This window comes from Brienomyrus brachyistius, chromosome 15 (genome assembly GCF_023856365.1).
Source record: "Brienomyrus brachyistius isolate T26 chromosome 15, BBRACH_0.4, whole genome shotgun sequence".
In the NCBI taxonomy this organism is placed as follows: Eukaryota; Metazoa; Chordata; class Actinopteri; order Osteoglossiformes; family Mormyridae; genus Brienomyrus; species Brienomyrus brachyistius.
In genome coordinates, this window is record NC_064547.1 from 23,284,593 (window position 1) to 23,572,950 (window position 288,358).

The 288,358-nt window shown below is 41.6% G+C and overlaps 6 protein-coding genes across 21 annotated transcripts; 3 read left to right on the plus strand and 3 right to left on the minus strand.

Moving 5' to 3' along the window:
- Positions 1–349: 349 nt before the first annotated feature.
- lrrc7 (leucine rich repeat containing 7) lies at positions 350–165,542 on the plus strand. Of its 11 annotated transcripts, none has more exons than XM_048976699.1 (29): positions 350–801; positions 46,539–46,850; positions 112,856–113,058; positions 116,489–116,606; positions 116,805–116,883; positions 117,353–117,442; positions 117,800–117,856; positions 121,202–121,265; positions 124,461–124,535; positions 125,229–125,373; positions 128,889–128,961; positions 130,104–130,121; positions 131,326–131,455; positions 132,495–132,610; positions 133,816–133,885; positions 134,626–134,725; positions 135,498–135,622; positions 136,789–136,977; positions 137,174–137,296; positions 138,839–138,922; positions 142,096–142,207; positions 142,803–142,983; positions 145,057–146,752; positions 149,334–149,483; positions 150,562–150,681; positions 153,149–153,361; positions 153,900–153,992; positions 161,201–161,275; positions 162,500–165,542. In XM_048976699.1, the coding sequence occupies exons 3-29, from the start codon at positions 112,870–112,872 to the stop codon at positions 162,605–162,607; spliced, it is 4,593 nt and encodes a 1,530-aa protein (XP_048832656.1). In that variant the 5' UTR covers positions 350–801; positions 46,539–46,850; positions 112,856–112,869; the 3' UTR covers positions 162,608–165,542. The 11 variants fall into 11 exon arrangements, with proteins under 11 accessions (XP_048832656.1, XP_048832655.1, XP_048832653.1 ...); XM_048976698.1 differs by having other exon boundaries at positions 112,861–113,058; XM_048976696.1 differs by lacking the exons at positions 350–801; positions 46,539–46,850 and adding an exon at positions 76,078–76,604.
- Positions 165,543–165,916: 374 nt separating this feature from the next.
- On the minus strand, positions 165,917–175,215 carry lrrc40 (leucine rich repeat containing 40). The gene is made up of 15 exons (XM_048976722.1): positions 174,780–175,215; positions 173,253–173,434; positions 172,816–172,889; positions 172,471–172,600; positions 171,837–171,960; positions 171,324–171,466; positions 170,892–171,064; positions 170,549–170,639; positions 170,317–170,362; positions 169,863–169,971; positions 169,541–169,648; positions 168,714–168,824; positions 168,183–168,260; positions 167,918–168,103; positions 165,917–166,666 (listed from the first exon to the last, which is right to left on the minus strand). Exons 1-15 carry the CDS (start codon positions 174,919–174,921, stop codon positions 166,561–166,563), a joined length of 1,803 nt encoding a protein of 600 aa, XP_048832679.1. The 5' UTR covers positions 174,922–175,215; the 3' UTR covers positions 165,917–166,560.
- Positions 175,216–181,973: 6,758 nt separating this feature from the next.
- srsf11 (serine and arginine rich splicing factor 11) lies at positions 181,974–191,982 on the plus strand. Of its 6 annotated transcripts, none has more exons than XM_048976008.1 (12): positions 181,974–182,300; positions 184,042–184,175; positions 186,435–186,544; positions 186,714–186,806; positions 186,894–186,943; positions 187,474–187,607; positions 187,701–187,782; positions 187,908–188,027; positions 188,595–188,684; positions 188,790–188,879; positions 189,049–189,232; positions 191,033–191,982. In XM_048976008.1, the coding sequence occupies exons 1-12, from the start codon at positions 182,179–182,181 to the stop codon at positions 191,219–191,221; spliced, it is 1,398 nt and encodes a 465-aa protein (XP_048831965.1). In that variant the 5' UTR covers positions 181,974–182,178; the 3' UTR covers positions 191,222–191,982. The 6 variants fall into 6 exon arrangements, with proteins under 6 accessions (XP_048831965.1, XP_048831966.1, XP_048831967.1 ...); XM_048976009.1 differs by lacking the exon at positions 181,974–182,300 and adding an exon at positions 184,633–186,318 and having other exon boundaries at positions 184,040–184,175; XM_048976010.1 differs by lacking the exon at positions 181,974–182,300 and adding an exon at positions 186,059–186,318 and having other exon boundaries at positions 184,040–184,175.
- Positions 191,983–194,363: 2,381 nt separating this feature from the next.
- Positions 194,364–234,563, minus strand: ankrd13c (ankyrin repeat domain 13C). Its single transcript, XM_048975968.1, has 13 exons — positions 233,927–234,563; positions 226,011–226,052; positions 216,531–216,635; positions 207,719–207,804; positions 206,967–207,012; positions 203,820–203,886; positions 203,028–203,172; positions 202,076–202,207; positions 201,794–201,955; positions 199,364–199,443; positions 198,631–198,729; positions 197,233–197,333; positions 194,364–196,333 (listed from the first exon to the last, which is right to left on the minus strand). Exons 1-13 carry the CDS (start codon positions 234,276–234,278, stop codon positions 196,203–196,205), a joined length of 1,548 nt encoding a protein of 515 aa, XP_048831925.1. The 5' UTR covers positions 234,279–234,563; the 3' UTR covers positions 194,364–196,202.
- Positions 234,564–236,279: 1,716 nt separating this feature from the next.
- Positions 236,280–249,634, plus strand: cth (cystathionase (cystathionine gamma-lyase)). The gene is made up of 12 exons (XM_048975969.1): positions 236,280–236,561; positions 237,750–237,831; positions 238,034–238,129; positions 238,301–238,410; positions 243,615–243,749; positions 244,087–244,144; positions 244,269–244,346; positions 244,635–244,787; positions 244,880–245,001; positions 245,547–245,599; positions 248,180–248,318; positions 249,051–249,634. The coding sequence occupies exons 1-12, from the start codon at positions 236,388–236,390 to the stop codon at positions 249,066–249,068; spliced, it is 1,218 nt and encodes a 405-aa protein (XP_048831926.1). The 5' UTR covers positions 236,280–236,387; the 3' UTR covers positions 249,069–249,634.
- Positions 249,635–271,042: 21,408 nt separating this feature from the next.
- On the minus strand, positions 271,043–278,505 carry LOC125709370 (uncharacterized). Its single transcript, XM_048977693.1, has 7 exons — positions 278,296–278,505; positions 273,769–273,938; positions 273,011–273,203; positions 272,601–272,692; positions 272,353–272,417; positions 271,597–271,714; positions 271,043–271,201 (listed from the first exon to the last, which is right to left on the minus strand). Exons 1-7 carry the CDS (start codon positions 278,408–278,410, stop codon positions 271,043–271,045), a joined length of 912 nt encoding a protein of 303 aa, XP_048833650.1. The 5' UTR covers positions 278,411–278,505.
- Between the last annotated feature and the right edge of the window lie 9,853 nt (positions 278,506–288,358).

Genomic DNA, 288,358 nt, shown 5'->3' on the forward strand with positions numbered 1-288,358 from the left:
AGATACACACATACACGCACACACACACACACATACACACACAGAGTTTCACACAAAGGCAACAGAGTTTTTGTAGTGTGGGTGGAAATGAGGAATCAAACCATCAACCTTGGATGTGTGAGACCCCACAGTGTATGACCTTAGATGTCAAAATGAAATTCAGTGAAGTTGAAGAATTACCACAGTGGTTTTGTGGGAAGGGGTGAAGCTTTGCACCCCACGGTGAGTGGGAGTATCACACTCCGTCAGTCATCGAGTGCTGTAACCTTCTTTCGGAGATTTATTCGTTAGAACCGGCTTAATATTTAAAATGTTTAAGACGATACAAAAAAGGTCGCAATGCTTTTTCAGCGGAAATGATTACATTATCAACAGCTTGCTCTGAACTCCGTTACTCTCCATCGTTATTAGGAGTTGCTGTGGGCGTCAGTGTTCCAGCCCCCGCTACACAGAGGAGGATCTACGAAGACGAGGGGACCTGTATGATTGACGCTAGGTCTGTTTGGCTCTCACAAGCCTTATGCACGGTCAGTGAATCACGACCGAGAAAAAGGTGCGATTGGGTATTTAAATTTCGCCCAAACCCTGCAAAAATGTCCCGACTTGTTACGTATATATTTTCTCTGAGCTCGCTCCGAAGACAGCAGTGGGAACGAAATTTTCCCGGCGAACTGAATTAGGAACTGAATTAACCGCATTTCCAAAAATAGTGGATTTAGAAGAAGAAGAAGACATCCGTGTTTCCTCTTCGCAGCGTCCTTGGGAAGCCTGTGTTAGATTTGTTTCGAGGGGATCTTAATGGTAAGCTCAGAATTGCATATGTACGCCCCATGTCCATTCATATGCGCCGCTCCGTTGCATCAGTAGTACTGTAGTCTATCTGCATTGTGCATAAAGAGAAAACTGCGTCTACAATACCGTGAAGTGAATGCACCGATCGCTTTACAGGTAAAGACATTTCCAGTATGCATTCTGCTATTTTTGCAGCTGGCATACTGATACGCTACCCCATTAAGTTGCTTAATATCAATTGTCAATATATAATTCTTAACAGGAGGTGGCAAACTAATATCTTTTGCTATGTATTGTGTTATTTTAGAGCCAAAGAATAACGGAGTAAATATAATCGAGATGGTATTTTGCTGCCAGATTGGATTCACAGCATCCCTCTACGGTGCGATGAAGTTGAGAGCTTTTTACTGCATAAGCTCAGCCGATCGCACAATTTAACGTACCAGCGATGTTTTTACCTGCCATGAAAGGGGGAATTAAGTAGCCTGAGGTTTTTTGCATAGTTTTTTTTCTTTCTTTAATTTAGACAGTGAATCCGAAGCAGAACCAATGCAGTCCGAATTGTATTTTATTTAATAAAGCGATCGTTTTGTATGGCGTGGTATACTTGTTTGTTGTGAGTAATGATAAGCTTCTTGTGTGGGTATGTTAATCAGTTGTGCTTTCATCGTCAGTAAACAGTTTATCCTTGTGTTTCTTGTTAATTGTCTTTGTGAAACATCGCTTCGGCTGGGCATTCCAAGTGGTGTTTGAAATAAAAGAAAATGTTGATTGTCTGATGGATTGGTTACGCGCTACATTGATTTTCTATATTGCCCCTACAGCTTTAAATGTTAATTCCCCGTGGCCCTGTTGGCTTCAATATATCCAAGCCTAAAGAGTCTCCTAACTTGATGTAGTTAACATCTGTTAACGCTGGTTTTAAGTTATTAATTCATGCTCCCTTGTGGTCCACGTTTGATAACAAAGCTGCCGAGTATTGCATTTTGTAAGTGTAATATTGTAAGCCTATATCAGTTTGACCTGGAAAATTCTTGTCGAGAAGCTACATCTTTGTGAACATGGTGGACAACAATGCACAAGCGAGTTTTTTTTTTTTTTTTTACTGATTATGTAAAGTCCTTTTTCTCAGCTGGATGCGTGCGGAGAGTCAGCCTGCGGTTAGGTGGGAATGAAGCAGCAATATGAGGCTTGCCGTTATTCTCACTGCTGCGCTTGACAGCGGATGATGTACGCTTCCACCTGTCCTTATAAACACCTGCCGGCATTGAGGCAGGAGTGATGGAGGGGGTTGGTGGAGTTCGTCTAGTGCGTGAGGGGGCCGAGATGTGGCAGTGGGAACCCCCCCCACAGTAATTATCCACATGCAGCCTGTATGTGTGAATACTTGGGACTGAGATCTAGTATCTATAATTATTATTGTTACCTTGGTGCCTGTGGTCTCGTGATCTGAGAGTGCTTAAAACACCAAGGTGAGGACAGTCTTAACACCTTGGCATCGGTAGCGGGGAACAGAGTGCAAAGGAGCATGACGTCTCTAGTCACAAGATTACAGCAGTGGGACAGAGTGGATTCGTAATGGGATGTGTTTTCCCATAGTCAGTGCATCATATGATGAACAGCTGGGTGCGATTCTACTTACATTAGGAGAAATGGTCATTTTGGATGCCACATTAATCCGCTGCGTCATTATGTCAGGACGGCGAAGCTGACCGGTCTGCTGACACAGTATTTGGACTCTCCGTTTACGTTAAGTGGTTTCTTGGAGGTTTGCTGCATTTCCTCCTTCGGGGAGCTGTGAGCTGGCAGTGCCGGTGGTTCAGCTGCTGCTTGGCCCCGTGCTGCCCCTCACAGATATGCCCCTCACAGATATGCCCCTCACAGATATGCCCCTCACAGATCTGTCCCTCACAGATTCAAATTGGGCCATTCAGCAATTTTACGTAATTGGAATATCATTTGCTGCTATGGATATTGCCCTGAAGTTGTGTTACGTAACGTCAGATGTGGAATAGCATTGTATAATTAGAAGCTTAAATGCTAAGTTTTAGTAAATGTTTCTCAGTGTTGCTGGGTGTAAGACCCGCTGTGTTTGTGGCATGAGCAGGATGTTGGATTCTCTCCTCCATTAAGATTGTCGTTCAGCACTGAGCGATACAAAATGCTTCTGTGTGTCATACATCTTATTCATTCTGTAATTGCAGAAGCATCAATGTGGCTTTCGACAGCTTATCTAGTACCAGGGCCTCTATCAACCAGTGTTGTAACCGAATAGGGTACAAGATTGGCCGTTCCCTGCATGGTGATGCTACTCTATTGCAGGATGCAGTGGGAAAGCCATGCAACATGAACGTGTAAACTCCATACACGGTGGAGAAATTTGAGCCCCTAACCTGATTGTCATGCCCGGCTCGTCCGATCCTCGTGTGTGCCACGCCCCCTGATTATCCACGTGTGCCTCCCTGATCTTGCCCAGCTGTGTCTGATTATTTTCGCCCAGTCCTGTCTATTTCTGTCCATGTCTTGCCTTGGTTTTGGTCCGTCATTGATGTTAGGTATTGTCAGTCGGTGTCCCGGTCTCCCTCTAGCTTTTGTCCCTTTATTAAATCCCCGTTTACCCCGACTTTTGCCTCCTTGCCTGCTTCCTGCCCGCTCGCCTTACCCGCTTACCCGTTTAACCAGCAAACCCTGACACTGATAGTGTGAGGTGACTGTAATACCTGCAGTGCCACCTTATGTGAAAGTATTTAACTGAAATAGACACAACCTTAAGGAAGCAGGTAGTATTATAGCCCACGTGGTTATATACAATCTGTGTCATGACATTACTTGCTGTTATGGTTCAGGATGCTGTGTTTTTGGTATAACAGTAATGCAATGGTAGTGCAATATCACTGTAGTGTAGGAGCCATATAATAAAATGAACAGCAGAGGAAGTGGAACATATTTTACACGGCTTGCTCTAACGTGTCCGTGATCCGAGTAGCTTAGATTTCAGGCCTCTCTGGGTAATCTGCTACTGCACAGCACACTTCAGGCCGATAGTCAAGCAAAAATATAAGAAGAATATTAAAACTTGAAATAAAAGTGGCCATCTGAATTAACTGGGAAAGTGGTTGTGAGGTTGGGATATATCCAGACAACACAATAATCATCTGCTAATTTTCTCATTATTTAAAAATGAAAGTAATCTTTATTTTTTAATTAACGGCAATTTAAAAGAAACATGTTTCAGTATGACTGAAATATGATCAGGGCATCAACAAATAAGAGATTTAAATGGTTGTGTCATCCACTCTATCCAGAACATGCCCTTCCTCTAACACTCCACCAGCTGATAAATTAAATCAAAGGTAATTAGATTTCACTTTAACTCAAAAGCGTAGTTTATCTTTAAAAACTCTCTTCAATGAGAAAGTGATTGATCTGTTTATTTCTCACTATATCAAGTACTGTAATAGAAGGAAAATAGGAAATAGAATGGATTTTCCATCCATCTTCCAGTCACTTTTGTTGGTCAGGGTCACTACGCCAAGCAGAAAAGGGCACAAGGCAGGGTTACACCCTGGATGGGATGCCAGTCACATTCACTCAGTCATGCTCTATGGGCATTTTAAAGACACCAATTAGCCTGTGCGTTTTCGAGCTGTGGGAGCAAATCCATGTTATGAGGGAGGCCATGAAAACTTACGCACACGGAGAAGAAGCAGGAGTCAAACTTTTTATTGAATTATGCAAAATATATACAGGGGGTGGACAATTAAACTGAAACACCAGGCCAATAGTGTTTGAGGTTTCATGCCTATATATGGGCAGCCTGGTGGCCAGTCTTCACTGATTGAACTTCCCATCAGTAAGAGCAGAGTGTGAAGGTTGAATTAGCAGAGCAATAGCATAACTGCACATACAATACTGTAATCCACACATCATAATGGAAGACGTCAGAGTTCAAAAGAGGACAAATTGTTGGTGTGAGTTTCGCTGGTGCACGTGTGGCCAGGACAGCAAGTCTTTGTAGTGTATCGAGAGCCACGGTATCCAGGGTAATGTCGGCACACCACCAGGAAGGACGGACCGCATCCAACAGGAGTAACTGTGGATGCAAGAGGAAGCTGTCTGAAAGGGATGTCTGGGTACTAACCTGGACTGAACCCTAAAAAAATAAAACCACAGCTGCCTAATTCACTGTAGAATTAAATGTGCACCTTGATTCAACTGTTTCCTCCAAAACTGTTCATTGGGAGCTCCACAGGGTCAATATTCATGGTTTGGCTGTAGCAGCCTGACCTTTGTTCACTTGTGCGAATGTCAAACGTCGGTTTCAATTATGCCAGCAGCACAAATCTTGGGCTGTGGACAATGTGAAACATCTGTTGTTCTCTGATGAGTCCACCTTTACTGTTGCGGTGTGTAGAGGCCCCAAAAAAGCTCATTGTATACCCAGAGTGCAGCATGGGGGTGGATCAGTGATGATTTGGGCTCCAATATCATGGCATTCCCTAGACCCACTACTTGTTCTAGATGCGCTAGAAGGACTACCAAGCCATCCTGGAAGATCATGTTCACCCATTGGTTCAAACATTGTACCCTGAAGGTGGTGTCATGTATCAGGATGATGATGATGCACCAATACACAGAGCAAGACTGGTGACAGAGTGGTTTGATGAACAGGAAAGTATAGTTGAACATCTCCCATGGTCTGCCCAGTTACCACGGTTTGCACAGTTGGGGTATTTTGGAGGAGCAAATCAGGAAACATTTTCCGCTACCAGCATCACATAGTGACCTGGCCACTGTTCTGCAAGAGGAATGACCCAAAATCCCTCTGGCCACTGTGCAGGACCTGTATCTATCATCCCCAAGATGAATTGATGCTGTATTGGTTGCAAAAGCAGGCCCAACACAAGGGCTGCCCAACCTTGCTTCTAGAGACGTACCACCCCGCAGAGCTTGGGTACAGCCCTGATACCTGATACAGAGAATCAGATCCTTCAGTCATATCCTAAGTATTATGCTGTGTTGAAGCTGAGCTGGCTGTAATACTGAGCTGCTACTGAAGGGCCTGATTATCTGTATTAGGTGTGTTAAATTAGGGCAGCACCTAAGCGCTCCAGTGTGGTACAGGCTGGGCAGCCCTCCCTACACAATACTAATAAATTATTGTGGTCTAAAATCGGGTGGTTGAGTTTCATTGTCCAGTCCCAGTACATTTTCCTGCCCATTTTCCTCTTATATGTACTCATGGTGCTTAATTTATATTGTTCCATAGCAGGTCATATTTTTCCTGGTAAAATCATTTATGTGTATGTGTCTTTGTCTGCCTGCAAGCCCATAGTGCTTAAGCAACTGTAAGATGGGTGAATGAGTGGGTTTTATCTGTGTCTTCAGGCAAATTTGTTTCCAGGGGAGGTTAGGGAGCCTCTTGGACTCAGAAGAGCCCCCATGCGTAGACGTTATCCCTGGGGGGAGGGGGCACGGGTGGGTCGCATCGCACACAGTTTTCAAAACAGTGGCGTTTGTCCCATTAATATTTTCCAGGATTTTGCTTTTAAAAATATGAAGAGTTGTTGGGAGAAATTCCGTTTTCCTCTAACCTGCTGACTGAAAAACTTTTTTAGCCAATGATTTCAGTTGCACGTACATAAAAGAATTTATACAGCTAATACAGTCGAAGAGGACAGATTTGACTCAGTCAATTAATGCATCTGTCCTGGCTCCCGGCCCTCATGGTTCACTATGGTAGCTCCATAGTCAGGGATGCACAAAACTGCCATGCGACTATCGAATTCACCCTTAAAAGCAATACGCGTAGCAAACGACTATTGCAACAGTGCAAATGTGTTAGTATTTTATGTGTATTTGCGTTGCTATGACAAGAAATTACTGTGCATTTTAAGCTTTTGTATGCCAATTCGTACTTCATTTGTGGTATAAAAGTTAAAATGCACGGTAAATTCTTGTCATAGCAGTGCAAATGCACATAAAATGCACATGCATTTGCACCGTTACAACAATCGGTTGCTACATGTATCCTTTTAACGGTGAATGCATACCAGGTGTGTGCATCCAGTTCTGTAGCCCCCGGTGCTTGGGGTTTGAGTCCCATCCGCTGTGTGTGTGGCGGTAGCATGTCCTCCCTGCCTGTGCAGGTTCACTCCAGCAGCACAAAAACATGCAGTTTTACATTTCGGTGTCTATAGACTGTACCCTGTGTGTGTGCTGTGCCCTGCATCCTCCAGGCATCCAATCTAGGGTATTCTCCTCTCTTGTGCCTCGTGCTGCCTGGGATTAGCTCCCAGGTTCCCGTACTGGATTAACGGCTTGGAAGATGCATGGATGTTCAGTGATGCTGCATTCTGGAAGTACAAATGCCATTTCATAAATGTCTCAAAAACAGTTTCATTCCTCTTGCTTTTTAAAGAAATCTACTGGTGGCTATACATTTACTGCGTTTTTTTTGACTGACCTTCCCCTGTACCAGAATGCACCAGTCTAATCTCAGGGAATGATTTTGTTTAAACTCATGTTTGTGCTCCTTGCACTACCATGGTGATGTGTAAAAATATCAGCCGCTTTTCTATATGTGTTTACACTGGGCCACCAAATAACTATTTTATCTGTTGGTTAAAATAGTCAAAGGCACTCCTGTGTACTGTTATCTGCCTGTATCATGTTATATAATGTCGAGCAACAGAAACCAAGGCAATGTGATACATCTCAGTTTACCGCAAGTCGTCAGTCATCAGCCGGACGAGCAGCTGTTCTTTGGAGCTCTCTGTCTTTCCAGGAGATGCCTGGGGTTGTGGAGCACATGGCCTAGAAGGAGACCAAACTGAAGACAACCCCCCCCCCCCCAATGCCCCAGGGGGTTGTTTTGGCTCATGCGGATTTTTTTTCTGCTGGGTCATGCTAAAGAATCGGTTGTTGCCTTGGAGGTGGAGAGTAAGAACAAATTAAAGATTCATTTTAGCAAGTTTGCCTGTAGCAGAATTTGGCAGCACTGTTACACGTTGGCAAGATAGAAGAGGGAAAACAAATTTTAAAATGGACAAGTAGCGTTCTCTACAATAATTTCATTAATTTTAATTTCTATTTTCCAGGCTTTATGTAATTAAGAAACATTTTTCTTTTTTGATGTAGTGCTCCAGCTGTAACAGAATTTTAAACAAAGATATATTCTTTTGTTTGCCATTGTTTTTTTTTTGTTCATGTTTGAAGGCCACGCACTGACTCCTCTGTCTCGACCTTCCTCTGGGAAGCTTGTCCTCCTACGTGAATTGGGTACCTTTTTGGATTTCGATAAGAAACATAAAAAGTGAAGTAATGTGACATTTGCTGGGTGTGTCTGACTTGGCAGGTGTTTTGAAGGGGAATCACATTAAGTTTCAGATTTTTGTTGTCACATGTTCCATGGAACAGTGAAATTCTCCTGCTATAGTGGTAGGGTGGGGGACAGGTGCATGGGGGCACAACAGGACAGTGCAGCAAGATAAGACCAAAAACAGTGTGAATTATGGGATGAAACAATAAATATGCAATAAATAGGTGGGACATTGGGGAAGGTTATGCAAATAGCTAGAAAGGCAAAACAGTACTGCTGAAGTGTGGAAGTGGAATTTTAACAACAGTGTGCAATACAATGCAGTGTGTGGAAAGATACAGGTCACTGGTTATTTAGTGACCTTACAGCTTGGGGAAGGGAGCTGCCCCTCAACCCGGTGGTATGAGTGCTGATGCACTGGGAGCTGTGGGTGCTGATGGTCAGGGTGGTGCAGGTGCTGATAAGCAGGGTGGTGCAGGTGCTGATGGTCAGGGTGGTGCAGGTGCTGATAAGCAGGGTGGTGCGAGTGCTGATGCACTGGGAGGTGAGGGTTGTGCAGGTACTGATGCTCAGGGGGGTGCGGGTGCTAATGCACTGGAAGGTGCAGGTATGAGTGCTGATGCACTGAGAGGTACAGGTGGTGCAAATGATGATGTTCAGGGAGGTGTCTGTGCTGATGCGCAGGGGGGTATGGGTGGTGTGACTGCTGATGTTCAGGGTGCTGATGGTGCAGCTGCTGATGCTCAGGGAGGTGCGGGTGGTGTGAATGCTGATGCGCAGGGAGGTGCGGAAGGTGCAGGTGCTGATGCACACACAGGGCAGTATGGGCATTGATGTGCACGCAGGACAAGTCGGGCATAAATGCACCGGTAGCCCCTTCCAGAAGGTAAGAGTGTGAAGAGGGTGTGAGCTGGCTGGTGGTGTCCCTGATGATGGCCTGCACCCTCTTATGGCAAAGGGAGAAGTAGTTGGATTACAGGTGGGGGAGATCTGTACCGATGATCTTCTAAGCTGTAAGGACATCCTATAATCCTTCGTAGCAGTTTCAGGTCTTGAGTAGTTGCTCATCCACGTGGGTAATGACTAATGCTACTCTCCTTACAGTATCTCAGTGATCACTGGATGAATCAGTTGTTTAAATGTGGTTCTAATTATGCCTGGATAGTATCTATATCACAATGAGTTTGGCTGAGCGGGAAGGGGGGGGGGGGCATTCCTCACGATCAAATTTACTAATTTTATCAGGCCCTTGGTTTCCCACTTGTTTCTTGGCCCCAGCCTTCATGTTCAAGCCTTGGTTGATACTAATTCCCAATAGTATTTTTTTTTATTTATCTTCCTACCCACCATTTTAACCCCTCCCCCCCCCCCTCCTGCTCTGCCCCCCCTACTGTCGTGGTTTCTTCTACTGTCCTGAGCAGAGGAAATCTCACATTGTGAAATCTGCTTTTCACGTCTGGCACAGCTTAAATATGACATTAGTTCTGCTTTGGTGCAGGACCCTGCATCTTGGATCAGTACAGATGCGGGTTTGAATACTGTGGCAGGCAGGAGGCTTTTTTTCTGCTACCTGCGGCTGCATTGAGCCCGGAGGGCACGTTCTGTGCTCTCGGCAGTGTATCTGCCGCACTGCCGTCTCCACAAGGTGGAAGAGATCGCATTTCAGCAGCCATGTCATGGTAATAGAGACACTGAGTTCAGGAGTTCAAGCCGGGGGCTGTGCCCTTCAGCAAGCAGCTCAACCTGAATTATCAGAGAAAACATCCGGAATAAATGGATGCAATTTAAGTCAGGCTGGGAAAAGCTATCTGAAAATAAATAATGAGTCCATTTTTAGCAGCAGTCTATCTGTCCTGTGTACTGTGCAGTTCACCTTGCCAAGTTCCCTGTTTCAGAAATTTCAGGAACTGTTAATAGGGACAATGCCGGCTTGTGAATGGTCTCGCTATTCGGACGGTAAGTGACTCATTTACAGCGATGTGTGTGCATAGACTTTGAACGTCAGCCATACGGTGAGATGAGAGAGACTCTGCGCTACTATGATGTTTCAGTTCAAGGGAGAGGAAAAGAGTTAGCTATTATTAGTGATGGAGGACTAGGTTTGTGGGAATGCATAACCAGGGGAGAGAGGCTAAGCTTACAGCAAAGAAACAGAGAAAGTTGACGTGGTGTCTCTGTTAGGTTTTTTAAGTGACCAAGTGTGTGTTTGACCTCTGTCTTGGCAGGAAGAATAAATTGAGTGAAAGATGTCAATTAAATAATTAAATACTACATGCAAAAGACTGCCAGTCAGCCAGAGGACCCGGGCCTAAATGTGATTAGTGTTTTTATTTGATTTTTATTATGATTTTTTTTTATAATGATGGAATTCTGCATAAGCAGAAATGGAAATAACAGACAAGGTCATGGATGTTGCTTAGAACAATCCTGCCAGGCTAGTTTGTAAGTGTTTCTCATTCCGTTCCCCAGAGACCCCCAGACGGTCCATGTTTTTGCTCCCTCCCAGCTCCCTGCCAAACTGTCAACATTTTTGCTGCTGGACTGTCTCGGGCTCCCCGAGGACCAGGCTTCGAAACACTGCAGTAGCTGACGGCACTGAAGGAGCACAATGGCGGCCACTTGTGATTTGGTCAATCTGAGCATGTTGGCCATCCTGTGTCAAAGTCTTCGGGGCTTGTTTAGACTGTGTGACTGCTGGAAGGTGGATTTGTATTTGTGTCTGGTGCAGGAACTTGTCCTGTTAGTGTTCATTATGCTCATAATCGGGTTATAATGAAATACATTAACTGTAATTACAGGAGGTAATCGGAATCCAGTGAAACAAATTCAGCCTGCAAGTTACACAGTTACAAGCTGTCCCAGTTATTTATTATTTGTTACTTGTTGGTATTTGCTTGTTGCTGTGTATCAGCTATTATAATCTTGTGTGGTTGTTAAAAAAAAATTATAAATGTAGTGTGTAAGACTGGGGGTGGGGTGAGGGGGGTGGGGGGGCGCGGTCTTACGCTCCACCTGTGCCCTTATGACTCAGTTTTCTTTTCACACTGATCTTCACCTCTATCCCCGTCCTGTTAATATCCTTCCTTTCCCGCATCACACGTTGGTGCTCAGCACCCCAGGCAGGACAGGTTCCACACCCACTGCTTCTGAATCCAGCCTCTCAGCAATGGTTGATATCTTTTACCAAATATTGAATAATAAACACAGGGAGTAGGGAGGTAATGGCTCACATTCAGCAAGGCTTATCTGGGAGCTGGGGGCAGGTTAGGGATCGTAGGCTAACTCGGTTTGAACTGGACTGGCACACTGCCAGAGGTTTGTCTGGCTGAGGCCTATCAGATTAAAAGTAGGTCTTCAGTCAACTGGGTCACCCTGGCCTATATTCACTTGTTCTATTGAATACCCCCCCCCCCCCCCCCCGTGTTTCTGTCAATATGCAGTGGGAAATGTAGCTGAGATTATTATGCCACATGCAGAAATAAATCAAAAATGCCTGAGAAATGTTGCCTTTGCCTTAATAACTATCCTTCTCTAACTGTCCTTTCTGTAGCCATTACAGGACCGTTGCATCATCACCTCTCGCATTATGGAATGTATGTATGATGTATGTATGTTGATATAAGCAAGAAGTTAGTGTCCAACAATAGAAGAGATGTGTTCTGCTCAGTTTGTGCTGTATGTCAGAGGGGGCCAGGCTCACGCATTGGTGGGAGGTGTCATTTCCTCTTAGTAAGGGCTGTTAGCTGTGTATAGGTAGTTAAACAACTGCTGGAGTACGGGCATGAAGGGATAACCTGGCAGACTTTGCCCATGAGTCAGTTGCTCAACTATATGCATGTAAAATACATATTAAGCATTTTCAATCACAGCCGATTTTCAGAATTAGGCGAAATGGTATTTTTATTTGGATAATGATGCTTTGTGTATTTCTGCACAGGATTATCTGATTGGATGGGCCTGGCTCGAGCTTGGCCTCCTGCTGGAGCCGGCCCTGGAAGTGGGTCCTTTTAAACGGCGGTGTTTCCTTTGGCTCCTCATGTACCTCCGGGAGAGATTCTCCCGGAATTAGACACTTGCCTACCTCAGTGGTGGGGGGTTTACATACGTAGTGTGCTGATGCGGTGGTGAGTGCTGTGCGCAGGGACAGCACTCACTGTGATGATTGAGACCCATTGAATGGAACAGTGCAATCCAGTAGGGGGTTACTCTGTCTATGGTCCTAACAGGAGATAACATGCTCACCCCTTTAGGGGGTTACTCTATATCTAATCCTAATGGGAGATGTGCAGTTTGTGTGGATATTAAGCTTTTAACCAGGAAGACATCTGGTCGATTTACTGGTCACATTAAGTATACCTTAACAGCTTTAATATCAATTATAATGTTTGTTGGTAAGGTATATTAAAGCTGTTAATATGTTATGATGTTGTTTTACTTATATGCTGCTATGAATGTTTTATGAATGCATTATGGAGGTGCACTGTTTGTTCTGCGAATGCATTAAATCAAATCACTTTTATTGTCACATCACTAGAACCGGTGAACTAGTGAGTCTTGGGTCACGAGTTCCTTTCAGTGCAGTACATAAATGCAAACTGTAAAAAACAGCTGTACAACATTGAATGGCATTATTACCACTAAGACTTAGACTAAGAGTCTCTTATTCACAGAATGGCATTATGAAGCATTTTCAGTCACAGAATGGCATTATGAAGGTGCAGTCAGTGTTATGCATTGTAGATTTGTTTAATGAACATGTATTGGATTTGCTGATGAACCTTTATATCCCTGTTGCTGTGCTGATTCCTCTGTGGATACTGACTGGCCATACTGGAAATGTTTTACAAAAAATGTAGGTGGATTACGTGTTTAACTTGTCATTGCTAAGTGCCTTTCCGAAGATGTCTTTCAGACAATGAAACTTTAAGTAGCTGAGGAATTACAGCCTTTGTAAAGACGTTACTCCGTCTGTGTGAGACATACATTAGTTATAACTGCAGATGTTAGGTTCCTCTGTAAATATATACTTATCTTGCAGAACTCATATTCAGAGAATGCAGTAATTACTTAATAAAACCCGGGGTGCTTTATGGAACTCAGAACTGCAAACTTTCTGCTAGGCTGCAACATCCTGTTACCATAGTAACACTGCTCCAGCTCGCACGAAGCAGGACAGTACAGTGCACTCCCCTCACACACACCGAACATCCCTCAGGATATATATTTTTTTGCACCTTTTTAGAATAATATTTTAATTGGAGCAATAATAGCAGATTGGTTAGCGGGGATGGTGTGGGCTGGCCTCTTTCAGAGCACTGCATCAAACGCCATGGAAACCAGTGCTGATGTCATCTACTAATTATTTGAGTGGCTGATATGTACAAGGAAGAGCATTATGGAATTGAGTCCAGTTCACCTGAACTTTTGATCCCCATCTGTTTTTATTGCACTTTTTCTTGAATGACACCACCTTCCATGAAACCATTTAGTCCAAACATACATCTTCCAATGCTTTTCCGAATCCGGGGTCACGGGGCAGCAGTCTAAGCAGCGATGCCCAGACCTCTCTCTCCTCAGTCACCACCTCCAGCTCCTCCGTGAGGATATCAAAGTGTTCCCAAGTCAGCCGAGAGATGTAATATCTCCTGGGTCTGCCCTGGGGTCTCCTCCCAGTTATACATTCCCAAAGCACCTCCTCCAGGAGACATCCTCGATATATGCCCGAACCACTACAGCTGGTTGCTTTGGATGCAGAGGAGCAGAGACTCTGGTGTGAGTCCCTCCCGGATGTCCGAGCTCCTTACCCTCTCTAATTCTTCTCACCCTCTTTTCAAGAAGATTCATTTCGGCCACTTTTATCCACAACTTCATTTTGTCATTACGCTAAGCTAGCGACCATAGATGAGGATGGAAATGTAGATTTACCGGGAAAATGGACAACTTCACCATCTGAATCAGTTCTCTCTTCACCACAACTGACTGGTACAACATCTGCGTAACTGCCGATGCAGCACTTATCCACTTGACAGTCTCCTGCTCCCTTTCTTCTCTTGTGAACCAGACCCTGAGATGCTTGAGGCTGTAACTCATTCTCCACTGGGAGGGGAAATGCAACCTTCTCTGGCTGAGAACCATGACCTCAGACTTGCAGGTGCTGATCCTCGTCCCGACCGGTTCACGCTCATCTGCACACCACCCCAGTACATTCTGCAGGTCACATCCTGATGACCTCAACAGAACAATATCATCTGCAAAAAGCAGAAATACAATCCTGAAGTCACTGAACTGCACACCCTTCGCTGCTTGACTGTGCTTAAAAATTCTGTCTATAAAAACAGCTCTATATTTACCAGACCCTTCGTATCCAAAATGACATACATCTTAGAGAAAGCAGGGTCAGACAGTCCCTGGAGATATTGGGGTTAAGGGCCTTGCTTTGGCACCCAACAGTGACGTCACTGACTGTCCGATCCAATGGGCAACGGGAACCAGTCTGATTTACAGTCGGTGATGCAGCCCAAACTCTCACTCTGGTTATACAGGGACCTATCGGCCCGAATCAGCTTGTATGTTAGCACCCCATGCTCCCAAAGCACCCCCCCCCCCAGGACTGTCTCAGAGACACAATGGGTGCTTTTTCCAAGACTACAAAATACATGCAGACTGGTCGGGAAAACTCCTATGAACCCTCTAGTGTTTATAATACATCCATCCATCCATTTTCCAAACCGCTTATCCTACTGGGTCGCGGGGGGTCCGGAGCCTATCCCGGAAGCTATGGGCACGAGGCAGGGAACAACCCAGGATGGGGGGCCAGCCCATCGCAGGGCACACTCACACACCATTCACTCACACATGCACACCTATGGACAATTTAGCAACTCCAATTAGCCTCAGCATGTTTTTGGACTGTGAGGGGGAAACCGGAGTACCCGGAGGAAACCCCACGACGACATGGGGAGAACATGCAAACTCCACACACATGTGACCCAGGCGGAGACTCGAACCCGGGTCCCAGAGGTGTGAGTGCTAACCACTGCACCACCATGCCGCCCCTGTTTACAATACATTTACAAGGTAAATATTTACAGCTCTATGTACAGTAGGCTGATTTTTTTGTCAGTAATTGCTCATGTTTTTTTTTTAATCTTAAACCTATCTACATATTTTCAATACAAACACTGTGAGCCTAGAGCACTTGCCATAAAAGCGGGGGTGTGGGGGGCAGGGGGGGATACTCTGGATGGGCTGCCAATCAGTTGCATTTAGTGACACTACTTCACCTAACTACATGATCTTTCAGTTATGGATGGAAGCCCTCAAACATGGCCGTTATATACCCAGTACAATCACATTGATGGTAGGACTTGAACCCACAACCATGGAGATGTAAGCCTCACAATCTTATCAGTACAAATGCATCTTCTCACCTGCCCTGAAGTCGGATTCTGGCTAAGGATCCCTATGTTATACTCAACAAAAAATGAAGTCAACATAAGGTAATAAAGACCTTTTCCTGGTACATCACTCCTGATTTATTTATGCATACGTTCTTCGTTGATTATGTTCCTGTTAAATATTGTGAGCAGGCCGGTTAATTGTGTCAAAAGAAGTTCAGTGCTTCAGTGATAACTGAGGGTATTACAAAATGGTGGTTTTGTGATGCCTGTAGAGGTAGTGGAGGCATGACCGGGTCGAGGCCCTGACTCCGTGACTCACGTCATTGTGAATATTCAGAGGTGATCTCCAGCACCCCGCGTCTCTGGAGCACCGCGGCTCCGCAGCGCTCCGCCTGGACCGCCCACACCTCAGCTTTCATGCTAAGCAACGTATGCGTGGGCACTCACGCTCCGGAGAGCGACTCGCAGTAGACTGTGACGTCGGAGGCCCAGCGGGATTTCATAGCGGTCCGCTAGACCGAAGACTTACGGCACGATTGGGGGCAGGACGTAGTTTCCCAGCATCAGCATGCCGAAGTCTTGTGTTTTACGCCATTCACCCAGCAGAGAAACCGTTCCTCAATTGCTTTGTTATGCAATAAATTCATCTCGTATGTGTGCTGTTTCTGTTAAGAATTGTTTGTTGCAGACATTGAGCCACTCACTGATTTTCCCCCCCCCCATCACTTCCTGGATTTTGGGGGTCACTGAGTAGCCTTGGCTGCCTCCTATTTCTGCAGATTTGTATTCAGTCACAAACGGCTTGAGCTGGGTATTGCAACACTTTTGTCTAATTGACAGTTCCTCATAGCTCCATTTACAGAGGTGGTAAGAGGGACGAATTGCCCACTGAATGTGTAACGATGTGCCAGAACTTCTGTCAGTAGGTCCCTCCCCCCCCGGTTCTGGGTACATGCAGCAGCGCAGAAGGGAGTCGTACAGCCGTTGTATCCCCTCCTGCGGCCCACAGCTGTTGTAACTGGCCCTCGAGATCCTGCAGATTGGCACCGGGTCTGAGTTGATGTCAGAGCTGATCCCACGTGTTTGACTGGGGAAAGATCAGGGGTCCTGGCTGGCCACACGAGGACCTCAACATGACACAGGCAGTCCATAGACACTCGGGCCATGTGTGGTCAGGCATTGTCTTGTTGAAAGGCTGTACCAGGCTCTCAGGAGGGGTAAGACATGCGGATGCAGGATGTCACTGACGTAGCGCTGTGCAGTCAGGGTCCCCTGAATCATTACCAGGGATGACCTGAAGTCATACCCTATGGCTCCCCACACCATGATGTCATACCCTATGGCTCCCCACACCATGATGTCATACCCTATGGCTCCCCACACCATGATGTCATACCCTATGGCTCCCCACACCATGATGTCATACCCTATGGCTCCCCACACCATGATGTCATACCCTATGGCTCCCCACATCATGATGTCATAGCCTATGGCTCCCCACACCATGATGTCATACCCTATGGCTCCCCACACCATGATGTCATACCCTATGGCTCCCCACACCATGATGCCAGGAGTAACACCGGTATGTCTCTCCATGACATTGGAAGGATTGGTCCTCTCCCCTCGATGCCGCCATATGCACACATGAAGGTCACCCGTGGTAATGCAGAACCGCGATTCATCGCTGAACATGGTACGACGCCACTCGTCATCAGTCCTTGCCTCCACAGCTGTCTCTGTGCTGGTGTTAGCGCCAGCCTACGCTACGGAATGGTGGACCCATAGTCCATTGAGACACGGTGTGGGATGACACAGGGTGCTGTAGAGAGTCCAATACCTGAGTCCGGATGGCAGGTTCAGATATCATGGGGTTCTGTAATGCTTGGCGCACAATACAACATCCCTCCTTGGTGTGGTCTTAGATCTTAGATAACCGGAACCTTCCCGACGTGTGTGGGTGCTCTCACGTTCTCATTGGTTCCAACATCAGGCTACTGTGACATCTGCATGCCCCACATGCCGGGCAATTGCATGATTAGACCCCCCAGCCTCATGGAAAACCCACAATGTGACCCCTCCGTCAAGTAACTCCGTCAAGTGCTGGTAATGCTGTCTAATGCGCCTACGAGGCGTCCCCTGTGCCTGGTGACTAGACATGCCAGCTCCTGGCAAATTGACATTACATACCCATCGCTGGCCTGCACGTGTACCAAATTGCATCCAAATCGGACCATTACTTCTGGGTGCTTACATTTTTTTGTTGCTGAGTGTATTTCCTTAAATTCTTCTGCGTAGATTTCTGCCAGATTCCTCAGAAGTTTTACAAAGCATGCAAAGTATTGTGTTGAGCTCACTTACCAGTGTTAAAAATTAGAGTGTAGGAGATGAATTGCAGGACAGGCGGCCAGCTGGGTATATTGGAGCAGGCTAGAGGACTGAGCCTATAAGGAACAGGAAAGAGCAGGTTGGATTTATATAGTTATAAGGAAAGGTGATGAAGCAGGTAATTACCATTCATCTCACATGACTCTGGAATAAGAACTACGTGTTAAAATACAATGTTAAAAGTGACCATTAACCCAATAATGACTTGACTTTAATCATGGTTACGCAAAGCTGGGGGTTTTGGTCAACATTTGACTGTTCTTCATGCATCTTTTAGTCATTTTGGGCAGTGTGTGGCTCTGCTGGTTAGGCCTGCGCCCGTCAAGGGTATAGATATGGGTACTGGTAGTAGGAACACGCCCCAACTAGTGCCATTTACTTTGGGAGGATGGGGCTGATTTGGTCTCTGTCAATGTTGAGCAAACCTAAGCCCTTGGGCCCCATGTTTCTACTTCGAATCCTGTGGCCAGCAAAGTATTCATATCTCCATCAGGGCCTTGGCTATGACCCTTAACCCCAAAAACTGCTCTAATGGTGTCGGATACATTGCAAAACCTTGTGCTCTGACCCTAAGCTTCCCTCTTTTTTTAAAGAAAATCATTTTTATTTGATTTTCATTTTTATTTGAAGGGATTTATTCAGTACTGCGTACAGCATTTTAATTACATCAGACTGAGAAGTTTTTGGAAAACTGGTGCCTAAAGCCTTCTTTTTCAGAAATATTGCTACCGTAACGCCAGATAGCATAGCGTCACACATGGCAGTAATGCCCACTGATTCATCTACTTCAAATTTTTATTAATTATATTCCCCTGATGGGGAAAACATATAGTTTTGGGACAAGTCTACTGTCGCAGACATTTTGATGTTAGTGCCATAACTCAAAAAGTATTGGGCTGATCTTTTTAAACCTTTGTATTTACATTGTATGGGTGAAGACTGGAACCTTCTGAAATTTTGAGAAAAATTGCCCCAAAATTGAAGCAAAGCTGCTTAGTGGTAGCAGAGGGTACGGTGACAGCAGAAGATGCTTGACCTTGTGGATAGGATGACTCTATTTGGTCTCTGTTTGCTCTGCTTAATCTTGTTGTAGCTTATAACCGCTTCACAAAAACATTACGTGGATGAAAATGTACATCTGAAAATGTGCACCTGATATCCCTGAGACAAATCACCCTAAAACTGCAGCAGCAATGCTATTATTTATCACCCCCCCCCCCCCCCCCCCCCAAGATACCAGAATAGCGTTGCTTTTAACATTGCCAAAAATACTGTGATATAACATATGGATGGTATGTGGTATGATAAATTAGATGGCGCTCATGTGTGGTGTAGGGGGGCTAGAAAGAGAGATGGTATTGGAGGAGTAGGTATTACAAGGGGGGAGGGAGTGATGGGGGAATGCATTGTTGTTATGCCGACCGCATCTGGCTTCAGCAATAAATGTACAGGCCTACGTGCAGAAGCTTTAAAACCACCCCGGTTTAGCATATTGCGCACATAGTTAAATTTGGTCAGGTTTACTGGGGTAAAATTCATAAAGCTTATGCATGATGATTTCCTGTTTCTCTCCTAGTTGAAGCTTAAACACCTTACTCCATCATCCTGATCTAATGGCCAAGGGAAATTTTGCAAGTTTCATGGATTTTGATGATAATGACATTACCAGCATTTTTTTAATACGTAATGACACGGTTCAGCCAATAGTCATTGTTTCTGTCCAACTTTAATATTTCTTAATTTTTTTGATTGCTGCTTTGGATGCATGCAAGTCAACGCATCCTAGCAGCAATTTTATCACAGTGACGTTTTTGAAGTGATTTTTAAAAATACTTATGGTTGGTGTTTTTCTCTAGCTTAAGAAGATGATTGGTTGCAATAATTTGGTTACCCACAAATCCTGTTCAGTGTCTCATATTGTATGATTTGCAATCTCTTTATCTAACTTTTCAAAGATTATATGTATGATCTTCATAGATTCTGTTACCTGTGTGTTTGTATTTAAATGACTGTCCTTCAGTGATCTTATGTTTGTGAAAAGATATCAATAGCATTTATTTGTGATTTTAAACCCATTAAACTGTAGTATTGTATTCCGTTATTTTACCATTTGTATGGATCCCCACCAACTTTTTCAGACACTTCTGTTACCATATGGGGTTTAATAACCTGGATATTTTTCCATGCAGCAGTGCAGTGGAGTGTACACCTTATCGCTCTGCAGTCTCAGGGATGATACCTTTACTGCTTGTAGAACCTCCTTCTCAGCAGGCTCTCTTTATGACCCTGGGGGAGCAATAACAACATGCATATTAATGTGTGAAAGCCAGCAGCGAATCGAAATGATGAGAATGGGAAGCAATGCCAGGTCCAGGCAGCAGGGTGGGATGTCGCAAACAGGCACATGTGCTCCGGCAGGCTGGGGGAGATGCTTTCTCTTCAGGTGGCCCTGTGTGGTGCTCAGGTGACTAAGCATGATGATCTGCTGTAAACCCAGCTGCACTTCAGCTTGCAGTTTAATTTTAATTTGGGTTTGATTGTCGTTTCTGCACATTGGTATAAGCTGCCTTTAGCACATACATGAATACACCTCCATGCTTTGGTGTCTCTTACTGAACCAGCAGTGTGATGGATGGATGTTGTGTTTGTCTCTGTAACTTACAGTATAATGTTGTCAGGACCCTGATGTTAATACCTGCAAGCTAAGTGAGATACATGTAGTACAACAACTAGTGTGTATTAGACCCATTCATAAAAATCCCGCTTAACGTGCTATAAATCATTAATTTTTCTTTTCAGAAAATTTTCTTTTGATGTATTGGGCTTTCTGCAACTGAACTTGCTGTTAATTTTACATTTAATTCCTCTGAATTTCCCGTCTTTTCACCTCAGGGCAAAAAAAGCCATCCGCAGGATTTTTCAATCGCTCATTGCGGTTGATATTAGATATTATTCTTATCTGAATTCTTCCTTAAAATTTCGCAAAGATACTACAAAAATCACTGTCTATAAGTTTTTGTTGGTAGAGGTCAGACTACAAAAACATGCGTCTATCTTCCCGCTGCTTATCCCGGTCGCTGTGTCTGGGAGTGCATCATCATAGTCAGTTACAAAATTTGTCAGATGCATGCTGCTTACGCATATTTAAACTGAATGAAATGTAAAGACTTTTAAATGATCAGTGATGCATGGCAATATCCAATACTGCTAATCCGAAATCTGGAAATTCTACTTAATAAAACAAATTGTCATTAAGCTGTGTTACAATGAAGCTTTCAGCTAAATATAAAGGCAGGAGACTCCAGTGGATGTTCTTTTTGGAAGGAATATATGAAGCTGAAGGATGGGCGTCCATCTGCTGTTCTCCTTATTCTTCGTTGGAGGAGAAATGCTGAAAATCCACCCATGCCCACAATAATAATAATGTTATCCATCCATTTTCTGTGACCACTTATCCTATACAGGGTTGTGGGGGGTCCAGGGCCTATTTTGGAGACTGCGGTTACAAGGTGGGGAACAACCCAGGATGGGGCACCAACCCATCAGTCACTCACACAGTCTTACCTATGGGTAATCTGGCAAGGACGTGTGTTTTTTGTACTGTGGGGGGGAACATGCAAGCTCCACAAACATGGAGCCGTGGCAGAGACGCAAACCTTGGTCCCAGAGGTGTGTGGCAGTAGAGCTAACCACTGCACCACCATGCAGGGCCAAGATTTATTTATTTATTTTTGATTACAATAAAAGCAAATTTAAACAAATATCTCTATCTGGATGGACTTTTTTTTTTTGTTACATAACGCATTTAAAAAGGATTAACCAATAAAATTTTTGAAAAGCAGAGCTACCGTTTGTCTAGTTTATTGACCTGCTAGGCTGCCAGGACTGGATTAGCTGTAGTTTACCTGCTCCCCCATGGCACTCTGAAGACGGCCTAACCTGCACTGTGGTCTTAATAAGGGTCGGTCATTGTGAGTGGGTACCTGAGGGTGGCGTGCCTGTGTGATGGCTCAGGCTGCTGTGGTGAGCTCACTATTAATGAGGGCAGTACAGCCAGAAGAAGCGCCGGCTGACAGGCTCGCTAGCATCACTTCTCCTAAACTGGCACCTCGCTTTGTCACAACATCAGCTGCCTCTTTACCTGTGACTATATCCATAACAGGCTGTGCTTTCCGGAGCCTTATCGTGCTATAAAATCATTCCTGCACTCATGCAGATCCATCTGTCCTCCTTCTAACCACTTATCCTAGCTAGGGTTAAGGGGGGGGGGAGCTAGAGGCTGTCCCAGGCAGCATAGGACACCATGGCTGGGAACACCACACATGTGATACGTATGTATATGTAAAGGGCATGTCTCCATTTAAAAATCAGTGAGAGAATTTCCCAGGTAAATGCTAAGATGGAAAGAGAAATTTCATGCCTTCCAATCAACAGCTGGACAGCACAGTGTTCTGTTATTAGGATGGCCTGTCGCTTTCACTGGGGTCAATTGTATTATAGAATTTGTCTCCCCAGTTTAGCATATTATGATATATCATGTATTATTCATTAACCAGCAAAAATCCCGTCTTTGCAGAGTAGAAGCCCAGGCTATCAGACTCAATACCAAGTCACAATAAGGATCACACACAGTGCTCCTCATAGAGACATTGGGTCCACATGGACCTGGAGAGCTTTGTCCTGACTTTGTTCAGTAGATGGAGCACTGGCACCACTACAGATATCTGGATAAATTATGAGGACAGCTGCCATAATGAGAGTCTCTCTCATTTGGCACTTAACATTTATAATTTGGTGTTTGTCTGGTCCCAAAGTCTTGATACCTCAGTAGGACTGTAAAAACATTACCCTGCAGGCAAAACTAATTGAAACTATGATTACTGAAAGTTTCTGTAAATTACTGCCAGGAGCACCAGCTGCCTTTGACTTCAGCCATACTTCAGAGCAGAGGTCAGGGTAAGTAAGGTTGAAACTAAAGAATTCTGTCTAACTCGTTCCTCTGGGACTGCCTGCTATGATTGACAGGTGCCTGTGGCCACAGTTTTCATCGGGGCATTTAGGCAGGAATGGAATGTGCCCGAGTCAAATGGAGGACATTTGGCCGAACACAACCAAACGTGGCAGCCAGAAATACATTCTGCCACATGGGTTCTGCATTCCAGGCAGTGAAATAACGAAAACTTCTTTCATATCCTCTGTCTTACACTCGCCTCCCATCCTGGCAGTTTCCATGGAAACACCGCGTCGCATGACTAGTTATCAGCCCACGCAGGCAATGCAGGGCTAGGTAGTGCTTGCCGCGTGAAGTCGCAAATAAAACATCCTCTCTGTGTATTCTGTCATCACATCAATGCCAGATCCTTGATGGCAGCCCACTTATTGACTCATTTTAAGGAGTTCAGAGGAACCGGCCCTTGATTTGCATGTTTTCTCAGTTAGTTTCTTAAGCAGCTGTTAAACTCTATCAAATTGCTATCATTGACCATTGATTTCATTCTGAATCACAGTTAGACAGCTCAGGCCAATGGAACGGGAATATATGGGGGAGGGGGGGTTGGTATTGAATGATCAACTTTATTGGTAGTAATTATTCAGAAAAAGATGCGAGGACATTACGAGTGGAATTTTGGTTACTCATCTGGATTTGAGAGCAAAGTACTTTGGCCTCCTGTTGCACTGTTGAGTGTGTCGCTGACCTTTCTGCATAAGCATTACAATAATGACTCCAGTGCGTACTGTGGTACTCTACTTAAAAATGAATCATCCACAGATGGGAACGAATTTTTCTCCCACTATCCAAGATATATGACCATTACTACTGTAAGGTAGTGACTGACCCAAACCATTTCACAAAAACCCTCTGTTGACATGGTGAAGCTTGAATTATTAAAATACTATTAAAATATAAATTTTAATAATGTCTGATGTCAGTAAAATTAGGGGTATGACACTGTTAATATGATGAATCTTTCGCACGGATTGCACTCATGAACGCAGTATTTTTGTTTGTTGTGATGTCTTGCTATGCGGTTAGTCTCATTGGTACTCAGCTATATAAATGGGTAGATTGGGTGACAGCATTTCCAAGGTAGGTAAATAATGCTAAGATAAAGCAATGTCCATTTCGGTCTGCTCTACATGCTGCCCCCCGTGCCTCGTGCTCTTGGGGGGCCTCCAAATGTTGCTCTATCCGCTAGCATGTCTTCGCTTATAAGACCTCTCTTGGTTCTATTCTGGCACAAGAAAGTTGCATTGACTATTAATGTCTGAGCGCTGCACTCAAATGGCTTCTCTGCTGAGAAATTAATAATTCACTTTTTACCACTGCCACTGCTTGAGATGAGGCCCTCTCCCGTTCGTGTCTCTGCCTGATCTTGCAGCATACATTTCCATAGTATGGTAGCACTCTGAGAGAAACATCCCTGACCGCTGGATTACATCATAGTCAAACAGAAACTGCTATGAAAAATGGAGTACAGAATATTGCTGGTTTCTCTCGCTTCTTCTCTTTGCTGTGTTTCACTAGTGTATGTTCGTTGTTGCTTGTCACAGAAAGCGGTGTGTTCCATTCCACATTTTATTCAGAAAATCAGCTTCGTTCTTGCTGTAATATTGGGATTGGTGTGCAGGAATCATTAAGGAGGAACAGCACACTCAGCTGAAGCTGTTATTTCTGGCAGGCGTCCATCACACTTCATACCTTTCTGGGTATTTTACTGTATTTAAACACAGGAAAACCTTATGGTACCACTCAGTCGTTACATAATCCAGGTCAGGAATGCAGTGGGGGTGATTCAGTCCTCCCAGGGACTTCTGTTGTACCTCTAGAATTTTCAGCACCCCCCCCCCCTTAACCAAAGATTATTTTATCCAAAGCAATGTGCAATTGAAAAAGCAGAGTCAGACAGTCCCTGGAGAAATTGGGATTAAGAGCCTTGTTGTGAAACTGGTCTTTCAACTGTGGGATTTGAAACCACAACCTTCTGAACACAAGCATAGAAGCCTAAAGCACTAAGTCACACACCATCCCTATAAAGGGCAAGCCACAGTGCATTAGCAGAGGGTGGTGTTGATCCATCGATCGCTGGGCTATGGGCTTAGCATGCTCCTGCTGCGCCACTGCTATAATATCCAGCGTCGTAAATCTAGTAGGCATGTAACCTTGACAACGGATGTTGTTTCTCCCAATAATCTGCACAGTGAGACTGAAGATGCCTCTTTGGTGGCAAAGAAATCCATAGTTTTTCACAAGTTTAATTATTTTTTTAATACTTTCTTCTCCAAATGTCTTACAAAGATGTTTCAAGTAAGTTTCATCAGTATTCTTCCAAGAGTGTCTCTTAAAGTACAAAACACTGTGTGCTGAAACAGATTTGAATATTACATCTCAGAAAAATTAAAGGAGTCTTTTAGTTCCATAACATAATGGCCACAGAAAAACTCTATTTAAAGAAAACCTGCTGAACTGCTGAACATTTCAAAGCACTTGGTGGGAAATCTGTGGTTGTTTGAGGGCAATTATGTACAGCATGTTTTCCCAGTTCACCCCATAGTTTGCTCATTCCAGTGTACTTGGTGCTACCAAAATCTGTATTCATCCTGCCCAACAACACTAGGAAGAGGATAACATTTCATTCTCATGTGTTATTGATGGCAGGGAACAATTCAGGAACAATGCAGGAACAGCCTATCACAGTTTGTGTCTATGCTTATACTCACAACATAATGGATTTTTCCCAAACACTTTTCACTCTGACAGAAGCACTAACTTCTTGCATACTTTGGCCTTCATTTAGCTCTCAGATCACAATTTGTGGATCTTCATCATACTGGAAACTATGTACATGAAGCAATAGATAATACTATATGTGAAAAATCCTTTGCCATGAACTGTCAGACACAGGGTTTTGGCAGTTAAGTCTTTTTTTTTTTGATTGGCGTGGAATTTAAACACCCTCTGAAGATCATCCTTTTATAAAGCGATGTTCACCATGACATGATGTAATCATGCTAAACAAGATCTTTAGCAGTTGAGCAGGTATGGGTGAATATCTGTAGCTGAGTAGTAAGGGGTGAAAGCGATCGCTGTCTAAGAACACGGGCCTAATTTGAAACTGTGATATATGGTGACATTACTAGGCGCTCAGTATAGGGGTTGTCATGGGACAATGCAAGCAGAAAAACTAAATAAGAACTTGCAGATGATGCAGGCACTGCGGCTGACAGTGATCTGCAGAGTCAGACCTAGATGGCAGTACAGGTTTGTCTAACAGGGGAGCGAAAGTGGTGCTAATAAAAGTTCTCATTCTGTCAATATCGTTATGGCAATTGTGGCAGCACCCTGATGGAAGAATGAAGGATGGAATGATTGGAGGTAAGGAGGAGGAGTACAGAGAGGAGAGGCTGCATGGGGAGGTATGCTGAGCGTCAGTTTGAATGGAGTGACCAAAAGAAAATAAGCAGCGATGAGGATCCAGCAATGGCAGATCCCATGGACAGGTGGAGCGGTGACGGCGGACATCATGTCTTATGGCTCTGGACAGGGTGGGTAGATGGAATGTGGATGTTCTAGTATGGCCGGGGAGCAGTGCATTATGGGACTGCTGTCAATGACTTAGGCCTTAGGCAAGAAGAATGTGCGTGTGTGTCTCATATATTTCCATTGAATCAATACCCCAATACCATGCAATCAAGCAAATCAGATTACCCGTCTCTAGGTGTACATTTGGTCCATTAGCTTAATTCATTATAACACATTCATTAGGCCTTATGATCCTCAAAATAGGTAAATATGGCAAATATACAGTAAATCTAGTAGATATAGCCCATTTGTCTCCATTTGATATCTCTGACTGCTTTCCCATTACCGGTCTATGTACTGTAGTACGTCCCATTCTTTCAGCAAAGAAGACTCTGATTATCTTCACTGACAGGCAGGCTTCAGCCCCCGCCCTCAGAGTCAGCACATGACACGCACATACACATTCTCCTTTCCAAAGGCCTAAGACACTGACAGCAGTCCCACAATGCACTGCTCCCCAGCCCCTGGACCTTCTCTTCTGGAGGACTGGGTTGCAGTTTTGCGTGTCTGGTGGGTGGAAGCAAGGTTTTTATCACAGGTTTTTTAACAGTATGTTATACGTCTATTCATTTCCATAAATGCTGGTCGGTGCTCGTAAAATTGAGTATTTAATATTGGGGGGGCATTAATAGCCTTTTTCTCAAGGTAGGTAAGGAATTTTGCCAATTGAAGATGATTTAATATTTTAAATGGAGATAATGTTCGATTTAGAAACGTTTTTTTTCTTCACTTGATGTTCAGATTTGAGGCCATGAAACCAAAAGCAAGCTGTGAATGTCGCAGGATCATCCCCTTCCTTTTTTCACCCATTATAATAGAATTTTTTTTTTGCCCTTATGTTGGGTGACTCAGCGAGGGGCACCTGTTCTCCTACAGGCCCCCAGCCCTGCTTTTTCTGTGCTATTAGCATGGTATTAGCATGTTAGCATGTTCTTCCCATGTTCCTTCGATACTCCAGATTATTCCTGTCACAGATCTAGGACTCTCAGTTAGACTAATCACTGTGCTTGACATCCCATCCAGGATGTTTGCCTGATACACTGTGTCCCTGTATTCGCTGTTGGATAGTGAATGGAATTTTTTTATTATTTGGTTTTGACCTGCATTAGTCTCAGTCTTCATAAATATGACCAAACTGTGTCAACTCATGTTGGTGAATTTAACGTAGCTGAACTGTTGGCTAGTGATTTTACGTGACACGTGATTTGGAATATGAATCTTGGGATCAAGGATTTCAGCAACAAGTTGAATACATGGTAACACAGCAACCGAATCACACTGGCCCTAAATTTAACACTGCAGTTCCAAAACCTCCGAAGGACCTTGAGGAACTATGGACCAGGGGTGAAATTATTTGCTGCAAACACAAATTGGATCTGCTGAGCATAATCTGTAGGTTTAGAAAAAGTAAAAACAGTCCCTTAGATTATTATTCGTCCACAGCAATGTGGTGATATCGCTGCATCTGTTGGTTAAAGTACTTTTCTCAGGAGTAAAATAGCAGAACCATTTCCCAGGATTTTGAGCATTATACCACATATAATAAAGATTATAGGTTAACTGCTGAAATCCATCCATCCATTTTCAAAACTGCTTATCCTACTGGGTCGCGGGGGGTCCGGAGCCTATCCCGGAAGCAATGGGCACGAGGCAGGGAACAACCCAGGATGGTGGGCCAGCCCATCGCAGGGCACACTCACACACCAGTCACTCTCACACGCACACCTACGGGCAATTTAGCAACTCCAATTAGCCTCAGCATGTCTTTGGACTGTGGGGGGAAACCGGAGTACCCGGAGGAAACCCCACGACGACATGGGGAGAACATGCAAACTCCGCACACATGTGACCCAGGCTGAGACTCGAACCTGGGTCCCAGAGGTGTGAGACAACAGTGCTAGCCACTGCACCACCATGCCGCCCCATACAGTGCTAACCACTGCACCACCATGCCGCCCCATACAGTGCTAACCACTGCACCACCATGCCGCTGAAATCAATTCTAAAATACCCAATTAATTTATCTATAGTAAACTTAACTAAGCAGTCACTATTAAACACGCCACTGTGATGTTTTTATTAGCATTTTTAGCTGATTATGGTAATCAGTGTGACCACAGTCCTCTAACATACATAAAAATGCAATCTTTTACTTGCAAAAAAAAAGAGAAGGAATTGCCTCGGGCTTCGTGTGTGAAAAAAGGAACCAAAGCTTCTGATAAACAAAGTATAAATGAGCACGTGTGTTGTAATTACTTCTGTTTTTATTGTATTTCGTTCTGCTTTGACTCATTCAGAGAATTAACACAGATCTGTGTTCGACTCTGATTTAGCGTTAAGACATCTTCAGAGTAAAGTGAAGATATTCCATCGCACTTACGCCGAGATCTGATTTGAAATTTACACTTTCCAAGGATGATTTTCGTCCGGCCATAAGAATCCATAGATCCAGTGCTCTTTGTGAAGGATAATGATTATAATAATATTACTTGCAGTGAATAATGTATATTACCGATAAATGTCGATCTGATTATGTGAAAAAAATCAAGTATTTTAATAGAAATGATTTTAGTGTTTATAAAACATACCGTGAATGTTACTAATTAACCTATATTAGACTAATGTGGCTAATAATTACTCAACTAATTTTTCCCCAGCCAAAACATTCTATTTGATGTAACTTTCATTTAGTGGTGATATTCTACCCTCTCAAACAAGGAGAAGAAAAGTCACCAGATAGTTTGGATCAGCATACGTTTTGTATATAAATGCATTTGGTTTGACAGTTACAGTGGTTTGACAATGAAACTGAAACACCAGGCCAATAGTGTTTGAGGTTTCATGCCTATATATGGGCAGCCTGGTGGCCAGTCTTCACTGATTGAACTTTCCATCAGTAAGAGCAGAGTGTGAAGGTTGAATTAGCAGAGCAATAGCATAACTGCACATACAATACTGTAATCCACACAGCATAATGGGAGACGTCAGAGTTCAAAAGAGGACAAATTGTTGGTGTGAGTTTCGCTGGTGCACGTGTGGCCAGGACAGCAAGTCTTTGTAGTGTATCGAGAGTCACGGTATCCAGGGTAATGTCGGCACACCACCAGGAAGGCGGACCGCATCCAACAGGAGTAACTGTGGATGCAAGAGGAAGCTGTTTGAAAGGGATGTCTGGGTACTAACCTGGACTGGACCCTAAAAACATAAAACCACAGCTGCCCAAGTCACTGCAGAATTAAATGTGCACCTTGATTCTCCTGTTTCCTCCAAAACTGTTCATTGGGAGCTCCACAGGGTCAATATTCATGGTTTGGCTCTAGCAGCCTGACCTTTGGTCACTCGTGTGAATGTCAAACGTCGGTTTCAATGATGCCAGCAGCACAACTCTTGGGCTGTGGAAAATGTGAAACATGTATCGTTCTCTGATGAGTCCACCTTCACTGTCTTTCCAACATCAGGGAGAGCTGTGGTGTGGAGAAGCTGCTAAGAGGCTTACCACCCAGTCTGCTGTGTTTCCTCAGAGTGCAGCATGGGGGTGGATCAGTGATGGTTTGGCCTCCAATATCATGGCATTCCCTAGACACACTACTTATTCTAAATGGGCGCATAGCTGCCAAGGACTACCAAGCCATCCTGGAAGATCATGTTCACCCAGTGGTTCAAACATTGTACCCTGAAGGTGGTGTCATGTATCAGGATGATGATGCAACAGAGTGGTTTGATGAACATGAAAGTGGAATTGAATGTCTCCCATGTTCTATGTTTGCAATAACAAGAATTCAGAGTAAAAATAATGATAATTGTGGTCCCACTGATTTACTGTAGCCTTTATTATGCCGCTGTATCGGTTGCTGCATTTTATAGCAATTTGCTTTTTTTCTACCAATTATTTCAATGCACCATTTTAAAAAGTCACTGTAAAGAATCTTTAGTATTCTTTTTTGGACTCCGAATGCACAAAATTACATTTTTTGCAATAGTGAAGTGTATTTCAGAATTTACCGTGACTCAAAGTGGCAACAAAATTAAGTCCCACTGAGCCTCACAAACAGTGTTCAGGCCCCTGTGTAAAAAGCCAGAATTAAAGAAGCAAACTTCTCCATCGCCTGTGAGTGCCCGTGATTGTGCCTCATATATTCCAAACTGTCACCTCCCCTAAGTGACTTTTGAGACAAACTCAAATTAGTCAGCTGGACAGAGGATTTAACATTGACAATTGTATTAATCGACTGGCAGAGCAGGACAAGAGATGAGCCAAACCATACATACCCAAAACAACCACCTAGAACTAAGCAGTCCCACTGCAGCAAAAGACAGGATGAAGATCAGATTGTCCTAAAGCGTTTGGGAAGGAACAGGTTCATCATGGAAAATAGTATATCCAAAAGATCTGAACACCCGCCCTAAGAAAAAGAAATAAAAAACACAAACTTAAAAGCTAATCAGTTTAAGGTAGAAACAAACAACAGTGCCCTGTAGGTGGCGCCAACAGCCCTCGTTCTCCACAAAATTTAAGTGAGGGCCAAGCCATTTGTCTGTCAATCGACCCTCCTAGCTCTTCCAGTACAGAGTCTGCGGGGGGTGACAGGAAACAGTGGTTAAACAGGCTAAATGATTATGGCAGAAATAAAGACCCAACACCTTTCAAAAATCGTACATAACAAAAAGCATGTAAAACGCGAGCTTCAATACCCCTCCAAAAAACAGAAGCTTACAATGCAACCAACCCCCCCCTCCATGCTGCCCTAAATCCCATGTCGTACTTCCCCAGCCCCTTAATTAACAGGGCCACAGGGGAACTTGGAGCTCATCACAGTCCTGTGCCCTGGATGAGAAGTCAGTCTATCCAAAGGCAGATACACACATGCTACTGGCCAGTTCAGAGATGCCAGTAAGCCTGTATGTATCTGGACTGCAGAAGCAAACCAAAGTACCCAGAGCAGCACAGAGCGAAGATGCCGACTCCACACAGAGAGAGCAGAGGCAGGACTCGAACCCCAAACTCTGGAGATGCGACATACCGCTGCTATTCACTGAGCCGCCATCATACTTCCCAGTCTTGCCCTGAAACCATCTCTACTCAGTGCTTAAACCGTAACTAATTAGTCCACTCAGGGACAGTTGGATTTTAATTACTGAGGCATCTGTAGACTGGAGGCTGCTGATCAATTGCCATAGTAACATGGTAGATTATGCAAACCTAACACCATACTGCTGCACAGCGTCCTGCTGGATCACGGTTGTATGATGAATATGATTCTGTATGGAAGTATTTTTTCAGTTTAATATTAAATTAAATGTAGCCTGGGTAAGGATTATGACCATAACTCAGACACAAAATGAGTGTGCATAAATACACATATAATACGTATCCCCAGAAAGTCTTATCATGTGATTTATTTTTTCTGGTTATTCATTAAATCCAGCAAACAGTGGACTCGTAAAATCTGCAGATTTTCCCAGATAATCATTTGTGATTTTCATTGCTATGTGATTGCTTAGTAACAAAGGTATGCATACTCACAGCACTGCCTCTGAAACTGCGCTAGCAGGAAGGAGCAGCTGGTCACTCTGAGGCATTGTGGGATGCCTGTCTTTCTGCCAGGCTCATTTGTGAATATTATGTAGTAATTTATGATGCAAGGCAGCATTCAGGTGGAAGTTCAGTCCGTCACCCTTCCCACTAGGATGCCAGTCCATCACAGCATACGAAGCAGAAGACTCCCTGGATGGGAGGTCCGTCCGTCACAGGGCACAGGGCACAGGGCAGGGGACACCCTGGAGAGGATGCTGATCCATCCAGCACACACACACACACACACTCTGGACAATATGGAGATACTGGTTCACCTGACTGCATGTCTTTGGGTGGAGGGAGGAAACCCAACAATAGAGAACTCACACACACACACAAACACACACACACACACACACACACAGTGGGGCAGGACTGAACAGCCCAGCCTAGGAGGTGTGATGTGACAGTGTTGCTCAGTGAGGCTCTGTGTTTCGCTCCTGAATGAAATTCTTCAAATCTAATATCAGCTGACTGAATAATAGGCGTCAGATTAATTGGAAAAATTCTGTAATTCAATTACTAAATATTGAAAAAGGCTAAAGGCTGCAATCATGCACAATTAATGACACATTTAATAAACTGACTAATAGGGACAGAGCTTCTGAAAGGTATAAAATCACATTATAGACAAGATTAACATTCTTTGTTAAAAATAGCAATACAGGAGAAAACAAGCTTTTTGCTCTTTTCAAAATGTATGCAACATGGGTTCCTGTAGATGGAGTTTCCCAGTTCAAGGCCAGGATATCTATGTGTTCGGACATTCATCTCTGTAACCCATCCATCCATCCATTTTCCAAACCGCTTATCCTATTGGGTCGCGGGGGGTCCGGAGCCTATCCCGGAATCAATGGGCACGAGGCAGGGAACAACCCAGGATGGGGGGCCAGCCCATCGCAGGGCACACTCACACACCATTCACTCACACATGCACACCTACGGGCAATTCAGCAACTCCAATTAGCCTCAGCATGTTTTTGGACTGTGGGGGGAAACCGGAGTACCCGGAGGAAACCCCACGACGACACGGGGAGAACATGCAAACTCCGCACACATGTGACCCAGGCGGAGACTCGAACCCGGGTCCCAGAGGTGTGAGGCGACAGTGCTAACCACTGCACCACCATGCCGCCCCCCTCTGTAACCCTACTTACTTAATTTACTGAAGGTGAAGGAAAGTAATCTTTTACTTGCAAATTATTATTTAGATGATTTTAACAACAATTTATTGCAATAGTGGAAAATAAAATGTCTTATTTTAAAAAAACCACGCATACCTATTAAATTCATAAATACTTAAAATAATATTTGAGATTTTTATTCATATATAGGTAGTGTTCATTCCTTCCTGGTTAACAGCGCTGATGTGTCCTAGAAAGTAATAAAACTGACACCTATCAGTTTAATTGCTTATTTGTTTTTAGTGAGTCTTGTCAGTTCTTCATAAACGGAAACTTACGCAAATGAATTTAAAAACTTTAATAGTAGGTTTATCTGGAACCAAAGCATAAAATAAACTGTAACCACAATAATAATTTTTGGTTTTTTAACAAGTTACATTATGACTTGACCATGACAAATCTTTGAGTGGATTAGTGTGTTTCCTAAATGTGCTTTAATAAGTTTGAAGAACGAATAAGCCTGCAACGTGTGTGTGTCTGTGTGTGTGTGTGTTGGGGGGAAAGATATGCGTGTCCCCACAATGTGATAAAAAGCTGTTGTTTTGATGTTGTGGGGACCATTTTTTCGGGTCCCTAGAAAGGGAAATTCAATTTTATGAAAATATGTGATGGCTGGGTAGGGTTAAGGTCATCATGTTGGGATTAGGGTTTTGTCCATAGAACTGAATGGTGAACAGATCCATGGGTAGTAGGATTTTCAGGAGAAGAACCCAGGCAGATCTGCTTGGGCACCTTACAGCATGAAGGGTTAACATGACATCATAGAAGTGCAAGGTTTGCTTTCCAATGTAATGCAGCAGACTGTTGCCTTTACTTCTGGTCTCTCCTTCTTACGCATTTTCATTACCATTATAAATGAGTTACAGGGAAGTAGAGGGGCTTGCCCCCCCCCCCCCACCCCAAATGAGAATTGCACTTCTCCTCTTGTGTTTCACACTCTGCACCTGCTGCTAATAGCTAAAAAGTCCCAGGGACAGCAAACAAAAAAGAACTGCAACATGAACATGGACGTATACAGAGAAGAAGCTCAAATTAAGCATGCAGTGGTGACAGTCTGTCACTGCATCCATAGACTCCAGTTGCATTTCAACACCAGAGGGCTGCTTCACTTCATGGTCCTACAGTACAGTCTGCCAGTCACTCCATCTACTTCTCTTTCATCCCAGGGTCGGCAGCACTGCGATGCCACTTTCCAGTGTGATCTGCTCCTGGGACGACTCCCAGTTCTTCAGGCTCAGGGTGGTGTAAGACACTGTGACTGTTTTAGGGCAGCTCCCCAGAATACCCTCCAAACACTCAGTCAGGCTGAACTGATCCGGACACGTCTTCAGTAAGAAGGATCTCCATTTCTAAGTAGACAGTCAGATGCTTTGGCAACACAAGCTCATATCCCAAATTTCAGGTGAGGCCTGTCTGCACAGAACAGTGCATTACGTAGCATGTATGTCAGCCTTTGGTGATGTTACAAGCTAAGCAACGTGATGTCATTTAAGAATGTTGAGTTATCAAGGTCTGGTGGAACATTATTTAGAAAAATGTTGAGTTACTTGATGGAGCATGACCATTCTTTAGTCTCCTTTAGTATCATCTCATTCTGCAGATGTACAAATGTGTGTGATTAGACTCTGAATGGCATAGGGTTATGCAATAAGCTACAAGAGAGCATTTCAGGTTCTGCTGCTCCATCGTAAAGGTGAAGCTGATGGCGTGTCCCAGAAATGCAGCACCTAGGGGAGGGACTGCTGCGCCACTTTTTAGCATTTTATAAATATTTCTGCTGTGTTTGTGCCGCGGTGAGTTATGGCACCCGCTAGTGTAGGAGGATCGTGCTGTCAGATCCGCGCAGATTTTCCTGGTCTTAAGACGCACCGAGAGCAGTTGTGGTGGAGGAAACTTTAAAGTCGACAGAGTCGTATCAAAACAAAAAAGCACCCTTTTCACGAATTAACGCGTAAGCCCCATCCTTGACAGCTGGTGAACTGTAAACACAGAAGTGCGCTGGTGTTAGAGGGGCCGGGAAATAAATCTGCGTGCACTTAGGGAATTTCGCGACCTTCCTTTTTTGAAATTCGCTCGCTGAGGGAGGGGGAAGTGTGTCTGACTCAGCCGAGCGGCACCATCTGACTCTTTATCTTAATTAGAACAAGCAGGGTTCTTATGCAACAGGAACTCTGATATTGTTATAACCTTATGTAAGCTTTAAACTAGCTACGATATTATTTTGACATCAGTAACTCGATGTCCAATATCGTGCTTTAACCTATTGCTGAAACATCACTGACTCTGCACTATGATCTGTGTTCCTGGAAAATATTCCTTAGGGTGAGATATTCCCTGAGCAAATGCATTTCAGAGAGGCCCCACAGGTGGGGTCAGCTGTACCTTTCTCCAGGGCCCTAATAAAGTTGTGCTATCGATGATTGTCGCGCGAGGAACCATAGATCTCGGAGCGCGAGGCAGTTTCTAGCGCTCGCAGCGCTTTAACGTAACCGTTACCCGTGTGCTCTGCTCGAGAGCAAAAGGAACAAAGCTCTTTGTGATACTGTGACCCTCCAGCACAAAACTGAACACTTGGGTCAAAAATTAGAAATTAGGATCATGGTATCAAATGAAAGAGCATAAAAAAATCCTCAAAAAATATCTAAAAATACGGCCATGCGACTTCTGTACGGTTTTGTGTTGGAGGGTCACATATGTATGTATTTATATATTTCATTATTAATTTGTTCATTTGTTTATTTATATTTATATCATCTTTAGTTCTCTAGAATGAAACCTAGGCCCATGTGACGGACTGGCACCCCATCCAGGGTGTCCCCTGCCCTGTGCCCTGTGATGGACTGGCATCCCATCCAGGGTGTCCCCTGCCCTGTGCCCTGTGATGGACTGGCATCCCATCCAGGGTGTCCCCTGCCCTGTGCCCTGTGATGGACTGGCATCCCATCCAGGGTGTCCCCTGCCCTGTGCCCTGTGATGGACTGGCATCCCATCCAGGGTGTCCCCTGCCCTCTGCCCTGTGATGGACTGGCATCCCATCCAGGGTGTCCCCTGCCCTGTGCCCTGTGATGGACTGGCATCCCATCCAGGGTGTCCCCTGCCCTGTGCCCTGTGATGGACTGGCATCCCATCCAGGGTGTCCCCTGCCCTCTGCCCTGTGATGGACTGGCATCCCATCCAGGGTGTCCCCTGCCCTCTGCCCTGTGATAGACTGGCATCCCATCCAGGGTGTCCCCTGCCCTCTGCCCTGTGATGGACTGGCATCCCATCCAGGGTGTCCCCTGCCCTGTGCCCTGTGATGGACTGGCATCCCATCCAGGGTGTCCCCTGCCCTGTGCCCTGTGCTGCCTGGAAGAGTCTCCAGGCTACCATGACCAGGATAAGTGGGTCAGTGATGGATGGAGAACAAAATATCTTGCCTATCTGCTTAAAAATCTTATCACTTATCCAATTTAAAATCTGCCTTCTCCATATTCTTCAGTTTAATATTTTATTATGTTGTATGAAATCCACTCTTAGCGTAATTAATATCTACACTTGATGGTCAATGAATTAGGTACCCAGGCATCCAGCCTGCTCCAACAAAGAAAAGGTGGTGGTCAGAACTGAATCCATACAGCACACATACAGGGTTGAGCGGTTTCATGTCTCTGTGGCTAAGAATCAAAATGTCTGATATAAGTGATTTTAAAATTAGTGTGATGACTGGTGTTACAGGGAATAACTTGTAACCTGGAAAAAACCTCATACTGGTCCATTTGGACTAGTCTGGTGCTGAGGTATTAGCATTATATGATTAATTGTCATTGTTGACACACCACGGCACACAGTGCACATCAACGAAATGTGTCTCCTGCATTCAACCCATATTTGACATTGTGACATAGCAGGGGGGGCAGCTAATTCAGCGCCCGGGGAGCAGTGCTTGGGGGCGGTACCTAGCTCAGGGTACCTCAGTGGTGCTTTGCTGGTTGGGGATTCGAACCAACAACTTTTCAATTACAAGTGTGCTTCCCTAACCATTAAGCCACCACTGTATCACCCACCACATGGCTGTGCTCAGGTTCTCATCCCTGAGGTGGTTTATTGTGTCAGGCCTTTAAGTGTTTCGGGAGACAAATGGGAGTCCTACCATGGGACAGTGCGGGGGCACCTAAGAAAGGGCCACCAATAACCACCAGGAGGCAGAGTGACTCAGCCTTTAGTGATATAGCCCTGCACCTCCAGGTCTGTGGGTTTGTCTCACACCTGGTTCTGTGCATGAAGAGACTGCATGTTCTAATGTTTGCACGTGTTTCCAGATACATGTGTTTAGGTGAATCAGCGTGTATAAATTGCCCAGAGTTTATAAATGTGGGTGTGCTGTGATAGGCCACAAGGTTTGGCAAGCAGTGTTTCTCAACCTGGTGCAGACTCTGCACCACTATTCCTGAAAATTACAGTCTAGCTATTGCCCTGATTATCATTCAGAAGGTTTTTAAAGAGGAGCTGGGCCATAAGCTTTCGTTTGTATCTGGGAGGCTGTCTGAGGGGTTTAATCCTAAAGCCACCAGTTTGCAGTGCCAATTAAAGGCTTCAGTATCTGTAATTGTGATTTCCAAAAAATTCCACTTGGTTTGCACAATGGCATCTGTAGCCCTTTCAAAATGTCATTCTTTTCAATGAATGAATCTGGCTCCCCTTTGTTGGACCAAGGTGTTGGTCCAACAAGGTGTCCATCCATCCATCCATTTTCCAAACTGCTTATCCTACTGGGTCGCGGGGGGTCCGGAGCCTATCGAAAGCAATGGGCACGAGGCAGGAAACAATCCAGGATGGGGGGCCAGCCCATTGCAGGGCACACTCACATACCATTCACTCACACATGCACACCTATGGGCAATTTAGTAACTCCAATCAGCATGTTTTTGGTCTGTGGGGGGAAACCGGAGTACCCGGAGGAAACCCCACGACGACATGGGGAGAACATGCAAACTCCGCACACATGTGACCCAGGCGGAGACTTGAACCCGGGTTGTGTGAGGCAACAGTGCTAATCACTGCACCACCATGCCACCCCAATTATTATTATTATTATATAATTATAATGAAGGTGGGGAAAGGCAGTAATGTGTCTTATTACACTGTGGTGGAATGAGAGTTTGGTGTTGCCTGATCTGATAACACTTTCCAGCAGGCTGTGGTAAAAAGCATAACGCCCGCTATGGGCTGGTTAAACTAGTTATTTGCCCAGTTTTTTGTTTCAATTGCAGTGTCAAGTGTTTTGATACATACATCATGATTTCTGGGATACTTATCTCATCGTGTCACCTTTTTAAAATAAAAAAAAATCATATTCATAAAATTTTCCTTCAAGGCCATTTAATTCGGCATTTGCATCTGTTTCCTAGATTTGTATACCTTTTATTCCTTATTATGCTTTGAACATGCCATATATGCTGTTTTTATTTATTTTAATTAATACGAGCTCTCAGACAATAACGTTAAAACTTTGTATGAAGGGCTGAGAACGTTTTCTAGGTTCTGTATATTACACGCCCGTGCGTTTATATAATGAGTGTCAGAATGGAGCCACATCTTGGATTTATCGCATGATCACATTTTGTTCTCCTTTTGAAGAAAAAGATTGCCTCTTCCACTAGACTTATATTCCGTGTGCTTCTGAGAGATCATTCCCCCTGTAAAAGATGATGTAAGTGGCCGCTCCATTATAGCTGTAAGTGTGTGTTTCAGAGATAAGTCACAGTTCTCATAGTGTACGATGTCTGGAAATATGCCTCAGGTTATCATTTCCTTCTTTTCCTAATGTTGCAAAAGTAAAACAGTGCTTTTCCATTCCGTTGTGATTGTAGGTTTCAGAATGTATATTGGTTAAGATGAAGGTCATTTTACTTTGACGTCTGTGGAAATACATGAAAGCTGTGACGATGACATGATCAACAATCCAGAGTCAATATATAATCAGTAACAAAGGTGGGGTTAGTGTTTAATACACTTTATTGATATAAGTATTGGGACACACCTCTTAATCGTTGAATTCAGTTTTTCATTCAGACCCATTGCCACAGGTATATGAAATCAAGCACCTGGTCATGCAGTCAGGTTTGCAAACATTTATGAAGGAATGGGTCATTTTGAAGAGCTCAATTCAAGCATGGTACAGTCATAGGATGCCACCTTTTGCATTAAGTCAGTTCGTGGCAGAGCACATAAAGTAACATAGTGTGGTCACCGAGTGCTGAGGCACATAGTGTGTAAAAGCCGCAAACACTATGTTGACTTAACTGCAGAGTTCCAAACTTTCTCTGGCTTTACATCCCAGCACAAAAACTGTGCAATGGGAGCTTCATGGAAGGTTCCTCTATGGCTAAGTGGTTGCATGCAAGCCTTACATCACCAATGTAATGCACAGTGGTAAGCGTCGAATGGAGTGGTGCAAAGCACACTGCCACTGGACTCTGGAGCAATGGAAATGTGCTCTGTGGAGTGACGAATCACGCTTCTCTGTCTAGTAGCCTGATGAACGAGTCTGGGTTTGGTGGATGCTAGGAGAACGTTACCTAGCTGACTGCATTGTGCCAGCTGTAAAGTGTAGTGGAGGAGGGATTATGGTATGGGGTTGTTTCTTAGGGGTTGGGATCAGCTCCATAGTTCCCGTGAAGGGAAATCTTAAGACTTCAGCATACCAAGACATTTTGGACAATTCCATGCTTCCAACTTTGGTGAAGGCCCTTTCCAACATGACTGTGCCCTAATGCACAAAGCAAGGTCCATAAATGTGTGGTTGAGTGAGTTTGGAGTGGATGAACTTGACTGGCCCACACCGAGCTCTGACCTGAACCCCATCAAACACCTTTGGTATTCATAGCTTGGGTCCTTATTGAGCTAGCATCGGAAATTCATCGCAGAGTCTCAAAGCACTTATGTAAGTCGCTCTGGCTAAGGGCGTCTGCCAAATCCTGTAAATGTAAATGTAAATGGATGAACTAGAGCAGAGATTACAAGCCAGGTCTTCACTTGCAACATCAGCACCTGACCTCACAAATACTCTTTTGAATGAATGGGCAAGAACTCCCAAAGACCTACTCCAAAATCCTGTGGAAAGCTGTCCCAGAAGTGTGGCAGCTGTTTTAGCTGCTAAGGGGGGACCAACTGTATATTGACGCCTATGGATTTAGAATGTGATGCCATAACATTTCCTGTAGGTGTAATGGCCAGGTGTCCCAACATTTTTGTCCATATAGTGTATATTAGTAAGGAAAATCAAATATGATCTAAGTGTAACATTTAATGCTCTTTAACTGAATAGGCAGTTATGTAATTGTTTAACACATCTTATCTAATGACCCTGTAGCCGGCATCCTTTAGTGAAATTCGATCGTGCTCAGTTTCATTCACCGTCCGGCAGTTCTGTGCCGTTGTGGAAAACTCCATTATCACTATGGCCAATAGAGGAAAACTACTTCATCAGCTTTGTCAGATAGTCTCACTCCTCATTCGTGTCCCTGCCTTTAGGTGGCTCCACTTCATGGATTAGAGGCTGATGACTGACAGGATGGTTGCTAAATTGCCGCTCTACAAAGCAGATGGGCCCTGTGACGGCTAATATATCCTAAGAGGGAAACCAGCCATATTTTAATACTGTGGCTCACCAGATGAATTGCAGAAACACTATATAGTAAACACTGATCTACGGGTACCAAATGGTAGCTTATTGCCTGTTGTATCTCAGACCTTGACGCACAGCATTTTTAACGGATAGTGAATGTTGTTTGCTTCGTGTTGGGTTGGTCATAATGTTTTGGTTCTTTAGTATGTTTCATCTTTAGCATGGTAGTGATGATGATGAGCTGTTGGCCACGGTTGCTGTACTCAGAAGGAATTTGCTCGGATGGGCGGGAATAGTCAACTTAGAATTTGGGCAATAGGATGTAAATTGAATGGGTTAGGGTGTGTTCTTGAGGATAAAGATCCTGAAAATAGTCTTGTCTCCTTGATTTAAGCCTCCACAACAAACTAATTCTGGAACATACCACTTAAACTCTAAGCAGGGGTTAGCAATGAACTCTTGTTCTTCCATATCATGCGTGGCTTTGAAACATTTTTGCTGTGAGGGAAATTTTGGTATGCTCCTCTGTTTTCTCAACACTGCTACATACTGTAGACCTCTTTCCTGTTTACATGTCTGTATGGCATTTACAATCCAGTTCTTTTAAAAAATGCAATGAAATGTAAACGTGTGTGCATACAATCATCATAATCATAGACTGAGTATGTTGAAATGAAGGCCTCCATACATCGACATCTGTTAACCCTGCAAACCATCATGCTGGATTTATTTAGGTCTGTTTTTCCACAGTGGTGCATCCAAAGAGGATTTCTTTGGGGGGGAAAAGAATAGCAGTATCAACACTATAGACCCAAAACCCTGCAGTGAATGTCTCAGTCAAAATTCCTACTTTCAATTAAGTTTATGTCTTTACAGTTATCTATCATGCTCATCTCTGATTTAAAAAAATAAAAAATGATTTTATTGACATTAATTCAGCCGTATCCCTGATAAATCCTGTGCAAGGTTTCAGTTATCATTCCAGTTATTTTTCAAAGGCACGCAGGTGTGTTGCGATTTTGACTTAATCCCTTTCAAATGGGAGCGGTGCAGTAACGCGAGTTTTAGAGTGATGCAGGGAGGACGCGTCTCAGACTGTATTCCACACCGATGATATTCAAAATGCATGTATTAGGTTTCGGTTTGAGGTTGTCGACAGCGACCAGCCCAGGAAACCTGGAGCATAAGACACGTTGAAACCTGGATGGGTACAAAAATGTAATGGAGATCTAATGCAGTGTTTCTGCCTGCAGTCTCTGGGGACCCCCAGACAGTCCATGTTTCTATTGCCTTCCAGCTGGGAGGGAGCAAACACATGGACTGTCTGGGGGTCTCTGCGGACCGGATTGGGAATCACTGCTTTTTTGGATTAAATCGGAATCTGAGCCATTTGCCAGCTGAAATTTTTCAGAATTCAAAGAACAAGAGAAACAAAATATTGGACTGCAGGGCTCAGTATCATGCACTCGGAGTGTGGGTACCCTTTACCTCTCTTAAATTCGAATTTGTCCTCATCTCAAAAAAGGATAATTGTGCAAAATAGACCTCAGATCTCAATGTTACGAAATTACATTATATAGCGAAAGGCATCATCATTTCATAATATAAGGTCTACTTTCCTTTTTATAGACTATATTAATCTATGGTTATCGGATTTATTAATGCTGCACACTAGATTTCATTGAGGTCTCCTTAAATCTGTTTGTGACGGAGGTATTGATGTGCCACTTACTGGGAGATGACATTTTCCTTTGTACCCGAATTTAATAGTTTGCTGTGACTCAGATGCCATCACTTTCAAAGTCCTTGTGTACTGTGTTGTGGCGACTGGGAAATGGGGAGTGTATAATGAAGGTACATCGTTTTACATATACAGTTTACTCATGGGCAGAATGCACTTATGCATTCTGGGTAGCCTGCAGCTGTGTGTATCTCGGCAGGGTAGTGATCTGTGTTCCGAAGGTGGGTTCAAATCCCATGTCTGGCACAGTAATTATATCATCCTCGGGCCCTTGAGGAAGACTCTTAAATCCAACTGCTCCAGGGTCACTGTGCACCGGCTGACCCTGTGCTCTGACCCAAAAGCAACTTCTTACCTGTATTTGCGTGTGTGCCTGTGTTTTTTGTACAAGGATAACTAAATTTCCCCAGGGGTAAAAAACAGCAGCACTGTGCTAATCTTTTCTATGCTAATACAACATCATGATGCAGTGGGTCACTGTGCACCGGCTGACCCTGTGCTCTGACCCAAAAGCAACTTCTTACCTGTATTTGCGTGTGTGCCTGTGTTTTTTGTACAAGGATAACTAAATTTCCCCAGGGGTAAAAAACAGCAGCACTGTGCTAATCTTTTCTATGCTAATACAACATCATGATGCAGTACTACGTTCTCTGGCATCTGCCCTTTTATTCATGGAAACCCACCCAAAACGGGGCAAGCAAGACATCAGTAATCCAAAGAGTGGAAATAAGACTTGGGCCGACAAATCTTCACGCGCAATGTCACTGAGGCATCATGCCGCACCAACATACAACAGCACACTGAAAATGAATCTTCTGGTATGTGGCTTAATGTTTGTAGAATTTCGTTAGAACAACATTTTAAGATAAGCAGCACTGTGGCCCAGTGAGTCGTGGGCTTGAATCCCCTTAAACGCTCTGTATGTATGGATTCTGGTTGCATTTTCTTTCATGTGCTGTGTGGGTTTGCTCCCACAGCCCAAAGGCATGCAGTGAGGCTGGCTGGCAGTTTTAATTGCCCCTAGTATGTGCACTACAGTATGTGCCCTGCGATGAACTGGCATCCCCTCCAGCCAGTTCCCGCATAAGTATGGGGAGAGGGATGCATTTTATGGTTCAAGTGAAGTCAGTGACTCTGATTTGTTGTTAGGCTCTAAAAAGAAATATTACTTTTTTTCAATTTTCAACTATTTGTAGTCAGTGAAATTGTTTATATAATGTCCTCAGTAGAAGTTTTCATATCAGACAGTCCAATGTCATTTGTTCCGATGATGATAATGGCGTTCTTATTCAGTATATAATGAAACTCTCCCTTTGAGGGTACAATGACGTGATCAATACAGTTTGGTTACAGATTGTGCTATTTTTGTTTTGCTGCTGTTGTCCTCTGTGACTTGCACTGGATACTATAAAAATGTATGGATGGATGGATGGATGGGTGGTTATTGATTCTCAACATCCAGTGTGTTCAGTGTGGAAGTATTAGAATATGTGTTGTCAAAGTGTTCCTGAAGAGTAATCTTCTGTTTTGTGGGGGGTGTTGAGTAGTCTGTCATTTCCTAGTGTACAGACATGGAAAGTTCCATTGTGGAACATCGCTTCACAGCTGAGTCCCTTCATCAAGTCCCCTGCAGTGATGCAAATGCCTGTGTCAACTGTCTAATGGAAGAGCAGTGGAAATGACATTAGGGTCTTGGGAGGAGGTGCAGACCTTTGTAGAAATGTGGTATTTTGGCGCATGGCAAGGAAAGTGGCTTTGTGTATTCATACATATTTCACTAGATGAAATTAAGTTGGGAAATATTGATAGATATTTGGTGCATTTTGAAGTAGAACTTCAATGGTGTGTAACTCTGGACTAAGGCTTGCATTGAAAAATATCATCTGTATTAACTGTTGCTTTTTTTCCTCTGGGTATAAAAGCAAACTTATGTAAAATAATACCTCAGGGTACCACTAAAGCAGGAATTTACTACTTCATAATAACTAGGAATCACTAGGAATTGTTTGCTTCCTGGTATAAACCCAGAATGATAAAAGCTTCACAGTTGTACATTCTTAGGCCAGGAGTGTCACACCCTGCTCGTCCGATCCTCCTGTATGCCACTCTTGTATGTGGAATCCCCGTGTTTATCAGCTGTTTCTTCTTGCTGCCATTAGTTTAATGTATTTAGTCCGCATTTCAGTTTGTTTCCCCAGTCCGGTCATTGTAATGTTATAGCTTTGCTGTGTGTCAGCCCCCAATAAATCTCGTTTTGTTCATACCCACGGCTCTCTTCGCCTGCTTCCCCAGTCTGTGCTCTGTACGTCACCACAAGGAGATTGCAGCACTGCTTTTATTTTTCACTTTTGTTCTATAGTTTCTCTGTATTCAGAAGCACTGGAATTATTTTGTGGAGCATATTAAAATTCCTTAATCTGATTAGCAAGTAGATTGCCAGGAAAATGATATATAGAGCTAATATATATGAAGGTGTTTGGTTTCTAACCTGAAGTCAGATGCAAGTCACAAAGGATTCATTTATGTTATTTCTCCTTGCTGTTATCAAATTAGCCGCTGCCCCAGTTATTGAATGAAGCTAATGTGGTTGCAGGGAAGCTGGGGTAGAGTACTCAGCATCATAGGCACAGACTGAGTCACCTGGATATTTAGCATGTGTGTGTCCATGACATCATGCACTAGTTAGCAAGGAGCTGCGGCCTTTACAGGTGGTGGAGAGAAAACGCCTGTGGAGATCATTGCTATGGTTTGTTTGGTTCCATTCTTTGATAACTTCAGATTTCATAAATAGCTACTTAAAAAATGTTCAGTTTGGGCATCATCCGCTGTACCTTTGGGCTGAAAAGCCTGGTCTTTACTGCATCAAGAAGTTTGTGGAGACATTGTACAGCTGTTTGCGGAGATAATGTAATGCCTCTGAAAGCATTATGCAGAATCTGGACTTTTTATTGATAATACTGAGAAATAGCAACTTTAGTTATAAACTTTACCCATCTGTAGCCTGTACTACGAAGTGGGGTTACTGGCTTATCGGGGTAACTTGTCGGATTTAAGGTACCACATTTAAATGGACTTCATATTCCTTCACTTACATTTCACCCAGACTACCTTAAATCCGAGAAGTTACCCCGATAAGTTAGTAATCCCGCTTCGTAGTACAGGCCCCTGCTCCTTGAAAATGTATAAAGGCCATAACAAATGTATTTCAATCTTCTGTCATATTGTGCTGATGAATACAAGTGAGCGATAGAACAAAATGCATTCCAGAAGTACATGTTATGGGTTGTTCATGTGGTTTACTTAGAGAACTTAAAATGTAGTGTTCTTGTGCATGTAAACAAGGGCACATGTTTGTGCTCGCTATGTCGCTTGGCTGCTTCCTTGTCATGTTGTATTTAATTTGTTTGTTCCTATTTTGGGTTGTTTTGAACCAAACCTTCATGCTGTCTCACTGCCTTCAGGGGACCGCAGGGGATTTAAATATTTCATGATAGCCATTAATCAAAATGCAAATGCTGCAGACATGACATTCGTGTTTTGGCAGGTCCAAGGTTATTGATGAGCTGGAGAAGAAATGACCGAACTGCATGTAATTAGGCTAAGAGAGACTGTAGAGTGTAACGGTCAGGATACATGAAAACAAACAAAATAAGTATAACAGTGTTTTCTTTTATTTACATCTCAGAAGTAAAAATAAAGAAAAAACAAAATAGTCTCATCAAAAGATGGTTTGCTCTCTGCCTAGAACTCATTTTTCTGTTTCCTAGAATTTAACAATAGAGGCAAAAACCAAACATAATCACAAATAAGGAAGTTCCACTGTAAATTAGTGTCAAAATAACTATATAGAAACAATTACATGAATTGACTGGCATTAAACAAATTCCCAAAATGATCTTAATCATCTGTGATACCGCTAATCATGGTTCTTGCATTGGCTGGCTTTGCAGGAATCGCTGTCCCAAAGGAAGTGGAGCTCATAGATCTGCGAAGCGGGTCTGAAGACAGAGCAGCAACAGCAGCTGAGCTCCTTTGGCTAACATGGACGACCTCTCCCAAGACCTCGTCCAGCTCTAGCGTCCGTCAGGATTTCTGTGAACAAAGAGATGGAAATGAGGCGCGACGACGGGAACAAATGAGAGTCGACGTATCAGACGTGTCTCGCCGTTCTTCAGCGACATCCAGAGGGCTGTGCTGACCCTGGCCTTGCCACCAGAGGAAGCAGGAAACGACACCTTCCTGGGCCTTCTGCTTGCTGTGCGGTGAGTGGGCTGCGCTGGACATCAAGAACGGTTCAGAAGGTTTTAGTCTCTGCCGTCTTCCTAGTTAACATTCAGCTCATGTCCTGCCTACGTTAATGGCTCAGCGCTTGGGAGGGAATGCACCCACTGCGTTCTATGATATATTAGGCAGTTCTTTAAATTATGGAAAATGCTATAGTCCATTATGGAAAATGTTCCTAGATTGAGCATGTGTGTTGTCACTGTTTACTGTTGATAAATCACAGAAAAGCAGGTGTCCCTTAAACTTCTGTTACAGAAGAGGTCCTGTAGGTGGATTTATGGACATTTGTGAGTGGTACAAGATAGGTACATACTGTATAAGGTAATGTCACGCCCCATTTCGAAAGATAGAATGTCACCCAAGGCTTAACTGAAATAGTGAGTTTATGATACGAATGTACCCTTGTTATAAATACTGAGCATGACATTAGTATTCATTAGGAAAAGATAGTGCTCAGTTCCATTATGGAAGCTGAATGGATGGGTGGAAGGTATTGTGGTGAGATGTCAGAAAGCCTAAGGATCTCATCCTGTATAGTCATCTCAACTTTCCAGAGTTGTCTTTGCCTGGCTGTTTTATTTACTTCAACTTTAATTTCTTCTTTTCCGTAAGACTGATTTAAATGCTGCAGGTCATTGCTCTTCTGGTGACATGCAGAGCTTCTGCTTTGGAACGTGATTGAAAGGATTTAGAGTAGGTCCTGCCATTGAATCTCAGCTGGATCTCATTCTTTACCCTTCCAGGGTTAATCAAAGAATGTGTGAAACTGGATTAATGCTTTCTGTGCCATTTTTTATTTTTACCAGCCACTGCTGTCGTGTCAGGGTTCGTTCTGTTGTTTTAATGTCTCTGGATTGTTTCATGAAAACCATTGTTCAGTCTTAGTTTGAAGATTAATTCAGGAGATAATTGTATTATGCAGTATTAAGTTTTCTTTAATTGTATATTAAATTCATGTTCCTTTCAAATAGCACCCTGTAGAGTTCCTTCATCCTCTGGTAATATGCATAATCATTTAAGCATAAAATGATATAGAGTCTGTAAAAATATTTAATATTAAAGACTTTTATATCATTATTTTCTTTTCCGCTTGAACGGCTTCTCCACATGGGTAACAATGTGGCCTGACAGCCCCTGGGGTGTCACTTAAATTGTTGTGCCTGACTCTGTGTGTAGCTTATGTTAGGCGTGTGTTTATGTGCCTGGATATTATGGGATGTCTCCTGCTTCATTCCCTGAGCTTCCTGGGATGGGCTTCAGGTTCACTGTTACCATTCGAACCCTCTGCAGTCTGAGGCCTCTCAGTCACCTTTGAGGTGGTCTGACATACTTTGACTTTTTCATACTATCTAGAAACATTTATCCCGAAGTGCTACATATACTTTTGTTCAGCGGCCAATAATCTGAGACCGTTTAAAATGTCATCAATCTGTTTTTGTTTAAATCAACTTTAAACATGCACTTTGCAAAAAACCTGTTTTTAGGGGTGCTAGGATATTGCAAAAAAAAGGAAAAAACGCTAAACATTTTTGGCCAAGGAAACGATGAAGGACAGTTACTGCCTAGTATTCTCAGAATTTTAAAGTAGTAAAAAGTTTTTTCAGTGTGTTTTGGCTTCATGGTAATTATTGTGTGCAGCCCTGAAAATTTTTTTTAAAATGTAGATTCTTTTCAATATTCTTATGTAAAATGAAATTATTAAATAGAGTGATGTTTGAATGTCTTTATATGGAGAGAATGATGTTGCTTATTAAAGCTAATCAACATTTTTGCCAGAAAATATTGCTTCAATGAATGGATGGATCTTTGTATAGATCTGTGAATATTATTTCATTCATTTGTGCAGCCATTTTATATTCAAATTATCTTTCTGCTCAGACCCCATGAACAGTATTTGATGTGTAACCTGGAATTTGATTGTAAAAAAAAAAAAAGTAGCTTTTTGGCTAATTCACAAATGTGAAACTTCTAAATCCGCTTGTCTTTTAAAAAAATCCCAAAAAATTTTGGCCCAAATAATGTCCAAAATATCTAAAGGGATTGTGTTACATGCACTCTGAGGGAATTTATTATTTGGAAAAAAAATTGCACTCCAACATCTCTGTTTCAGTTTCTTTTTGAAAGAATAAAATTACTGCATTCAGCAAATTGTAAGCTTTTTTTCTGATTGTAGTATCACCCCCAATTTATAATGCTCAATTCCCCCCCCCCCCTAGGGCCTTAGAGATAATAAATGGTAAACAGGGCAAATTTTCAAAATGCTTTCCTGTCCAGTGTTGTGATCCATACAGCAGTAAACAAAGCGTGACACTTATCATTTTGTCACTAGACAAACAAGAGTAGGATACCGCTACAGCAAACATGCGAAGGGGTCAGATGCTGGTGGAATTGTCCCTTTAGTTAAGTGGAATCAGATGAAGTCTTTGACATGGGTGCTCTTGCTCCAGAATGTTTGTCAGACATCCTCATTTTCAAAATCCCACACTTCCTCATGTCACAGCAATATCTGTTATTGTCTAAGGCAGTATTTCCCAAACCAGTCGTCGGGCCACACTGGGCGGATCTACATTTTTGTTTTGTCCCAGTTCCCAGAACACCTGACCCAAGTAATCAGGAGCTCTAAATACCTTACATGTGGGCTGGGAACTGGAATAAAACAAAAAATGTGGATCCGCCCACTGGGCCCTGAGGACTGGTTTGGGAAACACTGGTCTAGGGGAGTGTTTCTCAACCTGGTCCTCCAGAACCCTGAGATGGTCCACATTTTTAGTCCCTCCCAGCTCCTTGACAGACAATTCATGGACTGTCTGGGGGTCCCTGAACACCAGGTTGAAAAACACTGGTCTAGAGACCTGTTTATTTTCTAAGCAGTTGTGTAATGGCACAAATACACTCCCTGGCCATCAGCAAATATGTTAAGCAAATAAAACAAATTATATCAGCAAATAATTAAGAGCCAATGACTGGATCATGGTGCAGTGGTTAGCACTGTTGTCTCACACCTCTGGGACCCAGGTTCGAGTCTCAGCCTGGGTCACATGTGTGCGGAGTTTGCATGTTCTCCCCATGTCGTCGTGGGGTTTCCTCCGGGTACTCCGGTTTCCCCCCACAGTCCAAAGACAGGCTGAGGCTAATTGGAGTTGCTAAATTGCCCGTAGGTATGCATGTGTGAGTGAATGGTGTGTGAGTGTGCCCTGCGATAGGCTGGCCACCCATCCTGGGTTGTTCCCTGCCTCGTGCCCATTGCTTCCAGGATAGGCTCCGGACCCCCCATGACCCAGTAGGATAAGCGGTTTGGAAAATGAATGGATGGATGGATGGATGACTGGATCATTATTACAGCTCAGCAGCATTATGCAGCAATAAAGTAAAATCTGCTGAGTACCTGAATCTACTGAATGCTCAGGTTACACCTCCATCCATCATCAATGGATTTTTTCTTCCTTGTTGGCATGGGCATATTCCAGGACAAGGATGCCAAGATTCATTGGGTTCGAATTGTCAAAGAGTGGTTCAGGGAGCATGTGGAATCATTTTCACGCATGACGTGGTCACCACAGAGTCGTGACCTTAACCTCACTGAAGGTCTTTGGGATGTGCTGAAGGAGGATTTATGGGGTGGTTCAACACCCTTGTCAATACAGGATCTTGGTGAGAAATGAATGCAAATCTGGATGAAAATAATAGATGAGATGAGTTGCATAAGCCTGTGGAAACAATGCCGTGACAAATGTGCACCACAATCAAAGCTATAAAGATGGTCCAACGGAAAATTCAAATGACAACTTTTTTTTTGGCCAGGCTGTTGAACCCTATGAACCCTAACTGTCTGATTAAAAGTGTGCGGGCTGTTCCTTTTTGAGGAGCACTTTGAATTTAGATGAATCCATCCGTCCATCTTTCCATCATCCATGCTTGTTATACAGGCTTCACAATATGTTTTGAGGTATGCAGTATATAAGACACCAAAGCCCATCAGAATTGCATCCACTGCTATCTGCAAGGCTTTATATTGCAATATGGAAAAACATCCTGACTCAAATGAACAAACAGTCTGGATTTGATCATAAGACCAGCTATAAAAGGGGGATTGATGTATCTAGGGAGTGAGGTTGTATAAGAGTCCTTGTTCTCTCTCTTGCAGAGCTACCTCTTATGTCCATGGGTAGTGCTGGGTACCTTAGTTCATACCCAAGGAGTCCTGTACAATACATCTAGGAATTTGGTCAAATGGGCTGACATGTGTAGTTCGTAGCGGGAATGTGGCAGAGTTCAGCCAGCAGACGCCATTGAGGTGCCCGAACACCTACCGTAAAGCACATGTGTGAATATGAAGCTGAAATATTGACTAAAGAGAGAAAAATAGAACACTGAAGTAATTGATAGGCATTCAGAGTACATGCAGTGAAATATTACGGTAAACAAAGTGCTGCCCAGATGGATGCCCTCCCATGGTGGCACTGGACCCTCTTCACCGTGGCCCTTTCTTACAGAGGGAGCCCTATTTCACCCCAGAGTGTCTTCTCCCCACTCTGTTGATCTCAGCATTACCGGTGGCCCATATATTCAGAAAGATGCCTCGGTCTTGCCTGCATCTCCCATGAATGAGTCACGCTCCTTTTACCTTTTTTTGCAACCGCAAGGTCAGCAGAAGCATAAGGCTCCATTCAGCAGTGAGCGCTTGCGATGGTTATACAGCGACGACACCTCAGCGGGGTTAGGAGAGGCAGGGTACGAAGAGCTCACTCAAATCCTGGCTTTGCAAATGAATGCTTGACTGTTTCCATAGACAGATGGTGAATGCAACCATGTGATGCATGTTTTCTTATTGTCATTTGAGGGGTATTATTTTTATTATTAAATTTATTTTATGCATTATGTATAGCATGGATTTTCATGACACTTCCTTTTCTGACTCACAGATTCTCCTCTAGAAGTCTGTCTCTCCATTTCCCATCCATTATCTGGGTACAGTTCCACCAAACCTGCCATTTTACACCAAGACCATCTGTCATATGACCCTTGCTTGTCACTGTTGACTAATTTGTCAGATTAACCGAATCCTCAATCCACTCAATCATACAGCGGGGATTTGCCATTCAGGGATTAACTGGCTCGTGGGAGTTCTACTTACACAAAACTGCTCTAAGTGCACAATGAAAAATGATTGGTTCTGTGAGATAACCAATCGGATTGTAGAAGAGGTGGGTCCAAGCAACTATAAGAGATATATGATTGGTTGGTCCTGCCTCCTCTTTTTCGTTCTGCCCTCAGAACATTTTTAGGTAAGTATAACTCTCATGAGCAAGTAACTGCAGTTTGCTGAGAAAATAATTTGCTTTTAAAACATCCACCAGTCATGTTTTCCATACTACTGATTTTGGATTGCTCTGCAGAATTATGTTTAACGTTGTTAAACATAGGGAATCAAAGAAACAAAGCATACTGCTTTTCCTGTACTAATGGACATATTTACATCAATTTGTCTTGCTACTGCAGTGGCCTTTTAGTGGGAATATGAGGAATCTCCTTTAGATGCAATCACACTTGCAGTGTGTTTGCACACCAATGATCTTACTCCTGTGGTGGATCCATTTAATGAGAAAGGCTTAAGGATTTAGGAGTTGTGCAATATATCAGTTCAAATTTCATATCGACCGATATTTGTAATAAATCGAGATATCGGTATCAGTCCAATGAATCAGTCATGGAAAATATTGCCAGCTGATATTTAAACTTTATTAATATTCAAAGTTAGCAGCACCAGAGGTAAGGACATAACTACTGAAATAATGGAGATGATTGCCTTGGATGTTCCATAGTGGAGGATGAGGGATTCCTTGAGTCGTTCACCGATGAGAAGTAGGTTGCCACTTTCAAAGTGTAGAAAAAAGGGGACTCCTCCCCCTCAGGTCTACACTCATAACATTTGCCACACGTAGGAGGGACACTGATCATGTGGGATAAATCGTATCTTATATTGGTTAAAAATGGTTCACTGCATTTCATTTTGCGATCGGGGAGGATCTAGTAAAATACAGGAAGGGTTGCAGCTCTACATTTAGATGAGTTTTGTTAGAACAATTAAAATGTCTTTGTTAGTTTGTCATGTGTTGGACACAGCGTCACTCATGGCTATTCCTGGTTGTTTGGCTTTTCATGCTAACAATCTGCATTTTCCTGACCGTGTGCTTGTGTCATTGGTGTCTCAGATGCAGCCATGCAGCTTCACATCCTACTTCTTTTCCATGGTTTCCCCTGTGTGTCACATGTGCTTCTTCTCCCTCCTGCATTACACATGCCTGTAAGTGTGGGACAGGTAGATGTTGTAAATGAGAACTGGATGCACATCCTAGTCTCACAGAGAGACCAAATGTCAGCATACAAAGAGTTTACTACAAAGAGTTCGCTGTTGCTATAGCTAAGAGCAGAAACTCCGCGGAACGGGAGTTACAGTGAAGGCCTGTGATCAGCAGGTGACGCTTACAAAGGAAGCCCATCCTCTGATCCACTGTCAAACACGCAATGCCAAGTGGCAGGAGGCAGGTGATAACTCAGCACTGCCTGGGGGAAGTTTTATTACAGCCATTAGAAGCAACTTTGTTAATAGCTCCTTTTTCCAGTATGTCGTTTTGCGGATGGCATCTAAATAGTAATGACATGTCTGTGAGAGTATTTCCTAAGAACCACATTTTGGTTTGGGACGGGGGGGGCGGGCGACGGTCGGTTGTGTTAATGTTTGCTCAGCTTGGAGAAGAGGTGGCGCGGTTTTCTGTAGAGTCACGCCTTAACCCTGTTGAGTTGTTTGTCATTATAAGTCTCATCATAGCTAAACGATGTATGCTACATTTCTATTAATAATTGAAACATATTCTAACAACTGTGAGGTGACAAAGTAGGACTTTAAAGTGATGCAGTTCTTCCTCCATCCTTCTAGACAGTGACTGTTCACATTGATGCACAGTTTTAATTCACACTTGTCAATTTACATTCGCAGTTCAGGCGAATTTTATGAGGCACAAATGAGGCTGAGTGAATTGAAGACGGCCTCCTGACTACAAATGGGCTTTACGCTGCTGGTGAGGGGCTGTGGCGGGGAATGTGGCGGAGCGTCTTGGGAACACCTCTCGCTTCCAGCCATCCGACCGACTGTCCTCATTACCGCCGTCTCTGGGTCCTCAGGGAGCAGCGGCCTGAGTGGTGTAGTGTACAGCCATTATGCTGTTGTCAAGAAATATTGAGCCACACTGATGTTTGTATATCTGCCCAAACATGTTCAGTTTGACAAAGTATGCAGGGATATATGAGCAGTTTCCTGGGTAATCTTGTAAAATAAGTTTTATGAGACTTTTACAAAAATCATCACACTGTAGTGAAAGTGTTTCTCTTGGTCCTCTGGTAAAATCCCTGGATTATCTGTATACTTTGATATGGATATGAAGAAGGAACCAGGCCATTAATAGGGAGAGCAACGCAAAGGCAGTTCATTTGCTTAATAACATGAAAGTGGCGTGGAAGTCTGCATGCTCTTGGGAGTTCACGTTAATTAAAAGCACTTACTTTTTTTCTCCCCCCCCCCCCCCCCCCCCCAGTTAAGAGAGCGTGCGCTGTCATTTCCGTCAGAGTGACATCAATCGCTCGTGCCGCTTAGTTACCATAGGGATCCCTGATGATGTTCTACTTCTGAAATAGCCTTCTGTCAGTCGCGTTGTAGCCCTGGACTCCTTTGCATATGCAGCCTTTAGAGGAGCATGCAAACTCATATGTGACTCTGCCACTGGAGTGTCTGATTTTATCAATGAAGTCGTTCACCATCAGATGAGTAGGGACGCTACCAGCCAAACATTTCTCTAGATTGCTTCCTTATTGGTATTCAGACAGAAGGAATAGTTTTGACTCCCCACAACTCCGGAGACTTGGATTACCGTTGACACTTAGTTGCGACAGTGTCACACAAGACCAAAACTAATAAGCCCTTAATTCCATCCAGAAAACACCTGGGAAGTGCTGCTGACATCCATAGATGTTGGTTTTGCTGTGGATTCGTGGTATAATGCACCCCCTGCGGAGCAGAACTCGACGGAGATTTGCGAGTAGCCTCCAGTCAGCAATGCCCAGATTACACAAGTTGCTCCATCCGGTTTTACATAAAGCATTCATTTTGGCAGCGGATAACAGTACCCACACAGAGCAAGAAAATGCCTCTCTTCCGTTCATCCGCGCCTCATCCTCAAACCAGATTTCAGGTCTAATGCAGATACAACTTAATTGCGGTGTTGTAATGTTTTTTAGTTATATGTTGTTATATTTCCCTATATATTTTTCTGATATGTACGAGAGAGAAAGCATGCATTATAGAGAGATGGCAGCAGCTATTCTTATGGGAGAGGTGAGCTATACAGTATGAAATAATGATTCAATGTATTATGTGAAGCTTGGCTGCCTTTAATGTATTCTTACACGCACAAACCTTTTCTTTATTTCTCCTACACAGAGAAAGAGCCACAAATCTATGTTCTGCTGGGCACCATTTATAAAACCCTTATATTTTTTAAAGAACTACACAATGGTGTAATTATGGTTGTTTAGGCAGAACTCTGATTCAGCTGTAGACCTGGTGCTCTGGTGTTCCTATAGTTACTCTGGGTTAGAATGCTTTTTATATCATAAACTTTCAAGGTAATGGCCTGTACAGAAATGAGCAGAAATGAGAGACCATGCAGGTTGTTCACATTGTACCTCTTCAGTCCTTTATGGTTTTCGGAGAAACTCATAGTCCATCCATTTTCAACTAATAAAGTTTGTGCAACAGGGAACAGGAGGCACATGTGAGGAACATGTACTGTTTTGTAAAACATGTTTACCTGTGGAGGGGATTGAATATGTACTCCCTTGGTTGGTTGGTACTATGGATGCTCTTTGCGTCAGGTTATTAGCGCACCCTAGCAGATTTCCCCAATGATCTTTCAGATCTTTCATGTAGATCAGTGGGACCTGTCTCCATGGTAACGCCGGCAGATGGATCTCAGCAGAGTGGAGCGTGTCTGTTCTGCCTGACGAGGGAGTATTCTGGGAAGCATCACTAACAGTGTGTTTTTCTCTTACACTCACACTCCTGGAATTCCTGTTCACCTCGAATCCACTGCCAGTTAAGTCATTTTCCGAGCCCCTCTTTCCGATTCTCTGTACAGGAAGTTTTTTTTTTTTTTTTTTAGCAAATAAACGAAACGTTAGGTTCCAGTGTATACATTGATGACCCCGTGCAGTTATTTAGCGCTAAATACATTGCTACGTTTCACTGTATTGTTAAACCTTACGATAAGTCATCGATGGCTTTAGTTTGGCGCGGGAAGCTTTGTCTCGTGTCTCTTTCTGAGAAACACAGGATGACCTGTACAGCATAGCAAACACGTTTCCATCCTCACCGGAGACCCCGTGCTGCTGAAACACCGGGACTGGAGACTGCGCCGTCCTGTCAAAGGCTGCTGCCAGCAAGTGTCACTCAGGCACTGGGATGAGCAAGGAGGCCTGCGGTAACAAACTGGCACCTTCCTCGCCTACGGTGACGTTTGTTTAACATTCGCTGGAACTCATCGCTCCTGGACGTGCTCATTAGCCACAATGAAGGATCGCAAATGCAATTTTACATTAATGAAGAAGAAGGCGAAGTCTGCCCTTGGAATTTATCCTAAGAAATCGATCCGCGTCAGAAAATAAATATTGGCGTGTATTTTTAGGCGCTTTTCAAGCACATCGTGAGGCTTGCTATCACTAAGCCTAAAGCATACTGAGACTGGATTCTGACACTTATCTTGACCGCACAGTGATTCTGGTTGATGCGCCTGATCACTTGTGTGTTTCACTTTTTATTCCTCCCTTGTGCTGCCATTCCGGCCTTTTCTGGCTATTCTCAGAGCGGCCGGTGGGGACCAGCTGCGGTCAGGGCTCTTTCCAAGGGACAGCGGGTGTCTGTGTCAGATGAAGCGGTCCAGGGGTGTCATTGCAGATCCTACCGCTCCCTCTGGACTGCTACAAGAGCCTTTGGAAAATGCCACTGGCGGCTGGCCTTATTGTCTGCCTGTCCCTGCAAAACAGTCGGCAGATTGCAAACCAGTGAATGCTTAGCAGTCTCCAGGGGACAGCAAATGACCTTATGGATAAAAAAACGGTGCCTTACAGTCAAATAGTCATTTCACAAGTGAAAGAGCTGATTGTCCTACTCATAGTGTGGATATAATACCTGAAAAACCACATCTTGAGTCAGTAGCGTTCCCCTGTACTCTATACTCCTGCAATTCCCCAACCTAATTTTTTATAAAATTCCTCTCTGGATTGTAGTTTTATTCATCTGTGTACAGGTCTCAACATTTCTGCTGTTTTGCACAAAAACTGCAGTGTTTCTATTATTTTTGTTACAGTCTTCTGCTTATTTTTTTGCCATCGCTTTTGTGTCACAATGTGTTTTTATAGCTAGCGTTGGTGAAATGTGTATCACACAGTAATGAATAAATTTGTCCTCAGGGGTCACGTTTTATGAAGGATCAGCTTCTGCCTAAGAGAGGAGCCTGTATCCAGGCCATATGGACCATACTGAGAGGGCTTCATCACACGTTCATCACTGCCCTCCACAGTATTCCTTTGTAGGCAGTTGTAGAAGTTGATGAGAAACTCAAGAGTCCGTCTGAGTTCTTTGCCTTTCCATTCTGTCCTTGCATTCGGTCAGCAAGCAGAGCTTGTTTTGAATAAGTTTTCTTTCAGAAAGTTGCCCTTTGATGTTCTCCCTGTCCTTTGATGGGGATGTTCTTGTGGAGGCTTGTAACTGCTTTACACAGAATATAACAGAATCCAGTCAAGATTACCCTTGATAGATCTATCTATCTATCTATCTATCTATCTATCTATCTATCTATCTATCTATCCATCCATCCATCCATCCATCCATCCATCCATCCATCCATCCATCCATCCATCCAGTTTTGTATACAAAAGTTGACCTTTGAGCTGAGCTGCAGGCAATATGGCTCTTAGCTTATATTCTTAGTAAAGATAGTGGGTTGTATATAAGAAAATTGATTAACAGTAGTAGACTCTCATTTTCATGCCATGCAGACATAACACCACGGTATATGGTATTTCAATGGAATTTTAAAAAGCAAAGCAATCGCGGCATTTTGAAATGTTGCCCCAAGATACCACTTTGCTGAAAGGAAATACCGCGGTATGCCGTGTTACATAATGCTGCAACAAACTTAATGCAATGTGACCCAACGCAAAGCGGGATGTGCTCTTAAAAAAATGGTCCTTACAAGGATAGAAGGTCCGGTCAGGCTACTCACTGGAAACAGCAAGTCAGGTGACCATAGAAACTGTCAACAGATAAGTGCTTCGGTTTTGAAAATCAAGGAACATTATGATAAGATTTGTTGCTTTTTCATGAGCAAAATTTCACACAGATTTTTATCTTGACATGCTTAATAAGATATTAAAGCACATTAATATGGAACAGCTATTAAGCTGCTGGAACTACCTGCGTACACAAAAATAATCAGCACCCACATGACATCTCCGGACCAATAAGATTTAACAGTATTTACCAAAGCCGTAATATAAAGTTGTATAATGCATAGCTTGCCTTGCATTAACCTTTACATATATATCAGCAATGCATTTTAATAAATCCTGTGTTCTTCATATTATCTTTTCATTCTTCTATAAATTAATGATAGCAGCAAATGACATTCATATTTTGTAACCTCATTATAATTTGTAATTTCATTATAATTAATTCTTATATAGAGAAACAGCACACACTTCATTTAATATATATGTTTTTTATAATTATTTGTAGTACAAATTGAATGTGAAAATGAAAATGCAGTGGTAGAACAATGACAACTGTACACTGGGCCCTGGGGCAAAAACAGACAATGCCCCCCCTTCAAAATTAACACCTAGGGCCTGCCTATGCCAGCTGCAGCAGTTGCAGTTGATGAAATTTAAGTAGCCTCAAATATTGTATCCATCATGCACTGCAGTAGTTAGCAAATTCCATAAACATGCTTTTTCGTCAAATACATGCCTCGACAACAGTTTGACTAAAAAAACATTAAAATCTGTTACGTTTTAAGTATTGTACCAAATATATATTTTTTTTGTATTATGATTCCTACTTCAATGAGTCTGTAGACATAAAAATGAGAGATATTAAAGTAGCATGTCACAATCTTCTGTGGTATAAATGACATCGGTGCCTTAATCATCATGAATGTTTTACATACATATGAGATTTGCAGTTGGAGGGGGGGGCAGTCCTCCCCTGTGAAAATGTAAGGTGCATTTGTTGCATTTGTTGCATTGTTTGCGCTTTGAGACCTTCTGCATATGACAGAAATATCATCCCAACGCCTGCAGGTGTAGCAGAGGTGTAGGACACAGTTTCCATCAAATGTCAGCTTTAAGCTCGCTAGCTTTCAGCTCACAGTGCATCACTGTGTTATGATGGCTCTGCTTGCTATGTACATGTTCCTATCAGAAAATTAAACGCATTTCAAAACCCCTAAATGTCAGACATGAGCACTCATTCCTTAGCTAATGGATTTAATGTAAATTGCAATGTTTAAAAGACTGTTGGTTGATTGCGTTTTAAACAGCAAAAGTCTAGTTCCTTTTTGAAATGCAAATGTGGCAAGCGACAGAAAGGTAACCCTAAATTCAAAGAAAAGAGATTCAGAAAAGTTGCGTAAAATGTAATCAAAAATACAAGCCATCAATGTTTATGCAATGGGCTCTGGCTAAGCAATTTATCTCAGGATCGAAGGGGGAAGGCAATGAACTTCAAAGAATAACATAGGTACATTTACGCTTTTCAAAGCAATACAGCATCGAAATGTACCATCTTAACAATATTGGCATTTTTGCATGTTACATTTAACCTCATTACTTTTGACGTAAACATCAAAGCTTCTTGAATTGACTGTGGATGCATGCTGCCCTTGACTTCTTTCAAAGATGTATATCTGCTTCATAGAATGTCGGCTTCCCACAGGACCTCTGCTGCTGGGTAGACCTTCACCTTACTGGTACATAGCAACAGTACATAAAAACAACTCAAGCCTCTTCACATTACGGCCTCTCCTTCCATTGGCTGTATCTCGGCTTAAATAAATCCAATTATAAACTCGACATGAATTAGTAACCCAGTCATTGGGGATTTTAAAATGCGGCTTGGTTCATTTACTGTAGCTGCAATTGTTTATTGAACAATACAAGCAAAATAGACCGAGCATTCTTTGTGTCCCCTGTAACATGACTTGTGCTATAATTATCAGAACTGCAGCATTTTGGATTGCTTGTTCCCAACTCTGCCCATTGTCACTCAAAGGAAACAAAAGAGTAAATACGTTAAATCTGAATGCACATTAAGATATGAATGTATAATCTATGATAAACACGTGGCTTTAAGGAGCATAGCATTGTCAGCCAAATGAACCACAGTTAATCATTAAACAATACCAACACCCCCAGAAAATGGAAATGCATGGAGGAACTCTGGAGATCTGTCCTGCATCCTGGAATGCTGCAAACTTTCTCTTGCCAATGTGGCTCCTTATGCCAGGCAGACAATGCAATTTAGGGAGAGTCTGTTTCAGATAAAGGAGATTAAATGTTTCTCTTCAGTCCATGTCTGAAATCGGGTTAGAGACAGGATTGGAGCATGGAGCGCAGTTTCAGGCATAACCACAAGATTATTAGTATTGTGTATCCATTTCCTTCATGATTAAAGCTTTATTGACGTTCCATCTACCCCCTTTTTAAATTAGGATGATTCTCTCAGATTTCCGTTTTGTTGATTAAGGTAATGCCTGTCCATTGAACATGTAACTTGTTTAGTTAATTGACTCACCTGAAGTTTTGGGACCTGAAACTTAATCCTAAAGTCTTCTGCTCTCTCTTCAGCTGTTTGTTTAACTCTACAGTCATGTCCACAAAGACTAAAGGAGAAGAGGCGTTTCCATGGTAACACGCAGGGCAGCAAAGATGTTATGTAGTGATATGTCCGGCCTTGCTTACACTGGTACAGAACTGAAGTCCCGTCATAGTAGAGAAGTCAAAGGGGTCGTCTTATTCTTAGCCTTATGCCTATTTCCATAAAGCAGGAGGCATAGCAGCAAACGCTACTTGAATATCACTGGTTCAGATGCCAACTGGAGGTGTCAAGCTGTCATAACATCGAGGAAGTTACCCAATCTGGATCGTTCCGGTACATCATCCAGCTGAGCATCAAACGTCAATGAAGAATCACCTCGGCTATGAAGTAACAGTAAGAGCAACCATGTATTCCCCAATAAACCAGGAGCCACATTTTTAATAATATTTGCAGAAAAATAGCCTTTGCCATTCGGTTTTAATGTTGTGATTTCATTAAAACAATTGAAGCTTATAGACGCTGATGGTATTAAGGCTGGTGGCAATATATTGTATTATAACACACTGTGACTGTCTGGACAAAAAAGAGGGAGTAAAACACATAATCAGTAACTTTTTATTGTTGGCAGATAATTGAAAGACTCATCCTGGCTTTTTGTTTCTATTAGAAAAAAGTGAATCATGAATGTATTATGTAAAGTGAAGTGCTTTACCTCCAGTCTTATTCTGAATAGTCCTTCTCTTCCTTTCTGTGAGAATAAAATTAGCAGCCTTGAATTTAAGGCACTTCCGAGTGCGTGATTTCTTCCATTCCCTTTTTAGATGATCATATTTAGAGCGGTCTGCATTGTTCATGCATAAATGAAAACTGTTTTATACTGTATGGGTCCATTTTATACACTCGTGGAGTACCTGTGTGTTTGAAGAAGCTGCTGCACATTAATTGAAGGGATTTTTAGACGGGTTAGCAACCACAGTGTGCAGAAACAAGTTGAATTCTCCTCTCCCAAGGTGAATGTTTCTGATGAAATGTCCTGTGAAAATAATCCAGTTCATTTATTGGACTTGTGATGTAACATACTGATGACAGTACAAAGCTCAAATTCAGCGCTCATATTCCCCACTGTTTGTGAGAGCCTGGTAGGCAGGGTAGACCACCTAGTGGAACATTGTATTGTAATCCTTGGATAAATAGTCCTACTGTAAGGAATTATGGGATGTATAAAAATAACAACATTGAAAAGTTAAATGTTATACAAGCCAATAAAAATATCTGAACTTAATACTTCAATTGAGTTGTCTAAGGGTGCTTTTCCACTGCACCAAGTACAATACTTTTGGTACGGTACTTTCAGTATTTTCGGTACTTTCAGTACTTTCGGTACTTTCAGTACTTTCGCCTTTCCATTGACTTCCAGTCGAGTACCAGTACCAAAAATTCCAATACCGAAAATGCCAAACAAGCTGGGGTACTTCTTTGGTACTTTGGGGTGGGACTTCAAACGCTTTCTTTGTCATTTGGTTATGCAAATAGCTTGCCTCTGAAACAAAATACAAACGAGGCCTTGAAATCAGAAAATAATGATAAACGAAAAAAAAAAAAAAATGTGATTTGGTCATAAGAACATATACAACAAAAAGATCCAGATGGCATGACAAGAAAAAAAAAAGGATTAGAAAAAGTATTTTGTTGAATATACTAATACATCACGCATAGCGTGCTGTCCTAGCGATATGATTTTGTTATAAATATAGTGAAGAGATAATGTAATAAATATGTCATAAATTTCTCTCAAACCCATCTTCGAGTGGTTTAAACGGCAAGGATGAAAATGATTACGATTGCCATATGAATTCAGTACAAAATACCTGCCTCATGCTGTGATGTCATTCGTTGCCGGCACCAGTTTTTACACCAGTGGGAAACCAGCACCTTGAAGTACCTTAATTTTGGTACTTTCTCGAAGTACCAAAAGTACGGTACCTGGTGTCATGGAAAAACGCTCTAAATCTCTTTCCAAGTCAGTACTTTGGCTTTTAAGTGAGCTTATAGATTATATCAGTACCTCTGGTGGTTTTTACAAAGTCTTAAATGAATAAAGGGGTGTTTGTATCATCATCTGCTGATTACCTAAATCAAATATCCATTCTGCAAATGTGTGAAAGAATATGTGGCAGAAAACAAATTAACATTTGGTTCTATTATTGTTAGATTCAGCATGTTACTTGATGGCAAATGCAAATCTTCTTTGTGAGGAAATTTCCTAATGTATGAAGTAGCACATCCTGGTATGGATTTTTGCTCTACTGCCAGAATTATCATCTTCGCTGCCATTTGGGAATTACTTTGTTTAATTTGCAGCTGATTAGTAGGATATTGTTTGGTATGTTTTTCACTGGAATACCAGAGTACTTAGTGATACAGACCTATTCATCCTCATGGGAAAATGATCTTCGTACCTGCCCCATTTTACTGAGGCACAGATATGCAGGTGACTGCAAGCTTGGGGGTCACAGCACAGGTGGCTGGTTAATGTGGGTTAAGGGCCTAATAGCAGTATCGGCCTACCAGCCCCCAGAATTTGAACCCATAGACACGGAGCCCCCCACCTCCACATGTTTAGGCCGTTTTTATTCCCAGTAGAGCTACTCTGAACTGACTTTAAAATAACTCCAGCAGGCACAAACTTTATTGAACAATTAGGTTTAATTGCATATTCTGGGAAGTTTAAGTACTTTGTATCTGCAACCGTTTGCCATAAGTCAGCCTTAATTATGCACTGGATGTTACGTTTCAGACCACATGTGCGTCATCGTAAAGGCACATCTGCACTTCTGCCATTTAGAATGAGTTACACTGGTACATAGCAGCTGTGAAGTTGGTGAGTTCGGCTGCTTGTGGGTCTTTAGGGCAAATGACTTTGGTTTGTGAAGCATTCTGACCTGGGGAAATGAGGGTGCTGAATTTCACAGGGACCTGCATGACTCCTCCTGTAATCCTTTCCCTATTCAGCTGATGGCAGACAGCGTGACGGTGTACATTTGAACTCTTAAAATGCTGCCCCAAGAGCATGTCCACTCTCTGCCTGCTCCCCAGTGAACTGTGGTGCCCTTGCTTGTACGTCAACTCCGGATGAGGCAGCAGTGTGAACAGACTGCTGCTAAGAGTGTTTAGCATTAAAGCTAAAACACTGATCCAATCACTTAGAGTGCAGTGCTGTGTAGCCAAGTGCTCTGCATTTATGCTATATTTTATATGTGCTTAATAAGGTACATAAAATTCAGAGAGTGATGCTCAGAGGGCCGTCGTTCACTAATGATGGTGGTCCTGTTTCATGGCACGTTTGCCCACTGGTGAATCATCCATCCTGGCTGGCAGAATGCTTAGGGAAACTGCCAGTGAGGCTAGAGGAGATTTTAATGGTGACAAATGGAGCTGCGGTAAGGGAGACCCTGTGCACACCAATGACTTTACGATGGAGCGCGTGTGGCGCGAGACGCCTCTGGGAGAGCCCCGGAAAGCCACTCGTCTGCAACACCGTCTCTGCGCTCCCAGAAACAGGATATATCTTTATGTAGGAGGATCTACTGCAGGCGTCCTAAACTGACATTGAAATCCGGGGTAGCATGGCAAAAGTACACTCCATGTTTGGATTACATATTTATACTGTATTTTGCATAGCATGGCACTATATTATATTGCATTGCATTGTAATTTATAGTTAATATACAGTAATATACAGAGAAGTGAAAAGTATAGTTGGACTCTTTTCTTGGAGCATTTGTTATAATGTTTTATATACTCTATGCCGTTCAGTGCAGAATCCCAGTCACGACATACAGTAACAGTAAAAATTACATATCGTGGACACATTAATTTGTTCATTAGTTTTAGTTAAATCATAAAACGTGGTCACAATTGAATCTGAAACATGGGAACGGAATAGTCAGACTTGGACACTTCTTAATATACCTTTCCCATAATATATTGAAATGCGGCCACAATATTATCATTGCCACGACATATTAAAACATGGACACAATACACAAAACAAAAGGAGTACGAAAACAGCTTTAGAGGAACACTGAAAGGTCCTTCTGTAGCAGTTCCGAGAACTGTGTGGTGCTTATGGGCTCTCACACTTTTGTCCAATTCATCCCATATCATTTCTGTGTGGTGGAGGTTGGGAGACTGGGCAGGCCAGGTTATTAGACAGGGTTGTCCTTCACTCTGTTTCTTTGCAGATAATTTCTACACAATGTTTTGGTTCGTTATCTTTCTTAAGAATGTAGGAGTGCCCAATCACCATTAATCCTTGGGGAACGGCATGCCATTCAGCTAAGCTGCAATAACCATGGTGGATCAGGTTTTTGATTCCTGTGCTGCATAAACTGCACTGTGCACTGTACATTGAAGATACTTTGAAGAATAATGCCAAGAATAGTGTTTTTATCAATTAACAACATATAAACTGCACAAACAGACAAAAACCAATCAAGATTTGGTGCGACCACCATTTGCCTTTAAAAGTGCATGGCTGATCTCCAGCTGTTGTGATTGTGTTTTAACTTAAACATTATAATGCTGATCATTAGCACCTGTTTTGTTTAATCATGCACTAAACTATATGTCTACAAAATCCTTGACTGTGTGCAAAGTGTCCCTAGGAGAATTGACACGGTTTTAGTCTTTCTGATGTCATTAGTGTTTTGTGTGGTTCTTACTCCACCGCTAACTTGCACCTGTTGCTACTCACTCTTTGAAAGCTCATCCTAGTACCACTTGTACCTAAGTTGGATACTTCACAGTTGTACGCGTGTGATGCAATGTCTGCCTTGCTCATGTGTCATTTTGGACAACAGCATCTGTTAAATAAATAGATGTAAATGTAATCTGAAGATAAGATGAAGATGAACTTTATTAATCCTATGAAGGAAAATACAACTCCCAGTTTCCTTGAGGTCATTTGGATTTTTAAAAACAACATTGAGATAGCTAAATAAAAAGAGCAGGTGTTAAGTGTTATTTGATGCTAAAACAGGTAAAGAGAAATCTAGCAGATGGTGAACTTCGCTCCGGGGATTGTATAAATGCAGGCAAATCCCCAGCTGTGGTCTTTGGGAGGAATGCAAAAAGGAAAACTTCCACATTGTTGTAAACATAAATTAACATGAAATAAAAACATGATATTGTTCAATATTAGTGGAACTGTTTTCATGTCATTGGCAGAATATATGAAGATGTACAGTATGAGTAAATATGATTTATATATTCCTACATGGCACTTATGGTGGTTAAATGACAAACAATCAGGTCACTGTGTGGTCAATCTGCAAAGTGGGAAGAAATGACTTTGTTCACACTTTAAAAATAAGTATGAGAGCAGAATGGTAGTAAAAGAGGATCTAGGACAGGCATCCACTGTAGGGCGTCCCTGATCTTTGTGCCCTGTGCCACTTGCAGGATAGGGTCCCCATGACCCCATGACCCTGTCCACGTTAAGGGGCTGGAAGACAGTATGTTATTGTTTTCGATACTAGAACAAATCAGGACCTGTAAGTGAGACCTATAAATGTTATACTTACCATGTCAGTTTCAATTTATTTCTTTTGGTTTCAGTTTATTTTGAAAGTGTCTTTACTGCAGTTGCCCCAAAGTGCTTCACAGAGCTGTATGGAGAGCACAATAGCTAGGCGTGCAAATTGATGCAATAGAGCTTCCATATTGATGTAACGTAAACAAGCAATTTTCATCACTAACAGTCTCTCTGCTCCTGTTGTATGAAATCACTCTCATCAGGATGTTGAATGGAAGGCGGTGACACTGAAGTTGGACAGGGAATAATGGAATTGAAGCTGTAATCTTCACTATGTTACAACAGCTAGATTGTATTTATTGAGTCCGTTTTTTTTTACTTTAATGTGATTTTGCCGTAAAATAAAATATGTGCTCCATTTCTTTTGTGCTCTACTAATAAAAATTATTTGCATTCAAGGAATGTGAGATCACATCACTATAGTGACCATGTGAAACATAATAAAATTTTTGGAAATCTGGCGTAAGAAGTCCATGAAAATCTTGTCATTGATATTAGTGCCAAAAAGAGTGTCTTTTGCAAAGTTTGTTATAGCCAGTGCAGTGATTTGACCATTCATAGCCATTCAGCATTAAAAAGCTGAGTAACGTCTCTGCTTGATCTTTTCTACGTAAGTATTAGTGAAACAGACAATGGGGAGATTTAATGGAACCTAACAGCACCTTGTCAGTCTGGAGAGGGATACAGACCCATTAGAAAATGTTTTTGTTTTTACTGCTTTCCTATAGACCTGGCATCCTGTCCAGGGTGTACAGTACCCCAGTCTCATGTCCTTCGCAGCCTGGGATAGGCTTGATAACTGAAAATTTACGATTATAGTGACTCTACCTATGCGTAAACTGCCATTAAAATGACACTATAGAAAACTACAATGCAGAGGAATCCCATTGCCTACGCTATAGACCTGAAAGCTACCTTCACTGTGTCTTATGTCCGTATTCATACCATAACAGATAGAAAAAGACAGAATGATGAGTCTAATATCTGCTATAACCTGAATACTGCAACCATGAAAATAATCTCGGTGCTATCAGGAACAGCACTGGAATAGGGCTGCTATTCTGCCTGCTGACCTGCATAACTCACAGGGTTGGAAACCATGGATTATTAGCCATATTGAAATATCCTGGAGGAGAACATCAGACTCTCAGTCCGTGAGTTTAATTGCCTCGATAAAGGGAACCGCACATGGCTATAAGCTGCAAACCTTCTAACAAAGCTAAAGAATGAGACATTTTCAAATATTCAAAGTGCTGAATGTGATAGAAAATTAAGACATAAAGCAAGCTGTTCAAGTACATGGAAAAGAGTGATAGCAGTTATGGATGCCAGAGAATGTGCCAACTGTAAACTGAGTGTAAGAGTTTTCTCCTGCCTGCCGACTGGGCCGGTGGGGGCTCAGCAAACTTTGGTGCTTGTCGGTGATCAAAAAGTGGCATTCAAGACCAGGAAAAGGGGGCCCTTTCAGTTGTTTAGGCAAAAGGGCCAGGTGCTTAGACACCTCCAGCCCCGCCCACACGTCACTGGAGGAAGGGGTCCCCCATGATGAATTTGCCCACAAACCCATCAGCCTACTGGGAAAATGCCCAGTATCCCAGATGGCCAGTCCAGCCCTAGGAAGGGGGAGTCTTACGGGCCCTTTGTGGGCCTGGGATGGTTCCTGGACACATTAGAGGGGTCAGTCGCGATGCCTATAATCCCGGGCAGTAAGGTTTGGCGGGGCTCCGATCCCCGTTGGCCAGTCATCCTTGGGGAAGAAGAAAGCAAAAGCAGATTGCTCACACCCCCCTCCCCCGCCCCCATCTGCCCAGGAATTTAAGCCATGGGTTTAAAATCACGTGGGGTTAAAAGCCTATGTGTTTAAGCCTGGCCCACTTTTCAATGTGATCAGCGGTCTTGTCTGCATTCCTCTCCACTGGTCGCAGTCTGCCTACATGGTGCCAAATGCTGTTCGGTGGATCTCAGGGCGCCCGTGGTCTGACATGCCGTCGTGAAAAATCGCTCCGCTCACGAGAGTTAATAGATCCAGGTTTACTTGAGAGTCGGATTGGGAATAACAGGTTTATTGCGGATGAATTTTTTTGTTTCCTCCCTTCAGCCAGTTTGACATCAGTGAGATCACCTCAGTGAAAACGAAAGACGACACCATATCGTATACTCAGCAGGAGCGTCACGACTCGGGTTGTGGCGGCAAAGAAAAACGCGAAGAAACCAAATTATGAATTCAATCAGGAATGAGTGAAATGAACCAGTCTGAACAGCTTGGGTTCTTTAAGTTTCCCTCCCACTGTATGAGGTACCCAACCCACAAACCTGTCAGTGTTCTGCTGTAACTGTTTTTAATCCTGGACCAAAGCACTTGTCATTTCAGACCCAAATATGTGGCTTTTGTTCCTTTTTCCTTGTCACACTGCAGAGCACCTTTTATATGACCTTATTGTTACGTTATACTTTCACTTATCCCATCATCTCCTGACTCCAGTCGGCCAATGAAATCCATTCGCCTCCCATTTGTTTTTTATACCCATCAACTTTTCAAACACACATTCACGCCTAGGAACAACTTGATAACTCCAGTTCACCTTTTTCAGACTTTCGGGGGAAACTGGAGTACCCGGAAGAAACCCCACAACAATACATAGAACACATGCCAATTCCACACACATAGAGCCAGGGCAGACACTCGAACCCTAGTTCCAGAGATCTGCAGCACCAGCCACTGTGCTTCTCCGCCCCCTGAAAATTCCCCGATCCGGTCCCGCAGAAAAATAAGACGATTTAGATATTCATACATTCTTTACCCCCCAATATTTCTGATTATTTTTCTGTCATTTCTAGTTCTGTATCATTTTATAATGGCTGGTGATGAATCTGGATTCCAGCAGCCGATAATGGTAACCTGAAAAAAACAGCCTAGCTGACAAAACACATCTGGTTACTCAATGAACAGAATTACATGAGACAGGGATTTGGATTCTTTTTAATGACATTTTTGCTTCCCTCCCAGCTGTAGCTTCCTGCCAGACAGACATATTTTTCCCTGGGATGGAGCAAAAATGTGGACTGTCTGGGGGTCCCAGAGGACTGGGTTGGGAAACATTAAAAAGAATCCAAATCCCTGTCTCATGCAATTCTGTTCATTGAGTAATCAGATGCGTTTTGTCAGCTAGTCTGGTTTTTTCAGGTTACCATTATCGACTGCTGGAGTCCAGATGAACGAGTTTGATCTTTGAGGCCGTGTGGTAGATGAAGGGTCCCGCCACTTTCTCATGATACCATAATTTGTTGACCTTCCCATGTGCTCTAACAGCTGCCAGAAGATAAGACTGAAAAAGTGAGCTGGGATAATATGAATTTGTGATTGGTGTCTGTACTGGATTTGAACATGACACACGTTTAATTTAGCCTTAATTAAAGGATTCAGTCGGATAATGGCTTATCAGGATTTTTGATCCAGTGCTTAACAGCCTTTCATTTTACTGCCTCTGTCCCTCTCCCTATATATATATATGTGTGTGTGTGTGTGTGTGTGTGAGAGAGAGAGAGAGAGAGAGAGAGAGAGAGAGAGAGAAAGAGAGTGAGAGAGTGAGAGAGAGCATACATGCAGAAATCTCCTTAAGAGATGTCTTGAAACGTGACAAAGGTGCTGGGTGCACCTCGGGATGTGATCAATCAAATGCTAATGAAATACTGTGCATTTTCGCAACTATTGTGCTAATGTTTTCACATGTGATCAACTGTCATTCTGTACATTAGTCTATTTTTGTTTACCTTTGTACAGGATTAATTGCTTAATACCTTGACCAGTCTTTTAGCAAGACAACTTTTCTTGGATCATGTGAGTGCTTTAGAGATAAATACGATTATTATACTAGAGCAGTCAGCCCCCAGCACAACCCTTGCTTGCACACATTTACCTCTCTAATTATGTGATTTAGATCAGTGTTTCCCAATCCAGTCCAAGTTTTTGCTCCCTCCCAGCTTCTGGTAGCAAAAACATGGACTGTCTGAGAGGGATGAGATGAGCATATAGGCCAGAAGTAATTTAGTCCAATGATTTAGCATTTTTGTTGTATAGTGATTCTTTAAAAAATCTGTTCCTACAAGGAATTTTGCATTATTCAAATTGCACTGCATTGTTTTCATCGAAAAAACCTGTTCATAAAAATAATTACCTCTTAAACTCCACAATGGAAAATTATTCAGTAGCTCCCAGTGTATTGGATGTAATGAATCATAGTTTTATATTTAGACTAGGCTGCTACTGTGACTTTTCATGGCCATTCTTAACAGTCTACAGCTACTTAGTCAATTATTCCACACATATATCTTATGCCGACAGATTATAACTGTCAATTCATCACCAGTCATTGAGTTGTACATTCTATTCTTTACTAGTGCAGAGCTAATAGCTAATGCAGAGAATAATTATTAAATTTGTAGATCTTGAATAGAAAGCACTGTTAATTGGATTGCGGTGTTTTAGAGTATGAATCACTTTGTTACTACTATCTTTCATTAATCAGGGAGTACTGCAGGACGCAGGGTGGAGTGGAAAGTGTGTGGGTGTAGACAGAGAAACTGCCAAAGCAGTATGGCTGCCTCTTCATTACTGCAGAGAAATAAGACGATTTACAGTAGATATGCAGGCATCCTTTACCCCCAATATTTCAGATTAAGTTTCTGTCATTTTATAATTCTGCACTTATATATTTTATAGCATGACCTACAATAACTGCCATTGCCAGCAAAATGTTGTGAGTCTATAGTGTAAAGGAATAATATTAATTACATTGTATGTATATCTTTTACACTCAACTTTTTACTATTGTTGTCTCACTTGATTTAAAGGTTACTGTTGCTGTGATTAAGTAATTTGGTTAGTAATTTGATCCATAAGTATTTAATGAAACAGCATGAAATTTGCAAAGCACCTTCGGAGAGCTTGGACACAACAGTGCAATGAAATCATGGAAGCGGTAATGTGTAATTCTGTAGTTATCTCAGCAAGCTTCTCAAGATAAATGTAATCATAAACCATTAAAATATATATGTATATACATATACACTATATACTTAGTACAGTAAATATCACCTGTATTTAAGTGAGTTTCTGTGAGTTTCCCCAGTTTGGTCGTTAACGTCATAACGTCGCTTCTGCCCGTTCCATGTTCCCGATTGTGTTTTACCCCGAATAAACCCCGTGTTCCCCCAACTCCCTGGACTCTTCCTCCTGTTTCCCCGCTCCGTTCCTGCTAGTTGCGACAAGGACAATACACACTACATACTGTATTTACCACTCGATTGATCCCTGATTATGTCATTTTGACAATGACAGTCGCTTGTGCCTTAAACAATTTAGAGAACTGAGGACATATGTTATAGCTCCTTATTCTTAATTATATATTCCTGTACTTTTATCCAGTTATGCACCTGGTAATTCAGTCTATAAAGCACATGGGATAAAATAGAGGGCAGCCCAGACAGCAATCCAGCCCCAAAGAGGCAGATCCTTATCTAAGAGAAATTCTGTGTTTCTTTCTGTATTAATAACATCATTTCTGTTAGAAATAGTATGATGCTACTTGACATTTTCACGAATGTTGTCTTTCAAAATTCACTCACTTCAGTTTAACTGTCTGACCTTCCTTAGAGCTGTCTGAAATGAATGTGTAGTCCTATCTTATGTAACCCTATCATGTACATCTTCTAAATATGTCTGGAAGGCTATTTATTCATATATCACTCAGAAAATTCTGGTTATCTACATCTTTGTATATATATTTATACGGTTATGTCTCATGTGATGTTTCGTTTCAAAGCGTTTGTGTTGAGATAAGCCAAACTGATCGCTCACATTCACAAAAGAGAAAATTTAACAAGATATGATGATATGCCATCTTCATTCAATTTGCTCTCACTCCATTAAGTTTAAGCTACTCTGAGCCAACCTCAAGGCCTGCATTATAAAGCTCTACTAACAACACTTCTGCCTGTCAGTTTACAGTCACTGTATAGAAACCAGACCTTGTAAATACCAAATACTGATATTAAAATTGAGTCCTATTAGAACAACATTCCCTGTAATAGAACAAAACCGAGAAAAGACAGTCAAACGACAGCATGTGTCTGTGACTGTGGGAGGGGGGCGGAGCCCCGGGTGGATTCCCATGTGACCACAAGTAGAAACACTTCTGTACGCTCACATTCAGGGCTGGAAGTGCACCCTTTGGAGATGTGCGGACGCTGTGCTGCCTCCCGCGCCTGAAATATCCACCATAACTCTGCAATCTGGTGCAAACTTAAAAACCTAATCTGTAAAGATAATGGTTATGTAAAACTTAATTTGGAAAGAACAACAAATGTAGACCATCCTGTCTGAATAGTGTATTTACCTGCCATTGGTCTTAATTAAATGTGTTTGTCCAGTGCCTTCCAGAATACATCATTATTATTATCATTATTGTTATTATTGTTATTATTGTTATTATTGTTATTATTGAAAACATGTGGTCTGCCTTTAGTTCCTTCTTGTCACTCCTTCCCATCACTCTATCTATCTATCTATCTATCTATCTATCTATCTATCTATCTATCTATCTATCTATCTATCTATCTATCTATCCATCCATCCATCCATCCATCCATCTATCTATCTATCATCAATATCATCCTGAGAACCGAGTTTGAGAACCACTGAACTATACCATTAAAACAATCCTAAATGAAATACTTAACAAAACTAAGTAGATTGTTTTCCAGTTTATAATATTTTAATGATTGAAATAAATAGCATGAATTTAAGTGAATTTAAGTAAACTAGGCTCATGATTCTGATACGGAGCAATCCCACCTAGGTGTATTCAAAGGTCTCCTGTGAACCGTTGCTGCATACCCAGCTTTCTGTCTGCAGAATGAATGATGAAAGTATCGTGCAAGAGCCAAGTCTGACCTCAGCTCAGCAATGCAGACATGTATTTCTAGCACTTATCTACATGCAGGTATTACACACCATCACCAACAAGTCAAAAGCTCAGCTACTGGTCACCAAACTCGGGAAAATATATCACATTGTTTCAGATACAAGACACTTATTGCAAAACTGTGTTTTGTTCCTGGCAACCTGGCATTGGTAGTTTTCAGGCATTAGTGATACTCTGTGACTGTGTTTGATAGCAAGGCAAGTCAAGCTGGAATGAAAATGAACTGCACTGTATGTGGTGTCGTTCTCACCATTAATCTGCATGCTGAGCCTTTGCTATGGGGCACCAAGGTGGTCTTGAAACAACCATCTACCTTCAGTTCTTGTTCTCTCTACCCAGCTGATACAAACTTTGAAACCTGAGCGTTTTTATCATTTAAAATATAATCACTCACTTTCTTGCTCTCTCTCTATATGTCATACATAACAGTGTTACTGCAATATATAATACAACGTAATTAAAGTATAACGAAATACAGAGGTAAACAATACAATTTAGGACTTTAGATAGATGTCATTTATATACATATATACAGTTGCAATCAGAAATATTCAACCCCCCCAAAAATGCTAAGGATTTATCAATTAAAATAGTGTTAAAAATGCAAGATTCTGCTTTGGATGGCATCTTTATGGGTTGCGTGAAACATAAAATCAACACGGAAAATGAATGACATAGTATTTGTGTGTAATAGTACATTTTCTTAAGATGTCACAATTATTCAACCTTTCTGCAGGTTTTTATGGCTCGAAGTGGAGTTGAAACATAATTAAGTCTTTGGGAACTCTATAATGATCCTTCATTTGCTTCAGCTGTGATGCATATATAATCCCCACCCATGAAGGTATTCAAGGTGCGTGAGTTGCAATCATGGGAAAGACAATGGAGCTTCCACAAAAGCTGAGAGAGGTGATTATTTCATCATGCCTGAAGGGCCTTGAGTATTCAGTAAGAAGATTTCCAAAACATTTAACATTCCAAGAGATACCATTGGGAGCATTATAAGGAAGTTTAAAACTCTCGGAACAGCTGCAAACCTGCCTGGCCGTGGAAGAAAGCCCAAAATATCATCCAGGGCCCTTAGCAGCTAAGTCGGGACACCTAAGAGAAACCCCCGTGTGACTGCAAGACACCTACAGTACAGGATGACCTGATGAAGGCTGGTGCAAGTGCTTCACTGGCAACTATAAGACGTGCACTGAATAAACAAGGACTTCATGGCCGGACTCCAAGACACACTCCACTCTTGACCTCAAGGAATGTCAGAAGTCGACTTGAATATGCCAGAAGGAATTTGGATAAAACTCCAGAGTTTTGGGAGACAGTTCTATGGACTGATGAAACCAAACTGTTTGGACATATGAACCAGCAGTATTTCTGGCGTGCAAAAGCCAAGGCTTTTGACCAGAAGAATGCCATCCCCACGGTCAAGCCTGGAGGTGGGTCATTGGTGATTTGGGGTTGTTTTTCTGCAACAGGAACTGGGAATCTTGATCGTGTACCTGGCATCATGGATTCCCAGAAATACCAGGTCATCTTAAAGAGAAATGCGATGCCTTCTGTTGACAAATTGCACCTTGGTGATCACTGGACTTTCCAGCAAGACACTGATCCCAAGCACATCTCCAAATCAACCAAAGCTTCATTAAGAGAAAGATCCTGGAACATCCTTGAGTGGCCTTCTCAGTCACCAGATTTAAATCTGATTTGAAAATCTTTGGTGCGATTTAAAGAAGGCAGTTGCAGCACGGAGGCCATCAAACATCGCCGACGTAGAGGCTTTTACACGTGAAGAATGGGCAAAGATTCCAGTTGAGAGATGTTAGAAGCTTGTCAGTACTTACCGAAAACGTTTGTTAGAAGTTATACAAGCTAAAGGATGCTCCACAATTTCATTTATTGTCATTATCGTTCATTTACATCACTATCATGTCCTTTGAGGTGAAGTGGTTGAATATTTCTGATTGCAACTCTATCTCTCTATCTATCTATCTATCTATCTATCTATCTATCTATCTATCTATCTATCTATCTATCTATCTATCATAACTTTTTATGGTTTGAATTTCTTGTTTATTACTTGTTACTAATTTGTTGCTGTTTTATAATAATGCTGCTTTTGTATGGGCAAGTCTATAATCAATATTTTATATATTTACATTTCGTGGACTGACCAAAAGGAAATTTGAATAATAATGTTAATCATTTTAATTATAATAATAATAATAATATAATCAGCTGGTTTAAATGATCTGTAATATATGACCATGTTACCATTGATTTGTTTTTAAATCGAGAAGGACTTCATAATCAAATTAATATGCGGGGCATGTAAGCATATATGCAAAGGGTCTATTTTTCTGCCATGTTTATGCCTTTTACCATATGTTCCTATCTAGAGGGGTTTTGATATAACGCATTGCGTACAGAGACTATTTTGCCTGTTAATTCAACCGATTCAGCTGTGTATTGAGTTCTGTACATACTACTCCATTAGAAAACTAAAGTGATATAAGATGCTAATGTGTATCGTTGTATGAAAAATGCAATTAATCGATAGAGTGGATTAATGTTAATAAATGTGGCATAGGCTCCCACCAACCTTCACGTACAGTATAGTCGGTTAAATGCACAGACCCCTCCTCTTTCTTTATCTTATCCCTTCCTCCGCCTCCGTACCATTCCGATGCAAAGAAGAGAGACGCATCGGTGGGAGGCGGGATCCCGGTCTCAGCGAGCCGTCGGGGAATACCCAGACCCCCGAAAGCCTGCTCGCCGTCCGGTAGCGCCGGCCTCCTCCCGCGTATAGGGTGAAAATGCAGTTTCACTGAGAGACCCTGGATGTTTTATTATTCCTCGTATTAGTATTACGTGTATATTCTCTTCATTTCCTGGACGTTTTAATAATCATTGAATGGGGATTTCGCTTGATCTTTATTATAGTTGTATTTTAATGAACAGTTCAATCGCCGTGATACCTAACGGATTTTAATTATCATGTGCGTTTTGGGTGATGATGCGCCCGCCTTGATTTGGGATCTTGCTGGTTAGTTTCGCTCCTGCTGTAAATGGACCGCTAAAGGTGCCATGCCTTGAGGGTGCTTAGATTCACACCTGCACTCCAGCGCCTTCACACTTTGGATTTACAAGTGGATTCTCATTTTTTCTGTATTCTTTCTGTTTTCAAGTGAACTGATACTAATGGAAAATTATTCAACTATTCAATGTAAGTAAAAGTCTCAAATGCAAGTTTGGAATCTGATGTTTTCCTTGCATGGCAGTTTTATATGAGAACAGGCGGTATTTGGCACCCGCGGTCAGCGTCTATCGGTCTCTTCACGAGATACAATGCAAACGTATGCAAAAGTCAAGCGTAAAATTTCTAATTATAGCGTTGCTAGGCGCTATGAAGAGTGGGACTAATAATCAGCAACACTGTTCTATTATCTCGCCAGAGAAATAGTATTATCCTCTGCAGTGCAATTATACTGTTATCTTGGTAAAAAACTGATACGATGACGTTGTTATGAGTTGCTGATTAACTGTATAGACGCTGCCGCTATTCTTTATGAATTACTCTTAAAGTGCATTTAACACTATTATTTCAAAGTGTATATTAAAAACAATAATTCAAATAGTGTTTATTGATGTTTACTGGGAGTTTTCATAAATAGAGTCGGTTTTATTACACTGTATAATACGTTTATACGCCTTTTGTCATGCCATCAATATAGACCCAGCTAATTCTCAATACTGGCATTAATTCATCAGTGCAGCGTAATCACATTGGGTTTATGGTTTGACGCAGTGAAGTGTACGATATCACTGTAGTACTATCCATTGATAAAAGAGTTATTGGCACAGAGTGTAGTGATCATTTGTGAATGCTTTCTATTTCATTGGTGCCAGCTATTTTACAGTTTTTATACGATAACTCACCTGAAGTGCAATAGTAAAGGGGTTTAATTTTATTCGGGTTTAAGTTTAACATCGTGGTTATGAGTTGTGACTCATCACTCTTCCATGAAAGCCCTGAATGAAAGTGTTCTGTTTCAGAGAAAAACACACAAATAAAGAGATCAGATTCGGGCTGCTTTATGCAGAGTCTGTAGATGGGGTTTTTCTTTGGGTTTTTTTCCTCCAACAATCCAATGGTATGCTGTCCAGGTGAACTAAAGATTATAAATTGCCTGTACTGCTCGCTTGAACAACTTCCTGTCCAGAGCAGAAGATGCCTCTATCCTTCCCGGTGTATGCTCCTGATAACCTTGATCCTGCTGGGATAAGAGGCTATTACAGATGAATAGCTAAAGGATGCAATCTGTTGTTACTCATCTGAGAAACATGCTTTTAAAAAGCGCAAAAGTGCTTGGTTTATCCTTGCATTGCACTGTGCATAAGGTGCTGGTAAGCTGCCCAGATGGTATAAAAACTGTTCTCTTGGACCATAGCCACATGCTACAAGGTGCTATCCAGGTCACTGTGCCTCTCATCCTTCTGATAATCAAATGCCATCAGTCTGCCTCTATGTTTTAGTCAAGGAAGTGATAATTTTACAATGTCACATAACACAGACAACTCATCTTGTTTTTATGTCGTTGCTGCAGAAAAAGACACATGCTGTCTTGCCTGGATTAGATTCAGCTCTAAGCACCTGTTATACTACACTGTCTACTACTGCCTTTTCTCTTTAGGATGTCGTCCTGCATGGTGTTAAAAACTCACAAATGTGTTGTTAAATCCATTTGTTGGTGACAAACTTTTCAGTTTCTTCTCTGCTGCATCATGTTACACTCCTGAAGGGGTTTCACTTTTATTTTTTAAGTATGAAAATCGCTTGCAGTTATGATGGTCATATAACATACAAGGACAGCTTCTGCAATCCTAACTTCTCAGTTAACACCCTCCAAATGTTAGCCAAACGGCAAGCATAGAACGTACATATTCTCATTCTTGCAGCTCAGGCATTTTGCCAAGGTAATTGGGTTGTCACATATCATTGGAGACACTTCACTTTGCTGTGTAGTTTGTTTTGAGATAAATTGAGAGGAATGAATATTATAATGCACCGTGCTTTGCAGGAAATTGTATGGTGATTAATTTAGGATAGCTTTTTTTTTTAGAATGTGTCAGGGTTCCTTCCCAGGAAGGATTACTGCTGTGAAACCCTTGATTAACTTCCGGGAGTTCTGAGAGTGCAGAACATATAATGAGAGATTGTGCTGTAAATTTGGCCTGCGGCGGGTTCGTTCCCAATCCCGGGTTCTTCCCTGCCTTGTGCCTGTAGCCTCCTGGATAGGCTCCGGAACCCTGTGACCCTGAATGGGATAAGTGGTTTCATAAAATGGATTGATGGATCGACAGATGTAAATTTGACAAATATACATCACACTTCATCTCACATCAAAGCACAGATGTGGCAGGCTGCGGCAACACCCAGACAGACCACGGCCAGTCAGACCACACCCAGACAGACCACGCTGAGCCAAACCACGCCCAGACAGACCATACCCAGTTAGACCATGCCCAGACAGACCACACCAAGTCAAACCACGCCCAGTCAGACCATGCCCAATCAAACCATGCCCAATCAGACCACGCCCCGACAGACCACGCCCTGTCAGACCACGCCCTGACAGACCACGCCCTGTCAGACCATGCCCAGTCAAACCACGCCCAGTCAGGTCACGCCCAGACAGACCATGCCCAGTTAGACCATGCCCAGACAGACCACACCGAGTCAAACCACGCCCAGTCAGACCATGCCCAATCAGACCACACCCTGACAGACCACGCCCTGTCAGACCATGCCAAATCAGACCACGCCCCGACAGACCACGCCCTGTCAGACCATGCCCAGACAGAAAACACCCTACCATGCCTGAATATTAGACACACTTGCTGGCTATATATTCCAAGGATTCAGAGGTTTTATTTGTCAGATACAAGGTAATCAGTCTGACAACAATGCGCGTAAAAAAGAAAGGTGGTCTATAAAATAATATGTTTGTATGTATGTATGTATATGAGAGCTAAGTTAGTGGTATCTAATGTGGCGGTTTCTGATTTGGCAGTTGATAAATGTAGCTGGGATTCGGTTTTGTCGTGTTTTGTTTTTGAACTTCGCTTGTATTTTTGACCCAGACTCTTGGATTATGGTTTGGCATTTGTCTCTCATTGTAAATCATTAGACCTCAGAACACTAACATAATAACACGGTATTTCAGCAAGTATGGATGGAGAGGTGAGGCTGGCAGTAACTTTTTTTTTCCATTTTGAAGAAATTCTGATGAAGAATATTCTGCAACTGAAAAACAGGAGTTGTAGTAAGAAATATTGTAGTATTTGAGTTACCAGCCAGTTAACAATTCTGCTTTTTTTCCCCCAACCACTTATGTAGTATACAGTCACTGTACAGTACTTCCATCCTCTACCCACTTATCCTCATCAATATCAAATATGTGTCTTTCACCTGCATTGGACATGATAAAGAAAACACCAGAGAGGTTCTGTTATTCAGCTGCATTTTAAATGTTTTGTGGAATTCTAACGCTATAAAACGCTATTAAAATCATTTGAAGACTGGCTTGTGCACTTATTATTATTGTTGATGTTGTGTATTATGTGATTATGTGGACATTTCTAGTCAAAACTACAGCAGGGTTTTTGACATGGTGCTTGGTCTTTACGAAGGGCAAAATTCACCATGAATTGCTCATATTTTCCCTCTATCAACCACAATGCCGTGTGTTTGTGCTGCACTGTGGCTTGTTATTAAGGTTCGTCATACATATATCCAACTTTTGCCATTATTTCTTTCAATGTATTAAAGTTATCCACTGGTTTTCTACCTCAGTTTCTTTGTGAGATGAGACCAAAATAAAAATGGTTTCTTTCTGTCAACAATCCATCCGTAATTTACATTTTCAGCCAACGTTTTTTCAGCAAAAGTAAAAATGGTGGAACTCAGAGCAGGTTGAATGCTGTTGCGTTGGCTGTCTCTCTGCGTCGGCTTTGTAACCCGAACTGGTTTGTGCACACTCAGCACTGGGAGGAACAGCACACAAGAGGCTTTCTTATCCTCAGATCATCTTCCCAGGAATCGAGAATGTGATCCCTCTGCTAATTAAGCAGCTGAACCTGCAAATTTAATTGGCCAGAGGAGGGACAGGATCGGGTTACATGGTGCCTGGCCAATTGTTTGGTTTACTTTAGTGGAAAGATTTGCATCTTTGACTCAGTCATTAATTAATTCAGTTACTTAGTTAAAATGCTCTCGGTAAATGACAAATTCTAGGAAAATGCAAGTGCAAAAGTAAAACCCATAAGAGCATAACTAATAAATAACAAATAAACAGGATGTTGTCTGCATGACAACAGTGTTTCCCCCGTCGCAACGTCCCCCCCCCCCCCCTTCTAATTCCTACTCCTCCCACACCACCCATCCTCTGTCTCTAGCCCCCTATCTACATTAGGCTTGGGTGCTTTCTGCTTTTAGATCATACCGTCTATACGCTATGTACTGTGGTATGCTGTATTTTCAGAAGTATCACTATTCTGGTGACTTGGGGCGCAGGGGGGGTCCCCCAAGATAAATTTCGCTGAAAGAAAGTACTGCAATATTGGGCTGTGCCAAACACTTACATTATATGACCAAAATCTCACAGTATAAGTCATCTCATTTCCCGATAAATATACCAGGGCTGCACTTCATATTTATGGATTTTTCTCTACAGATCAGCCGCGGTAGGAATTGGACAGAAATCCGCAAATAAAAAGGAGCGAATGTCAGAAATGTAATGCGATCCACAAGTATTTCAGGTGTACAAATAGCTCCGTTTCCCTTACTAACAATAACTGTAACTGTAATAAGATATGTAACTTTTCTATGCGTGTTTTTATACATATTTATTAATACTTGCACTCTGCCCATCACGTCAGTGTTTTTATGCAAGACCGCTGTGCTAGTGAACGTGAAGTGCACACACAATCATTGAAATATTAATTAAAATTCATCCATAAAGAACTCTGGAAAACCAAGGGGTGTTCCTTGCTTTTGTTGAAAGATATTACAGCCGGCAAACTGAACATAAAGCTAACTGTACATGTGTCATAGTTAGGGATTAAACCCCAATCCACTTTCACGTATACCCCCCTAGTTGGCTTAATGATGTATGCGGGGACATGCGGATCTATACTGAAATATTCCAGAAAGCAGATCCCAGTTTAAATTCAACTGTCTTGCTTAAAGTGACTGGCATTGAATGGACACAGTGCAATTATTAATAGATACGTATAAAACAATATATCGTAATATCGCCCAGCCCTGCTGCAGTATAGCCAAATTATTACCATTATAACCCCTAAGCGTACCCTACACACAATCCCCACCTCTACAAAAATACTTTATTAAAAGTCCAACCCTGTGACTTCTGTCAGTATAATTATGTTCACCAGATTTACGCCTGTTCTTTCATCTGCCATCACTGACTACGGCTGGGGCTAAGCGACACGGATAAATTCCCCCATGATAAATTTTGGTGACCGGCCACCAGACTGCTACGAAAAAAATATGCCGAGTAGGGAGGCTGGAAAAAAACCCATTAGCCTCATTTTAGAATATTCAGAAAATCATCTCGCATTCTATTATACAAGGTTCCTGGGAAGTTTGAAAAAGATGCGTCTTTGTAAATTTAACATGTTCATGCACTAAATGGCTTTTGCAGCCTCTCTTTTCGTCCTCTTTTGCGAGGACTGCTTCAATTTCAGGTGTATTACCTGGAGTTTTTCAGGTGTATGTTTTGTGTATGTAATGTCTTGTGACACGGCAATAAAGACCCATCAAAGATGAAGTAGAATAAATAGAGTAATAAGGTTAAATATAGTTATTCTGTTCACAAGGTCAAGCGTCTCCTGCGGTCACCCTTCCCTTTGCGCTGTTGCTTGAGTTTTGGTGTAATTTGTTCCAATATTCGTTGAGTTCCACTTTATGACCAATGGAATGTGTCTGCAAAGTTTGAAAATCATCCATCAGATACTTCTTACTTATCGCACTAACAAGAATGTGTCTCTGACGACGGCTGCAGACCAGTCCCAACAACGGAATATGTTTTAATGTGAAATTACCATTTTAATTCCAAATCCCTTTGTTATTATTTAGCACTAATGGCAGATTACACATGAAGGTATTTAATTTTCGGTCTGAGGCTTACTTGCTTTCCAATTCGTCACCTGTAGTTGGCGTTAGGAGCAGTGATTCATTCAGCAAATGGGTCATGTATTGATTTGCTCAGTCATTCAATGCATGGGTTCCTTCAGCAGTTATGCGTTCTGTTACAAACGCAGTGTTTGCTGATTTTGCCTATTTTCCGAATTCATTTTGAATTTTCAAACTTCTCCAAAATTTGTCTAACAGATTGGCTCTCTTTTGATATATACAGGAAGTTTTTACATACATTGTATATAAGTAGGGATTTTGTGTGAAACTTTAAAAGGGTATTAATGAAAATAGTTTGGCATTTCCAAATGCTAAGCACATTCTCTATTTAAATCTACTCTAAATGAGGTTAATTGGCATCTCTAAATCTTCCAGCACTATATGATGCATGATATGCATGTATAATATAAAATTAAATAATATAGTATTCTGCTCTTATTTATGAATTAATTAACAACAAATTTAGTCTTTGTTACATACGGATCACATGTTCATCGATCATTACTGAATTGTGACGTATGTTTTGTCTCGAGCAATTACTATATTTGTTACTATAATTGTTAATTCTGTAAACCTTTGTGAACTAGGCCTACTGAAGGAACTACTGAGGGGCTACTTAAGAACAAGTAATGAATAACACAAGTGAAATACTGATCTCATGTTTGCTCATTATTAATGAATCGACACATATTTTATCTCAAGTATCTACTATATTTGTTCTTCTGAGTCGCTTGCCTGGTGGTTGTCGGCTTGACATGCCATTATGTTTCTGTGGTCCAAGAAGGTCAGCAGCAAAGTCTGAAATCAAGAGGAGAAACTGACATCTCTCTCAAGACTCGGCTAATGAGTCAGACATGCACAGATGTCTTTTAAGAAACAGCGATTTCTTTACTTACCCTATGGGTGGACTGTGTGCAAAATATGTTACGATTTCAGAATGATTCATGCAGTATGGATGCCAGTACTGTCAGGTCAGCACCTCATGGTCATTTCAGATATTTTCACAAACATAGTGCTGGAATACAGATCCGAAACAAACACATCACTATACAAATATACTGTTTCAGTTCATCAAAAGCTTGTGTCGGTTGCATAGATCAGTGGGAGGAAAATCTCCCTTCCAGCTGTAACATTAAACAGAAGTACGGAGACATGAACTCTTCATATATATCTATATATATATATATAGTTTCTTTTTCAGATATTCATAAAATGTAAATTCCTTCCTATATTCAGCAGCAAATAAAATATTTTTGCTGTCAGATCTAGCTTTCCACCTCATAAAGGGGACCTTAATACATTTCAGATATTAATTTTAGGCAGAGTGAGAGTGTAGAATAGAGAATGTGACCATGCTTATTAATGACCATTTGTAGTTCTCCTATGGCTGTCTGACATCAACAGCATCACCCTGTACAAGGACGCTGCCATCATGGTTTCACAGTACTGAGGAAATAGATAGATCCATGATGGAGGGGGGTCTGGAGCCTGTCCCACATGCTAAGGGTGCAAGGCAGGAAACAACCAACGATGGGGCGCCAACACATCACAGGGCAAACCCACACACCAGTCACTCACACAGGCACACCTATGGGCAGTTTGGTAACACCAAGTAACGTCAGCATGTTTTTGGACTGTGGGGGGAAACTGGAGCACCCAGAGAAAACCCCACAGGAGGGAACCTGCAAACTCCACACACGGAGCCGTGGTGGAAACTCAAACCCCGGTCCCAGAGGTGTGAGGCGACTGCTAACTACTGCGCCACCATGCCGCCCTGGAAATAAAACATAGATACCAAATGTAACATATTATAGTAGGAAATTTGTGCGGCTGATGGCCATAGATCATGTGGCAATATGAACTGGGCTGTGTGCCTGAGACAGTTTTCTGATATGTTGCTTTAGGGAAGAAATGCAGCTGATCTGTAGGGAGAGTACTGAGAGTGAGTGGTGTTGCAGTGACACAAAGTATTCTAACCCAAGTCCCAGACATGTGCTCTGACGTGTCCCTAGACAGCTCTGGTGTTCACTCGTAGATTACAGAGTTCATTTCTCCAGGTGTGGTACACACTGATGCACATCAACTGTGTGACATCTGAAAGCAGGACTTTGCTGCATACAGATAGTTCTGGAAGCAGTAGGGAGCTCTGTCACTAAAGAGACTGAGAGCCAGCAACCTCCGACAGGACAGAAACGTCCGTGCTTACAAAAATCTTTACAGTGTTTTTCGCACTCTGGGAAAAGCGTTGTATTGACATGGAAACGATTCTTCAAGGGGAGAGAATTAAACAGAGCAAAGAATAAGGGCCATTTCATCTTGGACAAGACTTGCTTAAACTGCTTTTACTGTAATATACTGCCCCAAAGGCAAAACCTTGATATAGCATCCAAATAGCATGAGTCTAGGACAGAAACAACCCATAACGTGCAGAATGTATTAACGCAAAATAAACAGCGTATTTGTTTTTAGGGCAATATTTAGGGTATTTCTTAAGTACATACAGTATGGCCATGGCTTTTGAGTTCTCCGCCACTATAAAAGCACTTTGCATTTTACGAAGGTCTTTTTTTTTGCCTCTGAATGGTATTATTACAATAAAATGTCTTCTCCCTCAGGGTTCCATTATCTCAGTTATAGGAATGATTGGATGAGACTCAGCAGTCAGGTTAATGAAAATGCTACTGTTTGGAGACTCTCTGTATTTCGAGGTCATGTAAAAATAAAAACCCTACTCAAGGAGGCATCCTTTTTTAAAATCTCCTTTGTTGCCAGTTAGCTATTATCCCTATGAGTTTTAACATGCAGGCTGGTCTGCCAGGGCTGAGCTCTGGAGGATGGCTGTATGTAACCAGAGTCAGTCTGTTACCTGGCTGACTGGCTGGGTCATTTCATGTATAATTAATTGTAAAGATTTTAATGTTTTACACAGTATAAATATGTTACGACCTTGTGCAGTGTCACATGAGTCAGAGTGTGATGTTTACATGCAGCAGAAAATGCCTGAAGGTGAAAGCTTACAGGACCCCACACTGCACCCCCAGACCATACAGTGGGATGATTATTCACTGCACATGAGTGCTCCTGGGGGGTACGCTGGACATTATAATGAAATACGACGGAGCATGAATCACAACTAAAGCTTTAGATGGCATGATGGATAAGCCCTGTAATAAACACAAGTTTTGTGCGAGCTTTTTACTGCATTTATTCAGTTTGTCAGGGATAACTTGAAAAGAATTGCATATACAACAGTGCATTCTCTGATATTTGCAAAATGCTGTATTATGAAAGCGTATAACAAAAGAATTATGATAAAGCCTGGAAATAATTCCATTGCTCCTCTGCTATTGTTGGCATATCCTTATGTATATCTGTGCGTGTGAAGCTTTTTTCAGCGGTTAGAGTATCTCTAATGGTTAACAAAAGGCAAGCACAGTTCCAGATTATGGAGGAAAGCTAGAACAGGGAAGTCAAAATATATGTGATATGATTTTTCGATTGACATGACGCTTCCAAAATTAGAACCTCTCGCAGTGGCCTAATTAGTCATTGACTTTGGTTGTTAATCCAATTATGGTCAGTGGCCACTTACATTAATACTGCAGCCTCAGGAACCCTCCCATTTAATGGCACAGCAATTGAACAATTACTACTGTGTCAGTGCATTTTTTCCAGTTTAAATATATTCCCAACATACTTTATAGGGGAGTCAGCATAAGAAAATGAATGACACCATCACCGTTGGCACAGTTATGAAATTTAATCACTTATAGCATGAGTGTCATTTTATTTTTAAGGTTCACCGTTTTTAAAGCTTATATTTAAAACATCTTTACTTAAATACGTAGTTCATCCATCCATCCATCCATCCATAACCGTTTGTCCTATTCAGGGTAGTGGGGGTCCAGAGCTTATCCCAGAGGCTCAAGGCAGGGAATAACCCAGGACGGGGCGCTAACCAGTCACAAGGCACACAGGACGTCTTATATAAAATAAATTGCAAATAAAGACAAAAGGCAAAAAGTACATATGTGTTCAGGATTTGTTCCACTTTATAATCTCATGTTGTCTTTTATTTATAATGTATGTTTCTTCCATTAAAACCTGTGTGGTATTTTAAGACAGAGCTCTTATTGTCTGTTAATGGACATCTAGCATCATCCAATTCAATCCCTGGGGAGGAATAAGACCTGTCATTGTGTGTGTGTAGATGTGTGTGTGTTACTGTCTAATTGTCCTAAATGAATAATGGTGCTGATTGGCTCAAAGTAACGCTGAACCAGCCAATACCAATCAGGAAGGACGCCACCCCTTAATGGGTCCTTTGAGGTGAAGCTGTGAAGTTTTAATTATATTGTAGTTCAGTGTCTGGGTTTTTATGAGCCTGGAGGTGATGTATTATCAGTTTGTCATGCATGCCATTAAGATCAGGTTCTTTATTTATGTAGCAGGTTGAACAAAACTAGTATTGCCTTTGTATATAGCAGCTCAGAGGACATTTTTCCAAACCTGGGGGTGAAAGTCTGCATGGAATCATGTATAAGCAGTAGCACTGTTGTCACATACCCCTAAGGTTGTAGATTTTATTTTTGTCCCAAACTCTCTGTGTGTAACTTACAAAATTCTGGGACGGTTCCCTAAGCTGGATTGGCATCCGGTCCAGGTTACTCCTCACACTCACTGTGACCCTGCGGGTTGCACAAGTTTTTATGAATGAGATCAAAGTACAATTCATTGAGTTGTACTGTATAAATTCCTTTAGGACTTTTATACATCCTGTCCTTGTTGGATTCCGAACATTCTGCTCTTCTTTGTTCAAATCTGATGGAATAATTGTACCCTTGAAATACACAGCTTCACTCCATACCCTTCCTGGCACTGGGTAGTGCTGGCTTAACGGTTAGGGAAGCTCACTACAAATCTCTATCTGGGGCGGAATCATTCTCTCACATACCCTGGGTGTGTTGGTTTCTTTTCTTCCTGGTTGAGCTGTTAATTATCATCCTTCTCTTAATTGTGTTGTTGATTAAATGAATGGCATGAGGGTTGCATTAATCCAAACATGAGGCAAAACAAGCATGTTGTTATACTAAAACTTAAGCGTGCCCTTTACTTGACTTTATTATATATGCACTAGAATAAATGAGAAATTTGCATTGTGTGATGCATTCAGTCAGCATATCAATCCAAGCAAGCGAACTCGGCGAACCCTGCGGTCTGTGACAAACTGAGTATGACACCCGTTTATATAAAGAAAGCATTGTTACCTAAACAGAACCAAACATCCCCCTCCACTGCAAGTACTTTCTGTCATTTTCATTCAATAACCATATCTTATTATGCAGTCAGAAATGTAATCCTTATCTCAGAGAATGGGAGCCGGTAAGAGAAAACTCTTGTGTTTTCAGTGGTGAATTTCTCGTGTGACGTTTTGCAAGTAGCTGGTATAAGCTGGGGGAGGGTGAAGGCCATCGATGGGTGGAAGTAGGAAACAAGCGCATTCATTTGCTGCACTTGTGCTTCATGACCAGTTATATTACATAACTTCAGATCCAGAACTCACACCGAAGGCCCCAGTTTTGTTAAACCCACCTTCATCCCAGATCCTTAACAAACTTCCTTTATTTGGAAACATGGTTAATTTTGCCCTCCATGTGTTAAAACTTGCTATCTCTGCCTGCCAAGTCACCTATTAACATTGATGAAGAAAAGATCTGCTTGGTGATGTAATGTAAATGTTTATAATTTATTGCATATATTATTCATTACTGATTGAGGTCAGAGAAAAGTAAATAGGGACAGACTTTATATGAGTCAGTAATGAAGTCATTATACAGGGGAAGTCAAATCAGGAGATAAGGTAGAGCTGTCTTGCAGTTGCGCAATGGGACACATTACAAGCCTGCAATCGAAATGGACTCCCGAGGACCTGCACAGGTTGGGGGGGATTTCAGAGAAGTTTTGGGGACGTCATGAATAACATGCCTCCATTATCCATCTTCTTAGCGACTCTTAGAGAATCGATATCATGGATGACAGATTTAATTGCTTGGGAGTGAATCACTGTAAAAGTCTTGTCTTTGTTAAAATGTCGACAATGATATATTGACTTGTCTTCTGTGGTCCTGGTCAGGATCTTCCTGAATCAGTCCCAGGTAGGACAGGGCACTTAGCTGGGGGACACTCTGGATGGGGTGGCAGTCCATCACAGGGCAGGGGACATCCTGGACAGACCACGTTTAAAAGGCTGAACTCTCTTCCCTTTCCAGTTGACATTTGAGGAAGTACAAATGATAGTTCTGAAGTTTTGATAGGAAGCCCAATGTTTTACTCGCTCTTCTTGTGTTCTGCATGGTTTTCTCTGAGATGATTCTGCAGGTGTTCCACCTAACTGGATCTCAACTGACCGTCTGGTTATAAAATAAGTTACTGACATAGATCATGCCTTCAATTCAGCATATGCTTAACACTGAATCAAAAATACTCTTCAAGTGCAGAAAAAATGACTCTACATGTTTCACTTTGTGCTTTTTATCATTTTGACTTTTCATGTGCTACGTTTCTTAATTGTGGAATGGCTTAACAATTGCTAGGAAACAGTCGCTATAACTCCTTTAAGTTGGTTTGTGAATATGTAAAGAACATGTAACATTTGCTAGATTTCTTCATCCCGTTCCATCATTAATAAATCTCTGGCACGTATAGTTCCCTATTTGATTTGACCGTTTTGTTTCTGTATGCTGTGTGGCGAGTCGTTCATTATTTATAATAATTAAATTTTAGTGTGCTTAAATTCCAGGGCATTTATTTAAAAGTTCAATCTAGAAATTGATCCATGAAGAGCCAGTTTGAGTTTTGATCAGAATTTCCAATGAGCAACACAAACCTCATAAATGGACCTGAATTACTGATGAGGAAATGAGGACAAAATACAGACATCCGAATCACACCGTCAGAACAAGATAAGGATAACAGAAAATTTAACAGCAAAAATTACAAATTTATGTTATGGATTCTTAATAATTCAGTGCATTACATATAATATTAATACACCTCGCTCTACTCCCAGGCTTAATCATGGTACAAGAATGATTTTGGAAATTGCCTATGCGGTTGTTGTAAAGATGGTAATGGCATGAATGATGTTCATGTCAGTGCACATCCAGGATAACTAAAACTAGAACTTGCGCCATTGTTACAATGTGGGTTTACTCAAATGAAGTAAATGTTTTCGGTTTAGGAAAGAACAATGCTTCTAAAAAACCATAGGAATAATGGTGTATAAATAAGGAAGGCTGGATGTATGAAGCAAAACGGCAAAAAAGCATAATGAAAAACTGATATGTGAAATGAAGGAATGGAGGGGGGGATGCAAAAATAAAGTGAGTGATTTGCAGTGTGTAATTATGCAAAGAAGAAGTGCCTCTAACTAGGTAACATGAAGGTCAGAATGTTAAAGAGCTCTGTTTGCTTTCTCTGGTGCAGTAACTGCACTTTTATGGCTAATTCTCATAGTTGCCTTTTCCATCCATCCATCGAACCATCCATCCATCCATTCGTACAGGGAGGAGTCAGTGCCTATTTCGGATATAGCAAAAGCACAAGGCCCCTGCACAGTCAAAAACACCCTGGAAGGGATTCCTGTATGGAAGGTCAGTGGAAAAATGGGAAATGGGGGAAAATTCAAAAGAAACACTTATGAAATATCTAGGGCCAGACCGACATAGAGAGGTTTAATGTCAAAAAGCCTGAAGCTCTGGCACTTACTACACGGACTGATTTCTCTCGGGCCATCAGGTCCTTAGGGTTTGTGTGCAGAAATGAATCTTAAATGTGCCGTTAAGAAAGCCGTCTGTAAGATTATCAGCCAATCAGAAGCCAGAAAACGTGGTATAATTCTTATGTATTTAAACACTCATTGACATGAACATTTAATATTTGCCACCAGTCATTGTGATATAGGAATCTGCGAACACTTGTTCTCAGTTTCTCTGTTCCTTCTACATATGTGGCAGTTGGACCCATATATTGCAAGTATTTAAATTTAGCTTCTGATAATCCATACCCCAGATGTCCACATTTTGTATTGTTTGTTGGCCTGTGATCCTGCTCTCTTGACAGGAGTTTCTTTGCAGTGATTCCTCCATTCATACCTGCTTCACTGCTTCTCCTCTGAAAGGTTCACACTGAAACATCTGCACTTCTAGCAGCACCTACCTGAGCTTTCATTTCACGTCTGGTTAATCACCGGTTCTGCAGTCTTTTCACTTGAATGAGGTCACAGTTTATCCTGCCTGACCTTGTTTGGTCTTTGAGTGCCAGTTTATTCAACTTATTTGCTGGTTTTGGCCACAGCAGGTACAGACACTGGCAAACATCTTGCAGTTTGTCTTGAAGGATGACATGATTTTCTAGAAGTAACTGCACATAGATTATATGATGCCATTTTCTGCTCTGTTGAGGTTCCGTTCTGTCATTCACAAATGACAAACATGCCTTTAAAACTTATATTTGTAGTAATCTTGAACCCTCACCTGTTATCAATAATTTGCGCCAAAAGCTTAATAAAATAAAAATAAGTTAATTTAGCAGCAAGCTAGTTAACATCTAATAAAGACACCTGTACACTTAGGCCGGTGTTGCAGGCTTTCAACTGACTCTGGATTCAGACTGATGTCCTACTGCTTTGGGTGACCATGTCATTGACATGGTTTCAGGCAGATGTACCCAGATGTTTGACTGGTGTCTCCTCAGTTATTCACTTAGTGGTAAAGAAGGCTTGATGGGATATAGGCAGTCCCCAGGTTTTGAATGAGATCTGTTCCATTAGTCTGTCTTTAAGTTGAATCAGTAAGTAAGTCAGTCAGAAAAGTCAGAAAAATAATAGTACAGTAAATGTAGTAATAAAAGTAAATGCATGCAGTACTGTAATGTACCCTGAGCTGATGAACTGCTGAAGTCATACAGTGTTTTCATGACCGTCTCAAAGTTATGTGTGCATGTGTCCGTTAAAAACCATTGTATTTACCCCAATTTTCTGTATAATTATGGCAGTCTGTTCATAAGTACCAGTTTTCTAGAAGCTGGACATTGTTAACCTGGAGACTGTCTGCATTTCCTTCTAATTCTGTGCTTCTTTGTGATTATTTGTTTATTCAAATGCATCTATTTAAATTTCTTATTCACTTATTTAAATACTGTATTAGTTACAGTGCCTTCCATAGTGTTTGGGACAAAGACACATTTTTCCTTAATTTGCCCTTGTGCTCTGCAGTTTTAAATTTCAAATCAAACAATCCACATGTAATTGAAGTGCAAGGTGTATGTTCTAACCTAGGTGTCTTTTTTTATTAGAGTATTTCAGAAGCCTTACAGATTATGAATTGGGCTCCATTCATATCAGAATCTGATGATTAGCAAAACAGCTGCCAGTCTGTGCCTCAGTTAAAAAATTTGAGGTAATGCAATGTGCTGTGCTTGGCATATAAATTTTATTACTTCCTCGCAGTTTGTTGGTTCATTTGCAAACAGACCAAAAGATAATTTAATCAGCACCAAAGGGTGCCCACACCACTCATGTTTTACACATGTAAATTACATTTTGCCTCAGTAAATCAGATTTTATTGCTTGCACTAACAGGTTACATTTAGACATACCAGCAGAGGTCTATTCCTAAGTCCTTGGTCTTTTAAAATGACATGGGAGCAAAGAAATGTAGGTCCCTCCATTGATCTTGTTTAGACAGTTGGGGGGATCACACGAGGATCGTACTGTACGAGCCGGGCATGACACAACACATATCATTTATTGAAATGTGTGTTACATGCATACACATATGCTTATACTAAATGCGCATAAGCATATAACAATCGAGTCCGTAATAAAAATTACATTGGTAATTGATATTTACAAATATCTATCCATCTTGTAAATGCATATCCTGATCAGGGTTGTAGGGATGTTACAAAATAATAAATTGTATCCCGAACAATCATGCAACGGTAACTAAAAACAAAGCACTGATTACTTTTTGCAAAGCTGTGTCCAAGTTTGTAGCAGATTAACTTTCATTAATGTAATAAAGGAAACGACTTGAGAATGTTGCGGCTTAATGCAGCTATTTTGTAGGCTATACCGTAAATGGTTTACATGTGAATTAAAAGGTGGCTTCACCCCCTTTGTTATCAGTACACATGCTCATTTGAAAGAGAAACAGCTTCAGGTTCTTCAGATGAGGCACCATGGCCACTGGCGTTGCTCTCGAAATCCATAGTCTATGTTTTACGTCACCGTTTGATGGTGGGTTGTAAGATGGCTTTCAGTTTCTATAATCTTTTGTTTTTCAGGAAGTGAACACTGAAGATGTTAAATTCCGGTCACTGTATATACTGAATCCTGAACAGGAGCCTATGCAGAAATACTGTATGGATTATATCTCTTCAGTGACATGTCTACTGTATTATTCAAAAGTCGGATCCTTTTATGAAGATAATGACAACTCTTTCTTCTGAATCCAAGACCCCAGTGACTGTGAATAAATTACCAGGTTAACGTTCCTTTCACGCTCAAGGGAAGGTGAAAGCTATAGATGGCTGTATAGTTCCTGCTTTATTCAACCGAACGTTTGTTTGAGTTTGTTTCTTCTTAATTATGTACTGACACAGATGTGGAAAGACATTTCAACTCCCATCAGTGACATGTACACGCGAACATACTTTAAATAAATAGGTGTAATAGCGGTAAACAGCACAGTTCAGGTATTTTAATCTGTGGAGAATTCCAGCCGCAGCTACACACTGGGCCGTTTCGCCCATTGTGTGGACAGAAATTGGAAAGCCTTCCCTCATATCTCATTATGCTTTTACCAAGTTCACCAGCGGGTTTTAGAAAGTAGGCCAGGTCCCCAGGGCCTCGTTCACACATAGGTACAATGTATCAGTCAGGGCTGCCTTCTGCTGAGCCTGCAAATCTATTTATAGATGCATTCACACAAGTGACTACATGGAGTGGGCACTAAACATGTGTTTCGCATGGGACTAGCTACTTAGCTATGTTTCCACAAACCTATCCAGGTATCTCCCCACTTTACTGACATTTGCTTTATGTTGCTTCGCTTTTTACGAAAGACCTACATTAACACCTGTAGCCAAAAGAAATCCGAAGCGGATTTCCGCTTTTACGAAAAAAGCCAAAAAACGAAAATAGAGTATAGTATATGTTTGTCAATGAGCCAATTCCAGATGTATTGTATAGGCATGTGCTGCATACTGTAAGGACGTTTCAGTCAGTGACTGTCCGCATATATGACGGTGGTCCCATAAGATTATAATGGAGCTGAAAAATTCCTATCGCCTAGCTGTCCTAGCTGTCGTAAGGTTGTAGCACAACGCATTACTCATGTGTTTGTGGCGAAGGTGTAAACAAACGTACTGCACTGCCAGTCGTATGAAAGTATAGCACATACTGTACCATTATGTACAATACATAATACTTGATTATGATAAGAAACAACTTTAGGTTTAGGTTATATGTTATTTGGTATAATTTGGTAGGTTGTTTTTTTGATCTGGGAACATTCAATTTTTCTGTAAATTAATTACCATTGCTTCTTTTATTTACACTATTTTTGCCTTATGAAAGGTTTCATAGCAATGCTGTACTTCAGTTACAGGAATCAGATGTTACTTAAGCGCTTGCAGAAAAGCAAAAGAATAGACACACTGTCAAGGTTAAATCAAAGTCACTGTTCCCCTCTGGAAGCATGTTAGTGTTAGGGGCAGAGGTACAGTGTAGGCGTTGCCCCAGGTGCTTCCTGCAGAAGACGCCAGCAGAGACTGCTGCTGTTTTATTTACCTGCTGTGGGGGGTAGCCTACATTCCGCATGGTTTCTGTCTTTGTGGGGAGACTGTGTGCTGCACTGGACGATGTTTGTTTAAAGAATGCTTTCTTTAAAGAAGATTAAAATGAGATTAAATCAGTGCATTAAAAACCTCAACCTGCTAAATCCTTCATCCGTACCATACGATACGTCTTTTTGCTAAGTGACAGCACTATTTTTGAATTGTATGTTTGGGTGGAATGATGGATATCAGAGGGATGTTGGTGAGTGCGCTTCCACATTTCAGTTAGCTTTTCCCCTGGAATTTTATTTGGCTCATCGCTGTTATCTCATACGAAACTGAGCGCTTGAGCAGTTCAGCATAACAGGCATTCGTTGACATTCACACGGAGTGAAACAACTGGTCTAGTTTGTGTGGCTGACTTGAGTACTAACCTGTGACTAAGCAAAGCCAGTGTAGTCATTTATTATTCATGGTTTTCACTTTTAAAGCAAATATACAACACATGGCTCAACATCCCGCGGTGCCAACTGTGTCTGAAAGGAACAAGAAATCCCAGAATTCCAAGCACACGTCACCATTGTGGTCACATGACCCAGCTCTGATGGTATTCAATATAACATACAGTATGTTTAGGTAACCAGAGACCTGTGCTGCACAGGCAGTATCTGCATGACACTTGCACTCTGTGTATCTTGACATGCTTCACGGCAACATAGCATGTCCTACTGAAGCCTTCTACGCGTATAAATATATATTCACAGATACAGCATAGGATAATTTTATACGGTAAGAGCTACTTTCTGGAGGAACATTTCAGGGCTCTGTTTTTTAAGGGAACATTTTTTTTTAGGATGGAGGCGGCATCTTTGGTAATATTTAGCCATTTCATAGGTAATCTATGCCAGTGTTTCCCAACCCAGTCTTCAGGGGCCCCCAGACAATCCACGTTTTTGCTCCCTCACAGTTCCTGTGTTGGCAAACACTGATCTATGGAACACCTCAACTTCAACGACTATGCACACAGTTGTTTGAAAGCACCATAGTTCTCTTTCAATAGAGAGTGCTCCTCATTTTCAGTTTATATAATCTACCATAAAAAATCTGCTGAGACTGTTAGGTAGTGAGGGATCCTACGGCTTTGGGATTATTTCCGTCCTATGCAGTAGCACCCTCCACAGCTCACACCTGCTCCTCTGCACTTCCTCCATTCCTCAAAACCTCCCCCCAATGGCCACTTTTCGACAGCATCTGTACGGGTCTCGCCAGTGACTTGCCATCACCTCTCAGGGCCAAATTTCTGGCTTTGAAGTGCATTTTGAGGCAGTGAAAATGGGCTGAAATTAGAGGGCGGGAGGTTCTGACTGCAGGATTCTGCTCGTGTTCCAGCAGCGTTTGCTAACCCAAAATTATGAGCCATGTGGCTTTTCAGCATTTGGGGAAAAGTGAGCTCTTCTTTCAGATATGGTTTCAGAAAAGTAGCTTTTAGAGTCTGTCTATATAGCGTCACCCTCAGAGTCGGCTTCTGACGCGTGAGAATCGGCGTCAACTAAATGCACAGTCTGGATGCTCTTGTTCCTTTTCGAACACCCTTGTGTTATATTACGTCTTGAGCATTTCTCGCAAACACGACATCCTCAAGCACTTCTTCCCACAGCTGTTCATTTTCCTCCAGCCTCAGAGATTCAGGACATATCTGAGGTGCAGTGATACCGGTAATTGCTTCTGATGACAAGAGGGCCTCCGGTGAAACTCATTCCAAGCTGAGAAATAACCTTAAATCATCCAAGGAAGCCCAGGGATGCTGCTGTACGCTGTACGGAGCACGATCACTGTCTAATGCCTTGCAGTGTAGAGTACATCTCTTGATGCTTATATATCCTTTGTGTCGTGTTTATAGTTGTAATAATCTTTGCTTCGCTATTACGTTAGTAGCTTATTTGGGGGTGTACGTGAGTTATTTCCACCATGTCCGCCTGCTGCAGCGTTACAGACCCAGAGCCAGATGATTACATATCTCCTCCTCTTGCCGCCGCCCACCTGCAGCCTCCTCGGCGCTGCTAACAAAAGGCTCTCCATAGCTGCTGGAAGCCGGCCACCGCAGCCCTCGTGTGTTAACTTTGGAACAGGGCCCTGGAGCAGCCTCACAGCGCACTCTGAAAACACTGCGCTCAGACAGCTGGACGGGGAGCTGATGCCAGGCATTATACATCCACACAGAGTAAACAGGCATCAGCAGCGGAGAGCCGAGCTGCTCCTCTAACACTCAGGCTTTTGTCTGCATGTAATTTTAATCAGTGTCATAATATAAATATTTAGGAGAGCCTGAAACTGTTTTATGAATGGAGATGATAAATATCCAGCATCCAGCACTGAAACATTCTTTAAAATGCTTCCACTTGGCTCACTTGTCATCTGATCCTGTTCTTCTAGCAGTTAATTTTAGCAGTATTTGGTGAATTCCAGGCTTATTTGTTGGTGAACCTTATAATTGAGCATGGTTTGCCCAAATAGCATTTTTCCTGTTTCTTTAATGGTAATTATTCTGTTTTCCATGTACTGTTTCTGCCTGCGTGATTAGACACCCGGTCATAGACTGGCTTCCCAGTTGCTCTTGTTATATTGCCTGAACTTGAGGATGAGCTTCAGGTTCATCCTGACCCTACATTTGATTTGCAGTTTGTGGTAGAATCGATTGACTATTCCATGCAGGTCTATTATGCTTCTGCTTTCAAATGTAAGTTCTGTAGTATTACAATGATGCCGATTCTTCTTTGGTTGTGCATCAAACCCAGAATCCTGCCTGGTGTCTGTTCTGTATGGAAGAAACAGAATCAGTCAAGATTAAGGGCAGCTCTGGCAATGACTAAATCACTTGCTCTGGATGAAAGTAAGTTGATTCAGTGTATCAATTTACTGAGATTTAATGGCTATTATTTTGTAACTTTGATTCATCATTTCGAGGAGAAACTTTCACCCATAACACATCTCTGGCATTCTGGTCTTTGGAGTGATTCTTATACATAATGCTGTTATACAATGTTTATTATTATTCCTAGAGTTTTCTCCTTCTTGTGCATGTTAGTCGCTGTTATGTGTCAGCTGGTGGGGGGCACCTTGGGGGGGGGGGGGGGGGGGTGAGCAGGCAGTTCACAGAGCCTTCTCTGCTACATTCTTTCCCAGGGTCTGGATATCACAGTTCACGGCATCACCATCCATCCATCCATCCATCCATCCATTTGATACTTTCTTTTCTTTTGCCTTTACCCAGTACGAGGTCATGGTGAGCCAGAAGCCTTGCCCAGGCAGCACAGTAATAGTTTTATAATAGTTTTAAATTTATTCCTAGCATATATCTGTCACTTGGGAGACAGAGAGACACCCCACAGGTACTGACTCAGTGCTCCTGAATGCCCTCAATAGGAGCTGGCCGTCTTTTAGTGCTTAATCCTCTGCTTTGGACCTTTCTGGACCCTGGGGAGGTGCCCCCATCCATACTACATTAAACCTCCTGGCTGTCTGTTAGTGCCGCGTGTGATTCATGGCAGCTCAGCAAGACAAACTGCCGCGCATCACATCAGTAAGAGTCTCCCAGCTCTTTCCAAGTCCACACGCATTGACCGAGTGGGAAAAAAAACTATGTCACTCAGTTATTTTTGACTGATGCATTCAGGCCTATGGTTCTACATGGAAATTCTAAGTGCCCTATCAAGTGAATCGATTCTCTCTTTTTATTGCCTGGGCACCTGTTCCCCGGACATGTGGGCTGTTTGTGTCGGTTGTATCCCTGCTGTACAAGACTTTGTCGAGATTGCAGTAGCGGCAAAGCATATTTACAGGGCTTGGACGTAAACTAAAATGCTGATGATACCTGTGTATCTGGGCTCAGCCTGTGCCGCTGGGGATTCTGCTGATGGGCCGCTTGTGTCTTATGTGGTCCTGTTTTCCGCTGCCTGAATGAGAATGAGGTTTATTTCAGCCAGTCTCATCAAGCTGCTTCACCGATGCATGCTACTCACAGACAAAAAAATGTTCTTTCCATTAGACACTCTGGGGAACATTCGAAAAAGATGAGAAGGGCTGATGGGAACCTGAGTCTGAGTGTGTTTATAAGGCATTACAGCATTCCTGTCTGTAGTGCTGTCCACTGCTGTCAGTATAAGTGCTTATATAGATGATTTAGACATGATTTTGACTTAACTATGAAATTCAAGCATAATCCGCACAAACATGTATTACATCTCCAGAGGGCATTTGGTCATTTGATGTCTTTTGGATTTCAACTTCTGGCATCACAGATCTTTCTAATCTAGTTTTGTTTGAAGTCTGTGGTACCCAGTTCATGCAATGTGAAAATAATCCACCCCCCCCCCCCCCCAATACTTGCTGCAAGTTTTCCTGCTGTTTACGTTAAACAGGAGGGCTACCACCCCACCTATTTACAATTTCTAACCTAATCCTGTATTTCCTGCATATGCTTCATTTAAAAAGGTCCGGAAAACAAAGTGAAAAATTGAAAAGGGATAAGAGTCTAGGTGTATGTCAAATTGCTGTCTGTGACTGATGAAAGCTGTGCGGCAGGAAGTGAGGAGAGAACGAAAACGCTTCATGTAATACTTGTGAATTTTAAGTCAGCATAATTTTGTGTAGAGTTCTGCAAAATGCTGAGCATCGGGAACGTCGGGCGGATGAATGAAATGTCTATGGGGTTCCACTCTGGCTGTGATTCCACATGTCTGACGTGCCGCTGCAGAAGATAGAGCAGTTAGGACTGACCAGAGAGACAGAGGTGCTTCTCCAGAGCAGGGGTGGCAGAGGCAACCAGCGCACTGGTGCTGCTTCTCATTTGTCATTGAATCATTAGTCTGTTAAAAGGCACCTGTTTTACTGGTACTTAAAGGCAGCATGACTGTATTTTTCATGATAGCTTTGTAGAATTCCTGCAGAACGTTTAAGAAATCAGGGTTAATAATGTGGCGAATGTGTTGCTTGTGTTATTTCTGTTCTGCACATTCTGTTGTGTGGCCTGGATCTGTCCTCATCATTGTATGTGTCCCCTGGCCCACCTCACACAGCCGGCTGGGACACACTTCCATCAAGGTGACCTGAAACACCAGACGCTCCTCACTTGCCATGTCATGGTTTTAGCCTCTGGTGTTTGCAAGGGTCTTGTTTTGCTTCATATTTTAAGTCTTTAATACTACAAATGCTGAACCCGCTTATTATTTTTGGGGTGATTGTAGGACTGTCAATCCAAATATAAGTTCATATTTTCCTCTAAAGGTAGTAATGATAAGATTTCAGCCTAACATCAGAACTGGTTTATGCATGTGATTGCCTTCTAATTCTACAAAATTTTATGTATGTATGAACAGACTGTGGGTAAATGGTGTATTTTTATGGATCCATGCATCTTTGATCGCTTCTCCCAGTCAGGGGGAGTCGGGGGACCCTGAGAATATCCCAAGTGGCATAGGGCACAAGGCTGGGGCCCATGCTGGATGGGAAACTGATGGTATATTTTTAGACGAAGTCAAATTAATTATAGTAGCTTGTAGAACATTGATGGAACTAAGCATTATGTAGATATCGTGCATACCCACTTTCCCCAGGAAGGGAGCACTTTCACAAATTGATTTTGTGAAATTGATTTTAAAACCTAAATGAATTTGACATGTATTTTTTATGAAGTACTCTGAATAAGAGCGTGATCCACGAGGTGCAGTTTGGATGGATGGATGTGTGGATGCATGGCAGCCTCTTTAATCTAAAGTAATTTGTTTTCATCTCCTGTTTAAAAGCTTTCTTGCTCCAGTAAAGTCTGCTAACTGGATTCTCCCCAGGCCACTCAGAGGTTCTCAAGTATCATCGTAGACAACAGAGAAACTGGGCCAATGGGCTGCATTTAAAAATCAAGCCCAAAAATAGCTAATTGGCTGCGTGGGTAGTGTCAGTCAATTCAGAATCTGTCCATTAAGATTAAGGCTCCGAACTGGACATTTTGACAGTATGGTAAAGTTATAAAAACCAGTGATAGCTGAAGCAGATAAGTTTATAAGGACATATTTGGTTAGTAAGTTTCGGAGGAACTTTCCCGAAGTTCCCTTGAGGCAAAATTTAATGAATTTCTGTAAATTTGTCTATGAAAATTGTTTTCAGTTTTTTCGAAAGCAAACCATTATCACCACTGATGTTACTTTTTCTGTCATGTATTTTTCTCAAAATATATACTTATTAGGCATTATGAAAAAACCAGCCACAGACTTACCATGGTACACTTATATGTAATAGGAAGTCTTCATCTATCCATCCATGCTCCAGCCACTTATCCAGTGCACTGTGGTGTTGTGGTGCACTTGGACTCTGGACGTGATGCCATTCTGTCACCAAGGCACATATTCACACATCTAATCACGCACTGTGGCCATCTAGAGACAACAGTTGATCAAACTGCATGTCAGTGTTATTTTGGAAAAAGCAAAGTCTTCGAAGGAAATCAGTGCCATGCGGTGAATATGCACTCCACCTAGACGGAGAGGGTGGGATTCGAACCCCGAGGTTATGCTGCAAAAATGCTCTTTCTTTTTGTAGTTTCACCTTATCAATCAAAATCCAGTTCACAGTTGCCCAGTAGGATAGATGAGATATTTGAAATTCTTCATATAATTTAAGTTGACTTAAGATAAATGTGTTTTTTTTTTTCTAAAGTGAGCAAAGCTCTCTCTCTCTAATTAAGCATCTTCTGGTCAGGATTACCTAGAGCATAACCTAGGCAGCGCCAAACTAGAGCAGGGCAATATTTTGAAAAACGATATCACGATAAAAAAAAAGATCCATATCGGCCGATGACGATAATGTCATTATTTCTCTCCAGTTTAAAGGCTGATTTTTACTCCTTAGTTAAAATTGAAGAAACCAGATGGTTAGTCATAGTTATAAACTTTTTTTTTATCTTCAGAACGTAACAAACAGCTGCTAAATAGCAGTTATAGTCAGAATGACACTTCTGGAACAATTCACTATATTTTCTGATCCCACTAACTCTCTGTTCAAAAAAGGAATCAAAGCATAGCGGAAAGGAAACTAAAAGCACCACTTGAAGGTAGCAAACAGCATTTCGCATTTCACAAGTCCGAGATCGAAGATGAGCAGCTTATTTTAATCATCAGTAGGCTGCAGCTGGCATTCTTCCTGTCTTTTCTTAATTCTCTGCGGATTATTACTGTGGTGATTTCTCATGGACTGTTAATGTCAGATTTCTTCTTGGATTTCGCTGGATTGCCCTTATTGAACGGGTTACTTTGGACTTACTTGTTCTTCTGGTGGGTTGCCCTATTGATTTGATGGTTTTGTCTGTTGCCTGCCTACCTGCCCTATTGCATTCTGTTATTTGTTCAATAAATCCCCGGTTTTCACAGCTGTGTTTGCGCTTGTGTTCCACTGCCGGTCCTGACAAGTAGTCACAGAGAAAGTGACCTAATTTTGTGATGCAAAGCATGGTGCCAGCAGTATTATATGTCTTAAATTATATCAAATTTTCGTTGAGAATTTGGCATATCGATATTGAGGGAAAATATATCGCGATAATTATCGTTATCATTTTGTTGTCGGATGGGCACAAGGTTGCAGTTCACCTTGAATGACATTCCTGTTCATCACAGGGCACATCCACATACATTTACACTCTAGTTGCAATTTAGACACACTAAATAGCTGAACTAAATGCGGGATGCAAACCCACAACTTTGGAGTTATGAGCCACCATGCTGCCCCCTTCATTAATCATTGTTAACATAATTAGTATTAGATGTTGAACATTTAACGAAGTCTGAAGTTATATTCATGCCAATGTATTCTGTTTTGATTTTCTTAAATTACTGAATGAAAAATGAAACATATTATACTTATTATGTTAGCCTGCATGTGCATATCATAAAAATACAAGCAGTGTGCCTCATCTGATGGCTCACTGTTCTTTTCTGTGAAATGCAGGACCAGCTCAGGTATCTCTTAAATTACAATACCCATAAGGTCGCGGCATTAATCACTCTTTACACTGTGTGGCCAGATTGATTTGTTTCTGCTGTCGGGACCCACCTACTGGCAGACGGGCTTGGCTGCTGCTTCTCACACAACAATGGCATTCACCAGAAGACAACAACTGAACAGCAGAACAGATTCAACCTCCATGCAATAGTAGCAGCAGTGCCTCAGAAGTCTGAGTGCCGCCGTGTTTCCTGAGTATCAGCTCATGTTGTCATGCATTTCACTGAATGTAGAGTTATTGTCGGACTCCTTGCGGATTGGCTGAGGCCCTGGAGAGTTCTCCAGCACTGGTGATCTGACAAAGCGCCTCACCCCATGTTAATAATGATGGTGAAGGTTTCATCCTCCCAAAAATGGGTGGAGAGTTGAGCCCAGGGTTTAAATATATACGGCCTTCTTATATTCAAATTGCATCTTGCCAAAGCCCAGCCCTGCCTTTCTTATTTCCAAATCGCACCTTGTTGGACGGCAGCTCATCCTCCTTATGTCCAAATCACACCTTGTTGGACGGCAGCTCATCCTCCTTATGTCCAAATCACACCTTGTTGGACGGCAGCTCATCCTCCTTATGTCCAAATCACACCTTGTTGGACGGCAGCTCATCCTCCTTATGTCCAAATTACACTTTGTCAGATCACAGCTCCACCTCCTTCAACATTAAACTGTTTTCTCAATGTTCGAAAACAAAGTTAAATATTCAGAGTGAACAGTTAATAAAAGGTCAGTTTTACTGTAAAAATCATGTTTCTTTTCTTCAGCCTTAATATTAATTTTCATTTTCACGACCCAGTAGGATAAGCGGTTTAGAAAGTGGGTGGATGGATGGATTGTTGCTCTGATTTCTCGAGTGGATGAGATATTGCTACATGATGTCTTGATTTCTGTCCCTTTGTTGTATTTTGACTTATTTTGCTTATTGTCCTGCTGGCAAAACTTCACTAGGGTGTAAAAAGCAATCCGTGAATAACTTGAAATTTTAATGAATTTTAACAGATACCATAAATACATTTAACAACTAACAATCTAATCTAAAGAGTGGCTTATTCAGAACTCTCCCCCCAATTCTGATTTAATGCCTGGTTGCTCCCAATTTAAGCCAAACACTATACAGGGTTAAATGCAATTATTGTGTAATTTGAGTTGCTGCAAGTGGTGCAGGCAACCATCTTCATACCTTACCTGTGTGAATGAATGATCAAACTGATTTGAACGCTGTTTATTCTATGCTGGTATTCAGACACTCTGCGTAGGGAGATCAGCGTCCTTTGGCAAAGGCAGGAGTGAAACCTGATGTTTAATATAGGGAGCCTTAATGATGACCCTGTGTGCGGGCTTACCTTCGGATTAATCATTTACAACGGCTTTGTAATGCAGCACGTCTGCTGTGCTGTGGAAAGCTAAGATGAAAGGCCCTTTTAGCTGACTGACACTCAGTATATCTGAGAAGAAAACTCCTGTTTTCTAGGATAAGGAAACTGTGAAATGTCACCAAATTTGGATTTTTTTTTACTTTTATTTTCATGTCCTATTTTTACATATAAATTAAAATATTCTTGATTTTCTAAGTGTGTAAGTACACTGTAATGCTTTACTATTAATATATATACAATAGAAATACATATAAAGTAACATGTCTTATTATATTATATTATATTATATTATATTATATCATATCAACAGTCGGTGATCTTGTGTAAAGACATTTATTTGAAAGCTCCCTAACAGCAGCAGATTCACTTTGCATGCTCGCAGAGGGGTGCACAAATTTATGCAGAGTGATTTCAGCAGTATTCACCTTCTTGCACAATGTTTACATATTGTTGCCTCAGAGCTTGCAATCTTGCTTCCCTTTACATGATTCTGATTTCTGACCGAGCCTGCACATGTAATCCAGAAATAAAAAAACAGCAAAAAAAAAACAATAGATTTATATTATTATAAATGGAAATAAAAATCTATTTCGATTTGCTTTGTGTTTGTAAGTTTCACCTTGGACTGACTTTTCAGCAGTGTGTGTGTGTGTACAGGAATTGTGGTTTACATGGTTTTGCTAAAAATGCATCTGTCACTGTAAGGTCCCTTCATAATCATGAATACCTGTGGTCATGAGCTGGATGTAGCAGAAAGACACTGGTTCTTCCTTTGATAATCTGTATGATGACACCTGTCACAGAAAATCACGATACCCCATCAAACCGAGAGGCTGTGAGTGCAGGAAGCTGTATGGGGCTGTCAGAGAAAAGCCAGTGGCAGCTCTGGAAGAATCAGTTACCCAGGCAACCGACAACCAGACAACAACAACCCTCCTGGTCCACAAAACAGGGCAGCCTGGAAAACCGAACTTATGAGTTTCCAAGGTAACTTTTAAATGCCACTACAATAGTGTGACAGGCGTAAGACGCCCTCGCCAGGTGCCTGCATCAGAGTTCGAGTCTGGGATGTGTCATCAGCCAGCCATGCCTGGAAAGAGCAAAGCGTGGTGCAGACCTGCCCTTTCCTCCCGCCAAGGCTAGGAGGAAAAACAGCGGGGATCCAGCTCCACCTGCTCCTCTCTCGTCGGTCTGCAGGTTGGGGCGAAGGCTGGACAGGCGATGGCCGGACAGGTGTCAGCGGCTGCCTGCCCCCTGCCGCCTCGCGTCCTGCTTAGTGGCTGAAGCTCAGCGATGAGCTAGACACAGCAAACACCAATACACAATAATAAGTGGCTTAAAAACAGGCATTAAGCCACCAGGACCCGCTGTTAGGTCTGAGTTATCCTCTGTGAAGCCTGCTGGTCTCCTCCCAGGTAGAGAGTGATACGCTCAATTCGTTCTTGAAGCTTTAGAAAGTGGTTTAAGCAATCTTCTGCATTTTTGGGTAGCCAGAAATGTCCTCTTATTATCAGATTAACTGACTGGGCATTAGTTTCAGGGTCATTGATATTTATATAACATCTTATAAGCTGAAATAGATATACTGCAGTTCAGGTGAGTCGTTGGTTTGTAACTCGTTGGTCTTGTGGGGCTCCGTTACCCAGCTGTATAACTAATATGGCGAATTCCATTGTTGTGTGAGAAGCAGAAGCCAACACAATGTAAATGGAATACTGTAATGCTTTGCTGACAATCAACAATTAACTGAAGTAAATATATGTGCAATCACCACATTGTATAAATTATATTGATTATTCAGTTAAATATTATTTTCAGTAACCTATGAATGATTTTGGTCTGGATGTTCAAAGTGTTGAAAAGTTTGTTTTCCTTTTCTCTTAATCTTTTGCTTTCATGCTTTGTTCTGGACAAAGAATCCGGTTTGCCTTACAAATAACAGTGGCACACCCTCCGGTAGAGACTCTCAGTGGTAGAGGTTTTTCTGATGGGAGGTGCTTGAGGGGGCAGAGCTTAGAGGAGGGTGGGTGTGTTCGTTGGTATAAATAGGCAAAGTTTTGTTCCTTAAGCTCACAGCTCCTACAGTTGTTTTCTGGTTTTTGATAGTGATGTAAGGCACTTTATAATGGAATAGGAATTCCGCATTAGAATGACTAATTAGAATGACAGCTGTACATCTGTGATTCATTTGGAAATGTTATTTTCAAAGACACTACAGGCTAAACAAGACAGACATTGAAGTATTCCGGACGGGCAGCAGATCTCGAGGATGGATGGAATTCCATCCATGGGACGAGTTGGACCAACTAGTTTAAAATGAGCGTCTAGCAAATGAGACAGAACTGTTTGCATTCTGGAAAAGGTGTAGGAGGGTTTGGACACAAGCGATTTCCAAAAATTGCTGGAAAGGATGCAGTGAATCTGTGCCGCTGTGATAAAGGCAGGGGGGCGGGGGGGGGGGGGGGGATATTTTGATGAACTTCATACTTGTGCACTTGCAGTCATTAAATTGCACTTACAATGTGTATTAAATTGTTACAATACACTTCAGAACCAGTCGGTTACATTTGTATTTCTGATATTTTCTCGTAATAAAAGTTTGAAAAGCCGTGTATTGTTTTTTTTTTTTTTTTTAAATCTAAGGGTAGGCCCAGACTTTTGGCCTGTAGTGTACATTTGAATATAGCGTCATATGTTGCTAGCTAGGCCAGTGAGTGATGCCTTGTTTCCCGTCCAGTCTGTCCCCTGCCTCATTCACCGTGATTCCCAGAATGGGCTCAAAGCCGCTATAATATGGTTAATAACCCCTATGACCGGTTTAACTAAAGGATGGCAACATTCTTCGTTTGCATCTTCTGAGGCAGTCAGCACCTTTCTGGGCTGTGTGCTTCTCCCCACAGTTCTAGGGGATTATGGGTGCAGTATTTCACCTTCTAAAATGGCAATAGATTTAATTAAGAATATGCCCTCAAATCACCTATTTCTGCATTTCTTGGTAGATTGCTACATGACTATTGAACAATGAGAATTAAATATACATCTGAATGTAGCATCATATCTTGCTAGCTAGACCGTGTTTTAAGTTAGCTTCTGCTAGTGCATGTTAACTGTAGCGTGTCGTGGTTCATGACTGATTCATCGGGCTTATTTTCCAAGGATCAGATCATGATTATATTTGACGTTCATAATTTTCAAAAGGAGCAAAGCTTCACCCAACAATCCTGGATGTCGCTCAGTGATAAGCTCCCTAAGTTTGCTTTCATGCCAAATGTGCTACATTTTAAAGGCAGTGGATGATCTCCTCGGCAGAGACTCAGTTACTCCAGTGTGATCCACCAATAAGAACAGCCCGAAGGTTCAGTTACTCCAGTGTGATCCACCAATAAGAACAGCCCGAAGGTTCAGTTACTCCAGTGTGATCCACCAATAAGAACAGCCCGAAGGTTCAGTTACTCCAGTGTGATCCACCAATAAGAACAGCCCGAAGGTTCAGTTACTCCAGTGTGATCCACCAATAAGAACAGCCCGAAGGTTCAGTTACTCCAGTGTGATCCACCAATAAGAACAGCCCGATGGTTCAGTTACTCCAGTGTGATCCACCAATAAGAACAGCCCGAAGGTTCAGTTACTCCAGTGTGATCCACCAATAAGAACAGCCCGAAGGTTCAGTTACTCCAGTGTGATCCACCAATAAGAACAGCCGAAGGTTCAGTTACTCCAGTGTGATCCACCAATAAGAACAGCCCGAAGGTTCAGTTACTCCAGTGTGATCCACCAATAAGAACAGCCGAAGGTTCAGTTACTCCAGTGTGATCCACCAATAAGAACAGCCGAAGGTTCAGTTACTCCAGTGTGATCCACCAATAAGAACAGCCGAAGGTTCAGTTACTCCAGTGTGATCCACCAATAAGAACAGCCGCCCTGCTCTGGTCACGGCTCAGCGACTCCTGCTGCTGGCTGCCTGTTCCTCCACTGACAGCCGCTCTTCTCCCATAGCGTTGTATCCAATTACAATTTACAACAATTTATAGCAGTGCACTGCCGTCCAGTTATTCTTTGGTAATAGGCAATTTACTAACAATTCAATAAGGATCGTAGGGGAATTATGTTCATACATCTGTGTTACCGTATCGATCAAGACTTTCACAATATTTCACTGTTGCCAAAGCAGCTAATGACCAGTGTGTATACTGTGCAAGGGGATGTTTTAATTATTCAAAAAGCCAGCAGATGGAGAAGGTTACTTGCTCGATATTGTTGCATGCCTTTTCTAATACACTTATTGCAGAAGGCCTTTGGGAACGATTCTCCTTCTTCCAGGTACACGATATTGGCTGTGTACGATGAACCTGCTGATGGATAGCCGTGTGGCACCCGGGGCAAGCCTGACCGCTGGCGCCCTCTGTCTGAGACGAAGTGAAGTCAGCTTGTTAAGTCCGTGCCCCCTCAGAAGGTGGCGCCCTGGGTGGCCCCCGGTGTCGCCTAATGGGTTCCTTTTCTGACCCCTTCTTGAGTCAAATAGTTCGGTTCTGAGGGTCATGTACACTAACGCCTTCACGGACGCACGCAGGTTCTGCCCAACCGTGATGCACTGCACATGCGATGGTGAGAGAGGCACTCTCTCGTATGAGCTGTCGGCACCGATCAGAGTCTCCCAAAGCAGTGAACTCCCGACGCTCCTTCATGCAAGCAAGGGGCTTCTTATGATAACGATCCTCGATGATATCTGAGAGCAGAGCCTGCGGAGTCAGTATGTTCCACACACCGCTGTCACTACTGCCACCATGTTTTTGCCGTGAGCTCTTCCTCAAACACACGTTCGCATTAAATCCTGCTTCGCCCTGAAATCAGCTTTGCCAAAATGATTTTTTCACAGAAAAAAAAATTTAACCATTTTTTTTTAACAGACTGCAGTATTTCTGCTTATTTTGCGACTGGCTGTTTATTCAAGATGTTTAAGGTCAGTTACTAAGGTAATGCCATTTCTTCCTTCCTGTATTTAATGGCGCTGTGACATTGTACACTTAATCCTCTGTGGCTGGGAAGTTCATTGCCCACTGCTCCTTCTAGGCATAATGTTAGGCCATTTCTTACAGATACTCCAGTTTCCTTTTGCAGTCCAAAGACATGCAGGTAGGGGAGCTGGTATCTCAAAATGTCCCATTGTGTGAGCTCTGGGATGGATCCTGTCCACAGTATCTCTTGCCCTGAATATTCCGGGGAAGGCTCAGTGTACTAGATAAATGGTTATGGAATAAAGATTAAATTTACTATAGCTGGCTATAAAGATAATGCTTATGTTCAGACTTTATTCGTTTCTGCTGTGATTTGGTTTCTTATAACACTGTTGAAACGATACATTCTTAAAAGCTTTGTAGTGAATTCTGTTTTCATTATTAATCTGTCGGCTTCTCGGAGTTCTATATGCTGTATTGACCATTAGATGAATTTGAAATTGCCCGTTTAAAAATACATTTTAACCTCAGGAAGCTGTTACCTTGGTAACCATTTGCGGCTTCTGCAAACCACACAGGTCATGTTGGCTCATAGCTGACCCTGAGGAATTGGGCTGTTGGATAGACATGCAATTTTAACAAGTACACTGAGCCTGCCGGCTGCTGCTTCTTTTGAACGCAAACGTTCACGCTGTACCAACTGCAGATAAATGCGTCTGGAAATTTGTAGAGATGGAGATCTGAAATGGCACGGGGAAACTGAAAAGTACGAACAGCATTTTCACTGAGACCTGCATGTACTTCTTCCCACAAAAACCAACTAATAAATTGTACAGATCTGCAGTGTTGCTCTCTCCTCTTCCTCAAAGTCATTTAGCATCGGAGAGCAGAATGGAATTTAATCAGTACAAATGGCCCTGTCAAAACCAAGGATATACAAATGGATGGAGTTTTTCATTAAAGTCAGGCTTGAATTGTAAGTCTGTGTTCTCGCCCCTGCAGAATTGTCACTTACGTCATGCAGTTTCCATAGCACCCTGGGCTGGACTGGTACTTCTTTGAGAAAAATTAAACAACTTCTAATAATTTAAGCAGTTTTGGTTCTTCCACAAACTTAGGACATTGTGATGGTGAATGAATTATACTGCCAGGCCTCTTCAATCTTAATCAATCTTAGTCTGTCTTATCAGTCAATCAGTCTAAATTTAAGTGAAGATGAAAATGATTGCTGTTTTTTTTTTTTATTTCAAAAGGAAACATTTCAATAGGTATTCTCTGTATAATTTAGCAGCACAAAATATTATTTATGCGGCTTTTATCTGACAGCTTTTATGCCAGGGAATACACTCTCCACTATGTATTACTGATGAATGATCGTATGAATGTATATATGAATGTATGTCTTGTTAATAGGTAAGCATTTCTCATGGATGCTGTGTAAGTATATATTTACTGTGTGTGCGCGTGTGTGTATACTTTCAGTACTATATGTAAGCTTCTTTGAAACTCTAATGCCTGAGATTATTACTTATTATTTCTTAAAGATCAGTCTATTGGTCAGTACTGCCATTACGATAAAGCACTACAATACAGGATGTAATGTTTCTGTGTCTATGTGAGAGTCATGAATAGTGTAGGAACGAGTCGGACTTAAGTGCTCCTACCTCACCAGTATTTTAATAGCCTGCATCTTTTGCTCCGCTATTTCCCTTGCCTGCTTGCTTTTTGGCTTATCTCCCTCAGTGGAATGAATGTGTTGGAGTATCCATGAATATCCCTGGCTTTTGCGACCAAGATAGTCAGTCTCCCTCTCTTTTCAGCTCGACAGACGCAGTGGATCACCCTTTCTCCTGGTTTCGAGTTAGGCTTTGTGGTTGTTTTTTTGTCCCAGGCTAGACATCATCCCTGCTGCCACATGCATAACTTTATTGTTGTTATTAATTACCGTTGTCTTGCCAGTTGCATGGATATGACGTTCAGATTGGAGCCTTTTATCTATGTTTGATTCATTTTTATCCATAGATTTTATTTCTGGGTCACCCCACTGACTGAATAATGTGGTACTTTATTCTAAGGTGCTGGGTTGGTCATAGATCAGTTGTGGCTGATAGTACTATAGGAGCTGATAGAGTGGAGACTGCTGCATTTCTCTTAGCTAAGAACTAAATTTAACAGGTCGATATACACTACAGATGAACATTCCAGGTATGTTTTTCCCTAGTTATTTAAAGGTTATATACAGGTTTTGGCTGGTAACTGAGCCAAGATGCTTTGGTACTCAGTGTGATGACTTGATAGGTCTTGATGTTCCAAATGAAAATAGTGATGATTTCTTTAATGTTCATCTTCAAGTTCGACTAACTTCATCATGGTAATATACATGTTTAGGTTTTTTGTATGTTTCTTGTTGAGTAGTTACAGTCCTGTGTGGAAATTTAAACTTAAAGTTCGTTACTGTATCATTAAAAATAATGATTATCCGCATATAGTGATCAATGTCCCCCAGACTGACGAGATCGCTATATAAGCGGCTTTTTGTTAGTCATTTTGTTAGCTAGTTATTGGGGGATTGATTGCAATAAAAATGGGATGCAGGCTTTTATTTATACTTTACTTAAAGAACCCATCACATATGTTTATGAATCTTATTATATCTAGCCTACAGTATATTAGGTATAGATAGAATTTTCTGATGCAGAAACATGGAGACCCAAACAAAAAAAATTAATTGATATATTAAAAATGTAATTAAGGTACAAAAATAATATCATCTGCTCAATTTTTGCTCCAGTACTTTTCTTTTCCTGCACTTCGACTTAACTTCCAAGTTAACACTGGTGTTTGTTGTGAACCAGTTGGTAAGTTCATCCTTGCACCTCCCCAGTAGTTTGTGTTCGAAGGACAATGGCGTAGTCTGGAGTAGATACTGCTTTTCAGGAACTACAATCAATTCGAGTTCCTGTGGTATGAACATTACGAAAGTCCCTGGTTCGAGAAAAAGGTTCTGGTTTCAGAAGAAGTTTCTGCACTGTGACAGTGCCTTTAGTAAGACTAACAAATGCCCAGATTTCGACGTTAATAAAACGTGACCACAATTTAACAAAAACATTTTCTGTAAGTTACGCCTCTTGTGTCAGATGAAAAAACAAAACAGAAGGTGAATGCTTTTATTCATTTTTTTCCATTTTTGATTTGAGTACAAAACAAGTAGAAAGTAGGATTCATATGTGCTGGGCAGGAAGGCGCGTCTAAAGCCAGTTGACTGACAGCTAGTTCCTTTATTAAAAGCAATAACGCAAAACTAAGAACAGTATGGTAAAAGTAAAAGCAATCTGGTAAAATTAAAAGCAATGTAGCAAAAGCAATCTGGTAAAATTAAAAGCAATCTGCTCAAATTAAAAGCAATCTGCTAAAATTAAATGCAATCTGCTAAATTTAAATGCAATGTAGCAAAAACAATCTGGTAAAATAAAAAGCAATATAGCAAAAGCAATACAGTAAATTTAAAAGCAATATGATCAAATTAAAAGCCAACCAGTAAAACCAAAAACTATAAATAAAAACATTGTTTTTCTTTTTCCTTTATTTTTAATTTATTTTCCTTATTCTTTTTTTTATTTGTGTTTATTTCGCTTTGTTATTCAACATTTACTTCCTTTTTCTTTTACAGCTTTATTCTTTTTTTTGGCACTCCTGTGACTCCATACTATATATGGGCGTGGTTTTCATGGAAATTAAATGGGAATCCTTTCACTTCCTTTTGCTTTGCTCACCAAGGGGACCAAAAATATTACATGGTTTTCCCAGATTGCGAGGGGCCTGCACCCTAACCCCCGCGATGTGGACAGGTCTACTGTACATTTTCTGTTGAAATGCCTGACCTAATCATCAGGTTTATATGACTCTATATTTGATATATAAATCTACAAGATACAATTTACATACTGTAGAGTCATGTGATGTTATTGTGAACTCTTCTGCATTTCAGATGAATTTGTGATGCATCTTGACCCATGAACTTTACTCCCCTTTCATCCTGCCTTGTCAGTGCAGTCTCTGGAGATGACAACCAAGAGGAAGATCATCGGCCGTCTGGTGCCCTGCCGATGCTTCCGCGGCGAGGAGGAGGTCATCTCCGTGCTGGATTATTCCCACTGCAGCCTGCAGCAGGTGCCCAAGGAGATCTTCAGCTTCGAGCGAACGCTGGAGGAGCTGTACCTGGATGCCAACCAGATAGAGGAGCTGCCCAAGGTGGGGGAGGACAATGGACTGGGAGTTATTAGAACATGTTATTGCACAGGATGATCATCCAGGAGGTTATTTCCCCCAGCATAACCTTTTTATTATAGTCTGTTATTTTGCTGTGATTTTTGTTTCCACTCAGCTCTTATTAAATGCTGTTGACAGATAATGACGGGGCCATGATTGCTGCCCTGCTTTCCAATGGAACCTTCATGTTGAAAAGTCACATGTCCTGTCTAGGAATTAGGGAATGAAGGAGAGTAAGAGAAATATGTAAGGAAAAGGCAGTTAAGTGAAGGTTTCTGGGTGGCTGCCGTCTGGACTGACGTCTTACAGCCACGGAAATAATTAAGAGACCACTCAATGTTTTTAAACTAATCTGCATTTTTAAATCCTAGTTTAATCATGGTTCTGCTGGCAGAAGGTTATGCTGAGCAGCAGGATGCTTCCAGGTTCAAAATTTCTAGGACAGCAGTACACAAGAATAAGGTGAAGCAGGAGACACTGGGAACGACCAGAAACCAGCCAGGTAAAAGGTGGAAGTAACGTTCTAATGCCAGAGATGAGTGTTAACTTATCTGACAGTTTCTCAGGGGTCCAAGGATGACATCAAGTGACCTTCAAAAGGAATGGGAAACATTACTGTAAGTGCAGGTCTGAGGTGCACTGCTAGGAGAGTTTCTATCAGACTTCTAGAAACAGGACCGAAGTCCATTAAAAGCAAGGAAGAAGCCCTTCATTAATGAGGAACAGAGAAGGTCAAGGGTGCAGTTTGCAAAATGTATTATTCACAGTCGAACCCCCATAAATTGAGAAATGACCGAAACAAAAAAATTGTGCTGTGGTCTCTTAATTTTTATCGCAGATGTATATTCAATACCAAGCAGGGCAGGGGGTCGAGCAATAAAAAGTAAAACATCCAAATAACCTGAGGATCTTCTTCTTTTCATCGAAATATAAGAATGTTCAGCAGAAATCATAAAGTTGATACGTAACTTAGAAAAAACCAACAAGGCGAAGCACAGCTTTGGGGCTCCGTAGGCATCACTGCCGCCTCATACCTCAGATCTGGTGTCTGCGGATCCACATGTTTCCTGTATTGTGTCGGGTTCTTCCTGAGTTATGTTGGCTTTGCTTGTGCTGTCCAAAGACACGCAGTTAAGCTGACCGCTGACTTTGAATTACCCATAATGTGTATGTTTGAATGTACTGATGATGCACTGGCATCCTGTCCAAGGTGAGACGCTTGCTTAATTCAATAAAGATACTGCAAATTTATTGGTTTCATAACAAAAATCATTACTTTATTCATTTGTTTACAAAAAAATTAGACCTGTAGTTCTAAATCATTCATTTCGAGTAGTAATAAATGGAAAGGCAAATTATAGTTATGAAAGAGCTGTGCTGAGTTTAAAAAAAAAAAAAGTTCATTGACAAGCAGTCTCCTATATATATATATATATATATGTGTGTGTGTGTGTGTGTGTGTGTGTGTGTGTAATATATATCATTTATTTGATTATTTTAATATTGGATTGGGATTCAGAGTCAGAAGATACTGAATGGATCAGATCAGGGTACAAAAAAAATGGATCAGGACTAATTTATAATACTGCAGATTAATTGTATTACATATTAATATGACAATCAAATCAGGAACATGGTGGAACTTTACAGCAGCAGAAACCTGTTCCATGTTGCCTGTAACTTCTCCAACCCTCTGGATACAAGTGCTGCTGTGAAGGTCTCATCCCTCATTTTTGAATTGTGGGTTGAGAGGTGGTTTTGCTTTTCTCTGGCGTTTGATCTCTTGCCTTGATTCTCTGACTTTGCATTATTTCTCTCCCTCTGATTGCACCTGATCTAACTGTGCTTGGCTTCCAACCCTGAGTCTGGATAGGGATTCGGATTCGGCTCCTAGAGCATTCCCGTTACTCTGGGCGGAAAGACACTTTCAAAAGATTTCTGAGACAATGTTGTGGGCAGACACAAATCAGAAGATGGGTAAAAAAAGATCTCAAAAACCTTATCTATCAACTGGAGTCTGGTTAAGTCCATAATTAAGAAATGGAACTACCCAACCCCTGCCCGGATCAGTCTGTCTGGATGGCAGAGTGAGGAGGAAACTGGTCAGAGAGGCTACCAAGTGGCGAATGGCGACTCCGAAGGAGTTACAGGACTTCATAGCAAAGAGTGGTCATCGTGTGTATTTCACAGCAATATCAGAGGTGCTCTCCAAATCTGGCTTGGTATGAGAGAATTGCAAGGAAGAGCCTCTCCTCAAGAAAGGTCGCATTAAGTCTCGTTTGAGCTTTGCCAAGACACACCTTGAAGATCCTGAGACTAAGTGGACAAAGGTGTCATGGTCAGATGAGACAAAGGCCAAACTTTTTGGCCTCAGTGCCCGATAGAACATCTGACAGAAAGCCAATACACCTCAGTGTTCAACGAACACCATGCCTGCAGTAAAGCATGGTGGGGGTAGGGTCCTGCTGTGGGGGTGTTTCCCCGCTGTTGGGACTGGAGCACTTGTCAGGATAGAAGGGAAAGCGGATGTGGCAAAATTCCATCACGTTCTTGCGGAAGACCTGCTGCCCCCTGTCAGACAAGACAGATATTTCACCTTTCAACATGGCGACGACCCGAAGCACACCACCATATTGAGCAGAGGCTAAAGGAGAAAAAGGGGGTTGTCCTTGCATGGCCTAGTCAGAGCCCAGACCTAATCCCCACTGAAAGTATGTGGACTGACTTGACGATTGCAGCCCACCAACAGTTACCATCCAATCTTCTTGAGCTTCTGTAAGTTCTGTAAGGAAGAGTGGGCAAATACTGCTCAGTGTGTGCTAAGGTGGTAGAGAAATGTCTGAACATACTCTGTTATTAAAGCAAAAGTAGCTCAAGGTATTAACGTAGGGGGTGATCCTTTTTCAATCTCAATTATTTTTGTTTTTTATTCGTGATTATTTCTCAGGACATGTGCAACTTCTGTTGTTATCTTTTCAGACTGTAAAGTGACAAAAATTGTTTTTTGTTGACAGGGGGTGATCCTTTTCTATGTCCGTTGTACTCTGTGCAATTTCCATCCATCCATTTTCTGTGCCCGCTTGTCCTATTGAGGGTGACAGGGGGTCTGGAGCCTATAACAAAAGCGATGGGCACAAAGCAGGGAACAACCCGGGCAGGGCTGTCAACCCTTCCCAGTAAAACAATTTCCTTTGGATGTTTTTAGAAATGTTCTTGTGTTCTGGCATCATTATCAATTAGCTTAATTTCTGAGTGCAGTTTCACAACAGGATGTTGTTTTGAGACTCCCAAGATGCATGTTGGATACAGTTGCAGAGTGATTATATTTTTCCACTCCCAGGATAATGACAGTAAACCATCCTTTAAATGCTTTTTCGACCTCTGTTTAAGTGGATCTCTCTCTCTTTTATAGCAACTGTTTAACTGTCAGGCTCTCCGAAAACTGAGTATTCCCGACAATGACCTCTCCAACCTGCCAACCACCATCGCTAGCCTTGTAAACCTGAAGGAGTTAGACATCAGTAAAAATGGTAAGTGATGGACGGGATGAAATCTGTACAGCTGTTAGTCCAGTTTAATTCAATGCTATATGTATTTGATCAGCAGTATTACCGTGTTTATTTCTAAACTAATTTACAGCTAGGATTTGTAAAACTATATGTGCATGTAGCCTATATTTCTAAAGCCAGCTGCCATTGCTGCATTATAATGCCTTATATTGTGTTTAGGTATTCAAGAGTTTCCCGATAACATTAAATGCTGTAAATGCCTAACAGTTGTGGAAGCCAGCGTCAATCCAATTACCAAGTAAGTGAACGAGCACCAGGATGTTCTTGGAAGTATGCTGAGGGACTGCTCTGCAGCAAGTGCTTTCCTCTTGGACGACCCTGCTCACTGAACGCAGGTTAAAAGGCGATGCATTATTAAAAATTACAAAATAACGACAGGCGTATGAACACAGTGCATTAAATATTGAATTGGCTCCTCTTTCCAGTAGTTATAATGGAATTGGAGATTTGTGTTTGCTGTAATTGTGCAGGACAGAGGGGCAGAGACATATTTTTAAGCATAAATTCAGAGCTAATCCGCCATGAGGCTTTGGGAAATGGGCCTGTGTTTTGTAAGGAGACCTTCGTGGTTTTCCCGCGCGATGGCGTGCGGGTGAAGGTGCTGGCAGTGCCTGGCACAGAGAGGGCTGTGTGGGATTAGAACAGTCTGGCGTCTCGCGTGGCCTCTAAGGGGAAACTCGCCACCCTGACCATCGCCTCTCCCTCAGGCTCCCGGACGGTTTCACGCAGCTCCTCAACCTGACGCAGCTCTTCTTAAACGATGCCTTTCTGGAATACCTCCCGGCCAACTTCGGGAGGTGAGAGCCGCTCGTGGGGTCTGGTGCTGCTCCCCGGCTTACGGCGCTGTAGGCGGATGGGTCCACCGTCCTCTAGGGGGCCTCAGAGTGACAGGCATATTTTAGCGTTACATCCTGTTGTAATGGGTACCGTTATTCGGCAGAGGTTGGTACTAAATTAATTGAGTGATGAATGAGGTATGATTCTTTACCGGGAAAGAAACACATTGTTATTTACACAGCACTCCTTCGATCAGATTGTTTTGTTGCTGGTAAGCAGACCATGAAATGTAAGTTGCATTCGCTCCGCCAATGGCTGCACTGAAAAAGTTTGCAACCTTTTTGATGTTTACTTTTCCATCTCAAATGCCTTTTCAGACTATCAAAGTTACGCATTCTGGAGCTACGGGAGAATCACCTAAAAACGTTGCCAAAGTGAGTGCTGATTTTCATCCTGAGAATGCAATGTCATTCCTCTGTGGAGAATAACTGCAATGCACAAGCTAGTGTTTTTTTATGTTTTTTTGGGGCGTGGGGGGGTGGGACCTGCTATAGCAAAATAAACGCATAAAAGTTCTTTTTCTAGATGAAAAAAAAACAGATGCAGGTCAGCATAAACACAATTAAGTCAGAATCAACAACTTAATGGATCGTTTTCTAGTAACTGAATAGTGTGAAACTTTTAAAATTATGGTTCCTGTTTAAGTATTAATTTAATATGTAGATCTCTTTTCTTCACTGACTAGGGGACCATTTGGGCTACATCCACACTGCTGTGTTTGTGTTTAAAAATGCACACATTAATCGTAACTTTTGCCTTATGTCCACACCACCTTGTAGTTTTCAACCTCTGAAAAGAGAACTTTTTGAAAATAAGAGCCATATATTTCTGAAAAAAATAGCATTGCCATGTGGATTAGTGAAAAATTGAGAGTGTGTCTGAAATCTGATATGTAACAGGCAAAATACAGTATGTCTGAATCTTCGGTATGAATGAGACTGTTGGAAAATGGTACCCAGATGACAATATATTCTATGATGGTCGCTACGCTATTCCACAAGACCAATGGAGCAGCAAAGAACATTACTTGCTTATACTTTTTTTGTCTTGATCGTGGAGGAAGTGCCCTTTCTGTACAGATGTAAGGAGAAAACAATATTACAATAGTAGACTTGAATGTATTTATTTATTGTTGGGGAGTCAAGCTATGCCATTAGAAAACATCCAAATTAGTTAACATGCATAATGACAAGCACAATGTATCCGAGTCCATGCATACTGGTGTGCATGAACTTGGTATACAGGGGAGGGATTAAATTTCAGCCCTGGATTTTGGGATCATGGGAAGTATTTTGCCGAATGACAAGTACGTTAAAAACACAGATTCTAAAAGCTCCCTAACAGTACTTGAATCATCACGTAACCCTTCTCTCAATTGATCCTGCTGGTTACAACTTCTTCTTGTTTGAACTGGTCATACTACACAAAGTAAGGATGGGTGATAATACTGGTTTTCTTTACGATTTGTCTCGATCCAGTCCCAAGCTTGGTATCATACGTACTGATCTCAGTACTGATATTTAGTGTGCGCCCAAACCCTGACGATACATTTTCTTGTCGGGGCAGGGGGGCACCGGCAGGTGGATCGTCCCATTTCCCTAATCACTAGTGTGTGAGCCCCTGAAAGTGTTCCCCTATCTCTCTTGGAGCTGCTTTCAATGATGCGTTCCCTGTTGCTGATCTGCATAAAGCTAAATAGCATGTTAGAGTGTGACTGCTGCATATTTTTGCAAAACGATTTTTATCTATCTCTATTGTAGTTTTTGTTGATGGACGTGAATTGAAGAAATCAAACATTACACTTTGCACTTTTCATTTTAGTCGACTAAATCAACTGTAGTTTGAGTTGATTGTAATCTTATGATATTTAGCCAACTAAAACTGGACTAAAACTAATTTAAATGACTAAATTATGACTGAAACTAAATGACATTTTAGTCAAAAGACTATGACTAAAACTAAATCAAAATTTGCTGTCAAAATTAACACTGGTGTGGGCATACCCTTAAATATACTGTATTTATACTGTGTGTATACACAGATTACACAGTCCGTCACTGTGAATATTTACCCCCCCAGATCACCCAACATGAATTATATTCCAGACACTTGTCCCTGCCCCCCCAGTGCATCCTACGCACCCTCGATATATGAAAGGTCGTTTTCTCACCCATAGAGGTGCCGGGGCCATGAAATATAGCTGTTAATATATACACACACTGACAAGCTCGCGCCCAATAAGCATATATAGCGGGTCTGAATCATCAAAGCAGAAGCGGGAGCAAACGATTCCCCCAGGATGACCCAGGCTTCATCATTCTCCCAGCAGCATCTGGGGAAATAGGCTCTGAATGCGCATTTGTCACAATAATCTGCAGATGCAGGGGGATTTAGTTGATATACCAGGCGTCAGTTTTCTTGCTTACTGAAGGACGTCTTCCCGCGATGTCTTGTAGTATGAGGCTGAGTACCAAGTTACGTCCATGTCTCCATCGTTGGCCAGGCTCATGGGACTTGTGTGAGAAAATACTGAAGCGAAGGTGATCAGTGCTGCCCTAAGAGGAGACATGCTTCAGAGTTCAGCATCTCCTCCATCATCCAGGCTTTACTCCTGATGTTTGGATAAAGCTTTAGCGGCCAGTGGGGCAGAAACGGTGCCCAGTGAAATACGTCACACAGGAAGTAGCTCTCTGTGGGGAAATGCACACCTGCTGCGTCACACAAAATGCTGTCCTCTAGATTCCAAACTATAATTATGTCCCTTGGGAAGATGGCATATAATTTACTACAGAGGAAATATTGCCAGAGTGAAATGGGTATTCTTTGAACCCATATGGAATTAGTGAGTGGTTTTTAGCTGAGATGATGTTTCTCTGTGTTTCTGTGCAATGTGTTGTGTCATTACTGCCTCATTGAGTTTCATAAATAATGGTGTATGGTTGGGTCCGCAGCCATTTAGCGAGACGCTTCTGAGATCAATGCATACTGAAATCTCCTTAGGGAGCTAATGAATCTGTTTCCATGGAGCTCTTGATATCCAGTAACAAACCAGCTGCTAATTGCTCTATCTCCCAGCTGGAATGTAGCATAACAGAAAACAGATGTGTCCAAGTACTCTAGAGCCGTGTTTCTCAATCTGCTCCTGAAGGACCCATAGCCGGTCCATGTATCTGCTCCCTCCGAGCTCTCTGCCCGACACTCCACATTTTTGCTCCCTCCCAGCTTCCAGTAGGGAGCAAAAACATGGACTGTCTGTGGGTCCCCAAGGACTGATTGGGAAACAGTGCTCTGAAGGACGGTCCGACACAAGAATTCAGTCAGTGCCTCGGTTGAATCTGAATAACGTTCTAATAGTGATATTCCAACAGAACATAAATAATATGACTTAAAGCAAAGAGATATACAATATAAACAGTCATTGATTGAATGAAACCAGAACTTGAGTGGTTTTCTGTGTCTCCCTTAGTCACTTGTTAATTTTTGAATTGTGTTATCTTTAAAAATCTGCATTTTTTTTCGCTCTAGTCCCTCTACTTTAGATGAAGGCTTGTGGTCTTGATGCGTGTGTCACTATGGCTCACCTAAGGGCATCAGAAGCAGCTTAATGCCTGATTGGCTCCTCCAGGCTTTTTCTTTTTTTTTGGGGGGGGGGATTAGTTTTGCCAATTTGTGACATTTTGTCTAAGCTGGGACCTAAAATCCTTTCTTGTTCCCTGCAGGTCAATACACAGACTTACACAGCTGGAGCGATTAGATTTGGGAAGCAATGAATTTTCTGATTTGGTAAGGAAAAGCGTCAGCAATGGAATTAGCAGTGGCCTGTATGCTTTGGTGACCAAGCTGACCTACACGAGGGGCTCTAAGGTTGCAGCCTTAGATCGTCACACTGTTTCACCCCACAGCCTATCGATGTACTATTTAGAAAGTTTATTCTTTTAAAGCCAACAGGGTGTTCAGTGCCCAACAGATGTTAATTGGCTGGAGGATGTGAAATAAACAATGGCGGGGAATTTATCAAGTATCTCCACCCTCCCCCCCCTCCCTCCCCCACCCATGCCACTTGGGGGTAGGCGATGGAGGATTAATTAACTGGGCATCCCAGTCAATCGTTGAGTCCATGCTCAGCACATTGCTGGTCTTTCTGGAAAAAGCACAGAGCTGTAACATCAGATTTACTCTGAACTCTGGATTTTTTCATACTAACATTTAGCTTAACAAGGTCTGTGTACCTGATCTTGTGTTTTGCAATGAAAATCTCTCAGCAAGATATTTAACTCAATTAACACGCAGAAGGATTATGACACTCAAAAGAGGCCAAATCTGAAAAATACTGCAACCAACATTCTAAGGATACATTGTACTACTCGCCAAGAACCTTTACTGCTCGTCAATGTATTTTGCAGTGGCTGTGGTTTCCATCCAGCTTCGAGTGTTGTACTTGCATTGCCCTGGGAAGAGTGGTGTGGGCATTTATATGTAAAGGCTGGGGCTGCAGTTCAGGATTGTCTTCCACCCAATTCTGCACAGCTGTTAGCGAGAGGTTAGCTAGTGTGAAGCTCATTAAGTACGGGTGCAGCAAATGGACTTAGTGTGGATGCAGACTGTAGCCAAAACCCATGGTTGAGGCAGTGATCCAGTCACTTCTGCCATAATGAGATGTACAGGTGTGCATCAGTGTCAAATACAGAGAACATCATTGCAGGATCTTGGTTCTTTGTTGGAAACGCATCATGGCAGTCAGGACACCCGAGGATCCCCCCATCTGAATTTCATAACCAGCAGTGCCACTTCAGCACATCTCCATTTGCCCTTTTCCTTTTATTAGTTTTATCCATTTTAGATCTTGCACTGCCCTCCGGCAAGCTGTGCCTCTGTGAGCCCTTCAGTGAGGTAAAGAGCAAGAGTTTTCATTTTCCGGGCCCTCGAGCCGTGTGTTTTTTTTTTCAGCCCTTAAAGGGCCAGCCTCCACTCTTCCTGTTCCTTTTAAAACTGCCGAGGTGGCATTTGTTGTAGCAGGTTGGGGATGTTATCAGTAATAATTTGGCTTCCCTGCTGCTTCAAAAATCCATCCAAATTTTCACAGTTTACTCTCTTTAACTATCCTAAATTGATGTTTCTGAGGGTTCCTGTTTCGTAGTTCTGCTACCTTTTCTTTCTATCTAGAAACTGATACTTGGGACATTATTTCCGTAGCCTTTCAATGTCAAAATGAATCTTCTGCTCTCTCAGATCGGCTGCACAGCAGTTTAACAGTTTGCTTAGCCAATGTAAACAGGGTTGCCAGCTCTAGCACATCTGGCATGACACTCACGCTTCCAGACACTCACACAAGAAATTTTATGGAAAATCCATACTATTCCATTATAAACTCAAAATTAGCTGCAGCACTGGAGTAGGTTCCAAACCCTACAGATTATTTTCAAGGTAATAGAAACTCTTACATACATATAAATATGTGTATAGCTTTGTCTCAAATTGAAAATCTCACTCTAGCCAGCTCACCAAATTTGGCAACCCTGTATAAATTATGCAATTAAAAATCTATGTACAATAAATATTAACGTGTTGAAATGGTAATATGAATTGAAAAATTTGTCTTTGTCATAGAATACTAATATAATAATAATTTCATTAGAGAAAAATAATTTTAAATGGTTCACAACTACAGTGAATGTTACCTTTTTCTGTTTCAGCCGCCTGAAGTGTGAAATTGTACTATACTTTACATGTGATATTGTTGCTCTGAAAATCCAATATAGTCACAGCAATGTAGTTATACATTGAACAGAGGATTTTCCCCCTTACTATACACCAGACCTCTCATCTATTACACCCTTCAGTCACAGACCAAACCTTAACTCTTTATGTATTTGCACTAGTTACATAACAGTGTAGATTTATGATGAAAGGCAGCAACGAAGAAATAAGTATCAGGGCAACGACAAAGGACAAGATGTGCTTCTGCACAGGAAGTCGACAGCTTAAGCCAAGCGTTTAATCTGTTTCCAGCAAGAACAGGAGGTATTGAATGGTTGCCAAGGACCGTCACGTTCTCTGTTGTTTCACAAAGAATCAAAAAGTAACTAGGAAAATGGTGGAACTCATCACTGTTGACAAATAAATAAATTATAAGAAACATCCTTCACTCTGAATTTAAGGTATCCTTAAGAAATGGTGTAATTTGTATCCAAAGTGAAGCCAGAGTTCATGCTTTCATAATTTAATAGTGATTTCTATTTTGGTTTTCAGATTTGAATGATTTTATAAACATTCTTGTAAAATTTAACAGCGATTTCTGTTTTTGTATTCAGATTTGAATGATTTTTATAAACATTCTTATAAAATTTAATAGCGATTTCTGTTTCTGTATTCAGATTTGAATGATTTTATAAACATTCTTGTAAATTTACCCAGGCCCACAAAGTTGTTTGACTAGTTCAGTCAAAAATCATTCAATTCTATAAAAAGTTAAATAGTTATTTCTTCAGATTTCTTTATGAAGGCACTGGCTTCATAGTAACAGATATCATTTATCTTCTCCCGCTCTCTCTCTCTCCCTCTCTCACACACACACACACAAACAGGATTGTAATTATATGTTTGTGGGGACTCACCATTTGTTTCTGTGGTAAAACTCTAATCTAACATAATCCTTAACTCCCATCCAGCCCTAACCTTTAGCATAAGTAACCAAAGAAAATACACTACTTTTTTTTTTAGTTTTTTGATTGCATTGACAGATCTTTGTGGGGACCTGACATTATGAGGAACTTTGTAATATATACATAATCCACGCACACGTACACACACATATACACAGGTTTTCATTGTTGTTATTGTTGAAAATCTTTTAAAGTTAAGAGAAATAGAATAAAAATTTCGACAGTTTATTATAACTAAAGAAACTACATTTCAATTCCCTCTGCAAAGGCACTTATCTAAATTGCCTTTGTGCTAGACACCTGCTTTCTGTTTTAGCCAGAGGTCCTGGAGCAGATACACAATCTGAAAGAACTGTGGATGGACAATAATTCACTGCAGACAATGCCAGGGGTAAGTAGCTCACTCTATCTTACCCTGCCAGTGAAATTTATATCACAGTGCTTCATGTAAGGAATCTATGCATCATGACATAAAGAAGACCTATTACTGTATGCTTTTTCAGTTTATCCTTTTACTTTAGTGTGTTATATGGCTTTACGTGCATGTAAATGGTCTGCAGAGTCCTAAGGCCCAAAATACACTCCAAAAAAGAATAACTCTGACTACAGAAGCCACTCTTCTCTAATTAGCCTGAAATGCCTTGTTGGAATTATAGCCCTTACTTCCGTGACATGATGAGGTCACCGTGTAACATAATTCTTATTGGCATGTGGGGCAAGCTGACCAATCAGAGCACACTGGGTTCATCAGGGGTAGGGCTTAAAGCTCTAACAGAGCATTTCAGTCAGTGGGTAAACAGAGATATACTGTAAAGTACTAGAAAAATAATATGTTTTTGGAACACTGAAGTATATAAATATATTCTAGTACTTAGACCCCAAAAATCAAATTAAAATCAATTTAAATGAGCATAATAGGTCCCCTTTAAAATGCTGAAACATTCAATGTGTTCACATCCTGGTGTTTTTCAGCCATAATAGTCATAAGCGAGCTGTTGCCCTCTCTAGGCCTCACAGACCATTCATGCTGAGCTCTCCTGGTATTGACCCCTCTGAAACCTTTTTCCTCTTCTTGCCCCTAAAGTCTGTTGGGAAGTTGAGACAGCTAAGGTACCTGGACTTATCGAAGAACAGGATTGAGACGCTGGACACAGAAATATCCGGGTGCGAGTCCTTGGAAGACCTCCTTCTGTCTTCCAATATGTTGCAGCAGTTGCCCGAATCCATAGGTGAGGCCTGGGCAGCTCAGTGGTGTCCATTACGCAATGCCCTCATTCACAATTATGGTATTAATCAATTAATGAATGACCACCTAGGTCTCTCTTCCCTGCCACAAAATTACCTTCTGAATTGATCATTTGAGAAAGCTACTAAAATGCCTGATTAATTTCATAATGAGTCCATTTATCTTCCATTACTTTATTGTAGCTATCTGGGAACATATTTCCCAGCATAATTTGTAACTGTGACATCCATCTTGCTGAGGTCATTGCCCTTCTGCTACTACTGCCGTGTTTTTCAATCTTATCTAAGCCACAATTTTTATGTATTGATCATTTAATTACATCTGACCATCTTATACAAATGTGGTAGCTAAAATTAATTGTATCCTAAATACATCTTAAAAGAACAACTGTATACAAATGTGCTATAAGTGTATTGAAGTACTTCATTACTTCACCAAATTGAATTGTTTAATTTAAAAACCATTAATGTGCTAAAACTGAAATCAAATGAAAAAGTGTCCAAAAATCTAAAGCACAACTGGACATGTTAGGATGCCTGGAATGCTGCCTGTTATCGCCGAGAAAATAATATCATGTCATCTAGCTCTCTGGTAGCATCATAATATGCTGCATGCAGTCTTTGTTGACGAGGGCATATTCAATTAGCTGTGCACTAATGACTGCTCACACAGGAGCCAAAGAAAAGAGAACACAGGACTAATACCAATGGGAGGAACCCAAAAATCTTCTGTCGGTTTTGCAAAATCTAAGGACAGTCTATCATTGTTACTACAGCGACAGTTGTTCCAAACCACATCACCCTTTGTGGAAAGATACAATTTTATTATTCTCCCCTAAACTCATAGCTCCCAGCCTGTGACGCAGTGCTCTGGTATCAGTAAAGTCTTGGCAGACTTCCCCGAAGCTTTGGTTCATGATTTCCTTCAGCTGGCTGCAGAGTGAAGAGATTTAGTGCTTTAAAAGAGTGAGAGGGTTTGGGGTTTTTCACTTTATTTAAACAAATAAAAAATCGATCCATTCATCATCCAAACACTTATCCAGGACGGGGGCCTGCCCTAGGTTGGGTGTGTACCCTGGGTGGGGTGTGTACCAAGTAAAAGAGCAAAATGCACATGGAAAAATGTATAAAAACAAACAAAACTCTTAATTTAAAAATGTATAATAAATCATTTATTAACATCATTTCATTATTTTGTTACTGTAGCAGTGGCACTGTCCATTTTACAACCAGTGCTAATAGTTCAGAGTGTCATAAATAAGTTGACATACTTTAAGGGTGGAGGGACCAAGTGCCAAATCAGGCCCGTAGCTAGAAATAAATTGGGGGAGGGATGTTTGCCAACCAGGGGGCAGGAACCAAATTCACTGGCTTATTTTACTACCTAAGTGCATGATGATTGGTAGCAAACAAACTTATTTGCACATGTAGCTACATTTCTGGTGTAGATCCAACAGGTATTTTTACATTCTGTGGCACTAACAGGTTACGAGCCTGTACCATGTGTGGAAGGTTGCTGGTTTGAATCCCCTGGCCGGCAGAGAACTCTCATTACTGCTGGGCCCTTGCACAGCAGTAAATTAAAGGGAAATTTAAATAAAATACAGACTAAAGCACAAAAGTAATATGGTTATTAAAACCACATGGGCAGGTGGGATATACAAAATGCAGAACAATCCAATATACCTGCACTTGTACTTTTACAAGCAAAGATATAATAATTATATTGTATAAGCATCATTATTATCTTCATTATCAGCTCAGGATGTCTCCCCTGATCATATATTCCATGATGTTTTCCAGAAAGGAACCAAAACAAATAAGACTTAAGGGCTTGTTAGTGTTTTTATACTTGAAAATTGTGTAAACAGTGCTAAAGACACCTGATTTTAAATGTGTCTGGAATTACAAATTAAACAATCACTTACTCCAGCCAGACATACTTTAAATGGGCAAAGTTAACTCAATTTTAATTTTACGTGATTAAGAAACGTTTACACATTAGGAATTTAAGCTGGGACAACTTTGACATGCTCTTTGAGTCTTTCAAACAGTAATTCTCCAGTGAGAACAGCTGGTTTGTAACTCAGTGGTAGTTACCTGAGATCACACTTCCCTGCATCATTTATAGTCAGAACATCCCTCTTTCTGCCATATTTTTATGTAGCTCATACCATTTAAGAATATGTGTGTAAGTGTTTCTGAGGCTTAATGAGTGATTAGCTATTGCTGAATGGTTCGTAGTTCGTGAATGAAGTGATCAGCGGAGCACAGCCTTTCAGAAGCACTTACAAAGCTGCCAAATATTTCTCTGAGTGATAAGCTGTGTGTCTGAGCACCGTTTGTGCTTTACAGTATGTGTCTTGTGTTCATCTTTTTGTATTCGGTACAGTTTAGTTATGGAGGACCTGCTCTAGAAAAGTTACAACTGTGAATTTTTGTACAAACTTTTGGCAGCCCTAATCTCTGTTTCAGTATTTTACCTACATGTTTTTGTAATCTGCTATACCTTCAATAGCTCTCAAAGTTCACCTAAATAAAGACAGTTTGTTTAAATATGACCGGACCGCTGTCATTATCTAACTGGTTGACTGCAATTTTGCACAGCATTTTCCAAATACTGTTGCACTTTATGTCATTGTGTCCTTGTTCAACTGCCCTGTGTGCCTTTAATTGCCCGTCGGGAACAAATAAAGTTATTTTGAATTTGAATTCTGATACATAGATTAGATGTAATGTCTTACACTGAACCCGGTGGATCTTCAGATTTCCCTGTAACCCAGCTGGAGGTTGTGCCTCTCGATACGTTGCTAAAGGTTTAAAGCCCTTAGTGGGTTAGATTACCATACACTGCGAATCCAGGTTTGGTTTCATTCTATAGGAAGTGCTTCAGTCAGTGATTGACAGCCACTGATAATCCCACCAACTGTGGGTTCTAATGCCTGATTTCACTCAACACTACAATTTATATCTCTGCAAACACACAGCCTTAGATCAGTCTTTTATGCGGAACTTTAAATAATGCATTCTGGAAAACCAAAGAAATCGTAAGCTTTGGTACTGTCAACAGCTTTTGTTGTATCCTCAAAGAATACAGAGGTTAAGGCAGAATCTGCCTTTCCATTCAATTACTGAAAATATAATTTACAAAGTACAATGCTACTGTAAACTGAATTATAGTCTCTGTAACCCATTATAGAAATGAGATGCCTTAGATTATATTACAGCAATATGAGGATGGTCTGGATAAGTTCTCCAGGCCAGGAAGAGAAGGGGTTATGACCGACATAAAAATAATGCCGCATCATCTTACTGCTTTTATTTAATGATAAAATACATCTGCTAATGGTCAAAACATTTAAAGAAATTTCTTAAATTTGTTTTTTAGACTTGTACTACTTACTGTATCCCATTGTTTTACTGTCTCCTAAGCAGTATCAGTTTATGGAATATCTGTATAAATATCAGTGTCGCTCGTTCACACTCATTGTCGTTTCAGGAATGCTGAAAAAACTGACAACTCTCAAAGTGGACGACAACCAGCTAACCTCACTGCCCCATTCCATTGGAAGGTGAGTTGAACAACCGAGTTACACCTACAGCTGTTTCAAAATTTCACATTTCTCAGATAAAAATCCCCGAATTTCCCTCACAAAGGATTTGTCATCATGTTGTGTTTAAGATTAACTTTGCACAATTCTGCTTGGTTTGACTGGTAAGTGAACAAATGACAAACGCTTTAAAGACAACAGATACTGCTTAATGTGGGAACTTAGGCGACTCCTGTACAGCTATTGGCTAAACGGGTTTCGAGGCCTTCGAACTAAGAGAGCAAGTCAGAACTGAGTGTGGCTGTTCTTTCCCACCTCACTTCGAGAAACTGTGGTTTGCAACCATAATGTGAACATTGAGGAAAATGATGAAGTAGAGTTTGCTGGACATAGCTATAGAAAAGGCCAATCAAAAAACTGATTCTGGTAATTAGGAGTCACAGATTTAAGGTTGATAATATATAGGATTACAGGTTACCTTGGTTTGCAACTGGTGCCCCATTCTGGGTTACTGCCCTTACTCCCGCCTACAGCCTCTGGGATAACCAATGGACCCCTTCAATAAGTGGGTACAGAAAATGGATGGATGGACTATTTCTTAAGGCTAAGCTTGCTTATGCAGGATGAAAATCTGAAATATGTAATGTGAAACAGTATTGCAACATCGCATGTTCTGGTATCGAGGCACATGAAAAGCGGCTTGTTATATAATGCACACGACCCCGCTCCAAAATAGTAACAGTGCTCCAATTCAAGAAAATCAGGCAGGCACATTGCTAGCACATCGTTAATTTATTAATCGCTCTCTTTATTGGATTTACAGATACCAGGATAGTAATGTTTCACTGAATTTGATCATAAATGTATACAATTGGTCGTAGGTGATGAGTGACACATCATTCCAGTCACATACAGCTGTTTGACATGTTTATATGGTTGTGGTGGCAATAGAGCATCAAGGGAAACCCGGGCACTGAGTCCGTCACACAAAGCTTTGCTCTCACGCTCTCGATCTTCACCTATCATGCTCATCAATATCGGGCCAGCTGCCCTGTGCCTGTGAAACTGTACTGTGATATTCTGTGCATCTCTCTTCTTGGTTTGTCATTGGGTCGGTTTGTGTGTTGTGTTTATTATACATGCATCTAAAATGGGCTACTTAGTGGACGCACCAAAATAGGGTAAGTAGACTGGAAATGCCCCCGGTTCCACACACCCCAACTGCAGCATGTTTGACTAGACGGTCACACACCTGGGTACCATCTGTACGCTACCGATAGCAGTGTGAGACTTAAGCCACGCATATGGGAGACCAGCTGGCCATTGCTCATAGAAACATACAGCGAATAATTTTGCTGTCCTTATCAAACATAAATTACCTTTAGCTTTAAAAAAATATGTCCGACAATTTATTTGCATGTGATTAATTTACACACTTGAGATTGAGAGGTAACTAATACAGCGAACCTGAATGTAGGTTCTTAAATAATTCAGTTACATAGCTTCTAATTTAGCTAAATGTGGCAGGTTTTTATAGCTGTCAAATAGGGACCCACAGTAAGACATAGGGTGGTTGATTATGCAGATTTACAGTGTTTAAATGTCTAAAAACATCTTAATTTTGGTTTCAGAAGGACCTTTGTTGTGTTGATAGGATGTTAATAATGTTTTATATTTACTTTTCTTTTATTTTCTAGTAATTGTGCTGGATTTTGTTTTTCTGTAGTGGTTTTTGTGTTATATGCATTTTTGTGTGAGTATATATTATATATAAATATATATATTCTGTAGCCTTTATTTAGTAAAGTATTTAGTTATTGTGCTGTCTCTTTTGTTGAATTACAAATGATGCCAGGAAACAAGAAGCACATGACGCCTGACTAAGCCTCCCTTTGTTATCTGTGTGTGTCAACGCGCAGTGTACAGTATGTGTGTTGCTCTTTCGAGAATTAAGACACGTATCTTTGAGCACTTGGACTGTCTTCAACTTCCTAGCAGCTCTTCTTCAATCTAGCCTTTACGTAACAGCCAAAACAGCACAGATATCGGCAGCAGTATGTAATTGTGCAGTGACACCCAGTGACCCTCTTAGCGTAGAACACTTTGGACTGATTTGGACCGTACATTTTATGCATTTTTCAGACCGGTCATCTCGGTGTGTTAGCACAAAAACATAATCCCTTGGTTAAAGGGTTATGCCTTCATTTAATTCACTATTTATGATATTGTATGAGGCATATGAATCACTGCTAATGGGGAATTAAATTGCAGTGGTAAAGGCTGGATTTTCTGACGGCTAGCTGCATAGCTATATTTCAGTGTGTGGTCCTGAATGTCCCTTGGTTCAGAGAAGCTGTTCTGATAGCCGGTGTGCTCCTTTTTTAGTTTATCACTTTTAGAGGAGTTCGACTGTAGCTGCAATGAGCTGGAGGTCCTTCCGCCCACCATTGGCTACCTCCACAACCTGCGGACGTTCGCTGCTGACGAGAACTTCCTCTCAGAATTGCCCAGAGAGGTAAGGCTCACTGGTCCATATGGTTTGTTATTCTAATTAACAGGCGTCAAGTGTGATTTAATGGAGGACAACAAATAAAATGTGTAGCTGTCTGATAGTAATCAATGTCAATATGAAGAGGAAATTATGATCGTATTACAGGGGATTCTGTATATCAGCCGATTTGGAGATACAGATATACATTTTGAGCCAGAGATGGACGTAAAGGGTGAGGCCATATTACTGTTTACATGTCTGGGAATAGAGATAGGTGAAGCCACATCACTGGTCACATGTCTGGGAATAGAGATAGGTGAAGCCACATCACTGGTCACATGTCTGGGAATAGGGAGGGTGAAGCCACATCACTGGTCACATGTCTGGGAATAGGGAGGGTGAAGCCACATCACTGGTCACATGTCAGGGAATAGGCAGGGTGAAGCCACATCACTGGTCACATGTCAGGGAATAGGCAGAGTGAAGCCACATTACTGGTCACATGTCTGGGAATAGGGAGGGTGAAGCCACATTACTGGTCACATGTCAGGGAATAGGCAGGTTGAAGCCACATCACTGGTCACATGTCAGGGAATAGGCAGGGTGAAGCCACATCATTGGTCACATGTCTGGGAATAGCAGCGTAATGTACAGCAGGGCCAAACTTCTGTCTCATTATACATGCACTGATTGGATGTACTTCAGCTGCCCACATTGCTGGAAGCTTCCAGCTTAACTGAAGTGGAACAGGGTGGCATGACTGCCTCCAAATGCTTCATATCAGACTAAACCAGCCAGATGTAGAAAGTACAGTAGGCACATTAAAACACCACTATCATAAGAGGCGCATTTGAGTGTAGAAGCTTCTGTTTTATAGTGTCATTTTGTTAGCAGAAAAAAGAAGCAGGCCATCTCCTGGGTGTCGTACCAGTGATGCTGAAAAAGAAAGCTGTGTACTCTGGTAAAAAATAACCATGCTATTGTCCACTGCAGGATATAGGTGTGAGAGCGCAGTGACGCAGCACGGCCATCACGAGCTTTTCCATTTCAACTGTGTTTGCAGATTGGGAACTGTAAAAACGTCACGGTCATGTCTCTCCGCTCCAACAAGCTGGAATTCCTGCCTGAGGAGATCGGTCAGATGACCAAGCTGCGCGTTCTCAACCTCAGTGACAACAGGTGCCCCACGCCGATATCACGGGATGTCCCCCGTCCCCCTACAAACACATCCTCCTTACAACCGCGGCTAAAGCTGAACAAATGATAAATATCTTTGGGCACTGAATGCAGGCTATCATGCTCTGTTTTGTATGAGTCGAAAGCTGTTATTAAAGGAGAGATTTGTAATTACCAATCCTTGATTATAAACTGTGTAGCAGACAAGCCCCTGGTACACTCTACTGTGCATTATACTTACTGCCATTAGGTCCCAGCACTTGGCCTGTATGATGTACACATTACTCATTCTGCAATATCAGCCCTCCGTTATTACACAAGCTCATTTAAGCTCTCGTGGGCGTGGACGTTTTATGCTCTCGTGAGACATGCCAAGTATGGTCGAGCACTCCAGCTGTGCAGATGGTATCCCAACCAAGGTGCATCATGTTATTATTTTTCTTTATTAGCTCATTAAGGTAACAGAAGTACCTCCCCCAGCCCACCAGCGTCATTAAGGACGCTGTTCATGAGATATTTGGATGCTCAGCCTGCGATTAAACCAACGTGGGGTGATTAAACCATGCTAAATAACAACCTGGCTTAGCTAGCACACGGCTGAGGGGACGATGCAGAATGAGCAGGTGCTGCTCGTAGCTGAGGCTCTGTCTCCACTGCAAGACAGACCGTGATGAACCGGCTCCCGTCACATTTGGCCAAGTAGGCGGTGACAGGCACTGCTGGCAGCTAAGCGTTTCGAACGAGCGCTCACTGTATCCTGTGATGGTTCCAGGCAGATACGGGGGCTGTAAAAATAATCACAGTGTCATTCCGAATTTACACGCATAATGGAAACATGCGCTGGATTAGCCTTGAAGGTATCAGAGGAGTCATCCCAATTATCCTGTGTCCTTGTCACTGGTCAGGAAGTTTTCATTTTTGTATGTTGGAAGGTCATGCGGACAGTAATACATTAGCTATTAGGGAGACTAATTATGGCAATAAATCAAATTTACAATTTGTACCCTTCCTTTTTCATGTTCTGTCTTTTTAAATCCCATAAGAGCTTTTTATATTAAATGGACTGCCTTGCTTTCTTAAGAGCTTAGAAAAGATATATATATATATATATATATATATATATATATATAGAGAGAGAGAGAGAGAGAGAGAGAGAGAAAGAGATGCTCTGCTCCTACAGATGCTCTTTTGCTCTTGTTCCCTAACAGGTTAAAGAACTTACCTTTCACTTTCACAAAGCTGAAGGATCTCGCTGCACTATGGTTATCAGACAATCAGGTGTGTTTGTACATCTACTGTCTCCAAGGCATTATTTTATGCTCCTATGATAGTTTTCAATATAAATAGTGTTTATTATAAAATCTATATTGCATTAAACACTGGCTCATATCGCTCTCACTGTATGTAAGTTTGCGCCTTTCACTATATCAGTCCTGTTGGATGCACCGTACCCGCCATTCTACCTCTCTCATTATCGCTTCTGTGTTTATTACTTACTGTTTATGTATTTATTTCTCACATGTACTTGTCGTAAATGCTCCAGCTGTATATGTTGCATTGTACTTGCCACTCTGCACATAAGAATTCCACTCCCTTCCTATATTTGTATAAACTGTAAAGTGACAGTAGACCTGAATATGAATATGAGTCTAAAAGCAGATATTTGAATGAACCATCCATGGAAACCACCCAAAAATGATTACAGCTCGCATACATGCATCGAAGTGTGTGAATGATTTCCCTTATATAGGCATGGCGGCTCTTGCTGTAATGCACAGCACTGTAACGCACAGCACTGTGACGCACAGCACTGTAACTCACAGCACTGTAACGCACAGCACTGTGACGCACAGCACTGTAACGCACAGCACTGTGACGCACAGCACTAACGCACAGCACTGTGACGCACAGCACTGTAACTCACAGCACTGTAACACACAGCACTGTAACGCACAGCACTGTAACGCACAGCACTGTGATGCATAAATGTGACTTGTGATCCCTTTGTGCCTTTGCAGTCCAAAGCCCTTATCCCCCTTCAGACGGAGGCACACCCAGAGACCAAGCAGAGGGTCCTCACCAATTACATGTTTCCTCAGCAGCCACGCCACGATGAAGGTTGACCCACAGTGCCCCCTGTTGGCTCTCGTGTTGTGACACAGTCACTCATCACCAGGAACAACATAGAGCATTCACATTTGGGGGTCAAACCCAGGCTCTTTCAGATGGAGCTATACCTGAACAGTAGATCTGTGACGTATACACATCTTCGGAGCTCTAGGTTGCTCTACAGAGAGCCTTGGGGAAGAAGCAGGTGGTGAAACAGATTGGCATGCCAGGGGTCTAGGTGACATCAGCTTTAGTGGCTGATTTCAGCAGCAGTTTAGCCCTGTTTCAGGAACGTTAAACAGAATACAACATTTCCCAGATTGCAAGCGGCAGATGTTTACGGCAGTATCTTTCGATCCAGTCCTCAGAGATCCTGGACAGTCCACGTTTTTGCTCCCGGAGGGAAGCAAAGATGAGGACTGTCTGGCAGGGAGCTGGGAGGGAGCGAAAACATGCGCCATCTGGGAGTCCCAAGAAACACTGGTTCGAGCACTCATAGTAAAGCTGCATTTAGACGAAGTATGTAGAGTGTAAATTGTACAAGATACAATACATTGTAAACCATGTATGGCCACCTTCCACTTTTAAAAACTAGAGTTACTGACCAATATGACCAGTGTGCATTTAATCTTGATATCTATTAATGTCCCAGAGCTATCCAGCTATCATTCGGTGTTTTAAGGCTGATTAGACCATCAATAGTTCAGTGCAGATCGCCATGGTGAATAGCAACACCAGTAGCAGTGTTGGCTCTGATGGTGCCTTTTTCTGTCTCATACAGATTACCAGTCAGACAGCGACAGCTTTAACCCCACCCTGTGGGAAGAGCAGAGGCAGCAGCGAATGACAGTGGCCTTTGAGTTTGAGGAGAAGAAAGATGACGAGGACAGCTCCGGCAAAGTCAAGGTAGTCACACTGCTCAATGTCACACTGTGTCCAGCACTCTCCCGTGTTGGTCTAGCACACTGCCCTTTCCCGGCTGGGTTTCACGATGGGGTTTTATGGGGGAACACTGAGGATGAAGAGAAGAGAGTCATACTGGTGACTTCAAAATAACATCAGTATTCATAATAGTGATTAGGCGCAGTAGCATTTGCTGCATCCAACAGGCAGCACAAGACCAAAGCCTGGATATGCAGTTATGATGAAAACTCGCGTCAGGCCGCTTAGATGAGAATCCGTCTCAGCAGGAGCCTTTGGTGCAGGCTCTCGGTGTCTTGAGTATTGGCCTCTTAGGAGCATTGACTTATTTTAATTAATGCGTTGCATGCAAAGCCCCCCTATGAGCTGGCAAAGTACATCTGTTTCGTTGGAAGGTTGTTATATAGTGCCGAGCCACAACGGTCCCTCCAGATTACCTCTCTTTTTTTAATGAGAGCTTCGCCATCCTTATCAGATGCTCTTGGATTAATGTCGGGGGAGGGGGGGGAGGTGTGATTTTGCATGTTAAGCTTCTATACCTGTGATCGGAAAGTCGCTGGTTCAAATCCCATACCTAGCAGAGTGATGTCATCATTGGGCCCTTGAGCAAGGCCCTTAACCTCCAATTCCTGCCAAAACACTGGTTGACCCCGCCCCCCGAGCCCTACTTTTTCATGTTGCTTTAGACAAAACTGTATGCAAAATAAATGCAAAAATATGCTAACTGAGTTCAACCTGTCACACAGAGCCCACAAGAAAGCTTAATATCTCATGCATAAGTATTATTTATTTTTTTGTATTTTGAAGCTGGCCGGGATAGGATTTTGTTTTTAATGTTCCTAAGTGTTTACATTTCTGTGAGAATAATGATAGCTGAAAACTATGTCACATGGTACTGTCAGGCTAAGATAGGGATGATTACAGGCAAAGGGGACACCTAGCCTTCTATAACAATTTAAAAACAGCACAGATACCATATTTATACCGATAGCCTTGAAAAAAAAACGCATGTTAAGTCAAGAGCTGCGCTAATTACCTGTTCTCAGGTAAAGAGCATTATCCCCAATCCCACGGGCATTAGTTAGGGCTGCATGATGAGTAGAGACGGGGCGGGCGTTCTCGCCGTCTTTACGCTGTGTACCTCCACTCAGGTGGAGATCAATCTGAAGCGCTACCCTACCCCTTACCCAGAAGACCTGAAAAACATGGTGAAGTCAGTGCAGAACTTGGTGGGAAAGACTAGTCATGCACTGAGCACTGAGAAGTGCTCCTCTGGGACCAACATGGAGCACCATGCCGTGGACAAGTATGAAGCCAAGTGGCCCATTGCACCTAAGGAGGTAACGGCTCAGGACACCACTAGGCAGGGGAATCCCGCGTGTAATGCACGGATGACTGTTCTACTTAGCTAGTGCTCTAATAGTTCTAGGTTATGTCACGTCTACCAAGGGCTTTAAAACCAGAATGGAAATCTGCACGTTATCTATTATGTGACAGTTTGTGGTCGAGCTTGACATCTGTTCCTTCTAAAATCAGGTGATGGATAGAGATGCCAAAGACTTCCCGAAAAGTCAGATGACAGAGCAGGGTAACATCCATAACTCTGTCATGGAGATCCCAAGGCGCAAGGAGAAGGAGGATTTGACTGAAAGCTCAGAGGTACTATTCCCATGTAATTGCAGGTGATATTAGGTCAGTGTCACAAGTAATAATAAATTAACAGTGTGCCTAAGAAACGGTATGTGAGTTTTATTGATAATTTTGCCATTATATCTTTACCCCAAAGTAATGGAGTAAACACCAAACCCTGCAGAATTGGCTTGAAATTATAAGATGTATTGTAGGTGTGTTAGTGGAGAATGTATAATGGCCTCATTTGCATTCTGGGATTGGGTTTTTTTTTTAATACTAGATAGATATTATAGAGTTGTCAGAGGATGGTGCGTCAGTGTTAAAGCATCTATTCAGTGCTGCTCTGCAGCTCAGCAGGCATTTCTGAGGGTGTGTAATTGAAGCTGGGATTTTGTAGGTGAAACCTGCAGAGATCAGGAGAACCTTTCATCTCTCAAATGCTCTGACCGCCTGATGGCTACATTGTAAGCATTCCTCATGTGACTAGCCATTAGTTTATTTTCTCCTCTGTCTGACTGTACTTTATAGGATGCCTAATACAGTACTACTTAATATGTCAAAATTCACCTAAAAGAAATGTATTTGCTAAAGGAATGGCAGCTGGTGTTAAAATGCATCATTCATGCATCATTCAACCATCCACCTAACTAGAGAGTCCATGGAGCAGTTTCTATAACAGTAATGTGAAATAAGTGTTTAATATTTCTATATGTCCTTTCTAATATTTGCCATACTCTTCTGAAGATGACTGGGGACATTAAAGGATTATTATTATTATTATTATTATTATTATTATTATTATTATTATTATTATTATTATTATTATTATTATTATATTAGTAGTAGCAGTAGTAGCAGTAGTAGTAATAGTATCGTTTTTTGCTGTGCTGTTAGTGTTCCTGTTGTTTCGCTGTCTTTGATGAAGTTTTAAAGTCCAGAGCTGTGGCCCAGATGTATTGTTCTGTCTATAATGCTTATAATGGCCGGGGATGGATGTACAGATATTTGAGAGATATAGTACAGTATGCTGAAGATATTTCATAAACATGCTGGTTTGTGTAGTTGAGGAGTGTTTATCGCGGTTAAGAGGAAGCGGCTGGAAGCAGCTGTGTCAGATCCACTGTCCTGCAGCGTCTGGGCCCCTCACCAGCCCTAGAGGATGGTCACTTTCTGAAAGTCTTAGCGAGTTTATCACTAGGCTTCCCAGTAGCATTCATTTCCATTCGTTTAAGCTGAAAAGCTCACCTCCACCTCCACCTACACAAAGCCTCACTGTGTGGAGTATCCGGCTGCTCTCTCCGCAGACCAAACGAAACGTCTGGCCTGTCTCTCTTTTCATCGCCACATGAGTTTGTGTTATGCTTTTTCCTCCCCAAGCTACACTGAAAGTGCCCCCCCCCCCCTAAAAAAAAATGCTGGAACAAGATCGGGGAATGGGGACAGGATTGCCATTACACATCCTTCTAAATATCACACATTTTGCTTTCTAATTCCATGGATTTCCTTCCCATTCTTTGTGTGTTTGTTTGTTTGTGTTTCTTTCTGTGTTTGTCTGTTTGTTTTGATTAGATTTCTTTTCACCGCGTCGATACCAAGCTGCCACAGCCAGAGAACATGAACCTGTCCGTAACATCTTCCTGTTTCTGCCTCATAGTAAGTGGCTGTCAAATCAGACGACCCAGATTCACGCCTTGGATTACAGCAGATTCAGCCTTTTCAGAGAACCTCAGAGAATCACTGCACTGTTTGGCTGCTATACATGGTTTTTCAATGAAATGCTAATGAGTTCTAGACAGGAGGTGTTAGGGTAAAACAAGTATCTTAGAAATGGACTGTCTGAAACATCAAATTAGATTAACACTTTTGCGTCAGCATACTGTTCTTATCAAACTTGCCTGTTGCTTTCACACCTTCCATTGACAATCAGGCCAGTGTGTGACACCTTTATGATTACAGTAGTCTCTCCGGTTCCACGGGTGATACGATAATAGTGAACCATCTGCAGAATGCAAGATGAAAATGATTTTCCTGTACATACACATGGTAAAGGTGAATTACACTGTGAGACATCACTAACATTAAATACAGTAATAGTAAAGTGCATTATACATTATACTGTACTGAACTGTTTATGGAATGATTGGGATTCTGAGGTTTTAGCCTCATTCTCATGAGACGATATAGCAATGAAAAAATATTATGTATCAAGGGATGACGGAATAATGAAAGTCATGGTTTTTATACCACTCAAAGGCCGAAGGAACAATGAAAACATATAGGCTACTGTTACACATTTTACAATTTTTTGGACCACGGTAACTGAAACCGTGGATACTACTGTACTAGACAGCACATTAAATATCAGCCCATCTTTGAGGAGGAAAAGATACAGTGATACGGCCTAAGGGTTCTCTGCATGTGAGTGTTTCAGAAAGAAGCAACTCACAGAAAAGCAGGGCTCCCTACAAGAGAGCTGCTGGTTTGATCACAGCACCACCAGGTGAAGTAGCGTTGATGCAGGCTCCATTTTCTGTTGAGCCGGGAATGCGATACATTTTCCATAGTGTACCTAATGGAATAGCAAAGTCTAGATTTAGTGCAATGGGAACTATAGATTAATGTATAAAAACGCATGTAATAAAGTTGAGATGTTTTTATATAGCAGGTATAAAGTCAAATGAAAAATTCTTGGTTGTACAGTGCACAAGCATGTGGCACTGAAGTTGATATGCATTCTTCATGAAGTAACACCAGGGTATGGAGTTGTGAAATCAGAGGAGAGCACTTCTGTGTGCAAAATGACATGCATTATTAAGAGAGAAATGTAATGGTCTGAAGACATACTTCAGACTTGTTTCTCGGATTACTTTTTTCATCATTGGTCACATGCAGTAGGTGACACAGGATTACATCATTTCAAAGAGCACTGGTATGAAGTAACTATTGAACTGCAGATGACTCTTGACCAGGAATAACAAATCTCTGGGTTCTTGTTGTAGTCCCAAGCAAGGATGCTATCCTATACGCAATGAAACTGTAAGATGCGTAGCCATATTTTCAATTCAAAATAAACATCCGCTACACAGTGCCAGTACATTCATTGAAGAACATCACTCGCAGCTCACAGATTACCAGAGGTGGAGATTTCAGGTCCAGAGAGTACAAATCCAGACCGAGATTTTGTTTCAACCAACCAGTTCAATACTCTGTGACTGTGACTCTTTGTACTCAACTGGTTGATTGAAACAAAATCTCGGTCCAGATTTGTATTCTCTGGACCTGAAATCTCCACCTCTGCAACTTACTCTTTAAAAATCCACCCATCTTCCAAACACTGATCATGAGTAAGTTCAAAGAGGGCCTGGAGTACGCCCTGGACAGGATGCCATACACACACAACAAACCACTAAGGCAAGATGCGTTTCAAGTTTTATTGTCACCTATTCAGGAAACAGTGAAATTACTGTGCCTGGGGCGGTGGGTGGCAGCAAAGGACAGACAGCAGGACTATACAGGACGAGACAAAACAAAACGTGATAATAATCCTGCATTCAATTATTTCTCTCCGTGTCACGAAAATGTCATGAAACGTCACGAAAAATGCCATTTCCAGTCGGAGACACGCGTCTTTTATGACGTTGACGTCGGACAGAATTGTAAGGGATGAGGTAGCTATGTGGAATGTGTCAATAGGTAACGGTGTGAAGTGCAGATCCGCAATTAATTTAAGTGCAGTGTTCTTCGACATACACACCAGAGGTTTAACTCACACCCTTAGAGGGGTGAGGCAACAGTACTGGGTACTCAGGTACCATGCTGGTGTTTCTCTTATAAATATGTTTTAGTGCGAGATATTAAAATTGAATCATATCATTTTATAAGCTGTGGAATTTGAAATGAGATACTGTGGAAATTAATGTGACTATACACAGAATTATTCATTGTTATTGTTGTTTTGTTGTGGTTGTTGTCAGTGATGTCATCATCATTGGTGACGATGATGATAATAATAATGGTAATTAAACCTAATTTTTATTGCGACAGCTACTTTTATCAGCTCTGGGAGTCTCTCCTGCTGATTTCCCTTGTACACTTTCCCAGTCCTAATATATCCTTCCATATATATGCACTGAACAATACCTGAGTGTCACGCCTCTGTTCACCTGTCAGGTTGGCAATTTCTGGCAAAGGCATGGCCTGTTTGTACAGATCAGAGTGACCCCAACAAATGCAATTCTCTTTGGCGGAAAAAGAATGACGTTAATGCCTTAAAGGGGAATTCACCAAAAAACTGCATCAGTTCCTCACATGTTCAAATTATATTGTACTATGTACATGCGTTGTAGAAAACTAGTCCCTTATGGAATGGCAATCATAATTGGGAAAACACCCATTCACTCAGCCATACACAAAAGGTTATTTATTGAGGTAAAATTCATATACTGTGTAAAATGCTAGCACCTTTCAGTATTTACTGTAGAATCTGCACCCACCTAATTTTTTCTGATTGTCATGTGTCACTGTTATTGACTTTTTAAATGAATGTTTCTAGTAACATTGAATTAGAGTAAGAACTCGCCTATATATTTCTGGCTTTGCATGTATCGGTTGACAGTGAGGAAGAAATGCACCCTGGGTAATGAAACCCGTCTACCAGTATTAATCAAAACAGCAGCAAACAGAAGAAACTGCATGTTTTGATTTGTTGTTAAAATGACTCGGTACAGTATAGATAGTAACAGTGTAGATTCCTGCTATGTGAAACAACAAGAGTAACAGTGAATGATCAGATTTGGAAGGAGCCCTCTGTCCGTGTCTTTCCGCAGGATTCCCTCGGAGGCTCTCCTAACGACATTCGCATTTCTGACATGCGACCCACTTTGGTGGAGACCTCTATGTACAAACCAAAGGTTGTCTTACTAGGCAAAGATAAGAAAGGTGAGTGATTCTTTGGGGGTCTCCTTGCAGTCCTTGTGGGGTTTTTTTTTTTGCATCTTTATTAGCTTCAAAAAGTTGTAATTGTAGCATATTTGTTAATCTCAGTCCCCACATAAGTATCTATTTACACCACAATCTTTTTTTATAAAGTAAAAGAAACAAAAAAATCCGCTGGTCATTATCATAAAGCGCTTCCACGGGCACCCCCAGTCTGAGGCAAAGTGAAACTGGCTGGCAAATCAGAGCCCCCTCAGAAGTTGGTACCCTGGCAGCCGCCTGCTTTGCCTATGAGACTGACCGGCCCTGAGTGCTGCAGTTATATTCTGATATTTACATGCTACTGATATTTAAAAAAAATAAAGCAAAGATTTGTATTTTCACCCCTGAAGTTTAATTGAACATATGCATTGCAGTAGCCCAGTCAACCAGTATGCATAGTATTATAATTAAGGATTATTATTAAAATATATGGGCATAAAAATGTGCATTTCAGCAATACATCATTCAGCACTGCACTTTACACATAGTATTCGGTGATTATATTTCCTTAGTGTTATTGCATTTAAAAATGCGGAACCTTGGTTTTGTGTGTCAGAGTCGACAGATGAGTCAGATGCAGAAAAAATGCACGGCCTGAACAACAGTGGATCCTCGGCGACCTACTCGGACTACTCGCCGTCGCAGGGCTCCTCCGGCTCGTCCAATCCCCCAGGCACCGTGTCTGCACTCCAGCCAGTCGGAAAGGAAGGAGTGTCCCAAACGCACTGGACTAACAGGTGGAGAGTCTGCACAGAGCTACTGCAGTCACACTCCTGTATGTTGGCAGGGCTTTTTGATGAGCCTCTAGGCCAGTGAAGGTTCCACCCTTTATAGGTTGGCTAGCATTCTGAGTAGGACACCATGTATTAATCCATGACCATGCATTTTCCTAATCATTCGTCTGGGGGGGGCGGGTTAGACTTTTTATCCACAAGCGCCACTTAAAGGATGATCAGGGATCTGCGGGTTCTCACTGCCTGGCATTGTGTGCCCAGGTTGGCACTACTTCACAGCAGCTTGCAGTGAGTAGTGAGAAACGAGCATGTTTGACTTGGCGAGAGCGTCGGCCGTGTGCCCAGCGTGCCGCTAGTGCATCCAGGTGGGTGTGGAAAGCTCAATCAGCCGCAGAGTGGCAACGGGCCAGAAACTGAAAGAAATAACTGCTGAAATCTAATAAGTATTATGGGTAACTTTCACATTATTACTCTCCACAATCTCATATCTGTAATACTAATGAAAATCTGATGTTTCATGCCTTATGTAGCTGTTGGTGATGTCTGTACCCTGAGAGGATTGTCATTACAGCCCATGCACTGTAATGAACGTAGTGCTTGCTATCTGCATATATGTTTTTCACATTAAACTCTGTGCTGAAACATCACAGATTTGCCCTGAGTTGGAAATTCACTGTCACACATTATAAAAAATATAGTGGTACATAAAAAATGTAATGCTCTAATTTGTTAATTTAATAATAAGAACAATGATGATCCAGTTTCTCGGTCTTGGACGGATCATGCATTATTGGTAAGTACTCCTCAACTTTACGCCAAGGAAAGTAAGGTTCTGAAAAAGAGTGGCTCAGTCTGGGCTTAATTCCTGAAAAGGAAGGTGAACAGAGCTGTACAGGGCAGTGCAGGTCTAGGACCCATTTTGCGGCATTGAAATACTGTATAGCATCAAAACGCCGTTCACGTATTCACTCACAGAAAATGGGTACTTATTCTGTAGAACCATCCATCCATCCATCCATCCATTTTCCAAACCGCTTATCCTACTGGGTCGCGGGGGGTCCGGAGCCTATCCCGGAAACAATGGGCACAAGGCAGGGAACAACCCAGGACGGGGGGCCAGCCCATTGCAGGGCACACTCACACACCATTCACTCACACACGCACACCTACAGGCAATTTAGCAACTCCAATTAGCCTCAGCATGTTTTTGGACTGTGGGGGGAAACCTGAGTACCCGGAGGAAACCCCACGACGACATGAGGAGAACATGCAAACTCCGCACACATGTGACCCAGACGGAGACTCGAACCTGGGTGCCAGAGGTGTGAGGCGACAGTGCTAACCACTGCACCACCATGCTGCCCCTCTGTAGAACCAATCAAATTTATTTTCACCAATAGGATTTTATTAAACTTCAGTTGAAACTTTTTCTTCAAAAATTTGTGTCAAGTTTGTTTATGACACAAAGGTTGAAAAGCCACATTGTTGACAGCAGCAGTATCACCTGCTTTTAAAGTCTATCTTGTTTCATAGAATATGAAGATTAATTGGCAGTGGATTATACCTTGAATTACATGTAATATCAAGGTTTCATCATCTTCATGCTCATATACGCGACCATGTCTCATTTATCTGCCCATCCTTCTACGGTAACTGCTTACCAGACACTTTCTGAGTAACCTACCTTGAATATGGAGAAACTGATGTGCAGGTGATGTACAGACTTCACACAGAATCTCACACAGACAAGTCACAAATCCACCCCTAATCACTGGAGTTTCGGGTTGAACATCAGAACTTGTAAATAAGGCTATTACCATCTTGTACATTCCAGTAATACTTTTACCAAATTTGATGTCATGATGTCAGTGCTTTTTTCCTTTGAATGAACAATTTTAATTATTCCATTTACTTCATTATTTTTAATTATACTGCAGTTCATTTTACAACTTTATTATTATTTTTGTGGTTTGTATACTCTTTGACGCATATTTTTTATTTCCCTTTGCAGTTGTTTTCGATCTAAATACTGTTGCTGAATTGCACAAATTGTCATAGTACTGCTATTTCCTATAGGTTGGCTCAGTCTTTCCCAAAGCCCATTGAGACCAAACCATTGCTAAGCCAAAGGGAGACCCCTCCTTCCAGCACATTGCAACAAAGAAGCGAAAGACGCCCTCTCAGCGACACCTTTGACAGCTGGAATGATACCTCCCACTATGACAACACGGGATTTGTGGCCGAGGAGCCTCCAATTGACAGTTCGAGCAGCGGCAACCCCATGCTAGGCTCCAAACCTAGGAGTAGCTCCGCACACGGGCGCCGGCCCCTCATTCGACAGGACCGGATAGTCGGGGTTCCACTCGAGTTGGAACAGTCTTCCCACACCTTCCATCCTGTCCGCAGCACCCCCGAACCTGGAAATCCTACCCCAACTAACCCCTGGCAGAATTGGACAAGGACCCCCAGCCCCTTTGAGGACAGGACTGCCTTCCCCTCCAAGTTGGAAATCACCCCCGCTAACAGCCCTAACCCAGACCGCAAGGACTTTGAGCAAGACTTAGCTGATCTGCCTGGCACTTTTCCCTCCTCAGGCGCTTGGGGCTTCCTGGACTCACAGGACTCGGGGACGACCAGGAGCCACCCAAATGTTTTTACGCATGTTCAGTGCAGACCGGACTCTGCCAAAAGCGGGTTGATCATCAGCAAAAGCACAGAGCGGCTCTCGCCCATGATGAAGGAGGTGAAGGCTAAGTTCAAAAAGTCGCAGAGCATCGATGAGATTGACATTGGCTCTTACAAGGTGTACAACATACCCTTGGACAGCTACAGCTCCAGCATAGAGAATCAGGGCAGTGTAGACAGGGCAGATCTCCCCCCACCCATCGAACAGAGCATGTCCCGAAGCCAATCTGCTCCTATGCTGGACGATGACATGGACAACTTTGGCATAAACAAGATGTCTCAGCAACAGAAACCTTCCATCCCAAAAAAGGTGTATCAGTTTGACCAAAGCTTCAACCCCCAAGGAGCCATGGAGGTTGTGAATCCTGAAAGGAGGGTCCCACCCCCCTTTCCAAACACCCCCGAGTATATCAACCAACCAGGAAAGACCCTTCCCAAAGAACTTATAAGTCCCCGAGTGTACCGAGGCTATCCCCCTATGGAGCAGATGTTCTCCTTCTCTCAGCCGTCTGTTAACGAGGATGTCATCAGCCACCCATTCCCCACCCAGAGATCCCGACCCGGCTTCCTACGGCGGGCAGACTCCCTGGTCAGTTCCACAGAGATGGCACTCTTTCGCAGAGTAGCTGAAGCCCACGAGCTGCAGTCCAGTGACCGATATGTAAGGCCGCACTTTAAGGGCATGTTGGAACATCAGAATAGCTTGTCCAGCATGGTCGACTCCCAGTTCCACAAGAGGAACGGTCGGTACGAGGATGACTACTCCTCTTACCAGGAGCCCAAAAAGCCAATCATGGGCTACCCCACCAAGAGCCTGACTCAGCGGCGACCCTTGTCTGCCAGGAGCTACAGCACAGAGACCTACGGTGCCTCACAGGCTAGGCCTGTGTCTGCTCGGCCAACCATGGCCGCCCTGCTGGAGAAGCTGCCTTGTGATTACACCTTGAGCACCTGCACTGAGAAGATCCCCGATGGAGACATGAAGCTGCGACCTGTACCCCAGAAGCCAGAGGACAGTTCCTCTAAAATGCCGGTGGACTGGAGACAACAGCTACTGAGACATATAGAAGCTAAAAGATTAGACCGGGTAAGGTGAAAGCTCCCATTGTTGTGTGTTCGTGTGCATCCCCATGCACATCACAGGTAGTAAAGGGCACACCGCAGAAACACTCCACTGTCGGCACCTTCCCACCCCAGCACAGTCAGCCCCGAGGATGTATGACTGTCGTCTTGAACACGTGTCAAGTGTGTTGCTTATAAATGTGTAATTGCTGCAGTAGAAGTACCGGTTGCTTATGAACCTAGAACTCCTACATACGGATATGTATTTCTTGCGCTGAGATTATAAATACATCTTCAGAGTCAGTATTCAATATAAAATTTTCAGTATATTTAGTATAAAATGTATTAATTCATTATTATTATTATGGTTATTTGTTAGAAGAAATGTAATTGCTGAATTATGTTGTTTCCACGTATACACAAACACGAATGCTGATACAGTCAGTATGGAATTATTTTATTTTGTATACCACAGGAATGCCTGTGGAGTGCAGGCCGATTTATATTTCTGCATAGAATCTACGCCGACAAACAGCTCCCCGGAAATGTAGCAACATGCTTAGTCAGCATAGACTACGACGTAGGGTACGCGGCTATGTGGCCCCTACGCAGCAGTATAAATCAGCCATTGCATTGGCTGGTTTCATTAGGCCTTTGTAAAATCCAGCTTTCCCGAAAAATCGTAAAACTGGGGCCTGAAATGGGTTGTATTAAGCTGCATGCGCATTACGTCACGATTTGTGCATAGTGGCCATGCTACCAGGGAATGTCGGGGACGTCCGTCGCACAGATGCATAAAGTTCTGTATTTCTTAAAGGAAAGTTTCATATAAACTAAATGTATAGCAAGTGCTCAGGACTAAGAAAAGATGTATTTTATTTAGGCTAATGGGACTGAGGCATTTCTTCGTATTATCTGAAGTAAGTAATCTACCACACAATTAACCATAAAGTCTAAATGCAGGCGCAATGAGGCGCCGTAACGCTTTCTTAAATGATCATAATGCGTGAATTCCCAGGTTTGTCTTACAGTTGGGTGCCGAACAGAAACTCAAAGAAACTGTTATTTATTACACTCAATAAATACAAACGGGACCACACAGATAATATGCAACGTCAAGTTCACCAGTCGGTTTTCCCTTTTACAGAAGCTCAGTGGCTATAAAAACTCCCACGTTTAGATGACAGAAATAATTTTTGTCCTTAGGAACAAAAGTAGCTAGCCTGATTTATCACTAATGAAGGCTTCCATATATGACAAACCACAAGATGCTACTGCCTGAGCATGTATGTTGAAATTAACTTAATTTACAATGCCACTAAACTTAGGAGGCTAGCGAGTTCATTTATAAGTTCAAGAGCACATCACTGCTGTTTGCTAGTCGTCCTATACTGACATTCAGTCAAAGATATATGTCTATTTTACCGCATACTAATAGGCAATTTGCGCCGATCACCAAAGCAGCTCCTTTCCTTGGAACAATGCCAAGGATGGCGATAGGCTGTATTTAAAAGTCTGTAAGCTAGCCTAGCGATGAACGTTCTTAAAATGGCATTTTATTAAGTATTTTTAATATTTTTAAATACACAGAATACAGTCTCAATTTATTTCATTACAAATTAGCCTACATCTGATTTTTTTCCCGTCCAACAAAATACAAATTACAAAATGCTCAAACGTAAATGAACACGCATTTCAAAAGCATTTCGCTGAAATACTGCCCATCTCTGCCAGTAAAGAAATTCTCTGAACACAGAACGTGCCACTTCCTGACAGTATTGTCGTTCAAGTTCATTCGATCGATGGACCTTAACCAAGTTTTCTGTCACCTTTCTGGCAGCTCTTCAGTCTCTTTGCCTTGATTTATACGATCCGAAGGTATACAACAAAAACTTAGAATCGGGGTTTTCTTGTTGCTGTTGTCACTCTTACCCCGGTAAAATGGCCGCCGCCTCGTTTTCATTTATGCGTACCTTGGACAATGACGTCAGCTTAAGACAACCCATTAGCTAGCTGCTAAATCGTTTCAGTGGCTTTTCATAATTCCTACAAAAAGAGTACAGAAACAAAAATCAGAAAGACCCCTGGTACACTAATTATGGCTCTACATTAACCAAATTAATGAAGGATACCATTAACCAACCAAAAAAGGCTTCATATTTGAATTAATGCAAAATATACACAATATTATTGTGATGTATATTGGTTTAAACAATAAAACTAATTTCGTACTCTATTTCGCATAAAATTCAGTCAGAAATATTTTGTAAAACTTTCATAACAGCTATCTGAAAATCTGAAAGAAATATACAGGACCGGCCTTAGGTATCCAAAAATCAATACGATAGTTATTAAGTTGATGATAATTGATTGTCAGTATTTTATTTTCCGAGATATCTGTTATTATATCTGGTATATAAAACATTTCTATTGCCGAGTATTATACTGCTGTGTGTTACTGTATGTGTCAGTATTAATTATGTACTGTTTGCCCTGTTTGTCAGCTATGCTGTGTGTATGATGTTACTGTGTTTAACCCACGTGGCTGATCTCTCTCTGTCCGACCCCACCCATTCACCCATGTCACGTGATTGTTCCCCAATCAGAGCGCTGCCCTTAAGCACAACACAGTAAACTTCGGCATGCTGTATTCTGGACGCTATGCCGACCCGCATGCCAGCAGAAGCATGACCGTAAATTTTTACAATCATGCAAAGCATGAAAACCAAACAGCACAGTGGCTACCTCTTCTAAATGTGAGTATGAACAAAAAAGCCGTTAACGTTTAGTCCAGCACGGTGTTAACTGCTGCAGAAAGTCTGTCATGTTTTCCTGTATAGACCAGTCAAATTATAAATGAACATAAGCAAAATACACTTGCATGAACACACATAAAATATATTTAAATGTTACTGTTAAACGTTTCATTTCGTTAAAATTCTTCAAAGTTATTTAATATGCATTAATTTGCAGATTTTACATTATTCTTATTACAGCCAATAGAGGGCAGCATATCCGCCTCATATTTTCTTAACAGCTGTGTAATTCCTGTATTGTAAACCAATTAGAAAACGATACTTAGTCACAAAAATGGTACGGTAGTTATCACGGCAAGATAATATTATCATAAAAATCTACGTCAAAGGTGACTGATGTCTGATACTAAGTAATAAAATACATTTTAATCTCACATAGGTGACTGAACTGAACTGAATTAAGCTATATATACAGCAGCCCAAAAACGCATCTTACGGGAACCATCAATATTTGGGAACAATACAAATTAAAAACCACCCATTCCAAAGAAAAGCTTTGTGTTGCTGTGTCTGAAATGGGAACATGTGCGGGCTGCCTGTCCTCCCGCTGTGTCAGCCAGAGGGCGCCAGTGCGCGGTGTCTCTTCCTGCTGCAGTGCGGTATAGGCTCCTCTGTACCTCTGTCACTGACAGTTACCCTCATCTGCATGCCTTCCAGTTTTTATGTCTGTACTGGTAAAGCTGAAGACAATAGAATAGGGTGTATGAATAATTAGTACATTACACACATTGTTTTTATAGATATGAATCTTGAAAATTTCTAGAAAATGATTCCCTTTTTTCTAACGATGCACGCAGAATAATTATTTGCGATGGTTATGAAGTCATTTGTTATAGGGTTATTTGAATGATTTAATATAAAATCCACAATAATGCACTGGTGACAGTTTTTTTTTTTTTTTTGTTATGCTGTGTTTGGAAAGCAGATGTTTGCACTAAGTGTGAGTTTCAGGAAGAGCACAGGCCAGCCTGCAGCTTCCCCTCAGGGCTCTGACTCGGCCTCTCGCCTCTCTCTGCAGACACCATCGCAGCAGAGCAATATCTTAGATAATGGTCAGGAGGAGATCTCCCCCACCAGTCAGTGGGCCCCGTACTCACTGGGCCGGAGGGATGTGCCCCCGGACAACATTGCCAAAAAGGTAAGCAGCATTGCGGGCTTTCCACACAGCAAGTGTACCGCAAAGCTGACCCATCGTGAGGTCCATCCCCAGGACAGCGGACGATATGGGGAGCTCGTGCCATGGACCGAATTTTCCTTTATTAATTCTGCTTCTAACACAAACAGGCTGTTCCTCCAAACAGTGAATCGTACAGCTGCAGCTGAATACATACAGCACAGAGACAGGCTCAAGAGGTTAGGCAGAGCAGTCAGATGGCTAAGACATGGAACTTGACTCGTTTTCAAAATGGTTTGATTCTTGATTCTTGATTATCTATATTGGTTTGCCAATTTGATATGTATTGTGGTTTTTTTAGATAGTTTTTGCTGAAGAGCATTGTAGGTCTACGTTAAAATTCAATGGCTGTAACGGTAAATATGTAACTGAAAGACACACAACAAACATCATGTTCAGTTAGTAACACACAATGAAACAAGATGCATTTATTGACATGGGTCGAATCTAGATTCGCAACTAGATGTTCAACACTGAAAACATGTTCGTTGTGGCTTTGAGTTGGTTATAGCTAGTGCTGGAGAGTACTAGTTTGGGACACTAAATTACACAAACACTAGAGAGAGTAGCTGAGAAGAAGCCAGGCTGTCTGTTGGCTCTGGTATACCGAGCTCGCATATGTTCCTGGAAACAAATCCAACATGATAAGTTATTTGATACGTCATTGTCCAAGTATGTATATGACTGGAGCAGGACAGAAACAGCCTCTGCAAGTTAGTCTCCCTGTAGCAGTTAAGGTACTTTAGCCAGGAAATTCAGGCTGTACCAAAAATATAACTGCGCCTTTCAAGGTGTTTATTGTTACAGATATGTGATGGTGGTTGATTGGTGCTCGTGAGGTGACACTTCTCTGGTTGTGGGTGACTTCAGTGCGAACACTGGCACTGACAGGGCTGGCTATAAGGACTGTGTCGGTCCCCATGGGTCTGGCGATTGAGGTGGAAGTGGCTTCACCTCAAAAGCTTGGAGGTTGCAGGTCGCCTCATCCTGGTTCCAGTGCCCTGAGCCGCATCGTTGGACTTGGTACTCTGGTGCGGCAAGATTGGTCACATCCTCGTGGGCAGACGCTGGACACTTCTGCAGAGCTGCAGGGTCTATGGAAGTGCCGAGTTTGTGAATTCTGACCGCAGACTTGATGTTGCTACTCTGAAGACTCAGTTTAGGTCCAGGAGGCTACCACCTACTAGGAGGATGAGGCTGGACTTGGTCGGACCCCAAGATGTTTCTAATGATTTTGCATGCAGTTGGCGTGAGGAACTCGGAGTCTTGGGTGCACCTGCCGTTTCTCGTGTGATGTGGGAGACCTTCCATGATAAGACCCTGAAGGTTGATGAGAGTTGTGTTGGTGTTGCCGGTGTCCCCAGAAGGAGGTGTTTCATCTCACAGCGGATCCTGGATATTATGGAGAGGAGTCACAGCGCATGGCTTGATGGCAACTTCGGCCAGATAAGAAGTGCTAACGTGAATATGGGCATATTTTTTTTTTGCAGCCTTTCAAAGTATTTGTACAAGTCGTATTTTGTAAATTCGTTTGTATATTTTCGTAAAAAGTGTTGTTGATCCAGCTGCCCTGACATCCTGAGACTTTGCGGGATCCCTCCGAAGTTGCTGGACTTTGTGTTGAATGAGCGGTTGCTAAGGGACAAATCAGGCACATTACCGACATTGTAAGGAAGCATCAGTTATGGCACTATGGCTATGGCATTTCCCTGGTCTGGCTCATAGGATCCTAAATGCTGGGGACCCAAGTGGCTGGACCAATTTTCACTGGGTGGGACTGGACCGCATGTTGGCCTGGGGGTCTCCAACTGGGATCCGGAGGTGTTTCATCATGTGGTGGATGTGGCAGTGCATGCTCCCCAACCTGACCTGACATATGTGTCTGTTTGTAATACCCATTTTATGTGCATTTTTTTGCAAGGATAATACATGATGGAACTGAAAAATTGCTCCAATTCCATGAATACTACCGAGTTCCATTTAAAGAACTGTTTATAATATGATATATTCCCTCATTTTACAGTAAGAATAATGAACCTTGTCAGGTTGATCAGTCTGGTGGTTTGAAATAGTGTTGATGATAAACAAACACACCTATATGAATTGTTAATTTGTGTGGTCTATGTAATGCTGCAAGGGTAAAAGGGAAAATTCAGATTCTTATACTGTCAGGAAAAAATTGTGTTGTTCCAGCGGGGCAACAAAAAATATTTTGTTAAATTCATTTAATTTCCTAATTCAGTGTGTGACTGTAGTGTCATTGCCATATCTCAATTGGTAATATAACAGCAGGCTGTGATTAACCTGGCATTTATAGTGTTGTTATTGCACCCTCTGTTGGTTGCCTGCTAGTCATGCATTTGCCCTAGTGCCTGCATCTCTCCACCGTTTGACTCGCTGCCTAATGACTTGCCTGACTTACCCCCGGCAGACGCAGACGATGATCATGACCTCCACGTCTGTCACACCGCCACACCGCTCTGTCCGCGACCAGCAGTACGAAGGGCCCATGAACAAGATCTCCATCCAGCAGTACCACTCCCCGCTGCCCATGGCCATCTCAGCCACCAGCCCCCGGCCCCAGAGTGCCCACTGCCTCATTCAGACCAAAGGGCAGAAGAGCATGGACGGCTACCAGGAACAGGTTGGCCTCCCTTTCTGCCTCCCTCAGCACGTTGCTGTGAGAAGATGCTAATGCTAACGCTGTGCACCTGGATACATGGACTGTGGCGTTTAAGCTACGGCCCCCACGATTCGCTGTACTCTCTCCAAATTTAAATCTTTTGGGTAGAACTCCAGAATCATGGCATCTGCCAGCTCTTGCTGACCACAGCGTCTTTGTGCATCGAAAGTTATTTTTCATGATATAATTCAGTATGAATATATACTTGGAAGCTTCTAATGCCATGATATGAAATTTACATGCTAATTCAATTTCTTCCTAATTAGAAAAAGGATATTTGGCTTAATAGTGCCATTTTTACATTCCTCTGCTTTGTAAAGTGGTTGTCGGTATGTTGGTCAGTGCACTCTCAGCCAATTTTCATAGAGTAGGGAGGTAGATAAAGTGTACAGATACAAACACGTAATGCTAAAGAAAGACAAAGTGCAAACAGTAGAAAGTACACAAAGAGAATGTGGTGATGTTTGATCAGTTAATGCAGTAACTGTGCCCTGGACAGCTCTGCGTGAGGATAGAGAAGAGCCCAGGGTTAGGCTTCAGCATCTCAGGGGGCATCAGCGGTCAGGGGAACCCCTTCAAGCCTTCCGACATGGTAAGACTGAGCTTCTCCATCTCGCCCTATGCCGGGTACTTGGAGGTTAGCGTCAAAGCTGTGTGTAAATTGCACATGGTGCTCCCTTATTGCTGTACTTTATGGGTTAAATTGCATGTTTTGGTAATTTTTAAAAGACTTTCTTTGCTGGATGCATGATTATAATTCCAATAATTCCAAAAGGGACAGACCCAGAGGCATTTCTGGTAGATGTAAGCATGTTGATTTTCAGCTGCCGTTGTTCTTCTGGGGGTAAGTAAGTACAGTGGCAAAGTATTGAAAATATTTCAGCAGTGTTTTCTTTAATTTCACCTGCCATTTGACATTCTTTAATGTAGTATTCTTATGAATAGTCTATCTGTGGTAAGGAATCTTCGGAACACATTGCTGAGCCACCTACCCAGTTATGTGTGAGATCAGTGGTATTCTTTTTGTTGTTAAAAGTGCATATGGGATTCCAGTCAGGAGTGTTGTCACCTCAGACACAATGAACATAATCTAGCAGAGTTTGCATGTTCTTCCTGTGCTTGCATGCCCCCCGATGATCACTAGGGGAATGGTGCCTTCCTGATTTAAGCAAAATAAAAAGGAATATTCCCAGAGAGAGGCCATGCAGGTGTACATAGATCATTACAGAAAAATGCAGAGTACGCTATTGAATACAAGATGCCTGACTTTATGCTTCAAATCGATTACATATTCATAATGTGCTCCACTACACAGTTTTTAGGAAATATGGAACATTTAAGACCTTTTCCTTAATAAAAGGAGGCAAGTTATGTACATGTGTGGAGCTGAGGGGCTCTGCAGCTAGTTGTCATGGCAGCCCTTGGAGCCCAAGCACTGTTTGGGTCTTACGGTCAAGCCTGTCAGCCTCCGTCACACAAGTGAGAGCCAATGGCAGCCAGGCTATTTCGGTTTGGCCAGAATGTCAGTGCCTAAAAACTACGCTTAGATGTGTACTGGTTCCTGATTGGCTGTCCTGAGAATTGTGAGGCTTTCTCAGTGGGTGGACGCTTTTTTGAATGGCACCAGACGTATAGAAGCTGGCCAATGAGACAGCTCACAAAACAAGCACAAACACCCACCAGGAAAGAACAGAATAGAAAATGTGCAGTTTGTGCATTTTAAATATCAGTATTATCTTAATATTAACCATATTCTTAACTAACATCTAAATTCAATAGTACATACAATAGCAGTTGGAATGTCACGCATGAATATAGGGATCAAGATAAGTCTTGTAAAATGAACAGATACAGAGGGAACTATAATGCCAAAGCGGTAAATCTGTCCTATAAAGGAACCCAGAGACCTGAACAGGTGATCAGGAACTTTCAGCATAGTTTCCAAAAGAATAACTCCTGATGTATGCAGAGTCACTTACCGTAATTCCTGCAATGTGAATTGTAAGGTGATATAATGTAGGACCGTAAAAGTCTGTCTAGATAACGTAAGTCCTGTTCTATAGGTCATGCCTGCCATGGGTTACGGAAATGGAATATGCATAGTAGCTTCATTATTTCACAATAATCAGTGATAATACATAATGTGATACAGTCTGTGCCATTACAATGCTGCTATGGAAATAAAAAAAAACATTAAAAATTCTGAGAGCAGCTCAGGGTGAAAGCAGCCAAACACACCAGGGACTAGAAATTTCCAGGAGGTTCTCTGCCATTTTACACTTGACTGAGGACCTGAATTTCTTCAGGAAAAATGTCAGCTGTAGTTATTTAGATATTAACACCACACATGGTGGACCTAATAAGCCGTTTTCGCACATGAAGTCTGGACATTGTCCAGAGTTGCCCTTTGACACACGTGGCACACAACCGGAGATTCACGTTCACACCTACCAGAAATACTCCAGTTGGTTTAGATGAGGGGCGGCACTTGGGTAGAGCATGCAGGAGGCAGGACATGAAGCGAAATGGGCACTTTGGAAATTGCAGTGTTTTATTTACAGCACGACTGACAGAATTTCCCGAATCTCGTCCTCTCTTCAGTTAGCCATGTTCTTTGGAGATCTACTTTGGAGATCTACTCATTATCTTCACCCTTAGATGTTTGCATTCTAAAGATTTAATGCCCGTCACACGATAGAAAAGTTTTCAATATGCCCACTCACTCGTGGTGAATTCTCCATAAGTCTCCCTCCTCCATTCACACATGGGGGTCAGTCGGAAGTTACCTGGTATGTGTACTAATAAGCAGGCAAGGTAAAGTTCAGACATTGCTTTTACAGAAACAGCACCTCCGGTTAATGTCAAGAAACGTTTATGGTGACTGTCTGTGTCTTAAAGGAGCTTTAAAAGTCTCACACTTCAGTTCGAGTTTTGAGTCTAATCGCACTTTTTTCTGTGTGACCATGAAGACAGATGGTTACAGTGGAAGATGTAGGTCTATTTTTTTATACTTACTTAATTTCCTTGAGCATTATTTGTAGATTTGGCTTATGAGTCAAAGTAATGCCAGGTCTGTATTTGCTGCAAAGTTTTTTTTAACTCAGTCTTGAATCTAATCTGTTCTTTCTGACCAGGGGGATTGTATTTTTATGATAATTATGTAGTTATCTTCCTCATCAAGTGAACAATACATTTTAAGTGAATTTTTATTTTTATTTGGCTTAATAAACATGAGACGTAGCACATGTAGAACACAAGTCAGGCATTTTATATGGGCGTGGAATGATATCAGAATCCATATAAAGGCTTTAATTTTTATTCCTGTATTAATTTGATCATTTCCACTGGATGAAGCAGGCATTTAAAGAAAAATTTAAGCTGCAGGCATTTTCAGGTAATTATGTCAAAACCGACACAGCACACGATGGACTCTTGGAGTTTTTCTCCATACCCCAGAACTCCTGACATCATCCAGCATTAGGTACCAAGATTCATCAGAGCGAGCAATTTTTTTTTTTGCCCGACAATCCAGAGTTTTTGTTCATTAACTAACTGCATCCCAGGTTTGCTTTTTTTGGCTAAAGGAAGCTGAAATTTAAGGTTGATAGCTGCTAAATCCTCTTCCTGCCAAGGTGCAGTGAATCGTCAGCATTTTTTTTTTTCAACAGTGATCCGTTTTTGATCACTGGCTAGCATTTTTTGAGGGGTGAACAATTTTGCACATGCAATAGGCACTTCTGACCTTAAAGAAAAACTGCAGCACTGCAGTTTTGTTCAAAGGCGCTTAAATCTTTATTCTTGTCCATTCTCTCTCACATACTCAGTCTGTCTCCCAGTTATGACAGTTCTTCCCTTTCCTGTCTCTTCCCCTTTACCTGCAATGATTGGAATGTATTTAGAAAGCGAGAACAATCTAGGATCTGGTCCTTTACTTGTTTTCATTTTGTCAGTCTCCTACAAGCAATTAGGCGACGTCCTTAATGTTTTATAAGCTCAGTGTTCATCTAATGAACACATACAGCACACATACAGCTGACTCAACGGCTGAGTTTGACTGCTGTCTGACACTGATTTCTATAATCAGTAATTTGTACCATTTCAGCCATTCTTTTGCTGTAAAGGCTTCAAATTCTTCAAGCCCGATTATTTATATTTTTCCTAACATAATGTTTTTGTTACCTAGGGAAGTTTCTTTTTATAATCTGCAGTTTTTTGTTGGATATACTGTAGTTAAATGCAAAAATGTGTTTTTAATAAATGTCTCCCAGTGGAATTACTCTTTAACATTGGGAATCATTGTGTGAGATGTTAATTTAGGGAAACCACAGTAACATTTTTGGCTTTTCTCGCTGCATGTCCCGTCTGCCCTTCAGTATTGCGTGTTGATCATTACTTTCGGAGTGTTGGGATGGTTTACTTTGGCCCAGAGTTTGCTGTACTCCTTGTTTGCTGGGATAGTACTGAAGCTGCAGCTGTCCACATCACCTGACTACTCCGCACTCATTCGGCTCATTCAAGGTCACTGTACTGTCCTCGCTATGCGTTATGAAGCACAGTTAGTTAGCTATACTCAACCCAAGATCCAATCAAATGAATTGAAGCAATTAGCATCCAATTTGTTTTTAATTAGAGTGAAACTATAAAAAAGGAAAATATCCAATTTACATTTATGAATATAATATATTTACACAAATTACACAAAATAAAACTAATTTACTAAGTAAAATAAGTATTCTCAAATAAACTCAAATACAAGAGAATATGTTAAACATTATAAGCACACGAATACAGCTGTAACCTAACCTACACACAGTAATGAAATTAATCAAACAAACCATATAATTCTTAAACATAAAATAAGCATAAGAACTTGCAGCCTTTGCCATCGTCAGCTGCTGCAAGGTGAATCACAAAGACAAAGATGAACTTTTGTCCTACCTGAAAAATCGAATTAGCAATTACCGTGCTACAGTCCAACAGCAGTATGCAAACCGGCCAGGGGTGGTACTAATACTGCAGAACAAAGTACAATTGTCTCAAAGCAGGACAGTCACATATTAGCTAAAACTTTACTTCTAAAGGATATATTTGTGAAGTCAAATGGCCAGATCTAGGGAGAATCTGGGATGGGAAACTCCTCCCTCCTTTCTCATCTTCCCCCCTCCCACCAAGACAATACACAAAAGTCATTGGTTGGCAAACTGTAACCCAACACTTATTGAGTAGAGTAGGGCTGGGTATCACCGCTGGGTGTCCGATTTACAAGGTTCCGAATCAGTTTGATTTCCTATCCAATTTGATTCAATATCAATTCTATTCAGGATATTGTTACACATCAATTTTTCTTTGATAGGAAAGAGAGAACTGATGCTTGTAAATTGTACAAGGAACCCTCTAACATCTACTAACGTGTAATTGGTTGATCATGTTTCCAAAAGTCATTGAGTTTTTTTCCATATTCTTAAGTAGCGACAACTGTTATGATTATTTTTTCTGGTGCCGTTGGTCTGGACTACTTTAGTTTTTGAGGCTGAATGCCTTCAGTTTCGTATGTCTGTATTAAGCTTGTGCTGTTCGACAATATTATGAGTAATGAACAATAACAGACGAGTAACCCAGTATGTGTGTGTGACAGTGACTGATCGCAAATTATTTCCTTTGTCGGGGAAGTTGGCAGGCCCGTCTGTGAGGAGGGGCGGTGCCCGGGGCGAGCCAACCTATTTTGGGCATCAGCAGAAACCAAGATAAACCAAGTAATGGAAATCATTGTGCCTTATATCCTATGGTCATTGTAAGACAGATGTAACTATTGAAGAGTAACAACTGTGTGTGTGCGCGTATTCATATATATAATTATAGCAATTATAATGAATTAAACCCTGTGTTCTCTACTACTAAGTATGGTGGCATATATGTAGCAATAAACTATCCTGTAGCCTATAATTATTTTTCAACAGGATCAGAATTTCATGGCAAAAGTGACTTAAATTCCATTGGGAGACTAGCTTGCAGAGGCTGGTTCTGCCTTGCTCGGGTCATACACACACTTGGATGAGTTAGCATTTTCCAGTAACATATCTGAGTTCAGTATAACAGAGACAGACAGTCTTGATCAGTGGTTCTCAAACTCGGGCCCCACTGCCCTGCTTGTTTTCCAGCTATCCTTGCCATACACACTGCTGATTACCTGGATCAGGTGTGTTCAGCCAATCAGAAGCTGAGAGACAGCTGGGATTTGTGTGTGGGGCAGGGATAGCAGGAAAACAAGCAGGGCAGTGGGGCCCGAGGACCGAATTTGAGAACCACTGGCCTTGAGCTTATGAACTACTGTCTCTCTCCAGTGCTGTTGTACTTAATTGGGAACCCAGAGTTTTCTCAAACCACCAGTTATAACTGACTATAATCAGCATTAGTCATATCCAGCTCACACATTTAGCATAATGATTTCCATGTTGAATGTCTACTTGTGAATTTAGTTTCTGCCCATGTCAATAAATGTATTCATTCATTACCTTGTGCGTAACAAACGAAAAATGATATACCGAAATGTTATAGCCCTAATGTTTAGCCGAAATGACATACTTATGGACAATTTGTGCTCATGAGCAGACTGCCATAAATGGTTTGTAATAAACACACACCACTTTATTACGTTCATACTGTAAAAACATTCTGCGACTTGAGTAATTCCTTGGCTTGAGGTATAGTACAGTACCATATGTAGTTACTTTTATTCAACAGTATTATTGTTTTTATTATGTACTGTATTACTACTATTTAAACTTGCATACAAATTTAACATAAAAACAGACTTAGAGAACGGATCTTGCTGGTTACTGCCTGTATTCAGGTAAAATGTGGTTGCATCCAGTCATTTAGTCTTCAAATAGTCCACAAGACACAACTTACCCCCGACCAAAATACCATAACCAGGTCTAGCTCTGATGGTCCTTCTAAGTTGGATAATTCTCTGGAGCAGTCAAAGACCGGCCCCACGTGGAGCTCTGTACGCTTTGCAAGCAAGTTAAAAGCTGTACGGATGCATTTCTCTAGTTTTATGCATTGCATGTAACTGCACGAGTGATTGGAGTGTCTTCAGCCTCATGTACTAACACACCATGCTACACGAGAGCAAAGAATCCATTGATTTTTTGCCCATGAGAAAGTAATTACTAATAAACATGGATGAGTTTGTTTTTGTCCAAAAAATAGGAAACTTGGTACTATAATGTGATAGCAAATATTAATTACTGTACATAAAAAAGACAAAGTAGTAAATAATGAAAGAGCAAATAAAACCTAATACCCTGCCAGAGTGATGGGTGTCATATTGATTTAAAACATATGTATGGCAGTTACAGCCATTTGGAGAAATATGTTATAAGTTTCATTGTAAATCATCATTTGTGCAACAATATGCCCCCTAAATATTTCTCACTGCGCCTCCAGTCAAACCAGGCTGAATCTGGCCCTGGGTGACAGTGTTAATCATTGTTAGCCCTTGACATTAATCAGCCTTCACTTGACTGTAACTCTTTCACTGAGTTTACAAGCTATATTGTGGCATTTGCTTAGCCTTTCATACAGAAGGACATACTAAGTGCAAGTTTTGATCGTCACTGATGCGTAAATAACCACACAGCATTTCAGTTATCTTTCCATGCTTGTAGTGGAGATGTTGTGCTAAACACCAAATGACAGTGGCGATGGATAAATAGTCAGGTGAACTCCATGCAGAAAGGCACATCTAAACCATGTTGACCATGTGGTTCCTAACCTCATATCACTTTTGACTTATAGGGTATCTTTGTTACTAGGGTACAGCCTGATGGACCCGCTGCCAGCGTTCTTCAACCTGGGGACAAAATTCTGAAGGTAACATTGATGTCCATCCCTGCACATCGCTCATGCGTGTAATGCTGTCCAGCGCATCCCTGCTGGGAGCTCATGCACGTGGCATGCACTGTGCTCTGCACCACTGACTGGGCATGCTCTGCTTTTGTGTCGGCTCTACCTCCCGACTCCAGTCTCCAAACTCTTGACTTCTTAACAGGGCGATAAATGGTATGTTTAGCCTGTGCTAAGAAGGACAATAGATGCCTAATTCATTTACCCCTGACACTAATATCGATTTATGATGAGCAAAATTCATCACATTTTTTCCCTTCATAGATACCATGAGCTTCTCTGCAGTTGCATAAGAGCTGTGTTTTCATGCTATTGCAACTTGCAGACCTTCTTCCTCCAGCTTTGTCCTGTGTAACACAGATCGACATTTCCCAGAATTCCCTTGCCCTATCTTTGTAAGTTCTTACACTGGCCCCCTGGAAGCGACTAAGCAGCGCTGGCATATTGTCACCCTTCTTGACATGACCACATAGGCCTGTCATCCTGCAGTTGTATTATGTTATTCAGCACCACTGGCTTAGAAGGTGTGATCAGATAAGTTCACTCAAGCGCAGTCCTACTGAGTGCAATGATAGGATTCGGATGCAGGGTGTTTGGCACACATATTTCAATAGTATGTCAACATAAACGTATGCAAATCTAGCATAGGCCACCGTTTCTATGCGCTTATTGAGTTTCATTCTCCTTCAGTGGTCAGTGGTTTCACAGGACTCTCAGTCCATGTAAAGCTGCCATTCAGATCCAGACCTGGATTTTGTCTTTAAATTATAGTGTGGTTTAAAATTCTGCAGCCTACATGAACTGGATATTCTTGTGCTGGAATAACTGCATAGGACCTGATCATTGGCAGCCTTCCGTCTGTGTGTCGCTTTCAGTGTGTGCAACCAGAGGCTCTCCCATACGTCGCTTCCTGAAGGACCTGCCGCCTTTCTGCTCTCTCCACAGATGGAGCTCCTTAGCTGACAAACAATCCTCTAAAATCCAGCTTCTCTCCCTTTCTCTTTACAGCATGATTTCCTTCTTCCTGTGTGCATTTGGTGTTCTCTCTCTCCTCTCTTTTTGACAGTGGACGTTTCGTGTCTCCTCTATCTCCCTTGAGCTAGGCCTGTCCCCAGTCCTCTCGTGTGGCCACCCTGAACTTCTTACTGCCACTTTACCACGTTTACTCTCTGCTTCCTTTTCACGTTTCAGGCCAATGGACATAGTTTTTTACACATGGAACATGAAACTGCTGTCTCTCTACTGAAGAATTTCCAGAAAACTGTGGACTTGGTAATCTTGAGGGAGAGCACAAGCTAATTTTTTTGTTTGCTTTTTTTTACCGTACATAACTTCTTACATGTACAGAACTGAAATATGTACAAGCTACTTGCGTCCATTTTTATCTTGGAACAGTAACATTTGCCAATTGCTGGACCAATGGCAAAATATTAGTGCCAATTGTACGATAGGTTACGTGTCATGTTACACACCAATCAAAAGGACATGTTTAGATATTATGCCTATTTGACAGAAGATCATTTACTGTATATCTATCAGCCTGAGGCTGTAGATTGGTGCAGATGTGGATTTTTTTTTGCTATTCTGTTTCTGAAAGGTGTTGCTTAATTTCTTATGCATTTAATTTAACTTTATGTATTTTTTCCATTTAGATGTCAGAGCATGAAAGCACACTGGCTGTTTTGGTAATTCATTCACCATAAACACTGCCTCACTGTGTATATGCCTTCTGTAAATATGTACATATACATTTAAATGAAGAAATGAAGTGGAAGGAGCGTATGTATGTATGCTATTTGCTTTGAATTTAAGCCATTATTTGATTGCTATTTTTTTGTGTCATTTTAGGACATTAAATATGATCTGTTCAATTTTAATACATTTTGAAAATACCTTTATAAACATTTCTGAATAGTTATACCACCAGTTCTTTTCCATTTCTTTTTTTTTATGCGGTTGAAGTGTAGTATTTATGTTGATCTTGATCACAATTTAAAACCAGTTAATGGAGTTTGTCAGATGTGTTTTTTTTGCAGTTTGTTTCCACAAATCTGTGAAATGAAAGATTATCATAAAACATTGCTTTTATTTTCTTTGAATGGACAGGCTCAGATTTATGAGGGGTAATCAGTACGTGCTCAGTAATTGGACCTTATTTTCAAAAATGTTCGTGAAACCTGATTGCTACTGATGATTGTTTCTGCACTGGAAAAGGCTAGTTGTTTTTCAGCATATCTAGTATTTTTATACCTTTGTATTGTATATGTTCGATTAGGAAACCAGAATGCATATCTTTTGATTCTAGAATCCAGACCGAACATGATCACTAATAGAAAATATTCCACATCGTCACCATCAAAGCTATATGCTCTGTTCACTCAAATGGCAGAAACCCTTTTACAATTTAGATTCTTCTTGGTTACTTTTTGTTCTGTGTGAATACTGGTAACCTGGAATGTCATTTCACAAAACGTTTTAGAAGTAAAAAAGAAAATGAATCCAAACTTGAGAATATCACTGAGGACCTGGATTAAAAAAAAAATGAATCATTGGTAACTAAAAATCCACGCAACAGATTTCTTCACACTCCAGATTGCGCTGCTCGAGGACAGTCCAAGTGTCGATATTCACACATCCACTGAGATGTGAAACTGCTGTAATGTTCTTCTCTATACTGACGGATGATGGGTGACAGCAGGAGGCTCATGAAAAACCCATAACATTGCATGTACAAAACTATAAATATGGGAGCAGGTGCATAGAGCACATAATGTCCCACAGGTTTGGATTTGACCGTAAGATCATATCAAATGGCACGTATATTGGACGGTCAACACGCTAATCAAAAGCAGCACTTAGTCAAGCAGAACTTTTACAGTCATTCCAAAACAAGAAAAGTAAAATGCAATTTTATAATTTCACATGTATTATGTAAATAGTACATTATGTACTACTTACATCTTTAACATCCTACCAAGATTTACTGAAATTGTTGTGCTGCTAGTAATTTTCTGTACATTTTAAACTATTTACAAATACGTTTTTATGTTTCTTCAAAAAAAAAAACACCCACATTTCTTCTTGTCATTGTACTGAATTGATTTCCATTGTAAGCTCCGTAGCATGCTTTCATATGCTTTACTTATTAAAATGTGGCTTTTTGTCATTTTAAGTAGACATGCTAAAGGTTTTTTTTTGTTCTTGGAAAAATAGTTTTTTTAAAATGCAGAGGGAGATCGTTTGTGACAGTTTGTGCCATAGTCTCTCTCTCGATGGTTTATCACTGACGAAACCCAGAAAATGTTCCATATGTTAAATGTATACAAATGTAGCATTTAAGGTGACATCACACAGAACGGAACACTCTGAACCTGTAGTCCTGCAGAGAGTTGTGTACCTAGCTAAGGAAAGCTACCACTGCATAAATTAACAGTGCTTAATTTAAAGGGTTGAGTCATAAACCTGAATAAAGTTTAATTTTTTTTTTTTTTTTTTTTACTAAACATTTTCAGGTTATTTGTAATATACTGATATATTTAGCTTTGCTCAGATTTCTATAACTGTATGGAAAAAAGGAATTCAGGATATGGGGAAGCTGTAGTATTTAACTTGTAAAATTGATTTCTACAGTAATTGTGAATTTGTGTTATACAAAAATATATATATATATGTACATGAATATAAAAATGGTCATTTTTGTATGTGTTTACAATACAATTACATATATAAAAAGCAAATATATGGTACTTTTCGGTCTAATTGCAGTATTAATGTAAATAACTGTGAATGAAAACATTTTAATTTATTCATATAGATTGTGAATGTATTCCAAGCTCTCGCAGTATGATGACTTATTGGATTTGAATGCTGCTTCATTTTTTGTGCAAGAAAGTAATTTTAACAGAAAAAATGTTTAGTTGGAGAGGTTTAGTGAGAATTATCCTGTTTATTGATTTGCACATGCAAGTTTAAACCTTCCAGTTTTATTTCTGTATTGACACAAATATGTAACTGGTAAAGCATATATATTCTGTGTCTAGAATGCATTTTGCAGAAGCTATCTGTATATACCCAAGAAATTGTTATAAAAAAAACTAAAAATGCTGTGAAGAAAATACCAGAGCCATTTTTCGGCTTTGGAAATACAGTACAATTTTTTCAGTATTTAAGAAGTGTTTTGAATAATGTATGAAAGTCTATTGTACAAATAATAAAAACATCATTTTATTGTAAAGGTCTTGTTTTTATGCAAACCAAAATATCGGGAATAATTTTCTAGTTTCTAATCACAGGAACAGTGACGTCTTCAGCTGCTTTGCCATTCTTGAAAGCACCAGGATGCTATTGAATTAAAGTGGATCAGTTGAAATTCTTATCTACACGATGTCTGATGTCCCTCCAACCAAGAGCTGATGATTATGCAATAAACAAAACTCTTTGTATGTGGAAACAGTGAAAAATGACTGATATACTTTGTGGCTGTGAACCCTTAAAAGTGCACCATTACACCTTACAGCATTGCTCTGTCGCTGTGGAGCCAACTAAGTCCTTAACAAGGAATATACTAATAGACATATTGGAGAATTATCTTAGGAAAAACAGACCCACTTTAGCAAGCAATTTTTATTTTATCTTCATATACCACAACAAGCAGGCAACACTACACACTCACAAACATATACAGGCAGTGGTAGTTATAATCACCTACAAACATTCAAACGCTGCTGTCAGATTGTTCAGGATGTTTAAGGATTTTGCCCATTTTATAAAATCACTTCATCCTCCCAAAGTCACCTTGGCGTTGGCAGTATTTTGTCTGTCTAAAAGTTGGCTAGTACATTTCAGGAGAGTAAAAACAAATGGGTGAGATACTGTAAGTTCAGTGTGAAATTATACAAAAAGTACTTGCTTGCCATCAAACAGGCCACTGTTGTGTGATGAAGATTATATTCATAGAAAATCTGGACCATGTACAAGACTCATCACAACTTAATTCTGACTATAATAATAGTCATTTAAAATATGAATATTGGTTACAAAGAAGAGTCTGTATCTTGACTTTAGCAAAGGGAAACGTATCGCCTAGGCACAGGAATGATAAGTGCAGAAAAGGTACCGCCTCGTCCCAGGCATGACTAAATCTTCTGGGGTCAAAAAACATTTGAAAATCTTTTATGTCTTAAGCACAGAATGTTTGTGTGTCACTCTCCATAATTTGGATGAAGTGGTGGTGGTTCTGATACCGCAGAACACTATGAAGGAATTCTGCTTCTGAGGTACTCCAGGAGAGAGTCTGTCCCTTTGGCCACGATCGCAGCCCTAGGATGGCGGAAGGGATTCCCATCAAGCATTAGGGCCCTATGGTGGGATTTAAACAGACAGAAATAGTCAAACAGGAGAACGAAATCCCTCCAACACAGTAGGAATATATGATGTTATACACAGTGAGAGGTGTGGTTTAACCATTTAAACATTAAATATTCTTACAAATCCTCCTCATGGAACTCCTACAGAGACAGATTTAGAGTGACCCTCCCTGACATCATACACAAACCCCATTAGTTCCCCCTTTCCGACATATTGCTAGGTGAGAGAGACCAGTTGGTACCACTAAACCCACGCCAAGCACAGCCAGCAACACCAAAACAGTCTCTATGCCACAGTAACCAAATGTTCCTCACAACTAAAAGGGACAAACTTGTGTTTGACACAAAGCGAGTGGTGGAGAAAGTACTGTTATTAAAAAGTACAGATGCATACCAAAATGTTACTCAAGTAATAGCAAAAGTAAGCCCGTAAAATACTACCCAAGTAATACAAATCTTACTTTTTTTTACTATCCTTTTAATTTCATTCAGGACTGGTTTGAATACAGCATTGTGTTACACTACAGCACAACAAGGAAAGATCACAAGATGATAAGCGGATATTTTCTTTTTAATTCAGAAACAGCGGGGAAACTTGCCAAGCTTAACAGTGATTAGAGGAATGACACTCTGCGGAAAACAGATTATTCTACAGGCCACATTTAACGAACTACAAACATTTTGCGGGCTGGTACTTTGAGCAGCGGTGCTCAAAAGTGGAAGAAATTTGAATTTGGGAGTGGGGGGGACTGAATTTGGGGTGGGGGGTGCAGTGTAGTGTATATTGTGACATCACACATGCAATAGTCACATTCAGCTGAATAAAGCCATCATCTTCCATCAAGGAAAATGGCTGATCATCCAAAGCAATTATCACCATTATTTCAGTTGCAGTCCTAGTGCTTCTAACTTACAATACTGGTTTCAATCTTGAAAGCAACTTTGATACTTTACACCTACTTTGTTACTTTACACCTCAACACAAAGCAGATGATTAATGGCCTAAACACATTTGTGCTGTTTTTCCCATGCTTTTGCATCTCTCTCCCCATACACTTCATAATGTAAACAGGGCATACACAATGCTGTGGCAGGCCAGCAATTTTCACATATTCATCTTTAAGCTCCTGCTCTTGTTGCTGCTGTTTTCCACTTTGGGTCAAAGAGGACCCTAAATCAGGAGAATTAGTTAATACTACTGTTGCAACCTTGTGGTATCATGTAGACAGATAGCTCTTCTTACCTTAAGCTGGTGCAGTTGCCCAGCTCCGGGGGAACATGCAGGATGTCATTGTTCTGCAGATCTAGGGTGGACAGCCTTTCCAGATCTTTCAACTTTATGGGGTCAATGCTGCCTACTTGATTGTTGCTGAATAAAATCGTCTCGAGAGTGTGAAGCCGGTACAACACCTCTGGGAAGACCTTAAACCTGCAGTAGTATCAGGTATCCAAGGTCAGGCATTTTCACAGTGAGCATGACCCACATGGGCACTGTGTTACATGCTTACCTATTGAAGGATAAAATTACACTCCTGAGTTTAGTTAAGGATTCCAGCTCCGCGGGCAGGGATTCCAAAAGGTTGTTTCTAAAGTGATGAAAACGGTAAGGAGGAGATTTCTTATGTTACTTCAGAGCGATCGGGAAAAAAAAAAAACCTTTCTGTAATAATAGAAGTAAACACTTATAAATGGCGTCACGTTCTGTTTCAGGTGCATCTTGTTTTCAGGCTCTTGTGTAATTTACACGTTATCACCATATATCCTCCAGTCTGTTTATCTTCAAATTACATGGTGTGAGTCAACACAAACTGCACAGTCATGCCATTTTTATTCATTATGCAAGAAGTGGAAAAACTGTTTAAAATGTCAAATTTGAAATATGCATGTTTCTAGGAAAACAAGGGAAAACTGGGAACCCTGGGAGCTCTAAGTGGCATATTAATAGCAACTACTGCTGACTGGCTGTGGTCCTTTCTGAATAAACAAGCATGAGGTTTTTCCACGAGCGCTTATAAAGACAAGAATGCTAAAGTGCTCACCTGAAATCTATGTGCACCAAGCCCAGCAGCATGCAGAATTCCACTGGGAGGCTGGTCAGCTTGTTGAACCCTAGGTTAATGTCAGTAACTGTGTCCTTCAGCTCCATGATCCTTGAACCCAATAGAAGAATTTAGCATGATACTATTTTGCTCCAGTGAAAAGTCATTAAGAGCATTTTAAGAGGCGTTAGCCTTAAGCTAAACAGAGGCAGTAATAAATCTGTAAATAGAACGGTTAAAAACAAACACTGGGGTTTACAATTCAAATTAGTCATTAAAGATACCATCCTGGCCTGAGATACACTTAGCCTGGTACCAGAAGTGGAATGTTCTGGTCCAGAAAGAACAAAATGACACCAAGATTTTGTTTCAACCAACTAGTTGAGTACAAAGTGTTAGTCACAGAGTACTCAACTAGTTGGTTGAAACTAATCCTTGGTCTGGATTTGTACTTTTTGGACCTGAACTTTCCACCTCTGCCCAGTACACATTACATGATCCCTGTTCCCTACCAGAAGTATTTAGGGCTACAGACCTGAATTTGTTAAAATCCTCCAAGGCTTGTGACTAAAAATTCTAGCAAAAGCAGCTTCGGTTCATTGTTTAAAAGGGAGAAAAGCAGTTTAACAACAAAATGTGATGGCAAAAGGCTATGATTTAAAGGCAGCGCATGGGCAAACTGCAAAATAACAGTTTTGAATCTCACACTAAAGGATCTTGACTAACTGTAAGCGCATTACTGACAACACAGAGTGTGTTCAGTGATGGGTTCCTGTATTATTAACATTTGTCCACTGGGAGCAACACCTGAATGGGAAACGAAGTACCTGGCTGGGAATGTACACAGCAGATTCTTGCTGAAATTCACACTGGAAATGGGATCTTTTCCAACTGCGTCAAACACCTCATCAGGAACTGAAGTTTCCTGCTTCTCGCTATAAACAATGTCAGTTCATCAACAAAATGTGACTCATTAAAACTCTTCTCATACCCCTCTGTGAGGAGATAATTACTCAGAGATGGGAAAAAGCTGATTCTTTTTTAAAAGGATGCTTAAGGGGAAAAAACTCATTGTGCTTCCAGCTACATTAAACATTCCATGCAAACACAGAACTGAAGGTGAACCTGCACTTGGCTGATTAATTGTACCTGTAGTTCAATGTCTTCAGTGTCTTTATGGCATGAACGTTGACCTTCGCTTGACTTGGAAGTGTCATTGCAGTTTGTGGGACATCTTGGGGATTTCCATCTGGCTGTTCTAATATGCATAATATAATCATTTACATGTTTTTTTTTATTATTTTGCATGTATAATCAGACCCAATGAAGCAGTAAGAAAAGCAGAACTTCATCAAGACAACTTGGGAATAAATAGATTTCCAGTTACACCAGGATAGACCAGCTGTTCAGCAATAAACTAACAAAATTATTTAATGAATAAATAAAAGAAATGCTATTTATTCTGGGTGAAGCACTCAGCTCAGAGATATTGTATTAAATAACATTACAGGGATATATGTGTGGTTTTTCAGTTGAATGATTTTTCTTTTTAAAACGTGCTACATAGAAAATGCTGAATAGCTTAATGGATGCATCACCGTACCTTCTACACGACTCCTCAGGTATTTTAGGAGCTCTTGAGTGCCTTTCTGAAAGGCAAAGTGTCCGTGACATTAGCTGCCCATGGCCAGATTTTCATGAGTGTAAATATACTTAAAAGCATAATTACTGCTAACAAAAAAGGTCCTACTTTTGTGTAGGGTCCTACTTATACAAAAGATATCATTTTTTATACCTTTCACATCAATTAGATGCGATTCATTGCCTTTACTGACCGTTAACAGATCTCTGCGAATGGTCCTCAGAGGGTTGCCTTCCAGACACAGGATCTTCAGCTTGGTCATGTTGCCAAGGGCATACGGCAGGCTGAGTCAGACAAGATGAAGGGGAAACCAACACTCAGCACAGGGCATCAATGAGAAGAAAATCGATGTTTCTCTATGCATGAAAAAAGGTCAAACATTAAAACCAGAAGACTATAAAAATAATTGTTTCACATTTAGAATACAGTTATTACTACTTTTCAGTTCTGCTAACAGACAGCACTGACAGTAAGGGCTGCACTGCACCTTGCAGCACACAGTGTACTTGTGTGCTGGGGGACACTGGTCTGCACACCTGCTGATGTCATTGTTGGAGATATCCAGGCGCTCCAGACCTTCCAGCAGGGTGACCTCATCGGGCAGGTTCTTCACCTTATTGTCCCGCAGCTCCAGAACGCTAAGAGCGGTCAGGTGCTTCAGCTGCTGAGCCTCCACAGAGTCTATCTGGTTGTTGCCGACATGTAGCTCCTGAGCAAACAGTGGAAGAACATTAAAAAAAAACCAACAGATTTCAGTTTTACATACAGGTTCAATCAATATCTAAGGGTGTCATCACATGAGACGTACTGTATCAGAGACCTTGACTATGCTAACCAGTTCACTGACATTGCTAAAAAAAAGAAGGTTTTTAATCAGATTGGACATGTGGCTCAAACAGCAGCTAGAAAAGGATCAGTGGAGTTAGCGGAGACGCGAGCAGTATGAGTGGCGGTGTCTGCAGGCGCACCTTCAGCATCTTGCAGGACGAGAGTTCGGGAAGCAGACGCAGCTTGTTGTGCCTCAGGTAGAGCTGCTCCAGAGATGTCATGTGAGCCAAGACCGGTGGGACGTTCTCCAGATGATTGCGGGTGCAGTCCAGGAGCTTCAGATCTATGCAACACGCCCATTTTCACAAACCGGGCAATACAAGGCAAGCAGCCTCCAAAGAAACATTAACATGCAGTCAGACGGCCACATGGAAAAATACAAAAAAAATCACATCACTGACCTTCCATTATGGTACAAACAAGGATTGGTGTGTGACTTTAAACTGTGAAACCTGATAAAAACTGACTTTCGTGACAGTTTTTCTATCTTTCTAGTGCTTGTTTATCTACTTCTTTGTCACGACTGTCCGTCTAAATTCAATCTGTGTCCCTGTTTATTGCTCAGTCTGTTAAAAAAAACAATAATCAGCATGGCAGATCCTGAAAGGATGCAGCGTTATTGCACACTGCAGCTCTGCGCTGAGAGGACTTACTCGTCATGCCACTGATCCCAAGGGGAAGGCTCTTCAGCTTGTTGTGGGAGAGGTTGAGTTTCACAAGGTTACTGAGGCCTCCTAAACTGTCAGGCACCTCTATCAGCTGGTTCCCAGAGAGATCCTTCCACCCCCACAGGAGAAATATTCATTAGAACAAATTCCCTTCAAGCATCCCTTTTCGAGGCAATTTCTGCCCATTTCAAGACAGAAATGAACCTTAAATTAAGCTTGGCATCACTCAAACCAGAGATTTTATCCATAGGATAGATGTGAAGATTTTGTCTTGACACTTGTTCTAAGTCAAACGTAATTAAGCCTCAATTTTCTCATAATGGTACCCAAATTTACTTCTTCCACTGTCAATTACATGTCATTGAACAAAATGTTAAAAGTACCAAACTGTCTCTAAAGGGAAATAAAACCTTAGTTTATCCACTTCACTAACATCGCATATTCTCTAATGATTTCACATATGAATAACACATATTCATTCAAATGTTTGTTTTTAAGGTAATAGATCTTGTAACTATCATTTTGGAGAGTAAAATTTGACATTAAGTGGGCCCTGCTGCACAGCCCACACCAGTGTTTCATCTGGATGAGGGGAATCTCTCCGCTCAGTGAGACTCACCAGCTCGTCTAAATTAGCCAGCTGTCCTACTCCTTGTGGGAGCACCTCCAGGACGTTCTGCTGCAGCTGCAGACTACGGAGGTTCGTCAGACTCCACAGCTGCTCTGGCAATTCCCTCAGCTTATTATGGCTGAAGAGAGAACAGAAAGACATTATGGGTTAGGGACCAACACAAGAAACCATGAAATGTGAAGCCTTTTCCTTTGGACTGCTGTGTGTGTGTGTGTGTCATATATTACACACATTACTTATGTATCGCAATGGATAAAAGTTCAAAGTTGAATTAAATAAAACACCTTATTTTTAAGTTTTAAGCCCCACAGTATTACGTCAGAAAAGAAATACCTTAAATTTAGTTTCTGAAGTTGTTGCAGCTCTCCGATAGTTTTGGGAAGGATGGTGAGTTGATTGTCATGGACCTTAGTGAAATTGTAAAAACTGACAATATGAAACTGAAAAAAAACACACAAGTATTTTAAAGCTACCATTTTAAGGTCAATTTCTGATTTGGTCCAAACAGTTTGAGGTACATAAGGCAGCCTTTAGGTTACTGACATCCGCTGTTGAGATACCCCTTAATCCAGGGGTGGCCAGGCTTATCCAGAAAGGGTTGCTGGGTATCCGGATTTTCACTGCGATTCTGTAATTAGATTATTAATCAGAGGACTGACTGACTAAAGAGTCCTCACACCTGGGTTCGAACGGCGGAAAAACCTGCACACACACCGGGCCGGATAAGACTGGCCACCCCTGCCTTACATGCTGTTGTAAGAGGTACCCACATCCAAAACCACCAGAGCAGCCAGCAAGCTGACATCCTCTGACAACAGCTCCAGCTTGTTTGAAGACAGGATCAGCTTGGTTAGGTCAGTCTGCTCCCACCATCGATCCGCGGCTCCAAAAGACAGGTTCTGGTTTGCCTCCTCTGGGGTATCGATATTCAGCCTCCATACACTCTGAGGAACTACAGAGTGAAAAAACATTTGTAAATATTACATTTCCCAGTGCAGATGAACCTATCAGAAATACTTCACTAAGCCCCATAGGGAACTTCCCCTCCCTCCCCACATGAAACACAGTCACATATGCAGGTGAGGGCAATCATGGGGGTCACAGTGAGGGGGCAGTCTTGCACGAGTGCCCAGGGACATTCGACTGGTCTGCCAAGGCCAGGCATGAACTGGAGACCTTCCAAGCACAGGTACAGAGGCTTAGCCCACTGGGCCACACACCACCCCCAAATGTTTAACCATGCATTTTTAAACATATGCAACAAATCATTAAAAACACCAATACATAATATACACTGTAAGAGCAAGCCTTCAGACTTAACATTGTTCATCCACCTACAACAATCTAATCAGGGTACTGACCAGGACACAAGTAGCCCAGATTTAGGGACAGGCTGACCCTGATCACTAATCCTTAGTAGAAGGGTTTATTAATATATAATAGAAGGTTACTGTGATTTCATTATTAGCAGATATGTTTTGAAATCCTATGAACTGGTTCCCAGGTTTTGCCACTTTGATTCATTGAAAAAGGTTGTATATATGGTACAGCACCCCTATTGGTATTGGCAGATATGTTTGCTGTGCAGGCTGGCAGTTTGGATTTGAGGTCTTCCTTTGCCTACACCACACATTTGATCCCACAAATATACCAACAAACGCAATCTTTTAAATGCACTCCGATCTGACTCTTCCAACCCCAATTCCCGTGCTTCTGAACTTAACTATCCTTTTAGTTCAGCATCCACAGTGACTATCCTATAAACATCACTTTCCAGCCCACTGTACTAATGTTTATATTCACCTGAATTATGGAACTGATAAACTGGGTACGTAGAGACATACATTTATAACGTAACATCTACATATATTTATACATATTTCTCGTTTAACGGAGCAACACATGTTCTTGCATTGGTCCGTTTCTGAAGATTCGTGGAAAACGAGTTGTTCTGGGTAAACTTTGGACGCTGCAACAATACGGAGTATTTAATTACGAAATAAAGACAACAAATGTCTACAATACGACATTATGTAGTACAGCTATTTAATCCTGCAGAGGCAACATAACCAAACCCTAAGATAACGGCTACACTAAGATGTTGCATGCAAGTAGAAATAAATATTTAATACACCAGCAGACACAGGCTGGGCTATCTTATGATGGGTCACAACATTGTATACTAACCAGTAAGATAGCATGCGACTGGGGACAATGATTCCTGCGAATAAGCAACGTCTAACTAGATTACCCACAGGCAACAAACAACTAGTCAGATCACTTTCCCTTCCCCTTACCTTCGGTTAACCCGCGTCCAGATAGATTAAGCTGGCCACTTTTTCTTGCCGATTTCAGTAACCCGTGGGGGACTGGGGACTCTTTTTCCTTGGCAAACCCAGATTTTGGGTTTATTTTAGCACCAGATTTAAAACGCGACATATTTTTCCACCGATCTGGGAATGGCCAGCCTTAAAGACAACAAATCCAGCCCAGGCTGGCTGGCTGACTGACTAGCGTTGCGTCGTCGAGATATTTGCGTCTATGCGTCACAACAGTTGTATTTATTGCAGTTTACATATGTGATCCTGCTATACTGGCTATATGCTATATGTTATATACCATAGTTTATTTATACACACAGTAACCAATGATTAGCTACTACTACGGTTTAGCATAGCCGTAGAAGGGTGTGTTTGCAACCACATGAGCGCGCCCAGCTGAGCGACGCCGCCACGCAGAGCATCACGGTACGTTATCCACCGTGACGTCCTCGCGACACCCGCCACTTCCACCGGAAGTAAGATTTCGCAAAATAACGAAACGTAAAATGGCTGAGGATGCAGAATGGCTCCTTAGGGTGCAGGATGGCTCATTAATTAAAAAAAAGGTTTCATTAATTTCCATAAAGGAATCGCTACATGATTGGTGTTTTAACGGTAGCATATTCATGGTTAAATTAGTTTCCGCGTGCCATCGCACTATCCAACCAATCAGTTATCGCCGAATATATTTATAAGCCTTCAAATTAGGCAGTGGGTCCCTTAGTGCCTCGACCGTGAGTTATCGTACATTTTAAAGTTTTCAATGCAGTTTGTCTGTCTGGAAAGCATAACAATAAAACTACTGACAATATATTTCTCTTTCTGATTTCTAATATATTCTAGAATAATATGCATGATTGGCTATACGCTAATTTAGGAATCTAAAAGAATTTACAATAAATCGTATGTTTTGGTTTTCTTATTTAAGATAAGGAGGAAGACTTTTTAAATTAATATGCTTATTTTATGGAAAAATTATTCATAAACCCAAACATTTGAAAACTAGACCTTGTGATGTCCTGCCCGCGATGTCTGCCTGACCCTCCTGTCTCCTCCCTAACACGATCCTGATGAGCTACGCTTGTTTCTTGTTTCCCCTTGTTAGTCTTTGTATTTAAGTACCTGTTTGGCTCCTCGATCCTCAGTCTGGCATTGGAGTCGCTCCTCCTGTCTGCCCATGTCCTTCACCATACTCGCCTTCTTCTTGTTTTGACCCCTCGTGGTCTCGTTTGTTTCCCTGCTCCAATTCAGTTAATAAAACCCCTTTTTACCCAACACCCGATTTTGAGTCCTTCGTTTCGCATGTCATCACAGCATGAACGGATTCACAAAAAGCCCCAGCAGAACTTCACCTCAGCTCCAGCTTCAATGCGTCCCTGCATCTGGGGAACCAGATACCTCAAGTGCTTCAGATCCAGGAACCAAAGGAGTTACCAGCGACATGGGTGCCACCTTCAAGCGGAAGACTTCTTTTCCCTCCTGGATACCCACCTGCAATGGAGGAGTAATCTGTCGGTCTGGAGCATCCCCAAGGCCAAAGCTCTCTGCCCAATTTACTCAATTCTCATGGTCTTCTACCGTTAAGCTTATACTATGATACATAACTCTATGTGTATATACGTTCATGCGTTTGAATTCATATAACATATTGATAACATATTGAATGTACAGGGCTCTCAAGTCTCATGCTTTGACCAAAGGCACATGTATTTCAACCAGTTCACATGCCACAGGTAAAGGATAACACTCACCAAGGTGTCCCTTTATATAGAATTAATGGATGAGGCCAGGCATACAGAGTGGAGTTTTCCGCTGAGTTCATAGCCACCTGCCAGCCAATCAGAAAATAGCATTAGTTGTGTCCAGGATGTATATGTAAATACCAAAATAAGTTACATGTGATTACGCTGTAAGCACATTATTGCATGGTTGCGCACACAGATGGATTTCAGAAAAGGTGGAAGTGGAAGAGCAACATCTGATGGATGCAGTAGGCAGGGCTCTCAAATCTCATGTATTGACCGTGAGGTACATGTAACATGTAATTGAACTTAAGAGCCATGATATAACATGTTGATATAACATGTTTTGACTGCGTTCTAGATCTACAACATTCTGTACACTGCCTCGGGCTTAGCCAGTCGGGGCAGTTTTGAATCCCTTCCTGCAGGTGCCCCCCCACCTTCCCGCAGCTGCCAGTCTATGCAAGGTCTCTTGGCCTGCGAAGCTGACCATGTGCATGTGCAGCATGTGCTGTGAGACAAGGACACACAATACCAGTTTCAAAACATCTTCATGCCTAAGGCCTCAGACATAACAATGCCACAATGCCTCTCTCCCCTGGCCTTCCCAACTTTCTTTCCACAGTATGAAAGAACCTTGTACTCAAAATATTTTGAGTTTGGTAGTAAAGTATGGCTTGATGTTAATTCCCCAGGGGCGCTGTAAAGGGGGGGTAAACGATGACGATTCTCGGGGCCCATGACTGAGAGGGGGCCCAGAGAAGCCCCCAATAAACTGTGTTGGGGGCCTTGTCAAGATTCTTTTCATGGGGCCCAAAATCCTTAGCTGGAAGTTGGAAAGTCATTTAGCAACACCAGTTCTAGCCAGGTTCATTGTTAGCCATTTTTAGCAATACCAGTTGATAACAAGACATTATGCAGTGTTTTGCGTATACAGACACGGTAGCAACATATTCACAGATAGCTGTTGGAGGGTACTGTGTGTATGACTGATTAAATTAGACACAAGGCAAATAGTGTATAACTACAGATTTTACTTCTGTCGATAAAAGGCGCAGCCATCTTGAATTCCGAGTTTAGGGTTGCTGAGGTTATTTTGACTTTCCATGTCAGAACATCAACTTCAGGGGGCAATCCAGTTGAAATATCCAACTATGAATTCAGAAATTCTGACTTCAGAGTTGAAAAGGGACGCAGCATTAGCCTTTATTCTATTTGACTTCCTGAGACAGGGGTGGCCAATCTTATCCAAGAAGGGCCAGTGTGTATGCAAGTTATTGGGAAAACCTTTAGGTCAGCTGTTTAAACTCAGCTATGAGAACTCTTAAGCCAATCAGTCCTCTAATTAATAGTCTAAATAGGGAGCTGCAGTGAAAACTCATATATACAACAGAAGATATCAAGCCTTCCTGGATAAGTGGTCATCCCTGGCCTAAGAGTTTTGCAAAGCAAAAGTGTGGGGGAAACACTGGAAAGTAGATGTTATGTCTCTTGGCTTTTCTTAAAACATCGCTTCTTTGTCTTTTGAGCTTCTTAATAACAAGCTATGCTTAGACTACTTGGTACTTACAATTTTTTTTTATTGTTTAATTTTAAGTTATGCTCAAAATAGTTTAACCTTTGTCAAATGATGGATGTCTTCTGAAGGATGGCATGTGGCGCATTTAGTAGCCCCGTTGGGTTGTGGGTTCAATCCCACCCATGTGTTTGGAGTTTGCATACTCTTTCTGCGTTGTGAGGGGTTTTCTCCAGTGCTCTGATCGCCTCCTGCAGTCTGATGCTGCGTTCTGTTTACCTCAGAGGTCAGAAGCTGGTGTTGGGAATGATGTCACACCTGACCTGAGTTAACTGCATTCCAGTACAAGAAGTCAAAAATCCATTTTGCAATTAACGGAGACTTGTTTCAGAGAGCAGGATTTTTTGCTTACCCGCACAACTTATTGGATTTAAGGTACCCCAGTTTAAATGACCTTTATCTTTGTTCACTTACATTTAGCCCAAACTACCTAATATCCAATAAATTATCATGCTTTCTGAAACTGGCCCCAGTTCTAGCCAGGTTCATTGTTAGCTACATCGGTTGATAACAACACATTACTCTGTATTTAGAACATAAAGACACCATAGCAACAAGTCCACAGATAGCGGCTGGACAGTAGTGTGTGTGCAACTGATTTAATGAGCCACAAATAACACATAAGTGCTAGTAAACAGTAACTACTACTTTCACTTCTCTTGATAAAAGGCAGAATGTCACCTGCCTTCTGTCAGTTTTCCTCCCTTAAACTCTGTTTGCACTGAACCTCACACCTTACTTTGTACAGTGGGTTACCCATGTATCTATATTTCAAATTGAATTTCTTGTATAGTGTCATTTATTGTCTGTGTCCTAGGGAGTCTCAAGCAGCCGGAAGCAAATTCCTTGTGTGACCCAGCATACTTGGCGAATAAAGATGATTCTGATTCTGATCTTGCATTCTGAGGTCGAGGGTTGTTGAGCTTCCTCTGACTTCAGGGGGCGTTCTGGTTGAAATGTATGACTGGGAACCTGGAAATTCTGACTTCCGCATTGAAGTGGAACACAACATAAAGACATACGGTTAGGCTAATATCAGCTTTGTGCCCTGCGTTGCCTGGAAGGGTCTGTAACCTTGGCCAGAATCACTGGTTAGAAAGTGTTTATTTCCATTCAATTTAATTTTAACGTAAATATAATGTATATGTATGAAAACCCAAGACAAATTCATCTCGTGTGTGAAGCTTACACAAACCTTATTTTCCATACATTTTTTCTTGCCAGAACCATACAGATCTGCATAATAAAAGGAGAGTGTGAAACTTTCTTTCTTACCCCCAGGATGTGGGACAGATTCCATCTCTCATTACCTCTTTGTATGAAACTTGCCAACTGATTTTGGGTCAGCCACTGTCCACTGTCTGATTTGCAGATCACAATTACCAACGTCTCTCATGTTGAGTTCCTCTGTGCTTTGCTGGACACATGCTGGGTGACTTCTCTGATAGAGCATTTCTGTGTGAAGACATAAAAGGAAGAGGAACCACTTGACTTTTGTAGGACATCTGGCAACCAAACAGTGAGTGAAATTGACCATATGTTCTATGATCCTATGTCCTTATTGTACTTCAAAGCAGATGCTGGTCATTGATGATCTCATTCTTCTCTGGCAAACCCCAGAGAAATGGAACAGTATTGTCACCGAGCAGCTCTTCTGCATCTTCAGTTTCTTACACCCCGTCAGTCTGCTTGCTCTCACTGTGCAAAGACTGTAGATTTTTGCCTTTGCTTTTCCTGTTTAAATACCAGTACCTGTGTAGGGAGCAGAATTTTTCTGCATATGCCAAAGTCGTCTTTGCATTTGTGGCACAAATTCCACTCCATACCTGTGAATTACTTGTCATGGTAAAATGTTCTGAAAGGTTCCTGTTCAGGGCCAAGGTCAGGAGACTCACTGAAGGTGCCGTACCTTTGTGGAATTAAAATAGTATAAAAGTACAGCATATTAAGTTCAGAGCCTCATAACCCTTTGTATAGCAACACATTTTTTTTCATTTGAAAGCAAGTAGAAAGTACTTTCTTTCAAATTAAGTGAAAACTGTGTCCTTCCCCCACATGCCTTTGTTGAGTCTCAACAATAGGATTTTTGTACAATTTTAGGGTGTGTATCTCATGAAGGGGACCAAGTAACAGGTCAACCTTTTGAATATTGTGAGTACTAGACACACATGTGTATTTCACTTGATTGAAATGCATTGACCAGTTACTCCAAGCCCTTTATTGTTTTAATTTTCATAACCAAACGTAGTAAAAAATGCACTTAGATTTATGCATGATTTATAGATGACAATATAATCTTTCTGAGATTAAATTAATGCGAAACAAAAAATACTCTCTGAGCATTCCAATGAGTTACAGCTATAGTCATACAGTATAGTTGTACTGTAATAATAATTAAAAAGTTACAGATCATTAGAAAACATTCTGGATTAATACTTTTTGGCTGCATGCAGTGTAGAAAAGGCACTACAGCTCAACAAGAAAAGTGATTCCATATTTTTTCCCCCATCAGAATAAAACTATGCCATTAATTAAACTAATTAAATTTCATTTGCCCCGCGACCCAGTAGGATAAGCGGTTTTGAAAATGGATGGACGGATGGATGGAAATTTCATTTGTTTGAGGTAAGTCTGAGGTGATTTATTTGTCACGATTAAAACAGCTGGGAGAGCATTCTCTAACTATCACGTTGGGTCAGGCAGCATGCACTGGGACAACACGTTTTCCTGTAAATGACATTAAGCTGTGTCCATACCTGCAAGAAGCCCTCCAACCTGCAGGGAGATATTTGGGGGTTGGTAGCGCAATTGACACACCAACCACGGTAAATCCATTTCAGACAGCTCTGAGGCAGCAGACAGGGCTTTTTCCTGCTCTCCGCATATTATTAATAACGCATTTGAACTTTATTAAGAATGCATTTGGCCCGGAGACATTTTCAACTGCTGTTTTTTTTTTTATCAGGTGAATATTTAGCTTGGTATTTTTTTTAGCCCTTAAAAAATGACCAAGGTTCAGGCCTCGGTGACCTTGTAGCTGGCTATGGCCCTGAGAGTAACCCTAACCCTAACCTTAACCCAGTGCTAACCTTAACCATAAAGAACAAAAAGAAAAAAAGAATACAGGAATTTTAGCATTTTTAGTTTTTGGATTGCAGTGACAGGTTTTTATAAAATTGTGTCTGCACAATGTAATAAATACACAGCCCCCCCCCCCCACACACAGACACACATACTCACACATATGCCTATACAATGTAATATGTAATATATATATACCTACACACACACTTCACCATCTCTGTCAGATTTTGCCATGGTGTTGACTTTGGTTTCCGTCAGGGATAAGATACTCTAATGAAATGTTTGCCATCCAGACCCGCAGACAGTCCAAAAAACGTGGTGGGTCTGGAAGGGAGCTGGGAGCGAACAAAAAAGCGGACCGTCACCAAGGACTGGCTTGGGAAACATTTCTATTCACACTCGTAAGGGCACATACAGTACATCAACCCTTATTCAAGGGAGAGCTGTATTGTTCTGAAAATCATGAATGGCGGAAACCATCAGATCCCTACATTCTTCAATCAGCCCTTAAATTTACATCTCGACTAACAATAGAATAGAATTATACACAATTAAGTACACTTTTTTAATGAATTAAGTACACGTTTTTAATCCCATATTTATACAGAAGATTAAATAAGATATTGGCTTACTATCACGTGTAAGTATTTTATAACTACAAGCGTTACGTTTCCTATATTATATTGTACTATATTATATTATACGGATGTTGCAGCCCGCTGTCCGCCTGCAGCGCGCATGCGCTTTCGCTCCGTTTTTCCGCGCACCCGGATGGTGACGGAGACGAGCGCAGTGGCTTAATGGCGGCGGGGCTAGCATGAGCTCGCAGTGAACCGGGTTATACCAGTTCTGGCCCCTCCACATGCGGTGGTCTTATTGAACGCAATTCCTGCATTGTGAACGGTTTATTTGGCCATATATATACATATATACACTTGCTTGTTTGGAACGGACGTCAGAAAAGGGCGCCGAGATGAACACGAATACAAATGTGATTCAGGTGACGAACGTGTCGCCCAGCACCACCTCGGAGCAGATGAGGACGCTCTTCAGCTTCCTGGGCAAGATCGAGGAGCTCAAACTGTTCCCCCCGGAGTAAGTAGCCGAGCTCAGCCGGCGTCCACAGTGCTGCGCGGCCGTCAGTTTTGCGCGTTTACCGGCCGGGTCTCGGAGGATGGGGACGGGGAGTGGGATCTCCGTTGGGGCCTACTCGGCCTGCTCGCCCCTGTGAAGCCTCTTCCGCTTCGGCATCTGCATTTCGGCTCTGGGCGTATCTCCTAAACGGCACGGTCCGACTTTTCCCTTTTCCGTAAGGGGGTAACTGATTAGTTATCTGGCTGGAGCTGCCCTCGTTTGCCCGGACTGACTGGTTCAGACCGGGTTCGATAACGCCGCGGACGGACTGCGCCAAAACCGACGCGGCGCTCCCGGGGCTTCATAGTTTATGGCAGTTATTATATATGTATCAGCCCAATGTGGGAAGGGAAATATGTTTACCGGGGGTTTCTTTAAAACTAGCCGATCCCCACAAGCAGGCGAAGCAGCTCTTTATTCGTGGGTTAAGTCGCGGGTGCTGAGTGTTTGTGCCCCTCCCGCGGCGCTGCATGGTGACCCGCCATGTTTGAATTCTCTATAATGTCGTTACATAACCGGCTTACTAAATTAGCCAAATTTATCTTCCTCCAGTTCAGGTCCCACTGTAAAATTTTACAGACTTTCAGATGCCTTTAGTAGGGAGTTTTTTTTATTTAGTTTGAAGATTTAATTAAAGGGTGGCCTCGGATGCACGTTTTCAGGGATGATGTGAATATGGACACGGAAGAGGCCGTCTTACTATAACTATGAAGTACCTTGAAGTTCAGCCATAGGGAATCCTGAATCGATTAATTGAGAAGCCGTTCGGAGGTAGCCCCAACAGTCGATCAGCGATACATATCGCTGTAACTTTTTGGTTCACCTGAAGCTGGAGGTCAGTGTCCAGCGGTTCGGTCCTTTACTGCTGGTCAGCGATGCTCTTGTGTGTGAAACAAGTACATGGCGGGTGCTTTAACCCTAAAAGTATTATTTCAAATAAGCCAGTTCACTAGTGATTAATATAAATACAGCTCATTAATCAACTCTGTAATGATCGAAGTAGTAAAGGAACCGGCATTGGAGAAGGGAGTCATTCCCCCCAGGAAAATCTCATATATTGTGAATTCGGGCAGAACGTCTCAGAATTAATTGTGTAAACACAATATTCGATCCGTTTAGAATTAAAAATCTTGTTCTGAACATTTAAAAATGTCAGATTTTTTCATAGTTGTACTGGCTGTGCTGTCTTAGGATTAGAAAAAAATGCAAGGAGTGGTCCACAAGCGCGAATATCTACCGAATCAAAGGGATATTCATACATTTTGTAGAGCTAGGAAGGCAAAAGGTTGTTAACTTCTGTGTTCTGTGCTTTTGCTGTTTTTTCACCTGTCGAATAACATCTGGCTGCACCACATAGCAACTGCTGTTAAAGGTAGGAAGCTTGAGACATCTTGTTGCTCTCAGGGCAAAGACGAGAGACAGACAACACAGCGTTTGTGACGTTGATCATTTAATGCTACTGAATCAGTAGTGATGGAGTTAATTGAAAAAAAACCAACCCAGCATGATCTGAGAGTTGGTTGCTTTCTGTGTCTGGATCTGGAAGTCGTTCAGCACAATAGAATTAAGTCAGGTTTTTTTTTTTTTTTAAACGAAGATGCAAAGCCATAGTGATTTTTTAAAAATGTTTCATGATTGTAAAACATGCTGCAAAACCCATCTGTTTGTATTTCTTGCACAACCAGTTTGTATTTTCTTCCAGTGACTCTCCCTTGCCAGTGACTTCACGTGTCTGTTTTGTAAAGTTCCTTGAATCTGAATCGGTGGGAGTGTCTCAGCATTTGACAAACACAGTCTTCGTGGACAGAGCCTTGATTGTCGTCCCTTATGCTGAAGGTTGGTGCTTTATGTTTGCTCTTCCCTGTTCATCTTTGTTTAAAAAAAATTGCACAACTGTAGGGTGAAACGTAGTGCTCCTAATGGACCCTTGGTATACAGCAGAATGGATGGATCATTCAACAGGTTGGGTTCCTTCATGGAGCTGCAGTTATTTGGGGCAGTAGATTGTATAATGTTTCAGTAAAGATTTCCAGAACCGTAATACTGCATGTGCTTTTGCCAGATTTAGGATCATATATATCTGGTATGACTTGTGAATTGCCGTCTAGGCTGCATGTAAGTCCATGCTGTATACCAAGGTCTGGAACTGGGTTTGCTTGGAAAATCATAGTGAGACTGTGGCCATGGACTCTCATAGGGGGTGAATCTAACTTTCATGTGTAACCATGCTCTTCCAATTTAGATTATTCACTATTAAACTTTTCTCTGTTATTTGTGTGTGTGATTTTTGTAGTGGAGAAGGCAATTGCAGAGCCCCCTCCTTGATGACTGAAACTGCTCCTCTGCAGCCAACAGGGGATTGTAGACAATTACAAAACGCCAGCAAGCATTCAAGCCCCCCCACTGTTTTCCTGGTGTAAACACTTAACTCTCTTCTCTTGTTTTTTGTGTTTTAGCCCGTTTTCATCCAAAGGGGATAAAGCAAATTTCAGAAGTCAGTTTGGTATAATGAAAGCATGGCAATACTTTTGTATGCCATATAGAATCACTTGTTTTTGGAAACACATGGGATATTTTATGCATATTTGAATCACATGGTTTTCAGGAATATAAATATGAACTCTTGCAGTTTGGTTTGAAATTAATTCATGGGTTAATATTTTTAAACCCTCAATTAAATTTAATCTGGAGTTAGTTTGGGACACGCAGAGTATGATACTGAAATTGTGCACTGAAGTTTTGCTTGTTTTAGTACTTCTGGTTCGTATGGGGGAACAATTTGCCTATTTTATTCCGCCTTCATTTGCCCTGAGTAAACATCGCCAACGCGAACAGGGGTGCTGATTTGCATTTGCTGGTATTTTTGTTGGAATTTACTGCTCGTTTAAATTTGTGCTTTGTGAAAACTAAGTTGCTGCATGTGGCAGAATCTGTTATTTATACAAACTCTCCCCCAAACTCTGGGACGCATATCCAAGTGGTATTTGCACTGACGCATTGCAGTATTGTGGTGTAAAGTCCTTATTAGTCCACCCCACATGACGCGAACAAAGGGTCTGATACCATTTTTAACGGTGGTTTTTCTTTTTTGTTGTTGTGTTTTACAGTTCTTTTTCCTGGTTCAGCCAGTCATATACCAGGCCCTGCTGAAAATACCACCCAACAGTTTTGTCTTCAGCAGCTAATCCTGTTTCTCAAGTGGCCTTTCTGTGTTGTGTGTCTGTAAAGATGACAGTGTTTGAAGTGAAATTGATTTCAGATTTATGCACACCCATGGATCATCTCATAAGATTGCGTTCATTTTTCTTTTGTTTTGTTTTTTGTCTTCAGCATTGGGAACATGTGCTGCTATAACCATGGCTTTTGCTGGCTCTTACCCCTAATTCTCGAGGGCTAGTGTTCTTGGCTTTTATATCTGGCATGTAAAACAAATGCCTGGTCTTCTCTACACTACATTACTTAAACTAAAGGGTAAAGGTAAATAGAAGTGGCTTAGTTTTCTCAGTACCAGGTAAGGAACAAGGATGTTTGTCAACAAATCTGTTGACTGTCTGGAGCAGCACAGTAACCAGCAAAAGCCCATTAAAAAGGATTTTGTTAAATGTTAATTTTTTGTTTTATGGTAAGTTGAGCCATTGATAGTAAACTGTACCATGCTGTTGACTCCAAAATCATAAACTTTTGTTTTGTGTATCTTGGTTTTTTTGTGTGCTTTATAGCGAAGCAGCCGGCGCGAGTCGCTTGTTCATAAAACGTCTTATGAAACTTGAGAGCACACCCCACTGGAGATCCGGCTGTGCTTGCTTACGTTTGGTTCATGACTTAAAAAACAAGTACAAGGTGATACAATCTTGGCAGTGTTAACCACAGTAGTGTGTATTGTGACATTTTATTTTTCTCTTAGTGTTTCTGCAATAATGCGTAGAATGAGGGAACACTTTCAGATTTGCAGATGTGAAAGGAGGAAATTTTGATATGCGTACGTATGTATTTTTGGATGATTGAGTAGATGTCTAAGGTGCTGACTTTTTTTGGTGTCTGGTTGTGTCGTGGATGTTTGATTGCCCCCATTAATTCCTGTTTGTTTGTCTGCAGGGGTCATTCCCGATGAGGCCAAAGCTTTGTCGCTGTTGGCTCCAGCAAATGCTGTCGCAGGCCTCCTGCCAGGTGGTGGTCTTCTCCCAACTCCAAATCCACTTGCATCGGTTAGTCAAGTGCAACTGTCTTTGCATCACGTATATTCATTCTATAAAACAGACGTAGGCCATCAGATGCATTCACTGCCAATATCTTTGAGTCATTCTTGCAGTCCTCAGCAGGAGGACTTATTCTTAATCCATTAATATCTAGACATGAGAGTCCTTACTTTTGCAGATTGGAGGGGTTCCATTGGCTGCCCTAGGAGGTCCTGCCCTTGATCCTGCTCTTGCTGCTCTGGGCTTGCCAGGGTCTAACATGAATTCCCAGGTACGCCGGACAGTCGATCTACCGATTTACTGAATTATTTGCTCTTGACATTTGTAGCTTTGTCTAATAACCTTATTCTTTCCACAGTCTATGACTACTGATCAGCTTCTGAAGCTTATGACTTCTGTGGATCCCAAGTAAGTATATAATTTGCTGGCGGCTTTCAACACAGAATTGTGTTGTAGTTTGAACCCTCTAAGTAGGTCTCGTGGCTTTATAGCTGCTAAGAGTAAAAACGTGTTTTAATTGCTAGATTATTGTGGTAATTGGACTACTCTTATATGCATGCTTTGTAGCTCTAGCCTCTACATAGGATGTTTTTTTGCAAATTTGTTTCTTGCTTTTTCGTTCTACGTATTGGACCTTAGACGTGGAACGCATAGAGTGCTGATGGGAAGGTGTATAATAACCCTTGCTGCACTGTTCTTTGCATGCTGAAGGCCAGGCTAGATTGCTTGAATGGTGTTTTCTATACTTAAGGCAAGTCCATGAAATACTGGGCATCAATAGAAGGTGTGTGTGTGTGTGTGTGTTTGTTGTTCTTTTACACCTGAATGGGTCAAAGTCTGTGTTATTTTACAGGCTCTGTTTTTCTACACATAACCTCCTTCAGGATGTTATCCGCCATCAAACCTCACATTGTACTTAATTTTTTCCCCCATTACAGGTTGAATCATATGGCCTCAGGAATGAATCTGAACCAAGGTCTGAAGGCGGACTCCTCCAGCAAAGAGATCGAAGAGGCGATGAAACGGGTCAGAGAAGCACAGTCTTTGATCTCTGCTGCGATTGAACCTGGAAGTGAGTGCCATTCTGTTAGACCATGGTTACAGTCTTGCAACCCCATGACTCTTTTGTGCCATTGTTTGTGAGCCTAACAGCCGCTCTTTTCAGACAAGAAAGATGATAAGCGGAAGCACTCGCGCTCCAGGTCAAGATCACGGCGGAGGAGGTCTCGTTCTCGGTCACGGCACAGGTGAAGATGGACTTATTAAAATTGTGAAGGGCTAGAAATTTAAGTAAACTTTGAAATGAAAATTCTTTCAGCTTGTCAGGCCTTGTAATAGATGAACGGTTATAATATTTAATATCTGTGTGCAGGAGATCAAAGAGCAGATCAAGGAGGAGGTCACACTCAAGGAGTAGAAGGCGTTCTAAGAGTCCCCGGAGGAGAAAATCTCACTCAAAGGAGAGAGGCAGGCGTTCTCGTAGCAAGTCCAGGTATGAGCCCCTCTCCTGCTACCTTGCCTGGACCTCTCTGGTTTTGTCTTGATGAACGTGGGCCAGAAATAAACACACATTTATATATGTTTTGTCTTCATTCTACTGTTTTTAAGAAACAACTCTACTAAAGTAATGTTAAATTGGCAATTAAGATTCTTAAATGGTTAAAAAGTTCCTAGAGGTGCTGAAGTGCAAATGAGGAATTTAACACGAGAAAATGGAATTGACATCTTTTCGGGAATCGATGTAAAGACCTTTTATCCTTGCATTGATTTGAAGCAGTTAAACTTGCTGTTTTTGAAGGGTGATTTATTATTTTTATTTTTTATTTTTTTTGTTATACATGTGTAACTGAAGCAGTTTGCTCGTGTATGTTTTCACTAGTTAGTTCTTAGTCACTAATTGTTTTTTTAAGCACACGGACGGCATTTACTTAATTCCTACATGAGTGCAGGGGCCAGGGATGCTTTTGGGTTTTCTCGTGATTTATTTAGATGCTTTAACATGGTGGTTGATTTTCTGCAGGGATTGGTGAGCTTTTGTGGGTTGTCTATTGAATCGTAGGGATCGGAAAAAGGAAGAGAAGATTAAGAAGCGGTCAAAAACTCCCCCGAAGAGCTATAGCACCACTCGGCGATCCAGGAGCATCAGCCGGTGAGTGTTGGCATGAGTGCCCCCCTCTGCAGGTGTGGGGCTGACTGAGGCTCCAGCTGATATTTCCTGGGCACAGCCACTAAGCAGCCATCTCTCTACATGCAGTAGGCGTAGGCGAAGCCGCACCACCAGCCGGTCGCCAAAGAAGTCAAGATCTCCAAAGAGGAAGCTCTCCAGGTCCCCCTCTCCAAGAAGGTAGTCCCTGCTTATGAATCTGAGTATTGGATTGCATGTGGAGGTAGAAGGCATCATGACAGTGACTTACAAAACGGAAGTCAAGTTAATGTACGTGAAGCACCTGTTTTAATGTGGCTGTAACAATCAAAGGACACATTCCTCACCTTGTCTGCTTTGTGATCTGCAGACACAAGAAGGAAAAGAAGAAGGACAAGGACAGGGAAAAGGAGAGAGACAGGGATCGTGAGAGAAAGGAGGAAAAAGACCGGAGCCGTGGGGAAAGAGAGCGGTCTACCAGCAAAAAGAAGAAAAACAAAGATAAGGAGAAAGAACGGGAAAAGAAGTCTGACGGTGAGAAAGGAGACGTCAAGGTATGTCTAGTGCTGTGAAACGTTTACTTTGGTTTTTGCATACAAGTTCTGGAGTGACCTTTGGACCAGCTACTTTGACTGTTAAATGAGGAGGTGACATTTACCCCCAAACCATTTTTGCATAAATATGTATTTGAGGCAAAATATGGTATAAGTAGCATGTAATTTTTAAGATGCGCAACATACTGCATTTACCTTTCCTATACAAATAATATCATTTACACAATTATATGGCTGGCAAAACTAGTGAATTTGTCAGAATAACTATTTGTCCACATTTGATTGATCTCATTTTGCACATAGATTTATGGCACGTTTCCACTGCCTCCAAGAGCCGAGTAGTACCACAAACTGATGGTTTTCCGTTGTAAATGACGTGATCCGTACTCTGCTTGCTAGCTGGTTAGTCGAAATGCTTGGAACGGCTGAACGGAATGGATTCGTAAAGCAAATTTATGCAAGTTAATGCTAATTCCGCTAGCATTTCATGCTAACATGACACAGACATTCTCCCAGATGTGCTAGTGGAAATTAGCACATAGTAAATCTTGATGTACCCTATGTGAACAATGGTAAATAAGCGTCTCTCTTCGGTTTTGTCACTGTCGCAACCCTTCTGTTGTGGAAAACGAAGCTAAGTGGGACTGTGCTGTAACTAGTCTCTTCGCAGTACTGCTTGGATAGGGCTCTGTTCCTGTAAGGCAGTAGAAATGCGCCATTAAGTTCAACTGAATTTGTTCCACTCCCACCCTCCCCCTCCCATTATCAGGCTCTATTGGTTAATTTCCATGTTATTTACTTAAGCCAAGTTTTCTTCTCACTAGGCATAACGCTTTCTCCAGCCCAGTTTCTGAAGCATCACGTATATTTAGCAATGCTGCCAACAGAACATACCGAAATTATCCAAGTTGTTTTGGAATTTTGATATTTGGTGTTCTGTAAACACACTCACAATCTGTTTAACGCTCTGAAGTCGGCTATGCCGTGTATCTATCTCGTGTATTTGTTCATAACTCGCTGAAATCTTATTGTAGAAACGGGGAAAAAATGCTGACTAAATCTGTAACCTCTTCTTTTCAAAACGTCAGTTGTTGGAAGTATTAGTTTTTAAAACTAGATTAAATTGGCAAAAATTAAACCATGTCACCTTTCTTTGTTTTACCTGTATCAGGTGTGTGTAGTTCCGCCCTCACCTGAAGATCGCTATTCGCATTATCAATAGCAGCATTTTCACATATTCAAATTGCATTTGTATGGTAATTTGATGAACAACGCGACGGTGAAACGCAGGGGGGAGGGTGTGGCCAGGTGCGAATGGCTCATGCATACACATGAAAGTTGCTACATATTCAATGAAAGGAGGCCAGAAATAGTAACATGAGTTAGGTTTTTCTTATTTATCCAACTGAATGTTGCAACTACACCATTTAGTCATCTTCATGTAGCCAAGACTTTGGTGATCAGGTATCTGGGATCAAAACAAACTGCCACCATTGCTTACTATGTACTTTTATAATGTTTCTGCAAGTCTTCCAAACTGCATTTTGCAATGTCTATACTTTGATGTCAAATTACAAACTTCACATAAATCTGACATATTTACAAAGTGCACTAAGATTAAGATGAGTTTAATGCCGAAACAAATATATGGCATAATTTGCCATAAATTAAGTTTATGATATTGAATGAAATTTGTGACCATGCCCTCGTCAGTGAAAGTGTGTTCCCTACCCCTAGACCCCAGAGTGTTAAATGAATCAGACTTCAACAGCAATGCTGCTTAATGTTTAATTTCTCCAGGTAACCAGGGATTATGATGAAGAAGAACAAGGGTATGACAGTGAAAAGGAGAGGGAGGAAAAGCGAGATTCTGACCTGGCCTCATCTCCGCACCTCAAAGAGTCAGTGGAGACTGCAGGGGAGGCGGTGAAGGAGCCTAAAGTCAATGGTGATGATCACCACGAGGAGGACATGGACATGAGTGAATGAAGGCGTACCCCATGGTTCAGCTTTAGGGCCACCCCATCATTATTCATGTATTCCTATCATTTGAGTTTTCTGTTCTTTTTAAAAGCAACAACTGATATGCTTAACAACCCAAAAGCTGTCAGGTGAATTGAATAGCAGTCTTAAATTTAGATGTATAGTTTTTTAATATTTTAATACAATTTCCATCCTTTCTGTAAGACAGTGTAGGATTAGTGGGTTTATTTCTCAGAAGGTGGAATTTCTTGTGCATGTTAAATTTTCTTTTTGGTTCTAATCCATATTTGTAAACGATATACAATAAAATGGCATTATTAACAGGGTTGATTTTGGTAAATCGAAAGCCTGTTTATTAAAATAAGCCTTGGTCTCCATGCACAGTTTTTTTTATGGGGGGCAGGGGGGGGCTTCATTTATTCCTGCACTATACCAACATGAAATACTGTCCTCCCAATGACTTGTGTATATTAAAATATTTCATAATGAGGATTTTGGTTGTTGAAGTAGATTAGATTGAACTTGATTTCTGTTTGGAAACCATTCTTTCTACAGCTGTTTAAAGCAGTTTGACTGTGGAAATATACCCTCAATCCAGACCTGTTCTGTATCCAGTCTTGTGATTTAATAGTTATACCAGTTCCCACTGAAATACTCTATGTAAACTCGGTTGAAACCTGTGTGTGAATTAGACCACACTGTCAGTATATAATTTGTAACGTTACATCAGTGAAGATCTTTGATAATAAAAGTTGATGGGAAATTTACCTTTTTGGTCTTTAAGAGTAATATTAGTGTTCCAGGATCCAAGAAAAGCCAGTATTACCCAATACAAATCTTATCTGTATCATTTGCCATTTGATAGGGACAATACCTGTATCAAGGCTTCTGCGCTCAAAATCCACATGCCATCCTAATTGTGCAATAGTTCACTGAGAAATATTACTTTATCTGTAACCAATGATGCATGTAACAGCTGCAGTTATCTGCTCTGATGATGTAATCATGCATTGTAACAAGTGTATTTCGAATTTGAATGTTATGTGAAATTCAGCATCTAATGCTGTAAGTCCACTATTTTTTGTGGCTTTGAGTAGTATTTAACCCTTGTATCTAAGCACTTCGTTAGGACTGAGGAACCTTCACATCTGTGCCATAGGTGGTGGTGTGTCTTCTGGTGACTGACTTTCTGGCTTTAAAGAAGAAATAAAGCAGCATACACATTTCTCCAGTTTTAGCCACATCCACTAATATTCTGTATGACTTGCCTCCAATGCAGATGGCGCACTGTCGCATAGCATGGCGATGGCAGGGCAGAATGAGGATTTTATTTGGGTTCAGGTTTTATATTATGGTGGTGAGAAACTAAAAAGGCAGCAGTTTTGCGTTCAGCACCTGGGAGAAATGAGCCATCGGGTCTTGGGAAAGCCTACAAGTGGGACCTGAGAGCAAGGTCTAGGGCCACGGGACCAAAGAGAAGTTACGGTAATCGGGTACATATGATTTTAGGTCCCTGTAAACAAATATAAAAAACAAGCCTAATTGCCTTCCTGTAACTATGGGATTGTCTCAATATACTGGGCGCAGTAACACTGTTTAAAAGGATGGTGGCATCACAGTACCAATAATACAACAAGCAGAATGTTTGCTATGATCCTTGAAATAAATGCCTCACAGGGTGATGTATGATTTTAACATGGACCATAAGGCACCACATGAACTGATGCTAAAAAACATGTTAATGCTCAAAATGTTTTCATTTAATGATTAAAAGATAATCTGAGGTCTCTCTAGAGAGGTAATAATAAAAAGCTACATACTGAAATCTTTACTCGTATATATATTTAGTATTTTTAGAAAAACCTGGCATTTTTTCCACTCCCAACCTATGCCAGTGTATTCATTGATCATACAGAAATCTGTGAACTGTGATATATAACAGCACTATAAAACTGAATTGAAATGGTACATAATACTAGAGCTGGGCTATTTACTTGAATTTTAATTTCAATTACAATTTTGGTTTCCAAAGATTATCAATATAAAATCGAGATACGAATATTGTGCTGCATTTCATTTCAGGGCGATGCTCCTGTTTCGTCTTATTAATCCAGTGACCCCTTCCTAGCCCCTTATTTATTTCTCAGTTGAATTTCATTTAGAGTTCATGGAAATCCACTTTTAAAAAGTGAAGTTTATAAAAGGTATAATAAATGCATATTTCCAAAGTCAATGAGTCATAATCATAATAAATAATTGTGATTATGATTTTTGCCATAATCGAGCAGCCTGATAAATACTAAAATCAACAGCAGCATTAATGTTATTTTTTAATCTATAATTATGCTACAATAGGATTAGCTTTGATTATGATGATTAGCTATCATCTTCTAAATAGCAGGTTACTGGAGGAAAAACCTACGGATTTCAAACGTGAATTGCTTTTTGAACAAATACTACCTACCCAATATAGCAGGAACCTCAAAACAACTTATATGAGCTATGCATCATTCTATAATGTTAGGATGCTTAAACTGCTGCCCCCGCGACCCGACCCGGAAAAGCGGTAGATAATGGATGGATGGATGTTACCGATATACCTAAAATGTATTTCACTTTCAGAACGAATAAAATCTAAGTACAATTTTCCTGTTCAAGGATTAACAAAGGTGACAGATCATTGTGGCAATTATCCTAAAAAATCTATTATTGCTGGATTATTAATATTAATGTAATGATAATCTCTGTCCATTAACATGATGGCTCAGTGGGTAGCGCCGGTGTCTTGCGCCTCCAGCGTTGGGAGTGTGAATCTTGCCTCTGCTTTTTCTCCCTCTGGAAGTCATGTGGGTTAGGAGTCTGTTAAAGTGCGTGTGGGCTGTGCGATGGCCTGACTTCCTGTGCTGCGTATCCTCCAAAGCAGTGTTTCCCAACCCAGTTCTAGGGGAACCCCGGACCACATTTTTACTCCCTCCCAGCTCCCAGCCAATCAGGAACATTGTGAATGTGTGCGGGGAGCTGAAAGGAAGCAAAAACGTGGACTGTCCGGGGTTCCCCGAAGACTGGGTTGGAAAACACTGCTCTAAAGACCACCGTCACCCTGCCCAGGATGAGCCGCTGGAAGCCGATGGATGAAGGAATCACAGTCTTAATACGTGTATATTTTATTTGAGTACAGTTTTCATATGAAAATAGTGTGTCGGGCTTATACAATGCTCTTGCTGTACAATCTGCATGTAGGTACAAGTATACTTGAAAGTGTGTGTTTAAAGTCCTAAAAGCCGAAGCAATGGTAGACAGAAATAAAAACAAACCGTCAAGCACAGAGACTGCAAGATAAATTACATGGCTTATTAGTATAAAAAAAATAGCCTGGGAAACATGCCACACTATCCAGTAGTGAGGTCTGGAAGCATACAATGGTGCTTTCTCGTATATTTCTGGTCATATTTGTAGGCCAACGTGTAATTAAAAAACAAAGTAACATGACTAAAAACTAAAAAATATTCTGACATGAATACTGCTAGTGCTTTATTAGCCAAGATAATATCGAGTTTCCAAAGCACAGAGCAAAAATAAATTAATACCAACACCAAGGAGTCCTGAGGAGCTAACAGGTTCCTCTCGATTTAGCAGTCTTACTGGAAACTAAATTTGTTATCATTTATTATTAATGATGTTAACCTGGAATAAAGAAAACCTGACAGTCTGTCAAGATGATTGACCACAGAGTGCAAAGGGATCATGAACCTGCTGTTCAGGGCTAGTTTCAAGGTCATTTAACGGCGGTTGCATGTATGATGATGACTATGTCTGGATTATTCTAACTTTATGTTTATTTACTTCGCCTTAATTTAACATTAGACATGTTAAATATTCAGTTCCAGAGGTTTCCATTCAAGTTTCCACACTGTACGAGATGATTTATAAACTGACCTGATCATTTTGATGGTTTTAAGACGTTTGTACAGTGTTCGGAGGTTTTCAGAAGTTCCTGCAGTTGGTACTGTTCTCACTGGGAGATAAACTGCAGTGTGTTCTGCATGTCAATGAAGGTCATTCAGGTCCGCTCAGCCACAGCGGAGACTCAGCCAAAGGGTCCACGCGGTATGTAGTGTACAGAAGGGTGAGCCGTGGTGGAGATGTAGCAGCTTCCTGTGTCAGTCCTGCCCGCACCCACATCAGCACTTTGCGTGACTAAAGTTCAGTAGCCAATCCGGTAAAAAGCAGCATGCCTCCAACAGCCCTCTCACACACTCAGATGCAACAATGAAGCGAAAGACACTTAAAAACAGAAGTATTTACACCTTTTACGTGGAAATGCCTGTAAAAATGTTAATATACATTGTACTTTTTTAAAATTTTCCATGTTATTTCCGAATCACACCTTTCTACATTGAAAACACACATGCCTTGTCTCTGTCAAGTAGCACTGTATTGAGTAAATACAGATCAGAAACCTAAAGTCGGGGGGGAAGCTTGATTTACACTACCATTTTTCCTGAAACTCAGAGAGATCCAGATGGCTTTGTTGTACAGTCATGTGTCATCATTCTTTTGTGATGTTAACATTTTTTTCCTTTTTTAAGTAAATATATACCAAATAGGATAAAAACTGGCACAGACAAGAGACCTCCTGCCAACTGAACGAAGCTCAGCAAAGTGCTTATTTAAAGTAGTGCATGTGGATGCTACTTTAATTCTGTGAAGCTTCTGGAAACTTCTGACGATACACATAACACAACCTTAAAAACCAGACATAAGAACAGTACCATTATTCTTACACAAACCACTCAGTGCCTCAATACAGGTTTATCCAACACAATCCCTGTAACATTACGAGGTACATACAGCATTTAAAAAAATTCAGCAAACCCCTCTGGGTATTTCATTACCCCTGTAAGAAAGTTGCCTTTTTATTTATTGATTTATACACGTTCATACTGGTGTTAGGGCGCCCCCCCCCCCAGATGTTACTTGAAACAGGTTAAAGGTCAGGGAAGCGACTAGGGTCCTCTTTGTAGTCGTTGGGGATGTTGAAAATGGATTCTTCAAAGTCATCGTACCGAAACTCCTGAAATGTTACAGTTGCTGTGATGGTTGGAAACACAGGGATGTCTGGATAGAAGGAACACAGGATTATTTCAGCATTAAACATAATACTGAGCATTCCTTTATGATGTGGGTTTGCAATACACGCACATACACATTATATAAGCTAGATTATGAAATCTGCACAACAAAACGTGTGACCCACAATGTTTTACTTTAAGGAGTAGACTACTATAACATCATTCTGTCATGTTTAGTTGGTCATTTGAACTACACAAGAGCAATATCTTGTATGAGAAAACATCTCTACTGAACAAAACATGTAATGTTTGCTCCTGACAGGGCATCATTCCGATCCATGAAGAAGGCATTCATCACAACCATGTGCCCCTATTAAAAGCATGACTAACGAAGAAGCCTATTTACTGTTTTAGCTACAAGGCCTGCTAAGCTAATAAGGCTAACTTGCTGTTCTTTTACAGATTCTCCAGCAACATCACAGCTTGCTATACAAAATCCCAGGTATCATTATACCGACTGGCTAGTTTGGTGCCGTCTCCCGTAAGAGTCTTTGTTAGCTACTTTTGACAGTAGCTATTGTTCTTTCTTCTTGTTATGCTTGAAGCAAATGCCACCAAATGTAAAAATATAGTTTTGAAATAATTTCTTTTATAACATTTAAAAATTTTTTATATATAAAACGCAGTTCTCAAGCAGTAAAGAAACAGGTATAATTTTCCATGTCAAGTGTGGCTAATACACAAGGATTTATATTTTGTGGAGAATGAACTGGTTCTAGTTTTAGGTAATAGTATATATATATATATATATATATACACACACACACACACACACACACACACATATATACATATATATATATATTTTAATAAGCAATACTTAAAACAAGGGCACATATGACTCATACTAATGCATTAACAAAGAGTAAGAAATAAAGGACCTACCTAGTTTGACTGGAAATCCAGGAGGGAGTTTCATTTGGACAAATTCTCTGAGTTTGTTAAAGTGCTTAAAGGGAGCGATGACCTCTAATACATTCAGTAACCTGAAGAATGAACACACAGACAAACACAGGTCAACTATGTAAACTCAATTTTACTGGGTTCTGTCTTAACTTAAACTTTAAACTACAACTGAAGCTCTTTCAGTACGAGCAGTTCAGAATAGAGAGCATGAAGCCACACACTCTTAACACAAACAGCAACTATGCAAGTTCATTTCTGCAAGATGTAAAAATGTCATTAATGGATACTATAAGCCTGCTTTCTTTAGATGGGCTGCTCACAGTTTTGCTTAACATGCACAAAAAGTTACAGCCTCCCATAGTGCATATCAACATTGCACTTTCTCCCTACTGTGCTGTGAGCTTTATGTTACTGATAATGTTGATTGATTCCACCCAAATGCATTTTTCCTTGTATATGAGAATGTCTCCACTTGTGTTTGTTTACAGCACTTTACCTTCCCAAAGTGTGATAAGGATGGGTGAGGGCAAATATGAAACATAAGCCTGATGGGTTGGGGGTATTCAGGAGAAATAAGCCCAACTTCAGACAGTTACAGTGTTTGGTAGCAGCGTGTGGGATTTGGGCTACAGGGAGTGAAACAAAAGGGGCAGACGAATAAATGGGGTTGATAAACAGGTACTAAAAAAAACACTTCAGAGGGGGTGGTGTATGGCTTCTCAACCAGAAGGTTGTTGGTTCAAACCCCACTGAGTAATCATATCACCATTGGGCCCTTGAGCAAGGTCATTAACTCTAAGTACTCTAGGGATGCCATAAAAATGGTTTGTCCTGCACTTTGACCTCAAGCTAAAAAATACAATGTATCAAAATGCAATCTCCTTTCTGCTTACAGCTCAGATACTGCTAAGTGAAAGTTCTTTTTTGCTGGCAGCTTATTTTAAGTTTTCAGAAACATTATATAGAATAATTCATGTCCATAACCCCAGGTGAGCTTGGAGCTTGCCCCAGGAAGCAGACATCATGAGACAGAGGACTAGTGAAGGGCATGCACTCACAAAAAGATAAAAAGAAACCCCTTAGAGAGACCACAGCCCTTCTTGAACTGTAGGAGGAAAACCTTTGCAAACACAGTTGAAAATATCCAAATGTCACAAAAAACACACAGTGAGGGCAGAAGTCAAACCCCCATCTCTATAGTGTCCAACTCAAAAAAACTAGCAAAGAAGCCCTTCATTGTATTTAAACAAATAGAGGTGGGGAGGATTGAGGTTTGGCAGTCACGAATGATACGTTACATAACAATTACTTGATGCTGTCACGCTATTTTGGAAAAGTGAGACTCGTTTAGTGAGCAGTCGTAGGAGAAGCACTTACGATTCAATGCCGAGGGGGAAATCCTGGCTCATAGCCACGGTGGCTTTGAAATTCTTCTTGCTTTCTTTGCAGACCAACTCTCTGCCCAGATGGGGAGCCCTTCAAACATACCCAGCACAAGCCATGGCGTGTAAGGCAAACATCAACGTTATGGCCAAGATTAAAGATTGCAAAAAAAAATGTCATAAGGATAAAAAAAACTTCTCTGGTTGAACAACGACATGGGCTGGTTTGTCTCTGAGGTTTGTGGCTATGAATTTAGCACTGATAACTATCCATTAGCTAATTCTGAGAAGGATATTTGTTTGTCTTAATAAGTAGCTGCTTGCACTCTTGGTCGCACACATTGAAGAAGGCTGGAATGTACTACACCTATGGTGGATCTATAATAAAAATAATGTCAATGGTAAGAAGTACTCTATCAAATGTCTCTTCCATATCTTCAATGGAACACGACATCAATGGTTAAGAGGAGGCCAATAAGCTAGTATGCTAATGCTAAATGCTAATGCTAAATGCTCTGAGGGGACACCTGAGGATTTCATATGAGCCTATAAAATACCAGCAGTTGGAATTCAAGACATGTAAGCAGTACTGAAGTGAGGGACTGACATCTGCCTTTTCAACCAGTCCCAAATCACCCATTGCCTTAGCTCAGCAGCATTCCTCTCGAGAAGGTTATGCTCAAGTCTGTGAATGCTGAACAGGTAAAATCCCCCGAAACAGTACGTACTTTCCATTCTCTGCGTTGATGTACTCCTCCCATGAGATGGTGGTGGGTGATGGGGCAGTCAGGGACTGTCTTCTCGCCGGCTGACGTAAGAATGAAAGAACAGACATCAGCACATGGAGGCTGGAAAACTGCTTCAAAAGGAGTCACACTTAAGAGCACTCAAGTACACATACCACTAAAATACACACAAAGAACCACTTATATAAACTGAAAGGGTCATCTAACTCTATCCCTTGTTCAGAAATGAGGGGCTACTTATGAACTGGCATCAGTTTTTATCATTTTTTGTATTCATGCCTTTTTTCGCTCCTGAGGAAAGGCAGGCCGCTGCAGAGTGCAGGGCTGCCGTTCACAAGGCCTGCATCACCAGCAGTGCCTACGTCTCCCCAGTTTCATCTCCTGGATCCTATTGCTCAAAAAGTTTAAACTGGATGGAAATGATCCTATTTAGAAATCCCATGTTTAGTTATCCTGGGTCAGGTTATCTTTGTGCCGTTTTTTCAAAGCAACACTGGACTGGGTCACCATGATCACAATACAGATTTTTCAAGAGCATCAAATCTGGATTAGCAGTGTTCTAAATGGGATGACATATCACAATGTAGACAATGAAGAGACAGAAAACAGCACAATAAAATAATTTTAACACCCACTTCTATCTTCAATTACCTTAAAACTGTCAAAATTCTCATCTGACGCACAAAAAATAAATATTAACAAAGAAATACTCATTTTCTACAAATACATTGTGGATATTTTGAACACGCTTTTTAAAATCATAAAAAGTCAAAATTCTCAACAGTTAAAATAAAGAACTTTTGGAGTTCTTCATTTGTGGAAAGATCTTTTTGGATGTAGTTGTTAGAAACTACTTTTGAATCTGATGATTGTGGCATTGCAATTAAATATACAGTGATGAATGACAGTTCAAATGAAATATATTTTTGTTTGATATTAACAGTTGTTTGTGGGATTATTTATAGTGACATTTTATTTGTACTGTACTGTAATGAACGGCTTAATAGGTAGCGTAATGCCTACTTTAATTGCTATAGTGATGAAGCAGATAAACAAATCAAGCACAGAATATAAGTAAACGTATGCATACTACATGATAAATAAGTTGTATTCTATGAACAAGTTTATAATTTAATTACATTTTGTTCCTGAAATCCACCTTGAATTCACCCTTCAGCTGGAATCAGAAAAATCCTGATTTTTTGGATCAAATGTATTCAATCCTGCTGAAATGTTTTAAAAAGCACATACTGAAGATTTAATAGAGATCAAAATCAAGACTGGATTACGTGATTTAATCCGATTTCAGAATCCCGTTTTTTCTTTTGAACAACTCATTTTCAAGCTCTGATACAATTTGATAGCTGATATCCAATCAGATGACTACTGAAGAACGGGGCCCTGATCCTCTTCATGCTGCATCATGACCTTATACTGGCACATCAGCAGATCCCTGCCTGCTTTATAACTGTCAGCTCAACTGAGTCATATGTCCATTCAAACCCACTACACAGAGATATATAACCTGATATATATTCTTAAGACTACAATTAGATCCCTTAGTGTTTATTAAATTTGTTCCAGTTCTTTCTTGCAAATCCCATACAAAATAATCTGTGTTTTTGGGTTTGTAATGGAATGCAGGAGCAGGCATGGCGACTGTCTAAAAATGTCGTTCCTGTGATAATGGAGCTGTAGAGGCCTGGTGTGAATACGGGAGCACAAAGACCATCAGACTTGCCGTAGCCCGCCCCCCCTCCCCCCATCCATGGCAATGATTTAACTCCACTGTCATGGTGTTAACAGAAAAAGTGACCTTCAGAGCACAAACGTTAAGTCTTCCAGTTTCCCACAGTTCACTGGTGCAAACTCGAGGCAGGCACTCAGTCAGTAATGCGGCAGCTATGCATATGCAGTGAAGCATACAGAAAACTGGGATTAAAACCAGGACTGTTGAACTAGGACTGTGTGCAGTAATTTACGAGGCTGGGAATACCAATTAGCAGGAGAGCTCTGTTATGCACATGGAAAAGTTCAGCACCTTCCCCAAAGGGGCCGTGGGAGTGGGTTGGGACAGCTTAACTCGATATTTGAGAAGAAATATCAAAATAAGAGAGCAGAGGATGTCAAAGACTAGCAAAACTCTGAGGGAGACTGGCTGTAGCCTGTAAAAGTGAGGTTCTGAGATTCACCTCAAAGTTCTGCTCTATGAGGTTCCCCCTTTGCTGAGACTCACCTCAAAGTTCTGCTCTAAGAGGTTCCCCCTTTGCTGAGACTCACCTCAAAGTTCTGCTCTATGAGGTTCCCCCTTTGCTGAGACTCACCTCAAAGTTCTGCTCTATGAGGTTCCCCCTTTGCTGAGACTCACCTCAAAGTTCTGCTCTATGAGGTTCCCCCTTTGCTGAGACTCACCTCAAAGTTCTGCTCTATGAGGTTCCCCCCTTTGCTTAGGCTCTCCATGATGGCCTTGTTCCGCAGGATGTCCTCCTCACTCAGGTGTTCCCGGCGCTTCCTGGACTCCAGCACCAGGCCGTTGACAGAGTAGAAATCTGCTAGGAAATTCCCAACTCTCTCCTGCAGAGACATTGCAAAGACGACTTCATTAATTCTTCGAGGGTCGGTATGGAAAAGCGGTATGTAACATTAATATCCATGGTTAAAGGCATATAACTGAAAGCTCGGAAATCTCGCTACCGTTTTGTCCTCTCTGAAGAGCCAGCCAGTCTGTGCCCGGGAGAAGGTAATGGATTTGGTAGAGAGGGTGGCTGAGTAAATATCGCTGCTCATTAAAATGTCCACCTCTTCTTCTGTCTCCATCTCTGACTCCTGAAAGAAAAAAAAAAGTCTACATTAGGGCTGGTTGGCACCTACTGCAGTGGTGAATGCACCACAGCGTCGGACTGTCCACAGCCCAGAGGACGTTCCTGCCTCACTGTGCCCGGTTGCCATGTAATTTGATGCCAGGATGCCCGGGCCTGGGTGGTGCTGTAGCGTGATGCTGCTCACGTTTATGAAGAATGGATCAGAGAGGGCACAAAAGGTGTTTATATACAATCTTTCCTGATCTTCTTCCTGACTTCCTGCTACTTTCCCCCTGGCCAATGCACAATCGAGGGACGCTTGTGTCACAGAACACAAGTTTTTTCGATTTTTGCCTGGCATGTGATCCCCAAATGCGGTTTTCGCGTCAGTAGTAGATCAGTAGTAAAACAACCCTTAGGATGTTACTGGGCACCATAAGTGAACATCACACTAACCGACGCTAACAGACACATTAGACACTATTGTGGGCATTAGACTGGCATCTTTGTACAATAATACTCAACATCAACCTATAATACAATAAAAACTGCAATATGATCCAACAATTTTTTTCCTCAGGAATCCAATACTAAGTTCCAATTGGCTTCAAAAAAGATGCATTTTACATTTATTTAGCAGACAAAGTGATGTAAAAAAGGAAGGTCTGCCAGTCCCTGAAGTGCTTGAGGTTAAAGGCCCAGTGCAGACATCACTACTCATTAGAATTGCACCAGGTACCTTTGGATCACGGGCATTTTTTATCCTTGGAAGGTAGCTACATTTCACCAATAGCATGTGTTGCTATTGGGTAACACATGTTGCAGTTAAAGGAGGAGCCTCTTACTTCATGGTGTATCCTCTGGTACACCTTCTGCTCGTTGTCAAGAACTACAAAGGACTCGGAGGGTGCAGCTTCCCCGTTGAAGATGAAGCTGAGGTCTCCTCGTTGGCACTTCATGTCTGTGAAGTCTATGAGGGTGGTGTCGAGTCTGAAGGGTCAATGGGGGGGAGGAAAGTTCAGACACTTTGAACTATTCAGGCTGGATTTTAGTTGAAAGGCAGCATTGCCGGTGAAAGCAGGGGATGCGCTTCCTTATAAATTACACTGAACAGCAGGTGAGTTTACAAATGGAAGGCAAATGAAGTCAGCAGCCCTGGAAATATACAGCTAAATATGCCGGTGGCACAGTTGCGCAGCCTGGAAGGTGAAGGCCCCTGAAGACCTGCAAATCTGGAACGTTCCCACCTATCAAGTCTATTGTTTCTGAGGTGAGCCTGTTAATAAGACCGCAAAGCCAATTACTCGTCGAATTCCCATTTCCGACGGCAGCACTATGACACTGCATGCCTTGGTCTGGTAGGAGAAAAACCTGCATCTTAGAAGCAAACTGGGCTACCCATTTATGAATCTATTTTCCCCATAGTTAACCTATACTGTGATCTCTTAAGAAGGCTACAAAAACATGGCATTTTGTCCATCCATCCAAATTAAGGTTCTCTTATCATTCACCCTTGCTTATCAAACAATGAAAATAAATCTTCACCTTATTGGTATTTTCGAAGGTTGAAAAGAAAAGGTGTGACACAGCCGAGATGCAGGAACTAAAGCTAGTATAGGAATCCTTGAAAAACATACCTGATATTGATACCCTGTTTGTAGATCTTACAGGCATCAGAAGGCAAAATTCGGGAAAGCAAAGGCACTAAAACGAAAAGAGAAACAAATCACGAAAAATAAAAAACGTTCATGAAGGACCTTGTTCAGAGCATGTTCTGTGCTCCATGTTGTAATGTTTAAGGCTACGTTCACATTACCAGGCTGAAATGACTCAAATCAGACTTTTTTTGCCTTAATATAATGTTAACATGATGTTTTCAGGCCTGTGTGGAGGCAGAAATCAGATCTTTTCAAATCAGATACACATCCAATTCATGGCCCTGTGACATGGGTGAGAACAGTCAGATCAGAATTCATGTGGGTTTTTTGCCTATACGTATGCGCTGAGTATTTTTGTTATTGATGACGCAGACGACTCATGCAAAAATGTATCAGTGTGTGCATGCGTGCCGTTCCGGGGGGTAGCTGTGTTCACATTACAGTCACTTGTACTTATGAATGTGAACCATCAAGACAGGCAAATCCGACCTGAGCTAAAAATTGGAACTGAACAATAAGGCTTGTACCGTGAATGCAGGCTACGTGTTTGTATGTTTGTCTGACTATTGCACATCTATTGTTACTTATTTATTTTTGTTTATCTGTTGCATCTTTGCTCTGGGTGTGTGAACGACTAAGCAGCCAGTAAAACATCTGGCATTAGGTTGACAACAAATGCTGTGACAACCCCTTTGCTGTAGTGATACATTTATACAAATTCAAAAACCAAAATGGAACAATGCACACATAAAAATACACACAAAAGAATGATGAATTCTTGAAACAACTCCCCCCTCTTCAAATAGAGGCATATTAATAAAATTTGTCCACATAATATATTTCGATAATATAATATCAGAAAATTAATTCATTTGTTGTCATTAGTTGTTTATTACATCATATGTAACCACACACGAGTGGGGCAGTGAAACAGGAATGATAATTAAGCCTGACACATTTTTATTTAAACACTGGGGATGCTCCATACTCCAGCAATGCTTGAAGCACTCAGACTTTATACAGTGAAGTGTGCTGGGCTGCACATCATCAAACTCGACCTTTTGATGAATAATTTACACGCATCCTCGTTTTAAATTCTTAAGTTAGATCATCATTCATTCCGAATTACATCTTTGTTTCTTATATATTATAACAATACACTTCCATGTTTGACAACTAAGGTTTCATCCATGTCTGGAGTGTCATGGTACAAAAGCAAGAATGTGTATTTTCTAACCACTGGGTGGAGCAACTATCAGTTGGCGCACCATGTCACAGTTAAGGACCACCGCATCATCCTCCTTGGTGAAGAAGTGATTTGCGGGTTTTACCTTGACCGGCGTGCATTTCTCGGTACTTCTGCTGTAGCCACCGAATTAAGCCAGTTATTCCACTATGACAGCGCAAATGAGATCCTGGATCAGTCAGTGCACAAAATCTCATCATGCTCACCTGCCCTTAATGGAAACTTTTTATCTATTTTAGTTCAAAGCGGGTGGAACAGCAGATCGATGGCAAAAGTTCTCTCTGCAACCAGCAGGGCGGTGCCTTTGATCCTGTGTGTACTCTCCATACTCTCACTCAGCCTTCCTCTTGACACTCTAAGGACCAAACCACACCCCTCCCACCCCCTCCCGAATTAGACATAGATGGAAGGATATTCCCAAATAGGCAGGTTTATAGCTATTTTATTGCATCGTAGGGTGCATTATTAGGGGCTGGAATTAAAATCCCTTTATTATGGGCTTTGTTCTGTCCCGGATGGCTATGGCAAGTGAGGACATGCTCCATGAAGGCACCGAGGCTGCGGGCAATGAAACCGACCACTGGGGGGCGAGCTCCCGCCGAGTTCTTGTGAACGCTTGTGGAACCGCTGCTCTCTTCTGCTTTTCAGAATAAAGGGAGCATGCAGAATTTAACATAGGTGGAGTACGTCTGACCGTGTGGTTGTGTTCCAGTTTCCCATGTGCTCGTAAAAGGAGTATCAGCCACCTCAAGCCATGAGTCAGACTGTCTAAGTAGCCCACAGACAACCCGCATTTGTAAAACGAACCAAAGGCATGTACTTGTTATTGTGTGATTTCTGCAATGCAGTCATGGTTTTTTTTCCTTAAAAAAGACCTGAGCGTGACCTGACCGGCGACATAACCGTGACCTGACCGCGACCTGACCGTGACGTGATGCTTTAGTACAGGCCAGCTGTCTCTTTCCCCTGATGTCAATTCTTCCACCTCCTGGGCCAATAAGTTGTCACTGCGCTATGTGCTATTTCAGAGCTCTTCCCCTGTGATTTTGCGGCATATCACATTTTCATAAAACACACAGCTTAAAGCAAGTTACTTTATAATTTATAGAATTAAAGAGACATGAGCTCCACTGGGCTGCAGTAAATGAGTGTACCTGGGTGTGGACTGGGTATTTCATACCGGCCTCCGGCTCTTTGGTTTAAACGGTGAATTAGGGGAAGGTCACCTGACCATCAGGATTCACATTTTAGGTTCTTATACGATTCCTGTTGGGGCTAATTTTCTGAAGCAATTTCATAAATGACAAATGCATGAACGCCCTCTGGTTATCATAACTGACATTCTGAAATTATGGTGGATGAGGGAAAAAATTGCCGAATTGCACCTTTATTCATTTCATGAAGTGGAGGGGGTGGGGGGAGTGGGACGTAGAGGAAGTACAGATGTCAAGCATGGGGCTGAGAAATTTAGTAACAGAGAGCAGAATTTTGACCTTTGAGAAACAAAATGACCCCCCATCACAGTCAGAGAGACACACATATGAAAGTCATAAAAAACTTAATATTGCGGCTGAGTTATATATATATATTAATGTAGTTTATACTGGCATGACCTCTGAAGATGGCCAGGGTGTTAAGCACCGCGTTTCTGTGGACTCCTCGGGTTTCACAGGGGTTATTCATAGTGATCATGTATCGCTGTGACAGAGCATGACTGAGGTGTCATGGACTGCACTCCCGATCCCAAAGGCCGTAATGATCTCTGCCTTTATTAGATACAATACAATCATTTAATTTTAGCATTTTTTTTAAGCAAAGAGATGGTGTGTTTGAGCTTGACCTCGGCAATGATCAAACATTTATTCCATAGAGAAGCTCACCCCAGCTTTGAAAATCCCAGTGAAGTTCCAAGTAGAAGTCTCCCAGCTGAAAAGAAGAAAGCTATATGTAACAACTGAAAACACTGGGCGTTAACTTTGGAAAATTATTAATCTAGGTATTTTACAGATCTACGCTAAAAATACTTGGCTCAATGCTTGTGCACTGATGCATCTAACTTAAGTAACAGAACATGATTTTACAATCTTCAGCTATTCAACCTGTCTAGGAGGTAACAGCAGATGTATGAACCAGTGCCGGGCCATTTAAAGTGCAGCACTATAAGATAATTCCTGTCTTTTTTTAAGAAGGGGATACAGGGCCCTGACCTCTGCTTTAAGCGGGAATATCCTCTCTCTGACAGTCAGACTGACTAGCCTATCTGCTGCTCTCGCTGCCCCCCCCCCCCCCCCGGGCCCCCCAGGGGGCTCATCCTGGTGCCGGAATATCAAGGAAGGCCCCCGTTTACAGCGGGTCCGGGTCAGTGCACCTGGCTTCATTTTCACAGCCTGACACCAGTGGCCGCATCTCCGGTTATTTCAGACGTTTCAACACTTCTGTTCTATTTTAATAAGCCCACTGAGCATTACAGGAAAAACTGTCAGACTTCCTGTGTGTTTCGACATAGACAAACATTCTGTACCACCAGGTGTATGGATGGATGGATGGATGGGTTGATAGGTGGGTGGATGGATCTACTCCAGGACGGAAGCTGAATCCCACCTATTCATCTGGTACAATGGGGGAGTTTTACCTCTTTAAGAGCTTTCAGGAGCCGTGGTCTCTTGTCCTCCACACTCTCCCTGGACTGTTGCTTCAGTTTCCTTAGCAATGCTGTGACTGAGGGACAGAATGAAATAATAAGCCATGGATCTCCAGCAGAATCCTAGGTGCTTTGAAAGCATGTATTTGACAGAGACATATTTTAAAACTGAAGAGATACTCAGTCTTTCTTTGTGATTTTTTCGTTAAACATAGAGGTAACGTCCATAAAAACACAGTGTTAAGCACTTTTTATCAGCATTATTCAACGAATCACTCAGACAAAACAAAACACAGCATAAAGGCAGCTGGATGTTCAAACTATGAATGATGGGGAAACGTGGCCAACTGGGCACATTATCAGAGGAAACAGGTCCTTTCTGCTTCCAAAGCATAAATCACAGCAGACCGAGCTGGAAGTGACACCTGCTGCTGCAGGAATTTCAGCTCATGGAGACGGAATTGCATCATATTCCCTAATATATTCACATTTCTAAGCTCAGTCTGGAACGATAGTGAACTGTAGAAGAATTTAAAAGCGCCAGAAATCGACTTATTCTCATTGGTTTATGGAAGTTAACAGCTGAATTGCACAAAAACACAAAACACAGCCCTCATGTCTAAGATTGATTCCATAAACTGGGTCAAATTCTAGTATAGAGAGAAAGCCAGAACCATGCAGGGCCGCCCTATGGAGATGCACCAGGACCGCAGAACAAACAAAAAAAGACACTCCAGATGATGTCAGCGGGGGGGGGGGGGTCTTTCTTAGGGGGCAGACTGAGAAGGAGTGGAGCAGCCCAGGTGGAGGAGGTGCCTGTGCCCTGTGCTGACAGGGCGCTCATGGAGGAGCACAGTGGGAGGTTTCGACTGCCGTTAAAATGCCGTTTAAGGGGCAACCGGATGTAATATAAATTAGGCTTCGGCGGCGTGCCTGGAATGAGCAGTGGCTGCTTTTCAGCACGGCCCCATAGTCAGCGAGAGAGACGGTGCGGTGGCAGGAGTGAGGGTGCAGGACCATCTGAAGACATCAGCAGCTGTCGGGCAGTGCTGTTTAATGAGGCTCTTTCCGACTGTGTTGTGGCAGCATGGAGACGACGGACTGATTCTACAGTGACTGGAAGACTGACCTCCTGCTACTAATACATCCCTGGGAAGTGAAAGCATGCATCAAACAGCATCTTAATTAAGGCCAAACCCACATGGTTTACACAGGGCTGCAGTCATCACATTCATTTTTATCAGCTATGCTGGTACTTAGGACCGTGGTCCGCAAATATCAATAAATAAAAATATTAAACAAGGTGCACCAAAACTAATGCGGGTTAAATTGGGTGTATTTTTAGAAACAGAAGGGAAAATGTGCTGTTTGGTAGAAAGGATTTATTAATCAATTAAGCTTCCGGGGGGCGGGGGTTCATCCCCAATTATTATTTTACATGTTGTTTCCATATCACAGAACTGAAACTTGTGCCAGTTTCTAAAACCTTTGTCCTTGGAATAGTTACTGACCAGCGGTTATAAAATAATGCTATGGCCGATAAAATAAGTACTGGAATCATTTTAATCCAACACATACAATCCCTCTGGGATTTCACAATATTGCGATTGCAGAAATGAACACAAAATCAAGCAAATGCCACATTATTTGCGTGACCTTGCAATTTTCCAAATTAACCATAGATTTCCCTACAAGAAAAGGCCAAATCAATGTACCCACTTGCATCTGGACCAAGACACATCTGAAACAGCATTATAGTCAGCATTCATGCCACTCATGCTAGGCTGTGCTGCTAGGAAGATCAACATGCAGAACACATTCTATCTGCCAATAAAAATGACTGCTTATGTGAAGGCCAACTTTGCAAGTTGAGGCACTGTAAAGTGCACAGATGTACGCAGTCTACATAAAACAAATATTGGGAAATCAAACATTTTGTTCTACTAATGTATTGGACTGATATTTTTGCTGCTAATGTTGAATTGAGTTTATTTTACTAAGACTTCACTAACTGGAACCAAGAGACAGTATTTTCTTCTGTGTGTAAATGGATGGGTTAAGGGCCAAAGTACATGTCAAAGAAACCATTCTCTAACCTGCCTGAAATGCCTTGTTGAAATTTCAGCCTTTACTCCTGTGACATGGTGGTCACCTTGAAACACAATTCTTATTGGCTGCCCACCTGCAAGGATTCTGTTGCAAACAGCAAGACCTGGGTGGCAACCTGACCAATCAGGGCACACTGGGCTCACTGTGTGAATCTCAGAGTGTTGCAGTTAGTTAGTTATAGACAGTGTGAATAGAGATGGTCCGTATGAGAAAAAAAAATGTGTTTTTGGAACACTAAAGCATACACAGCTATTCTAGTAGACCCCAAAAATAAAATTATTAAGTGAATATGAGAACGATAGGGCCCTTTTAGCAAAGTATCTGCATTTACTGTTGTAGCAGCATTGTTTAAGTATGCAAAGAATAGGGACATATAATGGTCATGTAGCTCAAACAAAATCTAGGCCACTACGCTACAGGAAGAAATCCACTGGCAGCATGATTTACAGACGTCTGCTTCGTTGTTTTATTCAGTAGCAACTTCCACATAAAAATTAACAGATATTTCTTAAAGTACAAATTGTTCAATCGTTTGCCAAATTAAATGTAATAAAGAAAATTTATCAAAAAAAAAAATCACTTTACACCCCAACTAATTATTTCTAGTCAAAAAAATACATGCAAGTCTCCAGTACAAAATATATGAAAGTACACTGCAGGGCTCCAGACAAAAAAAAAAACGAAATACTTTAGGAGCCATAATCTTCATCACATGCCAAATGTGAAATAAGTAAAAAATACGCACATGGCTCATTTTCTCTGTGCTCTGCCTCACACTGCCTTTGTTTTCTCTGTGTCATAGTTGGGGATTAAACCCGAACCGGGCATACGTACCTGGCATTCCTGCTTGATGACGTATGTTTGATTATGCAGATCTTTACTTAAATATTCCAGGAAGAGCATCCAAGTTTAAACCTTAACTCAATACCACAGTAAAATTAGCTTTATATGCAATTTTTTGGCTGTAACATCTAACTGTTTGTAATAGTTTCTGCCTGCACTTCGCATTCAGTAGTCCAGCTATCGTGCTTAAAGTCACTAATGGTGAATGGATACAGTGCAATTATTAATAAATACATTTAAAAAACACACAATATGCAAGTTACATGGTAATTTAATGCTTAAAGCACAGCTTACAGGATATGTCTGTATCGTTTAGGTTTGTACTTATTAGTCCATAAATATAAGTCTTCCTATCAATTGTCCTTTAAATGGACACATCGTAGTTATTATTAGTGAAGGAAAAGTACTGTGGGATCTCCCAAAAGTCCATCCCTCCATTTTTTCCTAACCATAGATTGTTTTCCCCTCCATGCCCCTTCCTAGGCTCCACGCCGTCAGCAACAGAGTGCCAGATTGCAAGGATTTGACAAATGCTGTCCAATCTGTCAACACTGCTTTGGATCAATCCACGCTTTAATCTCGCGATAATGTAGCGAGAAAGGCAGACGTGGGTTGAGTGCACATAATTAAGAGCTGCCACTTTTCGTGCCTTTTTCATTTTAATTTGATTTTTTCTTGGATTCTGGGAGGCAGTTGGCATTGACCAATGAAAAAAACTAGTGGCAAAATAAAAAATCTAATTGCACCGGCGACCATTATAGTCGCCATCTGGAGCCCTGTGCTGATGAAAGTGGTAATTACCAAGAATCAGAAAGAATACGTCTAAAAACATCTATTTTGTATATATTTTACACAAGAGTTGAGACTTAGGAGAAATCCACACTAACCTTACACACATTGCATTCTGCAGTTGTGTTTTTAATTCCTCACCATAACTTTTTACAGTAATTCTATTCCCACACAGCCAGCAGCTCAGATGCGCGTGTTGCTCAACAACCAGCCCTCACCTGACCCGCACTTCTGTTTTCAGTGTGTCGGACTAAGGCTACAAGAATTACTCCCCTACCCCCCCGATATCATACACACACACACACACACACACACACACACACACACACACACACACACACACACACACACACACACAGATATGGACAATGTCATTATGCCATATATAAAGAAACAGGTCACAAAGAAAGCAATTACATACAATTTGCATCACAAATTTTGAGAAAAGCTACTGCAAAATCAAGCATTTTTGCCTCAACAATCCCAAAAAAAAACACTGAAATCCTGTAGAGACTGCATACAGTCTGATGAGACATGGCAAGATTGAAGACTCATTAGCGGCAAGGATAACACTGCAATTACAGCCATTTTTGGCCGGTTGTTTATTTAGGTTAAATCTAAGCTTCCCTTCTCCATTACACTGACCTTGGTGCTGCTGTTGGCGAGAGAGATTTACCATTGCTCCTAATTTGCAGGGCATACTTATTAGTTTATACTCATCTGCAATTTTAATAAGGATGTGAGCAACTCTGTCTGTGTCTTTCTTTAACAAGACTAAGTGTAATATATTAGTACTTAGCAAACATCACATAGGGAATGACAGAACACCCCTGCAGGACACATGGGCACAGGCATTCATATCACTGAATACTTAATGCCAATTCATTATCGGGCAGCTTATGAAATAGCGGCTTAACTGTGAGCCCATGCTAAGCCAGCGGTCAGACAGAACACGCCAGTGTTCTACAATAAATCCTTCTTATTTCCAGCCATAGCTCCTACCCGCTTTTCCATTTTATTATGGTTAAGGGGAAGCCAGTGAGGAGGGAGGAATAAAAGGCAATTCACTAAACATTAACACTGACTTCTCCCCGAAGCGCTTCCACTGCAGGCCTGCCCAAAAGGCCTGCTTCTTTGCAAACGTTTGCAGACTGAGTGTCAAACAAACTGGTCCAACTTCCTCATAAAAACATTTATTAGAGTGCTTGGGCTCTTGAGCTCTTTTCCCTAAATAAGGGGAGTGACAAAATATTCATTGATCACTGGTGAGTCAGTAACATAGTTGCATTTGTCATTTTAGGTGTGGCGGCTACTGTTTATCATTTTATTGGGCAATAAACCTAATCAATGCTGAGTGCAATTCAGTCCCACACAGCCTAGACTCATGCCAAATAAAGCAATGTCTTTGGGGGAAATGGACTGTATTAACAAGATATGATTACAGAAACCTAGGCAAAGTACGGTCACACTCCCTCTCACTTGCACACCACACTTCACAGGTTATATCACTGAGAGATACTACACTAAGCAAGTTATCACATTCAGGTGCAGAACTGTTAAAGCCAGTAAAAGGGAAATCACCCTCCGGCACTGAAACCAACAATCAGCCTCCCTAGAAATCACCCAACGTGGCAGAGCTTGTTAATGTATTTAAAGTTTGCTTCTATTTCTGCATTTGCTTAGGGGGACACTTACATTTAATATTTCATTTGTCTGATGCTTTTATCCAAAGCAACTTACAGTACCGGTAAGAAATGCGATTTATGTGTGCACCCGGGGATTTGAACCCATGACTGTTAGCACAATTCTTGAGTTACAGGAGGCATAAACCATAAATTATAATGTGAAATATCACTCTGTATGCAATTCATAATGGTATATATTCAGCATTGATTTAATATCCCATCTGCCCATAACACAGTGATGACAGGTGCTGTTTAGAGTCACCTGAGCTTAAACTTCCCCTACACTGTCAGGTCACTTAATCCCTGCATAATGCCCCACATGCTGATCTACTGTCAGGATTCCCTAAGAGCTAATAACAATCCTGATGACTGAAACATGCCTGTACTCACTCCGAAACAGTTACTTGTCATTTGTTAGCTCAAAAACCAATCAAATGGAAAAAAAGAAAAAAAAAACTGTAATCTCATGTACACAAGACATATGTCACCCACAACTCTGATGGACTTAAAAATACTGAACAGCTGCACACAACAATTACGGATTAAAAATAAATAAATGCAAAGATAATGAATGCTTTATTATCTCTGAAGAGAGTTTTGGCCCCTCCTTGCTCAGTTGTACGACCTGGTACAACTGACCTGACTGAGTATTTTCTACCTAGTTAAGTTCACCACGTGAACGGCAGCAAGACCCACGTCCTTGTAGATGCTGCAGCGTATTGACAAGGCGAGCGCTGCGATCAGCCTCTCTTCTGTCGGCAATCGCATGCGGGCGGGGGAGGCATTAATGCTGCGGGGTGACATAAAAAGGAACTCAGGCACAATCAGCAGGAAGTTTAGAGGATTGAGAAGATTTGGTATGCTTCCTCACCCTTAGGAGATAGCTAGGCCAGGTGTAATTACAACAGCAATCCACCCTTAAAAAGCAGAACCACAAAGCAGGGCAGAGACCAGCAAGCTTTATTTGCACGTAGCAGTGCTCAGACATCTCAACCTGTCATGTGTAACCTGCAATCCCTTGCTCCATGGACTAAACAATAGCTCCCAGAGTACAATTATAACTGGAGCTGGAGCATTAACTGGGCAGAGTAAAACAGTCCATTTAAGAGGGATCATGAAATGAACACCGCAATGACAACCTTCTGCACGGTGGTACAAAGCGGCCGGGTGACGTTTATCAGTTTGTCACTGCCGGCTGACTGCCAGGAAGGTCAAAGAGGACGCGCTGAATTATTCCTGTCCGGCATTTTACACTGTAGGTAAGCTGGCAGCAAAGATGAACCAGGTCAGCGTGAGGGAAAGCACAGCGCCGGTGCTGACCCAAAGGGCAGCTATGGAAAGCTACAGACAGCTGGCATCCTCACTACCGGCTCAACAAAGAGAATAAGAAATGGCTCTGAAAACCTAAAACAGAGGGACAGGACAACAAAGAAAATGGAGGAGTCTTTGGGGGGGGGGGGGGGGGGGGGTGAATTTCAAACACGTTTCCTTCCTTTAATTAAGCCCAATGCACGCTGACGTGTATTTAATAATGTTTATTACAAAGTGTTAAACGAAACCTGGAGCTGCAGCCTCTGAGGATGTCCCCTTGCTTGCTGGAGGTGGGGGCTTTGAGGATGCGCCCTGCACGGCTGCCCCTCCCACGCCAAAGCCACCTTCCTGTCTATCCTGAATTACAGAATTGTTCATCTTTTACAATGTCTATGTTTTAGCATAAAAACAAACAAGCAGATGAAATCGCCTGCTGTTAACAAACAACCATATTCAGCCTAACCTGTCATGGCTTTTCTTACTATAGGAAATGTTCATATCTGTTTAACTCCTGATCTAACTCCTCAGAGGAGGGGGGTGGGACCCAGGTGACACTGTAAGTTGACATCAAACGCTGAGCTCAGAATCACGCAAAACCCAGGTGATCAGCGTTAGTGCACTTTGACAAAGTGGAAGAATGACTGGATTAATGGATTTTACAACATTATTACCATATCATAAAAAATACCAGTGGTTTTCACACTTCACCTGTTGAATCTGATAAACAATGTGCTTGACAGTACAAATCATAAAACCTAAAATCATTTAATTGATTTTCACTGAAATTCCTTCACAATAAATGCTTTTCTGCACGTAAAACCCATAATTCTGCATTCAGGCAATTTTTGTACTTTCTTCAAAGTGATGAATCGCCTGCCTTGCAGGCACTGAGAGCACCATTCTCCAGCCCAGTCCTGGGCTCCTTCTCGGTACCGACGTGGATTCCGGTGGTTTAGGGGCAGTGAAGGGGCTAATAACAGGAGCGGACTTTCCTGTCCAGTGTAATCCAAGCCATCTACAACTCAGGCCCATAAAACAGCTCCTTTGGCAGTATGAGGCACTGGCTGCACAGCAGCGGTTAAGCAGCTGCTATATTACAGTCACACCCTGTGGATTAGGCTCGGCAGCCGTGCTCACAAGTGTCAGCTGCGAGAGCTGCAAATGGACTACAGCCCCCACATATCTGTGTACATGAAAGAAGGCATAATCACACCCACCATCACAATAAGACCAGCAAAAGTGATCAGTGATGGGAGACCCCAGCATTATGACATCATGCCACCCACCGACAAAATCAGGAACATGCTTTTCCATTGTCTGGGACTGCATAATGTATGAAGGACTATATAAAGTGTGTTATTATTTTTTTTTATCTCTCCATCCATTATATTAATATAATAAGCTATAGACTTTACAATTGAGGATAATTATGGATGTTTCCCATCAAAGTTAATTAACCTGGTTTTACCGCACCCTCTCTTTCACATAGGGAAACTTTGTTGTCATTGTGCAAGAACATTCTGTCCTTAAAGAAAATGTTCCAGCTTACAGAGATCCACTCCTAAGTGCCATTGTCCATCCTTACCATAATACTTCAGGGCTCATTCTGAAAAATGCAGTCAAATGGCAAAGCAAAGAAAAAGAGAATAAAAAAGTAACTTTCCCAGTACAGAATTATGCCCTGACCTGTGACGCCCCACTGTTTTAACATTCAACGAAATGAAAAACTCAGGAATGAAGGTCTGTCGGTTGGCCGGAAGGTCAGCTACTGAGGGGGCCTGGCTGAAGAACTCCGCATTTTATTTAACCCGACTTTGTCTTCTATGTAAGAGATCAAAGCAAGATGAAATTAGAGCACAGCACTGGCTCTGGTACTATAATGACCTTATAATGACTCTATTGCCTGTCATTTAGACTCACAAGGGTGGGCCGTTTTGGATTTGGTTTGTTACAGAGTGAACCCGTATATATAATAAAGACAACAATAATAACGATAGTGATAATAATAACAGCAACAACATCAACTATGCCTGCTGATCGAGACTCAGCGGGGGTCTTTTGCTTACTCATTTGCCGGTCTCCATAGCTGATGGCTTCAGCCAGAGGGCTCCATCCTTGAGCGTTCTTCACCTTCACAGGTGCATTGTGGGCCAGAAGTAAATGGGCACACTCTACAGAAAAAGACAAAACAAGACATACGATCACCTTATTGCATTATTGTAATGGCATGCCAATTTAGCTGGCAGGAATCTAAGCTTCTGCTGGATGGAAATGGCAGATTAGTAGTAGTGAACACAAAGTTCAAGCAGTATCATATTAGGTGTCAATGAAGAACGTTTTTAGGTAAGACGACAAGTTTTTATAATGGAAGACTACTTTTACTTGGTGGACATGCTCTGTGCAGCCACATGAAAGTTCACTCTCAAAATGATGGTGAGTTTTGTGCCGCTCTGTGGGTTAGTGACTCTTTGGGAGGTTACTGGTTAAGAACCCAAGGTTACCGCTGAGCCATTTAGTAAGGCCCTTAACCCCAACAGCTCAATGAACCCTGGCTAACCCTGCTCTCTGATCCTCACTTGCATGGCACTTTAGGGAAAATGTTTGCATGAAAAGGACTGAAAAGTTCAAGAAAGCTGTCATTTGTAACACAGGAGTCTGATTTATATTCAATTTTAAAATTCCTTTAAAAATTACTTCAAGCTTTATCGGTAACATTTTTAAATTACAATTGAAATACATGCACAGAAGACTGAAAAGCTGTAACTAAAATAAAAATATTCTTGCAATTCTGAATGCTTTTCAAACATGTGGCTTTAATTAACTATTAAATATCTCAGAACCAAATATTACTCAGTCTAAAAGTCAAAATAAGTAAGTGCCTGAGGCACCTTCATTTTGACCTTTAAAGATGATCGGGGCTAAATATGAATTAGTGATTATTTGAGAGTCAGCATAGGTTTTACTCAGTTTAAGAAGATTAAGAAGAACAAAAGCCTGTATTTCCCCACAAAGACCAGGCTAAGACGACTGAAAAGCTCACAGACCCAAGACAATTACACAACTTAGACAAAGTTAATATAGATAATCAGGAGTTTTGGTTTCAGTGCTTTGGAGAAATTTTAAAAGAAAAAGAAAAAAACATATTGGATTTGTTATTTTAGAAATTAATACTTTTATGAAATACCTGCAGGATGCTAGAAAGTTGTTAATGACTTTTTAATGCCTTTCATTACGATATGTCTGCTTATGTAGGGTCCTTGTGCCACCTGGCATAGCGTATTTAAGGGAAAAAAAAGTATTATACAGAATTAATGTCTCATAATCTCTACAGAAAGTGGTCAGCCAGTCTCCTTCCTGGATTATTAAGGTGTTGTTTTATAAGGACGATCCAGTGGCTTCACATCAGACTGATGCCTACACTAAGCCAAACTGATACTGGATTTATTTTGCATATTTTGTGCTATATTTTCAAATACTACCCCTAACTTCTTATCTAGTTTGTAATGTCGTGACTGCGCTGATCAGCTACAAATCTGGGTTTCTGATCAAACAGGCGAGGTTGTGCAACCACAGTCATGTAAAGGAGCCTATGAAGAACTCATGCAGCTGGGTTCCTCTTTCAATTTCCTGGAATCATTCCTGTTTATCAGAATTATCTGATATTCCATTAATAACCGTGTAGAATAATCGCCCTCGGGGCAAATATCAGCATCAAGCACAGTATCTATTTATTTAGGTAACAGAAAACAGAACTGATTTTTATATTTTCTGATCCATGTTGCCGTGTTAAATAAATAAAGCGTGTTAAATAAATAAATCATTTTCAGGTATTACATTTGAATAGGGTAAAATGTGTTCATATTTATAAAACTCAAGTAACAGCAACATTAGTAATTGTTTATAAAAGTGAACTCAATGGCTGGCAGTACAGACATGAAGAACATAATGTATTTACCCGGCTACCTTTTTTCACATGGCATCTTGTTAACCAAAGGGTCTTGACAAAAACTCTTAGGCAGTCCGAATCTCAAATGACCCGCCCACAATTAGTCATTCCGAAGAAGTGTCAGGCCGACGTGCTAATCTAATGTAACACTAAGATGGTCAGCTCTGTTGTAAGCCGATAATCCCACACTAAGGAGTCGCTCATACTCTGAAGTTACGAAATAACCGAGCCTTGACATTTGACACAAGTGACAAATCTTTCCGGTTCTGTGTGAGCCGGCTGCCACAATGACTGTACGTCACATCGACCTGAAACCCCACACCGCGCGGCGAGGCAAGGTCGCACAGTGGGGGATGCAGCATAACATGCAGCAACTCGCAACACGCAAGTGCAACCTGGCATTAGAGACGGGTAGCTACATGCAGGTATTGCCACTGATAGCTCAAATCGACATTCCTCACATTCATTTAGACAAAGAAACACCTATAAAAATATTTTTATTAATTTATGGTGAGGCAAACCAAACAAATGTAAGCTCATTGTAATAAAGGTAGAGACAATACCATTATAATCCTGCATGCCCCAGTTAAATAATCATCATACTATACCATTCAGCAGAAGCTAATCTGTATATTTGGGAGTGTTTGCCATTGTAAAGTTTTTATTTTGTCATGGAAGATGCGTAAGCTAGGCTACTACTGAGCTAATGACAGAAATAACTTGTTTCCTTTGTGATGTGTGGTAATGACACCCAGAAGCATGTCTTCTGGGAAAATACAAAGCGACTGATGACACAATCAGAGATTCGGCACTGATGAGAAAAGCGATGCAACCATGCTGTCAAATAGCAGATCATGTGATTATGGGAGGCTGCCTGCAACTCGACTGCTTTTTTTTGTCCCCTCTTTGGCAGCTCATTGAAAATCGAGCTGGTCGAGGAGGGACAGCAGTCAACGCAGCCATCTTCTCTGCTGGAATCTATGAAAGTACCGATGAAAGTACCCCCTAAGCCCCACCCACAAGCTTCTTTTCCGGCACGAGGATGGATTTTAGTAAGAAATTACATCAGTCAGTCAAGCAAGCAAGGTGGTCTTTATCCTATTTGGACATTGCTAGTCATCTTAATGGGGCAATCATATACACGTGTAGCTATCATATACGTATATCAAAATTCGCATTAAAGAAAACGTAGTTCTCCATTACAATGTTACTGTCAGACTTCACAAAAACTTCAGGGCCGATACATCATGACTGGGCAATGTAAAAAAAATAAATAAATGAAAAGTGATATCGAGTTGTTCAACCCCTCCCCCCCCCCACATATCTATAAAGATAAGTACATAAATATTAACAAGGAGTTAAAAATGGATGTTACGTTAATTGTTGTAGTTATCTACTTATGGTCTGCACACCAGAATGGATATGCTTTTAAAACTAATTAAATAGCCCAGCCTAGTTTATCTAAAAATTGCCAGTTTGCGGATTTATTGTTCCTCAGGTTCTGGCTACAGTCTGTGAAAACCTCCTATAAATGAAAGATGTTGCAAAGAAGGAATTTGTAGCTAGGAAATAAAGGCTGCTGGTAATCTGCTCATTTTGAAAGGGAATTAATGGCAGTAAGCGCTTGTCTAGTTTGACCGTCCATATGTGGGGATGGGGAAGTTCAAAAATCTCACGATTCGAGAAAGTTGCATTGAACGCCTGACATTCTGGCTGCTGACCGACAGGTAGTAGTTGCTGATGTGACAATGCTGAACTTCCCAACTTACAAGACTGGTGAATACATTATTATTGCAAGGGACAATGCTTATGAAATGCTGTGTTATAATAGCCAAAAAAAAAGTGCATCAGAAATGTAGGCTGCAAGGCTGAACTGCATACATCATACATCTTTCAGTTATCTCACTTTATCTGTTATAAGCCTACTTCCCCAACAAAAGCAATAATCACCTGTCATTCACTGTCAAACAGTTACACCAGAATACTTGTCTGTCATTGTCACTGAACGATAATATTGTCAAATCGCACGAGCTTAGTGAAAATGTGGCACATGGTTTTCTAATCATGCATGACATCCAAGGTTATCTATTCACCAGCAATTTTCTGAACTAGTTTACAGACAATGTGTACTTAAATTAAATTACACCATGCAAATATTAAACATAATAATCACTTTACTATCAATGTCATTTATATATACTGTAATAGCTGTTTGCTCTTGAACCATTTCAAATAATTAATTCTATTTAGCGCTGGCTACCGAACTTCAGTACTTTTGTGGTACCGACCGAAATGCTCCAATCCTAACGAGGGTCGAAAAATAAATATTCTTTTAGTGCTAAACTCCGATACCCAAACGGTAAATCTCAGCGTCTGTGAGCTAATAAGCAGCATACTTGTATAAAGATCTAAAGTCGCTGGTGATTGCCTGTCTAATGTAACGCTAAGAAATCAAAAGTGTGGCTCCACAGGGTTGCAGGCTGTGACCATTTTCACTTTTTGTGACCATTCTTTGGAGACAGTGCGATTTGTAAAAATGCCCCTCATTTATGCTGAAATAGGCCCCCATATAGTGGCTGCCCGCATCGTGCTATATCATGTGAGACACCCGCAGAGGGCGAGTGCATGTGTATGCATGTGTGGGTCAGCGAGACCATCAGAACTCGACCTGATTCAGTTCCTCTGAAGCACTACTGACACTTACAGTGATCAACTTGCTGCCTGCTTGACCACAAGCAATGGCGCCAACATGAAAGTTACACGCAAGTGCAGAAAAAACAGACAGTAGATGGTTTTATTTTTGTACCCCAACAAGACTTTTGCCTGCATCTCCAGCTGGAGCCAGTGGGGAAACTTGCCAGCATAATGTTACATGGATTTTTTTATTTTGTGGAAAATGAAAGATTGATCTGCTGGTCAAATTTAATTATGAACATATCGTGGGTCAAAATTGACTGTGAGAGACACACATTTCAACCAGTTCACACGCTCACACGCCGCACCTTGTGTTTCTCACGCTGAGAAGTAAGAGAACACCCACCGGGGGGGTCCCGTTGTATGGAATTAATGGATGAAGTGCAGGCACACAGATTGGAGTTTTCCCATCGAATTCATAACTGTCCCAAGTTGTACAGAGTTAATAGCCATTTACCAGCCAATTGAAAAATAGCATTTGTTGCAGTGACCCCACTGCGAACACGCTATTACATGGTTGCAGAACATACAGAGTGCAGACAAGGTGGAGGAGGCACAGTAAGATCTGATGAATGCGATGAGCAGGGCTCTAAAATATCATGCATTGACAGTGAGACACAGGCTCCGCCCCTAACAGATGTAATCTCACTTCAAACTTTTGAGGAAACTTGAGAGCCCTGGTAAAATATAAGTAAAAGGCTGTGACCCATTATGATCATGATTGATCCCTCCAGTAACTAACCCATTTATTACTAACCAATTTCCAGCGATGCCCAGCCCTAATTGTATCCATTTTATCCACTGCATGAAGCACAGGGCACAAGGCAGGGGGCCATCCAGAATGGCATGCCAGCCCATCACAGGGCGGGGGTTTGGCCATCCAGAATGGCATGCCAGCCCATCACAGGGCGGGGGTTTGGCCATCCAGAATGGCATGCCAGTCCATCACAGGGCGGGGGGCATCCAGAATGGCATGCCAGTCCATCACAGGGCGGGGGGCATCCAGAATGGCATGCCAGTCTATCACAGGGCGGGGGGCATCCAGAATGGTATGCCAGTCCATCACAGGGCGGGGGTTTGGCCATCCAGAATGGCATGCCAGTCCATTGCAGGGCAGGGGTTTGGCCATCCAGAATGGCATGCCAGTCCATCACAGGGCGGGGGGCCATCCAGAATGGCATGCCAGTCCATCACAGGGCGGGGGGCCATCCAGAATGGCATGCCAGTCCATCACAGGGCGGGGGGGCATCCAGAATGGCATGCCAGTCCATCACAGGGCAGGGGGCATCCAGAATGGCATGTCAGTCCATCACAGGGCAGGGGGCATCCAGAATGGCATGCCAGTCCATCACAGGGCAGGGGGCATCCAGAATGGCATGTCAGTCCATCACAGGGCGGGGGGGGGGGGGGCATCCAGAATGGCATGTCAGTCCATCACAGGGCGGGGGGGCATCCAGAATGGCATGTCAGTCCATCACAGGGCGGGGGGGCATCCAGAATGGCATGTCAGTCCATCACAGGGCAGGGGGGCATCCAGAATGGCATGCCAGTCCATCACAGGGCAGGGGGGCATCCAGAATGGCATGCCAGTCCATCACAGGGCGGGGGGCATCCAGAATGGCATGCCAGTCCATCACAGGGCAGGGGGGCATCCAGAATGGCATGCCAGTCCATCACAGGGCAGGGGGCATCCAGAATGGCATGCCAGTCCATCACAGGGCAGGGGGGCATCCAGAATGGCATGCCAGTCCATCACAGGGCAGGGGGCATCCAGAATGGCATGCCAGTCCATCACAGGGCAGGGGGGCATCCAGAATGGCATGTCAGTCCATCACAGGGCGGGGGGCATCCAGAATGGCATGCCAGTCCATCACAGGGCGGGGGGGCATCCAGAATGGCATGCCAGTCCATCACAGGGCGGGGGGGCATCCAGAATGGCATGCCAGTCCATCGCAGGGCAGGGGGGCATGCAGAATGGCATGTCAGTCCATCACAGGGCAGGGGGGCATCCAGAATGGCATGCCAGTCCATCACAGGGCAGGGGGACATGCAGAATGGCATGTCAGTCCATCACAAAGCGGGGGGCATCCAGAATGGCATGTCAATCCATCACAGGGCGGGGGGCCATGCAGAATGGCTTTTACTTCATAGGAAAAGTCAGCAGAGACATGAATGGCGCTGCTCTCAACCTTCAACATAGCTCTCTATTTAAAAAAGTGCTTCACTAACGTCACGTTAAATGGATAACAGACATACCGTGAAAGCTGACGGCTCACTGACCTTTCAAGAACCTTTCAAACTGTCATATCTGACATCACTGGTAAACGTGTCAGAAAAGTACAGTGCGCGGCATTTGAAGTATTCAAATGTAAATGTAGGTAAACAATCATGACAATTATAGAGGTCATCAAGTAGTAACCATGTGAAGGCAAGTGGGGTCAAATCCCTGGGAGCACAAGGTAATTGTAACCCTCCCCTCTGCTGTATGTAGCTTCGGGTAAAAGTGTCAGAAAAACGAGCTAATGTGTAATAAGCGGGGGGGGGGGGGACAACCTGGGTTGTTTCCTGTCTTGCACTCACAGCCTCCGGGATAGACTCCGGACGTCCCACGATCCAGAATAGGACAAGCAGTTACAGAAAATGGATAGATAGATGGTATAATAGATATTTCATACATGGAATTTTATATAAAGGCCTAATTTTTCTTCGTAAACCCACAAGGCAATGAAAAATGGTTTCTACCATTGAATCTCTAAAAATATTTGTAATATTTGCTGAGAATGAGACTGAGCAAACCAGCTAAATCCCGGTAAGACATATGTCCAGGAGTTCCAGCCATTTAAAGATGTACAAAGATGCATGAAAATCGTGAATTGGGGAAGATTGTAAATGCCTGCATTATACAGAGGGGGTCTAGGAGACGCTGGCAGTGCACGGCCATTTATTCGCGTTGGTATGTTGTGTCGTCTCCTTCCAGAAGCTGACTCACGATTCTGTGTCACCATACGATGATGCCAGAAATTCTCAAAACAGCTGTTAACATTCATGATGCTCACAACTGCCGAAAGAACATTACAAGAAATTCACACATGCATCTGTTTGGAATAAAATCTCGAATGTAACGCTAGGCTGGTCAGCTCTGTCAAAAGCCAACAATTTGCGGAATACCATTATCACACTACAGAGCCTTAGAGTACAGCAAACGGTACAAGGGCAAACAGCACATCACAGAGAAACGGCCGTGTTAAAGGCAGATCAGAAGGACGGGGAAGCACTCACGCTAACAAGATGTCTAATCCACTTATTTCCAGACACAAAGTCAGCCTGGTGAGGCTGTAGAAGATGGTGACACCCGATAGCACGACGTGACAGCTAAACTGTGGCTTTTCACAGTACAGTCATCGACATGCTTACCGTGATTGGTGCTTACTGAAACGGTTATCATTTACAGCAATTTAAAAAAAAAATGGCTTGTGAAATGTAAAACGTATAATAAATGAGCGGGTTACTTAAAACTGTAGTTCAATAAAAGATCACAGGGTTACAGGTAATATATAAGGCAGGAATAAACAGAAGGTACATTCATTTGGTGGTGATATACCAGCCACGTAGTCTGCCGTACCTGGGCATGAATGACACAACTTTTGTTTAACTAACACGTAGACAGCTCTCGCCCAAAGATGCAGACATGAGCTACATGCCTGACTTGTGGGCTGGAATTTTCCAGAAGTGAAACATCTACTTGAGATAAGTCTGTTTCCGAAGAATCTCTAGCATGAAAACAACCAAGAATCCATTTCCTTTGCGTTCTAGTGCCATCTGATAATTCTGTTGTACTTATTTATAATTATTAATTTTGCTATATTTCTTTAGCAAATAAAGACTTCATTCTACATATAGGCAATCAATGCAAGACGTATTAAGTTTTACATAAAAATATTTTGATTATTACTGTCAGAATATTGTTCTTGTTAATAAATTATGCAAATGGAAAAAGGTGAGCAATGTATAGAGGCAAATGTCCAAGCACTAGTTTTACAATAGTAATAAATAAAATATTTAGAATAACTGTCACTATAGCATAACCTGGATCACTACCAATGTTCAACTAAAGAAATAAATAAGCCAAACAAACAAACAAGCAAACAAACAACAAACATAACAAGAAAGACGGTATATAATTAGCTAGCACTGACGAATGACCGTATATTAAATAACATGATCGGTTTTGGTGACAGAGATTTAAATTTACTATACTCTTACCAAAGTTACTTCAGAGTAAACTGAACAAAAAAATAGTTTTAAAGGACCATTTGTGTAGCAATTTTTTGTCACCCAATTATCTGTTGGCACTGGGCAACGTGTTCAGCACGATCTTCACATAAACGACGGTACTGCTGAAATGCAGTGTGCTGTAAGCGAAGTTACTCCAGTAGCAGAACAAATGAGTTCATTTGCACACATTACCAAGAATAAAACATTATAGCAAGTCTCCTGAGACAGAAGCTCATAGCAATTAGGTATAACAGTCCTGCAGTTGGTCCACACGCTTGAGTCAGCAGTGACTGGTTCACATGCGGCCTTTATTTATAGGTTTATGCAGATCTCACTTATGCATAAAAGCAAAACACACTCAGAGGTTTCTCTGTAAATAAAAAAGTGCGCCAATGGCAATTAAAGGAACGGTTCATCTGCAATCTACAGGAAGCTGCAACAAAATCATTTGGCGCAGAACAACATCTCTGTGAGATCACATACCAGGGATGCATCATGCTGAAGCTATGCAGGCAAAAGCATGTGCGGACCCAACATTTTTTAGTACGTATAATAAAACGCCACGGTAAGTTTATAACTGATAAATTACAGCACTCTGAATTGACTCATCATCATCAGGTATCCTACTCACCTTTATGGCCCATCATGACAGCAAGGTGAAGCGGCGTATTTCCTGAGGCAGAAACAGACAACAACCAATCAGGTCACATGATTATTTATCATCCCTCCCCCATCATTTTACAGGTATACTTTTAACAACTTCTTGTCAGCTTCCCCTGATCATATTCCCTGTAGCTACTGTACAGGGCACAGAGTTGGCTCTTTCATAATTATACTGAGTTACACCTATACTGGCTGTACCTTATTGATAAATGCACTGACCTGTAGCCTGCTCCTGGGGCTACCGCTGACATTGTTCTGAGATACTCGTGTCAGGACCTGCTCTGTTCATTTGTTTACCACTTCCTGTAATGCACACCATCTGGTTCAGGCTACGAGCTGCATTAAAACCATAACCCACTACTTCAAGCCAAGTTTACAATGACTTTCTGAAGAATAATACTATCGAAATACAAGGCTTCTCCAAAAGATTTGCACTGAAATAGACAAGGAGGCTGTGTGCCAGCGGTCCTGCAGGTATCGAGCCTGACATCCTGCCAGGCATCTTGTCTTTCTGCGTCGGCCCGCCTCCTCTGTGCTGCTTTGTTCCTCTCCTTCTCTAAGTCAGACCTTCATTGGGCCCGGGAAGAGAAATGCATCCATGGAAAATCCACACAAAGGCAATTCCTGAAGCAAACCACCTGCGTCATTTCAGCTACACTGAGCGATCGGTGGGTAAACCAAAGGGCACCTATGGAAGTCTAAAAGCACAGACCAAGCTTCATTGCAAGACTATGAGGACGACAAATTATGAAAGATGCTAGACTCAAAAATGATCTGGATCCATGCACTTCCCATAACTGCTTATCTGCCCTTCCATTTGCCATAACGGCTAATGTAACACAGGGCTGCGGAGAGTATGGAGCCTATCCCAGGATGCATTTGGCAGGGGACACCATAGGGGGATGCCAGTGCAGTGGATTAGCACTAAGGCAATCAATCAGAACTCATTACCTAACACTCCCCATTACTTATTTATTAAACTTTCATTTATCAGGTTTAATGTGGTAGAATAGGTAACAGACGCAGCGTAAAGCTGTGAATCAGCAGCGACGCTCCGCTCGTATAGAAATACCACCCGTGCAAGCTAGCCTGAGAGCAAACGGAGGATCATTAATTATCTACGTCGCAGCAAAGTGCTGTGTCATGCCGTTTTGACCGGTGATGCCACGTGTGCCAACCTTGGCTCGTTCCTCCAGCAAGCTCTGCGAGGATCTTCAGATCAGCGATATTCACATGAAAATTGGGGATGCCCAGGGGATGCCGACAAGATCTGAAATCAAAGTAGCTCTTCTAGGGAAACACGTAAACTGACATCAAGTGTAACCTACACATAACTCATCTCTATCTCCAGCCCTATTCATATCTATTCTGCTAGTGTTCCATCAATATTTAGAAAACAGTTAAGAAATGCTGACTTTCTTTAAGCTTCCTAGTTGAGGGAGGCAGCGTAAACTAGTCAAAATACTTACATTATTACTGTTAAAGCATACCTGCTTAGTGCAACAGGAAACCCACTCACCCATACACTTATGCCAGAGATTATCACTGCTTTTTTATGGTTAAGCTTTCATATACATGCATAACAAAGGAAGTTGGAAATCAGTTTTCAGTTGCGCATGAAAAAAAAGATCTGTCTGCTTTTCATTCTTAAACTTCTCAGAATGGATCGTGCTATACAGACCTGAGGTTTAAGTGAGCATCTCATCTAGACTGTCTCTCGGATGTCGGCATAGGCCTGTAGCAGCAAAGTGCTCACTGAGGCAGCCTTAAGACTGTCGGGCTGATATGCCTGCCCCATCCTACACAAACCCCACTACACTAGAAACCTAGATCCTCTCTGCTCCACTACAGTGTCCAGTCCTGACGCAACCTGCTCTCACGAAGCTTGAATAAGTTAAAGGTCTCACTAATTTAAGAATAATAAGGTCAGAATATACAGGGCGCCCATCTGCAACAAAAGCAAAGCTCGTACTGTTGGGCGGTATGACCAAGAAAATCGGATCACGGTATTTTTTTAAGATTGTGGCGGTTTCACAGCATAGGACAGTTTTTTTTTCCTTTCAGTTCACCCTTAATGGAGCAGCACACGTTTATATATCAATATGTTTACGAATGTTTTTTAAAAAGTTGTGTTTTTAATAATTATTATAAAAAATCATTTACATGTAGCTTGACAGTATAACCAATAAGTTGTATTAGATTATTAATGTAGATTCAGCTCAATAGTGGCATACTTTATTGATTACAACCATATATTTAGGTTGATAAAAACAGGTTTGCTTAACCGGCATGACTTTAACAATTATTACCAAGGTAAATGGATAATATTAGGGATTTTGCTGTTGTGATATGCTTATAATTGCAGACCTAATTTAGTGCACTTAACCCAAACTTTCAGGCACAGACAGAACCAGCAGCTATAAATATTTCAATACTGAACAATAATACATGAAGAATTGTGTTATAAAGGTATAACTGAGAGTAAGGAGAGTATACAGTTAACAGGGGTCCCCTCTCAATACGTTATGCAAAGAGAGCCAGAGAGGAAAAACGGAAAATTAAAACCGGTATAGCTGATGAACTGAATACCGGCCAGCATTAAAGGCTTATCAGGGACTTGTATCCAAAATGACTTACGATTGAGAAAGCGGAACGAGCCAGTGCCTGAGGCAGTGGGGGCTTAAGGCCCAATGCTGACATCACTCTGCTGACCAGATGGTTTGAACCACTGCCTTCCGGATTGGTCCTAACCCACACACTGCCCACCTCCCCCACACGGCCCACTGCCATTCATTTGTTCAATGCGGTTGGGTGAAACCCCCATGGGTAGTAAACCACCTCTCTCACACTCATTTCAAGCATATTTATACCTGCACTGTGCTCTACGTTTATCACGTATTTATTAGTTTGTTGATTATTTCTCTGACGGTGTACTGTGCTAGGAGCTACTTTTGTAAGGCTGCCGGATAAGAAAAATCAAATATAAAAAGAAAAATATTTTCTTCATCCTATTAACAACTGGTAAGGTGAGGCTTCGTGGGGTAAAACCTGACATTTAAATGTCTTTTTATATATAAATATCACACAGTTCCATCAGCTGGGAGTGCCAGATTCCTCCTATGGGCAAATCGCATAGAAATGTGTTCATTGCAAAGAAAATAAAAGAAAATAAAAATAATGACTAGCTTGTCATTTAACAAGTCTGCTCACACAAGGGACCAATGTCATCGTAATCCAATGATGATTGTTTGAGCCAATGGCAAAAAATGGCAAGTATTAATTCATAAATGAGTCAGATAGCTATTAAGGGCTTCAGCATTAGCATATCCCAGGGAACGCAAAGACTGTCCCATGTAAAACTAGCCCTGCTCTGACCCTGATATCCCCAAGGAGAGACAGCTGCTTTGCTGCTTCTCTAAAACCCAGGAGTAACTTAACGGAGCAAAATCTTTCTTTTTATGAAGATGCTAATTGTGTTTTCTAACATGATGTGAAACATCAGTTTCCCATATATGGGAGGTATCATTATTCACTTCTTAAGTTACTGCTTTGTACGTTGTCTCCAAAATCAAAAATCCCTCACTAATATAGTGGAAAGTGCTTTGAGGGTTGATATAGCCATTACCAGCACTTTAGGGCTTCAGTCTGATACACCAACACTGGAGTTGTGTCGCCCATTAAAAACGTGATGTCCTTGCAGCCATGGAGCAGTCTACCACCATGATTACATGGTCACACTTCAGATTTTGATGGGCTTGACGGTTATCAGTCAAAAGATAAAGGATGTGTGTCTGCATCCAGAAGGTCATGAGTTCAAATCCTGCTGAGGGTAAAGTAATTATGTACGTATGATTTGGCTGCAGATGGTCTGCGGGCCAGAGACCTTTGAGAAGCACAAAGATGCAACAAACAGGTGTTTCTCATCTATTTATATCAGAAGGTAATTTTATGACTCCTATTTAGGTTTCCATTGCGTTTGTCCAAATATGTCATTATACAAGCAGTCTCCAGGTTACAAATCAGATGTGTTCCCCGAGTCTGCCTTTAAATTGCAGGCAAGTCGGAAAAATAATACAGTACATATTAATAATAAAAATAATAATAAGTGGGGCGGCATGGTGGTGCAGTGGTTAGCACTGTCGCCTCACACCTCTGGGACCCGGGTTCGAGTCTCCGCCTGGGTCACATGTGTGCGGAGTTTGCATGTTCTCCCCAGGTTTCCTCCGGGTACTCTGGTTTTCCCCCACAGTCCAAAAACTGCCTAATTGGAGTTGCTAAATTGCCCGTAGGTGTGCCTGTCAGAGTGAATGGTGTGAGTGTGCCTTGCGATGGGCTGGCCGCCCATCCTGGGTTGTTCCCTGCCTCGTGCCCATTGCTTCCGGGATAGGCTCTGGACCTCCGCGATCCAGTAGGATAAGCAGTTTGGAAAATGGATGGATGGAAAATAATAAGCTGAAGAACTGCTGAAGCCACTCAACTCAATGTCAGCTGTTGTTACTCAACTTAGTGGTAAGTTTATTAGGAACGGCTGCTTCCTAATGCCAACAGCCTGCTGCTACAAACAGTGAATCGCGTGACTGCAGCTGAATACATACAGCACACAGACAGGATCTCGAGGTTCATGTACCGCTTGGCTGAGCCTTAGAATGGCTTAGATGCCTGATCTTGCACATGTTTCCCAAAGCATAGGAGCCAGCTACATTAGCAACTTACAAATTTGAACCAGGAAACTGAATGGGTGTGACAATTCACGTCGCTAAAGGGAACTGTTGGGCACCCTTGAGCGTTTTCCTGTTGGTCAACTTTTTGGGAATTTCACACATTGCAGTATCTACAGTTTACAGAGAATGGTGCAAGGATTAAAAGACAGCAAGGGAATGCCATTTCTGTGGCCGAAATGCAAAAATAATAGCTCTGTACCACAGTGATGTACAGAGGCTTCTCTGAACGCCCAGCTCATTTACCTTTGAAGTGTGTACCTAATAAGGTGGTCAATAAATCTGAGCCAGCAGGCCCATAGGACGATGACTGCTGAACAAGAATGATAATCTGTGTGAGAAACATAATTACAATAAACAATAACTGTAGTTCTCAGGCAAAATAAGTGGAGAATAAACATCATTTGTGGAATCCATTGGCACAAGTCATTATACGTGCTTTTTTGAACAACTTTATTTACTTTGCTTGCCACGTCTTGCTGTCCAAGAAGGAATTTCTATCATTGATCTATTAGAAAAACCAGTTGGAACTGGTCAAAACTGAAGTTTTGATGAGCTGTATATCAGAAATGTAAATTATGAACACTTCAATTACTTCAGGGTCTAAATGGAATGACACAGACACTATTAAAACACTGAAGAGTATGAAGACTTTGATAGACAACGGATATAAATATTGTCAACATACCCTAGACAGCATGATTAATTATTTTGCTGTTGGATTGCCAAGATGTATGTAGCAATACATGAGTTTTACCAACGTGCTGGAATGGGCATTGCACAGCCCATCTCTGCTTTACTCTGATGTGATGCATCACCAAAGAAATGTATTCTACAATAAAACATAGCACTAACTTCAGCTTTTTGTGTTGAGATTTTTAATAGATGGATTTGTCTGTATGATGTACAGATGTTGCAGCTAAACAAAAAAAAATTAATAGGACTGCAGGAAAGAGGTTTGTCAGCAAGCTGGAAATCTGCTGGTCTAATCTAGACAGCGGGGAGCTGAATGGGACTCGCTGTGGCCCCTGCATCTCCAGAGCTGCGGCCTGGAACCCTGTCTGCATTTTGCATGCGTGGCATTTGAATGGTCTCCCTGTGTTGTGCGACTTTCCTCCGGTTTCTCTATTTTCATGGCACAGACATGCAGTTTGTATAATTAGTGTGTCTGGGTAGTGGGTGGTTCTGCGGGTTAGGAATGTATACTAATGACTGGAAGGTGGCTGGTTCAAATTTCGTGGCTAACAGAGCAATCGTATCATTGTTTAGCCCTTGAACCAGGTCCTAAATCCCAAAAACTGCTGACCTTACACTCCGACCTCAAGCTTTATTCTTTCATAGGGCAAAACTGGGTGTGAAAACTGAGTAATTTCTAGGCAATTAAGTTTATGCAATGGTAAATAAAATATCACTACAGAATGCCCAAAATCCTGCAATATACTGTCATCCCATCCAGGGTGTAGCCTGGGAAAGGAACCTTCACCAAGATAGGTAGTTAAAGGATGGATGATCTATATGATTACAAGCATCACCATTGAAATCTAGTACATACGTTTATTAAAACAGAACTTAGAAACCAAAAATTGCATGGTGCACTATAGACGGTACACAGCACTGACAGTAAGCAAATACGGTCAATAACAGCACTCTAAAAATGACTGTATGCCTTAATAGGCCTGGGACAGCAGTGACATACCTGCATTATAGAAAAGTTACACATTTATGAGAAATTACACATCATAAATCATTCAAGAAGAAGGTCATGGATAAACACAAATGGACACTTGTGACTCACAAATTTAGTGCTAATGCATCACTGGATGCATGATTTTCTGCAAAGTTCTGACATGATTACAGGTAAAGTAAGTTTTAATGAGCCAACCTAGGAACATAAACACGATTTATAACATGTTTTTATAGACATACAAATTACTTTTCCTAACATTTCGCTGTACATTCTAGCAAAATGCAAAATGGAACTCAGGCTTTAAATATTTTAGTCATGTGCCTTAATGGTTCATTTAAATTTTACTCAGCTGAAAAAAAAATAGTTGTTTTATTAATGTTCTGTTGTGAGAACATTCAAACTGTGCTACTGTGTGAATGCCACAGCAAAATGTGATCGCAGTACAGTCCAGCCGTAACCCCAATTTGATTTGAAGAACTTGAAATAAATCACTATTTCAAAGTCTTTCAAAAGTAACTAAAAATGAATTCTCACTTCGCAGTCATTTCTGAAGGTTGCATCTCAACAAGACTCAATAGTGGGTTATGCTGCACCTGTACTTAGCATTAAATTATTCATAATAAGAAAGGCACAAATACTTTTCAAATTACAACATGGAAATTAACAAGGCAAACACCACAAAGTAAATGTGTTCTGGTGAGCAAAATAGGATATAAGCACATTATTCTATTCATCTATGTATGTTTAGTGCAGTCTACGTTTTTATTTGGCAGTAATGACTGCCGGGGTACAAAGATCTCTGAACTATATTTCTGGTGTCACCATCTACCAGACATCAGGAACTAACGGATGCTGGACCAAGTTGCCATTAAGAAAATCCGTACACCATACCACCCCACCCCCAAAACAAACAAAAAAAACAAAAACAAAACGGACACATGCCAGGTTGTCGCTGGGCTGCTGTCACGAATACTAAATTGGTGGGAAAGGGCACCTCAAGCACACGAACAAACATCCCCTATTTGCTGTGCGGCCAGCAGGAAACGGGCTGAAATTTAAAGTGACTGAACACGTGCGGACTCATGGCAGGCAGCCATATCGGCACTGACATGACCCGCGCCTGTCCACATGGGGAGATGCGCTCTTTTCTTCCATGTCGCACAGCTTTTACTTTTGTTGCTGGAACAAATGATTGATTCCCCCAATCCACTGCATTTTCTCATATATCTTCTCTAATGATCAGCTCATGTGTCAGGGAATGACAACATACAGAAGTGACTAACGCACATTCACCGTTTCTTTGCAGTCGTGTTTTTATTCCCATATGTTGTATAATGGAGGCGAGAGTTGGTGAAAAGAAAGGCATGTCGCATCTAATCCTGATCGTTTACTGATTTATAAAAGCTCGCCGCGATCGGACTCCCTGCCAAGTAGATGACTCGCCCCGCAGGCTGATCTGGCGTGTGAGCTGTGACCTACCATGGATGTCTTTCTGGGCGATGCTCTGAGTGCGGATCAGCGACGAAAGGCGGCGGACATCGCCTCTGAACACGCATTCGTGCACTGGGAAGAAGCCGCCGGCGTGGATGCTGTTGCGGTTGTTGTCATCGGTAGCAGTTTTCGTATTCGCGTTGCTCTGCGACTGCAGGCTCTGCTGTTCCGACGGCGATCGCACCAGCTTGTGATTGCTGAATATCTTGCTGCCTTTGACTTTCGTTCGGCTGGAAGTGCTGAAGGTTCCCGCAGCCGCCTCCTCATCCGGATCCAGTAAGTCCCGGTCCTTGGACGGCCTGCTGTCCTTACGCAGCGAGCGGATCTTTTCCCCCGTCATTCCAAAAGCGTGTCCGAGGTGCGAAGAGCTCCTGACGACCCTGAGGAGACTGACGCCAAGTGATGAGGCCAGCGGCTATGGGCAATCCGATAACATACAAAACAAGTCCATGAAACTGTGGCGCCCATCGACTTTAACATATGGTAGTAAGATCTAGTATGTTCCTCCCCACTATATACAACCGGACCCGATGTCTATCAAGCGACGCCGTGCCCACGTTTACGGCTCGCTCTGGAGCGCATCCTTCGCGTCGCGAAGAGACAAGACCGCCATCTTGCGGCCGGAATCTCGCGAGAATTTAGCCTCGAAAGCTCTTTGAAGGGGCATAAATGTTAATATCGCGAGAATTCCAGAAACGAACCGGCCTTCGGTTACCACTAGATGGCCTTTTGAAATTGAAACTTATGGAATAACAGGTAAAATCTCTATTATCAGTCTTTTATTTATCATATGTACAGTATGATAGAAGAAACTGTACATCGAAATGCGTGGGGTAAGATTCAGGAAATCCACACACAAATACACACAGAATAGAAATAAGAGGTAGTGAATAAAGTAAAAAAAAAAACATATATATGTACACACACATCCTTTGGTACCGGCGAACATGAACTACATAAACAATATATTTAGGAATTGTATTTAACAGCAGAGATATTCAACTAAGTGCACATGAACTGCCGTCGGTTTGCCAATGGGCATTTACCGGCTAATAGCTGCGTTAGTGGAAGAATGTGCAGAAGCCGGATTGTTCGCGGTACGCTGATGCCCTCTGCTGGTTTATTAAAAAGACACTCTTTGCTGCAAGTGCCGCTCTGGGCGCGGATATGTACGCAAAAGTAGAAAATTTAGGGTAATATGTGGATGGTTAAGAAAAAGAACAGTTTCAACATTTCAAAAACACCCCATTAACTATGAAACTGCACGCTCATTTGGCCCCTGCCCCTAATAGCAACAAGGCAACCATTTGTGACTTTTCCATCAATATGAAAACAATCTTTTTACAGTTTTTCTCAGTTGCTTTGGTGCTTTTCTCAGATCAGAATGAAAAGTGTCAAAACCATTAGTGCAACCTCCACAACATTTAGTCATTTGTGCACATTATAGTAGCAACTTCCTCCTCTGAACAAATTGCAAATGCCCTTGGACATGTATCAGTTGCTTTCATACAATTCTCTGCCATTTTATAACATTATCATTGCTTATGACATGTCAGTTAAAATGAACTATACTTTTGGATGCTGAATATTCGTTTCCAATAAAACTAATAGTCCTCATTTCATTGCTTCAGTCATTACATACAGAATTGTTGAATTAGTTATCAAATTCTGTCAAGCTAATTTTATACCTTTCAGAAAATGGATGGATGGAATGAACATGAAGGAGATAGATTCATTGTGAGTTGAAATTGGCAGTAATATGGCAGATAATACGAAAGAATAGGTATTTACATAAGTATTTTTTATATGTATATAATTTATTTGGTTTTCAAATTACATATTGAGTAATCGTGTTTTCTAAAAACGCGTTTGTGTCTATAATATTATCGATTTTTATATTAACCTAATACATTAACGCTACGTCAAGCGTTATTCAGTATCCGTTGATGAAGTAATTCAGGAAGCATCAAAATAAGGCAGTCGCGTGGTTGCGTGCCTGGATTAAAGAAAACCTCAATGCTACCGTGAAGAAAAGAATACTACAAATTAGTAATAGCTGTAATCCCAGATAGCGGACAGAACAGCACTTGGCTTTCCTTCATTTCCTGTCGCACGACGTGCTATTGACTAAGTAAGGCCGTCTGCCTTTCTGAACGAGACTGTTTCGTCTCCAGCAGTTGCATCAGACAGTGACATAGACATTGACATAGACAGCTAACAACTTCTCGTAGCCGCGTGAGTGCAAACCGGGGTCATGACGTCATGTTTCGCCCTGCCACCAAGCCAATAGGAGACGTGGCTTCATTGTCTGAAAATTTTGATTGGTCGAAACCGGCGGCTCGGGTGTCACCCATTTATATTTGCTATGTAAAAAGTAATTTCCTGCATTATTTTCCCGGAAAGTGCTGACAGTAGGAGATCCTCGGATATCTTATACTACGTTGACGTTATGGATTCCAGTAGACAGGCTGATTGTTCAAACGGCTTTCAGGAGATATTTAAGTCCTTCGCGACAGATGCCATCCATGTGGGTCAGGAGCCGGAGCAGTGGAAATCGATGGCCGTGGTGCCCCCCATATCGCTCTCCACCACGTTTAAACAGCTCGGACCCGGAGACCATGCGGTGAGTAGCATCACTAAAAACACTTTGCCATCTTCCCGTGCTATGTAGGATAGATTGGGGAAAAGGTGGATCGATTGTTATTTCTGTTTGATTTTGGGCCCATATGTCCCTGCTTTTCAACAGCTGGCCAGTTCTATTCAGCAAAGCTGTGCCGCCAAAGCAGCGTCAGTTATTGTATGAAGATAAAGAAAAGGTTGTCAGGCTTGATTGTTGCATGTCGGTAATATTTATCAGCATGAAGAAGACATTTTAGTGCGTATTATTGTTTGTAATGTGCTGTCTTTATTTAGTTTCATTTAATGTATCCAGTTTTTTAATGTGCAACAATGAATATTTTACCTCTAGACATAAATCAAGTAATCAAAGTGCTTTATAATGAATCTGAATACCCATGATCGCAGATCCATGGAAATAAACGGATTTTTTTTATTGTTGGTTGCGAAACTTTCCAGTCTAGACTGCCAGTGTCATTATATAACGGGTCGTAACGTGTCAAGTTAACGTTATTCATTATCCGAATACACCTAATAGCATGGTGTGTTCTCCAAGTTACCCATGTACCATGGACTTGGTATAGCAAGGCGGTATCTTCTGTCATTTTTGTCATTATTGAAGTTAACCATTAAATTTAGCCATAATTTGTTACTGCTTTACGCCCAGATTCAAAGCTGTTAATACAGCTTAAGACTACTGGTACTGCAGTAATAATACTTGGATTTGTTCTGTAAAGACTATTTTAAAATGAAATGTACTTTCTGGGGGGCAGCATGGTGGTTAGCACTGTTGTCTCACACCTCTGGGACCCGGGTTCGAGTCTCCGCCTGGGTCACATGTGTGCGGAGTTTGCATGTTCTCCCCATGTCGTCGTGGGGTTTCCTCCGGGTACTCCAGTTTCCCCCCACAGTTCATAAACATGCTGAGGCTAATTGGAGTTGCTAAATTGCCCGTAGGTGTGCATGTGTGAGTGAATGGTGTGTGAGTGTGCCCTGCGATGGGCTGGCCCCCCATCCTGGGTTGTTCCCTGCCTCGTGCCCATTGCTTCTGGGATAGGCTCCAGACCCCCTGCGACCCAGTAGGATAAGGGGTTTGGAAAATGGATGGATGGATGGATGGATAGAATACAATGCGGTTTTTAAATAACAGTCAATGACATGTGCGCTTGTGTAATGGTGTTTATCCCTTTAACAGGGTTTTGAGTACAGTCGAAGTGGAAACCCAACACGGAACTGTCTTGAGAGAGCAGTTGCTGCATTAGATGGTGCAAAGTATTGTGAGTAATTTAAGATATTACGGTGTAACGTATAGTAATAACCTTTCCTGAAATGTGCTGAATCATCCTAAGTAAGGCCTTATACACCCGCTGCTAAGAGTTACTCCTGAAGGGCAGTAACCACACATGAGTGATTTCTGATTATGCTCTGCAATGTACAGTCCTTAGGAGGTGTTACTGAGCTTGATCAGCCTTTCCTCAGGTCTTTCCTTTGCCTCGGGACTGGCTGCAACAATGACCATCACACACATGCTGAAGGCTAACGATGGCATCGTGTGTATGAATGATGTCTATGGAGGTAGGTTTCTGACCAGCCAAACCTGTTCACCCAGATAGCAAATGTCAAGTCACGCATGAAATTTATCTTCATTTCTATGCATGCTCTTAGTAAGTTGGACGGTAATTGGGGGAAATTAATATTTATTGATAGCAAAGTATTCATAAAATGCACTTTGTGTTTCTCCAACAGGAACAAACCGGTATTTCAGCAAAGTTGCTACAGCAGTTGGCCTCAGTGTGTCGTTTGCTGACTGCACACAGCTTGACGTTTTGAGCAGTGCTCTCAAGCCAAATACAAAGGTGTGTCCTTTCTTGTTGTTTGCGTTCATCATAATGCTCGATCAAACTGAAGGGACAATTATGATTTGGTTGGATGTTGTTTTTATCTATTCTTTATTTAACCACGTAGTCATGGTGTTAGGATTAAGGTTAGTGTTAGGGTCTGACCTGAATGGTTTCTCACAGAAGTACAAACGGAATCAGATAGCACCACAAGACATGCTAAAACAAATAGATCGAGAACAAGAATGAGCAGGAGCTAAAGAGGATTGCCGTGAATAATAACAACTAACCCTGCATAATAACATACAAGGCAGGGACTTAACAAAGCATAGGAATTACTAACAAATGTTAAAAGCAGTCACATTGTTGTATGGCAGCTAATAAAAAAATTATATATATAATATAAATGTATCCAGAGTGACTAAAGATTCTAGATTCTGAGGTTCAATGTTCCAACTTTTTACAGTAAAGGCTTGGTAATGCTTTATGAACTTCTGCCTGTCCTGGAAGCAATGGGCACAACCCAGGATGAGTGAATGGGCACAACCCAGCCCATCGCAGGGCACACTCACACACCATTCACTCACACATGCACACCTATGGGCAATTTAGCAACTCCCAGTTAGCCTCAGCATGTTTTTTGGACTGTGGGGGAACACTGGAGTACCTGGAGGAAACCCCACGATGACATGGGGAGAACATGCAAACTCCGCACACATGTGACCCAGGCGGAGACTCGAACCCGGGACCCAGGGGTGTGAGGCGACAGTGCTAACCACTGCACCACCATGCCGCCCCGCTTTATGAACTTGAATGAGAGAAATAGAGGAAAAATGAAAACTATTTCCAGTGGCACTTGATGTGGCTACACTGTCTGTATCATCTGCTTCGTAGACGTAATAGACTGTTTAAGCCAGCATTGATAAAGTGCGTATTAAAAGCATCTGCTATGTTATGTTTACACTTGATTTCACCTCGTTTTACCTTCAGAATATCAGGAAGAGTTGGGGGTGTCATAGACCCAGATGATGATGAACTAACTTCCAAAATTTACCTGGATCACGGTTATCATTATTAAGTTAAGGTAGTACAGTGGTACCTCGGATTGCGAGCATAACTCGTTCCGGAAACATGCTTGTAATCCAAAGCACTCTTATATCAAAGAGAATTTTCCCATTAAAAATAATGGAAACTCAGATGATTTGTTCCACAACCCAAAAATATTCATATAAAAATGATTAATACAAAATATAAAGTAAAAATACACAAAACAAATTAACTTGCGCTTTACCTTTGAAAAGAATCGTGGATGTGTGAGGGAGACGAGAGAGAGAGAAGAGGAGGGTTATTTTGTAGGACGACTTTCACTATAACTAACGGAATCACTGCTATCTGTTGGCTCACTGGAATCTTTTTCTTTTTGTGCAACATTAAGAAAGAACCTATCCAATGACACAAGCATCATCTCTTTCTCTGACAGGAAATTAAATAAGTTCATTAAACTATGTCTTTATCACTAACTCTAAATCTATTCAGAGAAGCATGCTTATTAACTAGGGCCAAGAAGGTTGATTTAAAATAATTCCGAACCAGATCAACATCCGCCATTTCAAAGACAAGGTCACTATTCACTATTATACAGATCATACAAAAAGGCTTGTTCACGCAGCCTTGGGTAGTTTGCAGTTTTTAACACATGCAGCTGTACAGTGGTCAATGACATCATTGCTGGATATTCCAACTGCAGGATATTTATCTGGAGAATGTAGACATCCAAGTTTTTTGAGTTTGAGCAAGATGTAGAGTTAATAAGTTGCGACTTGGGTATAAAGCATCACAGATGCCCTTAAGTGAATCTGAGTATGTCAATAGCCAGTCCCAATTTAGATCGCCCAGTAAAACATACTTATAGTCTTATAACTTACATGAGGTCTGAAAGCAGTCTGACAGCTTCCTGTGATACTGATGGTGGGCGATAGCACCCTACTATTGTAAGGTCAGAACCATTGGGGAGATGTAAATTAATTATAGACACTTCAAAGCACTTTAGTTTGCCTATCAAATCGCTGCAGGAACAATTCAAAGTTGCTTTGGCATAGACCTCAACTCTCCCGCCTTTGCTTATGCGATCTTCCCCGTAGACATTGTATCCATCAATATAGGCTATATGGACAAAAGTATTGGGACACCTGGCCATTACACCTACAGGAACCTTTATGGCATCCCATTCTAAACCCATAGGCATCAATATGAAGTTGGTCCCCCCTTTGCAGCTATAACAGCTGCCACTCTTCTGGGAAGGCTTTCCACAGGATTTTAGAGTGTCTTTGGGATTTTTTGCCTATTCATCCAGAAGAGAATTTGTCAAGTCAGGCACTGATGTTAGACATGAAGGCCTGGCTCGCAGTCTCTGTTCTAGTTCATCCCAAAGGTGTGCAATGGGGCGGAGGTCATGACTGAGTGGACCAGTCAAGTTCTTCCACATCAAAAGAAGCTGTTGTCCAAGAATTAATCAAAGCAAGACCAGATGAACCTTATTTAGATATTTTTTAGAACTGATACCATTACTTTGTAATGTTATCTTATGATTGTAATGATATGTTTTATGCAGAGAACATTTTTTGTAGCATTACCTGACATTTTGAGAAGCTAAAATTAATAAATGCAGCTTTCTGTGAGGATTTTGTGTTTTTTACTCAAATGTAGTAAGACTGGACGATATATCTGGTTTTTACGATATATCGATATATTTTCATGCAAGATATATGAGACAATATCGTTTTTATCGATATAGTTTGTTGTTCTAAAATTATATTCATAGCACCGCCACTTCGCCTATTTCTCCTATGAAACTGCTCCCTGCCCCCCCCTCTCTTAACACAACCCACCCTTCCCACTCACTCACTCACAAGTTTCTGCATGCAGCGACAACATGGAGACAGTCCCCAAACACGAGACAAGCTAGCGAAGAGGAGCTGGGGAGTATTTCACAAAGCAGGATTTCTTGTTTAGCCGCATAACTTGTTAGATTTGAGCAACATTTAAGTGGACAATTATATAGTCCATTTAGCCTAGATTACCATAAATCCAACAGGTTATCCGGCTAAGCAAGAAATCCTGCTTAATGAAATACCTCCCTGGTTGGAAAAATAATATATGCCGGTGTTCTAACATTTTATCCTAACCTATGGAAACGTCCTACCTTTGGGTACTGTGCATGTGCACAATGAAATCAAGCCCCATTTCTCGTGCTTGAAGAACCACCCATGGATCTATATCCTACCTTGCGTTGGAGTTATGGCTTATTTCTGCATTTTAAATATTTTATTAAATACATTGATCACACTTTGCTGTCAGCATCACGCTGATTTACTATGCTGTAAACCTGACATGTTTCAACACTTATAAGGTATTTCAGACTCGCAATGCCTGCTTACATTACATTAGTTCGTGTTTTTTAGGCAAGTTACGTATTTATTTTTTGGATTATCTGCATTCAGTTTCAGCCCATAAAAATGACAATAACATTTTTGGTAAGGTAGCACCGATCGATAGATATATCTGTCGAAACGCAGTAACGTAGGACAAATTGACATTTTTCAGCCATTTTTTCCCATGTACGAGTACAGCTGTCTGTAAATAAAAGTGCCCGTGTGACACTGAGGACATTTGGCTCTGACTTGGAACACTCTATTTGTTATTACTTTATGGGAAAACAATATTGAGATATATATCGTATATCGTGGTTCAGCAAAAAATATTGAGATATAATTTTCGCTCCATATTGCCCAGTCCTAAAATGTAGATTTACCCAGCAATCACAAAAAATAATAGCAGATTTGAATTTTTCACACAGAAACATATTTTTAAAACCCCAGACTGAAGACATTTCAAAACGTCAAAGCTATAGGCAAATAATTGAAAGTGACTATACTCACATCTTTAGCAAATCAAACAATATCATGACAAGGCACACTCTTCACTTACAGTACATTGGATGGCGAAACAGATGAGGAGGACAATGACCGGCTACAATATGAATAATCCAGCCAAAAAAATAAAGTCTTACATCATATAACAAAGAATGGGAACAGAATGTTGTCAAAACAGTGATTGATGGAAATTGTATTAGTAAAAATACCACTGCACACTAAAGATTGTGCAGTTTTTAGGTGGCTTAAGTATACAAGTACAGGCTACTTGTCACAATGCATTTTAAAACTATTTATGTAAAAACCGAAGGTGTAAGGCATGGAGTCATAAGTAACAGAATAAGCCATTTTATTATAGAGTAAATAATCAATTATCAGCATATTCACATACAAACAAATTGAATTGTATTCAAAATTTGGAGGTCACACTGCCATTAAAATTTCCTTATCAGACAGACCTAAACAAACCTTGGGAATGGTATCGATATGTTTAATATATAATAATAATATATAGTAATAATAGCGTCATAAACAATGTGAATTAATTCCCATGTTTTCTGCTATGTATTATGGTCACATATCTGTAACAATAAATACCACTACAGCTGTAGTTATTTCTTTTTTACTTCAGAATTTCCAAAAATGACATACCAAACGTCACATGACAAACATGTGCCTTATTGGTTAATAATATCAACTTTTGTCCGTTGATTAATTACTAATATTCAGACCTGCACACTTTCAGAAAAAAAGAGTAACAATTTGTACCTTTACTTGTCACTGGGGCTGTACCCTTGAAGGTCTGCACAGAAGTACAGAAATTGACTCTGAGGAACATTTTTGTACCTTTGGGGGTATATTAATATTGTTTGTACTTCGTGGATGTTCCTCAGAGTCCATTTCTGTACCTTAAAAGGTACAGTTACCTACAGCAAAGGGTACAGTTGGCAGAGCCTTGAGGGTACAGCCCAAGTGACAAGCAAAGGTACAAATTAGTACTGTTTTTTCTGAGGGTATCCTGTGGTTGATTTATTATTTTTTTAAAGCTGAATTCTACCTGTGACCGAGCCATTACCAATCAATAAAGCAAAAGTTATCAAATCTACTTCATTTTCATCCAGAAGGTGTTTTCATTGGACAGGGCTGTTTACGGTCTTTTACGAACCCAATCTTATCTTGCTATCTCAACATTGTTAATCTACGAAACATTTAAAAGCTAAAATGTAATGTTATATAGATCTTAGAATTCCTAGATGGCTCCTCTACAAAGAAAATGTAATTATGTTGTAGCTGCTCTGGATTGAGACTCCGACAAACCCAATGATGAAGGTAGTGGACATCGAGGCCTGCTCTAAGATTGCTCATGAATATAGTAAAGACATTATCGTGGTGGTGGACAACACGTTCATGTCATCTTACTTTCAGGTGAGTTTCATTTTTAGCATTCTGTGACTATCCTTGTATATCGAATCTGTATTTTTGCAATGTTTTTCCATGTGTAGTATAACTTTTCTTTCAGCCGATCTATAAGGCATAGTAACTAATGTGGGTGTAGAGCAGGGGTAGGTCACCCAGATCCTGGAGTGCTGATATCCAGCAGGTTTTCCATCCTACCCGATGAGTCACTATCTACCTGAGATCAGGTGTGGTTCATCAGAGACCAGGTGGAATAGCAAACCTGCTGGATCCCAGCACTCCAGGATCTGGGCTGCCTACCTCTGCTGTAGAGTGGTTGTCATTTATGTTGGTTTGCTATCCTCAGCGCCCCCTGGCACTTGGAGCCGATATCTGCATGTACTCTGCCACCAAGTACATGAATGGTAAGTGCGTAGTTTCCATAGATTTGTTGCCTGAATATCCCAGGTGATTAATTTGGTATGCCAAAATTGAGATATTGGCAATAACCTGCAGTGTTTCTTTTTCTTTATATGTCTGGATTAACAGGCCACAGCGATGTTGTTATGGGGCTCGCGTCGGTAAATCGTGACGACCTGTATGAGCGTCTGAAATATTTGCAAAATGGTAAGCAATGCTGACTGCATGTCTTTGTGTATATACATTCTCTGGGGGGTGCATTCCGTAAGTTTTACATTATTGTAATCGACAATTTACGTAATACATTTTTATATCGACTGAATTGACTGTAACACTGACTCCTAAAAACAATTATGTTGCATTAATATCCAGATGCATGTTTTGCAGCACATCAGCTGTTATCGATCCCTTTTGTGCTTTCTTATACACTCACAAAGATTACATTGGGTTTGTTTAGTATGAATTACTCTATCGCCTCCCCCCCCGCCTTGGCAGCCATTGGCGCAGTCCCTTCCCCCTTCGACTGCTACCTGTGTAACCGTGGCCTGAAGACCCTTCACCTGCGCATGCAGCAGCATTTCAGGAACGCCATGGCAACAGCCCGGTTCTTAGAGGCCGACCCTCGAGTGGAGAAGGTTATATTTCCAGGTGAGCGAATGTCGGAACCAGCAGCTGGGGGGTCCAGACTGGCTCCGCTGCTTTAGCGTGTCTGATTTACTCTGGCCTATTCCGCTCCACAGGGCTGCCTTCCCATCCCCAGCACGAGCTGATGAAGAAGCAGTGCACTGGCTGCCCTGGCATGATCACCTTCTACATCAAGGGCACCTTGGAGCACGCCACCGCCTTCCTCCGCAACCTCAAGGTGCTTCTAACAGGAGAGCGTTACTATGCCTGTACCACATTCGCGCCGGCCTTGGCATGGGTGTGAGGAATGCAGAGACCTGTGTCTGCATGGAAGGCCTTTCGTTGTCTATGCATTTAGACGGTTGGCTCCTCTGTATGCAGAGAGTCTGCTTAGGTCATAAACCCATGAAAAAGGTTTATTCTTTTTTGTTCAGATTCAGATTTATCGATCCCCAAGGGGAAACTTTTGTGTTGCAGTAGCCATTAACATAAATGACAGGAACACACAGACACAAGGCATGAGGGCAGACATAACATCAATTTGCAAATTACAAAAAAGTATATGTACATGTATATGGAAAAATTATTGTACTAGAGTAAGACAAAACTTTACAACTGAGATACAACTGCTTAAGTTAACAGCAGTCTCTAGGTTATTGCTTGTCAGAATCCTTCTTTTAATTACTTAAATGTCTGCAAAATTATTTGTAGATTGTTTTCTGTGGGGCAATATACTTTTGATAGTTTAGTTTGATTAATCTGTCTGTTTATTTAAATTTTTAGCTGTTTTCCCTCGCCGAGAGTCTTGGGGGTTACGAAAGTCTGGCAGAACACCCGTAAGTTGGCCGTGAAGCACAGCACACATGTTATATTTAAACTGTTTTTGGGATGTCTGTTCTTATTAAGCTATTTATTTGCATCTAAAAGAATGGAGGTCCATTTACATATTCATTTTCAATTAATGATTTAGTGTCACTCCTATTACCCAAACCTCATTACAGTAATACATTCGATGTAGCAGTGACCATGTGTTCAGTTGGTCCAGGCAGTGAAATTAAAGGGCAGGTGTGGAAACAGTTTTCTTGGTTTATAATGAGTTGGTGATTTTCTCGCGTTAGTTAAAGTCGTTGTATTGTTCCATCATTTTGTTCTTTTAATGCTTACAGCCTCTGGGCTTTTGTGACAAAGAGCCTTTGTGATGGTCTTTGTCACAAAAAAAAAATCCAGCCAGCAGCTTGGTTCCTATATGAAGAGAATATTTTATGGCATAATTGGACTAACAATCAAACTGCAGTACAGTAAAACCTTGGCTTGCAAGTAACTTTGTGTGCGAGTGTTTTGCAAGACGAGCAAATTTTTAAAAATACATTCTAACTTGATAAGTGAGCGAGATCTTGCAATACGATTATTACGTATATGCTTTGTCTGCGTAGCGTCACGTAATCACAACTCAGCCGATGGTTCTTCTCTCTCTCTCGCTGCAGTATTGTGGCTAATCGTTTCCCATGCTCGGTTTTGGTCTGCATCCTTCAATCGTATAGTCAAAATTTAGTAGAAAAGCACCACCAGAATAAGGGTGTAGCAGTGCGAGTGATGAATCTAACAACAATGCAATGTCCACATTTGCACGAAATTGAACGGGAGGCAAAAGCAGTTCTCATTCGATAGGTTTCTTGTTAAAGTTGCACAAAAACAAAAAGATTTCAGTGAGCCAACAGATAGCAGTGATTCTGTTACTTATAGTGAAAGTCGTTCTACAAAATAATCCTCCTTCTCTTCCCTCTCTCGTCTCCCTCACACCATCTACGATTCTTTTCAAAGGTAAAGTGCAGGTTAATTTGTTTTATGTATTTTACTTTATATTTTGTATTAATCATTTTTATCAGAATATTTTTGGGTTGTGGAACGAATCCATTATTTCTTATGAGAAAATTCGCTTTGATATATGAGTGCTTTGGATTACCAAGGTACCACTGTATAAGCATAAATATGTAACCATTGGATAAGGTGCCCATGTACATCAGCAGAGGCCAAGGCTGTGAGCAGAGAGAAATGATTTCTCGGGGCAGTTATAGAGCCCACCGAGCACAGTCAGATTGCTGCATAATTCAGGGACACAACTTACTATCAACTCGTGAACTTAGGCTTATGTGGCTTGTATGACACCTGGACCTGATTTACAACAAGGCGTAGCACCATAACCCCTCAACCTAGGCTGGGGTGGAATGGGAAGAACGCTAGTCAAAACAGGGGAAAAAAGCAGCCCACTATATCTCAGGGCCCCAGCTGCACAGGATAGGGAGTACCAAGCTGAAGACACCACTAAGAAAGACACTTTGTAGCACTGCTCTTAAGGCACGTAGATACTACAGAATTACACCCAGCAGAGATAATGCATTCCAGCTGTGCTAACGAACATTCCTTAGTCTTCATAAATTTATTCCACATTCTTTTTTTGTATTTCTATGTATTGCTATGGCACTGCAAGGTCAACAGTTCATTTAGTTTCAAAGCTCAGTTAATTATTAATTCATCATTGCTACACATCAATCAGTTCTACAGAACATTGATAACATATACAGAAAATTATTATGGGGTTTGTATTAGCATACAGTTGGAAATAAAAGTGTTTGTCCTTTGAGTGGGAATAGAAGACGGAGAAATATTAATGAAATTTAAAAAGGGAGATTTTAAGTAAAATGTAGTTAAAAGATATGTTTGGTGCAAATGATTGGTGCAAGCAAGGCATTGAGAATTGCAGTACCATGAATGGCCACATGAGAGTCCACATAGCCAAAGACCTTCTATAATGCTTGTGCCTTAAGAGGGTCATGTTAAGTCTGGAGCCAGTTGCAGAATGGGACACTTGATGAGATGCCAGATCACAGTAGGTCATGAATTGGCACAAGTGATCATACAATAACGGCAATTCAGTGACACCTTTTCAGAGAATTGCTTATTTTTTAATCGTGGGAGGAAACATGGCCGAACTCTGTGAGTATGCAGGCAGAATCTGCAGGCTAGTAGGTGTGTGGCTCCAGGTGAATCATTGACAGAGGGATGTGTAGCTAGAAGTATTTCTGCTGATAACGTGTAAAGGCAGTGCGTGGGCTACTGTGCAAGGCGTAATCTTATCTGCTGTTGTGTAGATACTGTGTTCCTACAGTCATTTTATGTTGAGTGTTATAGAAAAGCAAGCAAAGTATTTTCTATAAACAAAAAAACAAAGAGGCTGCTATCCTGAGCCATTGACCAATCCCTGTTAGGGAGACACCAGAACAGGAAAACATTCAGTCCTTTTGAAAAACATGTTGTGGCTCCTATCGCTCACAGGACATGTTGAAACCTTTTTAAATCCAATTGCTGTTGTTCCAGAGGATGCTCTTAAGCTTTTCCCTGCTCATATGTGTTTTCAGTGCGATCATGACGCACGCCTCAGTGTCTGAGGGTGAGCGGGCCCTTCTGGGCATCAGCGACACACTCATCCGCCTGTCAGTGGGACTGGAGGATGAGGAGGACATCATCAGGGACCTGGACTACGCTCTCAGTAAAGCCGTACGTACCTGAGCTCCCTCTTTCTACACAGGCACCATCTTTGGAAAATAAATCAGTAATAATCACTCACACAGTGGTAATTTTTTTCGTATAATATTGGGCCGGCTCTCATTTCTGTTGATCCATAGGCCTGTACATTCAAGTAGCAATATTTCTGCACTGTTAAACAATTATAATAAACAATGATAGACCTGCAGATGATTTTTGTGACTGAATATTCAGATTTATACTTATTTCTACTGGCAGGTTGTATAGATGTACAATATACAAGTTATTTTACTATCATGAATATAGGAACATTTATACACATTTACTTTCACAGATGTTAATTTAATTGCCTGCACTTCAGCTTTCAAAATTTGAACTGCAAATTGACAACCCGAAGTGGTTGATTCCAGGTAGATTTAGGTGAGATATAGACTACAGGGGTGCCACTGGATATTTTGGACCCCAGGACAGCATATCATATTGGACCCCCAACCCAGATCAGTCCAATTTTGTTCCAAGCTGTCACTTAGCAGTCTTGGTTGTGATCTTGATTCATTGCTATGTTTACATTTTTCAGATAGTTCAGTTGGTTCACTGGTCAATTTAGTTTGTTAGAGCGAATTATTCAAATGATAAGATGGTAATTTGACAGCTTAATTGAACTAAATATCTCTGTTTACTTTTTCATGGACTGTCGCTCAAGTAAAGTTGTGTGTTTTGTCTTTTCTTTCCTTACATTTTCAGCATCCTCAGGGAAAATAGGATCTTCGCGATTTTTGTCCAACTTTTACGACAGCAGTTAAAACAATTTGCCCCAAGACTGCATCATGATACTGTAATCGGTACATTTTAATATCAGAGAACAATGTTGCATTAGGAAATATGTCATTAATATTTCAAAATGTAAAGTATTTTAATGAGCTGGTTGTGGGTATTTTATAAATTAAATTCTGCACACTTGCCCCTGGGGTTTTGTCTGATGACTTACTTCCTGCGATGAAGAGCATCACAACAGACACACAATCAAGTCTCTGCACTGCTGGTCCAGATGGTCACGTTTTTATTTTTGAGACTTTTTATTGACTGGGTGGCTTTGAATATATTTACCACTTTTCAGTGGTTGAATTATGTGGGGAATGAAAGCCACTATCAAATGATTCTGGAAAAATGATCACTTCATGAGAACTACAGCAACGGATCTGATGTTAAATTGCATTAAAGTGCAGCATCTACAGAAAGCTACAGATTGAGGTACAAGTTTTTTTTTGGGGGGGGCACTAATTACTTAATCACTGTGTCCAGGAAATAAAAATGAAAATTGCTTTAAATCGGCATGAACATGTCTTCTTGTCACGCCCTAAAAATAACTGTTTCAGATCTTTTCTCGTCACCCTACATTGCTCATGGATGCTCTTTGCATGTTCTTCTGTAGCCGCGCAGAACAAGCTGCAGCAGCGTACAGCGGGTTGGTATTGATAGAATATCTTGTATGACACCATTTCACACAAACCACACAGTGTTAAACTGTTCATATATACACTCGTGTGTAAATAAATTAAACGAAGTTGTTTCATCTATATGCAGACAGACTGACCAGAGTTAAGACAAACATCACAGTCACGTTAATTCATACTTATCTTCTTGGATCCAGATTTAGGACCAGGTGGATTGATAAAAATCATATGGGAATAACCTAGGATGAGGCACCAGTCCATCGCAGGGCACACAAACCATCCATGCCTACAGGGAATTTGGCAACTCCATTTAACCTCAGCTTATTTTTGGACTGTGGGGGGAAACCAGAGAACTCAGAGGAAACCCCACATGGGGAGGCGCCCAAACCCTAGAGCATTCACTTCAAACATACATGGGGTGGCTGAAGCACAGTCATACCACCAGGTCTAACCCCATCCAAGCAGGCCTGCCAATCTGTGGGCACAGTGCCTCCTCTGTCCATCTACCCAACTCTAACCCCATCCAAGCAGGCCTGCCAGTGTGTGGGCACAGTGCCTCCTCTGTCCATCCATTCAGCTCTAACCCCATCCAAGCAGGCCTGCCAGTCTGTGGGCACAGTGCCTCCTCTGTCCATCCACCCAACTCTAACCCCATCCAAGCAGGCCTGCCGGTCTGTGGGCAGAGTGTCTCCTCTGTCCATCCACCCAACTCTAACCCCACCTGAGCAGGCCTGCCAGTCTGTGGGCACAGTGCCTCCTCTGTCCATCCACCCAGCTCTAACCCCATCCAAGCAGGCCTGCCAGTCTGTGGGCACAGTGCCTCCTCTGTCCATCCACCCAACTCTAACCCCATCGAAGCAGGCCTGCCAGTCTGTGGGCACAGTGCCTCCTCTGTCCATCCACCCAGCTCTAACCCCATCCAAGCAGGCCTGCCAGTCTGTGGGCACAGTGCCTCCTCTGTCCATCCATTCAGCTATAACCCCATCCAAGCAGGCCTGCCGGTCTGTGGGCACAGTGCCTCCTCTGTCCATCCATTCAGCTCTAACCCCGCCAAAGCAGGCCTGCCGGTCTGTGGGCACAGTGCCTCCTCTGTCCATCCATTCAGCTCTAACCCCATCCAAGCAGGCCTGCCAGTCTGTGGGCACAGTGCCTCCTCTGTCCATCCACCCAACTCTAACCCCACCCAAGCAGGCCTGCCGGTCTGTGGGCACAGTGCCCCCTCTGTCCATCCACCTAGTCCTAACCCCACCCGAAGTGAAGTGAATAAGACTGACTATCTTGTAGAAATCTGGGATATATTAGATGGTAAACTATCATCCAGTAATCATCCCAGTCTGTGAATTCACAGGATTCACTTTTGGTTGACTTAGCGATATCCAAAAACACAATCTGAAACCAGTTTGATCTCAGTTCATGAACTGCAGGGCAGCTAAGTACAGCATATCACCGTGTTAGGTCAGTTCAACTCAAGGATTCCAGCTTAACGATGTACTTAACTTTCACAATGCAAAGACAATGTTAACTTATTTTATTCACTTATCTTATTCAAGTCAGCTCAGGACCTGACAGTTGCAGTATATCTGAGTGATTCAGCTCAGAGGCTCAACTTATTTAGTCATTTCAAGCACTGGTAGTTTGTCTGATCGACTGAACTCAGAGGCTGCAGAGCAGTTTATCCCTTTATAATATCACTTTGCTGCTCACCTCCATTTGAACCTATCCAAGTGATTAGTCAGATAGTTAGATTCATTAGATTGTAATACACAATGCCCTGACACTAATGCTCTGGGGTTTACTAATCCTGGGCAGGAATTGCAGCCACAGCACTACCTACAGTAGGAATTTAGTACTGTAGCAACTTAGAAATATAATTCATGTGCTGGGTCACAACCATATACTGCACATCAACGGCAATTCAATCAAAAGTACTGAATATGCGCATTATTTTCAGTCGGAAGCAATATCCAAGATCTAGTATCCAAGTAAATTGAAGGCAGCTGGACTCGACGGGGATCCACACAACTTACCAAAGGACGAGTGAGCCAAGGTCATTGATGCGGCCAGGAATCGGGTTTCCTGACTTTTATATTTCCCTGATTTTGGCACCAGGAAAATACACAAAGCATATACCGGAATAGCTGAAGGTGGGATTGGTTGACAAAATGAAAGCGAGGAGGACGCCGATGGACATTTTGCTCGTACGTGGACAGGTTTGTACAGATGTTTTTATTACGACTTATATTTGGAAAACTCTAAGCTCGCAAAGCCAGGGGCATTTCCAGCTATTTAAAAGATCAGGGCTAAGTCAAGTCAGGGTTAAAACATTTGGAGCTATAACCCAGAGTGATTGGACCTAATGACACCCATAAGCTACGCCTACTTTGTTCAACAGTGCCATACACTAATGCTATATATTGGTGCAGGTAAAACACAGCCAGATAATGAGCCCCCACTGAAACCTTGGATAGTTGTAGTTAAGATAGGGACAGTTTTGACAGCCCATTGTACATATACGGCAGGACGATGACACACCGTGTACTTGATTGCCATGTCAATGGCTTCAAGCAATACAAACAAAAAACAATCTGCTGCTCTAAACTGTCTTTAATAGACATACCTTACATGTGAGTTGGAAACAAGTGAGAACGCAGGGTAGAAAGGTTTTGAGTCCAGTGAAGGAGAATGTGGCCAAAATGAGGTCACGGAAGTCATGGCGCTGTGATGCCACATCTACACCTTCAGAAAATAAAGTTGCAAACTTTCATAAGATCAAGCCTGCAAACCCTCGAGCTGCCGTGCTCTCTGCAGATCCAAAGCACTGCATAGGGACTGAGTCTTTGGCTCTGAAAGATGGCGATCCTACACCATTAGGACTTCATGATTGTTGAGCAGAAGACAAAGGGACAGGCTTCAAGGCTATAATACACCTAAAGATGTGGCAGGATAGCTGCTTCCAAATTTGGGGCGGTTACGAAGAGCATTGATAGTCAGCCCTCTGAATCACTTGTGAAAGCCATATGTTAGTCAGCAAAGTTTAGGATTGCAGCAGCAAGAAATCACTTATTCACTTCAAGGTTGAAGGTTAATTGTTGAGTTTGAAAGTTGTCGGTTACTAATCAAAAGCATGGGGCTGGGGAGTGTTAAATATTCTCATAAAAACCTGTTGCATAGTAATTATGGACAGTGTACTTATGCACCAAATTTAACTATGTTTTGCTAAATATTTCTAGGTTGGGCATTCAGTAGGAGTCCAAGGCAAAGGAGGCAAAGGATCATGTCATCAAAACAACTCAGTTTTGATGTAACTGCCATTGTTCTCTACATTCCTCTGCAGGACCTTCATCTCAACACATCACCTGATGGGAAGGTGTCCTTTGACTGGTGTGGCTCTGAGGTGTTTGGAGATCAAATGTCCTTACTTGGCAAAAGACAAGTCAATGTAAGAACAAGCAGACCTTTCTTTGGTTCCATCCTCATCCTCAGATATGACGCTGGAATTTAAAACTGTTACTTGAGTACATTGCTAGATTGTTGTTACAGAATCAGCATTCTGTAGCTGTTCTATGTGGAAACCATCCGAATTAAACAGAGAGAACAACCTTGGATTCCAATTTTGAAAGACATATTTTTAAGATGACAAAGTTTTTCATGTATTGCTAGAATTGCTAGGAAAATGGTTTTCCATGAAATATAGTACTGAATCTTAGTCAACCATCTAGGTCTGTAGGTCTGTTTCCAAGATAGGAAAATAGAACCAAGAAAATAACTGTTTGTGGTTTCAAATGGGAAGTAAATTCCACCTTGCTTTGAGTTACTGTACGACTGGGGGACAATAATATGGGTAAATGGCTGGACATTGTGAAAAGCTGCAAGTTACTCGATGCTACTTATGTATTGTTACCTGGTACAGATGTAGCCACTTGAAATTTCCCCTGTTTCCATGACTGGCCCCTGCTGGGTTCTGGGTGGGACCTTGACTGTAATGAGATCCACCACCATGATGTAATGAACAAGGGGGCCGGCATGTCCCTTACCTCTCTGTGCGTAAAGTACTTGCAATGACTTATCTATCCACCAGGGAGAGCAGTGATTATGAAAGCTGAAGTGACTTACCTGAAATCAGGTAAGATACCGGAAATCAGGTATTGTAACTCCACTGCAAAAAATGAAAATCTAAACAAGTATAATTTTATTATATTTAGACAAAATTCCAATTAATAAACTGACTACACTGCAATAAATGGCCTGTGAAATTTAAGAAATTGTTTCTCTTGCGAAGCAAAGATGGCCTAAAACTAGCAATATGTGTTTTAGTCAGTTGGTTGATGAAATTTGAATTTTGTATTTTACTTCAGCTTTCGGAGATGAGGCGGACCCACGATGTGTGCAATATAATAATTACAGGCCTAAACAAAGTAATAAGATTGATATTGTCAAGCAATGAGGTACAGTGTAGTATATGAAAATTAAACAGAAAATTAAACAGCCCATGGAGCTTGTTTGGAACATGATGAAATACTTCATCTGCAAGGAGGTCAAGCCAGGTACAAAACAGCAGTGTGTCCAAGCAATAGAGTTATTTTGGGACAGAAGAGTGACCAAAGATGTGTGTAACAGACTAATTACAGGCCTAAACAAAGCAATAAGGTTGATTGTGGAGAATAAAGGTGGACAGAGTGGAAAATGAAAAATAAAATAAAATAAAAAAAACATGGTTCTGTATTGTGCTTGAATAAAACAGACACATTCCTTAGTGTGTTCTGCCTGGCTAACAGTCTGAAAGGCTGCTGATGGCTGCATATTCACGGGGTGGGGGTGGGGGGCAGTCACAATATCGTAATATATGATCATGCTGCAGTACTGCTGGATCTCTCTTATAAGGATATAAATGCTATTCACCCTCAGTGGTGTTTTAACACTGCGCTATTATCAGATGAAACATTCAGACAGATTCTTGGAATTCAATAAGACTGAGTGTACCTCTCCATCCCTGCTATGGGAGATTCTTAAGGCAGTACTTAGAGGTGAAATATTAGTGTACTCATCATATCTCCATTAAAAAAAGAAGGAGAGAGCAGCAGCAGCTGGTGGAGACCATAAGTAACAAAGATCACCAATATTCGTGCTCACCCAGTCCAGCCCTTTAAAAAGAGAAGATAGATCTCCAAGCACGATACAATTTAAACTATGTGGTCACGGGGATTTTTTATGAACATGGAGAAAAAGCTGGTAGGCTGTTAGCTCACCAACTTAAATCCAAACCAGATGTACAACTTATATGACAAATCGAGGACCCATCAGGTGTACAGACTGCAGATCCTCTAAAAATACAGGACATCTTTAAAAGTTATTATTTTAATTTATACCTGTGCACCTCATGGCGCCCCTGGCCCGAGTATTTTAGCCCTGTGCACCTCATAGCGCCCCTGACCCAGAGTATTTTAGCCCTGTGCACCTCATGGCACCCCTGGCCCAGAGTATTTTAGCCCTGTGCACCTCATGGCGCCCCTGGCCCAGAGTATTTTAGCCCTGTGCACCTCATGGCGCCCCTGGCCCGAGTATTTTAGCCCTGTGCACCTCATGGCGCCCCTGGCCCAGAGTATTTTAGCCCTGTGGACCTCATGGCGCCCCTGGCCCAGAGTATTTTAGCCCTGTGCACCTCATGGAGGGCGCCCCTGGCCCAGAGTATTTTAGCCCTGTGCACCTCATGGAGGGTGCCCCTGGCCCAGAGTATTTTAGCCCTGTGCACCTCATGGAGGGCGCCCCTGGCCCAGAGTATTTTAGCCCTGTGCACCTCATGGCGCCCCTGGCCCAGAGTATTTTAGCCCTGTGCACCTCATGGCGCCCCTGGCCCAGAGTATTTTAGCCCTGTGCACCTCATGGCGCCCCTGGCCCAGAGTATTTTAGCCCTGTGCACCTCATGGCGCCCCTGGCCCAGAGTATTTTAGCCCTGTGCACCTCATGGCGCCCCTGGCCCAAGAATTTTAGCCCTGTGCACCTCATGGCGCCCCTGGCCCAGAGTATTTTAGCCCTGTGCACCTCATGGCTCCCCTGGCCCAGAGTATTTTAGCCCTGTACACCTCATGGCGCCCCTGGCCCAGAGTATTTTAGCCCTGTACACCTCATTGCGCCCCTGGCCCAGAATATTTTAGCCCTGTGCACCTCATGGTGCCTCTGGCCCAAGTATTTTAGCCCTGTGCACCTAATGGCGCCCCTGGCCCGAGTATTTTAGCCCTGTGCACCTCATGGCACCCCTGGCCCAGAGTATTTTAGCCTTGTGCACCTCATGGCGCCCCTGGCCCAGAGTATTTTAGCCTTGTGCACCTCATGGCGCCCCTGGCCCAGAGTATTTTAGCCCTGTGGACCTCATGGTACCCCTTGCCCAAGTATTTTAGCCCTGTGCACCTCATGGCACCCCTGGCCCAGAGTATTTTAGCCCTGTGCACCTCATGGCGCCCCTGGCCCAGAGTATTTTAGCCCTGTGCACCTCATGGCGCCCCTGGCCCAGAGTATTTTAGCCCTGTGCACCTCATGGCGCCCCTGGCCCAGAGTATTTTAGCCCTGTGCACCTCATGGCGCCCCTGGCCCAGAGTATTTTAGCCCTGTGCACCTCATTGCGCCCCTGGCCCAGAATATTTTAGCCCTGTGCACCTAATGGTGCCTCTGGCCCAAGTATTTTAGCCCTGTGCACCTAATGGCACCCCTGGCCCAAGTATTTTAGCCCTGTGCACCTCATGGCACCCCTGGCCCAGAGTATTTTAGCCTTGTGCACCTCATGGCGCCCCTGGCCCAGAGTATTTTAGCCCTGTGCATCTCATGGCACCCCTGGCCCAGAGTATTTTAGCCTTGTGCACCTCATGGCGCCCCTGGCCCAGAGTATTTTAGCCTTGTGCACCTCATGGCGCCCCTGGCCCAGAGTATTTTAGCCCTGTGCACCTCATGGCACCCCTGGCCCAGAGTATTTTAGCCCTGTGCACCTCATGGCGCCCCTAGCCCAGAGTATTTTAGCCCTGTGCACCTCATGGCGCCCCTGGCCCAGAGTATTTTAGCCCTGTGCACCTCATTGCGCCCCTGGCCCAGAATATTTTAGCCCTGTGCACCTAATGGTGCCTCTGGCCCAAGTATTTTAGCCCTGTGCACCTAATGGCACCCCTGGCCCGAGTATTTTAGCCCTGTGCACCTCATGGCACCCCTGGCCCAGAGTATTTTAGCCTTGTGCACCTCATGGCGCCCCTGGCCCAGAGTATTTTAGCCCTGTGCACCTCATGGCACCCCTGGCCCAGAGTATTTTAGCCCTGTGCACCTCATGGCGCCCCTAGCCCAGAGTATTTTAGCTCTGTGCACCTCATGGCGCCCCTAGCCCAGAGTATTTTAGCCCTGTGCACCTCATGGCGCCCCTGGCCCAGAGTATTTTAGCCCTGTGCACCTCATGGCGCCCCTGGCCCAGAGTATTTTAGCCCTGTGCACCTCATGGCGCCCCTGGCCCAGAGAATTTTAGCCCTGTGCACCTCATGGCGCCCCTGGCCCAGTGTATTTTAACCCTGTGCACCTCATGGCACCCCTGGCCCAGAGTATTTTAGCCCTGTGCACCTCATGGCGCCCCTGGCCCAGAGTATTTTAGCCCTGTGCACCTCATGGCGCCCCTGGCCCAGAGTATTTTAGCCCTGTGCACTCCTTTATCTAGGGGTATGAGACAGGGTTGCCCACTTAGCCCACTTTTATTTATACTGGCAATAGAACCACTATCCCTGGCCCTAAAAGCTGCACCCATGATACAAGGAATAAACAGGCGGAGAATTGAACATGAGCTATCACTTTATGCAGATAATACATTACTCTATATTTCAGACCCTCTTTTAAGTATTAACAAGGTCCTTACACAGTTACAAGCTTTTGGGTTAATCTCGGGCTATAAACTTAATCTATCAAAAGTGAATGTTTACCTGTGAATGATCATAGCGGAGACTCGAACCCGGGTCCCAGAGGTGTGAAGCAACAGTGCTAACCACTGCACCACCATGCCGCCCCCTTTATGCTATTTCATTGTATAAAAAGAAACTTACTGTACTGTACAATAAAGTTTTTCACCACTGCTTCTCCCTCAGCTCCCACTGTTTGCTAGCACATGCATCTTTGGATTTCTTAGTGCAACCTGTGCTTTATTTTTTTTTGTGAAATGTAAGTGCAGTATCTGTTTATTGAGTGCTGTGGTTTAATATGTACATTATTATTTCAGTACTGTGTATACTGTCCTTAATGTCTTGCCTCTCTCGTATAACTTGAGATACGCCCAAATTGACTTGCAACAAGTGGTCCTGGTTCCAAATGCGGAAGCCGATGGATACCTGTATTTTATATGATGTAGTGTGCTGGGTGTCAGACATTGCAATGCACCTTGCTTTGATTTTGACCCGTTAGATCAGAGGGAGGTAATCTTATCCAGAAAGGGCCGCTGTGTATGATGGTTTTCACTGCAACTATCTGAACAGCGACCCTAACGGTTATCCCAATACCTTGATCTTGCTAGCATATTTAAATGTGAACCTATTCAGGAATAGAGTGGTGAAGTCATTCAGAGGAGGACTGATGATTATCAGAGGGAACAAAGGGGCTGGGTACTTGTCAGTATCCAGTAGAACCACCATTCTCCTACACTGAATGGTTCTGGATGTGGCACAGACGCTAATCCCTCTGTATTAGGGGATCCGTCTCCAGTTTGTACTCTTCCAGTTAATAGGTAGATTATCAGACAGATTTTTGCCCTAGTCCAGTACTCATTGACAGCCTAATACATCGTTTTTCAGTTTCTCTTGATAGTCAATACATGTCACAGGATGTACATTACTCTGATGGGCAGGCCCTCTTACATATGATGGAAACACTACAACAACTTAAGAATAAAGGTCAGAAGAGTGAAATACATATAATGAGTGTGTAGCTCAGCAGACTAAGACTCTGTGGCTGTGATCAGAAGGTCGACAGTTCGTGCTCAGAATTGGCAGAATAGCCACATGTCCACAGGCTTTTGAACAATACCTGAAAACCCTGGGGGGCTCAAGGTAGCAGTGTCTTCACTGTGACCCCCAAGCTTGTTCTTGCCTTTATAGAGAGTAAGATGGGGCAAATTATTAATCCCATGGGGCCTCAGCAGAATTACAAACCAGTACAAGGAAAATAGTTGTTAATTTTGCATACTACCTTCTGCTGGCCTTATGAGAATATTCAGATTATCATTTTTCCCCATAATTGCAATTTTAACATTAAATTTATGATTTTACCATGGTCCTGTGGCCGCTTTATATGGTAATTATTGATGAAAACATTTTTGGAAAGTGAAACAATATTAAAATTGCTTTATTGCGTAAAAAAAACTGTTTTTATTTAGTAAAATAATGTTTTTTCGCTCTTTATACTGCCGTCTTGTGGCAAAATTTAGTACTGCAGTTTGAAAATAATTAAATGATTTCTTGCCGAAATTGCAATACCTACTTTTGGCCACGAGATGGCAGCAAGAAAATAGAAAAATTATTTTCCCACGGTCTACTAGCAGCTTTGTGTGGTAATTGTTTATATTAAAAATACATTGGACCAAGTCAAATTATTTTAATGAAGAAATAACATGAAAAAGCTGCTAGTAGACCGTGGGAAAATAATTTTTAACTTTTCTTGCTGCCATCTCGTGGCCAAAAGTAGGTATTGCAGTTTGAAAAGAAATGATTTCTTGCCGAAATTGCAATACCTACTTTTGGCCACGAGATGGCAGCAAGAAAAGTTAAAAATTATTTTCCCACGGTCTACTAGCAGCTTTTTGATGTTATTTCTTCATTAAAATAATTTGACTTGGTCCAATGTATTTTTAATACAAACAATTACCACACAAAGCTGCTAGTAGACCGTGGGAAAATAATTTTTAACTTTTCTTGCTGCCATCTCGTGGCCAAAAGTAGGTATTGCAGTTTGAAAAGAAATGATTTCTTGCCGAAATTGCAATACCTACTTTTGGCCACGAGATGGCAGGAAGAAAAGTTAAAAATTATTTTCCCACGGTCTACTAGCAGCTTTTTGATGTTATTTCTTCATTAAAATAATTTGTCTTGGTCCAATGTATTTTTAATACAAGCAATTACCACACAAAGCTGCTAGTAGACCGTGGGAAAATATTTTTTCTATTTTCTTGCTGCCATCTCGTGGCCAAAAGTAGGTATTGCAGTTTGAAAAGAAATGATTTCTTGCCGAAATTGCAATACCTACTTTTGGCCACGAGATGGCAGCAAGAAAATAGAAAAATTATTTTCCCACGGTCTACTAGCAGCTTTGTGTGGTAATTGTTTATATTAAAAATACATTGGACCAAGTCAAATTATTTTAATGAAGAAATAACATGAAAAAGCTGCTAGTAGACCGTGGGAAAATAATTTTTAACTTTTCTTGCTGCCATCTCGTGGCCAAAAGTAGGTATTGCAGTTTGAAAAGAAATGATTTCTTGCCGAAATTGCAATACCTACTTTTGGCCACGAGATGGCAGCAAGAAAAGTTAAAAATTATTTTCCCACGGTCTACTAGCAGCTTTTTGATGTTATTTCTTCATTAAAATAATTTGACTTGGTCCAATGTATTTTTAATACAAACAATTACCACACAAAGCTGCTAGTAGACCGTGGGAAAATAATTTTTAACTTTTCTTGCTGCCATCTCGTGGCCAAAAGTAGGTATTGCAGTTTGAAAAGAAATGATTTCTTGCCGAAATTGCAATACCTACTTTTGGCCACGAGATGGCAGGAAGAAAAGTTAAAAATTATTTTCCCACGGTCTACTAGCAGCTTTTTGATGTTATTTCTTCATTAAAATAATTTGTCTTGGTCCAATGTATTTTTAATACAAGCAATTACCACACAAAGCTGCTAGTAGACCGTGGGAAAATATTTTTTCTATTTTCTTGCTGCCATCTCGTGGCCAAAAGTAGGTATTGCAGTTTGAAAAGAAATGATTTCTTTCCGAAATTGCAATACCTACTTTTGGCCACGAGATGGCAGCAAGAAAAGTTAAAAATTATTTTCCCACGGTCTACTAGCAGCTTTTTGATGTTATTTCTTCATTAAAATAATTTAACTTGGTCCAATGTATTTTTAATACAAACAATTACCACACAAAGCTGCTAGTAGACCGTGGGAAAATAATTTTTAACTTTTCTTGCTGCCATCTCGTGGCCAAAAGTAGGTATTGCAATTTCGGCAAGAAATCATTTCTTTTCAAACTGCAATACCTACTTTTGGCCACGAGATGGCAGCAAGAAAAGTTAAAAATTATTTTCCCACGGTCTACTAGCAGCTTTTTCATGTTATTTCTTCATTAAAATAATGTGACTTGGTCCAATGTATTTTTAATATAAACAATTACCACACAAAGCTGCTAGTAGACCGTGGGAAAATAATTTTTCTATTTTCTTGCTGCCATCTCGTGGCCAAAAGTAGGTATTGCAATTTCGGGAAGAAATCATTTAATTATTTTCAAACTGCAGTACTAAATTTTGCCACAAGACGGCAGTATAAAGAGCGAAAAAACATTATTTTACTAAATAAAAACAGTTTTTTTTACGCAATAAAGCAATTTTAATATTGTTTCACTTTCCAAAAATGTTTTCATCAATAATTACCATATAAAGCGGCCACAGGACCATGGTAAAATCATAAATTTAATGTTAAAATTGCAATTATGGGGAAAAATGATAATCTGAATATTCTCATAAGGCCAGCAGAAGGTAGTATGCAAAATTAACAACTATTTTCCTTGTACTGGTTTGTAATTCTGCTGAGGCCCCATGGGATTAATAATTTGCCCCATCTTACTCTCTATAAAGGCAAGAACAAGCTTGGGGGTCACAGTGAAGACACTGCTACCTTGAGCCCCCCAGGGTTTTCAGGTATTGTTCAAAAGCCTGTGGACATGTGGCTATTCTGCCAATTCTGAGCACGAACTGTCGACCTTCTGATCACAGCCACAGAGTCTTAGTCTGCTGAGCTACACACTCATTATATGTATTTCACTCTTCTGACCTTTATTCTTAAGTTGTTGTAGTGTTTCCATCATATGTAAGAGGGCCTGCCCATCAGAGTAATGTACATCCTGTGACATGTATTGACTATCAAGAGAAACTGAAAAACGGTGTATTAGGCTGTCAATGAGTACTGGACTAGGGCAAAAATCTGTCTGATAATCTACCTATTAACTGGAAGAGTACAAACTGGAGACGGATCCCCTAATACAGAGGGATTAGCGTCTGTGCCACATCCAGAACCATTCAGTGTAGGAGTCTGGTGGTTCTACTGGATACTGACAAGTACCCAGCCCCTTTGTTCCCTCTGATAATCATCTGTCCTCCTCTGAATGACTTCACTACTCTATTCCTGAATAGGTTCACATTTAAATATGCTAGCAAGATCAAGGTATTGGGATAACCGTTAGGGTCGCTGTTCAGATAGTTGCAGTGAAAACCATCATACACAGCGGCCCTTTCTGGATAAGATTACCTCCCTCTGATCTAACGGGTCAAAATCAAAGCAAGGTGCATTGCAATGTCTGACACCCAGCACACTACAGCATATAAAATACAGGTATCCATCGGCTTCCGCATTTGGAACCAGGACCACTTGTTGCAAGTCAATTTGGGCGTATCTCAAGTTATACGAGAGAGGCAAGACATTAAGGACAGTATACACAGTACTGAAATAATAATGTACATATTAAACCACAGCACTCAATAAACAGATACTGCACTTACATTTCACGAAAAAAATAAAGCACAGGTTGCACTAAGAAATCCAAAGATGCATGTGCTAGCAAACAGTGGGAGCTGAGGGAGAAGCAGTGGTGAAAAACTTTATTGTACAGTACAGTAAGTTTCTTTTTATACAATGAAATAGCATAAAGGGGGCGGCATGGTGGTGCAGTGGTTAGCACTGTTGCCTCACACCTCTGGGACCCGGGTTCGAGTCTCCGCTATGATCATTCACAGGTAAACATTCACTTTTGATAGATTAAGTTTATAGCCCGAGATTAACCCAAAAGCTTGTAACTGTGTAAGGACCTTGTTAATACTTAAAAGAGGGTCTGAAATAAAGAGTAATGTATTATCTGCATAAAGTGATAGCTCATGTTCAATTCTCCGCCTGTTTATTCCTTGTATCATGGGTGCAGCTTTTAGGGCCAGGGATAGTGGTTCTATTGCCAGTATAAATAAAAGTGGGCTAAGTGGGCAACCCTGTCTCATACCCCTAGATAAAGGAGTGCACAGGGCTAAAATACTCTGGGCCAGGGGCGCCATGAGGTGCACAGGGCTAAAATACTCTGGGCCAGGGGCGCCATGAGGTGCACAGGGCTAAAATACTCTGGGCCAGGGGTGCCATGAGGTGCACAGGGTTAAAATACACTGGGCCAGGGGCGCCATGAGGTGCACAGGGCTAAAATACTCTGGGCCAGGGGCGCCATGAGGTGCACAGGGCTAAAATACTCTGGGCCAGGGGCACCATGAGGTGCACAGGGCTAAAATACTCTGGGCCAGGGGCGCCATGAGGTGCACAAGGCTAAAATACTCTGGGCCAGGGGCGCCATGAGGTGCACAAGGCTAAAATACTCTGGGCCAGGGGTGCCATGAGATGCACAGGGCTAAAATACTCTGGGCCAGGGGCGCCATGAGGTGCACAAGGCTAAAATACTCTGGGCCAGGGGTGCCATGAGGTGCACAGGGCTAAAATACTCGGGCCAGGGGCGCCATGAGGTGCACAGGGCTAAAATACTCTGGGCCAGGGGCGCCATGAGGTGCACAAGGCTAAAATACTCTGGGCCAGGGGTGCCATGAGGTGCACAGGGCTAAAATACTCGGGCCAGGGGCGCCATGAGGTGCACAGGGCTAAAATACTCTGGGCCAGGGGCGCCATGAGGTGCACAAGGCTAAAATACTCTGGGCCAGGGGTGCCATGAGGTGCACAGGGCTAAAATACTCTGGGCCAGGGGTGCCATGAGATGCACAGGGCTAAAATACTCTGGGCCAGGGGCGCCATGAGGTGCACAAGGCTAAAATACTCTGGGCCAGGGGTGCCATGAGGTGCACAGGGCTAAAATACTCGGGCCAGGGGCGTCATGAGGTGCACAGGGCTAAAATACTTGGGCCAGAGGCACCATTAGGTGCACAGGGCTAAAATATTCTGGGCCAGGGGCACAATGAGGTGCACAGGGCTAAAATACTCTGGGCCAGGGGCGCCATGAGGTGCACAGGGCTAAAATACTCTGGGCCAGGGGCGCCATGAGGTGCACAGGGCTAAAATACTCTGGGCCAGGGGCGCCATGAGGTGCACAGGGCTAAAATACTCTGGGCCAGGGGTGCCATGAGGTGCACAGGGCTAAAATACTTGGGCCAGGGGTACCATGAGGTCCACAGGGCTAAAATACTCTGGGCCAGGGGCGCCATGAGGTGCACAGGGCTAAAATACTCTGGGCCCGGGGCGCTATGAGGTGCACAGGGCTAAAATACTCGGGCCAGGGGCACCATGAGGTGCACAGGTATAAATTAAAATAATAACTTTTAAAGATGTCATGTATTTTTAGAGGATCTGCAGTCTGTACACCTGATGGGTCCTCGATTTGTGATATAAGTTGTACATCTGGTTTGGATTTAAGTTGGTGAGCTAACAGCCTACCAGCTTTTTCTCCATGTTCATAAAAAATTCCCGTGACCACATACTGAGAGGTTCTGTTTCGGTTGTTGTGATTAAATTGTATCGTGCTTGGAGATCTATCTTCTCTTTTTAAAGGGCTGAACTGGGTGAGCCCGAATATTGGTGATCTTTGTTACTTATGGTCTCCACCAGGTGCTGCTGCTCTCTCCTTCTTTTTTATGGAGATATGATGAGTACACTAATATTTCACCACTAAGTACTGCCTTAAGAATCTCCCATAGCAGGGATGGAGAGGTACACTCAGTCTTATTGAATTCCAAGATTCTGTCTGAATGTTTCATCTGATAATAGCGCGGTGTTAAAACACCACTGAGGGCGAATAGCATATATATCCTTAAAAGAGAGATCCAGCAGTACTGGGGCATGATCAGATATTACAATGGTAGAGTATTCCACCTTTTCCAAAGAGCCAAGCAATTTTTATCTATAAAAAAATAGTCAATTCTTGAACATAAATGGTGTACATTGGAAAAAAAATGAGAAAACTTTCATACTGGGGTTCAGGGACCTATACATGTAGCACAATCTAGAAAATCTGAGAGCTTGGTATCTCTTTTAGTGAGAGTTTGTGTTTTAAGACTAGACCGATCCAAAAAACGGTTCATAACACAGTTAAAATCTCTCTAAAATGAAATGTTGAGAATTCAAATCAGGTATTTTCCATATAAGCCTTTCCATATCGTCCCAGTTGGGAGCATTGACATTAACTAATACCACCAGAGTATTATAAAGCTGAGCAGAGACTATAATAAAGCAACCTTGTGGGTCAAATTGAATACTAGAGGGTGTAAAAAGAATTCTTTTATGTATCAAAATCGCCATTCCTCTTGCCTTGGCATTAAAATTAGAATGAAAGATTGACCTGACCCATTGTTTTTTTAGCTTCACGTGGTCCTGATTTGTAAGGTGTGTTTCTTGGAGAAATATAATTTCTGATCCTAAATTTTTAAGATGAGCAAATACCTTCTTACCATTTTTGAAAGAATGAGTCATACTGAAATGCTCAGTGAAATCAAACATGAAATTCTGGAGAAAGAAGTGGGGTAAAGCGTACCAACACTGGAGCAGTGGAGTGACAAAGTTTGCGGCTTTGTCTGGCAGTCTGATGGATGAGTCTGGGTTTGGAAGATGCCAGGAGAACCTTACCTGCCTGATTGCATTATGTCAAATGTAAAACTTGGTGGAGGAGGGATAAGATCCTTAGTTCTATTGAAGGGAACTCTTAATGCTTCAGTATACCAAGACATTTTGGACAATTCTGTGTTTCCAACTTTGTGGGAGCGGTTTAGGGGGAGGGGCCTTTTCTGTTCCAGCATGACTGTGCCCCAGTGCACAATGTAAGGTCTGCAGATGCAGCCACCTCAATTTTCTCCTCCAAGCCGGCTGCCTGCCAAAAGCCAGCCAAAGGGACTGACCCTCCTCCTTCTGGGGGGTGTGCCTAAATTCTCGTCTAAAACCGGCCATTTATTCACTTGCAGGGTGTTACCATGAGATAGCGCTCACTTTACAAAAACACATTTTAGTTGTGGTCACAAGTACAACGGGTATCAACCAGAATCTTTTGGTAGCCATTAGCAAGCCTCGCAGAATTTCTAGTTCATTTAGACTAGTTGGGTTCCTGGCACGGACCTGGCTTTTCAGCATAACCCACAACTGTTTTGAAGCTTGGAATCCTGATCAGGAATCAAGAAATTTACAAACGAGAGGAGGCCATTCGGCCCATCAAGTTCATTTGAGGAGAACTTAATTAATAGCTCAGCAACTAACAGCTAACTAATTTGTTGTTCTAATATTCATTTATAGTTTTGTATTATTCCTGTAAAATAATGTGATTGCACATTTTATACATCAACGTTTAATCTGTTGCATGTTATAAACTCTAAAAAGGCTGGTATTGTGTGTTTTCTTACAGTTTTTTTAAATTGCTAAGACAGAGTAGAATCTACGGTACTATCTCTTCACATACATGATCCATCCTTGGCATTGCTTTGAAGAAATATCTTGGCATGCAGCATTCATTGTTTGATCTTGTGTCAATTGACATAATTTGTTTATTTTATGTGGTTTTTACAATCTATTTTAGAAAGGGTCTTGATGGTAATTTAGCAAAATAACATATTTCAGTTTTGACTGTTTTATTAGCAGTTTTAGGGTCAGTATGTACTTATGTGAAAAATGGCCTCTGAAAATTTAATGTTGTGAGTGAGACAGGAATCCATGATTTTTGAAGCATTTAGTTATTGATTGCATTTTGTATGAAAGCAAAGAAAAATGCTTAACAGTTTAGCCCACATAAGCTAATGTTGTGGTGACTGTATGAAGAGTTTTGAGAAAGCAACTTCAGTATTGCAGTATCTGTCTTAGCAATTGAAAAAGAAAAACTGTAAAATTCCCACTGACTTTCCAAACTGATTAGTGTGAGGAGCAGTGACAAACATTCCAGACTGATGGACCAATGACAGTATGCAAAGGTCTGGTGACTCCAAAGTCACTTCAAAGTTGTAACACTTTAGTAATCAAACCTCACACAATTCTTTGAATGTCTCATTCACCTTTGTGTATCCAGCCCCTATGTCTATAAGCTTCAGAGCTCAAAAGTCTTGGCTATAAATGTTTATAATGTGATTTTTTACAATTTGTCAGCACCACTGAAAATAGGTTATTGAAAAGTGTGTGTTTAAAGTAGATTTTAACAAAGTAATAAAATAATCACATTCAAAATGATTTCAGATTATTGGTGCTGAGTTTGTGCTGAATAAAAGCATTTGTAGCACGTTAGGATAAATGTGTTTTAGATAGTCAAATATTTTACAGTTTTTCTGAATTGCTGAAATATTAGAAATCATTTTGGGAACAAAACTGCCGATTGCCAAATGTCATTTATTGAATCAGTCACTTGGCAAAACTTTAAACCATGCTCACCTAGTTAGACACAATTTGCAGATCTCAGTCACCCTTTTTGCAAAACTCAAAACACATTCTCATTCATTTTGCGCTATGGTGAACTTTGATGCAAAATAGAAAACACAGACCGCAGAAGTTAAGCGCAGCCAGCACACAGTAGTCATTTAAACACAATGACTCAAAACTGTTCACACACATTTCTAAACATTTGAAGAAGCCAAAGAGTGACTAGAACATAGAATAAGTGCCATAGGTGAATAGGAGCTGAATTTCGACGTCAAGGTACAAATGGGTTTCACAGAGGATTCTTTCTTTCTGTGACTCTGGCTTGGCAGTTGCACAACATTTTACTGTAATATGCCTTTCATCTGTTTATTTTTTGGCTTTGTCCTTTACACTAACTTTTCTGGAGTACTGAATACGGCAAATGTTACATATTAGTTATCAGTCATAACTGTACAGTATACAAAAATGTTTGGTAGACGACCATACTTTTATTTTTTTTATTATAGTCTTACAGTTTCTAATTTACATGCCAACAACTATTTTGACTGGCAGTGTTTTTGTTTAGCTTGAATTTTAGGGTTTGAGCTTAGTGGTTTGATTAAAGGAGAGGAGATTTTAGGAAATGTGTTTTAGCAATTCAGAAAAACTGTAAAATGTCAAGGCATGTCAGACTATGAAAGTGGGTGAAAGGCTTCAGACTTCAGACTCCAAAGGGTTACAGTAAATACTTATTATGCTATGTTTCTTTTACGTTCCTCTTTTTGAGTCTGGTACTATGACAAAAACTTCCCAGTCTATCTATTTAGTGCTACTTCACCATTCCATCCTGTTTGTGCAATGTAGTGACGTAAAGTACTGTCAGCAAAACAGCATGATACTACCACCACCCTGCTTGACCATTGGTTCAGTGTTCTTAGGTTAAGAACACAACCTCACCTTGATCCCCTGCAAACATATCTCTTTTCATTGTGGCCAAGCAGAGAAGTTAATGACACATTCACACGTCATTGTGACTGCCCCCCACCCCCACCCCGTGAATATGCAGCCATCAGCAGCCTTTCAGACTGTTAGCCAGGCAGAACACACTAAGGAATGTGTGTTTTATTCAAGCACAGTACAGAACCATGTTTTTTTATTTTTCATTTTCCACTCTGTCCACCTTTATTCTCCACAATCAGCCGTATTACTTTGTTCAGGCCTGTAATCAGTCTGTTACACACATCTTGGGTCACTCTCCTCTCCCAAAATAACTCTATTGCTTGGACACGCTGCTGTTTTGTACCTGGTTTGGCCTCCTTGCAGTTGAAGTATTTCATCATGTGCCAAACAAGCTCAAAGGCTTAAAATCTGTTTAATTGTCATATACCACACTGTACCTCATTGCTCGACAATATCAATCTTATTACTTTGTTTAGCTCTGTAATTATTGTACTGCACAATTCTAATTTCATGAAAAACACATTTTGATAGGTTTAGGCCATCTTTGCCTCACAACAGAAACAATTTCTTAAATTTCACAGGCCATTTATTGCAGTGTAGTCCGTTTATTAATGAAATTGGAATTTTGTCTAAATATAAGAAAATTATACTTGCTCAGATTTTTATTTTTTGTAGTGAAGTCAAGATAAGTCACTTCAGCTTTCATAGTCACTGCTCTCCCTGGTGGATGAATAAATCATTGCAAGTACTTTACACACAGAGAGGTAAGGGGAGGATCATGCCGGCCCCCTTGTTCATTACATCATCGTGGGGGATCTCATTATACTCAAGGTCCCACCCAGGACCCAGCAGGGGCCAGCCAAGGACCAGCCAAGGACCAGCCAAGGACCAGCCAAGGTCCCTTCATGGAAACAGGGGAAAATTCAAGTGGCTACATCTGTAAACTTGTGACCACAACTAAAATGTGTTTTTCTAAAGAAAGCACCATTTCATGGTAACTCCCTGCAAGTGAATAAATGGGCGGGTTTAGATGAGAATTTAGGCACACCCCCAGGAGGAGGGGGGTTACTCCCTTTGGTTAGCTTTTGGCAGGCAGCCGGCTTGGAGGGGAAAACTGAGGTGGCTGGATCTATATGTTTCCAGTTCACATTTAAAGGAGTAATTCAGGACACTTTTCATAGAATGAAACATCTTTTTACTAGACGATAAAATGCAATTAGGGATTCAGTCTATTCCCATTCCGTGAAACCTTCACATTGCTGTTCTAAAACCAAGGTTTTACAGTCTTTTGCATGTTGTCTTTATATTTTATACGAAATATATCCATATAAAATATTGGGCTTAATACATTACTGTGAAATAACTAAATATAGCACAAAATATTTACAAAATGTACATTCTAATGAATTTTATTGATGAACATCATGTCTATGGTTAAAAATCCCCTTTTAGACTGACCATTTTTCCCCACTGTGTATTATTCATGAAAATCAAGGTTGAAAATTCTGTTATAGCCTGACATCTTTAGTATAAACAATCAAGATAACATGGGCTATTTGAAAAGCATTTTAGACCAAGTAATATTGACCCCATCAGTCAGAAGGCACTACGGTTTGAGAGAGATTACACAGAGCACAACATGTTAACACAATCTTGTCAATAAGGCTATCCTCCACTTTACCATTTTGTTCCACTCTAAGGAGGTTTACAGGCAGAGTTGATCCTAGAATTGTATATTTCTGCCTCAACACTCCAATCACTCTTTTAACATGATTTCTCACAAGAGAAATTTCTCCAGCAGATTTAATATCTCTGCGGCTAAGCCGTTTCTTCCCTTGCATGGATGGAGGTGTTACTAATTCTGCACAAAACAAGCCAACGCTATCCTCCATCGTGAAATCCCGTTCAGCCAGTACCAAGTCCCCTGGCAGGAGCTGGTCAAGGAAGCCACTGTATTTCGTAAGGTGTTTGTCTGTGAAACGTCCACCCCAGGCCTTTGACACAAAGGAGATGGTACCCTGTGGGGTGATTGAAACAAGGAACTTTACAGTGTTGTGTTGTTTGTAGATGCTCCATGTTTGATCTTGAGCTTTTAAATCTGAAGGACACTCTATGAACACCTCAAAGCAGTCAATTATGCTTACACAGTTCTTAAAAAATGTCTGAAGACATATTGGTAAGCTGTGTCTTAGGTCTTCTCTTTTTGGCCACAATATTAGGGGCTGAAGCTGGTTTGCCATGACATGTATCCAATGGAGAAAGATTCTAGATACTGTTGACTGATTAATCCCAAAGAGGTGACCTAAAAATTCCTCAGACAGATTCAGGCGCAGTTTCATCAGTGTAAGGAGAAGTTCCCAAGTAGGCTTGAGGGACTGTTCTGCAGTAGCAGGAGGAATTGATGATACATCGCTATACAATAACATGAAAGTCTGTAAATTGGGTAGTCCGGTGAAATATTTCATTTTGTCGTCATCAAACAGTGAAGCGTCCAAAGGACAAAACTTCAACTCGCTTTCTAATTTGTGAACTTTGTCTCTCAGTGACTGACATTCGGTGCTTAAAGATTCGACCTGTTCATGTAATGAGATGATGTCACTGCGTTTCTCCTCGGTCTGGACCTCAGGGCTTTGGACGTCTGCAACCTGTACCTCCGCTTGGGAGGCAGGACTTTGATGCAGGTTCAGGAGAGCAGTGGCCGCTAGCTCTTTACATGCGCTGGCATGTTTTTTCTCAGGAACTTCTTGAGATTGTACACGTCTTTCCAGGTTGTTGACAGCCCAAGTTTGATCAGTCGTGGAGGTGAAACTGAAAAGACTTGGCACAAAGTCAGGGTGTAGGGGATCATCTCTCTTTTTTCCTAAAAGAAAGAAAATGTTTTACTAGTAATGCAATATTAACTAACTTACATTGCCACACAAGAAATACACATAGGTTCATCATTACTTTTTTCATCACTACTGCAGAACATTTAACTTGTGTACCTGGGGTACTCTACAAAACAGGACTATGAAAGTAGCCTAGGAGTGTGATTCCGCCACCCATAAGGCTAATGATAAATAAAATGTCAACATATTTTACAGTAAGTAGCTCCTTATAAGGAAAACTGGGTTTGTCTTGGCTAGCTAACACTATCTAACCATTCCACACTTGTAGAACACAAAGCTCATCATGGTTGCTTTTAATAAATGCTGACACAGACTATAAATGGATGATGCTATTTAATTCAGTCAATACAGTATAGTATGATTTCACCCAAAAATCCAACATACTTGACATGGAATGACAACTGGAAATCCACAATTCGGAGCCTGGATTCCAGGTGTCTCCGTGGATTACAGCAATCCATTCATTTTCTTCAGTTTTCGGCAGCCTGTAAAATAATAGCCCCAATGTCTTGTTAAATCGATTTATACAGTCGTGTAGCATTTCTTTCCCATTTCAGATGTTTCTGCAGCATCCGAGCTGAAAGCTACTCACTGCCACTCTCAGTGGGTGTAACCACAGTAACTTCCATCTACTGTGAAGCCAGGTGCCAACCCTCTATAGTGTTATCTAAACTCCAATCAATGATTCTCTTAAATTAGCCCATATTAAAACACTAAAAGGTCAAAAATTAAACTGTTTACTGGCAGTAATGATCAAATCGCAATATCATTTTAACCCTTCTATTTCTGCCTGTTGGAGGCAAATATACATCTCTAAATGGGAATATGCCATACATACAATAAAGTACTTACCATTTGTCCGGTTCATAGCCACGTACAGAGACTAGCATAATTTTTTCCTTTTACAACAAAGGCGGATCATGATTATACAGTGGTGGGTAGAAGGAGTGAAATTGAGGTGTACATTTTTGAGTACGAGCGGGAATCACACAATAACAAGGAAGACAGCTATTTTTGCGATATTGCTCTTGATATGGATTTAGAGTGTACATTTGATACTTCCACACAGTAATAAACAGTATAGGAAAACGTAACTTACAGGGTGAGTATTTGTGGGACTTACCTTTCTGCGTTATGATGCAGCTCAGTTAATTTTGGATTCACGGCATCCAAGGGAAGCTGGAGCACCTAAGTCCGATTGAAAACACAAGGTAAATTTAAAATAGGACATCAATTTTGAAAAATGAATCAAATTAGGCTAAACTGCAATCATACTAAAAGTACGATACTACTGCTTTATATGAGTAACCAGGCTGAACATGTATTCTGTTTCTGTATAAGTATTCTTGTACATATAAATTATTAACCTACTGTAGGAGCACTGGGTGTTGCGGGGTGGAGGAACAGTGATGCTGCAGGATTGGTAGGTGATGAAGCATCAGTGCTGCTGTTGCTCAGGTATGCTGAGTGGACCATGAAGAGATTGAAAACACAACAAGGTACGTTTCAAAAAAGCCAGAAATAAGGAATCAAAGTAATTGTGTATTTTACTGCCACATCACATAAGGAATCTTAAACATTTATGATAATTAGATAAGTAATCATGCTGAATATGTATACCATTGCCAATAAATAAGTTAATTTAAGAGTCCATATTTCAGTAATGCTGCATGTCAGAAGTGCTGCAGGATGATGACCATTGATGTTACAGGTCAGGAGTGGTGATGACCAATGATGTTACAGGTCAGGAGTGGTGAATTAAGAGGTCATACTTATTATACCTGTGCTACCTTTGACACTATAGCTGTGCTCAACAGCTATGTGCTTTAAATTTACAAGTAGAGAGGTGCATTGTGGTATAGGGGCCCTCTTCTTGACCACACGGCGATGCACAAAGATGGTGGGAATAGCATCTGCTCTCAGTCTAGTCTTGCCCTTTCTGGTCTTCACAAACTGGTCTGCATGAAAATGTTCCTGCAGAAAGACTTACGTTTAATTCTAACGCACAACTCAGTTTTGTCTACACACAAAATATTCTATAGTAGTCAAATGCACAGCATTAGGGAGCACACTTATACGTACTGGACATGTATACCTTTCTCAATACGTGAAAGACAACCAAGAACATATTCATATAAATTCATAACACATCAGTAACTAATGTCGCTTGTCATTCTTTGTTAAACATCTGCAGCAAAAGTTGCTGATAATCATAAGTTGTGATTCACAACTAATGAAGTTGTGAACTTAAGCTGAGGAACAAAGACTACATCTTATTTCCCAAATCAATTGTACCTAACTCTAACTCTCTGTCTTTCTCTCCCTCTCTCACACTCTAACAGCAGAGGAGCCTCGGGGGAATTCAATGGAGCTTGAATACCTTCTGCAGTTAGACATCATCCTCACCTTACACCCCGAGTCTTAACCCTCTGGATTTTGCATGTCTTTCCCTGTTCTTTATTGTTTAATAAACTAAACATTAAGTTTCCCAATGTGGTGTTTGTGAAAAAGTGTGAATGCAGTGTTTGAATACGATTACCTGACATAGTTTTTTGTTGTTGTAATCATTAGTTATAGTGAAATTTCTCCTGCTGACTTGAGCCAACCATTTTTTTCTCCTCTTCGTGTCACTGGGGAAACCGTACATCTTTACTCCTTTCTCTGAGCGATTGGAGCATCCCCATGCCGCACAGCAAACCATGGTGGAGACTATATGCAAGGACATCATGGAGGAAAGGGTACAGACATACTGCATTAGATGCCCTTCGTGTTTCTGAGTAGGGAAGGGGTACATGGACCAAAAACAATATCTCAGTATTTTTAGGCAGAATAGTGATACATGAGATGTTCTATGTATTGCCCTAAATGTTCAGTTTTAAATCAAAACAACATATGAGATATCACAAACACCTATTAAAATAATGTAAGGTGAATTTTTTTTTTATAAAAATTCTCTTTATTTCACACAGAAGTCTAGACCAAAATGAAGACAAAAATAAATTATGCCTCCATCTATTGAATGGGCAAAATATAGCAGATACAACAAAAAAAAGCATTTCACTCCACTATGTATACCAACAGACACCTTTTTCTCAGTTTATGACACTGCTCTCAAAACATAACATTATTTTTTTCTGTTCATAAACAATGGGTCATTGATAGCGCCAAAATTCCAAGGGAAAACACATTTCCTAATAAGTAAAGCTAATCCATCTTGAAGCTTCAATATCTCCAAGTAAACATGTTTTAGCACTGTGAAATTTAAGCCCTCTTTCTTGAAAACACTTTTTTCTACAAGGGTTTAAATATACACTTGATTTGAAGACCGCCATACACAAATACATGAATATTTAAAAAATTAATTAACCTTTACGTCAGCTGTTCAGTCCCAGGTATGAGGACTCTTCAGTCAATCAGTCCTCTAATTAAGGAGCTGCAGTCAAAACCCGTATACAACGGCCCTTTCTGGATGAAATTGCTCTAAAAACTGAAGGCTGACACTGAAATTGTGATTAATGTCTGAAAAGATCTTCATTTTAAGGAATTAGCCTTCAGAAAAATGAAACAAATATTATAAATTACGATATTTTTTACCTGAACCGTTTGGCAATGCTTCAAAACTAAATGAACCACATGAGATTGGTAAGCACAGCACACACATCAAATGAATCACGAAAAGGAGCCGGCTCATACAGATCACTAGTAATTAAGTCACTAAGATTACCAAGGCCCTTAGTTACCACGGGATCACTGAAACCACCATGAATTAAAGAAATGGTAGAACATTAATCTGACCTGGATTTTGAAGCATCCCTTCCCCTACCTCTAAACATATCAATAAACGTCATGATATGATTGCTCTTGACTACCATACATAACATTGTTTTAAGTATACAAAGCCAACCAATCAGGGCTACCAACTTCCACGCATCTGGCGTGACACTCAGGCTTTCAGACTCTCACGCTCACGCAAGAAATCTTACAGTAAATAGAACTAAAATTAGCTACATCAAAAGCGTTGGGGTAATTTACAAACCCTAGAGACCATTTACAAGTTAAAATCATTACATACATGTAAATAAGTGTGTAGCCTTGCCTCGAACTGATAATCCCACGCCAGCCAGCTGACCAAAGTTGGAAACACTGCACCACGCTCTTTAGCTAACGTAAGCCTAAAATATGTCAACAAGGTAGTAACCCTAGCTCTTAACAGCACCGAATTTCACTTTTTAATAAACATATTGATATAACTACTTACACATGTCGGTGTGCTATATAAATACAGTAAAATAATATATTTATTGACAATTACCAAAAATCGCTGTTCTGTCCCTTTGTAATGAATGTATATCCCCACGAAGCACTTCCCGGAACTATCCGAAATCTACGTGGACCACGTGACCACCAAGCGCTGGAAAACTTCTGCTGATGCGTCACCCGACTCTCTAGCCCAATCCCTAACCGGTCCCTACATACTCCGCTTCACCATCCCGCCTTTGTCTGCGTGTTTCCGAGACCATGTTTGAGATGCAGCATGGGCTAAGGGGCAGTGGACCATTATGTTCCACTACGTCCTCAATATCCCACAATGCTTCGCACACAGGAAGCACAACAGCGCGAAAGAATGTTGAGGATTCCACGCTTCACGGGAAAAACGTGGTCATTATTAATGTAGCGTGAGATCTATATTGAAGTAAATGAAATTTAAGGCTGAATAAAATGTATTTTACAATCCTTTAATATATTTTTGAATATCTAAACATTTCAGTCACGAATATAATAGAACACGAGCCAAAAAGACGCATATTGGCCAACTGTAGTGAGTGCATCCATCCGTCTATTAAATGCGTGTTACTGTAATAACTATCTTGCTATTTAAAGAGATATCTAATAGTGGTTAATCAACTGATGCAGGCTTTTCACTACTGAAAGCAAGCGTCCTGGCTTCATGCCACGTCTGTGATAATGAGTAACTTTTAAATCTAAGTCTGACGCCAAATTCACAGGCATAGAAAAGCTTGAGTTTAAAAGACTCATCCAAGTAATTCACAGCTAATAGTTCTCATACCTTTTGACACAACATGAAAGGATAGTGGAACACAGCTGATCAATGGCAGCAATGATGAATTTGAAATAACCCCGTCACCATACATTATTTATCGACATGCAAATATATGGGTGGAAAACCAAAAAATAGTGCGCGAACAGGTTTTCCAGTCAGCTCTGAATAAGTGCATTCCTTTTGCATTGGTTCCCTTTTGGTATAACCTTATTCTGCCACGTAAAATTTTCCTGTACATTAATTGTTTTCTCGACTAAACCTCGGTCACTTATAAAAATTGTTTTTAAGCAATATTTTTTAAAAGTACTTTATTGTGCAGTGTTTTAAGGATAATCGGTGTCACCAACTTTGGTCAGCTGGCTGGCATGAGCTTTCCATCGATACAAGTCTTCACATGCATTTACATATATATAACAGTTTTATTAACTTGTAAATAGTCTATAGGGTTTGCAGACTACCCCAACACCTTTGATGCATCTAATTAAAGTTTTATAATGGAATAATATCGATTTGCCGTAAGATTTCTTGCATGGGCGTGAGTCAGAAAGCCTACCATGCCAGTTGCGTGAGTTCGCAACCCTGGGATAGTAAAAAATATGTTTTTATTAAAATACTTAATGACAAAAAGGATTCGTACCTTTCTTAATCGTTATTTATTTATTTATTTAATATTCGCAACTCTTCAGCGCAATTTTGCTACTGATCCTGCAAACCGAAAGCACGTCACATCCATTGCCTGCATAGAGCCTATTACACATTAGAATAAGTTACATGTCCATTAGGACATCAGGAAATTGCCCCGTGTGCCAGATGGCTCAAATTCAACATTAAAAGGATTTTTGTCCCTGTGAGTCTAATTATAAGGTACATATTATAGTCACGTGACTGCTGATTTTAAAACGGTTGCTGAACAGGGATGGCCCACTCAAAACTGCAGTAACACAAATGGCCACTTGAGGGTCCACACAGGCAACAATCTCCCATAACACCTCTGCAACAAAAACCACACGCTCACCCAGCTGCGCATTTATAAATTGTGGGAGGAAGCTCATGCCAACTCAGGAAGAACATTTAAGCCCCACACACAAAAATAAGGGACTTTTTTCATTTACGGGGGAACTTGTGCCAACTAAAGTATTTGTGCCAACACCCTTTTCTATCCATCTTCCAGTTGCGTGCCAAGTACTGCATCTCATTGCAGATATTACTGTATATTATGCATAGAAAACAAGAATAGTCTAGATATGCTTAAAATGCTTGAAAATGTTTGCTGATGTGTTTGTCAGAATAAGATAAAACCCGGCACTGCAGTCTTCTTATGTCCTGTAGACACTGTGATCCTAGAATTATTATATATTGATGATGATATAATGTCATACAAATGCAACCAAAGTATTCTCTAAAAGACTGAAGAGGCTGCTATTCTGAGCCATTAACCAATCCCTGTTAGACACCAGAAAAGGAAAACATTCAGTCCTTTTGAAAAACATGTTGTTTCTCCTATCGCTCACAGGACATGTTGAAACCTTTTTAAATCCAATTGCTGTTGTTCCAGAGGATGCTCTTAAGCTTTTCCCTGCTCATATGTGTTTTCAGTGCGATCATGACGCACGCCTCAGTGTCTGAGGGTGAGCGGGTCCTTCTGGGCATCAGCGACACACTCATCCGCCTGTCAGTGGGACTGGAGGATGAGGAGGACATCATCAGGGACCTGGACTACGCTCTCAGTAAAGCCGAACTTAAACGAGCAGCCAATCTGCACACACAGAAGGATATTTTTTTCTACCGTAAAATTGGTTCAGAAAATATGTTAATGCAACTAAATGTGTGTTACCTGTGTTGTAGGGGGATTTTAGTGCAAACCCTACTTTGGCATTATGGGGAATCTTGTTAATTTTTTAGATGAAGTTGCCAGCCTCTAATACTGATTAGCATACTGTCTGAAACATAAAGCTGGCATTTAAAAATGTTACAAGGGAGAAACATTAATTTAAGTCAACTTACCCTTTAATACTGGTAACTGAGAGCAAATGAACATAACAATTATCATATGAACATAAAAATCACTTTTCCACATGGTCTCCCAGCAGGGCAATGCACCGGTTCCTTCCTTCCCCATAAATCCACCAATGCATACAAACTTCTCTAGTACAGGTTTGCAGTACAGCAGGGGCTTATCCCAGAGAGGCAGGCAATTACAGGGTACGCATAAACTGTTTTTACAGTTGCCATGTTGCCTAACCACACGTTTTTGGACCGTGGGGGAAGCCCATTCAGACTTTGGAATTACATATGAACAGGATTAATGTGTAACCAAAGGTCCATGGCTGTTTTAAATCTTTCAACATTGGACACATATCTCCCGGGAGACCCAGCCATGGTTAACCTTGATTTATGTCGGATGGATCAACATCTCTGACAGCAAATTAGCCCTAGACATAATCCTTGAACCTACCCTCTTAGCTCAGCTTCATTAGAGTGCTGTCTCTGCCTGCCACAGCCAACATATGTTGCCGTTTTCTTCAGTGATACTTTAGCGCTCACCAGAATCATCGAAGGAAATGGCTTGCTGCCACCCTCTACTGGTGGGTGTTTCAGCTATCATCTCCCCCAGGGCACCATCAGCTCAATGGTCACCACCAATAAGGCACTTTTGGACCAGAGAATGAGGTCTGAAATTCTGCTCTGGGCATCTCAGCTGCCCCCTGAAATCTGCCCATATCATGCTGTAGTTAGAATCCAGTCATGATAGCTTGGAGAAACAGCCTCTCTATAAACCGCTTTGCTTTTTAACAAAGCAGCGAAACCTATTGAATAGCAACATTCAATAATGTGGAGCTATATACTGTTGAAACACAGTATTTATATCAACTAAAACCCCTGAAAATATAGCCTACACTTCCAAGGCTGGAGTGATGAGAGAACAGTCTATTTTACGCTCTGTAAACCTGTGTTTTCTCATACACAGATCAAATAATCTTCAAATATGGAAGATTGAATACAAGAATACATTTAAGCATTGCTTAACGTCCTACAGCACAGCGTCCAACTGCATATACGTCCCAGGTCCCAAAAGGTTAAAACAGAGTTGGAAAATCCTCACTGATAATGTGATGCGGCAGACAGAAGTGGCATTAGGGAACTGTGTGTACACTGTCAGAAAAAAGGACACAGCTTTGTTCCCCAAGAGACAAACAACATTAGTGTACCTCAAATGGTACAAAAATGTTCCTAAGAGTCCAGTTCTATAGCTCAAAAGGTACATTTACCTGTATCTAAGGGTATAATTGGCAGACCCTTGAGGGTACAGCCCAGTGACTAATAACTGTACCCTCAAAGCTACAAACTCATACTTTTGTCTAACAGTGTAGCTGATGTAAACAAAGAGAATGCACTGCCAGCTGTATAATGGTACGCCCGTACAGTACATATCTGACTTATAATACGTATAATATTTGATAGCAATTATAAACATCTGTGTTTAGCATTTATGTACATTATTTACTATACTTTTTAATGGTTATTTTTATGTCTACTATTTTACTTTTGGGGTGCTAATGCAGTGTACATGTATTAGGGTTAACTATGTTGGCTATTTAGGCTGTACAGGTAGAGTATAGGTCTAGTATACATGATGATTGCATAGTGTCACCTTGCAAAATAAAATACACACACGGAATGTATACACACAAGCCAAAGCAATGTTTTCTGTAGGGGCAATCAAAATCGTAAACCTAATCACCCTAATCACCAAATCATCAAACATCATCATGCTTTTATGAGATGTTCTGGAGCAAAGATTATGAGAAAGATTTGTATCTCCTTCTGCTCACTAGGAATTAGAGGCTTGACTACTTGAAGAATGGTCCAATTTCCTCTACATACAGTTTGACACTTTGTTTTGGTTAGCGTCAGACTTGATATCTATTGTTATATGTGTCCATTATTTTGTCCAGGCATTGTATATATTACAGGTGTATCAGTAGGGATGCATCTTAAGAAACTGGCAACTAGCCACCTGGAATAGTTCAGTAAAAATGTACTGCCACAGAAAGACTTTCACTATTTCAAGTTTTTAAGTCTACATTATAGGTGTTAAGGAACAAGTGATTCATTAAACCTAGTTTGTTTTTAAAATTGGTTTTTGATCTAGTTTGCCAACATTTCTTCTAATTGTTTGCTTTTGATGTGTGTTTTTTTTTTTTTGTGGTCTGAAATGCATTTTTTAACTACCCAGTGGGCTAATGCTCAGTACTTTGTATTGGCTGTTCATCTAAATTACCTTCCTCAGGCAGTGGGGGAGCTTAATTTCCAGCCCTGTAAATAAAGCCTATTCATGGATCAATGCCTGTGTGAACACAGCATTACGGCTGTGTGACCTCTCGAGTGAGAGCGCCAAGTTTGGAAATGCTGCTAATATCCAATGCCAGTATACAATGATGCATAACCTGGTGAAAGATACACAAAACTCGAACCCCTGAGAATTTTTAAAATCAGCATCTATAATGCACTTTCAATACTATGTTCATTTGTTAAATTTCATTTTCAGTTTCAAACATACAAAAAAATTTGCAACTTACTATAGTAAAAATTCGTTTTTACACCATTTACCAGACAAAAATATTGAGATTATAAATTTTCTGTAACAAAACAATTTTATTTCTCAAGCTACTATGTCTTGGTAACCACATGACACTGTTGTTGCTAAGGAAGTATTTTGAAGATGATGTATTATAGTGTCAACCAGTCTCACTGGGACAGTTCGCAGCCGAGTGTGAAGCGGCTGGGATGAGAATCAGCACCTCTAAATCCGAGACTATGGTCCTCAGCCGGAAAAGGGTGGAGTGCTCTCTCTGGGTCGGGGAGGGAGTCCTTCCCCAAGTGGAGGAGTTTAAGTATCTTGGGGTCTTGTTCACGAGTGAAGGAAGGATGGAGCAGATGGATCAGTGCAGCGTCAGCAGTGATGCGTGACACTGATTGTGTCTGATGTCTCACAATAATAACACATACAGTAGCATATTTACACACATATGTATTGTTCAGCTTTGAGATGGATTCTATCGTTTAAACGGAAATTACGTATTGGGGTTTGGGATGATGGATTCTGTCGTTTTAATGGAAATGACGAAGGGGCTTGAGAGTGGATGAGGCCTGACAGAGGACACGCGGTCTCAGGCCCCTCCTGCAGCCAGACCCTTCTCCATATTCCAGACATCTCTCATGTGTGGAACCCTGCCATTAGTTTCCTTTGCCATCCTGACTGTCATAAAAACGTATCAATTTGTACCTTTGAGGGTACAACTACTTACCACTGGGGCTGTACCCTTAAGGGTCTGCCAAGTGTACCCAACCTGTAGGTAAATGTACCTTTTAGTCTACTTTAAGGTACAGAAATGGACTCCGAAGAACATTTTTGTACCATTGGGGGCATATTCATTTGTACCTTGGGGAATGAAACTGCCAGGACTGCACCCTTTATTCTGACAGTGTTCAAGAAACACCTCGATACCCAGAAATACAGATCCTTGCTAACACCATCCTGTTCCCCGGATGCTCTTAGAATTGTAGATCTGTGGATTTAAATAGTCATCTAGGTTGGTAAGGTGTTGTAGAGCTAATGCTGCAATACTGTTCACATTTATAATTGGGCATTCACTGGAAGCTCAGCCTAGCTGCACCTACGCCTAGTTGACTCCTTGACAGCTGTGCTTCACTTGTACATCGCTTAGGGCAAAAGCATCTGTTAAACAAATGTAAATTGATGTTGGGGTGGGAATCTATGCTTGACCCTCCCTTATTGTGTGTAGTTCATGTATGAAGGGGTTTATTAATGAAAGTAGCCCAGTATGGCTAAGGGTTTGCGGCATAACAGTCTTAGGAAGCCCTGGGTTATAATTTCCCTGCTGTCAAGGCTAATCTATGGTGGGTAGTCATTCCATGTTCCAGATGTTGACCTTAGTATCTGTGAGATTGCATCTTGTAGTGTGTCATGCTAACCGATTGACTGAACTTGATTCCATTTGAGTTTAATGTGAGTGGTCCTGGAGCAGATGCGTTTTTATAAAATGGATTCTGTTGAAGTGAATAAAATTGATGTGCCAGCCCTTGTCTGTGTCAGTATTACCTGGGAGTGGTGTAGTTGGATACATTCCTTGGATTGTGGCTTTGACTGACCTTCTTGCCACACTGGCAGAAAGTTAACAGAGACTAATAAAATGATCTAATCTCACTTTTAAGGGTAATTGATGTGTGTTGTCTACATCTGTGCAATTAATCTTGCTGAAAGCCTGCCATGTCCCTCCTTAAACAGATATGAGTCTATATCGATCAGCTTTTACAGCAAAACTCTAGTGACTTAATTCATCAATACTTTGATTTGTTCACAACCACTGTCTTCTATCCTCTGAATTCTTAAAGCGATAAGCATTGACCGGGACAGGACACTTAGTTCAAAGTGAATGTTACATGAATGACTGTAGGACAGTGGGTTTCATAATTCCCTTTAAACAATAACCTTGGCACAGCTATATACACCAATACATTGTCAGACAGACTCTGTGTTTACTTTTAACTAAGAATGTAGACTGACTGTTATTCTCAGAATGTTATTTAGTCTTCAGGTGGGCTTCAAAAGTACAATAATCGTTACAATCTTATGCTATCACTAGTGACTGTGCTCCGGCAGAATATACCCCTAGGCAATTAAAACATGATTTTTTAAAATGAAGCTGATAGGCGCGGATGATTGTTACTGATTTAACATATTTGTCACCTCTTCACCAGATTGCCATCATCAACTCCAATGAACACTGAAAGTAAGAAAAACTAGGAATTCAACACTCAGAAAATATAGGAACACATAGAACATGATAAAACAAGGCACAAGTTAAACAAGGTGAGCACAGAACTAATAAACATTTGGCAGAACAGAAAAAACAATTATTAAATTGAACAGGAAAGTTCCAGGTCAACCTTGAACCCATGACCAGAGGGTTTCAGCCACTGTACCACACACTCAACCCACTGAGGCACATGGTATTGCAGGGAACTGGAATAACACACAAGGACCAAAGACAATGAGATGACAACAGGGACCGGGTCAGGCGGACGATGACCCTGACACTACCAGTCAAAGGTTTTTGCACAGTACTGGTTTTTACCACTTTTCCATCTATTATTCTATAAACTGCAGAGTTTTTATTGTTATTATAGCATTAGGAAGTCAGGTGAACAACTATGAATGAAAATATGTCAAATAAAACAAACTTCCTTCATAACATGGAAAGAGTATGTAACAGTGCATGTGTGACATCCTATTGGCTGGGTGTGTGGTGATGGCAGGGAAACTCATCAGACTGAATGAACCACCTGAGATGGCTCCCCATATCAAGCGTTATTACGGCTGGAAGGTATCAGTCAGCTTTCTGCAGCTTTCAACATAAGATGTAGGGAAATGTGTAGAAGATGGTTCATCACACAATGTTTCTCCCCCCCCCCATTTGTTCAGGGGTCTGGCTTTTGTGTTCCTGCACCAGCTCATGCATTTTTGTAAATTGGATTTGGTTACGTGCTGTATTTCCAGCTCTGTGAAGATCACAATGTAAAGTTCTGAAACTGGGTCACAGCAGAGAAAATGCAGTTCTGCTCTGATTTTTGAGATCATTGGTATCAGAACTATCCTGTTATTTTAGGTTTTATGATGTGGCACTAGAAAAGACTTAAGTGCTGCTTTAGGGAATAAATATTTAATGGATCAATCGTGTAAATAAATATCAGTTACTATACGTCAGTCTAAGTCAGTTTAGCAAATTAAATTTGCTTATTAATTTGAACGTGCAATTTAAAGCAATCATTTAAAGGTCTTAGCATTTACGATTGTGCGCTAGGACAGGCTTTTGTAAGTGTTGGTTTGTGGAAGAAATAATTAATAGATTTGCAGATATACATAAATATCTGGAGCATTTGTCAGTATATTAATTTTCTTAATTTCAACATGTAACTTGGATGAGTTCCTGAGCTATATTTGATTTTTCTTTAGTTAACTAATTACACATAAAAGACATATTTGGCTCCCTTCTCACTTCATCAATAAATCAACTTTTGATTTATTATTTTTACAAGCAAGTTGCAACACTGGAATTTTCAACGATTAGTCATTGTTCAGAGAAAACTCAAGCAGAAACACTCAAAATATCCACAAAGAAGGAAAAAAAATCCCCAACCCGTTGAAAATAAGGGAAATTGAGAACTTCTGTGTCAATACAACACCTTTTATAAAAAGTACAAATGTGCAGTTGTAAACAGTATATAAAATGTGATGATGGAAGACTGACAGTGACTGATCATCGTCCACCGATCCAGGTGATGGATGCAGGGACCTGAGCTTGGACTGTTATAAATGGCTTTGAGGCCATATTGCATCATGCTGACACCTAGATCCATTTTGTAGTTCCTGTTAGAGCCTGCAGCTCTGGAGGCAGTCCTTAAGTCTTTATATTTATTAACAACATGTTTATAATTTAATGTATAGTTTGACATGTGCACTAAACAGCAGTATGTTATGTAAAATGAATGCTGTTAAATTCATCTTTAATGAAATACTAATTTTCATAAAAAATGTAAGAATTCACGATAATTTTATGTAAATGCAATAAAATGCAGAAAAATAGACACAGATATTATGACCTCTAAGGAAATTGCAAACAATAGTATTTCATAATAGTGAGTCTTGTATTCTTCTTTGCAAATGTCATACAACATTGATTCAGTAAACTTAAGATCGAATATCATTGGTTTCTGAGGTGGAAGACAATAGGCATCAATTCTGGACAAGCATACTTAATGGAACCAGTCAAAGGATCTGCTTTAGTCACAGTGTCACCAGCTCTGATTTTAAATGTCATCAGCTGATCAATGCTGTGGTTCCCTTGAACTGGGACTGGACTAATTTATATGTATTAGGAGTTTCACAGACTGAACATCCAGAACTGAAAATTACAAGGTGACGGTGCACCTGGTCTCGTCATGTTCAGTGTGACCCAGAGGGAAAGAGAATCAGAAAAAAAACTCTCAGAACTCTTTCATTTATTTCTCCTAGACGACTATGATATCTCTGTAAACCAAAATGAGGCTTATTTCTCCTGCCTCTCATTTTTTTCTCCAGAACATAAAATCTCATATCCGCCTCCCATTAAGGTTCTATAGAGATCCCATCAAGGTCTAATAGTACAGAGATTGTCTTGACTTTTGTGTCTCATTTTGATCTACGGTGGAAAACTCTCTTTATGAAATCGGTCTATTCTCATGCCAGGCCGTTTGAAAAACCTGCATGAAGCTGGCAACTATATTATCAGAAAATAATAAAATGACATTTTCTTTTCTTGTTAGGCTTGTGTTGGTTTGTGCAGCAAAAATAAGCATTTCTGCTATGCTGCTTTAAATATTTCGATTGCTAATTCAAATACTGATTCAACTGCGTACAGTAGTAGTAAAGCAGATCATTTTCTAATTTGTCTGTTTCCTCTTTATCCTCAAATTCATGTTCATAGTTGCTGAAGTACATACACTCCACTTGGTAACTCCAGTTCACCTTAGCATGTTTTTGGGACTGGGGAGGGATCCTGAGTACCCAGAGGAAACCCTGCCACAACATGGGGAGAGCATGTAAACTCCACACATGTAGAGCTCCAGTCCTACGGGGGTGAGGTAACAGTGCTAAGCACAGCATCACCATGCCGCCCCCAGCAGGAACACATCACATGCCAGTCAAGATAGAAACTAAAATGACACTTTGAGCAGTAAAATTTTCCTCTACCAGTTCAACCCCCCCCAGCATCAGATCTGGTAAGTAGCTGCACCCACTGAGCCACCAATCAAGTGGTTATAGTTGAATATATTAAAAATAAAAAAGATATTTGTGTCAATGCACATTCTGGTTAACCTGCTTTTTCATGCCTATTCATACCCGTATTTAGGCTTTAGTATTTAGGCCCCACTTAAACCAAGTAGAAGGAAGAGGCTTATAGCACCAAAGTCAGTAGCAATTTGTAGAATGTTTAAAACCTTAACTTTCTGTTCTGCAGAATTGACAGAGACCAAATTGAAGTGGACTGAAGTTCCAATAATTCCAACCATTTGAGTATCAGGATCATGAGAAATAATCATTGAGGGTTTGAATTCACAGCAAATCTTACTTTCTTCTCCTGTTCACCTTCAGTTTAGTATTAGGAAGGGTCAGTGTTTTTCCTCCATTCATTTTGGTGTGGATAGAATTTAAAACCTGCAACACAGAGTTTACACTTGTAAGGAACCTGTCATGTCTACTTTTCACCTGCCCAATTGTAGCAGAGTGTTGAGTTGGACCTGAATGTTTAGAATCAAAAGCCAATGTCAATACAGTATCTCCATTACTGACATCACTTAGTGCTTATTCCCTTCATTTACTGACCATCCTCTTTGACAGAGTCTATGCATTTCGTGAGGTACTAATTACGGCTGCTTTACAGTCAGAAATCAATGAATGTGAAGTTAATCAGAGTAGTATATTCCAAGGTATTGGGAACAAAAGAATTGTAAGAGCGGTGCAAAGGCTGACAGGTTGATGATTAATAACTTTGAGGCAGCAAGGTTCCCACAGGCTTTAAAAGCTGCCCAAATGGAACAAAAAAAGTGTGATCAATTGAAAGAAAATACACAATCTGAACGGATTCATTCTCCAAGATATGTGTCATGCGCTGATCATCCGCTCCTTCCGTGTGCCACGCCCCCTCGTTAACCCTGTGCGATCAGCTGTTTTTTGTTGTAGTCATTAGTCTTACGTATTTAAGTCTGCGTTAGGTATGTTTTCCCCAGTCCTGTCACTGACGTCAGTTCTTAGTTCTGTCTTTGTTCGTGGATGTATCCGACAATAAAGCCCGACTCCCCGGACTTCTAATCCTCTGTTCCCGCTCTGCCCCCCCTCGGCATGACAATCACTTACTTCCCCAATACTACAAAATGTCAACAACATATTTTGGTTTTATGGCATGCTAGGTTTTCTCAGACTGCCTGGAGGTTACAATCCACCCATCCTTTAGGTATCACCCCCAGCCTAAAGAATAAACATAGAGGCTAAGCCCTGATATTGGGCAGTACCTCGGACAATACTGCTGCACTAATCCAGTATCCCAAAGGCAAAATATGCACAGGACTCCCTTATGCAGATATCTATAAAGCTATCTTTCCAGTGTGTGTTGGGTACTGTTCCCCAGGGGAGTGGAACATGGTGATGTCCTGGCAGTAGACAAATAAGTTAGATGGGAGTGGTCAGTTCTAGGATGTGGCCCAGCTTGAGAAGGCTATCTGGATGCAGTTTAAATCACTGCCTCACTCGATTGTTCCATCCTGGCTTTCAATATAGGACATCCAGTTTTGTCTTCAGTTATGCAAGTCTCAAGTACGTAGGTCTCTTCAAGAACATCAACCCTGGTTACGTATCAGCTGCTGTTACTTCACCTTGCAGGTGTTTTCACTGACCTTCCTCACCTACCGGATGTTGGTGCTGGAAATTCGTATTCCATCAATGTCCTCTTAGACTCTCATCAGAGACGGGGGTAGCTGAAGTATTTGGTTGACACCCCTGATTAAAGGATAGTATAATGCCTGGCACAAGTCGACACTCTCTGCAGATTTGCCTAGCCAGAACACACCCTGCCTTGCCTAAATATTAGACACACCAGTGGGGTAATGTAATGACGACTTTGAAATGAAACTGCTGTGAGGTATTGAGTTTGCTCTTTGTTGAAATGTCCCACTGTGTTTCAGATTTGACTTCTTCTGATCTCTATTTATTTCTGCATTGCCCTGTTTTTTGAACCTGATTGGGGCTTCTTTTGGCTGGCTCTGCAATGTTTTGGCCTTCTGTGTTTGAATCTGATTTTTGGTTTATGTTTCCTTGTCAGTCCTTGCCGTGAATCATAAAATCCGCCTGCTTTTTTTTTTATCTCAAAACACATTACACCAATAAGGATATCTCCACCATTTCATTAAAGAAGACTGAGTGCAAGTAGAGAAAAACAAATGGCAAGGT

What these genes read in the sequence shown, in the direction of transcription:
- lrrc40 (XM_048976722.1), bottom strand. Translation starts at nt 174,921, where the DNA reads ATGTCGCGTTTTAAATCTGGTGCTAAAATAAACCCAAAATCTGGGTTT. An exon ending in TTCGCAGAGATCTGTTAACG is followed by an intron (nt 170,363 to 170,548) that starts GTCAGTAAAGGC and finishes TTTGCCTTTCAG; the next exon opens with AAAGGCACTCAAGAGCTCCT. An exon ending in GTAATTTTATCCTTCAATAG is followed by an intron (nt 168,104 to 168,182) that starts GTAAGCATGTAA and finishes ATACTACTGCAG; the next exon opens with GTTTAAGGTCTTCCCAGAGG.
- srsf11 (XM_048976008.1), top strand. Translation starts at nt 182,179, where the DNA reads ATGAACACGAATACAAATGTGATTCAGGTGACGAACGTGTCGCCCAGC. An exon ending in ATGACTTCTGTGGATCCCAA is followed by an intron (nt 186,944 to 187,473) that starts GTAAGTATATAA and finishes CCCCCATTACAG; the next exon opens with GTTGAATCATATGGCCTCAG. An exon ending in CGTTCTCGTAGCAAGTCCAG is followed by an intron (nt 188,028 to 188,594) that starts GTATGAGCCCCT and finishes ATTGAATCGTAG; the next exon opens with GGATCGGAAAAAGGAAGAGA.
- LOC125709370 (XM_048977693.1), bottom strand. Translation starts at nt 278,410, where the DNA reads ATGGGGAAGGAAGGAACCGGTGCATTGCCCTGCTGGGAGACCATGTGG. An exon ending in ACAACAAAAAACTATGTCAG is followed by an intron (nt 273,204 to 273,768) that starts GTAATCGTATTC and finishes GTCTTTCTGCAG; the next exon opens with GAACATTTTCATGCAGACCA. An exon ending in CTGCATCATAACGCAGAAAG is followed by an intron (nt 271,715 to 272,352) that starts GTAAGTCCCACA and finishes ATTATTTTACAG; the next exon opens with GCTGCCGAAAACTGAAGAAA.
- lrrc7 (XM_048976696.1), top strand. Translation starts at nt 76,580, where the DNA reads ATGGAAAATTATTCAACTATTCAAT. An exon ending in GCAGTTGCCCGAATCCATAG is followed by an intron (nt 125,374 to 128,888) that starts GTGAGGCCTGGG and finishes TTGTCGTTTCAG; the next exon opens with GAATGCTGAAAAAACTGACA. An exon ending in CCTTCAAGCCTTCCGACATG is followed by an intron (nt 153,993 to 161,200) that starts GTAAGACTGAGC and finishes TTTGACTTATAG; the next exon opens with GGTATCTTTGTTACTAGGGT.
- cth (XM_048975969.1), top strand. Translation starts at nt 236,388, where the DNA reads ATGGATTCCAGTAGACAGGCTGATTGTTCAAACGGCTTTCAGGAGATA. An exon ending in TCATGTCATCTTACTTTCAG is followed by an intron (nt 243,750 to 244,086) that starts GTGAGTTTCATT and finishes TGCTATCCTCAG; the next exon opens with CGCCCCCTGGCACTTGGAGC. An exon ending in TGCCACCAAGTACATGAATG is followed by an intron (nt 244,145 to 244,268) that starts GTAAGTGCGTAG and finishes CTGGATTAACAG; the next exon opens with GCCACAGCGATGTTGTTATG.
- ankrd13c (XM_048975968.1), bottom strand. Translation starts at nt 234,278, where the DNA reads ATGACGGGGGAAAAGATCCGCTCGCTGCGTAAGGACAGCAGGCCGTCC. An exon ending in CTATGGAGACCGGCAAATGA is followed by an intron (nt 207,805 to 216,530) that starts GTAAGCAAAAGA and finishes TCTGTCCCTCAG; the next exon opens with TCACAGCATTGCTAAGGAAA. An exon ending in TCCTGAAAGCTCTTAAAGAG is followed by an intron (nt 207,013 to 207,718) that starts GTAAAACTCCCC and finishes TCTTCTTTTCAG; the next exon opens with CTGGGAGACTTCTACTTGGA.